This window comes from Accipiter gentilis, chromosome 16 (genome assembly GCF_929443795.1).
Source record: "Accipiter gentilis chromosome 16, bAccGen1.1, whole genome shotgun sequence".
NCBI classification, from domain to species: Eukaryota; Metazoa; Chordata; class Aves; order Accipitriformes; family Accipitridae; genus Astur; species Astur gentilis.
Window position 1 is genome coordinate 15,280,957 of NC_064895.1, and position 214,614 is coordinate 15,495,570.

Here is a 214,614-nt window from a genome sequence, read left to right on the forward strand (position 1 = left end):
TTGAAGCAATAAGAAACCATAGGAACTTGTGAGGTGACTACCATCATCTGCCTCCCTTTCAGCTTGCACCTCATCCATAGTGCCTGGGTTTACCACAAGGCTTTGGCAGCAGTGAGACAGGGCTTCCTCGGACATTTCTGCTTATCCTTGGCAAAACCATGGACCCAGGACAGTCATTTGGATTTGGGCTGTTAATGTGAGGGCCATCCCAGGGGTTTGGTTGCCTGGGTTCAAGGTGAGATGAGAGATGGCACCCAGTGGTCTTGAACGAAAGACCTAGACAAAGTGTCTGCAGATGATCTCCTCAATTTTGTGGGCTTCTTTTAAGCTGAAGGACTTGTGTTTTGTCCTTAACAGAGTTACACCACACCTCCACCACGGGTATGTCTGCATCCAGTCTCATACTTCCCTGATCTGGACATGGGGACTTGGCTCCCTGTCTTGACTGAGACCTGCCCTGCTGCTGAGGACTTGTTGGGTGCTCACGGGACTCTCATCCAACCCCGTCTGCTCAGCCTGCTCCGGTGCTGTGGTCAGTGAGGCTCCTGCCCTGCCAGCCCTGCATTGCCCCAGGCTCCCAGCGACCCTTCCCCGCAGAGCAGCCTGCCCTTGCTGCTCCGTGGCAGCCAGAAACAGAGAAGAGAAAATTTTTCCCTCCAAAAATGAGTTTATCACACCTATTTGCTGGATGCTGTTCCCGTATCCCCTAGACCTGCTTTTGAAATCCTTTAATCCAATGGCCTCGAGGGGGTTAGCTCTTCACACTCTTTCTCCTTTAAAGTTGGAGAGATTTTCCTTCAAATATAGTTGAGGCAAATATAGGTGACCCCCCTCCCCGGCCCTTGCAAGCCCAGACATAAGACTGAGCCAGCTGAAATAGAAATTTGCAAAAAAAAATGGAAATAGGTCAAACTAAACAAAAAAAAAAATGGTCTGCCAGCCTGCAGGTCCACCCTGACAGTCTGCGGAGTGCCCTAGTAGCTTTGCCTCAGGTTCAGCTGCAGGTCTTCTTAGAAACAAAAGGAGTTTGCGATACAGAACAATGTTTGCTTGTTTATTCCTCAAGAGTCATCTGGGGATCTCAAAGGAGTTTGTAACCATTAATGAAGCAAGTAACAATAAGCAGTAATAATCCACGTGTGATGTACTGGATTTTAACATCCAGTCCCTAAAGTATCAATTTAGCCCCAGTAACTTTTTAAAACAAATAAACATGCTTTCATATACAGTGTTTGTCCTCGAGGTCCAACAACCTTTGTGGGCTTTTATATCCTTTAAGACATCTCCTATCCTATAGTCTTGCACAGAGATCTCTTGATTTTTTTTCCTTTTCCTGTGTGCACAGCCCTCTGCATCAGATCACACCACAGCATCACGGGCTACAGCATGATGGTGAGGCTGGCTCTGCGGAGCAGCACCTCAAATACCATCTGCCTTTGAGGGCAGGTCTCCGTCAGACAGCACACTGCTGATCTTTGCACAACTCTGCAGCATTTCTTTCATTCCTGCACCTCATGTGCCTTACACCACCCACCGGTGGCAGGCAGATCACGGCGGAGATGCTGGGGTGCAGCTCTGCAAACAGGCGATGCGGCACATAGCCACGGGGGGAGCGAGGGACAAGAGCCCCTTGTGGGAATCTCTCCCCAACACGAGACTTGACCGATCTGTAATATGTAAATGTACAATGAGAAGACAGCCTCTTTTCTTTTTTTTTTTTTTTCTTTTTTTTTTCTTTTTTTTTTTTTTAGCAAGCTCTACGCTCCTCAGGACAGAAACCAATTTATCACAGTTTGCATGTACATATGACAATTAGCGTCACAGGAGCCTGAAGCTCCAAGTGGGACCCCTGGGCCAGACTGCAAGCAACAAATAATACTAAACAGTTCCCCAGCTGTTTATATTTGATTTCTCTGTATCATATGTAAAAATATTTTAAAGTAAATGAAGGAATGGGAGAAACTGACCACAGCATTGCAGTGACCATGTACAAATTTGTAACATGGCAGAGCCAAACAAATTTTAGTCTTTTATGTTTTTTTCACTTAGATAGAAGTTACTTACAGCATTTGTGGGTAAAATAACTTGCGAAGGAATAATCACTTTGCAATGTAAATTGGCAATTACTTTTAGCTCATTTTATCAATTTGAGTTCAGTCTCAAGTTTACCTCCAACATTCCTCCTCGCTGTCAATGGTGCCTCCTAGAACTATGGTGCTTCCAGCTGGAAAGACCTGAGATGTGACAACGCAAGTTTTTCTCTAATATTTACTAAGGAAAGACACAAAAAGGGAGTTTTTAAACAGCCAGCTTATGGAAGGATAAGCTAACACAAGAGGGAACTGAAGGACTTCTGATGCATTTAATTATTTTCTCGATTATATGAGCCCCTGGCACCATATGGGGGACATCAGGAAATTATTAACTCCAGCCATAAGGGCAAGGGAATTAGAGCAAACTGCAGTGTTTCACACTATAGGCTGAACAGTCTCTAGATACTCTGAGCTCACCTCAATGCAGAAATGCCACTGAATCCTTCCAATTTCTCTGCTAAGCCCCAGAGACCAGCAAGTCCAGACTGGGGAATGGGGTGCACCCCTGGAGCAACCTGGGATGCAAACGTGGCCCAGTGCAGCTGCACCTCCCCACCCCAGCCAAGGTTTCATGTGCAGCCTGCTCCATCTGCCTGGTTCGGGCAGTGAGGAGCCAGTCCATCAGCTCAGCAGGGGATGTTCACCCTCCATCTGCCACCTGTGTGTTGTGTTAAAGGGTAAAGAAGTATGGCAGAAAATAAAGCCCCTTGCATTCCAGCTTATCCTCAGATGTCAGAGGGTCTGGGGGTGGCTAGGTTTAAAATCTGAGTGATGTCCAATTCAATGCTATAAGTCTGGTCGCGTTCAATATATTGAACTATCATGATGACAGATGCACTAATAGCGTCCTGCACTTTCAGTTTGGCTCTGTTCAACAAACTGAAACGGCCAGACTTAGGGAGTTTGGTCACGTTTAACGAACTGTCATGGCTAGATTAATGAGAAGCACAGTTTATTAAAGCAACAGGAATATAGATTTTTTGGATTGCTGGTGATAAATACAGTGTCAGCAAAGCATGTGCAAATAATAATACAGTTGACTACAAAGGCATTAGAATATGGAAGAAAAGAGGTCGAAAGAATTCTAAGTTTCCCACAAAAGCACTCAATATAGCCAAGGGTTCAAATCTCACCCAATAGGTGTCCCTATGGGGGGGAAGAGAGATTCAGCCCATCAACTGATCCCAGAAGTCAATGATGTCCTCCTGACTTGTCCCCAATGATATCTTCCCTAATACTCCCCCTCTCTTAAGTCCTTTTATACTATTTTCCTATTAGGTGGAGCTTGAGTGACTCTAGCCATACATACCTTTACTATGATTGGTATAAAATCTTCTCGCTTTACTTTTAAAGGTACATGCTAAAACAAATTCAGAGCTCATGCTCAGTGGGGAGTGGTCGCACCTTGGAGGCTGGTAACTTTTGAGATGGAGGTGTGTTTTGAGATTATAATGAACAAAGTTCACCCAAAGGACATGATGTTGCGTGTCAGTACCCCTGAATGGAGCACTTATGATATAAATCAGAAGTAGGGCAGTAGGTCAAGAGAACCCCCATTATTTCACCTCCTTGCTTCACTGAATTCAGTGCAGGACCTACCGTTCTTGTTCCTACCTTGTTCCCTATCCCTGTGATGATATCACAGAGCCTGGCTGTGGTGTCTCCACTCCACTCCACCCTCTGTGTTGCTTCTTTTAGGGTCAGCATACCAAGCTCCCTTGGTGTAGCTAACATCTAAGGTTGCAGGTTATGTGGCTTAAGGAATTATTATGGAACCGATTCCTTGTATATTCACTGCATTCCACTCTGGAGTTTTACCTTCCCTTAAGGGAGTGGGGGGGGAACATATCAATAAATCACTTCCAGTAATCATTCCACACTGCAGAGCTCAGAGGAGGGAGAGTGGGGAGACAGGTTTCACCTGAGCAGCACTGCAAGCCAAGACATGCATCAAGCCATAAAAGCCCCCTCTCCTTGTCCTCACAGAGAACAACCTTTTGGGAAGAAAGCACAAGTTGTGTGAGAGATCTGCCAACCCCAAATAGCGCCTGGGCCAGCTGGGGTCTCACGTTTCTGCAGGGAAAGCTTAGTGCCATGACTGAGGGGTTACTAGTCTTTTTTCAGTCCCTGCTTAGCCTCAGAATGCCATTTTAAGCCACAACTGTGGTTTCAGACATTCCCCAGGACAGACTCGTCTGGCTCTGGACGCTCAGCACAGCAATGAAAAGGATTCAGTGGCATTTCCAAATTGGGATGAGTTCAGAGTATCTGGAGGCTGTTCAGTCCTGTAGCTTGAATTTACCATCACTTCTCCCTTTGCCTGCTCATTTCCTTCCCCAGTGCCCTTTCTGTCTGCTCTGGAGACATGCTGTTCTGGTAAGAAATAGGAGGCATGTGTTTTTGTCCTGCCAGCCTGCTGACTACCGCCTTCCTTGTTCTCCCAAGAGACAGCACTAACACATCGTCTGTGCCTGAAGTTGCCTCTTCTATCCAGAAGCTGGAGAATTGCCAAAAAGACCAAAAGGCCACATCAGCCCAACGTGCTAGAGGATGACCCATATAAAACAGCTAAAAGGTAGCAATATGATAATTTTGCAATAACCTTATAATGCATTATTTATAGCTGTGAATGCAGGAGAGCTCCATGCTTAATCCTACCTCATGACATATCATCATAATTTATGTTATATCATATAATTTATGTTATATCATCTACATTTATTTTTTCTTATCAGATCTTTCTTCAACTACAACTTCTCATTCATATACTTCCCTTGAACTCACTGACTGGTGTTAGCAATCACAGGACATACAGATGTCTGATCGCATTTAAGTCTTGGCCGTCAGCTTATATGCTTCGTCTTTGGACTGGACCACTGCCCTGTTCATTTTGAATCACCTTTTCCTTGTTGTCTGATGAAGTGTGGCAGCTTCCAAAGCTTTAACTTATACGTGCTTTAAAACTACTCAATTAGGGTTAGCCAGAACATGGTAGAAGTCTCTGATTTCAGAAGTCAGAGACATTAGGAGAGCATTTGCAAGCTAGACATGGTGGCTGCTAGTGTAGTTCAAATCTCAGTGCAGAAGGTCTAAGAAGGAATACTTTCAACTCTGTGAGGTAATGAGCAAAAATGAATTTATTAATGTAATAAAGTTTATAGTCTTTGCATGAAGCTTGTGTGGGTATGAATTGTATAATAAAAACCATTTTATAATGGCTCATGACAACAGACTTAATATTTATTAGTGTGACAGCAGCTTATCAATCCAAACTTGTTTTATCTTTTTGAATTAACTTAAGTCTTTCATTGAAAAAAAGACATTATAATGGTATCTCCTTTCTTAAGCAGTACTGCTGAGCGTAAGAAGATCAGTAATATTTGCCAGGCTTTTGGATTTATTGAGCTTTTAAGAAAGTTAATTTGTTTGGGGTTTTATCTGCCAGGAGAAAAACTTCTTTCTGCATGCTAAGCAGTGGTCACAAAGTGGAATACACAGATTATAGCATTTTGGAGCAGGATGGACACTTGTTTTGAATCTAAATGATAAGTTAATTTGACCCTTAATCTGCTTGCTTTTCTAAAAATCAAAACTGTAGTTAATACAAGAGAAGCAATTTAATGCTTTATTTATCTGTTATGCTTCAGCTTCATAAAGGGAAAGCTTGTGTCTTCAGCATGTTTAGTCCCTGTAGTCACTCTTCCATCTATGAAGTGAAAATAAACTCCCTGTAGTCACTCTTCCATCTATGAAGTGAAAACAAACAAAATATCAAGGGAAAGGCAAAATTTTGAATTGGTAGTTTAGTTCTTCTCTTACATTTCTGATATTAGCCACATCTGAAAGTACAGCAATTATTAGAAGACGGCTACCTTCCGAGACTACAGTTAAATGCATTCACATTAACTATTAATTTCAGTATTTCCATACGCACACATTTGAGAACACACAGAAATGTACACATGCTGAAGATACAAAACACCATTGTGAAGGTAATAGCATTTGCCTTCTGGGTAAAGTGAATGTGGTATTTATAAATAAACATGGAGAAGCCAAGATACGAATCCATTTGGGGAAAAGAAAAGCCAAAAAATATTTAAAAGAAATTTCTGGGTTTAAAATTTGCATATGTTTTCTGTAGGGAGTGTGCTTGAAAGAAAAGATAGTCCTGTGTGCAGGAAGAACCTGAATGAATGATAAAAGGAGCACACCTAAGAAGTTACCAGCCCCAAAAACCTCTGGACCAACTCCATCACATATTCATAAGGTCAGGAAGGTCAGCACGTTGGAAAGGTTTACTGGTGATGCAGAGCTGCTCAAAGTAGTAGGGACAAAGGTAGACAGAGCAGCATTAGGAAGGACCTTAGGAAAATGAATGACAAGGAGGTAAGATACCAGATGAAGTGTGATATGGATAAATATAAAAAGATGCACATGATGGCAAATGATTCACACATAAAATGCTGGCTTCTGACCAGAGCATAACCACTCAGTAGTGAGGCCTTGGGAAACAGCAGCTATTTCCTTAAAACCATCAGCTCAGTGTTTGGTAGATGAAACAAAATATCAGGTTAACAATGTTTTCAAGGGGAAAATTGGGAATTCCATACAAGAGAGATCCCTTGGATGTTACTGAACAGACAAGCCAGGACAGGCAGAGGAAATCCTTTGGGCCAAAATTGGTGAAGGTGGGGTAAGGTAGCAGGAAGAAATATCACACAGACTTCTGCTTTTATGCTTCTCTAGGTATCTGCTTAAGGGCACTTTTGGGCTAGGTAGATATTTGCACTGAACCAGTAGGACCATTTTCATGTTCTTATGGGACACAGGAGGGCTGCATTAAATTCCAGTTCATTCACAGAGACCAAGTGTGTTCTTTGCCTGGTAACTTAATCTTAACCTTGAATAATGTTTCCCAGACACCTCAGTGAACATAAAGTTTGTGGCCTTTCATAAGGAGACTTATAGACCTATGAAAATTATTCCCACTGGCTTTGAATGAACTTTGCAGAAACAAGAACATTGTGAGCTTTTTAAACCAGGAGTCCTGGTCCTTTCATTCAGGTTGAGAGGCAGCCAGCACACCTATGGATGCTGGAAAACAATTATAACAATAATTATTTGTGGTTTGTACCAAAATTATTAGCCTTACTGTGGGAATTCAATCCAGTTAAAAGTTGGCTTCTGTTCATGCGAAGTCTGAATTGCTCTGTCTTTCCTTGAACCCTACCTGACAAGCAGCACACTTTGTAAAGGTTACTCAGCAGGGTATAGAGCAGTTTTATTCCAAATGCCTATAATGAAAGTGTGCGAGAGAAATGGTTGAGTCAGACACAGCTTGCCATTTGTCACTGCCTACCTGGGATTAAGCAAGTGACCTTATGATGAAAGCCCAATATTAGTAGATTATTTATGAGGCTTCTCTGATATTGGAATAACACTCGACAAAAGCGAACGCTTAACTGTTGTGATATAAAGATGTATTTGTCCTCCTTTGCTCGACTGCAAAAAATTCCCATTGCACTTACACCTGATTAGCACCATTTCAGCTGTCAGTCCCTGCGTCAGTGACGTTGTAGCTGTACCCAAATGGATGGACTTTGGAGCCATGCTGCAGCTTCTTCTCAGCCCTGTCTCTCGCCCTGTTTCCTTCCGCTTCTGGCTGGAGCCTTTGGATTGAACTTGGCCCTGGTTCATTGCTTGCCATGTCAGGGGCTGTTAGACCCTGTTATCAACTCCTGTGGAACTGTGCCTGTGGGTTTCTTGTAGGCCTCCTTTAGGTACTGGAAGGCTGCTATGACGTCTCCCCAGAGCCTTCTCTTCTCTCAGCCTGTCTTCCTAGGAGAGGTGCTCCAGTCCCCTGTCATCTTCGTGGCCCTCTTCTGGACTTGCTCCAACAGGCCCATGTCCTTCTCATGTTGGGGGCCCCAGAGCTGAACACAGGACTCCAGGTGGGGTCTCACAAGAGCGGAGTAGAGAGGGAGAGTCACTTCACTCAACCTGCTGGCCACGCTCCTTCCTTTTATGCAGCCCAGGATATGATTGGCTTTCTGGGCTGCAAATGTACATTGCTTGGTCATGTTGAGCTTCTTGTCAACCAATACCCCCACGTCTTTCTCCTCAGGGCTGCTCTCAATCCACTCATTGCCCAGCCTGCATTTGTGCTTCAGATTGCCCTGACCCATGTGCAGGACCTTGCACTTGACCTTGTTGAACTTCATGAGGTTTGCACAGGCCCACCTCTGAAGCCTGTCAAGGTTCCTTCTGGATGGCATCCCTTCCCTCCAGCATGATGACCACACCACACAGCTTGGTGTCATTGGCAAACTTGCTGAGGGTGCCCTCAATCCCACTGTCCACGTTGCCAACAAAGATGTTAAATGGCATCGGTCCCAGTACTAAACCTGAGGAACACCACTTGTCACTGGTCTCCACTTGGACATCGAGCCATTGACCACAACTCTTTGAGTGCGACCATCCAGCCAATTCCTTGTCCACTAAGTGGTTCACCCATCAAATCCATGTCTCTCCAATTTAGAGACAAGGATGTTGTGCGGGACAGTTCAAATGCTTAGCGCAAGTCCAGGTAGATGATGTCCATATTTCTTCCCTTATCCACCAAAACTGTAACAAGCCCATCATAGAAGGCCATCAGATTTGTCAGGCACGATTTGCCCTTCGTGAAGCCATGTCGGCTGTCACCAATGACTTCCCTATTTTTCATGTGGCTTAGCAGAGGTTCCAGGACGATCTGCTCCATGATCGTGCAGGGCACAGAGGTAAGACTGACTGGCCTGTAGTTCCCCGGGTCTTCCTTTTTTCCCTTTTGAAAAAATGGGGGTTGTGTTTCCCCTTTTCCAGTCAGTGGGAACTTCCCTGGACTGCCATGACTTCTCAAATATAATGCATAGTGGCGTAGCCAATTCATCTGCCAGTTCCCTCAGGACCTGCAGATGCATCTCATCAGGTCCCATGGACTTGTGCACCTTCAGGTTCCTTAGATGGTCTCAAACCTGATCTTCTCCTACAGTGGGTGGTTCTTCATTGTCCCAGTCTCTGCCTTTGCCATTTGCATCTTGGGCGGTGTGGCTGGAGCACTTGCCGATGAAGACTGAGGCACAAAAGCCATTGAGTATCTCAGCTTTCTCCATGTCCCGGGTAACCAGGTCTCCTGTTTCCTTCCAGAGAGGACCCACATTTTCCCTAGTCTTCCTTCTACCACTGACGTACCTATAGAAGCTTTTCTTGTTGCCCTTGACATCCCTGGCCAGATTTCATTCTATCAGGGATTTAGCTTTCCAAACCTGATCCCTGACTGCTTGGACAATTTCTCTGTATTTCTCCCAAGCTACCTGTCCTTGCTTCCACCCTCTGTAGGCTTCTTTTTGTGTTTGAGTTTGTCCAGGAGCTCCTTGTTCATCCATGCAGGCCTCCTGGTGTTGTTGCCTGACTTCGTCTTTGTTGGGATGCATCACTCCTGAGCTTGGAGCAGGTGAACCTTGAATATTAACCAGCTTTCTTGGGCCCCTCTTCCCTCCAAGGCTGTATCCCACGGTACTCTACCAAGCAGATCCCTGAAGAGGCCAAAGGCTGCTCTCCTGAAGTCCAGGGCAGCCAGTTTGCTGGGCACCCTCCTTGCTGCCCAAAGGATCTTGAACTCCACCATTTCATGGCCACTGCAGCCAAGGCTGCCCTTGAGCTTCACATTCCCCACCAGCCCCTCCTTGTTGGTGAGAACAAGGTCCATCACAGCACCTCTCCTCGTTGCCTCCTCTATCACTTGGAGAAGGAAGTTGTCATCAACGCATTCCAGGAACCTCCTGGGTTGCTTGCGCCCTGACGTGTTGTCCCTTCAACAGATATTGGGGTGGTTGAAGTCCCCCATGAGGACCAGGGCTTGTGAATGTGAGGCTGCTCCTATCTGTCTATAGAGGGCCTCATCTGATCAGTCTTCCTAGTCAGGTGGCCTGTATATAATGTCACCTGTCCCTGCCCTCCCTTTGATCCCGACCTATAAGCTCTCGGTCAGCTCCTCATCCATTCCAAGGCAGAGCTCCATGCACTCCAGCAGGTCACTGACATAGAGGGTGACACCCCCTCCTCATCTTCCCTGCCTGTCCTTCTAAAGAGCCTGTATCCTTCCATTCCAACACTCCAGTCATAGGAGCCATCCCACCATGTCTCCATGATGCCAATGAGATCACTGCAGGCGTGTGCACATCTTGAACACCTCTTGTTTATTCCCCATGCTACATGTGTTTGCATAAAGGCATTTAAGTTGGGCCCTGATGAAGCTGACTTGCTGGCTGGAGGGGCTGGAATTCCTTTGTGCTGCTCTTCAGGTGCTCTCCTGCTGACCTGTGGTCCCTCTCCAGGCTCTGGGCATCTACTTCTGGCACTGGCATCAAACTGGTAGGAGTGGGATGGATTGAGGCTCCCCTCCACTGGCAACTTCAGTTTAAAACCCTCTTCACCAGCTTGGCAAGCCTATGACCAAAGATGCTCATCCCCTACTCTGACAGATGGACCCCATCCCATCAGCCCCCAGTAGACCAGGTTTCTCAAAGTGAGTCCCGCGGTCTAAGTAGCTGAACCCCTGGCTGTGGCACCAGTCCCATAACCATTTGTTGATTCATCAGGTTCAACAGGCCCTTTCAAAATCCTTCCCTTTGTCCAGGAGGATTGAGGAAAAAACTACCTGTGCTCCAGAGTCCCCTACCACTGCTCCCAGGGCCTTGTAATCCTTCTTGGTACTCCTCAGACTGCTCCTGGCTGTATCACTGGTGCTCATATGAAACAACAGCATGAAACGATGCTCACCTTCGTCCTTCAGTCCACACTCTTCTATTCACCAAACATTAAGTATGCTGTTTTAAAAGGTTTTTGGGTTTGAGCTCCTCAAGTGAAGATGACAAAGGGACTCGATTAGAAAGTTTGATCCCTTTATTCAACTGTGTCATTTGGTCTAATAAGGCATTAAATGTAGGTGTTAGCTGTACCTACAAGCATTGCTTCCCTGCATCCTTTGACCATTACAATGGTAATACTGTCCCCTAACATTAAGGTGTTCTGTTTGAACTTTCAGGCTGCCACACCTGAAAGCCAGCAATGACCAGGGCACTTGTGAAAGCTGATATTTATGTTGTTAAGGGAGTCTATAAGAAGAAACTAGGTCTGCGGATTATTCTATTCCAAACAGGTAGAATACAATAATTTAGAAGAACAGCACCACTTCCTAACATGAAAAAGTAAACTCTCAGAAAGTCCTGACTGAATAAAGCCTTGAGCAACCTGGTCTGTCCTTGTAGCTGATCTTGCTTTAAGCAGGAGGCTGGAGTAGAGACCTCCTGCGGTCCTTTCCAACCTGAATGGTCCTATGATTCAGTGAAAGTGAATTTCTCCTAAATCCAAAAGAAAGCACTGCGCAAGGCAGCTCCTTAATGGATATTTACTTTTGGAGGCAACAGATAATTTCTTCTTCTGGAAATCCAAACAAAAATGGTTTTTTGTGGCAAAATATTTTTTTCACTGATATACTCCAGCCACTTGATTTTTCCATTCTGAAAGAAATCCAGATGCCAATTGTACAGAGCACAAAGCAAAAGTGGGAAGGAATATTAAAAGAAGATAAATAATGTTTTTATCACTTCATAACATCTAAAGGCTACTTACTGCCCAAATGACATAGTATTTATGATATCTGAGAACTTATTTAGTATCTTCATGCTTGTAACAAAGATGGAAAGATGCTGTAAGTTAGACAAATGCGCTTGTATTGCTTGAGAGATGTACCTTATGGATTCTTAGAAAGAAAGGGCAGATGGGCTTTTTGAACTGTGGCTCATGGATTGTTTTTACATTTCCATGATTTAGCCTTGTCTGAATGCTTCAGGGATTAGTCTCTACTGGAGTCTTCCCTAGAAACTGATTATCTTAGGCTACCTATTTCAAGGTTTCTTGTCTCTTCCTTTGGATATAAAGGAAAGAAACGGAGGGAAAGAATAACTTAGGAAGTGGTTTAAGTGTCAAATTTTAAATTGTTGCTATGTCATATGCTATCTCTAAGAAGAGGGTATAATAAACTAGAAAATACGAGTTTGGCAAGATCCATGTATAATGAATATTTTATACAGTGAATACTGCTTTCAGTGCATAATTTAGATAGTTTGAAAGAAGTCTTGCATCTGTTGTGATATCTCCACCTCCAGAAAAACCCAGAATCCTTCATCCATAGCACCCAATGGGCTCTTGCCTCAGATCATTAAGGCTTTAAAAAAGATGAGAAAACTCAGTGCAAAGAACCAGGGAGAAAGGAAGAAACCTGATTCAGAGACTTTCAGGCATAGGCAAGTTGACAAGTTGAAAAAAGATCTCCTGTCTCCCTTCATAAGACTGACTTCCACCGGAGGAGGATCAGGAGGTGAGCTTGGCAAGGCAGGGCAATTCCAGAAAAACAAAAGCACAGATGGGTAACTTTAAAAATTCACCAGGGCCATCAAGCCTAAGAGAGTGAAGGTTGTTAGTTGTTCCCAACCATCTGAAACACCAAAAAAAAGAAGCAAAAACATACTATGTTTTGTTATTTTTCTTTAGTGATTTTGTTTTGAGTAGTGTTAATTGAGAATGTAACCCTTTGCCATAATACAATAAGATTTCTTGCATCCATTAAAGCCAGTTGATTAATCTTAGAGGATTTTGATAATTTAATAGACCACACCAGCAGTATGTTATGTGTTTGGCAGACATATCTTTTGAGTACCTGTAATTCCCCCAAAATTCAGGGATTAGAGTGTATTTTTCATCAGTGTGCAAGGATTGTCTCAGAGGCTAGTAACATTGGCTTACCAGGACAAAGAGAAATATATCTATGGGTTAATATATTTAAAGGGCTAGAAACAACCCATCAGACAGGGTAATCCCATATTGTGGAAATATGAACCTTGCTGTGGGAGGAAAACAGGAATATACTTACTTTAGAGAAGAGAAAGAGATTATATGGACAGTGGAAGGATGTACAGTTGCAGCAGCCTTGGCAATTGAATGTTATCTCTTGAAAAAAAATGCCTAGGATCCCAGTTTACAGATTTTCAAGTTATTTTAAGCTCTCAAACAGGAATATAATTATTAAAAAATAATTTTTCAAAAAAGCTGTAAAAAATTGTATTTTCTATTCTAGAGTTTAGGGAACTATAGAAAAGAAAGTCTTATGATGGAGGTAGTGATCAGTGTGAAAAAACGTCCATGTTCTATAGATATCCTCCAGCCACTGCACAAATTCTTTCACCATAACTTTCTAAAGGTAACTCAAAACTAGTCAGAGCACAGCCATTTGAATACTCTTTGAGTATAGTCAATGGCTTTAAGTGGTACCAGCCCACCAGAAGGCGTGATATCATGGGCTAAAGAAATTAATAGACAATGAAGAAGGAACATTTGTGGGCTGGGAAATTACTCAATGTTTTGATCTTAGGAAGAGAAAGATTAGAGAGATTAATTTCAAGCACATTTTGTAATACAGCAACAAGTCCTCTTCGGCTGTCAGAGTCACCCAGCCTGGAAGAAACCAGGCAGTTGTGTGTTCACAAGGAGATGGGACAGCCTGGGCTTCTGATCCTCTACTTGAAGTATCAGCCCCTTTCAGTCTTGCCTCCAAAATCCCTAGCAGCATGCTAACTTATGGCCTCTCCTTGCTCTTGGTGACATCCATGGCTGAACCCCCACTGATCTGAGAGCCAAATTTTGCCTCTAGTTTTCAAGAGTAGCTATGATGTTTTTATTCCTGCATCCATAACATTTACTGTGAAAAAAACCAACCTTTATAGGTAAAATCAAAACTACTAATAAATATTTCATAGCAAGCAATACAAATCTGACTACTTTTTATCACACTTTTACCACGCAGAAAATCCCAAAACAAACCAACAAATGCATGTTTGCATGTTTAACCACAACACCCTTTTCTCATGAAATATTCATTCACAACATACACTGTCCAGGAGAAATAATATATGTTAGGGGCCTGTTAAAGGTTTATTAAGTCAACTGATAGCACATTATAGCAATATGACACAGTTTATCATAAAAATCTTTCATACTTTTTGAGCTTTCATAAGTTGCCTGGGATCAGATGTTAGGAAAAATTTCTACACTGAAAGTATTATCAAGCATTGGAACAGGCTACCCAGGGAAGTGGTTGAGTCACCATCCCTGGAGGTATTTAAAAGATATGTAGACATCATGCTTAGGGACATGGTTTAGTGGTGGACTTGGCAGTGTTAGGTTTACAATTGGACTCAATGATCTTAAGCATCTTTTCTAACCTAAATGATTCTATGATTTTAATATTACAGAGTATTGAGTGTACCTGTTACTGTGAATGGGGACATGAATGTAAACTATAACCTACCACATGATCTGTGCTTCCAGTCCAAGCAGGGTTTTTTTAAAGTTATGAAATAAAGTTTAATCAAAATTTCACAAGGATCTTCAATGATTAAGCTGCAGCTCAAGTACAGCGCATAAACAATATCTGGCAATTACTTGCAATACATTTGTGAGAGTCACAGTCTGTTTTGACAATCTGAGAACAGCAAATGGAGAAATTCATCAAACAGAGAGAAATACTGGTAAATACATGGAAGAAAACTGAGAGAGAAAGCAGTAGTATGTTCATAGCCTAACAGGCACATACCTGGAGATAAGGCATCGTTCTCCCTTCAGTGTTTCTTTTTGATGACTATGAGGGACATGAATTGGTGAGGACTGAGCTACAAACAGAAAAGGAAGGAATGTTTGCAGGGTTTGTTCCAAAACAGTGAAGTACAGGTTTCACAGAGACACTGGTACCCACAGTGCTGCCTTTACCTGAGTTTCAGGTAATGCATAGCTTATTCAGGCATAATTTAATACCTATTGTAGAAGGAGACGCAGCCTGGTAATTCAGAGAAAGATGATGAGAAGCCTTAAGCAAGAAATATGACTGCTGCAGCCAGCCCCTGGACCTGCTCCTGCCTGGCGCACGCAGAGGGATCACCCATCGACACTGTTCCCCAGACACTCCTTCTCTGCATACAGCTTTTAACATTCACCTGCAAAGTAAGGGCTCTTCTGACAGGCTTTTCATGCACCTAAATAGGGAATACACTTTCAGCCGCAGAAAGAGATTGACCATCACCCTTTTTAATGCTCCAATGTCATGCCACAGAGATCTGCCTCATTTTTAGAGCTGAAGTGTACTCAAAATATAGTAAGCCTGTCTCAACTTCACAACAGAGACTGACATCATACTTGAAGTTGCTCAGCATCCCCATTTACCAGCTCCTTTCCTCCCTGTCATATGAAGCAAGTGAAGCAAGGCTTCTGATTTCTCTGTAGCCCCCCTCCTGTATACCCCATGGAACCAACATGGCCAAGGCTATGCCATCAACTAGGCACCACCGTCCTTCCTCCTTTCCCCTAACTTAATAAAATCCCTGTTCATGAGGTCTCCTAAAATCTCTATGTGGTCTCAAGTCCAGAATGATGTAAAATGTTTCAAAGATGCAATAGGGCCACTGCACCATTTTGCATCCTCCTGGTGCCTCCTAAGGTAGTAGCAAAGAAGTGCTGCAAATCCCTGGCTATTCAGTAAGTCAATCAAAGCCAGAGGTGGAGGGGTTGTTTTTAGGGTGGGGTGTACAACCTGGGGAAGGATTTGGCTAAAATGTGCACCTAGATGTGCCCAGCTCAGACAATCATTTGTTTTGTGCTCAGATCATTGATGTGTGGGTTATTGAGTACTTTGGTTCTCTTCTCTTGCCATTCAAATCGCACCATCCTCCCTGGTTCCCAGGCAAATTATGGTGCTAAATGTTAATCACAAAATACTGAGGTCAGATCATGTAACTGAAGAAAAATGGAGACGAGGAAGAACAGCATGCTCAAGCAATAGTGACACGGAAACAAGAATTTTAAAAGTCTTAATCTCAGATGCAGCAATCAGGCAATACCAGCTCTCCCACAGCTTCTTTCCCTGATCTTGAACTAGGACTGAAAAAACTTTCAGTAGTCATTTACTCTGGATGTTGTGATATTATACTGGCCAAGCTAAGTGCTGTCAGCCCACATTTCAGAAACCTGACAGTAGAAACACTGAGTCATGAATCCTGTAGCTAAACTAGTGTTACATGAATACGACTGCATGGGGACTCAAGCTGAACTCTGTATTTTCATTGAGGCGTAAGACTGTTTTGTACACTTGTTTGAAATTTCCATCTATTTAATATGTTTACTTGGACTGATTCCATGGCATTTTTCTGAAATATCTGTCTATAACTGAAAAAGAAAGGATTCATAGTTCCTAAGTCCCTGACTGGAGCACCATCTTTAAACTGTAAAGTGAGTTTATCTGACTGAAAACTGGAAGAATGAAGCCATTAATGCTAGTTTTACCCCTCTGAGATTAGACTTGTCTTTAAGTACCTCTTATCCTTACTTTTACTTCTTTTCTGAGCATGAACCTCACACAGGAGAAATCTGGGAATTACTTCATAAGCGGCTTCCATGAATTCTGGAGATGAGGAAACACTTTTTTTTGATAGACAAAATAATTAGGCTTTAACTTTCATTGTTTATGACGCATCCCAGAAGCCCCTCTGGAGAGTTTATCCCACCTATATCTGGTAAGACATAAGCCAAATCTATTGCTGGAGACATAAGAGTGAATGATGCTGGAAGCAGGGTTCATCTGAACATCGCCACATAAAAACCTCCAGGCTGACCACACTGCTGTGTGCTGGGACACAGGGGCTGCCTGTGATCTGCGCCCCCAGGGATGCAAGTGGGGAGTGGACTCCCAGTGTAATACAGGTGAGCTTCACATATGTACCCAGCTTCACTGGGACAAACTGATGCCTCTTTCCCAGCACTTCATAGCTCCCCTTTACAGAAAAGTGAAATAAAATTAAAATTTGCTTGAGCTCCAAAAGCTTTGGAAACTGTAAAATACATTTTAAGGGGGGGGGGGGGGGGGGGGAAGCTCTAAGTCAAAATAACAAATGAACCCTTAAAAAAATACTATGTCTGAAAGCTTGTGCATATTTCATGGAAGTGGTTACTTTACAGCGCTCATCCCTCAGAATTCTGACACTCAGACAACATGTATTGCATCAGTTAAAGGATAATATTGCAAAAGTTAGCAGAGCTGTAGCTGCTTCCACACCACAGGTAGAAGTCACCAAGGCCAGGACAATCCTGTCTGAGCTTTGCACACTTCCATCTGGCCCTGAAACCAGAGACTTACCTCCCTAGGCTTCTCCTATAGTCAAAGGAGAGAGAAAGGCATCTTTGAGGGACCAACCCATGCTTGTTGGCACCATTTGTTTTAGGTTTTTGTTAGCAATCTGTATAGTGCTTGCTGTCAGAGAGTGTGACTGGGAAAGGAGCAGGAGATGAGTGCTGAGGTCTATGGCAGCACAGTCATGGGATCCCCTCAACTGTCATACTCCACCGCAGTAAGAGACAATGCAAGACCATAAATATTTCAATGAGCTTGTTTACACCCCAGAATGTTTGAAGATACTTCCAAGAAGATGATTAAATCTGTCTGGCTTATTGTCATTCTTACACCCTTTCATTGCTCCCATGTGATTAACTATTGGTCCAGAACCAGCACCAGCATTTCAAACGCCACTGAAAGGGATTTCCCATCCACAGTATGACCTGCTGTATTGGTATCTTTCCTGCTAGTCTTTAGTGTTACCAAAGTGACATATATTTCACATTAGCTTAATAATGCCCAGAAAATGGGCATTATTCCTTAAGGCACTTTGTTTATCACCAATCCTTGTTCCTGGGGGCACTTGCTCTGTTTATCACCATTCCTTAAAAAATACAACTACAGAAAGACACAGGCTTGACCACAATAGTCAGAAGTGCTTCGTTTGAACTCCCATACACAGAATGAGACTTTTAAAAACAGAAGCTAAGTGGTTAAAATGAGCTTTTGAAAAAGCTTTTGGAAATATTGAGCATAAAAGAGAAAAGTATTCAGCTAAAATGCTGCTTCACTCAAAGAATGCTCTTTCCTCTAGTTTACTTATTTTTTGATTCAGACAGCACAGGATGAGTTGGAGATGGCTTTTCTTCAAAGATAATATGTCTGTAAAGCTGTGTGCTTTGTTCCAGTGAGATATTGCATAGGAGAGATATTTTTAAATCAACATTTTAAAGGTGAACTTCACAACAGTGACACACCTGTAGGCATTTGTGTTGCATGAGTAACAGCGAAAAAAGACTAACAGGTTGTTATAGCAACAAGCATTAAATGATGACTTCACGGGAATTGAGTGACATCAGAATAGCACCTTGAAAACAGCCGCCTTTGCTGTGAGGCTCGTTTTGCAGGACAGGTTGAACACTTTGCTTTTCTCCCAGCCCCTGCAGCTCAAAGGAGCCATGAGCGTAGGGGAAACCTGAACTCGTGTCTCATGCTCAGCACAGGGAGGAGCACAAGCAGCTGGATGAGCGAGGTTGTGAGCACCATGGGTTTGGAGGATGTTCCCTTGTCTATCTCACAGATCTTTGAGCATTTCCAAGAAGAAGGAATTTTTTTCCCTGAATTTTGCTTGTTGTTACTCCTCCCAATTTCTCCCCAGATGCCAGACCAGCTCCTTGACTCAAAGTTTCTGTGTCCCTCAAACTTCTGTGCGGAGGGTTTCTGCCTTCAGACCTTAGCATGGTGTCACACTAAGCCTTCCACCCCCAAGGAAAAAGGAGGTCTGCGAAGAGCAGAAAACAGGCGGCATGAATGGGCTGGGGCTGGGATAGTTGTGGTGCTCATGGAAGCAGTTGATGTTATTCTGAGTGGTATCTGAGGAGTCACTGACCATTTCCATCCCTGTAAGAGTTTCTTCAGAAGCAGATGCAATCCCCTTTCAGGTCCCTTCTCTCGCTCCTGTTAGTTGAGAGGCTCAAGAGTTACTGGTTGGGGTTTTTTTAGAAATTTACTTTTTTTTTTGATCCAGTCTTCAATGCATTCTTTCATACTGGAGGCTTAAATAGGCACAGAGGGATGTCTTCTTGTTCCTGTTATTTCTTGCTAGCAGTAGGGTTGGATGAGGCTACCTACCTTACATCTCTTTCCCCAAACAGATGAGGCACTAAGGATTCAAGGACTTGGTAGATGGATACAGAAGATTATCTCCAATTTTCCTCTTCCCTGGTCTCTTCAGCTCCCTTAGCTAACCCACAGCTTTCTCTCTTCTGGAGACAATTTCCATTTCTCTGTGGGTTTAGTGGCTCTTTTTGATTACCTGCCTGCTTATAGACAAAGGGAACATGAATAAGAGCTTGGCACTCCAGATGGTAGGGAAACACAGGTGTAAAGAATATCATAGAGTCTAATACCAAAAAAAGTGGTTTAGATATCAACACATTACTTACAAAAGCCAAAGAATATTTCTACAATAGCAGTGATTTGTAGAAATGAGCTTAAAAATGTAGATTAATTTTTCCATAACTTCAGGATGCTTTTCCAGAAAGGCTCCTTCCAGGCTTTGCGACATCATGGCCTCTCTGGCCCTGAGATGTCACCTGCTGGATACAAGTGATCAGGAGATCACACACACGCTGATCTGATATGTGTGGCAAATGGGAACACAGTCAGATGTTGCAAGACATCACTCATATAGTACGTGAGACAGAAATAATGGCAGAGGGGGTGAATGAGGAGGGCCAGGTAATTTTGTCTCATGTATAATGCATGAAACTTGGTGAATCTGCAAATTTATCACTGAGGATAGGCACAAATTGCAATGCAAAAGCAGACAACGCCAGCCAGTGACTTCTTGGGTGCTGCAAAAGCATCTAAGGGCATGCAGCAGACCTTTTTGCTGGTTTTGCGCTTGGCTAGAAAGACTGAACTCTTGCAGAGTTTCTGCTCCTGATGCAATGAAAGAACAACACCAGAGGCTTTCTGGACTAGCTGCTTTTAGCAACTGAGAAGAGGCTCCAGTCCTCCAGGCTTTTTTCCTTTCCAGAAAAACAGGACATTTCAGTCAAGAGGCTAAATATTAAGAAGGTAAGCATTCACAACTGATAGTATTTTGAACAGTAACCAAAATGCCCACAAACTCTCCAGATATCAAAGACACGGCATGAATCATTAATGAGTGCTGTAAAGGAGTTTTTATCTGTGACAGGATCAGAAAGTTACATCCCACCACATGGTGTTTTTAAATGACTCAGCTTGCTCTGACTTCAGGAAACCATGGTGTGGAATCTCAATTTACAACCCAGCAATGGTTAATGAACCTCAACAGAGGAGACAGAGGTGACTAATTATTTGCACATTTGGACATTTGAGAAAAAAGAGGAAGACTAGGAATGTCTTAAAAACATGCAGGGGGGGAAAGAAAAAACTCATTAGCATGCCAAGGCATTTAATTTAATTGCATGGTTAATGGATTTCTTTGTAAAGAAAACAAATACCTGCTCTGGCTTCCCTTCTCCCTACATCTCTGAAGGAGCTAGCCTGAGGAGAGACAGAGATGCTGTGTCCTTGGACACCTGCCCTTTACCTACAGACACAATATACATGCAAAAAAAAAAGTGAACAATAGATGTCCCAAATATTTTTTGACTTGTAAACAGCAAATAGCCCTAATCCAGTACCAGTCATAAGGCTCTGAAAGCAATTCAGAAGAAGTTAGTATCAGCCATAGTGCTTCAAATCTTGCCTAAGAAGTTAAGGATAGAAGACAAAACTGATTTGAAATCTCCCTTCAAGTCAGGCACTCTTGGTGGGACATGTCAGCTCAAAAACATACCAGCATCTTTCTGATGGAAGCTCCTTTCTAAATCTAAGACAAAAAATCCAAGTGCTTGATTCAGCTGTTAGTTTTCCTGAACCTGAGGGGCTTTTGTCTCCCTTCTGCCCATGGGAAGCCTTGAGTAAACCCCTCAAACTCTCTGATTAGTCAGTGCTGGTCACAGCTTCATAGCTGTGCAACTTCCCTGCTCTACCTTCCATCCCCCCAGCCCAGAGGCTGGGGTGACCTCTGGTCCTGCACAAAGACATATGAAAGGAGAGCTTTTCATCTCACCAAGAAAAGAACAGATTTAAGCCTGATCATACAGTTGCATAGAAAAAGGAAGGAAAAGTCGGGGATATGACCAAGGAATTATGCTTCAGAAGTAGTAAGACTATAAAATTCAAGCATATATTCAAAGTAAGAGACAACTTACATATATTATGAGTGCATGTAGACATATATATACACACACACAGAGCATATATAGACACATATATGTATATATAACACATCTTCAAAACAAGGGTGGACTCATAACCGAATGTCTATGATCTAGTAGTATATACTCCCCTAGAGAGAAACAGTCACTGACAGGGTGTGATTTATCTCATTCTCAACTAAATGTCTACAACAGGGCAACTGAATTGCATCATAAAAGTGCCTAATTTTCTCCATTGACCATTAAGGGAGCCTAAAGGGACTAGCTGTTTGCCTTTACAAATCTCAAAAAAGGTGCTGAAAACAGAAATACAGCAATGTCTGTTGAATTAATACTTAGCTGGAAGAAATGCTTTCAGAAGAGGCCAATGTTTGGTACAACAGACAACAATGCAAAGCAGCATTTCTTATTTATAGAACTCCTAATAAGAATAAAGAAATTTAAGCTCATAGAGAAGTCTAGTCCGTTAGTAATTCATCTTTTTGTAGAAAAATTACTTACTATTCACAAACAACCTGATATGAATAATATAAACACTTTTCCCAAAATGTTGTGGTTTAATATGTTATACCTTCAGGAAGAATAGAAGTTGTGAGGGAGGGAGGAAGGTGGTTGTTTGATCTTCAACAATGATAACTCAGAAGTACCAAGCAGATTTAAAGAAATGACTGTACCTCTGGAAAAGACCCAATCTAATCTTCCACAAATTTAAACGTAATACCAATTTCCATTAAAATGTAAGGCTATCTGTTTCTGATACCACAATAGGGAACAAAACCACACATTTTTCTAATAGAGTTGCTACGACAAACTGAAATAAACTCTCTAATTATAAATAAATGTGTATGCACATTATACACTGAGCTTTATCTCACCAAATTTTAGCCGTACAGTCGGGCATCTCGTCTGCATTAGGCAGTCAGTTTGAAGTCAGTCTTTCTCATGTCTCTCTAGATGACTTTAGCAGATGCAGACCATCCCCAAAGTCTAACCTGAGAGCACCTTGCCTGTCCTAGCTATCCACTGCAGAATACATAAGACCTACCAGAAGGTGCCTCTTTTTCTACAGTGATTTCAGATGATACCTAGACAAATTTATTTCAGTTGCCTCAGTGAGAAGATCTGGGTTGAACTCCACTTTACATTGCATGGTGAGGGAACGTCCCAGGGGAAGAAATCTTGCAAAATCCTCAAAGAAAGCTCCATAACAGAAGAATACAAAAAATGGTCTGAAATTCAGACCTTCAACCTGGTATACGCCATGAGGAAACGCAGTGATATCATGTCTCCACCTGGTCTGCAAAGGGAAAGGAAGGATCCCTCTCTATGCTGTACATGAGCTAGCCGGTCCTGGGAGAGATGTGAAGCCTGGCATGGTCTCCACTGACCTGTACATCCAAACTGAGCCAAACCCAGACTGTTGTGAAACCCACCTGCTGCAGAACAAAACACTAATCAGGCTGTGGGCACCCAACGTCGTGATCCTCCCAACATCCTCACATAATGTGATCATAAGGGCAGGCTGGACCCACACAGAGATCTTAGGCACTGCATGTTGCTGGCCTGATACAATGCAGGTAAATGCAGCTAGCCTCAGAAATGCCTTTCAAATGCTGTAGAGACACAGCCAGAGATGATTGGATGCTGCAGCTGGCAGAACTTCAGTTTGGGAAAAATTAACTCACTTGATTGCAGATCTGAGTCACATTTACCTGCAAATCTGCCTTCAGTGAGTCACATGTACACATTTTCCATCATGAAAAGGAAACCACATCTGCTTCTTATTGCATCCACAAGACTTTCTGCTCTTCTCATGGTATTTCCTCCTGTTCCTGCTCAGGGTTCCTCCAGTTTCCCATTATCTTCTTCCCTGGCCTTACTCCATGCAGTTTTTCCCAGCTGCTCACTGTCCTGACATCCTCCTGCCCTCCCAAAGTCTTTTCCTTATCTCACATTTTCCAGCTCTGTCATCCTCCTGTTTTGATTTTCCATATCTTCCTCCCACACCTTACATTCCCATCTGCAGTCTTCTGCACAAGAACTTACCTTTTTTTAGCAACCACTGATAGCAACCAACGGTGGTAACAGTTTTTATATGGGCAAATGTGACCAAAATCAATTCTGTAAGAAGGAAAAATGAGAAGAAAACCAGACCAACCCAAGCCAACAGGTGGCACTCTATTTGGATCATACAGCTCTCAGCCAGACCTGCTCTAGACCAGGGTAACTGCACGCTAACACAGCCAGTGGGTTTTCCTGCAATAGCTCTTCCACAGCCCAAGACATAATTGCACTGCCACAGGGTCTTGACCATGGGAACGTCCTTCAATTTGACATGAAAAGTGAATCTGATGATTAGGCAAAGGGTGGTGATGATAAATTTGGGGAGATCGGATGGAGGGAGAAAAAGGTAGTCTCCGAGTTAAACCTGAAGAGTTAAATCTGAAGACCTGAAAGCTCAGAGTACCATGGCATAGGCAAGGTAGGGACAGAGCTATGTGGAATAGAGAATGAAAGGAACTCCTTGCAGAGTTAATAATACAAAGAGGCTTAATCCTGCTAATTCCCATGGAGCAAATTCCAAAGGGTTGAAGAGCTAAATTCAAATGGGAGACTGCAAACAGATGTTATTGTGCTTCACAGTAAAATTTTTTTATCACCACTGAACTCCACAAAGATTTCCTCCAGATTAACTTTCTGTCTAAAACCAACAAATCTGTGTCCATTAAAGTAATTTCCACAGTTATAATCGTCAAGCAAAATTAAATTTGCACAAAATTCCTTGCCTTTGGGTATGTAGAGTTCAGTTATTAAAATGTACTTTCAACTTAGGCAAATGTTGCCAGCAGTGGGTCTGTGGCTTTGCGCACTGACAAATATAAATCAAAAGCGTATCCCTAAAAAAAATTAATTTGCTCCTAAAATGAGAAATGAAGAGACAATTTTGAAAAATATGTAAACACAGTGACCTGAGAAAAAAGGGATCAAATGCTTTAAGAGAATCCTTAAAATTGATAAAATATATTAAACAGCCCATTTTTGCTTCTTTATTTTAATCTCTTCATGTATAAGCTTCTGGCTGTAATTAAAATCTTCATGTAACTCAACTAACATTCACTGCTATAAAGCGATAACACACTTAAACCACAAGACTGGTCTTTTGAAAATGAAGAATTCTGGTCTTGGAGATAATTGGGTTTATAGGTTTTAATCGATTTTAGGCCTTAACTGATTATAAATCCAAGATCTTTCTGTCACATCCTAATCATTATTTATTTCTTGATTGTCCTAATGCAAGACTCCAAGCACTGCTTAATCACTTACGCCAAAATAACAACAGTATTTCAGACATAGTTTCAACTGGATTAAGGGCACTGCCAAGTTTGGCCTTTCATAACTAGATACTTAATTTCACAGTCCTACTGTTAATGCCATGAAAAGTCTGCTTTTTTTCTGAAAGATAAGACTCCTGCCAGTGCTTGGTCTCGCAGAGGAGTGCAAATGGACTGGCAGTCCTGCAGATTTCAGCAAGCAGACGGAAAGCGGGGATGTGTCCCTCTAGGGTCTCAAAGGACCCAGGCAAAATTATCTGGCATACTCAGTAGGGCAAAAATAATGGTCCTGTGAACTGCATTAATGATTGGTAAGATGACAAGATGCAGAGAGGTCTGAACACTGGCTTTGATTAAGAGTGGTATGTTAATGGAAGTAAAGTGAATGCTGGCATGTGCCTTAGTTGAGAAAGAGAGCACATCCTGTGAAATAATTCTGATCAAATGAATGCTAAATGCCAAACATAAGATGCCTAAATTTAACCAGCCAAATGTAGCTGGATTTCCATCTCTGTTCTGCTTAGTGAACTGTGCCTCAGCAAATCGGAAGAGCGGGTCACGCTTACTCACGTGGTCAAATATGGATTCAGTTTCTAATATTAAACCATGAAATTTAAGATTTGGGGCAGGCCTATTTGATGGCAACAAAGAAGCCAGAGTAGGGGCAATAGACCCTATTCTGTGTTTCCCATAACCTGATGCAGTTCACACACCTCAGTGGGTAAAGGTGATAATTTAGCACTTGCCTCTATTATTTTTTAAATTACCTTCCTATTTCTTTCATTGTTGCTTCAGATACAGCCAAGAATTTCCACATGCCAATCTAAAACATATTTTCAATGCAAAACTTTTTACATTTTTAGTGGCATTTCTCTATAAAACTACTGAGTAATTACAAATCTCTGAAATTTTCCCTATGAGCTAGCAACAGCTCTGGAACAGGGCTCTCATACAGGAGGATTACCTGGTTTTTCTTCCATTCTTATTTACTTCATTTCTAAATACCTATTTTTCAGAAATTAGAATTTCTTCTAATGCTCTGCATTGAATCATTCATTCATTCCATTTTCTTTTTCCATTTAGTATTTCTCATCAGCTATGAAAAATGCAGTCCTGAAACGCCTTAAGATGGCTGAAAGTTTGGCTAAATTAAGTTCAATCACTTTTTGTAAATTGAAAAATTACAAGAATGGCATCGAGACCAGAAATGCCATTAGTAAAAACCATCAAATAAAGCGCTCAATTCTCCAAAATTTTCATCAGTTCTAATGTCCTTTTATGCCACTATCCTTGGGGCAATTTTAAAAATAATTTTTATTATTAACCAGTGAAAGCAGTCACCAGACTCCCTGAGCACACAGTCTTCTCCCTGAACCATGACCAAATACAACACAGAGGTGAAAGGAAAGGAAATCTTGGGGGTGCTCCAGGCAGGGCCCAGAGCCGGTCCAAGTAGGTGGATTGGTGCAGGGTACAGAAACTGAGTCAGACACAGCCCCATGGAGGCCAGGGCAAACTCAGGAATTTAATCTATGTCTCTCACATCCTGGCTCCACATCCTCTCTCTATGAGATCTATGTAGCTAATGGCCAAAAAATGGTCAAAAAGATTCAGTGTTGCAGAAGTGGAAAAACTCATCGCTTCTGTGCCACAGTAGTGGTAGGTTCAATGACAAAACTTTCCCATGTCCAGTGATGGGGGGCGGGGGGGGGGTGGGGGTGGTGTTCATGCTCTTTTTTTTTCTTTAAGTCTTTTTTTAAGGTCCTTTTCTAAGGGATTTTTTTTCTCCTTATGAATTTAAAGGTAGATGTGGAGTCCAGCACAGAGCTGCCTGGGTCACAGGAGACACATGCTATGAGATGATATTTACTTGCGGTTTATGTGGTAACACTCTTTCCTCTTACATTTGCTGCAGGATGACATATGGATTAACTCATGGATGGATTCCTCTGGACAGATCAAGAGGCTTGGAGCGTCTGGGCTTCATTTTCCTGGCGCACTTTTCCACAATCGGGCTGGATACAACTCCAGCCCCCGGGTGCCTGCACGCTCCTCTGCTCCCCTCCCAGAGCATCTCATCAGCATCTGGTTATCAGGCAGTGTGTTCACTTGCCTGTCCATCATCGCTGGCAGTGTCACGCTTCTTAATGCTAACTGCCTGACAGGTTTTCCGCTCCACTCTGCTTTCACAGACCTGTTTTCGCACAGCACTGCTAGCGATGCTGTCCCCCTGCGTGTGCTGTGAGAAGAGACAGACACAAGCTGCTGCACCCACCAGCTACACAACTGCTGGAAAAACAAAGGCCGTGGCCAAGCAAAACACCTCTAAAGCCTAACAGAAGCAAACAAAAATGCATTATCTTTTAATGACTCCTTTGCTGTCCTGTACAATTCCATAGCTAAATCTTACAGGGTTATTAAAAATCTACAGAAATCTATAAACATTTTACTTTCTGTTATATATAGGACTTTTCTCATAGGGATCTTAGATTGAGGACCCTGCAGAATCACAGTAATAAAAATATCAGGGTTAAGTCCTTGTTTTTACCACCCACCACTGACCTGAAGTACTCCAGCCATGTGCCACCATGGCGAGAGAAAGATTTGGAAGCCCCGCAGCAGTGTGCACAGCGGCACCCCAGAACAAAATTTCAGAAGAGGACTCTGTGCAGCTCCAATGGCTTTGTACAAGCCCTGACGCTCATGAAGAGGCTTAACGACACATCAGTGAAAACCAGAGCTGTGTGCTCACGTCATACTTGCCCAGGCGTGGGCAGTAAAACGTCCTCCCCTGCCGAGAGCCTGTGCCCTGGAGGCTCAGGGGCAACCCCAACCTCCCTCCCGGAGAGCAATTCAAAGCAGGCCAGGTCCTAGTCTCTGCTAACTCTGCAGTTCACTTAATTACACACACACACACACACACACACACAAAAGTATTTATCAACACCAATTCTTGATTGCAGACAGGGCCACAGCACGTCCCCCGTGGTGCTGGGCTGCAGCACAGCTGCATGGTGCTTCTGGGTGGGCTCCAGCCTGCTGCCTGCTCCGCCGAGCAGAGCCGTCGGACCCCCGAATCTGTCAGCACTGCACACCCCCTGGCAGAGCAGCAGCCCCAGATGGCAAGCGACTGAATGCTTGGGGTCTCAATACAGGCACCTGCAGCATCACATAAATAAACTAAGGGGGAGAGGGAGGGAAGAATAGTCTAATAATTTCCTGTTGTGTAATTACAGTAAAAATAGCTAATCCTGAATAAAGTTATTGCTTCGTCGCTGTATCCATGGCAACAGAAACCGGTAGCGACTGCTAGATCATCTGCAAATGAACGTGGCTTTCTTCTCCATCACATAAGGCAGTTCAGTCTGCCCCAGTGCTTCAGCAGGCAGGCGAGGAAGAGCTTGGTCTCCATGCTAGGGTGGTCTCTGCATTGGGGTGAGGGGGCCCAGTGGCAGGGAAACTTATGTCCACACTCAGCAAGCTCTGTATAAGCCCGTTACACTTTCAGAGCACCCTGGTCTGCTCCCCAGGGCCTTTTCCAAAGGCATGCACAAGGAAACACAGGGAAACGCACAGCTCGGAGTCGTGGGCTTATCCCCAGCCTTTCCAGCCAGCCCCTCACCTCCCACCAGGCTGCCAGCCCAGCTGCCAGCACCAGCACGGGTGGTGGGTGAACACCCTCAGAGTCTCCTGGCTTCTCCTTGCCCACCCGTGTCCAAGGGAAAGGCTAATGATGGTGATTAAGGAGAACAGGCGATCCATGTCTCCACTCCTCTGTCGCTGCTGCTGCTGCTGCTGCTGCTGCTGCTGCTGCTGAGACACAAGACCTACTTTCTGCTAAAAACAATTTTTTGCATCATACTGTATTAAAAACCAAAACTACTCATACCTTAAAGCATCTAACACAATGTAGATGAGTTTCTTAAAATTATTTCCTCTCTTGTGTGGCATTTGTCTGTGTATTTGCCAGTCCTGTGCCACAGCCGTACAAACACAAATTCCTGTTCTGATCTTGCAGTGCTCTAGAAAGGAGCAAGTTGTTACTCCAATTGTACAGACTTCTAATTTAGCTCTTCCACACTACTGCAAGCTCTTCACCGCAGATTTGGTCCTGGATGCTTGGCTCGATGAGGAGTTTTTTCTCCTGCCATCAGGAACAGCCACTGGGAAAGCTACAGGATTGTCCCCAAGTGTCAAACTAGGCAAGATTCCCACCCTTGTACAGAAATAGTGACAAATGCTGACCGAAATGGCCGAAATTAGAGCATAAAAAGTAATATTGCAATCTTCCACTGTAAACCAGCAGACTTTAAATGTGAAGTTTCAGACCCAAAGTACATGAATACAGTTTTATTGACATCTGCTTATACAATTTAATGTACTATATACTCCAAACCACTTTTGAATAAAATGGCCTTTAGGGAGAGATTAGTTGACTGAAATAACTTTAACTTTCCTAACATTGCTAATACTGATACTGTATTATTACATTTCAAAATCACAATTGACTTCTTGTACAGCATCCAGAATTGAGATAAGAATATAAATTACTCTGTTGGATGATCTAAACCAAAGAAAGATGTTTTAACCCTGCAGTATCAGAGTCTAGAGAGGTATGACTTAAAGTAGTGTGTGAAATCCCCTCTAAGTGTTCATGAGGACTTAATGATGGTCACCTACTTTACACATTTATCCTCTTCCAATCTTAGTTATTCTGGACGAAGTATGTCACAGCCTTCTGCTCCTCTGGATAGCCTTTCTCCACCATTTTTTTTCTACATTTCTAGTAAACAGACACACCTGGAACTTGTGTGGTGGAGGAGCCCTCTGCAAAGAGAGTATGGCCAGAAGCTTTAACCCTTACTCCTGCTTACACTTGAAATTACAGTCTTTGTGCAAGATATATGGTATATACAGCAGAGCTGGAAACTTTTTGGAGCAGAGGCCATACAGACCGCCTCACACCTGGCTTAAGGCTCCCTTGAGATCAGTTGAGTAGAGACAAGAGAGTTCATACCAGCTCAGGGTCTGCCCTCTCTTTCTTCTCATTCTCTAATTGATACATTAAACTTACTAAATTTGGTATCTGGATGCTTCAGAAGTAGCTAAAACTATGATGAAGTTTGAGCCTGCATTCACCAATATCAGTGCTACAACCATGCCTAACAGACATGTTATGGAAACTTGGCTTAACTGGATCAGCCACAAACTGGTAGCTTTCCGGTGGTTAAAAAAATGTGAATATTGTTCCTCTCTGACTGTATATGGAGTAGTTCATACTTTTTATTTGTCTTTTCTGTGCTTAAATTTAGAAATGAGCTTGATACGGTTGGTGGGGAGAGGAGGGAGGGGAGAGTTCATTTTATTCAAGTGTTATTCAGTGACTCCTCAGGCTAGTGTTTGCAGTGTCCCACCCCAGGTGCACAGGGGATGCCACCGAGCCCACCTCTGTATAGAAGGGGATGACCAAAATAACAGCAGTTCTGAGGTGCAGCTACATAAATGCCTAAAACAAGGGCATGTGTTGGTCTGTGCTCCACCTCCCACTGTGGGCACAGAGCAGCTGTGCTAGGGAACGGGATGAGGAGAAGTACATAATGGCTCCTAAAAGAGATTAAATAGGCTTGGACTTTCCACCCTCAAAAAGTCACAAGTGAGGGCAGCTACACCAGGAGTCTAGAAAGCCAAGTGCAGAGAAGGGAAACAAGGAGTGGTTCTTAATTATATTTTGTAGAACAGAATTGAGATGACAGTCTAAGAAACAGGCAGGTGGGGGTTTCAAACAAACTCCAGCTGAACCCACAGGCATTGGGTCCTCAAGGGCAATACCAGGTGGTATCAATGGCTATCATCAGCATCCTTTTCCACAGTAAGTGGTACTACCCCCACCTTGCGCACCTTCTCCTTGATGTAACAGGGCCTGTTTATGAAGTCCTGTCCAAGCAGTCGTTCCCATAGGTACAGCCTCGGAGAGCGAGCACCTCCCAGTGTGTCAATTCTCAGCAGGGTAAGAATTCACCAGGAAAAGAGCCAATACAATCTCTAAAGGGACAGTCTTATAAGGTGGCAATTTGTAAGCTATGAAAGAAACAAATGCAGATCATTAGATCTTGTCAACTAATTAAAATCCTCCTAATGAGAAATGGCTGTAACAAATGACTTGAAAAAATGGTCTGATGATTTACGCCAGGATCATTCCAACTTACTGGGGAGTGTTTTCCTCTTGCACACAATAAACATGAAGAAGAAAGGAAAAACCTATGGAACAAAAAACTTTGTTTCCCACCCGCTGTAGCCCTTCCCTTCCCTTCCCTTCCCTTCCCTTCCCTTCCCTTCCCTTCCCTTCCCTGTGTTCACAAAGCATTTATTCCATTAGCAGGAGAAAGTAAAAAATTATAGTTACCTGATCACTGTTATTTGGCTCATGTGAAAGTGGGGTGCTTGGGTTCTCAGTCACAAATCAGCAAAAATCAAGTGACAGATGACCAACTGAAGGGGACCAACACTTACTTCTCCATGTGTAGCAACAGGTTTCAGTGCATGCCTTAGGCGTAAACTGAAGTAAGCTGGGTTGGTTTGCATTCTGATCTAGAAAGGATCTTGGCGCATTGCTGATAATCTGTAAATTACCTATTGACACTAAAATGTTTGTGCTTCCTCTGTGAAACTTTATACGTGTCACTTAATGCCACTGGGCAGCAGGTTAGTGTTAGGATCCCCATTTCATCCCCATTGAGTGTGTTGAAGTTACATCACCATGTTGATGAGCCCATCAATATTGTCTGGAAAATATTAACAACCACACATGTACAGAAGTATACCTTTAATTCCCAGTTGGCAAATATCCCTTATTTCAAGTTCTGTTGCCCTATCTAATTTTTATTCTACATGTGGATTTAAATCCAAGAGATTAGGGCTGGGATACAAATTTCAAATGTCATGCCTAGGCGACAAGGTGCTACAAGTATTGTATGCCAGTTACATCTGTGTTTATTTGCATGTTCTTATGTTAATTGTTGGTCATTAAATTCCTCCTTGTGAAATGGATACCAAATTTGATAGTAATTATCAGTTTTCATTTGATGTTAATGTTAATATCCTTTAAGTACAGTGAGTGCACTGCATTTTTAATAGAAAAATCATAAAATACAAAATCTTATAACGTGTTCCACTGGTGACATAGCATCAGAAGCACATAAAGTTCTTGCAATTTTATGTATAAAGAAGCAGCTTTTCTAATCAAAGTGTCAGGAATAAAAAAACCTTTGTAACATAATAGTATCATGAGCATCGTGAAAATTGTGAACACTGAGCAGCTGGGAAAAATAAAAACACTTTACTATATTTTTCAGGTCACAGGAAGGATGGGTGAATAGTTATAGCTTCTTTTAAGAAGCTAACTATATACAGAAAATGGTATCGCCTCTTGGAGAAGAATAAGTGCACAAAGAAGGACATAACAATTTGTGTGTATTCAGTAGTTTTCAAAGAAATGCTGTTAATTTTTTCTGTTTGTGGGTTGTTGGGTTTGGTTTTTTTTTCCCAAGGGAGGGATTTGACTGAGATGACATCTCCAGTGGATGGGACTTTTATTAATTACAAGAAACTAAGGGAGAAAAAAAAGCTTTTCAAGGAATCTTTTTGCCTAGGTGAAAGCCATACAAAACAACCAAAGAGAACGAGTCTCATTTTTATGTTGTAGTTCAACCAGCTTTCTGTAGCATGGCTTTCGTAGGCAGCAAAGAACCATACTGTAAACAGAGTTAGCCTTTCCACTGCTGTCCTGATACACGGAAATGTGAATTAAATTTTTTTGCCCGAATATGCTACATGCACATTAGTGAACAATCTATCCCATGCCCAGAACGTTGTCTAGTTTGGAGGGTGAATGGCACGGCTTGGCTTGCACCCGTACAGCTAAACTCTGCTATCCCCAGCACCCACACTGCCCAGAGGGACAGATCCTGCTCACCCATGCACCGTGCCCAGGCACTGCCCCAAGGCTGTGCCAGGGATGTGCCAGCAATCCCACAGTATGGACAGCCACGTGCCAGCACTGCCCCATGTCCTCATCTTCTTTAGTTTACTGGTATGGACCTCACTTGTGCGGCTCAGAGGGAGCTTAGTTTTTCACAGCAGCTGCTTAGCTGAAGGTTAGCAAGGAGCTCTCACTGTCACACTGACACTGGGAGTTAATCCATCATGTGTTGTTTGCAATTGATCTAAATCACTGGTGTAACTGGACGAGGCAGTGATGGAAGCAAAAGGGAAGGACCGCTGGCTGATGTCTACTCCAAAAAAATTTGCCTCTGGATCCCAAGGACATTTGCATGACAAATCTCCTGTTTTCCTCAATATCTGTCACATTTATCAACAGCAGCCTGTACTATCTCTAAAGCCCCTTGCAAAACCCATCGCCGTGTTCCTTTCACCTAGTGTTCCTGCAGCCTCTGCCTGTTTTCCACTGCCACATTCTCATGCATTTTTAGCCCTGGTGGTTGTCTCCTTTGTCAGCGATTCTTCTCTTTTCCTTTGCCAAACCAACCACACTCACATTAGTACATTGAACAGTGTTAGGAAGGTCACCTTGGTAGGAGGGTCCCACGTGCAGTTTTGCCCAGGCCACCCACCATCACCCCAAACAATTCCTAAGAAGGGTTCAGGGGTTGACACAGAGAGATCTCCAGGAGTTACTACCAGCAGGCGATTTCAGTGCAGCTTCTGTTTCAGCACAGTCCCTATTTTGAAGCAGAAGAGACCATGACATTACTGACGTGGCCAAGCCATGCTGTGCTATTGCACTCCCATGCTCCAAAACTGGCTCTCCTCCTCTCCAAACACAGGGCTAGCCTATGCCAGTTTTGTACAGAGAACTGGTCCTGGCACTGTTTAGCTTCTCAGATACAAACTATTAAACAGATGTAGCAAATGTGATCTCAGCGTAATGGTAGTTATGGCATTTAATTCCTTGCTGCAAAATTTTAGGGCTTCAGTTATCGCCAATCTACTCTCCTAACGTGCTTATTCACTGTTTGGACACTCTGACAAAAGCCCTCTATCCCATTACAATGGAAGGGAAATGTCTTATCAACGCTGGAAACTGGAAATGCTGTGGGTATGACAGAGGAACAAGCCGAGTATGTGACCATGAGCTGAGACAGGTAATGCTGACTGCAACAAGAGCTGCCGGAGAAGACAGCATCGCCGTCAGGACAGTGGCTGCACTGTGCAAGAATGGGTCCCACTCCACGTCCCACACTGCCGTAGCTGTGCTGGTGGAAATGCCTGATACCCGCTCCACCAGAAGCTCTCCAGTGCACACCGGGGCGACATTCTTTCACCCAGCTCCAGCAAAGTACCTATTACGGACAACACATGAAGGAAATGACTGGGTTTTGCCTACAGAAGGAAAAGTGGCAGAAATAAATATTTTCCCATTGTTGTCAAATATTTTCTTTGACATCTTTCAATTTTTCTTTCAGAACATCAACAAAATGAAGAAAAGAATTGCCCAGAAGCAGTTTCTGAAATTTCCTCCTATGTGTTTTCATTAATGAATGTTGTTTTTATCCTGATTTTCCCTGCACAAAATAAAACACATTGCTACAGAAAAAAAATGTGTTAATAGGGATGTTCTGTTTGCTACAACAGCAAAGGACTGTGGTTTAGTGAGACAGTATGGGATGCAGGAGAGCTATGCGTGCACAGCCCTGTGATGGGATTGCATGATGTTTAATCTTGGTTTTTGAAGCTGAATCCTCTCCTGTACAGTGCAGGTGAGCTGGCGAGAGCAAGGGTAATCCTCCTGTAAGCCACTGCGGTGTTGGGAGGATTAATAGTCCCAGGCAGTCTGGAGGCAGTTTGTGAAGCACCCACCATCCTTACACAGCGGGGCTCTGCCAAGCCACATTTGCAAGGACAGTTCAATTTCAGAGGCTCTTTTTTTAAACCAATTCGAAATTTTTCCTGTTTGAAGCCCGTCCTAGGATTGCTGGTGTTAAAACCTTTTCCTCCCAGCACAGCACTGGTAGAGATAACTGGGCACGATAGGAAGCAAAGCTGCTGATGGTTTCAGAGACCTGGAGTCACAATTATAAGCGAAATGAAGTATTTCAGAGACAGTGACGATAAGGCAAGCAATACAGAATCTGGCAATTCACACTTACATCTAGTGCTATAGCATCAGATTGAGCTGACAGGGTCAGAAAGCTTTTACGTGAGACATTTTTACATAGTTAGTAGACTGCTTCAAGGAAAGAGACCTCGTTTGGGGCTGGGGGCGAGTGTAATGTTGGGGGTGTTTTTAAAGAGATACTACATACCTTCTGAGTGCAATAAAATTACATTACTAATTCCTAAAAGAAATATGTTACTGAATATAATCTAAAAAAGTTTTCCAGGTTTCCTTAAAATGGTTAGTAATGTCATAACCTGAATAAATATTAATTTTCTGGGAATGTTTTTATTGGGGAACAATTTTTTTATTTTATACAGGTTGTAAGAGTAACTATCCTTGCCCACAAAAACATTATTACTGTAGCTGAACAAATGACTGCAATGCATAATTTATGTTGTGTATTTATTTGTTTCCATTTGTGAATCACCTAGTAATAATTTTTCCTGTTTGCTCTTTGCAATTGTTTTAGCATTTTTAAATTATTACATTTCACCTTGTGGATGAATATGCAGTTGCTCATGGTAAGAAGTGGATGTGTGAATGCAGTGAGTAGGCACCTAAGTCACCCAGGACCTGTTCTGCTCCCAGACTTGAAAATGACACTTTGAGATGGGTTGACACTGGCTGAACACCAGGTGCCCACCAAAGCCGTTCTATCACTCCCCCATCCTCAGCTGGACAGGGGAGAGAAAAATATAACAAAAAGCTTGCGGGTCAAGATAAGGATAGGAGAGATCATTCACTGATTACCATCACGGGCAAAACAGACTCAATTTGGGAAAATTAACTCAATTTATTACAAATCAACCAGACCAAGGTAATGAGAAATAAAACGAAATCTCAGAACACCTTCCCACCACCCCTCCCTTCTTCCCGGGCACAACTACCCTCCCGGATTTCTCCACCAGGCCCCCCCAGTGGCACAGGGGGACAGGGATGGGGTTTACGGTCATCACATGTTATTTTCTGCTACTTCACCCTCTCAGGGCGAGGGCTCATCACACTCTTCCCCTGCTCCAGAGTGGGGTCCCACCCACGGGAGACAGTCCTCCACGAACTTCTCCAATGTGGGTCCTTCCCACGGGCTGCAGTTTTTCACAAACTGCTCCAGCATGGGTCCTTTCCACGGTGTGCAGTCCTTCAGGAGCACACTGCTCCAGCATGGGTCCCCCATGGGGTCACAAGTCCTGCCAGAAAACCTGCTCCGTGGGCTCCTCTCTCCACAGATCCGCAGGTCCTGCCAGGAGCCTGCTCCAGCGTGGGGTTCCCATGGGGTCACAGCCTCCTTCGGGCATCCCCCTGCTCCTGCATGGGGTCCTCCCCGGGCTGCAGGTGGAGATCTGCTCCCCCGTGGACCTCCCTGGGCTGCAGGGGGACAGCCTGCCTCACCAGGGTCTTCCCCACGGGCTGCAGGGGAATCTCTGCTCCGGCGCCTGGAGCATCTCCTCCCCTCCTTCTGCACTGACCTGGGGGTCTGCAGGCTTGTTTCTCTTGCATGTTCTCACTCCTCTCTCCGGCGGCTGTTTCTCCCTCTCCCAACTTTTTTCCTTCTTAAAAATGTTATCTCAGAGGCGTTACCATTATCGCTGATTGTCTCAGCCTTGGCCAGCGGCGGGTCCGTCTCAGAGCGGCTGGTATGGGCTCGCTCTCTCTCGAACACAGGGGAAGCTTCCAGCAGCTTCTTACAGAAGCCACCCCTGTAATCCCCCTGGCTACCAAAACCTTGCCACACAAAACCAGTACACACTGTCAGTAGGGCCTGAACATAAATAAATTTGGGGTTTGGTACCATCAGGGTGGCCCAGTTTGGGAGCATGAGGTGTGACAGGTTTGGGATGCCTTTGAATCTCTTTCCCATTTACTTGATGCATCTTTAAGCGTAGTAGAGAGACCAGGGTGACAACTCATAGGCAGCAAAGTATTCAGTTCAAAGTAAAGCAGACGCAGGAGACCCCGACATACAGATTTCAGTTTCGGAAACAGCAGTGGCCCCTCTCTCCCCAGATCACTTCGGCGTTACTGTGCCGTCACCATTACCCTGAAGACTGTGGATGAGACCAGGGCCCACTGGGTGCTGTGTGGACACAAGGCTTGCAAGCCCAAGGCTGTGAATGCTAAGGACCTTATGGCTAACCCAGAAAAAAACCCCAGCCAAATACGTGAAGAGACCCAGAGGCACAGCAGGATGAGGGATTCAGCCATAGACACGTGGTAAGCTGGAAGCAGAGGTAAATAGAGAGTCCAGGTCTCACGCGTGCTACCCTTGTGGACAATGCCATGTTGCCTTTTGGGGACTGAAAGCAGTCAGTTGTGCCATACCAAGGTATTTTTTCTGGTAGAAAGGCTGGAAAGAACCCATCTGGAATCAATGATATGGAGAGGACAGTAATATACCTCATCACCACCACCACCTATAGAAACAGGTACATCTCAACAGCCTTCTCAGGATTATCACATCCTCACAATTTCTGCACATACTTTCAGACATGTTTTATCAATTCCTCTCCTTGGCCACTCATTCTGGCTGGTTTTGATCTTGAACAAGACCTTAGAACATATCTTTAATTTGAAATAAACTTAACTAAAAATGTATTTGGGATGGCTGTCAAGACAGTTTCTCAAAAAATGTGAGCTCTTTGCAACCTCTTCCCTATGAAACCATTTCCTCTAACAAAAAAAAGAAGAGGGCCAGGTTTCAAATACTAATTCTAAACCTCCAGCTAGCTACAGTCAGATTTAATGTTGTAGTGTTGTAACTATTCAGACAGTTCAGAGCCATGGGATAAGGTATAGGAAGAGCTTTGTGCTGCCTGAGAGCGCAGGACTGAGTGATGTGCAGCCCCGGGGAACGTGGCTCTGTTTCTATGGAGGCTCTTAATGCAATGAGCTGCCAGGGCTTTTTCTCCTCTTGTTTTCCCCTTGCAATTGTTTTCTCAGCCAGTGCTTGTTCCATGTCCTCAGTTTTTCCTGGGGGTCAGGCACCAAGTGCTGAACAATTTGTCAAGGTCTCCACTGTGGCTCTCTCTTTATAATCTCCCCTTTCCTCTTTCAAACCCTGGGAATCATTCCAGACCCAAGGGACCACCAATCCAACACTGAGGATTCTCCCTCTAATCACAGCTTCAGAAAAGAAGCCTTTTCTAATACTCTTCTGTGCAGAAATGATAAAACCCAGTAAATCCTTTGCCAGTCTTACACACCCATCAGCTGTGTCTGTGCTGTTTTTCTCTAAACTCTTTGCTGAGCATTTTCCTTCCGTACTCGCTGCTATCCCAGGTGTGCCTCTTCCCCACCAGCAATGGCTGTACTCGGAGAAGGACCCTTCTTGCCACACCCCACACATCATCCCGGGACCCAGGGAAGATGCCGTGAGCAGGCTGCTCCAGCCCCGCAGTCAGATGCTGCCTCAGGAAACATTCAAAGAGAAGCACGAGATGGTCCCCCAGCCCTCACGGGCAGTTCAGAAATGGAAAACTTCCTGCAGCCTCCAGCTACCAGCTTCTACTGGGAGCTTATGGGGAACTTGGAGCTTAGAAACCTTAGTATGTCTATAGGTGCTTACATAGAAAAGTGTAAATTTACGCGGTTTAGTAGCACAAGGAATCCCTGCCCTAATATCTGTAACTTCATCCAGAGACACAACTGCCTTGCTCTGCCATGGCTGCTAACTGTACTGCATCCAGTAAAGATGGGAAAGTCTTTGAGACCCTCTGAAGGAAGGCATAGCACCTCCAAAATCATGAGTTCAAAGCTGCTAAAGCCGGAGGCAGCCACTGGAGCTCTTCCTTCCAGAAGGACCACGCTGGGAGGGCAGTTACATGCCATACTGTGCACATAGGCAGGTCTCCAGGGTTTGAGGTCTTCCAGAGCATGCTGCAGGTTTAAAGCAATAGCATGAGATTTTAACAGCCTCCAGATTATTTGCAACATGGTATGTCATATTGCAATTGTTTTCTCTGTCCAGTAAATTATGATGGACATTGCAAAGCAAGCCTGATTTTACAGGACCCCGGTGAAGCTACCCCAGTGAAATGCCAAACTACCTATTAAATAGTTCAACTAAAGTTTTGACTTGCTGCAGCTTCTGTATAACATGCCTCTTCAGGCTTTCAGAAAGACAGTAACATTTTATCTAAAGGTCCAAGGCAGGCTTTAAAGTATCACCAGCTATCCAATGATTACGAATAAGTATTTAAAAGATGCCGATGAAGAGTACTATACATATCAATTATTGTTTTAAAAAAGCATCCATTCAGCCTTAGCAGTCACAGTAGAAGAACTGGTGCTCATTATTAAGAAACAGGAATGTACTCTGTAATGCTGATCATAATTGTACCAGTCACAAAGAGTGACAGGTCTCCTGCGAGCCTGTACTGGTGGAAGACACTATTAATTATCACAGTGGAAGGAGGAATGATTTGCCTTTGCTACAAAACCAAACCTCAGCACTTGTTAACTCAGCAAAAGAAAAAGTACTGAGATGTGTTAATTTGTCATATTGAAATGAATCTAGAAGGTCAAAAGAGCATTTTGATATTTAGAAAATGAGAAAGGTTAGATAATTTGTGAAATTAGATTCGTCCAAAGCTGAGGATGTTGCTAGCAATAAGAGCCTCTGTAGTGCTAAAGAAATGTGTTAGAAACCACCCTGAATGATCCAAATGCTTTACAGAATAATTCATTATTGTTATTTGCATGTTAAGGGCACACAGAATCTTTTTTTTTAAAAGGTTTCTGCATTAATTTAATATTTCACATTTAGATTTGGTCTTCTGTGGGTCACAAAATACAGAAAATAACAGGAGCCAGGAACATTTTGTGGGTGTTTCTGAGTGGCCAAGCCTGTTTCAGCGTGTTTCAGGTAGGCTGCGGACTGTTAATATCCCAATGCCCTTTTCTGAGCAATGCAACGTAAGGGATAACGGGAGAAAAATAACAGGAGAAACACGTACAATCAGCCTGATCCTCCTCTCAGATTGCTGTCTTGATTACAGTGTTTAAGGAGTTCCCTGGGGAAGAGGTTGCAGGCACTGAAGGTCTTGTCAGTCTAGCAGGGAAAGAGCTGAGAGAAAGCAAAAGCAAAGGCTGGAGGCTGCAGCCGAAACGACGTGGGTCTACCAAGTCCAGCTCTGCCCACAAATGCTGCGCTCACCTTGTGTGTGCAGTATAATGCCTGCAATAAGCCCAGTGCTTCCAGGGTCATCAGGGATCTCTGTGCACTGGGCACAGGCATCCCATGCACAAGCAGATGTATAACCAGAGGGGTTCACCTATAGTACTGGAGCCATCAGAGCCAGACTGCTGCCGAGCTGCCCCTGCATGCAAGCTGGCAGCCACAGGCTGAGCACGTCCAAGTAAACTGACCTACTTGTGCACCAACACCGCTCAGGACACTGAGTTTTGTTTGGAAGTGCTACTCTTCCACCTGCACTGAATCACCCATGAAAAATAAACCCAGAAAATGCAAGAAAATGGAAATGCAAATTACCAGCTCACAGCTAAAATTAGAACTCTGAAAGGAACCTTCCTTCTGCCCCATCGTCCTTTCCAATTACTCTCAAGACTGCAAAATAAACAAGATAAGCAATAAAATTTGCATTGTTCCTCTCCATATGCTGAACTTCAGGAAGGAAGATCTCTACTCATCCAGCTGTAGGATGATACGATTTGGTCCCATGATTTTCTTGTGGGATTATATTCTCTCTGCCTATTCCACAATTGGCAATCAAGTGGGGATTTGAAGGCTGAATTTTGATATAGCACTCCTGGGAAACTCAAGTGATTAAGGTAGTTTGGAAAGATCTCAAATTGTACGAGCCTGAATGAGAACAAACAAGGGAAATAGCACTTGGGACCTCCATACAACTGTTGCTGTTGTCACTGGGAGAATTTGGCAGCTGTTTGGTTAGGAGACAAGTATTTTTAGTAAAACTTCCCTCTATTTCTGCAGGTTTTGAGAGTTTCCCATATAGCAGAATTCACAATGGGGAGAGAAAACTGTTTCAGGAGATTTCTGTGTAGGATGGTGGCCAGTGGCCTGAGGTTAAGAATGTCCAATCGTTGCAAATGAGTCCATCTACACTCCTCCTAATGCGTAGAACATATCAGTAAAGATATATTCTAGTTTGATATATAGGGATTTAGTTAAAACTAGCTTAATTCACCTATTGCTCAGCAAATTACTTGCAAGTCCATTTAGAGAGACTATCGCAGTTAGAAACTTATGTGGGATATAAAGCAAGGGCTGAAGAAGAGTAGAGGTCAGATAAAGGCTTGGTGGACTCACAAAACACACTATCTCCAAAATGAAAAACGAGACTTGACATGATGCAAGAAAAAATTCTATAGGTTACCAAATCACCTATGCAGCCAAAGAATTCACATTAATTTGATCTCTGGTTCATCTGTTAGCTCCAAAATGCAACCATGTGCTGAGACCCCTGGATTTCCAATCAAGCAAAACTAAATTTGCATAATCCTCAATAGCTTTTGGAGAGATGACACCATAAAAGACATACAAGAGGAATTGTAACTCGGGTAAAGTGGAACTAGTCCACTGCAGAATGGAGCGCTCAGTAGTCTGTGGCTGGATAATAAGGATACACCAAGCTGAATCAAAATTGTGTCGGTTTGTTAACTTTAATTGCACCTACATGCCTAATCAAATTTTAGTGCTTCTTTAATTTGGAGAAACACTGAGTTCTTCATCTCATTAATTTGCATTTACTTTAAATTGCATGACTGACTTACTTTCCATAATGAAAAGAGTCTTACAAGGTGGAAGTCTGTAAATATTTGAACTCGCAGCATCAAGTCAAGACACAGAATCAATAAACAGTTGTCTTAATCTGATATTGATATTCTGGGAAATGTAACTCATTCCCATATAGCTGGTCCAGAGTGATGGGACTGGGAATATTTCAAATATTCCTAAAGTAATGAGTCATCCCAGATGCTAGAATAACATCTGAGATCGTTGTTAGATGGCTGGCAGCAGAGACATGGCCAAACTGCCAGGGATGCTCCTCCAAGAGTTTATTACAGCTACAATGCAAAAAAAAGCCAGATGTGGAGACATATGGAGCATGAGAAAGAAAGAATTTCTGGTTCAGGGAAGTCTTGCTCTAGAAATACGATTTTACAGTAGTACTGACGCAGAACCAGTTTAGCTAGGAAGAAGAAATGGAAAGAAATCTCAGTACACCTCTGTAAACCAATGGATATACCACACAGGAGACTCAAGGTCAAGGCAGACGGTATCAGTATTCCTTCTCAGCAAAGGCTAGGCTCCTTTTCTGCTGCCAGTAAGAAATATGTCTATGAAATTCAAGGGATGGAGGTAGAACCTTAGGGAATGCTGACGGAAGATTTTAAAAAAGATTTTGTTTGTGTGGCTGTGAATCTGCACTGAACAAAACGCCTCAGTTGCTCATGCTATTGTGACCTGGATGATAAAATATAATTGAGATTATAGCTGTGAAATGGCATGCGCTGCCCCTCAGCCGGAGCCTGGCTCTCACGCAAGGTCTGTGAGGACTCAAACCTCTCAGTGACTGCTCACGTGAACAGCATCTTTCTACTTTTGAAAGGTCTTTGTTTTACAGAAAACCCAGTTTATTGCCTTTTCTTGTTTTACAGTGGCACAGTTACTCAGTCATTGCTCAGCCAACTGTCTGCCCTGCAGATAATGAAGCATCTTGGAGAAATCTCTCTGAGCAGTGAAAAGCAGCACAAAGAGGGCTTAGAAACACATCCAGAGCCTTCTTCACAGTTAGGTCTGGAAAATCAGGCACAAGGCATTAAGATTTATTTTTCCCCCAATATTTCCAGTGTTTCCTAGCTCATTGAGCCAAAAATTCTCAGGGTGTATGAACCCACCTTGACAAATTTTAATAATCCTCAGAGATGAGGGTTCACAACTCAAAATTTGACTTGATGCTGACTTCACCTCCATTTCACTTTGCAGAACACACAGGAAAAGGAGGCAGAAAGGAATGTATATTTCTAATATGAAAAATTGTGTGTGTACTGCATCCAGGCTTAACCACTCATAGCAGCTAAACATTCAAGTGCAAGCTTTTTTTCTGTTAAGAATTTTCTTTTAGATCAAGTGGAAGGAGACATTGGAGAAACTACAGCACTTTGGCTCGTAACAGCCTATAATTTCATTTTCTCTAAACAGCCAGATGATTATTCTTTTGTGCTTCATTAATTGTGGCCCACCGAAGGCATTTGAAAGGCTTAGTCAACCCACAGAGAAAGGCTTTTTAACCTGCCTTGAGCAAATGACATTTGCCCTTTAAAAATCATCCACAGTGGATGAAGAGGGGAGCTAAAATTACTTTCCAGAAGGAATGATGGATATGAGCACTGGCACTATTTCTATATATGTACGTGTGCATGTATCTGTCTGGTTCCCAGACACCCTTAAACAGAGCTCACTTTGAGGAGAATGAGGGAATTTAATAAAGAATGGCAGAAAGCAAAAGATCGGTGTCTTTCTTCTTCCCCATTCAGCCAGTACATTTTGTCTTTCCAGAGCACAATTCCCCTGAATAAAAGAAGAGTTAGAAAGGCTTGTTTGCAGCAAGAAAGTCTTTCCAACAGCAATCATGAACCCTCACTGACGAGGTCAAAAAGTGCAGCAGTCCAGGCAATTGGAAGCAGGTTGGTTGACGCTTCGGCTCCCGTCCTTGATCTGAGCAGCTGTGGTGCCGGGAGCTGTGCCACAGGCTGCTGAGACAACCCCAGAAGCTCTGCGAGGGAGTGCTTTAGTCCTTCAGCAAAAAGTTACCTGAAACTCTGGCTTCTGGGGAGAGAAGCCTGCCAACCTCCCCGTGGGACCGGCGAGGGAAAAGGGAAGGGCTGGGCAGTCACCCCTGCTGCCCCCACCCCAGCTGACAGGAGAATCACTGCTTCGTCTTACTCTCCGTATTGATGACCCTGGTATTTTAGGATGCAGCACACCCCATTCCTTCCGAAATACTTTCCTCCTTCTTCCAGGGAAGCAGTTTTTCCACCTTCTAGGCACAGATGGTTTCTTCCAAGCCCATCAGTCCTGCTGACTACAGCAGGGCAGCATGTTTTTAAAGCAATAATTGTGGTGTTTAGTAGGAGTATCCTACCAAATCTCAGACAGCAAGGGTAAGTCTGAAAATAATAATGATCATAGTGAGAATAATAATACAAAACACAAAGGGAACACAGCCCACCTGGAGCTGACGGGTAATTTAGGGAAGCTGAGGGCTTGCTCTCATAAAGCAAGCGCCACATTCCAGGAACTGCATTTATCTGGGTCTGAGCAGAGGCTGTGATGCAAAGCTCTTCCATGCTGTAAGATACGCGTATAGTACTTCACCTCTCATTTGCATTACACCTGTGATGAAGTTTGTACAGAACAAGGAAGTATGCTTCAAGTGGGTAACACAGAAGTGTGCTGCTACAACAGGAATTTAGGCAATGCAAACATGGATGCAACCACATTAAAGTCAGAAGTTACGCTTCCTCTTTGCTTGTTTACATCTTTCTTTTTGCCTTGCATAGGTGCTAAGATCTTGTGCATCTACAAGCCTGGGCTCTCTGGGTAACAGGAGGTATTTTAATTGTAATATAGGAGTTAGATCTACACAAAAACATTGTGGTAACACTACATACGAGAGACAGAAAAGACTTAATCAGACAAGGCAGAGAGGGGGAAGGGAAGATGATGCCGAAGATTAGATGATAACATGAGGTCCCCTCCAACCTAAATAATCCTGTGACCCTATAAAGTCGAGCCACCATCATTTTATAAAAGACAAGCTGAGGAACAGCAAGAGCTGAGAAAACTTGCTGCCCTCAGGCACTGGGGCAGCACCAGAAACCCACACTGGCTGGTGCTCCTCTTTCTCTTGTTTCACACTCATTGTTCATCCTCCCCCTCTTGCTTTTTGATCTGCCTCCTTTCAGCCTTCCACTCTTTTAACCTCACTAATCCATACTCTCTACCTTCAGCTGCCCTCCACTCCAGAAGCCGCTTTCACCAATATTTCTAAGTGTTACTCCCTTCTCCCATATCACCTCACCATGCTAACAAGTGCTTTTGTGAAGGTGCGACTGCGAAAGGTGCATCCTCGCCTTCTCCTTTGATGCTGACCCTGCACCCTCTTCATCGCTAATCAGTGCTCTTCTCTCCATCCATCCCACCCCTACTGCTGGAGCTTTTCCTGCCGTTGCCCTCCTGCCCTCCACTCCCACTGCAAAAAGGAGCGTGGTTTGTGAGCAGAGCAGGGCCCTTCTGCTACCCCTTAAATCTAGTGGGTGATTCCAGGCTCTGTGCAGGCTAAATCTGACAGCAAAACAAATCAGAAACTCCCTCAACCAACCGAAGAGGAGGCAAGAGTCATCACATAAGCAAGCGACAGAAACAGCCCACTAAATTATATTTTCTAGTCCATTTATGTCTGGCCCTTTATGGTTTGTGATGAAAAGAGACACTTGGAATATTCCAGTAGCATAAAATTAGCAGGGATGTGATTATCAGACATGCAGTTGTCTCACAAGATCTTGTCTGTAACGTTGGTTCATTAACCTGCTGTTTTACTAAAGACTCATTTAGAGGCTCTGAGACAGTTCCATGTCATGTGTTTTCTAGTATAAAATGTTCAGGGCATGAACATATACCGTTCAGTATTTTGAGAATTCATGTATATTTATGTCATCAACACATCACTTCTAAATTTTCTAATTCACTAGAAAGCCCACTTCCAGCACCTCCACAACACAGTAGGAAACTAAAAATCAGAGCAGCTGGAAATGCGAAGGCAGACATTCATTCATTCCTCTGCAGCTTGTGCTTTCTTGCATCAGGCAGAGATGGATGCACGGCTGTCGGCTCCCCTCTGCCGGCTGGTACCCGGACACAGCACGGACCCGTGGCCAGACCTCCCCAGGGGCCGTTATCTGCCAACTGAAAAGCAACAAGGGTCCAAACAGCTAATAATTGTGAAACGGTGTTTTTCCACACAGGTGATCAGCACTTGCATGACTCTGTGCAAGGGCAAGTGCACCTGAAAGCAATTTTCACAAATTCTTTCTACAGAGACTGATAACTTATTGCAGGGGGACTGGCTGTACTGCCTGAGGTCAGGATGTCTTGACCTTCCCATTGTAAACACCAGGTTTTCTGTGATTATAAATACTGTGATTAAAAATTTCTGTGCTTATAAACTTTAATCCTTATGCCTGAAAATTTCCCTGTCAGATCTCTACCTCAGACTGATTCTTTCTAACTTCCTACCGAAACAGCTCAGCAATTTCTGAAGATTACTTGAGGAAAGAGCAGATTTTTTTTCTCCTTCATATTTGCTCGTTGCTTTGCTTTTTTACAACATTTTCCAGCAGAAACTTGAAATTTGGCAGCATGTGTTCAGGAACCGCTTTATACCACCAGCTAGAAAGTACGCAGCCAAGTTATAAAACTCAGAATCAAAAAATGCCTCTCTGCCCATGAGCAGCAAGAGACTTCGGAGTTTGGCAGCAAACCTCTCCAAAGAGCCTGTCTGTGCTGAAGAGTACACTGCTGTTTTTAGCCCTTCTGTGAGATCGCACATCCAGCATCTTGTCAAAACACTGCCCGAAATGAGCTAGTAACACCCTTCCTACCGACGACAGCAACTCAACGGACCTGCTGGGAGAACACGTGGCAGCAACCCTCCTACCCAGCGAAGCTCCATGTGCTTTGGGCGGGCGCTCCCCAGACAAGAAGCCCAGGATTGCTCTCAGATTGTGTCTTGAAAACAGGGCAGCCCGTTCAAAGCTTCACTGTATCCTTAAGCAACAACCATAACTCGAGCATGCTTTTCTTTTACATTATCTGGTTAGGGATTTGATAATTCTTTTCAGATCATGGGAATTCTGCTACTGACTTCAGGAGAACAGGGCGTGACTTTTTAAGAAGGAAAGTGCTTAAACGCCACTATGTAGGAAGGGCATTTCTTTCCAGGTACAGGAGGTCTGGTTTGAGTCAATTCTGATACCACAAAATTAAAGAAGTATCATTTACCTGGCTCAATGTTGAGAAAGGAAGCTGCTTACCATTCTTCATATTATTACTATTATTTCTATTAAATCATGTATGCCCTGAATAATAGACTCTTAAAACTTTTAGAGACCAGGGATAAAGGGTGTTTTCCAGAGGCATATAGATGTGAGCTACAAGTGTGTCTGCCCAGCCTAACACGTGACCTTGCAGAATAGGAATAGCCAAAGAGCTGTCCCACGTACAAAGAACAGGCTCTCTCAGGACAGCTTCCTACCTAGGGGACCAGACCCTGCCCCTTTGGTAGAGCTTAGCAGCCTGGGAACATATTTGTGATTTTCTTCTTCTTGCACCTGAACTAGCTGGTGGTGTCTGCCTGCAAGGTATCCCCAACACTCAGTGAGCATCTTCTCAGTGGGAGCCCAAATCTAGAACAGATACAGTATGTAGGCACAAAACTCAGGGCTTCTCATATACTCAAAGGGAAATGAGAATAAAGGCTGCCTTGGTCCTGGAATCTCCTTGGATTTTGGTCAAAACCTGGTTTGTTTCACATTTTTTGTGTTATGTGGGAGCATTCATGCATAATGCATGTGTCCAGATGTATTCATAGAACATGTATGTGTTCAATTACATATACTGAGTAAATGACATTTTTAAAAAATCCTTAATATTTTGTCAAGCAGAGAGAGATTTATTATATAGAAATTGTAAAGAACTTTAATTTCACCATTTGCCTGAACACAAAATAGGGCCAGCATTATGTACAAGGAAGCAAGGAAAGAAAACAAAAATAGTACAAAATGCTGGGGTGGTTGTTTGAATCAAGTTTTCATTAAAATGATTGGGTTTATGTAAATTCATAACTAAGCTACAAATCGAGCACCAACATAAAGGCACACAGAAATGTAATGATAAATGGCTGGCCATTTTGCTCGCTGTGTCAGTCACAGTTATGATCCTGTTAACAATTACAGGCAAAACACATAGTATGGCCATAACGAATGGTGCTGTTGATTGGTAAGATGGTATGTTTCAACAAAGAGACACTTTGCATAGCAAAAAGAAAATAATGGGCAAATAGTATATGCAGAGAATAGTCAATATACCATAATAACTGCCTCTAATGATAGATCTTGCAATAATTTCAGATCCAATTTCACCAGCCACTGACCGCAGTCTCACAGCTGATGATTTGCTCAATGCGTTACGTGATGCAAAAGTCAGTTTACAGTAAGCGTGTAATTCCATCCTCCCTTGCATGCTCAGTGGTGGGTATGGACACCCTGTGAAGAGACTTAAACCACCATGGGAGGAGGAGAGGCTGAAATAATTTGAAAACCACTTCCACCCCTCCTAAGTGGCTCTCAGGACTAGCAGCCACTGTGGTAATGGGAAAACCATTTGGCTGCCTTTAGGGACTTCTCTTCAGTTGTGAAAGACTTCTCAAGATGTTTTTGAAGATCTGATAAAATTTTACTCGGAGAGGATTTACAGCAGGGAGGTTGGCCAGTGGGGGCCACCTCGTTTCTTCTACTAATTATATTATACAGTAAGAAAAATGTTTTCTGTTCTTCCAAACACCTACTTAAAAATGGCTTCTTTTCAGTTTCATCAAATCCCCATCAGGACAAGAGACGCAAAATCTCTCTTGGACACAAACCTGGGCTGTTCATATGCTTGTTACTGAGATGACTATTCACAGGCTTCGAGAGGACAGCTCTCTTTCACGCTTTCCTGGGGCTGTCAGACATAATTTCCAAACACCAGAGCCACTCAACACCCCGACCGTTACTCTGCACAGTGACATTTAAAAATAGGGCTGTAATAATTTTACTTAAGTTATAACTTGCACTCACTCTCAGTAGGAAGAATAATTGAAATGTTATTAAGAAAAACTCATTACAAGTTAGCTCCGGGCTGCCAATCAGGCAGAGAGGTGTTGTCATTTCTTCTTCACATACTATTAAACCTACTTGAGAAAATTCTTCCAAAAATGAGGGGAAAACCTGTGCTTTCCATCAACTTTAGGAAAGGGTAGACAAACACATGCACACAAATCCAACTTTAACGTTTCTGCTCGCATGTCCACCTCAGCTTTCACCGGAGGCTCCCAAGTGCCTGGACTTGCTTTGCACTCACCACCTTGAAAAAAACTGAACTGGCATTTTTATCTTGCAATTCCCAACAAAAGTTGCAGGCCAGCCAAGGCTGTGCTACGCTTGCCGATGCCGCGCACTCTCCTGACCTGACAGACCTGCCTTTCCAGTCCCAGCCTCCCAAGACAGCTGTATTTCCCCCGGGGACACCGCGACCGGTCATCATCTGAGGGACACAGAGACTCACGGGTTGCACGCTCCAAAAGACCAGAAACCTCTCTAGTCCCACAGCTAAAGCCCAAATCTGATATTTTGCTCAGTTTCCTCTACAAACTAAACTTCTTCTTTCTGGCCTTTCTGTGCTTTTATTTATACAGTAGTAATAAGACTCAAAAAGAAGTCTCTTTCCTCTATATCTGCGACTCGGCAGAGGTTCTCAGGTGTGGGGCCACCAGCCACTGCTACAAGAGGCTGCAGAAAGAGCATGGGATGTGTTTGCAGCTACTCTAGGTTCATTTTATCCATCACTCTCTGTTTATCTGTACCCTCAGTTTTCTGGATGAAAAAATATGATTGCATCAATCATGGAAATACTGCTGCTTCAGGCCCAGAGCACCACTTCTCAAAGGACAGAAAAGGAACAGGGTAAAAAAAAAAATCATATTAAAATTTTAACTCCAGGATCTGCCAGATGGGCAGCTTTCCCCCATTACCCTGGTGTCATCCCATTACCCTGCTCCTCCACTGTATTGGTTTTGTTTGGCAAGGTTTTGGTAGCGGGGGGGGGGTTACAGGGGTGGCTTCTGTGAGAAGCTGCTGGAAGCTTCCCCTGTGTTCGAGAGAGAGCGAGCCCATACCAGCCGGCTCTAAGACGGACCCGCCGCCGGCCAAGGCCGAGCCAATCAGTGATAGTGGTAACGCCTCTGTGATAACATTTTTAAGAAGGAAAAAAAAGTTGGGACGGGGAGAAACTGCCACCGGAGTGAGGAGTGAGAACATGTAAGAGAAACAAGCCTGCGGACACCAAGGTCAGTGAAGAAGGAGGGGAGGAGATGCTCCAGGCGCCGGAGCGAAGATTCCCCTGCAGCCCGTGGGGAAGACCCTGGTGAGGCAGGCTGTCCCCCTGCAGTCCAGGGAGGTCCACGGGGGAGCAGATCTCCACCTGTAGCCCGGGGAGGACCCCACGCCGGAGCAGGTGGGTTCCCGAAGGAGGCTGTGACCCCGTGGGAACCCCACGCTGGAGCAGGCTCCTGGCAGGACCTGCGGATCTGTGGAGAGAGGAGCCCACGGAGCAGGTTTTCTGGCAGGACTTGTGACCCCGTGGGGGACCCGCGCTGGAGCAGTGTGCTCCTGAAGGACTGCACACCGTGGAATGGACCATGCTGGAGCAGTTCGTGAAGAACTGCAGCCCGTGGGAATGGCCCACGTTGGAGGAGTTCGTGGAGGACTGTCTCCCGTGGGTGGGACCCCACGCTGGAGCAGGGGAAGAGCGTGATCAGCCCTCGTCCTGAGGAGGTGAAGCGGCAGAAAATAACGTGTGATGACCATAAACCCCATCCCTGTCCCCCTGTGCCTCTGGGGGGGCTTGGTGGTGAAATCCGGGAGGGTAGTTGTGCCCGGGAAGAAGGGAGGGGTGGTGGGAAGGTGTTCTGAGATTTCATTTTATTTCTCATTACCTTGCTCTGGTTGATTTGTAATAAATTGAGTTAATTTTGCAAACTGAGTCTGTTTTGCCCGTGACGGTAATAGTGAATGATCTCTCCTGTCCTTATCTCGACCCGCGAGCCTTTTGTTATATTTTCTCTCCCCTATCCAGCTGAGGATGGGGGAGTGATAGAACGGCTTTGGTGGGCACCTGGCATCCAGCCAGGGTCAACCCACCACATCCACAGAGCCACAAAGACCCTACTGATGGGACAAGGAGGAGGAGGAGGAGGAGGAAGCCTTCAGCAACCTGCTCAGCTGCTGGTTCCGCAGGGGGAGGGGATGAAGAGTCCTTCTGGCTTCCTTCTTCCCTACTGCTATTGCTGCCCCAGGGCTGTTTGTTCTCCAGCAGGTCCCTGGCAATGTCCTCCCTGTCCCGTGCCTCCTGAAGTCCATCCAAGAGACACTGCCATTATTTCCCAAGGCTGCCAAGCAAACCTGTCCTAGCCTGTGGTTAGAACCAAAGGTCTCCAAAGAGCCCCTGCTCTTCCCCGAACACAGCTTCTCAAAGCATGCACGTCACCAAGCCATCACCAAGACCTTCATCAGCACCTCACTCACCTTAAAATTGACAAGGATTAATTTTCTTGGACTTGACAGCCCTTTTTTCTCATTTCTATCCGCATCAATAAAGCTTCTCAGGAAAAGGCAAAGGAAAGCATTCATAAGTATGACTACTTTTATTTAATGTGCTTGTTCCATTTCCTTCAGTGTAGCTTTTTTTTAATCTAGATTTATGTCTAGATTTCTGCACCGGTAAACCAGCTGATTTTGACAGTGGTATGTGTGACATCAGGTATCAGCCTAGTGAAGAGAAAACAATTATAACATCTGATGCTGTTTGTGAGAGTTTGTTAAGAAGATCACTAAGGACAGGAGCATTTTGACTTCTCTTATTATGGTTTCTCCAGCAACCAGGGGAAATAACATAGGTAAAATTATAGTCCCATCATGCTCCATGTGCTGACAGTACATAATATATAATTGCATGCTTCCTGCCAGAAAGCTCACTTAGTATAATCCTATACAATCTTTTCTCTCGCACTGTTTTAGGTGTTCCATCATTTTCACTGCTTGCAAAGCCCTAAAAATTAAAGAAGAAAACAAAGCCCCTTGAGCTGGTTTTGCTATTGCCTGGCTTTGAGAGCTTATGACAGGACTAATTTAGTTTGTCTGGCAGCAATAATCCTAGATTATTCAAAACTAAGAAGAAGTGGGTGTGTAAATCATGCAGTCTTTCTAGAGAGACTTGGTTTTGCAGTTTGCCAGAATTCTCATCCTACTAGAGGATGAACTTCAATACTTCTAGAGCACCTTTACTTCTGAAAACACTTGACACAGACTACTGATTTCAAAGAAGAGGTGGCAGGCCAGCACCTTTCATTCAGCACGCACTTTCCAATAGCTTGTGCATGGCAGTTTGTCAATGCCATGTGTCTGCCTGTCTGTGTTTTGAGTTGTACTGTCTCACAATTCAAGAACACCCTGGGCTTGCAGAAGGTACTCAGGCGTACCTGGAGTAGCATCGACACTTTGCAGTGACATTTCTTCCCCTGTGACATTTCTTCCCCAAAGGGAAGGCTGCTGGGCTTATAGCATAGCCTGTCCTAGTGTTTGAAAGGAGAGGAGCTGGATAAAGCAATGTAAATGCTTGCAGAATTACCTTCTAACTTGCAGTAGAGGTCAGGATTCAAAGCTCTCATCCTTCCCCTCCACAGCAGCTCCCCAATCTCCATACCCAGTCCTTGCCTTGCCTCTGCCCCACTCAGTACTTTGCGAGTGGGACGATGGAGTTCCTCTGAGATGACTGGTTTGGAACGCAAAATAAGTTCAGCTCCTAAACCCGCAAAAAAGTCTCTGTTGAAACAAGCAGTCTAATTTCTTAAACTCTTTACAGGGCTCTCTGTGAGCCAAAGAATACGTCAAACCTAATGAAACTGCCATTGCTCGGCGCCACAGAAGTCAAATGCAAACTTTTGCTGAGGCCAATGGCACAGCATCAAGAGCTGAACTTCAGCCACTTACCTGTGCATACTAGCTTAGGACATCTGTAGAAGAAAGAAGTAGGTAACAGCAAAATGAAGGTAAACTTGCTGTAAGCAGCAGATTACCTCTATAGGAAGTAAAGATCCTCTGGGGGTGACACAACGGTAAGAGGAGCAGGCAACAGCTTTGGGTACTGCAAAATACTTGTAAAATCCTTTAGGGCTTTTTTTCCCTCCGATGCCAAAGGTGTTCAATTAATTACTTAACACTGGGAGCCAAATGAAGCCTGGTGCTCTGAAACAAGCTTCTGTGTGCCTTTCTGGGGAGGGCCCTGGCACGAGGTCAGGGCAAGGCTGTCTCCTGCGAGAAGCCCTCAGGCTAGCAGCAGCCAAGCCCTGGCTGGGTTAATGCACCCGGCTCGATGACAGGAGAAGGCTTTGCTAAGCCAAACACAGGTCGGACCTGCTCCGCCTGTCCGTAAAGTACCTTGCTGACACCACCTGCCTACAGCTTCCCTGCTCATACTCTGGGATGCTTTTTTGCACGAGTTAAAAATAGTGCAGCCATTGGAAAAATCACTTAAAGGAAAAAAAAAGGGGGGTTGGCCTCTACCTTGCTTTGCCCACTCTGCAGGATGGGAGGCTAAAGCATGAATAGGAGGCAGTACTGGTGATGGAAGCAATCAACTGTTTTTAGACCCTGCCCTTGTTGTCCATCCTCATCTTCTTCTCCTTTGCAGAAAGCTCCTGTTCAGATTTCCTGGACACCTATTTTCACTGAGAACACACACCACATGACTGTGCTCAAGACAAGCTAACCCTGGTCATTGAAAAGAGAGCTTTATTTTGTACTGTATCTTCCATGTTGTTTTTTTGTTCTCATCAGAGTATTTATTTGCAGATCTGTTTCTCAGGTAAATGCTTTTGAGTTACTGCCTCAGCTGTAACATCCAGAAATTGGATATTAATAAAGCAGTTCCCTTTTTCTTCATATAGAGATCTTGTAACCTCTAAAGAAGCAAGCACATCTATTGCTTTAATACACTTCATGAATCCAATCTCCTTTTTACTTTTAGCAGAGAGCAGTTCAGATGTCTTTGGGATGTTCTACATTTGTTTTCTCCTTGTTCTATTTGTTTTCTAGTGACAGAAATTAGAATTACAAGCATTAGCAGGATTGCTCTATTGATTGAGGATCAATACTAGATTGCTTTTCTTCCGACACAGCTGACAGCTCCATCCTCCTCTGACTTCAGAAATATTCACCCCAGTTACAGTCATTTTACAGACTTTTAGCTTAACATTATCATGAAAGGCTTAGCAGACACAATGCGTTTCATACATCACCTCCTTTAATGCTGCCTTTTCTTTCCTGTTGGAGAGACACAGAGGTGGCTGAAAGTGACTTTCTGGGAAAAGTTACAGCTGTAATTCAAACCAGCAGAGGCTTAATGTAATCCACACGTTGCGACAGACTTAAAATAGCACATAAACCTTTATACTACAAAGCTATGGATTTCTTTTTTAGCATAAAGAACTCCAGGTGTTTGGCATCTCTATTTCCAATGTTAAAATGCTGCATGTTGGAGAAGTGAAAGACACACAGTGGTTCAAAAGGCAGCTAGGCTTTGGTCAAAAATACCAAAAAATGACAGTGTAGGTTATGGTATCCCCTAGTCCGGCGCTGCTGCCGACTGTGCCTCCATAGCAGGGCACGTTGTCACAGAGCTAGTGGTTTCTATAGCAGCGAGCACTATATAAAAAGCTTGACTTTTCCTTCACCTAGGTAATCTTTACATGTTGTGAGGAAGTTGGGAGAGAAGAGGCACAAACCTGCATCTGTGCGTGCTGCAGGCAGGCTCTGAGCAAGCATCGCACTGGAGGCTCTCTGGGGATCAGCTGCCCCTGCATTTCAAGACTTGTGTTCCACTGATGTTCTGTAGCTATTACTTTTTCTGATCATTTCTATCAGGGCGGAGGTTCCCAGAGGATTTCCCAATTTTCCAGCCACTCCATATTAAAACCACCTCTGTTCTTTGGCTCCCTGTGCTGATGGGGGCTGTTGCCAGTGCTCACACCTGTAGGCACGGCCCCCCCATGGCTGCCATGTACCACATCCCCCAAAATATTCATCAGTACCACCCCTGCTGCAATACTACCCCAAGACCTCAACTCCTGCCTCCCACCACCCACGACATACCTTACCCCACGGCTCTCTAGCCCTCCCCAGGACTGCCCCATGTTCTGCCTCTCCACCTCTCCAGTACCAGCCAGCCAGTACCCGCTCCGTGCCAACACCGCACGGAGATACAACGTGCCCACCACCCCTGGCCTAAAAAGTGACCCCACTCTGCTGAGCTCATTAGGATGTGAAGATACAGGGCATCCTATACCTGGTGGCCCCTGGTTCCTATATATATAGTCCCTCTGCTCTGTACGCTGTCCAGATTGATTTCAAGGGTTGCACCTGACCCTCAGTTCTCAACCCCAATACAAAGAGATAAAATAACATTCTACAAGGAACATTTCATCTGGTTCGTTTGAGGATCATAGGTGTCAGATTTGCTACTTAGATGATATTTTTAATTTCCAACCATGCATTGGCACATTGCTACATTTAGCACGTTGCTTAAGAACACCAAACAGCATTGCAACACGGCTTCTTGTGCTAAAGCAAACATTTTTTGAACAGTGAACCCGGCTCACAACCACTGGACCTGCTGGTTAGCCCAGTTTTGGTTGGGATTACACATGCTTCATTTGTCCAGTGGTATTATCAGAAGCTACGCCATCAGCTGGCCAGATACCACATTTGTATTTAAATTAAAACATAGATTATCCCACAGTACACACAAACATGAGCAGGAACCGAATCAGAAGCACACCATCACCTACCTAACCCTGCCCTGCTTCCTAATCAGCTTCTCCAGCCGCTCTCTGTGGCAAAATCCATGAGGGTCTCACCAGATACAAGATCCTCCAAAACGGTGACTCCATCCCAGACTGACCCTCCCCTGACCATGTTTTCTGCACCACCAGCTACGTATAAAGGCAAGCCAGCTGAAGGACCAACACGTATGGGTGAAATCTCGAAAGAATAAGGAATGCTTACACTTTGGAATAAAATCTTGCCAATTTGCATATTAAAAAAACCAACAAGCCCAAAGCACTACTAGCAACAGTGTCTTAGTATCAGTTGCAGAAAGGAAAAAATGTCCTTTCCTGGCATATCCTTTAAAGGCCTAAAATCCCCCTGCAGCCAGGATTTTCAGAGGCCCATAACTTACTCTGCTAGCTTTTCTCGAGCAAAATGTCCAGCTCAGCCAATAGAAGTTTTGCTTGAATAAAAGCTATTTCTTTAACCAAAAGGTGAAGAAATTATGAACTGACAGGTTTGGGTTTTCAAACCACACACAGAATTGCTCCCATTAAACAAAGGGAGTTTTAATGGGAGAACTCATATTCTGCCGAGTGCTTACATGAACCTCTCCCTCAGAATTGTCATGCACTTTCTAGCACAATAAATACGTCAAAAAATACACTCTCCCTACTGAGTGGCTGTGATGTATTATTTAGTGGGATCTTTTACAAAATAAATTTATTCACCATTTAAATATTGAGTGTAAATTTGTCTTCAATTTATCTGCATTAATCCTTTTGTTATTAAACCAGTTAGTGTACTGGTTTAGAAAATTCCTCAGGACATAAATATCCACGGCACAGACGTTTATTTGAACTGTAAACAGAAGCTGAGGGTTGCTATGGTGTGATCTTTTTCTCAAAGTCTATTTACTTCACCCAGCTAACAACAGTATCAGTAGTGGAGTCCATAAAACAGAAAGTATAAAGTAAAGAAGCCGTCACACACCATGGCGCTGAGAAGTCCTTATTCTAAGGAAATGAATTTGAATACTCACCATAAACAAAGGTATGTAGAAAATCAAGATAAAGGGTTTTTTTTAGGTTAAAAATGGCATTTTAATCTGTATTTTGTGATAAAAGCTTTAAAAGAAGCAGCAGCTTGAAAAGTCTGCTTTGATTGTCGCTGTTTTCTAGTCCTCTTGCAAAATTGTAGGTTTGTGCAAGTTAAGGTATGCAGCCTAGGTGAATATTCACATTATAGCAAGTTAATGAGACCCTGGAGGAATGGGAACAGGCAAAGAGCAAACAGATACAGCACAGAGAAGCTTCTTGCAAAATCCCTAAATTAGCCTTTTGCAAGAGTATGGTACCATTTTAACAATAGAGCTAGTGCAGGCTATTTCCAAAATGGATATTCTCATTCACCAGCAAAACTTTTGGCTCCTGTGAACAGCTTTCCTACTGGAACCACAAGTATAAGAAATTTGCTGCTTTTTATTTTATGCTAATGGCTTAGGTGGTTTTCATAATCAGACTTGCAAAAAAGGCAGTCCAAACACATCCTTAATCCTCCGTCAGGTTCAAGTATATAAACAAAACTCTTATGAAAGAAGAATGGCTGGAATTAGAAATATAAAGCATATCAAACAGAGAAAACCCACATACCTTCCTCTAACAGAAAACTGGGAATTTAAGTTGTTTTTCTATTAATTCCCCCACCCAACTTCTCCCTTTACTCTGGATAAGTCCCTTTTTAAACAGCAAATAAGTAACAGGAAATATCATGCAATTTAATGCAATCACTTAATAATAAACTTCTTCCACTAATGTAGGGAATGCTTCTGATTCCCACCCAGAGAGCAGGCACCTGCACTATTTTCCTAACATAGGTGTAGTTACACCTTTCCTTCCCATTAAGAAATCTCATTTTCAACATCTGCATGTAGGACTCCATAAGGGTATCTCCACCAACCTTACAGGTAATGGAGGTCTAGGGAACAAGTCTGCAATAGAGGTAGTGTGGATCTGTGGAGCGAAACCAACTGTTGTGAAGGACTTACAAGGACATTTAATCCACCCTGCGGGTCAGGGGCTGCCTGCTCTTTCCTGGTCTGCAGCATTAATACCCATGAGCAGCTGGAGAGTGGGTGCAGCTCGCCTTCCCCAGCAGCAACCCAGGAGTCCCCAGAGCCAGTGTGTTCCAAGACCACCCTGTGGCACAACCCAAAACACAGTAAGTGGAGATGACTGGGAGATTTGCTTGAAAAACACTCTAAACTGGACAGCAGATGTGAATATTGATGCACTTATAGTCATCTACTGCAGTCTGACAGCCAGATGTTCCTGCCTTTCCCTCCCGCTGTCATAGAAAGACACAGGTCTCTTGCAGGTTTGCAAGATCTTCTGGCCCTGCATGGATTTCTCAAGTATCCTAAGGACTTTCTAAATGGCAGTAGATGCCTCTGTGTGTGACTAACTCAACTGACCCAACTAATTTTGCACAGGTTAGTCAATCTTCAACAAATCAGAATACATTTAAAGGATCTTTAGCATGCACAGCAGACAAGAACCAAGATTTGCAGAATGTTCTTTTCACGGTTTAAACTACCAATGATGTGGAATGCTGCAGCATACCATGAAGAATGAAAAAGCACCTCTGAATATCCCTATTTTGGTTGCTATCTTTTTCACTCTTTTAAAAACATATTGCAGCCTCGAGTAGTCTGACCAGAAACCAAGTATGCAGGTAGCCCAGTATCTCAGAACTTTGAGATTCCTGCTGTTCAGCAGCAGGAATGGTGGAAGCTGCAGGGAGACCTCACCTGGCATGGGGTTCTCCATGCTGGGAGGCTGCTGGCTTTACTCTCTGCGCTCTGTCCTGGGACTCCAGACCCTGGAAGTGTTTTGGAAACCCTGCTTCTCGTTCATCAAAGATTCACTGATGTCATTACATTTCAAGATTAAATATTTCAGGTTGAACGGGTCAACAATTTTCCACAATCTCAGTTTTGCTGAAAAGTTTTTTATAATGTCTGCAAGGAAAAGGCTGGTAGATGCACTTATGTCAATGCTGTGATCAAAGCTGGACTTTTAAAGACAGATATATAATCCTCATAGTCCATGTGTGTAGATTATATGGATAATTCACACAAAAAGTAGGAAAAGGTCTTGCCCTTTTCTCATTAAGTGATCAGTTGTAAGAAAGTAGAAATTTATTCTAACTCTGCAACTCTATTTTTAATTGCATAGCTGTCTACTAAGCTTTCTAAACTCAAGCAGTAACCTAAGCAAAAGGTTTCCTAAAAACTGGGTCCTGTCCTGAAAACTGGAATATAGCCCATCCTAAGAGCCAGGCTCCCATTCTCTTCATTATATTGTTAACAGGACCTGTAATGAAGTATCTGGTACAATGGAAGACCGGTCTGAAAGCTTTCCAAAGTCTGTGTGGCTGCTCTGGTCCTAAGGTCAGAAATGAAAGGTTTTCCTTTCATTTGTGCCTTACTGTTTGGATATTTGCATGTGAACTGTTGTACAACTGAGCTAAAAATAAAAAGCTCCAAAAAGACATCCGGGAAGATTTCACATTGTGCTGGCTGCCCATTTCTTCAGGGAGCAGAAGTTTCCAACTCCATAGCAAAACAAAGAAGCTCTCTACAACCATAGAAGGAATAAGGCTCAACTGAACTACAGAACAGTGCAGGTGATCCAAGAAAAGAACGGCAAAACGGACTGTGCTTTCCTGGTACACTCCATTGCTTTCCTTTCTAGGTCTCATGGTGCATCTGCTCTGCTGGGCATGAGCAGTGTATGTGGTCAAATCAGGCAGGGATTAGAGAATGCAGTGACTTTGGTAAAGGTCTGACAAATCTGTGTAAGAAGCAATGTGACCGGTGATCAAATCCTGCTCAGCCTGGAGCAGAGAAGGCTGTGGGGAGATCCAAGAGCTGTTTCCTACTACCTGCAAGGTTATTGGAAAGACACGGCCAGGCTGCTCACAGCAGTGCCCAGTGGGAGGACAAAATAAAATGGGCACAAGTTGAAACAAGAGAGGTTCTGACTATATAAGGCAAAACTTCATCATGAGGACAGCCAAGGGGTGAGCCGCATTACCCAAAAAGGTTGTGCAGTCTCCATCCTTGGAGGCTTTTGAGACCAATGGCATAAAGCCCTGACCACCTGATCTCACAGCTGACCCTGCTGTGAGGAGCAGGTTGGGCTAGAGACCTCCTGAGGTCGCTTCAGACCTGAATTCTATCATCTCCAGAAACTTCCCACCAGATTCTAGCATATTAAAGAAAAGGCTATACACAAACCCCCCTACATCCAGTTATGGGAACATCCTGCCTTTAGGAAGAACTTCCTTCTAATCCCCAACAGTCAGAGGTGGCCAAACATCAGCCTGAAGCATGATTTACCACTGGCTTCTACAGTTAAGAAGGAAACGTACACTAATAGCTGCAATGAAGATGCTAAAAGCTTTGATGAAAACCAGATAAAGCTTGTGATTGACATGTTCAGACAAGGCTTCCCAATTTTAGACTCTTGACAGTTATCCTGAAAAAAACTAAAAGGAAGTAGCTCAATTCTCAGCCAACAGAACTTGCAAAGGCTAAGAATGTTTGAAAACAGCTCCCTTTCATTTAATAGCCAGAGACACAATTTAAAACAAATTTTAGGTACCCCGATTTGAAAACTTTGCCAAAATTGCAACAGAAAATTTTTGGTATCTCACATTAAAACAGAAAGTTAATGTCCTTTCTGAATACGGTGAGCAGATGGTAAATGAAACATTTACTGTATTAAAGCGCAGATCAACAGATAGACTCTTAGCTGCTGGAGGAGACAGCTACGAAACAGAGAATAATCAAAAAAACAACTGAACAGCATCCTGAGCATTGAAATATATAGCGATACACACCTGGAATACTGTAATTTGCAGGATAAAATACTTCTGTAAGTACTACAGTGTGCCAGGTAGCAGACAGAGAACACTGAATCTCTGCAGTATTTATGAAGGCTTCTCCTCGGCTGTTACAAACTGACCTGTAAGCTGTAATGTTAACAGAAACGTATCGCAGGAGCACAGAAAAGCAGGGCTATGCCAGACTCCAGAGGTCAAACTGCTGCCTTAGGTACTTAAGCAGTATATGAAGTATAGCCCTTTCAGAAGTACTTAATTACTTTATACACTGAAATTCTTTTAGACCTGTTAATGAACTGTGCAAGAAAGCAGCAAGGATGAAGAGAATAAAGCCAAGCTTCACTATGCAGTTACCGAGCTCCCTGCCATGGTGAGGCTGTGACTTGAACAGCTCTGACTAATGAAAACAACTTTGGTTGTCCATGCAGTATTGCACTTCTTGACAGGATCTAGCCTCTAAGACTGAAATTATGTGAAATAGCAACTGAAAACATTCCTCAGCCAGTGAGGAACACTTCTTCTATAGTTCTTTCTCCTCAAACCAGATACTTCCAAACACCCCTACTCACACAACAGCTGTGCAGCACTCCCTCCCTGAAATCCCATCACCTTGCTCAGGCAGCAGGTTTAAGCAGAAGACTCTAATGTAACAGGCCTGCATGTTCTATGGAATAGCTGCTGGTTAATATTTTTTTCAAGTAAATAATATTTTTCTAAATCAATAATTTTTGTTTCAAATAAAGCAAACTGCATATCAGTAGCTAATGTACCTTGTAACACTAGAATTTACATTATAAGAAGAGAACAAAAAAACCCACAACAGATTTCTTACAGTCTGCATTACAGCTTTGATTTTATTTTGAAGTGTCAGACTCTGTGTCACTGGAAGCAGACATTCCCTCAGTGGTATTTGTACGCTGCCGACGCAACAGACGCTCGACTTGCCAGGCTCTCTCAGCAGAACTCCATTAAGACAAGAAAGAGGTTTATGTATTTTTATGAAAGCTACAGCAAAACTTAATGCATGAGGCCTTTAATCAAGCAGCTACATAATCGTTTAAAAGGAGTTTTACTCCACACTGGTAGTTTGCAGGATTTGTTTTCATTTTGGCTGCATCCAGTGACCCAAGGCACTCTGCTCCTGCCAGACCAAGACACAGCTTGTCAGCAGGATCTGTCACCTCTGGGCTTTCTAGGGCCCTTGGTGGTTAATGCCCAGGGCCAGTGAGAAAGCACTGCAGTAATGCTCTGCCATCCGTCACTTCTCTGCTGGGTGCTCAGTGTCCTCTGATCGATCATCTAACACCCTGTTCTGCTAACCACTGACATGACCCATCTTCCAGCCCACAATCTTTACTGACTTGACTGATCTTTATCCCTTTGAGGAAGATGATGACAATGCAAATGTCACTATTTGAGGCACACAACACTTCTCATACTGAAAGATTTCCATGTGGGTCTCTGTCCCACTTGCGAAGTGGCAGAGATCTTCTGAATGGTGATCTGCTCTGAAAAGCTGGTCTCCAGAGAGCTGCCGTCTCCTCCAGCTGACAATTTTGCTCCTGCCTCTTACTCACACATGACAATATACATTGCACTTGTGTTTTTAAATGTGTATGTTTCTTAAATCTCTGCAATCTCTCAAAAGCACAAACTTTCTTGTATGAAAATTGCTTTGCTGTCCATCAAATCACTATCACACCCCTTCGAAATTTGTTCTTCAAAGATAATGATATGGCTCTGATCTTCCTTCTTCTACAGGTAGACTTGCTGGGACACAGGCAGGCATACCATGCATCTTCTCCTAAATTCAGCATCAGATCTAGGAGTGGGAGAATCCAGAAATCCTTCTAGCTCCTTCCTCCATGGTCTGAACTGTACAAAACATGGCATGAACATTTGGCAACACAGTCCTTAGAGTTTAGAATACGTAACTTTTGTAGGAAAGTATCCCAACACAGTACTGACTGACGAAAAAACTGCAAACCAACATTGAAGGTATACTGTACAAGACTTGGATGTAAAGGAAAAATCTGGGAAACACAAATGAGCTAAAAAAGATTTCAGATCCTATTCCTGCAAGCAGGACTACGTGGGAAAATGAGGTCAGAGTCTCACTGACTTTCACAGTGCCCATCCTGGACCAAGATGCACTTCCAACCAAAGGAGCAACACATTCATCTCCTGTTATTACTTCCCTTCTGTAACTGATGTATTCTTGTATTTAACGAAGCGATTTCCATTAAGTTTTTCAGTGTTTTGGAATGAGCCTCTGAAGTCCCTGGCTTCCAGTGAAACCTATGAGAACTTCTTGAGCTTTGAGAAACTTCTTACTATAAAAACCAAAACAAATTTTAGAAAAACATCTCAGAAATTGCCTCTGGACAAGGACATTGAATACTGGCATGCAAAACCTAATTTTCTTAACTACTGCCTAATGTAAATGATCAGTTTCGAGAAGTGTGTATTTTAAAAATAAGGCAGTGCATATAAAGGCAAACATTAGCTCAAGTGTTGCATAACTGATACTGCAATACCCTCTTGTGGTCAAATAAAAATGTTTTGTCTGAACTTCTTCCTCCATAAAATGCCTCTCTAGACATCTTTTCCTTTGACGGGGGGAAATAACATATTTTTCACAGATGAATTTGTAGCGTGTATCATCACTTGTCTGGCAACAACAAAAGACTAACCTCAGTCAAGTTCTTCCTTAGAATGATGGGCACCAACACTGCTTGTCAGAAAAACTAATCCCAGATCAAACTCCTAAGCAAAGGCACCATCTCCTACAGTGACATTCATAACTTTTTTCAAGTTTCATGTCCCCAACGAGAAAAAATAAAGATGCTATAATCAATTTACATAGATACATATGGCATGAAGCCACAATAAACACCAACCTATTCTACAGGATGAAAGAAGTACAGAGTAAATCAGTCGTATGAATTCAAATGAGCTCCCTGCTTAAATGCCCTGCATTGTTATAATAAACAGATACTAAACTGGCAGATGGTAATATGAGGGAAACAGCTCAGTATCTGCAGCAGTTCTGCTGGGCTGTTAATCTAGTAAGTGGCCTAAATGGGCTAGTAATATCTAGTAAGGAATCTAGAGGAACGCCCAGAAATTTCACTCTTGCATTCACCTTGATGTGCTCTAATGGTGCATAACCACTCCCTTAATGACTTCTGGTCCCAAGTGAAAATGGGATAATTTTCAAAATTTAGCTCTTAGTGATCTGTTTTTGGAACAGTAGCTACATTTTAAAGTCACATTATCGTAATTTTTTTAAAACCCAACTTATTTAAACAGCCATGATCCTATTCCCATCTATTATTTCCAGAGAAATGGCTTGAACACTATGAAGCATCCAATACTTGCATGTAGACTAATAGCTTACTTTTGTTTAAAGCCTAAAGAAGTCCTAAACAGTTAAGACTTCTTTCTTTTCTGAGGTTGGGGCTTCTCAGACCAACAGATTTGGCTTTAACCTATGAGTTCCCTTTCAGTAAGATGTTCCGAGAGGCACTTTGTAGCCCTACACCTGCATCAAAGCCAAGGTAGGTACAAGTCCTGCCTTTTTGCAGACACCACCCAATGGCAAAGACTTTAAACACCTGCTTGTAATCTTTCCGTCCAGTTTATTCAGTGGCTACAAGTAGTCATTTGGAAGCTACACACTCAGCTCAATAACCATTTTTAGTTTATTATGTTTAATTTGCAGAAATTGACTTGAAGAAAGGATTAGAATTAGAATAACACAAGAACTTTGTAAACAAGAATTAAAAAGTGTTCCATGCACAGGAAAAGACTTCCCATCAGGATCCTTTCCTGACCTGATCAGGAGCTAAAATCCCATGTGCACTGATTAATGCACTGGGTCTTCCAAACATGCCTCGGCTTCCTTTTAAAGCAGCTAGATGCTGCTAAAACCCCATTCTCCAACCAGTTGCACACACTCTAACTTGGAGAGGACTCTGGATCAAATGCAGCAGGATAAGCAGATTCCACAAGAGGAACAGAGACAACTATCAGGACAGGTTGGCAAACAGTTCATTTCTTCAGTTCATGATAATGCTGCGTGGATACATGACTTTTTTTGCCTTTTGGACGAAAGAGATGAAAAACACTGTTTCGGTTTCAATTATCTCAGAAAAACAAGCAAACAAACAACAAAAAGACTACTAAAAAGTCACTCAAACCCAAAGCAAACACTGTGGTTTGAGGTGGAGTTTACCTCTTCTTAAGTTACGTTATTCTGACCTTCAAAGTCAGAATAATTTTTCCAAATATAGAAGTATTTCTTGCTCAAATATGTCTACATGAAGTGTTTGGATTGTGTAGTTGTAACTATTTTAAAAGAAATTATTTGCCAAATTCAGCATGTATTTCCCAATACTGCAAGCAAGTAAGTCTGCCAAAAAAACCCTAGAAAAGTAGATTCAAAGTTCATTAGCATTTACCAGGAAGATGAAGCAAGACGCTGATTTCATCTGGAGCTAATCCACACTATTCAAAAACAAGTTTGTCAAGAATTTCAGAGGAAATTTATACTTAAAATACTCTGCTTTCCAGCAAGGTCACAAATACCTGAGGAAGTGACTTAATACCACAAAAGCCCAACAGGCTGACTGTAAAGACAAACACTGATATTTTGGACACTGTTTTGAAAATTCTAGCTTTGTATACTAATAACCCTTTGAAGTTACTGAAAAACTACTTCTCATAGTTGCTTAATGCCTCCTGCAGAAATCTCCAAGTACTTAAAAAGGACTTTTGATGATCTCTGGCTGCTCTTTTTTTAGAATCTGAAAATAAGGAGCTTTCAAAGCACAGATTCGTTGAAATACCTTATTTTCAACAAACAAGCTCTGCCCCAAATAGAGTTCAAGGCCCCAGCAGCTGTCCCACCGGTCTCCACTCCCTTTCTGGTGAATATTCACGAGTCAGACTTGTTTCCAATAGAGACAGTAAACACACCAGGGAAACCAGCAGTTTTCAGGAGATTTTGCTTCTGCTACATAACGACAACAAAAGTCCTTGTGACATACTCAGCAGCAATCTCCACATCAGCCTTTGCTACTAAACCAGACTTTATTGCTCTGAGGATTTTGAATAGAGGGTGGTCTCAGCTGCAAGCAGCAGTAATCACCTCGTAAGCTGAGAGTTTGCTGGTTACGGCTGGAGATCCGATGGCTTTCAGTAACAGTTGTTTCTTACAAAATTGCCGTTACCATGAAAACTCCCTCAGCATTCAAGCAACGAAGCAAGATAAAGCAGTAGGAAATGAGCATTAAATAAGAGGGAAGTAAAACAGTGCCCAGCACTGCCTGTCAGTGCTGCCGTGCACGTTCATTTTCTGAAAGCACTCCAAATGCTAAAAGAAAACGTTAGGAGAGAAGGAGCTTTGAAAGTGCAAACAATAGCAGGCTAAACTTTCCTAACAGCCATAATATACCTAGCAATACTGGGGACACAGTGAGTCTCAAAATGGACAAGTTGGGAAAGGGTTCTGGATTCAGGAGAAATACCTTGGTTAGGTCTTGGCAACCAGCAACCACACCTCTGGGGCAACCAGCCTCAGCTCCATCTGTGTCTCTCGGCAGCACCCAACCCAGAAGACCTGTCATTGCACAGCCGGCTACTCGGGCCCGGGCAGATGAGCAGGCAGCACTGCAGCAGGACCAGGTTCAACAGGATAAGATCTGGAGAGAGTCTGTGGAGGCTGAACAGAGAGCAAGAAAAATCTGGTAAGTCACTTGTTCCAGTTCATGCGTCTACTCATCTTGACAATGGTACTGATGCTTGATCCAAAGCCTACACTATCAAAGGAAATTTTCTTCTGCAGGGACTTTGGATCAGACTCTAACACCTTTCTTTCTAAGATTATGTTATCTCTGTTTTCCTTCACTGGACAAAATCTATGCTAATATCTCCTGACATGCTGGGCTTAAGCTGAAAAGAGAAGCAAAGAATCACACGCTAAGTATCTTTTAGCTTTATAGAGATTTCCACAATGAAGATATAAATGTGCCAACCTTTCTAATTTATTGCAGACACACTGATATTATCACCTCTTCTCATATTCTTGGAAATGGCTGAAATGGAAGCTGAACAGAGTGTTCTGCCAAAATATGATTTTGTATTCCCAATCTGTAAATCTACTGAACATGCCCCATTGTTAGAGTGTTTCAGCAGACTGAACTGCACACATACAACCTAAGCTTTGACTGTGTATACACCAGTGACCTGAAGGAAACTGAAATTAAGATCCTCTCTGTCTCTGCCACATCTTAAGTGTTTATGTTCATACTTCAGTACACAGCATGAGCATGCCTATTAGAAGAATATCCTTAGCAAAAGTAAAATCAGATCCAACTCCAACTGCAAATTAGCCAAGCTAAAGGAAAGGGAGGAAAAAGAACATCACTCTCAGGCTTTTTTAGAATGGGAAAAGAAACCATCTGAAAACCCTTGTCCTCCTCAGCCTTCTGGAGGAGATACAAATCACAGCTCTGATTTTCCCAGAGATGCATTTGCACTCCTGTCTGGCTTCCCTTTTACCTGAGGGAAAGGCTGACGTCAGGACCCTGATGCATGCAAAGCCAGGGCCGTGGTTGTAATGTATTCTTTCACAGCTGTGTGTTCAGACTCATCCCAAATGGGCCCAGCATGTTCCACGCCCATTCCCTAGCTAAGGCACCAGGAGGGACTCTCTCTCTGTGCATGCACCCTGGGATTCACAGGCATGGATACTGGTGCAAACTCACTTTCATGGGTAAGATAGGTAACACGTCATATAGCTGATGCATGTCCTGCTCTCCAGTTTTAGCTATGAAGACAGAAACTCTTGTAAAAGTGTAGGACAAACACATGAAGGACAGATGCCTAAAGCTGGATTCATCAGACTACATATGCTACAGCCTGCAGAGAACTGTCCTTCAGCTCCACATCCCCATCCCAAAAACAGTAATGGGGAAGGCTGCTATGTGTTAGTGGTCTGACTTGAAGTGGATATAGGTAAATGTCTGAGACCCAAGCATTTCTCAGTAATTAGCACCACCCAGTAACACCCAAATCTGCGATGTTCAAACAGTGGCTAGCATAGCAAGGTAAAAAATTTTAGGACCTCTATGCTGTGCTGCTATACCAAGATATATAGTGATAAACACAACAATCATAAATCAGCTTTTACTTGCACTTAGGGTGTATCTGCACTGATGGGGGAATGCAGCACAGAAATCCAATGCTCGTAGCTCCACATGGTACATGGCTGTGCTGTACAGATGAACTCAATTCAGAAGGATGTACAGCTTCAACACTAGATCAATGAGCTTAGATGTACCACTGTATAGACACAGATAACCAGCTCACAGAGTCAACCCAGGTGTCCCTTGAGCCCTGCTGCAAATACAGCTGTAGTTAACTATTTACTCTCTTGATCTCACAGTACTTTTACAATAGCAGGTGAACTTTAGTTTTCTCCATTTTGGGCCAGGGAAAGCAAAGGACAGAAAATCAAAGGAATTGCCCTGTAGTCCCACACCAGGTATAGAACAGACCTGAAGAGCAAAACTCAGGTCTTTGGACTCAATTTGCTCCTAGCGCTGCTGCCTATCTGCACAAAATGCTCCCATGGCTGTTTGCCTGCAGCAAATACAGCTCTGGAAATTTCTACCAGAATTGGTAAGAGCAGAGTATCGGTCATTTAAAAAATAAGCAGCTGTGTCTTCCTCAAGGCATGGGACAAAAGTTTGCCAGAGTGACTCAGGACTTTGCTAATTTATCTGCATTTGTGCAAAGAATACATTGTGGACATGCTATTTTCATATTCCTTTAGCAAAAAAAACCCACTCCTCATGTAGTATGGGCTCTATATGGGAATAAAGAAAACCCTGGGCTTCACCACAGGAAAGACAGGTTTCAGTACAAAGAGCTTGCAGGTGTAAGAGCTGGCCTGTAAGTATCAAACTGAGCAGTTAAATAGGGATTCAAATATGACCAACATTAACTATTTTATTTAAAGACAGAATATTTTACACTGCATTTTTTACTTCTATTCCAAGGTACCACAACTGGAGTTTCCTAAAGGACTATGACCAAATGGTAAGTTTTAAACAAACACTCAACTGTAATCCAGGCTCTTTTTAGTTTTTCTCAATTTGTGCCAGGCTAATATTTCAAATTGAAGCATACTTAGGCATAATCGGCAAATGCTTTAAGACTAAAATCTTTAGGAAAAAAAAAGACAACTGAAGTGCTTTTCATCTGCTGCTTACGCCATAAAGAAATACAGTATGTGCATGTGTTCAATCTGTTTCAGTATTAACAACTCCATAGAAAGACAAGTGCTAGAACAACCATCTTCCCAGGAGAAAATTTGTAGGATAATGTCATGCTGAAATCCAAGCCACTTACTAAAAATTAAACAAAAACACTCCCACATCATGACCATTCTAGAGCAGGCTAACTTCTGTCCCAGCTGACATTTTATGCAACGTATTTGAAAATTATTCATTTCCCTGTGTTATCCTATTCCCATGTAAGACAAAGTAAAACAATTTTTTTTCCTGTTATTTCTTCCAACAGTTTCACATACATTCAGTATGACATCTTTAAGTACATTCAAATACTAATTTCAAAAGCAAAAGTGCTGATATTATAAATAATCTCAGTAACTTGTATTTTTGTAACAAGCAATGGAAGTAATTCTGAAAACTTATTAACAGTCTTTGTTTCATCCAGGGTAACAAAAAGGAGCAGAAGCCTCTGCCGAACTATATGCCTGTGTTCTCAAGCAAAGTTCCCAACTCAACCAACCAGACTATTGGCAGTCAAATGAATACTGAACTTGGCAGGGCTCTGGTAAACATGGATTACTTCTTCAGCAGTGGAGCACGGAAGAGGAAACTTGAGGGTGAGCTCCAGCTTTCCTAGTGCTTCAGTAAAAATACAACCGTAACAAAGCAAGTTGAATGGTTCTAGCCAACAGACTCCACAGCATGTAAAAAATTCCTCAATCTTTTTCTCAGAGAGACCAATACTACTGTCTAGCATGGACCTTCTTTCAAGACCAAAGATGGATGTTGTCTAACAATGTCTTAGGAGGCAATATTCTTTGTATTTGGGGGGACTGGGCCATATATAGAGTTAGCACTACAGATCTCATCCATCTTCCCATGCAAGTCTACAGTAAGATTGCCACGAACATCAGAAAGAACAAGATTACAGCCAAAAGGCAATTTCTTCCTGAACTTTTATCTCCTGAAAATAAACAGTTAATGAAGACCCACTCAGATGAATCCCAACATAAACAATATACATTCAATTCTGAAAGTCAGTGCAACAAAATGCAGCTGCTTGTTGCATTGCATGGAGTTAGCCAAGGATTGATCAGTCTCTGTCATCTGCATGTTTAAGCTTGCTCTAAAGAATAAAATTTGAGGCACGTGAGACATGTTCTATGCTTTTTCACCCCGCCCTGCTAAGGGAGGGAGACCAAATTTTTTCACACTAGTTTTCATTTTTGTTTCTTTAGATTTGCTGCTCTCAGTTTCCCTTCTCTTATTCTTTTTTTCTGGTTTAGCTGATAGAAACTCATTGACAAGGAAGCAGGCTTTCACATTTTGCTCTGAGGGTGTGTTGTCTCATCAACCTGTCTTACACTCCTAGGACCATCAGCCTTGAATTTAACAGGTTCATAATTCCTAAAATCTGTGGTTGCCCAGAGAAACCATCACCAAGCCAAATCGACACAATACCTAAAGCCTGTTCACTAGTGCATCTTCATTATATAGGTGCAAACTTTGTTTATGACCTTGTTGTTCTGTAGGGAAAAAGCAGTAATCAGAGTATGGAGAGAGTACATACAATATATGCCTTTTGAACTCTGTGTAGCTTCTGTAGGATCATGCTCATTCCTAGGTGGAGATCAACACAGAAGCCATAAGCATTGCCTTGATACAACAGGCTGCAATCCCTCACCAGACTAAGGTGGAGATGCGTATACTTATGTTTTGCAACTAAGGCTATTTGTTTTTATTAGACTTCAGCAGCAGAAAGAGTTCAAAAGCACAAGAGGTGGTATGGAAGAATGTGATCACTGTCAACACCCGAGTGGTCTCTGGAAAAAACCAAAAAGACGCTGTAGAAAGAAAAGCCAAATCTCACTCACTGAAGCCACAGCACCAGGCAGTTCTCCTCCTGGCTTTCTCAACACAGTGAGAACTGGAGGATTAAGGCTTTTAGGATGACAGCTAGAGAAGGAAGACCACATCATGCAATCAGCCCAAGTGAGGAGGACTGGTTCCACTCTGTGCAGACATGAATTGCGATAGACAACTGTGTTCAGGCACACCAAATGGGAACCTACTCTTTAAAAAAGATACCTTCTTGTTCAGATAAAATGCTTTCTGTTCTCTCCTGTGAGCAGAAAACTGCACCAGGAACTGGTTTATCTTCAAACATCTGAAGGAGGGAGAGGAGATCAAGCCTTTCCTTGTCCCCATGTTGTTCAGAGCTTCTTCCAAAAACTGCACAGGCCACTCAGAGGTTACATATTTATTGGTGATTGCATAATACTGAAAGTCATTACACTTGCATGCCTTACTCTGAGACATACTGAGTAGCCTCATGTCTTGCTGTGGGTCATAAGCTCTACACTGAGTGGCAGATGTCCAGTATCTGTCAGGCTCAGGCTCCTTCCTATTCAGGTAAGAACATTTCATTTATAAAGCATGGGGATTTTGCTTTTTGGCATGAAAGCACACAGAGCTCCATGTTTCCTAACCTCCAGATGGCACTCAGTCCACATCCAAGTGATCCACTGAAAAGGACACTAAGTTATAGCAAGGCAGTGTTACACAATTCCTTTTTAATTTCAAGGGACATTAAATAATTCCAGATTCTTGACTCTGTTTGCTGTGTGTGAATCCAGAGAGTCCCTCTCCCAGAGAGTTCCCGCAAAATGGAGGGTATGGGAAAGAGGATGGCCTAAGCAGTGCACAATTTAATCCTCCCACTTCACTTAGCACTGGCATTGTTTCAGCTGAAGCACTTCTTCCAGTTTTGGACAAGACCTTCCATGTCTTACAGTAAAAATGTGGGCCACTAGGCAGAGCCTAGAGAAGCAGTGATGGTAACTGGAGTACGGGAAGATACATCTTATGAGGAAAGATTAAAAAGACTGTTAAAAGTTTAACCTGAAGAGGAAAAAGCAGTCTGGGAAGAGGATAGCAGTCTTTAGATACATGCAGAGTTCTGAAATGAGAAAAGGAATAATTTGCACTTCATGTAAGTGGCAGACAATAGTAAAAATAACAGGCTTTAATTATAGCAAGGAAGAATCATGTTAACTTTTTGGGAAGCTAGTAGTAAGGCTAACACAGCACTGAAATAGATTCCCTGAGGAATCTCCACCTTTGATGGTTAAACACACACATCCGCCAAGAATGACGTATTTAATAGAGTTTATCTTTTAGTGTATAAATTGAATGACCATCTGAAGAGCTTTTCACCAGTTCTCTGACTATACCAGTTGGGATCAGAATACACTTTGCAAACATGATTTTTCACACACATTCAAAAAGAATAGTAAAAAATCCTTTTTCAATTACACCAGGTTAAATAGATTGCACCTCTAAAATACAGATTAATCGCCTGATTTTTTGATAGAAAATATATTTCTAGTTCTTCTAACTACTCATAGAAAATGCTTTTCACAAAGTCTAGACATGCTTCTCTTAATTGCACACATCTGAGAGGCTTGACTAGTGCCCTCCTGACAGCCATGTAAGAACACTTCTCAAAGAGCACATTCATGTCATTATGTCACATGTATGAATGCTGACAACTAATCTTCTTTCAACAATTTCAGGAAGCCTTTATTAATGAAGTGTAGTCCTGATTGTGCCCTTAATCAGATAAAGCACCCGTTGAGATGCCAGGCAGTTCCTGCACTGGGTACTTACAGTGATTACATGTATACAGCACAGTAAGACCCTCACACACTGCTGCACTCCTTCTCAGATGTACTGCTTTGCACAGGTCACTTCAGTCCAATAGATCACAACAGGAAAGACTGTAGGTATACCTGAAGTGGAGCCAAAATATGCAAGGATTTTTGGCTTAATCATTGAAGCACGCAACCTTGGAAAATGGAGCTCTGTGCCTTCTTGCAAGACCACTGCAACCCACAACTGTACTGCCTCTTTTGATGTGGAATTAAGTTAATACTTTGACTTTCTGATACTGGTGGCAACAACTGGATAGGAATAGCTCTGTTCACCCCCAAAACTCCAGTTCATTCCTATTTCCTGATTAAATCAACAGCAACACTTTGACATCTTAATGAGTATCTCTAAGGGGAAAGTGACTGTTTAGAGAACAAAGTTTCCCATGTAGAATAGATCTGATAATCCACGTGATATGGGAACATTGTATTGCACTGGACACCTTATTTTGTTCAATTATTACACTTCGTTTGGAAATGCAAATTATTTTATGCTGCTGCAGTTAGGCCTCCTCTGGTACCCAGTGTTATGTTTCCAAAGTTAGTTTGGATCTTTCTACCAGATACAGTAACCTCCAGAAAGGCCCTCTGGGAATATCCAAGGCCCTAATCAAAACTGCCTTAGCATCTGCAAGTAGAAGGCAGCAAACAGATATCCCCTAGATGCCATTTGCATCCCAAGTTTAACAACCATTTTTCTTTTACCATAATTAACTTTGCCAACTAATCCTTATTTACACAAGCAGAGTCTCTTGGAAAGACTGGATGAGATGGCAACAGCATTGAAATCTGTAAATAATCAGTGGAAATTCCATTTATTAAAGAGATTGTGTAAATACTAAACTGTGTTGTAAGCTTCTTGTAAAGAGTTCTTATGATGTATCACTTGTGCTTCAGTTTTACAAGCTTTTTTCCCTTTTGCTGCCAGATCTCAAACAATAGATTATACATGTTTAGACAATTCATTTTCTGCATTTCTTTCAGTTAAAGAGCACAAGTGGGTAGCTATATTAATTTAATTCTTCAGTTAGATACACTGCTTTCTCTGGTGGACTTTTAAGGATTGTTAAGATTAATTGTAACTTGGTGCATTGATGCTTCCAGTGCCTCCAAATTTTGTGTGTTCTCATGTTGAGTTCCGCTTGTAATAAAAAAGTGTGAAAAATATATTTTTTAACAAAACATAACATATGAAACTTCATATAAACCTGTATGTCTCATACTTTTAGACTAGTCTTTGTATATAGTTGCAGGTGGCATCTTAGCTATAAAATTTTGTTTTATAAGATCAGTGATGACTAAATCCAACTGTGTTTCTTAAAAACTATTTAAAACTGTTTCTTGTCCTTTAAATTACTCTAAAGTAAGCAACTACTAAACGGGTTTTCCGACAAAGGAGGTCTTCTCATTCTGTGAAAATTACTGCATAAACAGTAAGATTCCTAAACAGGGAAGGGAAAGGATAATTATCTGTGAACATTAGATGGACAATACTGACAGTCCAGGCATCATCATATGTTTGTATGTATTATGTACATACACATTCATGTTGTTTGCTTTCTATAAAGAACATTCTACAGAACAAAATTTCTGAATTGAAGTTCATCTTAAAGCAGACAGTATTTTTCTGAAGTGGGGTATTCTTTTGTTTGTTGGTTTTAGAAATCAACAATAATTTGTTAGGGCTTCACGCTGCTTTTCCTAAATCCTGCCCAGACAGAAACCAGTAAACCTTTCCTAAAGCAGGATGCCACTCTTAAAAACTCTACTCACTACTCTGAATCCATGTCAGGTATGCTTTTCCCTCTTCAGAAAACTTCATGTTTGCTTGGATGAATTCCTTGAAACACTGATGCTTCTCCAAGAAACGCAGAAGTTCTGCCAAAGGCTGAAGAGGCGCTTGCACAGTTCTGTCAATCACAGCTCTGCCCACAGCCCTCTTCTGTCAGAGGGCACAGACGCCATAGAGTGACTTCAGCTTGTAACCTTCTCAAAGCCTCTCTCAGAAGCTGTATGCATCCACAAAACCACCAGTACTTAGAAATGGAATTTCCAAGTATCTGGGGTTACAGCCTCACCTCAGCACAAGACCTTCGTGCTAGGTTGATGGAGCAAAACCACCGCAAATGTCTCTTAACTGTCTCTTTACCTGGGGAATGCCCAGAGGAAACTCTATTTTCCGCTTTTACTAATGACCAATTATCATCACTGGATATATTTTATATAATCTGTGAAATAACAAATGTATTCGTGCAGTAATTCTTATTTCAACTACAGGTATTGCAGAGAAAGAGAAATAAACCAAACCAACGATGTGGCATAGCATCTACAACTATCACAATGCTCATTAGCAGCTACATGATTATCTCTCTTAAAAGCCAAATGGATGGAAAACACAATGTTTACAGAAACTCTTCTATAGCAAAACTTAACAAAATACTGATACATTGCTAGCATTGTATTACCACAGGGCTACCAAACTGATTTTCACTGAAAACATAAAAGCCATGGGAAGAAATCAACGCATGGCAGTGTTTCAGATCTGGTGAGCTGATGGTTTTCTTTACTGGAACAAGCATGATTATACTGTCGCTGCTCCTCAGTGCTGACAGATACATTTGCATGCTCTGGGAGAATCATAAGACCTCTAGCAAGAATGCAGGAGGCACCACACACCAGGACATTAGTAAGGGCTGCCATAATGTACTCACACTCTCAACTCTTACCAAAGCCTCTTATATGAGTAATTCAGATGTAAGCATGGATCTAGAACAATGCCAGTTCCAGATCCAAATGCTACAGCTCAATCCCCTCTCTGGGCTACAAGCTCAATGTAGATTTTCTATATAAAAGTGACAATTCTAAATTTAATATGAAAATCAGTTTAACAAGTCCCAGTACAAACTAGTTAATATATTTTCCTTCTCCTTTGCTCCTCCCAGTTCTTTGGCTTTCTTAGGTTTTGGGTTAGGTTTTTAAGTCTGTGTTTGGTATTCTAGGCTCTTTCAGTACTACTTTTTAGCTAACCATATTATTTTAGATAACATGCCATTACCCAGAATGGCCTTCAGGCCTTCAGTTAACTGAATAAACCATTTCACAGAGCAAACACTGAGTCAACAGGGTTTGAGGGTTTTTTTGCTTACAGTACTTCCATTCAATTTGTGATGCTTCTGTTCAGCCTAACATGAAGTAAACCTTATATAAATACAGCCATATTTTCAGTTTGCCACAAATATACATAACATACCGCACGCAAAACCAATGAACTACATGCAACCTCCAATGTTTCATTTATACTCCTATCATGGACACTTGTACAACATAACCTCAAACACGAAGTACAAAGGGATCCCTTGGATCCCTTTAGTAAGAGGAGGTTCTTCAAATCAGTTGCAACACTGTCATTCTGCCACCGAGGAGTCTCTCAGCCCAGAGATATCCTTCCACCTCATGGCGAGCTTTTGTGACAGCTCTGCATCAGTCTTACCACCCAAGTCAATAGTAAAACTCCCAGTCCTTGGGCATTACAAAAGCGTTCAGCAAATACAGCCAAATACAAAGAGTAGCTAGAATCACAGTCATCCTTTTTTTTTAAAGTCTTGATAATTTTTACCTTGCTTTTACCTTGATGCCTCCAGCGGTAGAATGAGGCCTCAAATATGCAGCTTGCATAAGGACCAAGTATGTTAAATCAGTTATATTGGCCAGAAGGGACCTCTGGAGGCCTCTAGGCCAATTCCCTGCTCAAAGTAAGGCCACCATTGATGTTACATCAGGTTGCTCAGGACCTGGTCTTGCTGACTTGTGAAAATCTCCAGAGATGGAGATTCCAGAGCTTCTCTGGCCCCTGTTCCAGTGTTTAGCAGTACTCCAGGTGTGCTCTCACAAGTGTTAGAGAGGAAAGACCACTTCCATAAACCTGCAGGCTACCCTCTTGCTAACACAGCCCAGGATGAAGTTGCCCATCTTGCTGGCAGACCACAACGCTGACTCACATTCAACTTGTTGTCCCTTAGAACCCCCATGTCCTTTTCCTTAAAATAGCTTTCGGTCCTGTTGGCCCCCAGTCTTTACTGATGCAAGGGGTTACTCTGTCACAGGCGGCTTTAATTTTTATTACACTTCATCAGTTTTCTGTCAGTCCATCTTTTCAGCCTGCAAAGATCCCTCCAAGTGACAGTTCAACTGCCAAGCGTGCTTAAGGCTGCCAGCAAGGTGGTACTATCCACAGACCTGCTGAGAACACAATCCACCCCTTGGCCAGGTTGTTAATGCAAAACTCTAAAATAGTATTGGCCCCTGAGAAACACCACCTATAATTTGGCCACCCGCTGGATGTCAGTCTGCTAACAACTATTCTCTGAGCCTAGCTGCTCAGTTTTCCACCAACCTTGTGGTCTTCCCATCCAGCCTGTGCCTCCCCACCTTCACTACAGGGATGCTAAGTGAGACCATCTTAAAGGCCTTGCCTAAAGTCAAGGGAAATGACATCCACTGCTCTTCCCTCATCCACCAAGCCAGCTCTCTCAGAGAAAGCACTCAGGGTGACTGAGGCACAGAATTTGCCCTTGGTAAATAAAACTGGCAGTTCCCAGTCACCATCTTGTCTTTCACACACCTGGAAACAGCCAGAGGAGGCCATTATGGAGGATTTTATCCATAATTTTCCTAGAAACTAAGGTTAGGTTGACCAGCTAAGCTCTGGATCCTCCTTCCTGCAAGATTTGACATTTGCATTTTTCCAGTCATCTGGAAATCTCCTCTGATAACCACAACCTGCCAAAGATGAAAAATAGCCAGTGGCCTTGCAATAATGTCAACCAGCTCCTTCAGCACCCCTAGATGCATCCCATCTGGTCCCACGGAGCAGCCTTTGTAGTTTGCTTCTGTGGTCCCCAACTCTGTCCTCCATCATGGTTAGTATTTCACTGCCTCTGACTGTGCCACTAGGCTCAGGGAACACGAGAGGCTTGTGAGCATACCTTGCTAGTAAAAACTGACACAAAAAATGGCACTGAACACCTTGGCTTTTGCCATGTCATTCTTAAATACGTCCTCTACCTTGTCAAAGCATGTGCCCACATTTTCCTTCATCTTTCTTTTGTTGCCAAAGTAATTGTGGACACACTTCTTGGTGTTGTTCACATCCTTTGCCAATTTCAACTCCAGCTGAGCTCTGAACTCCATCCCCACATGCCTGGGCAATCCTTTTGTATTGCCTGGGTAGCTCATTCCTGCTTCCATCTTCCAAACCCTCCCTTTTGGTGTCTGAGCTGAGGCAAGCACTGCCCATTTGGCCAAGCTCTTCTTCTGCCATGCTTGTTCAGATTTCAGCTCACTGGGGAAGACTGGTTTTGTGCTACAAGCATGGTCACCCCCCACAGCAATTTCCTGAGGGATACAGACAGGCAGGTTTCCTGAACAAGCCCAATTCTATCCTCCTGAAGCACAGATTCCTTATTCTGCTATTTGCCTTCCTTACTTCTCTTGGGATCTTAACTCTAAGATCCTGTAGTCACTGCTGCCAAGGCTGGCCTTGACCTGTACATTGCCTTCTAGTTCCTCCTCGTTTCTGAGTAACAAATCCAGCATCTGGGTAAAAAAAAAAAATGTTCTTGATGCCCCACAAAAATTAGTTAGACTGCTTTTACCCCACCAGGTGGCTCCTCCAGATGTCAGAGCAATTTTACATTCTGAAAGAAGCCTGGGCCTACAATCACAAACTTTTTTAGTTATTTAAGGCTTCATCTACTTCTTCTTCCTGACCAGGCAATTTATAGCAGATGCCCCCACAATGTCACCCATGCTGGTGTCCCCACCGTTCCCGACCCCTCAGATCTCAGTTGGCTCCTTGCTCACTCCGAAGTGGAGGAAAGCTCCAGGCTTTCCTGGATTTCTATCTGTTTGTGTAGAATACAACTTCCACTCAATTCCCTGCCTGCTTTTCCAAAAGAGTTTGTATCCTTCCATCACAGCGCTCATCATGAGCTATGCTACTCTGTCCCCGTGATCCGAAAGAGGTCACAGCTCTGCAACTGTGCTGATACATCCAATTCCTCCAGTTTCTTTCCCGGGTCACGTGTGTTCACACAGCGTCACACCGCCTTCTCAGGGCAAGTGAACAAGCCTCCTGTGGCCTCCTGTCCCTGGCCAACGCTGTCCACCCCCAGCCTTCCTCCACACGTCTCGTGCGGGTTGTCTCCACCCCCACAGGTTCCCCAGTTGTGGAACTTCCTTTATTTTAACCTGGAGCTTAAAACACCAATTATCTATGAAATGAACTATTCCCTGCTAGGATGGTAGGCTGTGGAAATAACAAGCAAGAGAGCACTTTCTGCATTCCTTACAAAACCACAAAATTCAAGGCATTATTTTGCTTAAAAACTCAACTATGATAAGCCAACATCATTATTGGAAAAAAATTCCTGGTTTGGCTTGTTGTCTTCCATTATTACAGAAAGATTATTTTCCTTCTGTATTTTTTTTAATAGAAATCAACATTTGCATTCCTATTTGAGGTGCAGCAGTGTTAAACCACTTCCCATCTGCTCTGAAACAGGCAATCAGCACTATAGATTCAAATGTAATGAATTCATTCACTGAACTGTAAAGTGGTTCTGCATTCTGCTGCAACTTAACAAGAGTCTGAAATTTGATATAAAACTGAATTTCTTAAATTTTTTTGTCATACCTTAAATATTTCTGATTATTTTCAGATTATCTGAAATGACAGACACATCTATTACTCAACCCTTTTTTCAAGTACACAGTACTCCCACAAGGCTGAGAACTCAGTTGATCAAGAAAATCTTAGAACAGTTACTATGTTTATTTTTTTTTTCTTTTAGAGATTATTGTGTTTGAAAAGCTTGATTAATTTGAATTATATTAACAGAAACACAGTTTTTAAATTAAAATTCCATATTGGGGGGGGGGCATTTATTTCAATCAGGGTTTTGAGGTTTTATGTAACCTACATACATGCTTCTTTTTTTTTTTTATGACTGAATTATACAGAGGGCAACATGATTTAAAAATTAAGCATTAGTAATATTGTTTTAAAATATCACTAAAGGTATGTAGAATGAACGTAATAAACCTGTTTGTCAAATCATATTACCAAAACAAAACAATTTGTGAGAAATGCAAAACAGCTGAAACTAAACCGTGTTACAAACTATTAATCATACAGAAATCCAACTTTCATTAAAATGAAAAAGAATTTTTATGCCTGCAAATAACGCCTCGTGTTAAAGAAATTATGCGGCAGATAAAAATCTGAATTAATGGTACGAATTTGACACTCTGCGGTAGTCCTGGCCATATGCAGGCATGAAAGAGCCAAGATTCTGTATGTGCGTGATTGGTACAAATGTGTATTCCTTGGATAATTGCTCTTACTTGCGTCTGACAAGCTGATAACGACAAAAGCTTTAAAAACGGCACTTTACCATTTTTGTGTATAACTGTGTATGGCGGGTAGGTGTATATTCCAAAGAAATTGCTCCGTCTTCAGTAACATGACATGCCCAGCATTCAGGAACTTTTAATTTTGTTGAACTTTCTTTCTGTGCAACCAAAAACGCTGCTGTCAAAACTACACCATCCCTACCAGAGGAATTAGCACCACAGCGATCCAGACAGTGTGACCCGAAAAACGCAGGAGCTGTGGCACTGCAGACTCCGCTTTGGGGGAGAAAGCCCAACTCCAGCCTGCCTGCAGCTCCAAACCGAGAGCGGACCGACACTACTCCTAGGCGAACACAAACCGTGGCTAAGGTTTTGCACCAACCCAGCATCCGATGACCACTGTTTTGCGGGTTTTGTTTAAGGTAACACAGCGTAATTTCAGGACCCAGGCTCTCGACCCGGCGCTGAGCGTTTCTCGGCCCTCACACGGAGGAGCGCTAGCTGTGGGTAGGCCTCGGTCCTCGCTCCGCTCCGCTTCCCCCCTCAGCGCGGCGTTCGGCAGCACGCCCGCACGGGGAACGGGGGTGACCGGCCCCTTCCCCCGCAGGCTGCCGCCAGGAAGCACTCCCCCTCCCGAGGACGGCGCGCCGGCCTCCCGGGCTTGCCAAACCGCCCGGCAGCGCGCTCAGGCGCGGCGAGGCCCTGGGAGGCGGACGGGGAGCGGGAGATGCCCGCCGCCGGGCCCGGCTCTCCTCTCCCCGCAGGCCGGGCGGCCTCCGCGCCCCACGCCCCGGGCAGCGCGGCCGCCATGAGCGCTCCGTGACGGCCGCCCGGGCCGGGCTCCCCGCCCCATTCCACGCCGCCACGCCGCGCCGCGCCGGACCGCAGCGCGGGTTCCCCGTTCCGGGCAGCCGCGGGCGCGCAGCGCGGCGGGATGGCGCCGGCGCTGCTGGCCTTGGCCCACTGGAGCACCTGGGCGGTGTGCGCCGTGATCAAGCTGCCGCAGCTGGCGGCGGTGCTGGCCGCCAGGTCGGCGCGGGGGGTCAGCGTGGGCAGCCTGCTGCTGGAGCTGGCCGGGTAAGGCGGCGGGGCGGGGGGAACCGACACGGGACGGGGGGACACGGGGACAACAGCGAGCCTCCTCCCCCCCAGCCCCCGCTCCCGCCGGGGGGCGCGCGGCGGGAAGAGCCGTTGGGGTGCGGCGGCACCGCCTCGCCTCAGCCGGGCTTCCCTCAGCGGGCAGGCGGGCCCGGGCCGGGCCGGGGGTGGGGGCGGGAAGCGTTTCGGCGGCAGTCTGTCGCGAAGGTCCTGCCGTCACAGCTCTGAGGACGTGTCGAGCGGCTGCTCGAAGGGGGCGGCGAGCCGTCCTTGCTCTCTCCGGCTGTGAAACCGCTCCTTTTTGCAACTGGCGGTTAGCCCCCCTGCTGACTCCGGGTACGCCTGTCGTGTGCGGGTGCCGCGTCCTGCCTTCGCGGGGCGCACAGGCGGTCTGGAGCCGAAACTTCTGGTTTAAAGCGTTTCAGCGCTCTTGGTTAAAGCGAAAATCGGCTTTTTTAACTTTGCCAAAGCCAACCTGGGCCACCCACGTAGCTGGAGACAACACCTACTCTTGGGTTTAAGCCATGTATTTGGGTTATTAACTGGTCCGTGTGCCCTGTCGTGCGGGTAGTTGTACCAGTTAGACAGGCTTCTGTCACCCAAATAAGTAAAACATAGTAATTCTTTAAGAAAATTACAGACCGTCTCAAACTCCAAAGATTTGTCAGCCTGTAATAAGCTTACATGGGCTAGACTTATTAAATCTTACTTAAAGAGGCTTGTATGGAATGAAAGATAAATAAACTGCCTGCATGGGGCACAAGCATGTGAGAGAAAATACCTTGAAGAGCCTTGTGGTTGCCAAACAGAGGGATGGATGTGGCCAGAGCATCCAGCCAGATGGCTGCTAGCTCTCGGCACCAAGTAAAAAGGGGCTTTTTATTCAGAGAAATCACTTCACAAAAATGGCAAGTTGTTTCTGAACGCGCCTGTGCCTTGTCTTCAGCTGAAAGCACAGCTGTCGAGCCCAGCCTGGCGCTGCCGAGGCTTAGGTGTACAGACACCCTTCTGCACGTAGCTGTGCGGAAACCCCTGCTCTCCCCTGGGGCTGTTCACTGCCCGTGTTTCCCCGTGGCACTGAACTCCTGTTGTTGCTGTTTACCCTTAATACACCTTAGAGTGAGCTAAATTCTAGTGCCAGCAGAGGTAACTTACCCCACAGCCCCAGCCAAAAAGCAGCGGTAGTATTTTAAAATCATTCATGTGTTTTGGCGTGCACTGAAAAGGCTTCCTGAGTGATGTTTCAGATGAGCATGGAGAAGCCATAAATGCCTCCTCAGCACCTGCGTGATAACTGCAGTACCCACACCGCTGCAGGTTCTGCACCTGCTCAGGGCAAAACTGTTTTGGAAGAGTTGCAATGAGTCTTTTTTGAAATGTGTATTGGGACTGTTTATTTAGTAGGACTATTTATCCTGCAGCCTTTAAAAACTTTGAGTCCAGCTGCAGAGAGCTTTGGGGCTACTGGTGCAAACTGGGATGGCTCTGCAGAGCCAGCATGCAGTGACCTGGTAGAAGAGTGATGCAGAAGCACGGTGCTGATGGCAAGGAGTCTAATTTGACTCTACAAGAAATAAGACTTCTAGGAACTTCAGACATTTAAATTCTGAATACTGTAAAAGGCAGTTCCTTACAAGGCAGGCGGTTCCTTAAGCCATCTTTCTATGCCAGAAACCATCAATTTTTCCTTACATAAAAACTATGCCCTAAGAGACCTTTCTATTTTCTCTGCAGCCTTGAAGTTTTTGTCTAACCCCATGGACTTGCATGAAAGTTGAAGAAAGTAAAGAAAAAGTGATAAAAGTTCAATTCCTTTTAGATACTATATTGTGGGATGGCAGGAAAGAGAATTGCCGTTGTTTGGTACACTTCAGAACAGGCTCTCAGTCTGACCAGTACAGCTACACTGGGCAATCTTGTAACAGCGTAGTCTAGACAGCTTGGAAGATGTTTTCTACTCATGTAAAACTTGCTTAATGTATAGATTGGACTACAGACATAAATAAAGAAATCAGAGTTATCCCAGAGGTGCCCAGGCAATTGCAAGGAGAAGGTATCTTCTAGGTCTGGAAGCCTTTATTTCTTTCTCATCAGTTGTAATTAATAAAATTATGCCTTACACACTGTGACACAAAGACCTTGACAAGAAGTGTGGGCAGCTTTCTACCTCTTACTCTATTTGAGGGTGACAAAAATAGACTATGGAATCATCATGCTTGCACTTTGTCTTCATATTTGTTTGATCAGTTTGACAGCTACACCTATCTGGAGCCTTTCGGCACAACCAAAGCAGGAAAAAGAAGTTGTGAAGGAGCTGTCCTGTCCCTTCATGCAGTCACGCTGTTTTGTGTCTTTCTGTTCAGTTTCCTTGTGTTCCTGAGGTACCAGATCTATTATGGTTACCCTCTGCAGACATACCTGGAATATCCCATCATCATTGCACAAGGTAATTTTTTTAAGCCATGTTTTGGAAATAAAGCAGGGCTCACTCAGCACTCCAAGGCTCTGCAGATAGGTACAGTACTCCACTGCAGTGATGTGAATCCATTGACCAATTCTAGCTGGAGTTGGGGGGAAGAGGGAATGAACATCTCAAATATAATTGAATTCTTACAAATTTTATGAAAATAGATGGTCAGGTAGAGGAGAAAGATCTAATTAATACACATATGGTGAAGTTGCAGTGTAAGCTCATCCTTTATCCAGTGACTCCAGGTGGGAGAGAAGCACTATAAATGCTCCAGACTCTTTACGAAAAGCTTCGTTTTGGAGCTTGCAGTGTTTTGGACATGAGTCAAATTTGAGAGATAAAACCTGTAAGAAAGCAGTTTCTGCAGACATGGTGTCCAGTGGTACTGTCTAGGATTACTTCTGGGCCCCCTCTCTCCCTTCTGTCACGAGCAATCTTTTATTTATTTCAGATGTCATTCTCCTTTTGTTTATTCTGCGTTTCAGTGGAAACATGAAACGAGCTGTGTTTTATGCAGTCATGTATCCTTTGAAATCTGGGAATTTTGGTTTATGTAGCTTGCTTGGTAGTTTTCTGCATAGCAGCTATGTCATCGTTTGTTTTGTGCTACCATTGTAAATCATTTTCAGCCACTTCTCAACATGCATTCCACATTTCACATGCTGATTTCTGGGATCACAGTGAAATCTATCCAAGAAGTAAGCTTTATATGTAGCTATGCTTTAGAAGGCCCACAACTGGTAAGGAGTAAGAGCAATTCTTAACTTACATCTTTGCTAGAGATGCAGGGTGGAAATGATGAGTCTTTTTTCTTTGATTCCTACCCATGCAGATTGTACTTGCCATGATGAACACAGCAGTGTATTGTTTTGGTTTTTTTTTAAATAGGATTTGGGCTTAAATCTCAAGTCATGTGCTTTGGAGCAGCTATTGAGAAACTCCAGGCACTGTTCAACCAAAGACAGTGTGAAAAATAGGAACACTTAGTGTTTCAACCAGTGCTTAATATATTTTATCTAGATTGTATGGTCTGTTATAAAGTTTCAATAAGATTATTTCCAGATGTTTTAAAAAAATCTAATTCCCCAGGCAGTTTTGAGAGCTTTGGTATGCTAGAATTTTCAGTGCTATGAAACTTAACATAATATAAGATTGGGGGGGGGCTGGTACATGCTAACACTGCGGAAGTGGATAATAGACCTGGCCATGGTAAGTACTGCATGATTATTTGAAATTAGGTCCTCATATGAAATGACTTTTTTCTGGAAGTCTTTATCAGTGAAATCTCTCCTTATATTTGTCCTTGGAATAATTCATCATTTAGGTTAGCTTTCAGAACAACTAACCAGTTTTCAAATATAACTGATTCTCACTTATATGAGTAGCTGGAAAACATGGCACTGGCAATAGAGACTCTATGGAGAAAAAAAAAAGTTATGTTCTGAGGTAAAGCTGTTAATTGTGGTGCCTTAATTAACTAGCAATGGTTTAAGATGTTCAAAAAATATTGCCTCTTTAGTCCTAATGTCATAATCCTGATTAATAAACCCTTAACATGAGAGGAAAAGAATAGAGCATCAGTCAAAGCATTTGAAATAGGGAATGTTAAGTCTTTGACAAATTTTTTTTTTTCCCTTTAGTCCTAGAATTTTGCAAGAAAAACATCATCTGATAATGCCCTATGTAGGTTAAAGATGGTCTTTGCCCTTTTTGTCAGAAGAGAGAAAGTTAAATTTTGAGATTAACTGGAGCTGCTAATGCAAAAGATGATACAAATAGGGATAAAAGCTTCTAAGCCTGCTGCCGATCCTTACTTGCAAGGGAAATCCAGGCACACCACAAAGACCCATGTGGAGAACCCCTCTACCCACTGCCTTTGAAAAATCCCCCTTAAAGGATGACAGAGAGCAAATAGTCTGCTCCCTTCATTATTTTTTCCCACCAATTGGACTCATTTTCCACACATTCTTGTCAGTTTTCTCATTCTTTTATGGTTTAGTTTGCCAGACATAATGGTAACAGATGGTCTGAATCAACCTTGCTGTTTAGACTAGATCAGTCTCATTTTAGCTAACTTTCATAAACAGTTTTATGTAGCAGGTTGAGAGGCTTTTTTATTTCTTTGCTTCTTATTGTATTTGCCTCTATCAAGCATTTGCCAACAGCAGCAGCAATTGTTGTGCTCTTTGAGTTTCTTTCTGGGCAGCACCTCAGAAATCACTCCCTTGCTTCTGGCAACTTCAGTTTTTTGCTTCACGGTTCCTTAGTAAGAAACTGAAATGCTTGGATTACCAAATGCAGAAAAAGTACATTTTTTTATTTTTATTCTAAATGCAAAAGCTAGTCCTAGTTTTAGTAAGTTACATACTAACAGCCATAAGCTAAACACTCAGATAATACAATAGCAGAGGTTCTTTTTTTTTTACCTGCTTTTCAGAATTTGTGCACACTCATCAGTGCAGCCAGTAAGCTGGCTCAGCTGCGGTGTCTCTGGCAGACAAAAGATTCTGGACAAGTGAGCGCCTTGACCTGGAGTATGTCTGCATACACCTGTGCAAGTAAGCTATGGGCAACCTGATGTGAAGCACTGAGTTTTCCTTTTTTAAAGCCGTATCTCCTCCTAATGCCTTTTTCAATAGGTCTTTACTCAATCATAGTAGGTAAAAATCTTGCCTAATGTAGTTTCCCTTAGTGCCGACTTCTGAGACTCAGATACCACACAGTCTTTTGAAATCAACTTTTATCATTGACACCAGCTCAGTCACAATGAGACTTTGACTTAAAAAACATGCAAATATGGTCAAAGGAGCCTGATAGAGTTGAAATAACTGAAAGAGTGTCTTTACTAAGAAAAGATTTCAATGTTCTATGATTTAATAAAATTACTAGTGATCCAGCATGAAAAGGCACTAAATTTTGAGTCAGACAATCAGACCGCTAATTCTGAAAAGTCACCTGCCAATAAATACACGCTTAATGCTGAATACTTTTAACTCCATGACTACATGTAAATACATTTTTCAACAGAGGAGAATTTAAGAATGTACCAAAAACAGCGATTTGTGCAGTTCATGTGTTAATTACCTAGCGGTCTGCATGAAGGGTTCTACAACTATTTGTCAGAAGTGCCTTTGTCACACTCACAAAACTTGTTTAAAATATTCTTACTGTAAAACATAGTGATGCTGGATCAATTTCCCTGTGAAACAAATGTTTATAAGTCAATAATTAGAAGTTGTGGTATGTTCACTGAACGATAGCAATAACTTTGTAAATGGTTTTAGTCTGCTGCAAATGTGTAATAATTAACATTTAGATTTGTTGTGGGAAGGAAAGCTGAATTCCTCATATTTGCAGAAGCCTACAAGCATGCGTGTGAACATTCACAACGGTTAAGTCATGCTAACTCAATTGTGGGTGAGGCTCAGATTGTGGGTGAGGCTCAGTATCAAGTACTGAAGGAGGGGGCTGAACAGAAAAAGAAGCATTAAACTCTGACCACAACCAATCTAGTGAGACAGATAACAAAAATTCTAATTTTATCAGTGATTTTCTCATTAAAAAAGATCCTTAATACAGTGTCACTCAGCTTTGAGAGCTTGATCTCTGAAGCTAAAATAGTGAAGAGTGGATGCACTGAAAGTGGCAATCTCTGTAAGATGTATATTTTCATGCAAGGTTACCCTCTATTAAAAGATAGACATTTCATCATTTTTTGAAGGTATAAATGTGTCATATCTAGTCCACTAATCAGAATTCATTCAATTTACAGCAAGAATAGTTACAACTGTAATGACTACGAATGATCTCGCAGGTGAGTAGAGTATGGAATTGCCTGCCTTTCCAAGATAACAGCTGCCATGGTAGTTTTTAGCTGTTTTGTAAAAGCAGTTATCTGCTCTCAGAAGAACAAACCATGAACCTGCTGGGTTAGCACAGTGAGGGAAGGAGTTAGTGCTAAAAAAGTAGCACAGGGTTACAAGTCAGTCAAATACCCAGAGAAAACAACAAAACCTGCTTACGCTTATCATGTGGTGACAAGTGGTCCAAAAGCCATTATCTTTCTCAAAAGGCAAAAGCACTACAAAATTAATTATGAAAAAAGCAGAATAAAGCATTAAAAATCTTCAATATTTAAATACATACATAAATAAATTTAGTAAAATACAACTTGAAAAATCTGTAATAACTGAGTGATAGTTTTTCAAATAGTAAGTGTTTCCTTTTCTTACTGTGGGGTTTGTGCATTAAAAAGTTCTTCCAGAAAACTATTTAAAGCTCAGCTTAGTATATGAATAGTTTTGGGCACAACATTCAGAAAGGTTATGGCAGGCTGAAAATGAAATGGTGCGCTGGTAAGAAACTCACAAAAAACTGGCTTAAAATATATAATTTGCAGCTGATTTCATTACAAAGCAAATTTACTTAACAGCTTCTTACCATCCTGACAAAACTGAAAGAGCTAAGGAGTACAGCAGATTTTTCAATAAATGGTTCAAAATCAGATCTTGGTAGATGTAAGAACAGTTACAAAATCACATTGTACTTTATTTGGTGGATCCTTTTTCAAAACTGGTATTTCATCAGAAACATCACATGAGTGATTTATTTATTTTTAAGCAGTCCTCTGCAGCACAATAAGGCTCTAATTTTACAAGCAGTTCAAGTTGCTCTTTCACTGGCAAAGGAAGTCCCCTTTTCAATCAATATTCTCACCCCCATGCTTACTGGTTTCTCTTTGCCGGAGTAAGTTTTGGGGACATGCAGTTAACTGGATCACCAAAAAAATGGCATAATGCACATGCAGAAATTTAGTCCAGGTCAGTTATCAAGTCTAGTTCACCCACAGCTACACACTTAGCCTGAGTAGAAGCAGGAGAAGTATATTGAGGGTAGGGAGGAAAGGAGAAAAACACCATGAAAGTAAAAAGCTGGCTCTTGAAAGTAAAGCTGGCTCTGGTTAAAGCTGCTTTTTAAAATAAAGCACAATACACTTTGGAACATGGAAGAGATGGCAGCAAACATTGATAACGTGCTGTTCTAATAGAAAAGATTTCCAGTTAACTTCTAACACTGAACACTTTGGCATGTTCATCTTGGTTTCAGAGGCATGTATGAAACTGTCAAGTATTGCACATTTCTGAAACAAAGTTTTGTGTACATTTCTGTGTATATTCTGTTTAGTAAATGGATATTAGATATAGCTATACTTCAAATTGTGGTCTCACAGGTAGAGATACAATGCTTATTTTGGTTTAAAAAAAATCTGAAAGTTAATCAAGATACTGAAAAACTGCTTTTTTTCTCAGTTGTCAGATTTCCTCTCATTAAAATCTGACAGATACAAGTATTTCCTGTCTCCCTAAAGTCTAAACAGATGGCAGTAGAGAATAATCCTTTTATTATAAACAACACATGCAACTATACTGGGCACATGAGCTGTGGCTCCTGAGTTTAATTTTAGGTGTAAATATAAATTAATATGAGGCTACTCAAACTTGTACTATTCTCCTGGTTTTGTCACAAAGGAATTAAAGGTACTGTAGTGTATTATTTTCAGATACCACTCACAAGTGCTAAATGTTCTTCTCTGCTACGTTTACTTTGAGAATTTCTGGGTTCCTGAACATGGCAGTTTAAACTAATTGATTTAAAAGAGTTGCAGAATGGGAACCAGCCTGTTTTTACACCAGTGGAGGTTTACAAAACAATGTGTATTCTGAAAATGACAGCAGTTGATTCTTTTGGATTTATGCTTACAAGATATTTTTTTTCCCTTTTAGTTCTCATCCGTTTCATAACCATGCTTATTCTCAATATTTGGGTCACAGCCACAATCCTTCAGTACAGGAAAACTAAAAAGACTGATTAGAAGACACTCATCAGCACACAACATAGTTACCATCAAAAAACCCCCAATATAATTAAGCTTAAACAACAGAACAAAGGTTGAGGAAGCTCTCTCTCTCTTAAGCCTAGTATTTATCCCTAAGCATAATTAGTAGAGTCATGCTTATTTTCTCTTAGAAATAAGTCTGATAAGATACTTAATTTAAGCAGCATACTTTTATTGGTCATTTAAGACAAGTTCCACTGATATCACATTTTCTCTGGACTTTTTTTACTAAATGAAGAAGGTATTTCATATTTAGATGTTCATATATTATCGTATCACTTCAGTACTTTCTGGTTACATATAAGCAATTTTCTTCAGTTACACAAGAGCAATTGTGCACCAACATACCAACTCATCTTTCTGCATCTGCTGCAAGTTTGAAAAACAACAACAGATGTTTGTCATCTTCTTGCAGGCAACTCAATTAGTTAGACATTAACTATCTGTATTTTAGGATGAAGAAAATCTGAGTCAAGGCCTAATCCAAAATAAGGTTCTAAATGTGTTTTACTAAGTCACAAACTCCGTTGGGATTGTAGTGCTTACATGCAACACTTAAATAGTACAATTTATACAGCTGATAACAGGATACCCATGGTCACTTTCTTCAAAATACACAGTTTTTATTAGGATATGAGCAAAAACTCAACTATGAATTCTTCTTTTTCAACCTGAGCTCTCATTCATACAGTTTTGGGAACAGCAGAGACTAGAGCGTATAGGAATTAATGAAACTTTGACTAACAGAATTAAAAGTTGTGTTTGAGCCAAAGTTCCTGAACTGATACCCAGAATCCCCAAATGCAATCCATACTGACAGTGACCCCTGTACTTGTACAGCTTGATGCATCATAGCAGACTCGTCTCCAATGGTGACTGGGTTTTGACGATACTGCTCTGTGCTTTGTTAGTTTTCAGCCTGTCCATGCTGAAGAACATAAAAGACTTCACATAAATTTTTGCTTTAGAGATTCTAATCAATTTGTAGTAGGTATATTAAAAAAGAGAAAAGGATATTCTTGAGAACTATTAATGGGGGATTTTTTTTGGAAGTAATGCCTTTCCAACCGAAAGTTACAGAAGTAATCATACAGCTTGCCTTCAATTCTCATTACGTTCTCCAAAATGAAAAGATACACCTTTTCAAAAGTGTTCTTACATACTGTTAAAACCAAGGCAATCCTTGGTGCTGGCACCCTTGAAAACTATGGGAGGACTGCATTGGCTACATTTGAGGCAGGTTTTCCTTGCAACATGCTAAATCATTGGACTCTTGCAGAAGAGCGGGATCTGCAAATGCAGATGTTTCCACCAGCATACACCCTGCAATCAGACCGACCAACACCTTCACTGTCAGAAAACATACCTGCTTTGTAAACTCTGATTTTAGAGTGGGAAGGGGTAGGAAGAGGTATGTCTGTGGACATATGATTTCACGTATCTCATATTATTGAGAGCAAGTTCAAAGATGAGGATTTTTTACTGCTCCAATAAAATGTGTAACTGTTTCTATGTTGGTTGAGAGAGTAACTGTAAAGGTCCTGTTATGATTTTACTAAAGCTGTGTAAAATATCTGAAGTGGTCTAAATGGTGGCAGGTGGCATGTGATACATTTTCCAGGTCATATTAATAAACACTATTCTTCATGGCAGTTCATTTGCATTACATTTAATTTTTTATTCTGTTTCCATATATGGAAAGAAAATGAAATATTCATTGCAGGTCATTAATGGGCAGATTTCACCTTAATATTTGAAGGATCAGGCTGTATATTAACCTGTAAAATGCTGAAGAGCTCCAGCATCTTAAAAGGAAAAAAACACACTTCTCATCTCCTTTTTTTTAATTAAAGCCTCTTCTTGATACATTTGTGGAGTCCAAACCCTCTCTGTTACTGACATCTTTCACACTCCTGAGTGATAGTGTAGCAAAATGATGAAGACACTATTCTTGGTTTGAGGATCAGCACTTCAAGTTGGGTTTTTTTCACCATAAGACTCTGAAAACACATTTAAGAAAAGTTCTTTACAGGTTACATAACATATTTCAAATAAATCATCTTAGAAACCTGTGGAAAAAAAAGAGACTGAGGAAAAGAAACAAAGCTGGGTAATTCACAAGCTTAAGGTAAAGTAATTTTGTGACTTGGAAAGCTGGACCATGAGTTCTCATTCAAGATGCAAGAGATATGGAACAGATCAGAAGGCAGCAGTAAATAGTTTTACACACTTTTTCCCCCCCAGAGAATAATTTCTTTCACTTCTGTCAACATATGCTCAAGTCCTGAGCAAGGCCCACAAAAGCATAGAGCCTGTGGTTTTCCAGTACATAAACCATAATCTTCTTGGTAGCTGGATTAGAGGCAATAGCTTTAGACAAGATACACGGGGAGGATAAATCTTGTTAAACTTGTCATTCAGCAGTATCAGGGTGGACACAAGTGAGTTGCTTGCTGCGTAATGCAGCAGCGGAGCAAAGACGGGCAGGGAAAGCATCTTGGTTTTATTGCAGGGTGTGTAAGCCAGCAAGCAACTTTTATCCAGAGGGCTGGAAGTAATGCCTCTCCCTTCCCAGATGCTGTGCATGTGCTGAATTACACACTTGGTGTCTGACTGCAGCAGTGCACAACACGCTCACAAGGTAACATTGCCTTTCCTGTCTTGGCTGGTCAAGTGTGGGTCCTGTCCGGGCTTTCAAAAAGTACAAGTTTTCTTGCCTGTGAAAAGACAAGATCTGAATTCTAGTACAGTCCACTGGATAACCCCAAATATCTCCAGCTATGGATATGATGGAACTATGACTGCCTTTGGTAACAGATAAACTACCAGCTGCACTTAGCCACAACGCTCAGTTTAACAGTATGAAAATGTTTATGATGAGATTTACTATCCAAAAAAACAGGAATGAGGACTCGATTCCAGAGATGGCATGCTGCAGGCAGTGGAAGATATGTATAGTATACTTTCCCCAAAAGCCTGTTTCTCAACTGTCCTCCATGAACATGAACATCATACGCAAAAGCAAACCCGTCATCTCCCCCACCCTACGGGCCTCCATCATACTTGCATTTTGTGCAGAGTGAAACTACGCAGACATAGATGTATGTTTCTTTGTGTTACCCTAATCCAGCAAAAGATGTTACTGCTTGGACTGCTCGCAAGTCCCTGTCCCTGTCTGACCCCTCAGACTCTTCCGCTGGCTTACATTGTGCACGTAGGTGCTCCCTAACCTGGTTCTGCTAATCTGATCTATTAAAACAGGAGAGAAAGGAGTGCGGTGGGCAGGTGGACACACACCTCAACTGCCAGAGCTCAGAAGCTGGATTTTAGAGCAGTTTGACTCTTTGGAGAAAGTCATTCACAGTTAGCTAAAAGGTCCCTAACAGCTTACAACTTGTAAAAAGCCTTCATTCGCTCCTTTAAATGAGGTAAAATTAGTCTTCCTCCACCAAACAATCATTATGCATTTAAGGACATATGTAATAGGGAAAAAACCCAGAACACCTCAGAGCCAACAGGAAGAATTTATTATTATAAATTAAAAGCTACACAGATGTGGAGGTAAACTCAGATGAGGTAGTTTCCCAGCCCTATAGTTTCTATGATGATAAATAATTATTCCTTCCCTGCTAGTTCTTTTCAGGCTGGTTTGTTCCGTTCCCTTCCAGATTCATCAATACTTGAGATTCATATTTATGTATGAAGCAGAACATGAAATGTTGCCTTCATCACTAATAATGGTCTAAGGATATCCCAATTTGGAGTGTGAGGAAGCTGAAAAATAAAATAGGATGTTATTAACTTCTTCGTTTGTACTGAATTTAATTTGCTTGATGTTGAGCTAAAGTTCTCCAAAATACTTAAAAGAGTTCTCAGAGATGATGGCCGTTGATGTCAAATAGGCATCTGGGAGCCACAATAAACATCACCTCAAGAACCTACCAGCTCATCACTTGTGCTGGATCCAATTGCAAGACCTTGGCAGTCTCACAGACCTGAGTCCTGATGGATCTCAGGTTTTTCCTGCCTGATGGCAAGATGGACATACAGACTTAAAGATAAAGGTGTCAACTATTCCATTCTACCTTGGAAGTGGTTTGAGGCAAGCACCATCTCTGTCTTGAAAAAAAATCCAGCCTTTGGACCAGGAGTAAAATTAGAGGTTTTTTACACTACACGATACTCTTGATGAAATTTAGTTGGGGATACCTAAGGACAATTTAAATAATTGTCATAATTTTGTTCGTGCCCTGTTTTGTTTCATTATTTCAGCTCATAGCTGTCTTCAGTTGTCAGTAGCCTGAACAAGTACTTCTGTGTACGATGCAGTGTTACTGGTTCAGAGGACGGGAAATTTAAGAGGGCATATTTTTTATCTGTCAAGTATTCTGGAAACTAATTTGAAGGACAGAACCTGCACCAGCCTAAAACGTGCCAAGAACAGTTAGCTAACAATGATTATGATACAAATTGAATTGTAAAATGGCTCCAGGCTGAAAATAAATTCTGCTTACCACCTTATTGTAATTGCAAGTCATCTGTGTATATGCCTACTCCAGGATGAACAAGATTTCTGCTTTTGAATTTGGAGGCTTTGGCCAGCAGTACCAAGATGCTGACCTCTCTCATACTGTACGAAAAGCGTAAATAGAAGAACACGCTTCCTATGCCTCAGTGTCTCCTCTGTCATGTAAATCAGGACTCTAATGAAGCACAAATTGAGCTTGTGTAAAGTGTATTTTAAGTTACCCTATTACTGTAAAGAAATTCTTTCACCTTTGAGCAACTGACTACATACAGATTTCACTGAGCTGACTTGCAAGACAGTGACTTGAGAGATTTTAAGTTTTTTTCCCTGAAATGATCTGTCAGCATGACTTACAGTCCTCATGGTCTCTCTGAGCTCAAGGCTATTTTCCTGTCTCAGTGTTGATGTTTGTTTTAAGCTTGCACGTATGCCCACCTTCCCAGTAATAAAACGTCCACTGCTGTCGCTCTGAACGGTATACGAAGCACAAAGGGGAGCTTCCTTACTGTATTTATCAAGTCCTTCGATCACTCCAGAGCAGACAAGTGGCTACACAGATCCTACTAAACCTTAGTTGGCCCCCAGTACATAGGGGTTGTAATATGCTGTACAACATCACGCAGACATGTGAGGCCATGGGATCCAGCAAGTAGTTGCAAGCCCTGAAGCTGCGCCTAGCTACAAGATCAGCTTAGAGAGCTGAAAAATTTTTCAGACAGAACACAGCTGAGGTAAGAGACAATGCTAGGGCCAGCGAATGTGAAAAAGGGTTCAGATGGTGGGGTTCCTGGCTCCTTCAGCCTTAAAACAGTTATTACGTATCTCGGACACCTCCAAAAATGTTTTCTCCGATTCACTTGTTAATAAAAAGTAGCACATATCCGAGATACATTCCTAACATGGCAATGCAGTGCTTAAAGTCTAAGCAGTTGGCAAGCCAAAGGAAAAGAAGAGGATTCGCAGTGATCCCACAAGCCTGATGTACTTCTCGTCAGGTGACCATGCTTACCAAGTGATGCAGCAGCATCCTGGGCAAAAAAAACCCAAACCCAAAAGCTTAACAAAGGTGATGACAAATGACAAGAACAGGATGACCCAAAAGGCACACTGGGACATGACAATATAAGACTATACATACAAGTAGGTTCACATCTCTGAACAAACCTTGAAGACTTAGACCTCAAAATGGGGTGATACAACTGAAGCATCACATACGGTTTCCTTGGCTGTGAAAGCATGTCTCCATAGCTCCTCCAAGCAACCTAAAAAGGGTTGCAGGGACATGCAGTTGCTGCTGCACTCTCTGCCCTTGCTTTTCAGGGTAAAGATGTGTCTTTCCAGATTTCTTTAAGGTATGCAGGACTATGTACACTTATAACTTTGTAATTTTGCTACCTCTCACCGTGCCTTTCATTTTGCAAGGCCACTTTAATCCTGCAGCTTCTCTAAGATAACTGCAGCAAAAGCAGCAGTGGTCAAATCCAGCTTCACGCTTGGAATAGCAAGTACCAGGTAGTAACTTGACTTTCTTACCCTTATAAAACAATGCTTCCTGCCTACAAAGGAGCAAAGATTCAAAACCCCAATCTTCATAACAAGGCCTGTTAATTAGCATCCCTAATGCTAATAAATTACAGTTCCTCTGAGTCCCCGCTTCTTGGAGCTATGGTTTTATGGTACGCTTTTCCACTCATTGCAGTAGTTTCTGTGGAGATCTAGACTCGACGTGCTTAGATGCAGTGTTCTTTTCTGCCACATACATCTCAGTAGACTTGTCTTACTTCTCAGATGAGCGTGTCCAAGTACATCACTGTCCACTTTCCAGGCAACTTCAACAAAGAACATGAATTTGTTTCAGAACCACTCCATCAACATCTTTTACGGAGATCCAAAAGAAAACTCCTTCCCACTCTCATGAGGGATACTTCAAAGCAGTAGGCATAACTTCATGATCCATGGGGTGCTCATAATCCCAGAAGAAGGTAATAGGATCTTCTTAATAACAAATGTTTTCAATTTAAAGTGTAGTATGTGCAGAGATGATAGTCCATAATCAACTGTAATGCACTAAAAAGGCACCAAGCCTGTTGGAGTTCAAGGAGCGTCTGGATGTTGCTCTTAGTCATATGGTTTAGTTTTAGGTGCTCCTACAAGGAGCAGGGAGTTGGACTTGATGATCCTTATGGGTCCCTTCCAACTCGAGATACTCTATGATTCTGTGAAAAAATAAATTAATCACTATTTTAACATGAATGCCGAGGCAAACTATCCAGGAATGCAGAGAAGACTGAAATACTCCAATTCCCTGAACTGGACCATGGACTGTTATGTTCTCCTGCCTTAGAATAAAGAGGTGGTAAGAGTTTGTAAGAGCAATGCAGGTAAGTTTGTTTTCATACAAGTTCCCCCTTTTCACAGCAGCATCCCAAATACGACCTCACAAGCACAGGATGGGTGAAGGCACTTGAGACCAAGATACGTAAATCCTCTTCCAAGAATGATTCTCTCAAAACTAGATGGGAAACTAATACGTTGTAAGATTATAAATGCAAATGCTCAAATTTCTAATGATCATGTGACACTGCCTGAGAAACTAAAGAGACAAAGCATATAATTTCTAGCAGCAGCTTTCCTGGCCTTGGTGACTTCAGAGAGCCACTGAAAGCCTGCCAAAAATGTGGGAGGTTCAGTGTCTTCAACAGAATTAGTAAGAGATTTAGACACTTGCAGTGAAGCTTTAGTGATGTTTTAAATTCGGCCACTGTCACTGCCTGCCATGATACTTGAGCCTCTTGCATGTCTCCAAGTCCTATGTGGTTCTGTGGTCCGTGTCATGTTTTGGTTACAGCATCAACCATGCCAAGAAGCACAAGAACCACAGAGTTTCCTTCAGTATGCAGACTTGGTGCTGGATTGCTGGCAGCACTGTGATGGTTTGAGCTTTGGCAGGAACCACTAGAAGCAGGAAACTGCAGTACACAACTAGGAGAGAAGTGGAAATCTCCTTGCAGAAAGGCCTTTGTGACAACTGACACGTTAACCCCGATGGGGTCTTCCCGGCCAACTTCCGTGCTGGTGAGCTCTTGGATGGGAACCAAAGAGCAACTTCCATACAAGCGTCTTAAGCTTCTGGCTCCAAGTTTGACCCCTGATTTTTCCACAAGGTTAAGTTGGAGTTTGGCTATGCTATTTGTTTACTCTTGTGAAACAAAAGGACTTGCAGTGAGAGAAATTTTATATTATCTAGGCCATAAAAATTTCCTGTTTGCTGGGACAGCCCTGTTACAAAAATAGTGTTTAAATGTCAGTGACTTTAACACAAATATTCTTTCATTCAGGAATATGCTCTTCTCAAAAATTTTAAAAGCTTACCTACCACTGGACAATAAGGAAACAACAGACTCCAGGAACTAATGTTTAAGAGTTCTTTGCATTCCATAGATCAGCAGATGAAAGCTCTGTCTTGAGCAGAAGGATAAGTGAGAAGAACAGAAGAGCAGCTTTGCCTTTTTGTGTCCTGGGTACAAAACAAGGTTTGTGCACACCATACCATTGGCCAAATGATCTCCACATTACAGCTCAACAGAGCCCACGCTGTTCCTTTGTTTTGGGACAATTGCTTGAAGGAGAACTGAGGAGTGCTATGATACGAGGCACTGAAAACTCAAAAGCCTTGAGGAACCTAAGCTAAGTTAGCCCTGCTTTGAGGTAGAGGTCAGACCAGAGGACCTCCAGTGCTCCCTATCAGCCCATATCATTCTATGATACCATCTCAATACAGCCTGCTGTATGTATAGCTAACAACTAATTGTACAAGTATAGAGTGTATAAACTGTGGCTAGTAAATACTGTAATACATCTCCTAAAATGTCAGGCTTAACAGGACCCCAGGGATTCACAGTGAATGAGGGCAAGCCAAGGAGAGAAAGTGCAACAGATCCAGCCCCAGCACCTGATGGCCTGCCAAAACAGCTCCCTTGGAGTCTGCGCTTCCTCCACACACAGTCTTTCCCTGGCTTCCTTTTGAGCAACTCTTGCCTTTCCCATATCTGCCGCAGTAGTTGCCTAGATATTTAAATATTTCAATTAATTACCAGCTTCTCAAGTTCAGGAACTATTTTACCTTACTCAAATAGTTTATTTAAAAATATATATATAATATTCTCCAATTCAGAAAAGGATAGAACTTCCCACAATGTAACATTTTTATATATATATATATATAAAATATTTATGCATTCAGTGAATGGAAACAGTTTTACTGTATACATTTTTAATGTTGTACTCTACGCAAATCTGTATTGCCTAAAAATATACTGTACTTCTGTAAATCAAAACAAGCAGGGAAAAAACACTGTAGCTGTGCGCTGGGTTATAATACCTAACAGAAATGATCTGAAAGTTTTAGTTCTGAACTTAAGAACTCACAACATCTTACTTTGCGAGTGCATAAATAGAAGACTGAATACATTCTGGCTCTGTTAAGCTGAACTGTAGTAGAGGTTACAAAATGTAAATATATTTATTAATTTTCAGTATTTCAGTGTTTCCAAGTCCACCTTTCATGATAGTGTTAAATAAATCATGGTCCTATCCTTCCAAACATTTCAACACTCTTTAAAAAACAAAAACAAACAAACAAAATTTTAAAGTGAAATGTCCTCCTTCATTGAAGTGTTAGATCATATTTTAAATTACTGCACTCCCACACAATATTTTATATATATATATATTTTTTAAATATATATATATATTTATATATATATAAAGAGACCAAATAGGAGACTACATTTTTTACTGTCAATATGTTTAACATCGCATACTGTAGTTGTATAAAACATGCATTTTCTGGGATAATTATGAACACATCATGAATGAGTCCACATAAATTATATTTTTTTGTACAACTCCCAAGTTAAAAAAAAAAAAAAAGTCAGATTAAGTGCCTCTGAGGCCCTTTCTTCCCAGCTATCAGTTCTCAAAACTCACTACCAAAATATTTATCTATACCTATAGCTATGTGCTAGAGAACCAGATTTAAAATTTTAAAATACATCTACAGTATGTTTTACTTTTCTTAAAGTTTGTGACAGTCCTCTGATATTGTGTTGTGAAATGTAAAAATAGTCACAGATTCTTTTTTTCCAGAAATAAAAAACACATCTAGGAGAGTACGCAAAAACAAGGCAAAATGAAGTTTCATAGCACTTAATGAGGGTTAATATAAGTCAGTAACTAATATTGAGGTTTGTAAAAAGGGCTGGATAAGCAGTTACATGTACAAGCAAATGGTCTAGTAATTCCAATGGTATCAGACATTGTTTCTGTAACCAACACTTCTCCACCCTTAAAACCAGTCGATATACATTCAGAATAGGCTGACATTGATATACTTACTAGGTGTAAAAATAGTGCACTATTTTTTCTGCCACAAAGCAAAATTGCATCCTAAGAGCTGGTAAACCTTCTTTTTTCCTTAAATAAAGAATGGGCAAAAAACTTGGAAAAAAATTAAATTAAGGCAATTAGACAGGTAAAACAGGACTGCCCATGATGACGTAGCTGAAACTAGTATATACTTCAAACTTATACTAGCTGCTGAACACTGACATGCAGCTTTTGATACACATGTATGAATGATATAAACTTCAACATTATGGCTTTATACAAGTGCATAGTTGCAACTGCAATAAGTAACGGTATCTGATTAATAAGCATAAAAAAATAAAGTGGAAAGATTTTTAAAACCCTCTTGCAGTATTACAGTACAATATATATACACAGTATAATGGTCACTTCTTACAGATGCAGTCTATATCACTATGGTGGATCTTCCTCCTGTTCTTCTTGCAGACATGCTGGTGGCATCTTTACGAAAGCTGAAAAGTCTTCCATTTTAATATTCATTCCTCTTGATCCTTTCATGAAATGTAGTGTATGTGTCTTGCCAAGAAAGCTTTTGTGGAACAGAGTTTAGAAGTTTACCTAACATATCCTTTTACTATTTACCAACCATTCCTCATTTGATCAGTCACTCAGGAGAATACAGGAAAACCCTCAGAGATTAGTAATTTATATTGCAGCAAAAATGTAAACCTCTGATATATATAGCACAATCTCTCAGGAAAATATATATATTTTTTAATATATTTTGGGATATGTTTCACTCTTGCTGTAACGGGAAGAAAATTATCACCTTGAATTGTCTCTGCATTCACGGAAAGCAGTTAGCTGAAAAAGAAGCAGAAATTTGGTCAGTGTAAATCTGACAAAAATACACTTCCTCAAAGTCTTCATTTAGGATGAGCTCATCAGCATAGTTGGGAGAAATATCATTCCTCTTCATTCAACAGCATCGTTACTTAAGTATAGCACATCCTTACGCATTATGATCCCAAATCAATTAAACCCCCTTGCAATAGATGAGGGTAAAGTACAATACGCACGATGTAATAGTCACTTCTAAAGATTAGTAATTTGTAAACTTTTAATACATAAAGATGCAGTATATTTAATTAACATAATGCTTGTTACTGTAAACACTAAGCCAGTTAAATTCTACAAGAGCTGGCATCTCAGTTAACTGAGTACGCAGCTGAGGTACAGCCCTAGTGCTGCTGTCATCACCCATTCTTTTATAAAGCTGAGACACACCTTATGTACTATTTAAAAGAATTCTTAGGAATTTAACATTTAGGATTTTCTTCTGTGTAAACATAACATTGCAAAAATAATCAAACATTGAGAACTATAAAATAGTTATCACTATTTCCAGTACATTCATCACATTGCATATTTAAGTAAGCCATGGGACAAATTAGATCAATAAAACAGCTGAAATCAATAAAACAGCAGAATCTTTTCTAAAGCGGTCAAGGAAACTGTATCACAGAAGCTGCAAAGCCCATTTGTTTATGTAGTTTTCAAATGCATGGTTAGGTACCCAAAAAGCACAGCACTGCAAAGGAAAGCCAAGTCAAATTCACTTCATAACACAGGTAAGAAAAGCAAAATGCAGAACTCCAGTGTTTTCATGTCTGCTAGCCATAGACCAGTTTGTTTATGTTAAAAGCTTAAAAATGAAAAGTAATTGTAAATACCAATTCTATTTCAGCTAAATATCCACCTGCTACAATCTCCCTTTTAGCCTTCAAAAATTATCTGCAGAGGTTAGCAGTATTAGCACTATAGATGGGCAGCTACTCTGACAACAGCTGGGTTTTTTTTCAGGCAGGCAGACATGAATTTTGAAAAAAAGATCTAAAATTAGAAAAATAAAAACACTGACAAAGGCAATAACTTCATTTTAATGAAAATGACTCCTCTAAAAATTCATCAACATCATGAACAGAATCTCATTTTTACTGTTTAAAATATTAAAATGAGATCTTGTATTTTCTCTGCTTTGAGAAACAAAATCCAACATAGCATGCTGTATTCAAAGGCAAACAAATCCATTCCTCTCTATTTAATTTACCCCTTATACTTCTTCAGAAATCAAAAACATCGTCATCATCATCACCATCAATATCATCAACATCATCAAATGACCAATCCCAGTCCTTAAATGCCAGATCAAGTAATCTGCAACAGGAGGGTTTGATGTTTAATGTGTGTCATGCTCCTATAAAAGACTTCAAATTTCCATTTATCATCACTAAACCTTTTTAAGTAAAAGACTGTGTTAAGGTAGGTGGGTTCCTTCCTTCGCCTATCATGGAATATGAAGACTCAGTTAGTATTCATGTAAGCCAGGAACATTGTATTCATTGGAAATTTAACTCACAAATCATTCAATTTTATAGAACACTTACCATATTGATTTTTCCCCCAAAAAAATTCAGTAGAAAAGACCAACATGTACCATTTCGTAAAATTAGCTGCTTTCTGTTTTGCTGCTGTTCTTGTTGACTAAGGTACAGTTTCATGCTCTCCTGGTATCCCTTTCCAGACAATAACACAAGGCTAACAATTTTTCCACTAAAATCAAGTAATTTTGATTGCTGAACAGAACATCAAATGAAATAGCATCATCTGAATTTAAAAACAAATACAGTAGGATTTTACTATATCCCAAATACAGTGGGATTACACTATTCAACTATCCTGTAGCTCATTATTTAAAGCTAAGCAATGCTAAAAAAGAGGCTATGGATACATCAACTGTTCTCTAGGCACTGCTGCCTGAGCTCCTTCTATGGTCACCATAGAACAAAGAAAGCAAGTGAGGCAAACCTTGTCAGCAAATGAGTCATTTTATCTATTTTAGACATTTATTTTGAGATGGGATGAATCATTGTCTAGAAGCATTCATCTCTTTCTGTTGTTACTGAAGGATCTTAGACAAATATCTTAAGTACTAACTTCTTCATTGCTACAGCTACAAGAAAGGAAACTCAGTCTAGTCATCTCTCCAGTAAGCTCAATGGATTTTAAATCAGGATTGTCTGCCAACCATAGGAGGCAGAGATAGAAACCTTACTCTAACAGAGCTTTCAGTGTGTTTTAACTAAAACATGCTACAGTGTTTAATATAGTCATTCACATGCTTTCAACAAAATGGGTTTCAGGAGGTTTTTTGGGTTTTCATGTTTTCAAGTTTTTATACTTTGAAATGTGATGTATCTCTGAAAAGGCTCAATCTTCATTTATTACATGAACTACTGCTGTAGTAATTTTTCAAACACTTAAAGAATGTATTAGGCATTAAAATATATTAAAGTTGATTTTTTTTTCAATTTGGAATTATCCTTTTGGCATAATTCAACTCAATGGATAAACAGAAATTGTATGGTCTGTATCAAAAACTGGTTTGCCCTTTCTTAAATAATCACGAAGAACAACAGCCATGAAGACCTTGGAGAAACAACCACTGTGTGAAATTCCTAGCAAGGACAGCATTTATTGGACCACGCAGGTTGGAAGGGACCTCAGGAGGTCTCTAGCCCAACCTCCTGCTCAAAGCAGGGTCAGCTACAAGGCCGGCCCAGGCTACTCAAGGCTTTGTCCTATCAGGTCTTGAAAGCCTCCAGGGATGGAGGCTGTCCAGTCTGCCTCCCTGCCCGGCTGTCTGCATTGGCTTTTCCTTCTATCCAGCTGGAATCTCTCTTGGTCCAACCAAGCCCCTTGTCTCTCGGCCTCCCACCGTGCAGCACTGAAGAGCCTGGCTCTGTCTCCTCAATACCCTCCCCACAGGCAGGAGCAGGCTGCTATGAATCCCTCCCTTGGAGATGTCCTTCATGCAGGTTGAACAAGCCCAGGTTCCTCAAGCCTCTGTTATGACCATTCTGGTGGCCTCCACTAGACAGACCTTCCCCAGTTTTGTCAATGTTTGGCTTCAATTTGGGGCCCAGACGTGGAGGCAGTATCTTGCTGCAGACTAAGGAGTGAACAGAGGGGGATAAGCTCTTCCCCGAATCATCTGGCTGCACTCCTCCTGGTGCAGTCCCAGAGCCTGCCTTCCTGCCAGGGTCCACTGCTGGCTCATCTCCAGCTTGTCCCCAGTCACTCAGTCCACAGATTTAACTGGCAACTACATCTTCGTTCTTAATATAAGTTCACAACAGAAAATATGGTAAGCCTTTGCACAAAAGCCTCATGGAAGCACCAGTCAGATACAAAATGGCTATAGCAATTACAGTAATTTATAAGTATGTGGTTTCTAATTTCCACTGGTTTGACAGACTTGCATTAGTAAGGTGATAGGTGACATGACCTCAGAGAACTACAATTTTCCATCTGTTAGGTACATTTTCAAAGCTAATTTGGAAAGTTTAACTGCAAAAATAAACTGGTTTACGTGCAGAAATATTCATCCTCCTCCTTTTCCCACCATTACAAAATATACAGATAGGAAAAAACAGACAGAAAAAAAAACATTCAAGACTGATTCGCAGTGGACGAGGACCACAACTAAAAAGAACGGCAAGAGTAAATAATGTGTTATGAAAGCATTTTGTAAAGAAGGTCATGAAGATTGAAAGAAGGGTGTTAGAAGGAGAAAAATTATTTTCAGAACACCTAAGAATAGTTGTGGAAAAAGAATCAGAATTGATAATATACTCTTTATATGTCAACAGTAAGAAACTCAATAACAGTACTGAATTAGATTGTAAACACTATGCAGAAGAAACACATTCTACTTGTCCCACAAGTTGCCATGAATGTTTTCTTGATTGATGCTTCAATCCCATCATTGATACTTTGGTTAGTTTTGCACAAAGAAACTCTTTGATAATCGATCCCTAAAGAGTAGTGATTAAAAAGCTTTTAACCTTCATGGTTATAATAATAAAAAAAAAAAATCTAATAATTTAAAATCCAAATTATGAGGTCTGGCTTTATTTTAAGTATCTGAAGTAAATCACCAAAAATTAGACTGTGTGGAAGTTAGGAGGGAAGTGAAATTAAGTTACTTTGAGTACTTCACTGTGCATTTCCACACATTAAAATACCAGTATTTTTTTAAGATCTAACTCTTCATAGCATAAGGTTCTTTTGTGATAACAACATCATCACAGCAAAAGTACACTTACTGCATTCCCTGCTGTAATGCTGGCAACCCACTCAACCCAGTTTTCAACCAGCCAGCTGAGATATTGGTAGCAGTCTGGTCACAGAAACAAGGAGAGCAATACTGTCTAGCCACCACAAATTATCTCTCTGGGGAAAAATGTTAAGTCTTTGCTGAACTGACCAAACTTTTTCACAGGCTGTCAACAACTGGGGACTGATATGACCAAGTATTAGCTAGTACTTGTGCAATCACATAAGCACTACCTGCAAAATGTTATCACTTCCACAATACAGTACAGGATTTTGCTCCTTAAAACTGATCTAGGAATAGATTACTGGTTTTGGTATGGACGTTTTTTTCCCCAAATCAGAGAAACTTGATAAGACTATTCTTTTAGGAACTATGAGACATGAGCATGAGTCCTTCTAGGCTGAATAAGGAATTGAAACCCATTCTCCCGCCCTTTGGTAAGTACTCCAGCTACGTGACTAAATAGCAATCTCCCATCTTCCTGCTCTCTTTCAAAAAGCACAAGCAATGCTCACAGGTGCCTACCACTGCACCGATGTGTTCCATGCTGTGGAACCTGCATGGGCAGAGACACAAAAGGGAGATTCATCTGAACTAGCTTTTCACTGTAGATGTCCAAAAGCATGCTGTATGCTCCTTTTCTACAGTAGGAGGACATGAATTCTGAAAACAACTCTTCCTAAACATCAACTGTAAATGGAGTCAGACATAGATATATACACATTTAGTCAGATGAAACATACATTAACACACAAATCTGCAATCGGGTGTCTAACCTTAGAGCAGGGCAGGAATTCAAACACCTGCCTCAAAACCAAGCAATAAGAAACAGAAGACATGTAGTCTTTTGCTAGGTGTAAGGCCTTCTAGACTGCTTTTTGAAGGCACCTAATTATCTCCAAGGTTCATTAGGACCACAACTTCAAAACAGGTACAGTAGTGGCCATCTTGAAAATTGTTAAACCTTTTTTGTTCTTATTTTCTTTTCTTTTTTTTTAAATCTTCACGCCTCACTGACTCTTTGCCTACTTAAACCATACTTTCCCTACTAGCTGCCAGTTCACAGGAACTATTTAGGCTACAGATGATGCTACAAGTTCTGCCTGTTACACGTAAAAGCAATAGGATACATTATCAGTACAGCAGGGTTAACTAACAGGTAATGCAAGGTCCTTTAAACAAAGGAACAAACATCATGGCTCTTCTTATAACTTAACTCAGGTTTATAGAAGATAACATGCTAGATCACATGTCAATAGTCAACAATATTCACGGTCAATTATCCTTATCAACATATACGTCCTTAATTGTAGTAAAAAGTTTAAAACAATAAATAGCAGCTCTTGTGTCACCTTGGCTTGTTTGGAGGAAGCTGTCGACTTGGTCGTCTGATGGACTGGTTTGGCTGTACCTTCATGGAAGTTCTGGGAGAAGATCGAGCAAAGGGGTCTGGTGCTGGAGGCTTCTTGGGTATTTTCTTCACCAGTCGGCTCACCCACTTTTGCTGTTCTTCTGTAGAACTAGCTAACAGTAGTAGATTCTTTGCCGTTGAAATATCATAGTACACTGTAATAAGAATTTTTAAAATAAAAATGAATAGTTATTATTCTAAACATGTCTCCACATCAAAAATTAGTTGTCAGATTACCACACTCTCACAGTCAACACAAAGAGAAATCAGCAGAGAAATCAAAAACAAAGTGAACCAGATTTTGCCAGACTTTTAAGTTTCCTGCCTGCTGACAGTGCCTCCTCCTTACATTTAGAGGGTAACAACTTAGTACTATGGAAGATACATACTCACAGGGAAACAAACCAAGGAAGGGTAAGACAAAGAGGTGCGCCTGAGCCCAAGAAACTATGTAACGAGTCACAAAGAGTAAACTTCACTGAATGTCATCTATTTCGTAACACGCACTAACAGTATTGTTTCACACAGCAATGCAGCACAACACACAGTGTGAGCAGTCTTAAAACTACCATGCTTTACTGCATGAGTCTGATGACACAACAGGTATATACGTATATTGGCCACATGCCATTAACTCACAGCAGTGAGATGATCCTCACGTAGACACCCTTAGAAAGGCTGACGGCTACGTACTAATAAAAGAAAAACCTACCTGTTTATGTTTAGTTGGTGTCAGACCATTACTAGAATCCTCTGATCTATTAGAACGCCTTGTGACTCCAGCGACTATATGCATATTCATATACTTGCTATTTACCTTTGCAAGGTGCTATAATCTCTTCTTTTTTATCCATGTGATCTTTGTGACATTTGATATGGCAACGGCGACATTCTAGAGCAGGAGGAGGTTTAAACATATGCCACAGTGGCTTCATACAAGCTTCACAATTGGTTGGAAAGTGATAAAGAGTAGGTATAAACTCATGTCCTTTGTGACAAATGCAATTTGACTTCTCTCCCATGGGCTCCACAGGAAATTCCTGTTCCTTTTTGCTCTCTCCTTCATTAGCATATAGAATCTAGAATCAAAGCAAAGTAATCTTGGTACTCCTAGATGACAAATGTAAATTCAGAGTAATTTTCTAAGTAGAAAGACTGAAGAATTACACTGGAATCTATTTTTTTCCAAGGGTTTTTTAGTAAGTATTTCATTAGACAAAGTTATGAAAATATTTTTGACAATGTGTGAAATACCATGTTTGTTAACCTGGAAACATTAATTTATTGCTGAATACCTGGAATATCCTTGGAATTTCCTTGGAATCTGCTCTGTACACATCAGTCTGAGTGACTGGTCGGACATGGAAGAGTTTGCTGTAGGAAATTATTTCAATAAGGACAAAAATTAATGTTACCAAAATGATAAATCTAAATTGACAGGTTAAGTTAGGATACAACATACCACATTAAGGCTTAGAACCATTAAAGATTTGGTAGTACAATTTTCTAATCACTTGATTAAAGTCCTATCTTTCAATCCTGCACATGAACTTCCAACAACCCTAAATAAAAAGAAGGCATGAGTATCCACCTTTATTTGCAAAAAAACCGACAGCACTGAAAAACCAACATCATGTGACTTTAATGATTGCCAACTGCTTTCTAACACAATCCTCTCCCCACTCTCCAACCTCTGAATATCCACATTCTGCTTTTCTTAAGAAAATAAATTAATTAACTATACAACCCACCTGCAAGGACATGTTCTAAGTCAAAATGTACAAACACTGAAAATTATAGCCTCTCTGCTTAACGTTTTTTGATATAATGTGTATGTGAGGTAGGTCTAGCTGAGCTAGTAGAAGCAGTTCAGTTACATCAGAACTCAATGGAGCTCCCTGTATCAGACTGAGCACCACACTACTGCTGCACCACTGCTTATAGCAAACACAATTCTTCATCGCAATGGATACCTAAGGTCCCAGCTCCGTAGTTCAAATTACAAAAGTACGTCCCATTTGACATGCTCCCAGACTGGACCTCAAGTCAAAGTCTTTCCAAAGTTCACCTACAAATCAGAAGAAGGAATCTCACAGGATAATACTTACTCTATATCTAATACCATATAGGGATTAGATTGCTCTTTATCTTGTTCGCTGTCATAGAACAGGATCTTCTTACTGCTTACAATTACATACTGTTAGGAGACAGAAAAGCATAAAATACACATTTTAATCCAGCTCATCACAGATTTCAAAGATGCCACAGCAATTACCACAGATGTTACAGCAATATTTTTCTACAATTTTATTAAATGGTAACTAAATGGACAATAGTAGTACTGTATGCTAAGTCCATGATTTGCCAATAAATTCATTGCACAACAAACAAAATTCTGATTAACTGATAAATCAATTTATGCTATCAGACTAATTTAAACAAATTTAAGTACCTATGAAAAGATAAAAATGAAAGTCTGGAAGAAAGTCAGATAAAAGTTTTTCATTTCAATTTTACTGATTTAATTTTCACTTGGACTGGTAGTAAGAATAATTGTCATCTTATGATGCCTATTTTACATGTGCAGTTCACAACTAATAGGGATCATACTCACAAAGATCACTGTTATACTTACCAGCATTGCTAGCAATTTTCATAAAAAAGCTAGTTTGACTGAGCACTAAGTGAACCCGTATGAAAATGTGTATGTTATCCTTTGGGCATCAAAGAGGTTACAGAAAAGCAGTAAATGGGTGAAGGCTGCACAAGGCAGATGAGTAGTTGTTAGTTTTATCTCCTAAATAAAGAATTTTGTCAAGGGCATCTGTTTCCAGACTGCTGAATTCCAGCTACGTAATACTGCTGGGAATGCTTATGGCTGAATGTACAAGGTCATGTATGTTTGAAGATCATGAATTGCTGTTCTCAACTCTGTCTGGACAAAGAAGTGTCTTAACCTATTACAATTGTCTTAACCTGCTCCTCTCAGACATAGCTATACCAACTAACATATTTTATACATTTAAGTAATGAGAGAACACATATCGAAGAAAAATTGAAGTGTTGAAAACCTGCAGTAAGTTTAAACCCCAGACTACACATGAAACAAGATCATAAATCTGGTTTTCTTACCTTTTTAACCCATCCAAATTTTTTAGTGTTATTTCTAACAGGCAGTGATAGCCAGCCTTCCAATCTCGATTCTGAAAAAAAAAAAAGGATATGTATTAAAAAACATAAACATTCACAAAACATTACTTTTGAGACTACTATGCATTTTAAAATAGTTATCGAAGATCAATAATAAAGCAACAGAGCAAACTTGAGAACATGAACTATTTAAAACTACAAGGTCTTGCAAGGTTTATCACAGTAAATGTTCAGGAATAAATTAAATCATGTATTCCTGAATACAGCCAATAACCAACAATGCAATCACAAAAAAGTAGTAGGCACAAGGAATAAGGGGAAGAGCAAACTTGCAATTATAGCACACGCATTCCCTTTAGTAGTTTCTTCAAGAATTAAAATGCTTATGTTTATCAACCTTTACCTTTTAAAACAGCATCTGAAGATATTAGTACAGACCACACAACATCCAGTTCAAGACAAAAAAGGCAAACTACCACCACAAATAGCCTATATCCTCTATACACTGAGTAAAATTTCAGAAGTTTAGTATTGCAATTTGTATTTTTTGCTCTGTAAATTTTTGTTTTTTTCTAATTCTGCCTATATCTCCTAGGCTTTCTACTCCAAAATAAGTAATTTTTGGCTAATCCTTAGGCCCTACCTAAACTCAACTACCTTTTCACACACTTGCAGTATTTTATATTACACTAGCACATTAGTCAGACTGGATTTATCAACAGTATTAACAGCTCAGCTGATGTACACTTTTCAGTAGTAACCAAAAGCTCACCAGGATCACACTTTCCTAGTGCTTGGTGATACATAGTATCACATAACCTTTGACCCTATTTTTATAACTGCACTTAATACAAGCATTTATTTCCCCTATGTTTTATTAAAAGGAACTACTCAATCACAGTATTTTTCTAATGAGTTTCCCACCCTAGCAGATAACCTCTAACCTCTACTTAAGCCTTAAGTATTAACAAGCACAAAACCATGAAAGGAGCATAAACATGCTCCAAAATTGCAAAAGCTATGTCCTTTCTCATCAGACAGCATTTGCAGGCTCCTGCCCATGATTAACATAGCATAACAAGTATTCATAGATTTCTCATTTTGTCTGGAGAGACCTGAAGCAAAGTTATTTACTCAGATATACACTGTCTTCAAAGTTTATTGCTCTAGAAGCACTGCTGTTGATGATTTTTATGTACATACCAAGTACATGAAGTAGTTCTATAACGTGTATTTTGCCTCATACCTGCCACTTAAAATTTTTCCTTTCAACTACACCTGATGCAAAAGGTAGCAAGCATAATGCTGATGCAAAAAACCCTTCCCCACATCCAGGAAGCATGTGTAGTTTGTTAATGGTGTGAAAAAATATGCATTAATATTTTCCTTATTTTTCTCTGTAATCTCTAATACTATCGCATGAAATTGGACAAAATGAGAGCTTCTGATTACAATTCTTCATTTCTGGTGTCCATTCTATATTGACAGACCAGAGAAAGGGCAGAATATTCCAGAATTTCCACATTATGTGCTTATAAGCACTAGGAAGGAAAAAAAACAACAAAACACAACCATCATACCTCAAATCTGTTGTAGTTATGTCAGCAAAAAGTCCTAGCTTAGATATGGTCTTTGCTTTACAACAAAACAAAACTACGCAGATACCATAACAGCAGCTAACAATAAAAAAATTACGTATGTACTTAACAATTCTTTTATTAGAAGCCTCACAGCAAAAACCAGAGAACGAGGAAAATAGAGGAAATGCATTATTCTTTACTCTAGTTTGATGAAGTAATGTCAATATCCCAAAACAAGTTTTGCCTTCAGTGGAAAGTTATTCACACTTTAAAGGAACCTCAAGTGAAATACAGAAATTTGAATGTAATTTAAAAAAACCCACCTCTGACATTAACACTAAACATAAGTTTCATTCAACACAGTGTATGTGTAGTCATATAAAATGAACATAGAATTAATAACACAAAGCTCTGTTTTACCAGAGCCATATCATTTCATTATATGCATTATGTGTCTGGAAAAATGAATAAAGTCTGCTTGCCTCATCCATACAAGAATCAAATATTAAGATTCAAATTAAGGCAAAACAATGTAATACTCAGAAGACTCAATTTCTATGAGCAAATAATGTAAATTTAGATGGTGAGGAGTTAGATGTCTTCACACTTCACTTAAACACAAAGATTTGACTTTTTGGCATCCAGTGTCTTAGGGTCATACAGATAGCTGCAGATACTGGATAGAGGCTACCCTGAAAACAAGGCCACCAGGCTTATTTATTCAATGATTTAATGAAAACGGTGGTTTTATAAATGGCAGCAAGCATCTGTAAACATTCAGAGAAACACGCCAGTTATTTGTTCATGCAAACTCTTTCATGTCTTCGATGGCAATGTTTACTGCCACTGAAGTGTGTTTACTGTTTTTTGTTTGTTTGGATTTTTTTGTTGTTTTAATAAATGTATTAATAGCGTTAGTTTTGAAACAGAGAAAAGGACACAGTAAGAACAAAACCAAACAAGGTCTCAGGGATGTCACCTGTGCTATCAACTTCTGTAGGGCTGTGGGAACAAGACAAAGGTTCTTCCTCTGAGTCAGAATCAGAATCGAGAAGCATGCGAGAACTGGAAGGCTTAGTGGCAATACTGACAGAGGTAGAAGAGTGCTGGTAGGTAAAGGACATGGATTCCATAGTGTGGGATTGAGTGATATGGACTAAACATAAAGCATAAAAGGAGGAAAAAGGTAGAAAAGAAGTCAAAATAGAATCTCTAAGAAGAGAGTATTAGTTTTACATTTCATGACCTAACACAGTAATGGCAAAGTAACCACCAGAGTAAAGTGGAAAAAATACTTAAGTTTTAATGGAGTACAATAGAATTTTTTAAAGACATTTCTTTAAATAAATGTAAGATGAAGTATGATTACAGACAAATTTAGTTAGTAGGTGGACAGTGATCACTATTGAAGCGTTGATAAAATGGTAGAAATACACGAAGATGAAAAGCCACAGAATCATCAGACCGTTAATTTAATACTTCCGCTTCTATGGTGAAACACTGATATAAACCCAATTAATTCAGAAATATTAAAAAAATTAACATACCAGGGAATCCATCATCTGCCTCAGCGTCTCCAGGTCCACTGCCTATGCTACTGTTGTCTAGACCAATGTGCAATGACTGCAGCTGTGAACGAAGCTGTTCAATGTCACTGTCTTTGCTGTCCAGAGTCATCTGGAGTTCAATTCGTATCTGACTCTCTTCTGCTATTTGCTGTAAGGATAAATTACAAGATTTCCTATTATCACAATGGCCAGTTATTCAGAGAAAACATAAGTAGAAAATTATGCAGACTTTGCAGCTAATCTCAATATATACACTGCATAATTCTTTTGGTCACAGGAAATTCAGGAGTAGAGACTGTATACACTACCTTAAAGCCTGTATCAATTAAATGAGAATTAGAAAAAATGCTATCAATGTTTATATTTGCAAAAGGGTCTTACTGCCTGCATTTCATTGATTTCCTTCTGATATTTGATCATCATTTGGGTTAACTTTTCTCTTTCAGACTTCAGTTCCATATGCAGTTTCTTATTTTCCTTTTCCTTCCGCCTTACATCAGTGTCAGCTCCACGTTTGACTGGACCCTTCCGATTCATGATCTCAGCCAATTTATTCACAGCCTTCCCATGGGAAAGAAAAAAATGACAAAAACCACACCAATAAATACACAGTTATATCATGAAGAAATAGTCTTCTCTCCTATCCACTACCAGACACTTTTAATCTAACTGTAAACTAAGACCTCTGCAATTCAGTACTATAAAGTTGCTTTAGTTCAATGTATTACTCAAAACTGAAAAGAAGGTAATGATGCCAATTTCACTTCCAAGTATTAGCTGTGAACACTTCTATTCATTTAAATACTCCCTTCGGTTTTCATTAGTTAGCCCTAAAATATATCCTTGGATTAAAATGCCACTTGTTCTAAAAAACAATCTGGATTAAAATCAGAAATATTCTGGTTTATGGAACTTGTAGAGGAATATAAATCAAGATGGAAAACAGTAAAATATGAATTAATTTGACTGAAATTAAGATTTTTGCTGGTGCACCGCATCTGGATTTCCTCTGTGATAAATAACAAGGATGCAGTTTCACTACACTGGAAGTCTACTTAGTAGAAGCAAAAAAGAGATCATTTTAAGTTGGTTTAGGGGCAAAAAAGAATAAAGCATTAACGGTACATATAGATAGTTTACCATGGAAAGTTTTCTATTAAAAATTATTTGATTCACAAACACTATCTCTTCGTTCAGATACATTTGCTTACCTGGGTTTTCAATGTTCTTTCATTCAACAACTGTTTCTCAAATTGTGCTTTAATATTTCCTACATTTGCTTCTTCTTCTTTCAGCTTTGTAATTTCTGTAGCAAGGTAATTAAGAAAAAATAAACTCATTATAATAGAAAGGAGTACTATTAGAGAACAAAACTGGTTTCAAATTAAATTGCATTTGGTTCAGAGAATACATACGTTCTTGTGCTTCCTTCAGTTTATTGTTTAGTTCTTCCTTCTCATTAGCAAGATTAGCCACATCACTAGTTAGTGTCCTATTTGCTTCCTCCAACTACAAAACAAAAAGTGCACATGACCATATAACAAAACTCATTTGGCATACGAAAGCATTACAGGACAGAAGGAAATGCTTCAAAATGAAACCTGAATATAGGATAAGAGGACCAGCTGTAAGAGGGGTAGAGGCACAAAAGAAAGAATGATCAGAGAGATGCATTGAAGAAACATGGTAAGACTTTTTTTTTTTCCTGTTTCATTCAAAGAAAATAAACATTTTTAAAATGTCAGGTATACTTGTATATCACTTACCTCTAAGTATGCTACATAACAATGGATAACTCAAACTGCAAATAAAACTCAAGGTCATGTAAACCTCTACCAAAATCACAATTCGTATTACTCACAGAGGCTATTGTGACATCTTTCTCAGTAAGTTCCTGTTTATGCCTAGCCATCATCTCTTTAATCTCCAGCTCTTTCATAATCTTCTCTTTTTCCAAATCAGAGTACTGTTCTTCAGCAATGGAACGTGCAAGTTGTTCTGAATCCGCTTTTGTCAACGTAATCTCTAGCTGAGCAGCCAAGGAATCTCTGCAAATTATTGATATATATATTATTAACTTTAAAAATGGCAGGTTACTGGGTGGGGTGGGTGTGGTAGGAAAAAAGAAAAAGAAAACAACAAAAAGTCATCCTAATCTTTTATGTATTAGTAGTACAACTAGTAAAACCTACCTCTCGTCCTGTAACTCTTGTATCTTTTGCGGCATTTCTTTGCAAAGTTTGGTCTTTTCCTCACATTCTTCTTTAAGTTCTCGAACTTGCGTCTTATACAGAGTCTAGAATTTAAAGTTGGAAAGAAAAGGACATGACTTGCATATTCTAGCTTGAAGGTACACAAAAAATGATACAAGATGACACTGTATGCAATTCTTTAATCACACACTCAATTATAGTATAATTGTGCAATGCCTTCTCTAAATTTAACTAAACATCATCATCATTCACAAATATGTTTCAGTTATTTTTGGGTTTTTTTGTAACTTGTCTTTGTGAATTAATAGATGCATGATATACGTTGTATATGTTCATAAACATACTGTTAAAGAGACTCTAAATGTGAAAGTCCCTATTTGACAGAAAATCAGAAGTATCAGAAGCAAGGAAAATCATTAATTTATTTTGCTGTACTATTTTAAATCTTTGTCTGACATAGGTAGGTATGTAGAATTTAGACTTTAACCATACAAATCCATGAAACGAAAATGACAGTTAAAGAGCAAAAAGAAGCATAGGAGGAAGGGAAAAACAGATTAGAAAAGCATTTGAAATTCAATATTTCATGAAATCGATACAAATCTAGAGCTCTAAAGGAAATGAAAAATCATATTGCTCTGTACACTCAAATGACTGAGTACAGGTAAAGTGACAGACAACTGCAAGTGGACTTACTGCAGGGATTTCAAGACAGACTGTCTCTCTCTGGCCTGTCCAGAGCAGTCAACTGACCTCAACTCTCCCTTCCTCTCCTTTACTGTGTGCAACTTTGTGATCTATTAAAACTTCATATAGTCCTTCTCCTCACTGACCTGAAGACCACAGTAAAATCTTAAGCTTCCTCTAATTCTGAAACAAGCCTTTTGGCCTCTACCTGCAGTGCAACTGCCTGTGCACTGTTAATATAAATTAATCTCCATATGCTAGTGATGATTACTAAGTACAATACTAATTTATTTTGTTGTACCTTATCACGATAAAGCAAAAACTCCAACAGATCTCTACCAAGTTTGGCTGTAATGCAAAAATTTCCTTCCAAGCCTTAAATGCCCACGTTTTGTCACAACACATGATTCTGAGAATACAGCTCTTCTCTTCCATGCAGCATGGAAGAGATGCTAAATGCAAAAAGCTTGAAACATGCAGAAAAATATTCACACTGTAGAAGAACAAGCTGCTTGACTCCTCCCTCCCTCTGAACTGTGTTTGGGACTCCCTTCCAAAGCTGGGACATTTCTTAACATGAGCTCTTTCACACTGATCTGTGATCAAGAACAAGGAGTGATGGCAAGGCTGCAGAAAAGACTGCAGACAGACACAAGAAAAAGAATTAGCTTTAGGTTAGAGATGTGAAACACCTGATGGCTGAGGAGGAAGAAGAAAAACTAATATTGTACTTAGTAAACAGATTATTATAAAAAATAAAGCAGCATAAAACATACCAAGAAATACTGTTCAGCTTCAAGTTGGTCTTAGTAAACAGTTTAGTATAAAAATAAAGAAGCATAAAACATACCGAGAAATACTGTTCAGCTTCAAGTTGGTCTTGAAGCTCTTTCATTTGTCCATCTGCATCTTGACGTTCCCTAGAAAGGAATAACACGCTTTAAAGGAAAAGATATGAAGATATTCCAAACTAGTAAATAGAAAAGACACCATTCACACTCTTAAGATCTTCAGTCATTTCCTGACAAAAGTATGGTCAGCAACTAAACCTGAAGCTTCCTCTAGTTACCAGCTCTCTTTTTCACTTGTACAGCTGAGAACACTGCACTAATAACAAGTCAGTTTAATACTGTTAACACGCAAACTACAACAGTGTCACATGGTTTAACCAGTAAGAGACACTGATAAAGCAAACAGCCACCCACAGAATGTTATTTCCGTGTAAAACATCACTGAACTGACAGATTGGTTTGGGTATCTCGTTTGCTAGAGCTCAGTCTGTGAAACCATGCCTGTGGTCTTCAACAAGCATCATTTCTTGAATTCATCTGTTATTAAAACAACTCAGAAAGTCAATTAGTCAGACTCATAACAAAGAACAGTAATGCAGCAGAAAATATTTCTGCCACTGTTTCACATTACAGCAACCATCACATGTAGCTGCCTTCTACGTGAGTAACTACATCTTGCTGACAGAAAAGATAAAGCACAAGGAGATAAACCATCAGAAGTCATAAAGGAGCTAAGAATGAGATTAATCTGATACATGTACTAAACTTGTCTTTTCATTCAAAAGAATGCTCATAAGTCAACATAAAGTTAAAAAAAAATATTTATTATCAGGTGCAAATATTACTTGCAAGATCTTGGAAGAACTGCTGGGATTTAACACAACTCTTATCTGAAGGTCCAACAGATGTGTTTGAACATCTTTAGTACTAGGCATTTCCAATGGTTACGCTTCACAGCTCTGTATTAGTATTCATTTCCAACTCTAATAAGGTCTCCTGGACTAATAATGCCAGTAACTTTCCTCTTCACTGAAGTCTTATGTCTTATTTTAAAAAAAAGTACATAGATTTTCTGTTAAGTGTTTCCCTGAAGTCCTCACACTCTTCTGTTTAACCTCGTTTTTTAAAGATTTTCAGGATAACAAACATCTTTTACTACAAATCTATACATTGCCGAATGACTAGGGCAAATCTCAGCTAGAGACACTGTAAATTATTTTAAACAACAATTAAGTTTTGCACTGTACGTCCTGGTTTCAGCTGGGATAGAGTTAACTGTCTTCCTAGTAGCTGGTACAGGGCTATGTTTTGAGTTCAGTATGAGAAGAATGTTGATAACACTGATGTTTTCAGTTGGTGCTAAGTAGTGTTTAGACTAAAGTCAAGGTTTTTTCAGCTTCTCATGCCTAGCCAGCAAAAAAGCTGGAGGGGCACAAGACGTTGGCACAGGACACAGCCAGGACACCTGACCCAAACTGGCCAACGGTGTATTCCATACCATGGGACGTCCCATCCAGTATAGGAACTAGGAAGTGGGGACAGGGAATAGCCTCTCGGGGACTGGCTGGGTGTCGGTCGGTGGGTGGTGAGCAATTGCCCTGCACATCATTTGTACATTCCAATCCTTTTATTACTACTGTTGTCATTTGATTAGTGTTATCATTATCATTATTAGTTTCTTCTTTTCTGTTCTATTAAACCGTTCTTATCTCAACTCAGGAGTTTTACTTCTTTTTTCCCTGATTTTCTCCCCTATACCACTGAGTGGAGGGGGAGTGAGTGAGCGGCTGCGTGGTGCTTAGTTGCTGGCTGGGGTTAAACCACGACACTGTAAAATAGCATATTTTGTGCAGCGAATTTTTAAAATTAATATTGCTCTCAGCTTTTGCCCCAAACCAATTACAAAACAGTAACATTACTAAAAAACACAGAGCAAATCTGCGTACTTGCGGAGTTCGTTATTTTGTTTTTCCAGACTTAATTTGATTTCCTGAAGATGGTTATTCTCCTGTTTTAGCTGCTTCTCTGACATTTTCAAGGTGTTGACCTGCTGCGTTTGCATCTTGAGGTCATTTTGAGTGAGACAGCGCTTCTGTGTTTCTTGCTCTATTTTTAATGTCAGGTTTTTTACCTGAAGAATAAACAGAAGCCTATGAATTTTACAGACCTACACAGGAAAGCAACATTTAAACAGTGTTTCATATTGACTTCCTCTACATTTCTGCACAACATGCTCAGATCTTTTGATAAATCAAAGCTGTGTCCTGAATAAAGGCATTAGGAGACAATAAATAAGCTAGTTTTAACATGTCAATCTCACAGCATTTTACATTACAGAAGAAAAACTTTTTAAGATCAATAATGCTGAAATATTTCAGAAAAATGAAACCACACTCCATCAAGACTTTTTAAAGCTCCAAATACAGAGAAGGAAAAAGTTATTGCCATTCTCATTCACAAACATTCCTAAATATAGCTATGATAGGGAAAATATTGGGATATTGAAAACCAGGGTCCACTTGAGACTCCTTTTGTCACTGTTCCTTACATCTTCATTTAGTATATCCTTTTGCCTAAGGAGCTCGTTGATTTTCTGTTGTGATTGTTTGAGATCGCAGTCCAACATGGAGCGCTGCTTTTCAGCTTCTAACAACCGGTTTTCTACTTTTTGCTTTAAAGCTCTCTCTTCCAAAAGTTTCTTCTCCATTTCTGTGAAGTAAGAGATTTAAGATGTCAGTCAGTGTAAACCAGCAGATTTTGAAGACCAAGGGTAGGAGGACATCTATCCCATATTAACAATAAGCAACATGTTTATCCTTTTAAAACTGAAGAGAAAGATTGCTGAAAAGGGATTAAAATTTTCACAGTAAACCCTCACCCAGAGGATGCTTTTGCAAGCATTCCTGACTGATAGCTGTTTCCTGCTTTTGAGTTTCAAGAGAACTTCCAGTTTATCTGCAACACATCTGAGATGGATAAAAAGGGTGGATTTTTAGAAATAATCCATCTAAATCTACTGAAAGTGTTGCTTTGACTATGATAATTTGAAATCATTTAAAGAGTTGAAGCTGTTCAGGAACCTGATATGCCAAGCGATTCAGCCATTATTATGGAGGCTTCTTTTGAACACCTGAATGCTCAAAATTTTTGTGAATGCTCTGCAAGTAGAAGGACAGGATCTGTAGGCATCTTTTTAAGTAGCCGCAACAAACATAAGCCATTTAATTAAAAAATAAGAGCCATCTTACGGAATTGTTTGGTAATTATCCCTCTCTCCAAGAGATTTCAATTGTCATAAGATGCACCAGAATATGCATTGCGACTATGGAAGTGCAGCAAAGGCTTTCCCATTTCTAACTCTATCTGGTCTACATATTTAAATTGTGAAGTTGCTGGCATATTTTATTTAGGAAGACACAACAAGGTATGTGTACACTGAATAAGAACACAGATAAGCTCTTAACAAAAATGTTTAAAGCGGTTTTAGTAATATAAAGTTCGGAAAAATTAATTCAGAATACACTAACACAGCAAATGAGTTAGTAGTGTGTGCAATGGAGAACCTGTTTACTCTGAGACTATACCAGTGTGTCTTTAACATAGAAAAGCATGGACAAAGGGACTACAACTCATTTTACAACACTAATTGTCTTTAAAAAGAACAGGAGAATCAAGGAAAAAAAGCCAACACTTAGGCTTCCACTACCATCAAAAGATTGTATTACCTACTTTGTATAATTTATACCTAAGTCCAACTGTGATGTCAAATACATACCTTTCATGGCTTCAGATTTTGCTTCCTCTATAGATTCATAGATCTTATTTTTGTCTGCTAATCGTGCTTTTGTGGCTTTATGTTCAGCTTCTTCTTGTTCAAGGTTCTGCTGCATAACTTTGAATTTATATGTCATATCTATTTCCATGTTGCTCTTTTCCTGTTAAAGAAAAAATTACATTGGAATAAAACATTAAATGCATCAGGTTAAAGACAAAATTTCAAACAGTAACATGCTGCTTGTAAGTATGCCAACAGTAGAAGAGAGAGCTCAGACTCTGGGAGCTAACTGAGAACTCATTTCTACAAATGTTTTTCTATGGATGGCAAAACGCTCCAAAAATGCGCAATGACATCCCCCGTTGCAAACTATTATTACTGCCTTAACAACCAACATTCTGTAATAAAAGTGGCTCAAAGATTAAGTCTATTGAAGAAATTTTTCAATACTTTTGTTTCAATGACAAATTTGTCAAAAAAAAATGTTAGCAGAAGCTTTTTTATTTTTGGCAATATTGAGAGTTTTAAAAAAAACCACAACAGATGAAATGTTACTACTGCATTGTTAAGCTATACAGACAAAATGTTACTACGGCATTGTTAAGCTATACACTGGAGTACACTATTATGTACTTTAGAAGTATAGTGTATTATATGATCATAAGGGAAATTATGTCTCCCCCCCGCCTCGCCCCTTCTCAAATCGCAAAATAACCAAAAAAAATTCAAAGAAAACAAGGCTTATTTTTTGCACAGATTTTGTCTCCATGTCTCAAGTAATAAAAGCTTAAATTTAAAAATTCCGTAAGAATGTAATGCCAATGTTCACTTAGAAGTACTGTTACCTTTTCTAAATCTGTAAGTTTTTCCTGCAATTGTCTCTTCTCCATTTCCAATTTGGCTAATGCACTCTTTCCATTTTTTACTTCTTCTTCAAGGCTAGATATTCGACCTAAAAATGACCAAAACATCAATAAGGCTGGGCAGTGTGTGAAAAAAGAATGTACTTTATCTACTTAGAAATAAAGTTTTTCAAATGTAACAGCTCCTAATTCTGACTATTAAGAACATCTCCCTTTGGAGTGATTTTAAAAGTTATCAGTAATATTTTCTAAATGTTATCATACATTTTCTCTTAAATGTGTGTCCATGCTTACACAACATTCTATAGAAAAGCACACTAATCTAGTCACAATCTGAAGCTCAAATAACATCACCAAAACCTGTCTTTATTTCTGAAATGAGAAGCAAGCTTCACTTCAGACTTTCAGGAATACCTTGTAAATCACTGATAATCTCTGATCCATGACTTCGATCTCTCCTTTCTGATTCTAGAGCAGACTGAAGATTGAGAAAGTCCTTCTCCAGTTTGAGTTTCGCATTCTCTAGCAGGCAGTTCTTATCTTGTAGTTCTCTATTATTAGCTTCCAGCTGCTGGATTTGCTTTGTGCTTTCTGTCTGGTTCTTCCTTAACCTGGCTGCAGTATCAGACTCTGACCGCAGCAAAGAATTGGCTTCATCCAACTAAAGATTGAGAAAAACATACTTCAGAAACAATTAAAATATAACAACTACCATTTCTACTACAAAATACTACATTTTACAAATTAAAGAAATAAAAAGGAGTGTATTTTAAGATTACTTTTGAACACCAAAACATGACAAGAAAGAACAGCTTTTAAAACTCCATTACACATTTCAATTCCGTCCACTGCTAACAAAATCCGTACTTTAAATGAATATTAATTTAAAATATACATAAAGTTGGCATGCCTGTCTTTGTAGTTGATTGATTTTCTCATTGGATATTTGAGAGTTCTGATTCCTCTTTTTTAAATCTTCAAGCTGGTCTTTCAAACTGTTAACTACAACAAAAATATTACAACATTGTTAATCACTGTCATAAAAAAGCTTCAATTTGAACTATAATTCATTTATTTTATCTTTTAAAAACCCACATCAAAACAGAATCCTTCAAGCATGGTTCAACATACCCTCATTTTCCAAATTGCGTTTCTTATCTGCTTCATGTTCTGCTTTTCTCTGGTATTCTGTATTCTTATGCTGAAGAAGAGCCTTCTCTCTTTCTAACTGTCTGACTGCAGACTCTACATTCTTCCTTAAAGTTATCTGGATATATTTAAAAAAATACACCACTAATTACATACAGAAGAGTGGTATTCTTTAAATGATAAAAAGACAGCTCATGCACTCAGTTTAATTTGTAATAGAGAAAGACACAGTCTATTTGCCTGCTGCAAACACAGCGTATCAGAACATGTGGTCAAATCCAGCCCAGGATGACTGTGGCCTGGAGGTTTTACAATTTAAAGACTGTTTGATCATTTGGATTTGATGAATCTGGTAAACCTGCCTAGCAGCCACTCCAGAAGCACAAAAACATACATGTAATGCAAGATCTTGACGCGCACCTGGATAAACAATACATTAAGTTGTACGCATCCACTAAAGAATGGCAAATTTCTAGTAAGCACTAAGGTGCAAAGCTGGGCAAGAAATAGGGTCCTTTTACTGATACTGAACAATGCAAAGAATGGCCTTCCTCTTCTAGCAACGTTACTCTCACATTCTTCAATTTTTAGAATTAGATATGGGATATTTGTATCACACTGTCCTCCAAATTAAAAACACAGTAAAAAACAAATTCTGGAAACAAATGTGTAGTTGTAGGACAGAAATCATAATGAAAATATTTCAGCAGTGACAACAATTTCATGCTTGTGAATATCAATAAATGAACTGGTATTACTCGCTATAAACACAGCTACTCAGAAGTAATTTGCTGCTTCCTAAGGAAAAAAGCCACACACAAATGTTAAAGTTCTAATTCCACTAAGAGATAACCATGGACTTACCTCTTCATCTAGCTCTTTCACTATCTTCTCTAAACGAGTATTAGTAGACCTGCAGAAATTTGAAAAATATTTTTAAACCCTGCTGATTCTATAGAAATTAGAATGTTTGGTTGTGTCTCATTAATTTTATATAAGATACCCTATTTTCAGCAATCACATGAAACTTCAAGGACTGGAGAAATCGCTCAAACAATAGAGAGATACTTACGGCGAGTTAAGGAAAAAAAAAAAGAAGAAGAAAGAAATAAAACAGCAGTCACAGGAATAGCAAGAATTAAGCCAGCAATTTACAGTGAGGTCTGCTTGCAGGGTCAGGAATTGCCAAAGCGGATTAAAATGCTTTTAAGCATTCGAAACAAAAGGTGCAATAAAACTTCTTTATAAACATACCAAACACGTCAAAACAGTCTCACCTGTACTTCTGTTCTAGTTCATCTTTGGCTTGTAATTCGTTACTGAGCTGTTCTTCCAGCTTGCTTAGTTTTTTCTGAAACTGTGTAAAATGTCAAAAAAGCATGACCCACATATAAAACACTATCACATAAAACAAGTGTAATTCAATTAAGTAACAAAAAAAGGGAAAGCGAAGAAAATTAATTCCATCATCTTACACTATATTATTTTAAAACCATTGCTAGAAGGTTACATCTTTACAAGGTATTAGTCTTGATGATTTTAAAGATACAGATCCATAGCAATGAAATTTGCTGCATGCTACATTAAATCTAACCATCACAGAATTATGTGCCACAGATTGTGAGTCACAAAATTTCTATGGCCAAAGAGTACTGCTACTGGCTCTTTGCTGTACTCTTTCTCTGTAGACAGAGACTTTCCACTGTGGCAGAATTGTTCCGATAGTCTTTTCTAAATAGAATTTAAAAATAAAAAGGGGGGCACGTGACCAAATTGGACAATATTCAAAGCATATTATTACTAAGCATGCTTCATGACCTCACATAAAGAATTTCTTAGTCTAATACATACAGAAGCTAACAAACACTTTCCAGGTTTGGGAATGCTTTGTTTGGCTTACTAAAATATAAAAATGAAATCGTGAGTCATGAAATAAATTACAAATAATAAATTTTGGATTTGTCTCATGTCTTCAGGCTTTCAAATGCATCTATTTTCCTCCCTTCCCCTTCCTCTACCCCCCCAAACATGAAATGTTAAAGTGTGGTTTTCTACAACACTTTATAATTGTTACAATTAGAAGATTCGCAGAACAGGGACGCTGAAAAGGACATCAAAACCTGAGAATCATTGCTTGAGAAAATATAAATAAAGTTGTCAGAAGTGAAATTCAAAATTTTACCAACCATGTTTACTATCACAACATAAAGCAATATCACAAATTTGACAGTATGTATTTTAAACAGCAGTAGCATTTCTTTTTAAAAGGGAAACTCTAAAACTACTAATCTATTCATCAATGACAGGAAGGAATGACGTGGAACCTAATAAGCATTTGCATTTCAATTTATACTGGTCAATACATAAAGCATTTCATTTACTTATTTTTCAAACTTTGAAAAGGAGTTGTAAGTTTTAAGAAATGTTAACGATGTACTACCTACACTTGAATAAGACAAATGTTTAAGCACCATAATGAAGTACATGAAAATTCCACAGCATTCTCCTGTCATCTGCAAATTTAAGTTCAATTGTCAATCTTCAAAAGCTGGATAAACATGCTCCATACACTCACTTCAACTGACAGCACAATTTAAACATTCCTTTACTGCTGCAGGTCACAATTTACTTTTCCAAACTCTGAATAAATCAGTCATGAATTACTCAGGCAAGTGTGGAGCCAAAACTCACAACCTCCCCAAGAGTGATGCTGTCTGTGGCAAACAGAGCCTTACAAATTTGTTTTCCAAACAAATTCTAAATGCCAAAAGAATTCGAGAAAAATCTGTATTCATTCATCTTTATATTATAGCGCATCAATGCTCGAGTAAAACTGTTTCAAAATAAAACTGGTTTACTGTTATCAATTTGCTGAATATTTAAGGTATTTCACATTCACATAAATTATGTAGGAATCTTTTGATTCCTTTCATAATTCAAATAAAATACTTACCTCCTTGCTGTCCTGTAAATAGAAAATATCATTTTTATTGAGGATCATTAAAAGACAAAAAGCCCCCCCCACCCTGTTTTCCTGAAAACTTATTTTAGACTTTGTCTTTTCTTAACAGACTTAACAAAATTAGTTAATCATACCATTAATACTTACGAAAAAAGGCACTAACCTCATTTTTACTAGATTGCACAGATTCATTTTCTCTGCAAGACTGAGAGGAGTCACTTAGCAACCTGTCAAAACCAAAAACAAATCCCTCCAGCTCTTATTCAAGTTTTCAACAACTCTGGCAACCTTGCCAATCAACTAATTTTAATCAATTCTCTCAAGTCTTAATTTGTCCTATGCTATTCTCAGAATTAGGATTATTTTATTTCAGTGTCAGTGCATCTTTCTGTTTTGTATCTTTTCTTAAGTGAAATATAACATATGTTTTCAAACCCATAGCAGCTTATATTTTTTTAATTTATACAATTATTTCTTAACTATTCAAGTTGAGTCCTAGCAAGCTATTATTTTGTGTAAACTTCTTTCTAAAGCTACTAATAAAAAGCCATTTTAGAAGTATAATTACAAATCTATCAGTATTTTAACCCTAAAAGATTTTCTTGAGAGACTACATAATTTTGTGCATATAAAAATACTGTTATTTAATCAGTTACCAGAATAACCAAAATAGTAGCAAATGATATATTCTACTTAAACTCTGCATTTTGTATCTTCACAATTGGACATAAATGAATATAATGCAGTGAATAAATTCTCCATCTGGAGTGAAAAAAGGGATACGATATAAGAAAAATCTGCAGGTATATTTCTAAAAATGCATATTGAAGTATCACATACAAATTGTCTCTATAGTAGGTAAATCCTATAAAAGGCAGCTGGTTTCCCACGAAGGCTTTGGGGATTGGAAAGGTTTCCACGTCTCCCTTGTCGTCCTCAATGTCATCAAAATTACTGCTATCTATATCACTGCTAAGCTCAGGAACAACAGGAGCAGCAGCTATAAAAAGGGGAGAAAAGATGAACTTCACTCCAAGATTCAGCCACTTACTATATACTGGTACCTCTGTAACATTAAAAAGACTATCATATAAGTTGTCTTCTAGTTAAATATATATTAAACATGCAGCAGATCTGTAAACATTACTGTGAACATTTTTTTCTAGAGAAATCTATTTTTACATTAGTTGCCTAATACATAGCATATCTTAATGTGCAAAATGTATTTGCTAAGGTAATCACATTTGAAAATAGAACTCTAAATACAACCATCATTTTAAGAAACTCTAGTAAATACATGACTTTAGAAGTTACGATCAAGCTCATGATCTGAACTGACATACTTCGTTATCTTGCCTAACACTATCAAGTTCACAATGCCTTAAATGAAAAGCAGTAAAACTGACAAGACTGCTGCCAAACTACTGTCTTAACTACAGGTTAAAAAACAAAAAAACACAACCCCCCCCAAACAACCACGCCAAAACAAAACAAAACAACAAAAGCCACAAAGAAACAGAACGTAGCATGCATTCTCTTTAGTTAGAATTCCAGTTCTGTTGGTCAAAACTGAAATCTATACATTAAAAGCAAGATAAAGATGAGGAAAATTCCAGTAGGAAAAATGTGTATTTACTAACCCCTACTGATAGAGTTTTTATAATACAAATTATAAATATGGAAGTTTGAGCAAGATTCTTGGTAGACAGAAAATATATATACATCCTAAAGTTTTTTTCATTTCTACTATTGCAAATAATGAATAAAAATAGAACTTTTAAGCTAATTTACTTACTCTCTCGAATGTTGTCCCAGTTCCACTGATCACTCTTGAAGAAAGGGTGATGCTTTATTTCTTCTACCCCATTTCTCCCAAGTCGCACATCCCTAAACATAGCAATTAGCCATATTCACATTAGGAAAAATAGCACTTGTTTCTTGTTATTTAAATTCTGACTTGCTCATAAGCAACAAAGAAACTTTCAGTAAAGATTGTCTGAGTTAACCACATTAATGTTCAGATAAAAAACAAAATTAAAAACCATCAACCACTGATCTGTAGTTTCTTATATAAAATATACTCTGTTCCTTAGCATGCACTCTCCCTGTGACTGCTAAAATGTCCAGAATTTGGAGTCTGCCATGTGGGGAGTAAAGCAAGAAAGAGAGCACTGAGGCAAAAACTAAGAAAAAACTAAAAACACAAACAAAAACCCAACAGCCTCAAGGGGGAAAAAATCTGCAGAAGTTCCATGTCTGCCAAGCCACATGACAAACCTTAACATACAAGTGAAGGAAGGTCTAACTGACTGCACAGAACAGTTATTCAAAGCTGGACTGAAATAAGTATTTTAGGAATTGCAGCCTCTGCCCCATAACTAACCCTGACACATCTCTTGCTGATATTTGCAGTGAAGTAAATCTTGAGTCCAATAAGAAACTTTTAGTTTGACCAGAGAGTCTCTCTTAAAACAATCTACAGGAACAGGACATAAACACAGTGCGCATAAAAACTAATAAATCATAAGGTCGATGCTTATTCCTTCTTTAAGTGCTCCAGCAGTGATTACACATACAGAAAGAAGGCATCTGTTTTAAATAAATCACTCAAGCACTGTATTAAATATAAACAGGAAGACGGACACACGTAGTGGAAGTACACCTCGCTGCATTTACATTATTAAATTCTACTCATATTTTCTCTCTATGCTTCAGCTATGAAGGGTGAAAAACACTGTTAAAGCACATCCTTCCTGAGTAACCACGATCTTGCTCAAAAGAGCAAACAATCTCTCTTCAAATGCAAAAACCATTATAAGGCAATTTTCTTCCTAATCCCTCATTTTATAAAGGCTAGATGCTCTGCTGTAGCCAAGTTCAGGTGACCACAGGAAAGCATAAGAAGGCATCATCGACCAGAGTTAACTATAGAACTACAGCATTCTTCTTTTGCATCAGAGAAATTGAAGATAACCTCTGCTTTCTGGAACTAAAGAAAATGTAAGTGTCCAGGTCAAGAACAGTCGTACACAGCTTAATATCAATAAACAGCTCAATTCCACAAAGGGAGACCTCTAGGTTCTATTTATAGCCAAAACAATATGCTTGCTAGGTTGTTAGCTATGCTTGTCAATTAATACAACAAAGCAAATGAAAAAAAGTTCAAACATTCCAAGAAAGCTTAAAGAAACTCAGTAAATACATGCTTATTTTCGTAAAAGTATTTGCTTTCATTTTTTTAATTAACACTCACTTAGACACTAAGCACAATAATTTGGCCCCTGCCTTGAAGCTTACAAATTACTTTCAACCTTACAGGTTTGTTACTGTATTATACACCGTAACTGGAAGGATTTCTCTGGCACAAATTGTGTTGTTAACAAGAGCTGTCAGAACTGCTCATAGAAATAAAATACAATACCTGGAAAAAACACCCCAAAAGAAAAATGAGAGAGCAGGAGATTTTGCAGAAGAGATTTGAACAGAGATTAGGAGAAGTAATGGAAGGAATTAATTTTTACAATGTACACGTGCTAATACCATCCAAAATAAAAACAGTACCAGAATAATATGTGCACTTACCTATCAGTTAAAAAGGCACAGATAAGGTTCTTTGCATGCTTAGAGATTTCCACATCATCCGGGAAATGTAATGAGTTCTTATGATCCATAATTTTACTGTACGTTCCTACTAGTGAGTCTGCATAAAAAGGAGTATCGCCTGAAAATAAAACAGTAAACTGACTGTGATTTTGAGTCATGTTCAAGTCATGTAAGTTGAAAAAGACAAAAGATATAAAGAAAAGTCTACAAGCAGTTTTAGCTAAAATAGTCTTTTACTTAAACAACAACAAAAAAAGGTAAAATTGGAATGCAGGGTACAAAATAATGTACACTACTAAAAATATTCCTTCCCTAAAATGCCTGTGTTACAAACGAAGTCATTTTTCATCCTGCACATCACTACCAAAATTTTGCCCAATGAAATACATCTTTTGTTCTACCTGAAGACTATCACTGTGTTTTCTAATTTACATGATGGCTGACACCCACATAAAATCCCATCTTTAAACGCTTCCATGGGCATAAAGGACCGAAACTTATTAAAGATTTACTAATGCACATTTGTTGGAAAGAATCCACCAAAGCTCTCCAAAGACCACTTCAGACGCACGTAGGTCTACCCTGCCTACCCCTGGAGCTGCCTAAAGCAAGTCAGCTCTGAGCAGAAGCCTTCACTGTGTTACTGCACTGTTAAATTCATATTAATAAATCTTGTTGACTGATAAATTATATTAGCTTGGATGCCTATATTAACATGGGCAAGTGGCTTTTAAAATCATAGACCTTTCTCACCCAAAGGTTTGCAGCATAGGCTTTAGTTAAGCCTAGTTTCTTTGCAAATATCCTTAAGAAAGCTAAAACTGGGACAACTGAAAAGAATCAGTATCAATAAAGGCAACTGACGTTCAAGTTAGCTGACAACATTCTGAATATACAAATGGTTTGGGACAGTAATCAAGAGACTGCAACTTTTACATAAATCCTTTCTCAAAACTAATCCATAGGTTTAATAGAGAGGGTGAACAATCAGTCGCGTGAGCTAGGCTCCTTGCTCCGTCCTGGTGTACTGTGTGCAGGAAGGGATCACCTGGAAGGGCAGTCAGCATCCTGACTGCATGCTTCCAACAAGGTACTGAGAATTTCAAAAGCTAGGTACGTGAAAAAATGTATGAACAGACCAATGGACAAAAACCATTCGGCTTTCAAAAACAATATAAATGCAACAATCCTGCCTTTAGCCTCCTTCTGTCATTTTATGGCAAAATAAAAAATTAGTACACACCAGCTTGAATTAAACTTCTAGACTTCCAGTAAATTCATTAGGTTGACATACCAGTACATCGGAGGGAGGATCACCGATACTTGCTGCTGCCTCCCTCTTTCTTAACCTTCCCCTTCTCAATTGTCTTCAGTCTCAGAAACAGCTTTGATTTAGGCCACACCTCAAAACTATCCTAAGTCACTGAACTAATGTTAGGATTCCATCCCATGACCAACATTTTAGCTTTCAGTTAAGCGTGAAGTAAAAAGTAGTACTGTTTTCATTAGTACTGTGTCTTTACTAAAATCAGAACAACAGAATGCTTTCTGTGCCTTCTTTACAGCATAAAGTTTTAGAAGACCATAAGCAGAATCTGATATGTAAACACACAAAAAGAGATACTTTCTACCAATGTGTGGGACATGGAGAAAATAAGTAAGATTTCACTTTAAAAAATGTTTTCATTACAAGGATAAAAAGGGGAGAATCCTCCCTCTCAGATACGGGGGGAGGAGGGGGGGGGGGCTCTGAGAAGACATTCTAGACAGCTATGTCCAATATTTTAGTAACTGAAGAATTTTATTTATTGCTAAAGTTGTTTATGAGAGACTATTAACTATAAACCACACTTTTTGTAAGTCAAAATGCCTTAATCCTGAAAGACAGAGATTGTAATAGCATCATATATCCAAATGTCTTTCCTGGCTCAACATGCTAGACACATCAAATCTGCAATATTCCCAAAACATGCTGATTTGGATTTTTAATAATTATATGCTCAATTCCATCCTTCATCATCAGTATTTTCCTACCAGACTCTAATACTGATCCTCACTGTATTTTAAGATGCAGATAACTCATCTCCTTAACAGATTATATTCTATGTTTGTTCCCATAGCAGTCCAGTGTATTTTACTGGAAAATCCTGACTCAAGCATAAAAGAAATAATCAAGCCATACTTCCACAGTCATTTTGACCTAACAGAAGCCATTGCTGGGGGGGCGGGGGGGGGGGGGGGGGAGGGGGGGGGAATAAAAGGGATAAAGAAAAGGGGGGGCAGGACACACACGACACAAAGAGGAAAAGAAAAGGGCAATCCTGCCCTTCCCACTCCTTTCCCATCTCTACATCCCTGAAAACTCAGTACTGCCTCTGAGGTGGCAGAAATGTTCGTGAGATGGTGAGGTAGCTGACCCCAGTTAAAACTATTCTAAGAATTAGTTTTAAGCTGAACCGAGTCAGGGAACTAATCACTGAGCAAGCACGCAAACAGCTGTCACAGCATAAGAGTGGCAGAGAGCAAAGAAAACAGGAATGAAGCAACAGCATCAGCCAAAAGTCAGAAGGTGCTAGACAGTGAGGTACAACCAGCCACCTTGCAGCAAAGTACAGCTAAAGACTCAACAATAATCTCATTAGCAGAAGAAACCACTACTTACCAACTAGCATCTCAAAAAGGAAAACTCCTACTGACCACCAGTCACATTCCCGTCCATAATAACCATCACCCCCTTGCGATTTCAAAACTTCAGGCGATATGTAGTCTGGGGTTCCCACAGCTGTATCGCAGCGCACCATACCTGTCTGTGCAACAGTAAGAATTCAAACACCTCAATTAAAAATACTGCTGAGTCTTTAAACAATTCACTTATTAGTAGACCAGAAAACACATAAAAAATACAGCCCAAAGTATTTGGTTCAAGTAACGTGTTTGAAAGACTCTCTTTTTTACTCCAGAAGCAATATGGACTGAAATGACAAGTCCTGGTAATGTGCGCTCCCCTGCCTACTCCATAGCGTTTTTTCTTGATTACATCTTTCAAAAATGGACCAATTTTATTATTTTTACCATTGGTTTCAATATGAAGCTACAGACCATATCGGACTGCTCCTTACCTCACTGAATTCAGGGACAAACTTCAGAATAATTTTGACAAGCTGTGAGTTCTGGGCCCTGCATAGCAGATACGTAACAGTTTTGTCTAATTCGGACAATAAATCAAGTTACAGATAGATTTTTATATACTCACCTTGGTTTTTATTTAAATATAGGAAAAAAATAAAAGGAAAAGCTATTTTTAAAGAATACCAATGCTTTTTTTTTTTAAAGATTATTTTGATTAACATATTAACATAGTTCTATTAATGGAATGATTCTTCATCCTCTTTGCTTCACACTGAGAGACTAAAAATGCAGGGGCTAAATGACGCAGAAGCATCGTCAGATCTGCCAGCATGCTGGTTCAAACTTGTAAGCCTTGTTTCATTTAATCAAATTCACTGCATTCATTCCAGAGAGACCAGATGGATGAATGAAGTGAAATCCTGGATGAAGTTAAAGAAGTACCAAAAATATAATCAACTTTTATTCTGTCTCTCAACCTGAAATCTTTTCTAAGTCATCTTACGAAGTTCTTTGTGCATTTTGCCATCACCATGAATGGCAATACATACTAATTCTGAACATTAATACAGAATACTAGTAGCAACAAGTAAAGGCAAAATACATATTTAAAGAAAGGGAGAGAAACATTTTGCTTTGGGAATTGTATCAACATGTAAAAAATTATATACCAAATTACAGTATTTCTTTTCGCACACAATATGAACTGCCAAAAGCTTTTATTTATGTACTAAACCAAAATCCTGGACAGTCATGAACTGGCAGGCAAAAACTAAAGTGATGACTAAATACTGAAGAGACCTAAGGAGTACTTCAAATGTCCTCCTGGCAAAGGCCTATCATCTTGTACAACTCCATGCTGAAGCTGAAACCTAAAGGAAACTTTAATTTCTCAGTTCCAGAATGAAGAGCAGGTTAACTTCTGCCTTCTACACTACGAACCAGATAGCACACAGCTTGATCATCCTGGAATAAGAAAATCAAGTTAACTCTTTTCAGAAGACCTAATGCATGCTTTGAACAAAGAAGAAAACAGATGAACACGTTTTAACACTGGGAAATAAACTAAAGCCCAAAGGCTCCAGAAATCTAAAGCTGAGAACATTCAAAAATGGATCTGGCACATGGCAGGTCTTCTCTGAAGCTTAAGCCTCTCTTTGCTTTGAGCACTGGAGGAATTGCTCTAGGCTCATGTGATTCTGCTGATCTAGTAGGACTGTGGCATCTTAATGAGGCCTCCAACACTGGTGCACGTCTATCTCTTCTTTATCCAAACGCAATATTACAACAAGGGAAAATCTGACTCGTCACTCAGCGAAGACTGGCTGAAGCCACCTGAACCTCTTGCTGGGTAAGAAGCTTCTTTAATAACAAAGTCACCAAAACAGTTCTTAAAGATTTCTCTGAACAGCACAGCTTCAGTCACAGCCTCATCACCTTGACACCTAAGCACTTAGTAACACTCCATTTCCCATTCCTCTACAATTAATACACCAAAACAAGAACACTTTTCAATATGTTATATACACTGATATTTTATGAAGTCTTATGCAAACAAAGCAAAGGTTGTGCCAAAAAAAAGCCAGCCCTAACCAAGTCTGATGGCTGGTATGTAGCAACAAGGAAAGTTCTTTCCAATGACGTTACAGGTACTGAAGAACTCCAGGTAACAACGCCTTAAGTTTTCAGACAAGATGTCAAAGAATTGAACAGCAACACAAAAAAAACATTCCTACCATTAGAAGGGCCCTGCATGCTAACATCAGTTTTCAATGGACTTCTCTCTGAAGCACGTTGAGTTAGGTGTACTTACTCTCCATAAAACTCTCTACCTTCTGTCTCAGGAACAAATCTAAAAATGCATTCACAGAGTCACAGAACAGCCCAGGTTGGAAGGGACCTTGAAAGATCATCTGGCCCAACCTGTCGTGGAAAAGGGAGCCTAGATGAGATTATCCAGCACCTTGTTCAATCACATCTTGAAAACCTCCAGCGATGGGGATTCTACCATGTCCCTGGGGAGGTTGGTCCATTGACACCTGACTATAATACTCCCAGATTTCTGTTTCTCTCATTTACACACTTGTTCTTTCAAAGAACTCGGGCGTTGCTCTGCATGTATTTTTAAGTACTGGATACTCTTAGTACCACAGTCAGACTAGCTTCTGTGATCTCTGGCATCAAAAGCCAAGTAAACTGGGAAGTCCTCTCTGTGCAGTACATGGCATGTTGACAGTCCCTACATTCTGCATGATGAGTTCTGCCTTCTGTACTTTAGCATTTGAAGAGATCTAAAGAGTGCTGTTTTCTCTGGATGTAGTGTTATTCCTGTGTTTCAAATACTAAGCCTCTGTGTTATGACTGAGTAGCACACTTACTACAGCAGTTCTCATACAAAGCTTCCTTTCGGGAGTCTCAGCCCAGTGTTCTACCCATGACTCTTCTCATCACCTCTAAAGATCAAGGTGGATGTTGGAACTGATCACCTGCAGCTCTGTGAGAGACGTGCAACACAGAATTTTAAAAAAGGCTGTCCAGGAAACACAGCATGGTCTCACGTTTTATGACAACTTGGTGGTGAGGCTGTAGTGTATCCTACCATCTTTCAGAATTATTATATTGCTGAAGACAAAGCAGTTCAGTTTTCATCCTCATAAGGATCTCCATCAGACCTGAATGACTCACTGTCTTGAAACAAGGCTGAAAATCAGGCTTTCTCTCCCTCACGAAGTTCTTCCAGTAAACAAGAGCTGGAGAGTGCTTGTGCGGAAACAGTAGGATAGCTCAGATCAGGTGTTAACACTGCACCCGGGCTTCTGCAGCATGCTGCAGACAATGAACTGAGGCAAGAGGGATCCAACAGAGTCTTGGATAAGCTTCAATGAGAAATAAGTTGAGTTCTAAAAAGACGAACATGTTTCTTCTCTCTGCTAAACTGCCTGAGCCGAGGTGATAATCCCAAATGGTAAACATCCCTTCTTTCAGTCACATCTTTTTTCAACAGATATCCTCTAAACTTGTGCTCTTCTAAAAGCTCAGTTAGCACAAGACAGCATTATGTACTGAGCCTGGCAACACTAGGAGATCCTAGATCTACGATACCTACTAAAGCCAACTACCGTCTAGTTCCTTACAGAAAACCTGAAGATTAGAGTCTTGTGAAACGTGCCCTGGGCTACCTTATCACACCTAGATACCAGAAGGGAACCACAATTCCTACTAAACCTCTGAGGCCAACTCCATTCTTTATTCAACTACAGAAATAAACACCTTGTTACAGATTTTAAATAAAGGAAAAAAAGAACAGGAAAAAAAAGAAAGAAAAAAAACCCACAAATGCTGAAAACACACAACTGAGTTACATAAACAGATTAGTTTCCTTTTTTTTGTTGGAAAAGATCACTAAAACACTTAGCAATTCTTTTCACATACTGGTAAGGAGTAATTCTGCTGCAGGTGTCTGGACTGGCCTGGAAGACTTAAGAGGACACTGAATCCAATTCCCCAGCAAAGGTCAAAAATGTCTCTCATCAAATTGCAGCAGAATTTTCCTGGGCTCTCAACAACAAAAGTAAGATGCTAATGTGCACAACTGCTAAAAGAATTCCAAATCAGAAAAAACAAATAAGTATTCAGTAAGCATATATTTTCTAGAAATCATCCTGCCAACACCAATATTATATTTACACAGCTGGGATGTGTTCATGTTTTGTAAGAAGTAGCATGAGATTTGGAGACAATCCAGAACCTCTCAACTTCTAAAGCTTCCTGTATAAAAAATTTTTGCCATTCCACTGAGTCTGAGAAACATGAAGAACTTAAAAAGTAATCTGTTAAAAAAATTAACTTCTTTAGGAGATCACTGGTTCATTGATGATGCCCAGTGCAAACTGGAGCTCACTATAACTCTTTGAGAAATGTGCATGCACTTCTCACATTTATAATATGATCAGCTACATTTTAGTATTCCATTTCTTTAACAACAACAATGGAAAAGAAAAAAGGAAAAAAAAGGCTTAGGTTCACCATTTCTGGGATCCCTAAAATAGCATAAAGGATCACCCTTTTTTGTAGATTTATATTATGAACTTTTTGATGCTATTTTTATTGTCTCTTCTGATGAACAGCAGACTCCCTTAAGACCTATAGTCTATGGGCTCAAAACCAAGATTAATTTTTTTAAGGACTAAATTAAGAGATCAAGTACTACTTCTGATTTTTTTTTCAATTAAAGTAAATGCTGTCCCCTAAAATAGAGGCAAGCAAATTATCAAAGCAGAGGTAGAAAAATCTATCTGCCTTTAGAATAACAACTATAATATCAACAAAACTAATCAGACTACCGAACTAATCAGACTACCGAACCTCAATAAACAGCTGTAGTTGTTCAGTGAAGTTAATATATTGTCACAGGGAAGAACAAAAACCCTAACAAGAGACAGTACTTCTAGATACAGCCGAAGAGACAGTAACTTAATGATGCAAATGCAAATCAAGTAGACTGCAGGAATTATACCAAGCACTGCCTAAACAATACAGAAAAAAATGTAACACATTAAAGCAAATAAGCTTAGAAGGATCATCATTGCCAACATGAATACAGAAACCTTTCAAAAGCCAGGCAAATCACAACACGCATTCACACACAGTTTTTTTAGAATCTGTTATAATTTTCCACAGGAAGAATATATTGTGTAAATTACAGCCTAACATTTGTTTTTCAGGGAAGATTTTAAAAGTGCAAACTCGAAAAGGTAGCTTTATTTTTAAGCCTCCTTTAATAATATAAAGTATCCTGTTAGAAATAAAATATTCCTATACAGTCTCATTAGAAAACTGCGTATTTGTCTGTATGTGGTAAAATCTGGACAATTAAATATATGACATTTTGACAAATAGCTAACATAAATTTTAATCAATTTATCACATACCACTGCTGCCTTACTGTGACCTCATTTTAATGACCACTAGAGGATGCTATGAGAACAATTAGGCACAGTTAAAAAAAAAAAATTAGGACTGTATCGTGCCTATAAAATAATTTCATTTACAGAAAAATGTCAATTTATGAACTGTTCCAAGGTTACTCATGTTGAAACTAGGAGTTGTCTCATAAGCTTCTCAGACATTTGGCAAAAAAATGAACCTCAGAAATTCATAAACACGCATGTTTTCAAAAATAACGAAAAGTAAGTTTACATCCTTCTTCCGTGTGCCAGAACAGTTTATTATAGAAAAGGTTACACTATATTAAAGTACCCTTGTATTTAAAACTAGGAGACAAGGAACAGCTTTCCAGCCAAGTAGACCATTTGATGAATATTCCTTTGGGCATTATAATTCATAAGAAAATAACCTCAGAATTACAGTTTTATAATGATAGATTATTCAGTTGCATACTTACTTCATCCATTTTCATACAAGTGCCAAAATCTGCCAGCTTCAGATGCCCATATTTATCTAAAAGCATATTGTCAGGCTTCACATCTCTGTGTATCAAGCCCATTGAGTGAATTGCATCAAGAGCAAGAACAACTTCGGCTGTATAGAACTTGGCCCATTTCTCAGGCACATCATAATTGCTCATAAGGTTTACAAGATCTCCACCTGGCATGTATTCCATTACCATGTACAAGTATTTGTCATCTTGGAAGGCACAAAATAGCTGCAATATTAAAAAAAAGGAAAAGAAAAAAACACGATTACTTTTCAGAGACAGCTAGGAAAAAGAATAAAGCACTTTATCTTGAAGATTCATCAAACCTGAGCATATGTTTTCAAAAATGATGTAAAGTAACTATATTTTTATATTCAGATAATCTACTTTTTCTATTAATTATGACAATACCTTGTAATTTACTGAACTTCAATACACCCTCATTTTCATTTTTAAGAAAGTGAAAAAGATTTCCTGATTATTTTAGTAGTATGAGCTACTGAAATTTCACTGAGTCAAAATGCAAAACATCAAATCTGAGAAAGGGAGCATCATGTACTGATCTGAAAATAGCTCAACAATGAATAGCCTCTTAGACTGTTTCTAAATGTTATATATTATAAATCTCCTTATCTCTGTACATATTTACAAAAACACTTGTCACTACTGATTTTGCCCTAAAACAACATATATATTGAAATAAGAAAGGAAAAAGAAAAAAAAAAAAGTTACTGAAGACAACTGTAACACAATAGAAAGAAATTATCCTTAAGAAAATAACAATCTGGTATGAGTTGCAGCTAGTATGTTTCCTACTGGCATGATAGGAAGTTTAGTCTCTTTAAAATGTATTTCAGACCTAAAGTGCTGAAGTTTGAGAGATTTCACCCAGGGATCACCAGATCTTAAAATGGCCCAAACCAGCATAAAGCATTACTATCAACTGTTCAATGACTGGTGTGAAAAAGTCTCTGAAAGTCTCTCACCTTATTTCTCAGGGAATACCTTCTCCTTTACATTAAAAACTAAAATAATTCGCATCTTTAAGTTATCCACACAAAATTCAAAGGCAATTGAAAAAGAAGATGTGTGGAAAGGAGGAAATCAAAAGCAGGGAGTTTGCAGAGAATGAGGAACCATGAAAGGCAGGAACGTTATTAAGGAGATTTGACCTTTAGATTAAAATTTATTGTTTATTAGTGACGGAAGACCTATATTATAAATATACATTTTAATACATATATATTGCACTGTATTTCCTTTCACAAATGGATAGTATATACAATATGATAATGCATTTGGTCATTAAAATCTAAATTAAAATCTATACAGAGTCTCTGTATTCTCACATGTAAAGATATTAATATAACACAATAATAAATAACAACACTATGCCTTTTATACAGCACTTTCATTATTGTCCTCAAAGGATTTCATTTAAAATATATATATATATATATCAAAATTATCTAGAGCTCTAGCTTCACTTGTTTTTCACATAAAAAAGAAGGCAAGAGAAGCAGTGTGATCTGTCCCAGTTTCCAGCTAAGAACAGGACCTACATTTTCTTAAAACCAGCTCTATGTCCTATCCCACTGGACCACATTACCTAAATATATCACACTAATACACTTCATCATAGAAGGCACAATTGCAAATACACTTGAATTCATTTGCTATTTACAAACACACACACATTTATATCATGCTTGCTACATTTTCCTTTGAAAACTGACTGTCATACATTTCTCGTTACTTTCAACGGCATGTGAAAAATAATTCCAGACAACTACTGTCCTTAGAACAAAAACGAACAACTAAATAAAAATTGATCTATGTGGTTAAGTATTTCTGAATATAGGCAAGAACACAATCTGCTCAGAAGAGCAAAACATCTAAATAAAAAAAACCTTGTAAAACATTTCTTGCATACGTGAAGTGTTATGAAGAATATATGGAAAGCTTAAAGCCAGTCTTTACTTATTAAATGTACAGAAGCATGGCAATATATGTGAGAACATTTAAAAGTATTAATTATTTAACAAAATTAAGTACTAACAATTTCTCTAAGCATATGCTTTCACTACTCGTTTTATTAACTGGTGTAATTTACCACTCAGAACAAATTTCAATATTCAGTACTATTTCTTCCCAGAGGCATAATTCATATTACAAACATGATGATGATACATGAGACTGCTGCAAGCAATGGTGTTCAAGACCAGCTGAAGAAGGCAACTCTCCATTACTTGAATATTACTTCTGAGCTGAGATGCAGTAACTGACCACTAAACAGAAGATGGTTTCAAGAAAACCACTGCTACAACCTCCTGTCTTGCAGGAGACCAGGAATGTACGCTCATCCACCTAACAAATCGCAGCTGCAAAGTCAGTAACTACTTAAAGCACTCTTAATACTAATTGCTTGTTATCAACCGACTGTATCATCAGGAAAGACTAGAAATAATGTTGACATTTGTTTCTACATTTCTATACAGAATTTTTCTTAGTTGGAAAGGTAACCTCCCTATTACTCCAAATGATTAGGTGGATATTTCAAATATCTGTTTAATACTGTTTTATGATGCATTTTTAGTGACTAAAACATAAGTTAATCTACTTTCTAACACAGCAAAATGCGCAAAACTCAGTGAAATTGCTATAAATACGTATTTTTAAAAAGTAAAACCTGAACCTAAACCATGATTTGAGTTTAGATGTAAATTCAAAACCAGCTCAAGACTGGGAAAGATTTATGGCTTTATTATTATTATTATTATTTTACTCTTACATATCTTCTTTACCTGAACCACCCACGGACTGTTGGCGAAGGCCATGATATCTCTTTCTTCCCAGAAAAAGGCTGAATCTGATCTCTTGATCATTTCAAATTTACTAAGTAGCTTCATCGCATAAACCTTCTGTGTCATTTTATGGCGAACCTGTTGGTTGAGAAAGAAGAGAAACAGCTTTTTTTAAAAATGCCTTGTAAAAAACCCAAATACCGGCATAGTATATTTTCCTACGTGCAAACTGCTTTTTGGGATGCAATGCCTCCAGGTCTTCATATATCCAATTTTCTACACAGAAAGGGTTTGAGAACTTCTAAACCTGGAAAGAAAAACCTAACAGCTGCTTGAAAAAAACATAGCAGGAGTGGAACAAGAAGGATGCCAAATAAAGGAAGATATGCCAGAGCCTGGCCAACTGCTGCAGCTGCTGCTGCGTCCCCAGAAGAGGAGCTGCAGGGCCACGAGAAGGACACGCTTCAGGGCTGCAGGAGCTCTTAGGAGGTAGCTGTTCTGTTGAAGGTGCACCAATACAAGCATATGTTCTTTCTCACTATGGCTACAAGCATAAAGATGAGAGCTGACTCCAGTAGTCTGCTTACTCAAATTGAAACTGCTAAAAAACCCTGAACCCAAAACACAACAAACAAAAGAAACCCACCCAAAAAACCCGACCCAAAACTCAGAATGTGCAAAGTACCATCTTTCGCTAAAGAAGTGGACTGGTCTTAACATTTTCTGAGTGAGCGTGACTACTTCAAATCACTCAGAACACTAAAAAACAAAGATGAAATTATTCTGTTTACAGAAGGAAAAGGAAATGCTTGTCTATTGCCCCTTCAAAAGTTCCATCGTGTAAGGTGAAATAAAATAGAACTCTGCTTATGTTTTCTCATTCTGAATGCCATCTATCCATTGCATTCATTCATGTTAGAAATTCTGCAAGCAGTCCACTTCAGCCTCTTCCAATTTTTATTTTTCACCCCCAAAAATTTGCTATTTCTTAAGTAGTTCTTAAACTCACTTTAAATGGTGTAAAATTAATAACATAAATCTTGTTGGAAACCCAAAATTAAAGTTTTTATGACAAAATCTGAAAATATTTTTGAAAACTTCATCTGAATACGGACATGAAACAAAATCTTTAAAGTACAGACTGTAAAGTCATTATTCTGTTAATGAAATGACATTAGATTTATGCTACATTACAAAACAAGTACTAAAGGATCAGTTTTTTAACGTTCCTGAGTGTTCCTTGCAGAAGTCAAGGTGAGAAGTATGCAGCTGCAAGATGTCTGAGTCAGCAGAAAAAAAAAAAAAATTAACTGCATCTTAAGTTTCTGCGTATTTTCTTCACATTAAAATAAAAAAAAAAAATCAATGGACTAATTTGTGAAATCAGAACCCAACTGTTACAATTTTCTGGTGCATTTAAAAACCTCACATTTAGTAAAACAAACCATATCCCCTAGCCTCTTAGTTTTACACAATGTCCAAGTTTAATTATGCTACTACAAAGAATGTTTAATAGGCTCTTTTCCTGAACAGCTGTGAATGTTTCAGATCCATCATGTCTGCAGCACAAAGCTTCAGAGAGGCACCTATTTGGTCTACAAATACAGGAGCATGAGTCTCCTGCTCCTGAGGACTTGTAAACATTAGTGTTGCTGAAGCCAACCAGAATGATCTCTAGAAATAGGAGAGGCATCAGGTGGCAGGGGGGTGGGGATGTAAATCTTGGAAAGAGTGAGAACATGAACAGAAACAGGATTATTTACAAACTTACTGTTCTTGAAATTGGGGCTTTTTGCTCTCAAGATATAGGTACAACAGTTTTAGGATTAGTATCTTGCATAGTTTAACACTAACCAACAACCTTTTGGTATAGCTAGATCAAAAAACTCCAACGAAACATGAAAACAGAAACACATTATCTGTATGCATTAACAACTCTATAACCATGTATATTTTAAGACATTAACAATAACTAGCTAGTGAAGGTGTCCTAAAAAAGGATGTTGAAAACTATCGCCTCCCATTTACTAATCCCACATAGGATTATTTACAAAGACTTGGTGGTACACCACAACCGATAGTCCACGAAGTAGAGGTTTTGGAATCCTGCTCAAAACCAGATGAAACACAAAGACCAGCATCCTCAAAAAGATACTGTTTAACTGAAGATGCATTTTCTGTGAAAGTCCACATAAACAGATCCCAAAATCATTGTGTACTCTTGCCTGGGCGTAGTTAGTACAGCTGCCTTGATTTACAAGAATAATTGTCTCCCACTAGTTCAGAAAACAAATTCTCAGAAAGTCAGCACAGCCTGAAGCAAGCACATGCATAGGAGAAGCCAAGTAAACAGGGGTAGGGGGACCAGAAATCATAGCCTGTGCACCTTTCTAAGGTAGTGTCAATAGGTTATTAGTTGGCTAAATAATTTCTTTGGAAAACTTCAAGATAGGTTTATTCTCTGTACAAAAATCAAGGAACCAAAGCAACAGCTAGCACACTGGCACACCCAAAGACTAAGGGCATTTTGGCATGCCTTTCAGGTGAACAGACCCACCAGTGATATTACTCCTTGTATCACCACCATGGCCCCTGAAGACAGCCTATTTAGCTGCTAGCCACTGTGGTCTTTACCCAGAGATATATTTGTACATACATATATTGGCTCATATAGCAGATTATTCATGTATTAAATTGTCATGATGTTTCAGTTTCTTCCAACCGTTTAAATGAACTGCCAAATTTAAACTGCAGCTCACCAGAGTAACTCTCAAAATAGGCAGGAAAATCCCTTCGTGCCATCAGCGCTGAGTAACATGGCCTTGTTTAACTCATGAAAATGCATTAAGAAATTTATGAAAATGCATTAAGAAATAAGAATTTCCCTCTACTCTGCTTCATCAGTCTAAGAGTTTCAAGAAACAAGTACACACAAAATGCATCCATAAATTCTACAGCATTCACATCAAAAGAAAATCCGTAGGCAAAGAAAATAATATATTCATTTGAAGTTATCAGATTGAGTATGTAGTATTGATAATGGTACCATCTCTTTTATGATAAAAGAAAATGAAGATCCTAGAGTGGAGTTGTGAAATGAACTCTAAGGTTTGAAATAATTACAAAAACGCTAAAATACTTAATAGAACAGTAAGAAATTACTATAGATAGGGTACCCAAGTTCATGTCCTGACAAATTTTCAGGTACAGACCACGACTGCTTTATTTGCATTACTACAGAAGCGTATATCAGCAGTGGCTGGGGAACTAAACCTAATAAACAAAGCACTTAATGGAAAAAACTAAACCAGCACCTGTTTACATAGGCCATGACAACCGCTGGTTTGCAACACTGAGAAATCACATAGTAAAGACTGTCACCCAGACCATCCTTTACTATCCAGATACAACAAAGACTTAGCCTTGCTTTAGTTTTCTATTCCAGTACATGAACAAGTCAGTCTGCTGTGTCACTGCAACATTACAGTACTTTGTGATTAGACCTGGGAGAAGGAACTGAGGATATGTTTCAATTTCAAATCAAGAGGATTTTTCCTCAAGTGAAAACAAACAAGAGGTACTCAGGAAGCGCTTTCATAAATTACTGTTTCTGAATAAACCACAAGTAACATATTAAGCACCATAACTCGATTTTTCTGTCTGCCCTAGACACCAGTCACTTTTATTCATGGCACTGTGTAGGAGAAGAAGCGATCTGGCAGCTGGCAATTATTTTCTTAGCTTTCCCTGTCACTACAGACCCAGGAAAGCCAGAGGCCAGAGCTCAAGAGTAGAGTTTAATAATTCTGGAGTTATAAGGAAATTGTTTTTCCACCAAAGTCAGATGGTCAGACCAGAGTCATCTGACCTCTCTTTACTGGACTGAATTTTTTAAATTTTTTTTTTTTTTTTTTGGGGGGGGGGGGGGGGGGAGGAGAAGGAAAGGGGGAAAAGCGAGGCTTTTTAAAAAATCTGGCTGGAAGATACAACAGTAGAGAATGTGTTTTCCTTTCTTGCTAGAATCTGGAAAGCTGATCTCTCCATACCACTTCTTTCACAAGAAAATTCTATACTGGAGCAGAAAACTTGGTCAAAACAAATTTAAATGAAGGAGGGCATAGCTCACAATTTTATGCTGTATATTAACATATTAATTTTTTGGCTTGTTATAGTTAACTATTACACATATTTAACAAATATTTGTGCTACAAATATTTACGCACAGCAGCACACACTGACAACATGACATTCATGCATTTAACCCATGTACTTAATCATGTTTTATTTATGGTTCTTTCTGCATTTAGCCCCTACTGAAGCAAATTTCTATTTTGATCACAGAATGTGTTGCAAAATATTTTGATTACTGCAAATCCATCATCTGCAACTGTGGTGGTAACATCTGAATGGAGTCGAAATAGATACAGCTTAGCTCAATAGTTTAAACTCGTATCATACCTTGTGAGGCAAAAAATCTAGGTATGTATGCCCTCATCACCAGCTAATATTAGTTCAGATTTACAGTTGTATTTATTAACCCACTGTTTGTTAGCTGTAAGACTGCATAACATTATGATTCCTACTTACATTTTTACATTCCAGAAAAAGAGTGTTCATTTAAATTGGCATGAAGTAAAGTACAGAAAAGCTCTGTATGAACACACATAAGTTCCCTTCCAATACCAAGCATTCTTAGCTTTTTTTATCTGGGGGCTTGAAGGGCTTATTTAAACAATAAAAAAACCCAGAACAACAGAAAAAACCCAAACCACCATTATATGAACAAATTACTATGCATTTTACTATTACATTATAATTATGAGGCAAATGAGAAGAAAAGTTTGTCTTCAGACCCTTCAACTACCTATTTGCAGTACATACACCGTGAAAAATCATCTCTGCTTTAGAATTTAAACTGTGCATGACACAGTGAATTAAGGAAAAAAGTTTCCATTCTAAGCCAGAACAAATTAAAAACTTATATTTGAAATGAATTGTTAAAAAGAAAATGAAAATTATTTAGAAAACCCCTTAAATTCTTAGAAATACACATATGAAAACAAAGTATTTTGATTTTTGAAGCACATTAGAAATACAATTATCTTGGATGCTTCCAGCAAATATGTCAGTGTGACATCCAAAAAAACACACAACTTCTGTTATTGGGATCTTCTCTTTTTCATCTCTCTGCCTGCCCCTCTCCACCCCCCAACAAATAGACAAGGAAGTCTGCTCCTTATAACTTGATTTTTCACTGGCTTCCCACGCAAGCACATGAAAAAGGAACATCTCTATTAACTACTATAAGTTTGTGTATATATATCTAATGATAAAAATGCCTAACAGAAGACTTTAAAACAAACCATTTGACATGACTGTCAGTGAAAAGACAGAGAGTAGACAAAGTTCCCTGCAGCAGCTCCTTCTCAAATAAGAAAGGTTGTGCTCAAGGTTTTAGCTTTGTTTTTAATCTCTTGCCAGCAAGGATATAAAAGCATATAAAGATAAGTATTAATTCTTTAAATTGAAAATGGGGATCTTTGACAATACTCCTCTCCATACTTCATAAATTTTTCTGGAAAATAACAAAGTGACCCAGAAAGAAACAGGCAAGAGGGAGCTACATTCTCATCTTGACACACTTGGGTGAAGTTGCCTTAAAAACCAACATAAATTAATAAAAATTGCTAATTAAATGTTAACTGCCACATTAATTACATCTAAATCTGCAAATTACCCATGAGTCACACAAAAAGTGTTAGGCTAGTCAGGGTGTTTTTTCCCCCAATACTAATATGGAAAAAACAAGTAATTTTATAAATGGATAATAAATTTATTGCCTTTATATGCTGTGAACTTCCTGTAAGCACTTCTGCGCTAAGATCTTGCCACATTCCTCAACAAACTCCAAAACATCTTTGTATTTTCCAGAATTGCTTCACATTACAAGACAGTATGACTTTCCCAGCTTCCTAGTGCAAAATTAGTACAGAACAGTAATTTTATGTTCAGTTCCATGTCAAAAGACACAAGCAAAAGGGTAATTTTTGTTACCTTGTGGTAACAAGATAACAAACCTCAATTGCTGCAATTTAGTTGCTCCCCCTTCTGTTGACTTGCTTCATATCTCTCTTCCTCTAAAAATGCTTACACAGAAAATTATCATGGATCAGCTGGTACATGGTTATGTTAGCTCACGATAACTTGTCCGTGGTGTTTGTATTCTCAGATTCCATCTAGCGCTTACATCCATAGCTTATTTCAAAACTGACATATCAATCCATCTTACACCTAATGCTCACATTTTTGTGCTATTTACCACACAAGATGACTTGGAAGTCCAGGAAAAATCAAAATTAAATGACAAGCAGACTATGCGTGATATACTAAGCTACTTTTTGTATTTTGATTGTTGGTTTTTTTAAATACAATTTCTCTGCAACATAAATTTTAAAAGTAATCCCATTCCTACATTAGATGTTATATCGGATACAATGTTGAGTGGACAACGCTAAGAAAAGAGACTTAAAATTTATCTTGCGTTAGTCCTATCAGTTAAATACAATGAAAACATAATTATAAAAGCAAAACAGAATTTTTTTTTGTTGCACTATTAGCTTGCTCTTTCATAGGAAGGTTTCAGATATTATTATACAGTGATGCTTGCAGCTAAAAAAATTTAGAATTGCCATGAACTGCCTTTTCCATTTTGATCAAAGGATAGCAAACTGTTTCCCAAGTCCTTCCCTTCCAATCCATCATGTTTTAAACTCTGATATACTGTTTACTATGCACAGAAATGACCTCACGATACAATGAAGATAACACTTATTCTTTATAAGAATGCATTTTTAGATATAAAGCATGCAAGACTGGGAAAGGTTTTGGCTGGAGCCATAAATCTGTCTAATCATTAAATCATTACATTCTTACCAGCTGCACTTCTCCAAAAGCCCCTCTTCCAATCACCTTAACAACATCATAGTCTTCAGCTTTCATCTGTAAAGCTCGTATTTTTTCTACAATCTTCTCATCTAAAACAAATCAAAGAAAAGTTGTGATAATGCATGTATTAACAGAATACAAGAATTTTCTCTAATATTTTTCATTTAGAGTCAATATAAGCTATTTTTATTTACATATTCAGAGCCTTCTTGGTAATTCCTGAAATCTGCAGTCACTATTAATATCTCCTTTCGTTATTGTTTGGACATTATTAACCATCTACCTTTAGCCATAATAACTGAAATGTCTTTTGGATTTTGCCGACTGCCGTTTCACACCCCTAATAATCATTCACAAGCTTACAGGAAGACTGGTAATGAAAAGAACCAGAGATGTGTATCTTGAATTTTCAGACAATTATTCACTGCCACCTGCTGTGCTGCCAGGATCCACTGACACTCTACTGATAACGCAGGAGTGTGAAGTACCTGTTACACACAAAAGCAATGCAGATACAACTCGCTCCTACACACCTGGAGGATTCAACAGCAGTCAAATGCCAAGGAATATAACTCAGTAACCTTTTTGTACAACTTCAGATTATGCAAGGATATGACTTCAGATCCACTCATTCATTCCATATGAAATACTAATTCAAGTTTACCTATGTCTATGTAACTGTTGGCCATCTCAAAGTGCTTTTTAGTGTTCACTGCACATTTAGTTTTACACTTTTTAAAATTAGGTCTACAATGATATGTTCAAGTATCCTCTGGTGCAACATTCTGCAGATAAGCTTTGTCTCTCAGTATTATTCTTGTTGGCAATTGTGGGGATCTGTAAGGGAAACCAGTGAAACACTGACAAATTCTAAAAACATGCAAGGTCCTAGACTCTTTAATTTTGTAAATGTAGCATGCTAGTGAACGCATTCCTGACTAAATGCATTTTTAAAATCTATTCTTATTACAAGGACAAAAGATAATGGGACCAGTGAATGGAATTCATAATACTGGAGGTAATCTTTCTTAAGCATGACGAGATTTGACACCGCCCCCACACATGATTAGAGGAAGAACAAAACAAAGCTAAACAGGTTGGCAGCAGCAAGACCTGTACCAGGGAAGAGCATCAAATTCTATCAAAAGCTGTGGATGCTTATATTCAGAGAGCAGTAGAGGTATATATTGCGAGATTCCTGTTCAGGGTCAAAAACTGTGCAATTTGATCCCAAGAATGGCATTAAAGGGGATCTCAGATCTGAATACAGGAAGAAAAAGGATCAGAGATACAGTTAATGCAGTATGACATTAAAGATTACATTATCAATGGGGAGTTAATGATAACAAACATCTAATAAATAGTTCAACCATTCCTACATATTTATGAAGAGCAACCTGGCAGGCTACAAGCAATCCAAGAGATGCCTGTCCATCAAGAACATTTCTTTTGACCCAAGTGAGCAACAAGCCCAATCAGGGAGGCAGTCTAATCTATTACTCACAAGCACAAAAGAACTGGCCAGGGATGACAAAGTCTGTGGCAGCCTTGGCTGAAGCAACCATGAGATGCTGGAATTTAAGACCCTGAGAGAATTGAGGAAGGAAAATAGCAGACCTTGGACTTCAGGAGAACAGACTACGGCTTGTTCAGAGAACTCACGGGCAGGATCCTGTGGGAAGCTGCTGGGGAGGGTAGAAGAGTGGGTTGGTCTTCAAAGATGACACATTCATAGCACAGGAACAGTCTGTTCTAGTTAGCTAGAAATCGAGCAGGCATGGCAGAGAGCAAATTTGGCTGAATAGGCAACCTCTGCCTCAACTCAAGCACAAAAAGTGAAGGTTTGGAACATGGAAGCAGGGATGGGCTACCCAGCAGGAATCTCCCAAGCATACAAGGATGGAATTGGGAAAGCCATGCTCAGCTGGAATTGAAACTAGCGAGGGTTATGAAGGGAAACAAGAGCCTTTATGAATACACTGGCAATAAAAGAATCAGGCAAATTTGGGCCTGCTGCTCTCAGGGGGTAGGGGATCTAGTGCCAAAGGACGTGGAGAAGACCAAGGTACTCGATGACTTTTTTGCCTCGGACTTCATTGGAAGCTCTGCTCACAGGCCTCCCAGCTCCCCGAAGCTAACAGCAGAGCATGGGGCAGTGAAGTATTGCAGTAGAGGAAGCCAGAGCTAAGGACCAATAAAGCAAACTTGACATACACCGGGCCATGAGATGACACAGGATGCATGCGAGTATGCTCAAGGAGCCAGTTAACACTGTTACCAGGCTGTTCTCCATCACCTTTGAAAGGTCATGGCACCTTGGGGAGTCTCCTGATGACTGGTAAATGGCAAATATCATGTCCGTGTTTTAGAAGGGCAACAAGGAGGATCCAGAAAGCTACAGGCTGGAACAGCAGCCTAACCTCACTGCCCACAATGATCACGGAGCAAATCCTGGAATCCACTTTCAAGCACTTGGTGGACAAGAAAGGATAGGAACAGCCAGAATGGATCTAAAAAAAAAGACAAACTGCATTTGATTAACCTGATTGCCTTCCATGACGAGACGTCTGTCTTGGTGGACAAGGGGAGAGCCCTGTCCTTGACTGTAGCATGACTTTCAACACTGCATCTCAAAGCATCTTTGCAGCCAACCAGGCTGACAGAGATTGTGCAGAGAAATTACAAGGTGGTGGAAAACTTGCTGGCGTCATGGTCAGTGGCTCAAAGTTCACAGCTGATACACTGGAGGGCAGGACTGCTCTCGGGAGGGACCCAGACAGGATGGATAAATGAGCTGACAGGAACCTCAGAAAGTTCAACACAGGCAAATGCAGAGTCCTGTAGCTGGGATGGAATGACACCACATCATAGTACAGGATGGCACTCACCAGCTGGAAGGCACCTTGAGAAAGATGACCTGAGAGCCCGGGTGGACAAGATGAACAAAGTAAAACAAGCAGCAAGCCTTTGCACTGACTGCATACAAAGCTGTGTTGGTAAACGCATAGCCAGTGGGTTGAGGGAAAGCGATTTTTTCCGCTTTGTTTGTCACTTGTGAGACCACATCTGGAATACTATGTCTAGCTTTGGGCTCCTCAGTGCAAGAAAAATATCAAAACAATCCCTACCTTAATGGAAGGCCACCAAGATGCTTAGAGGGTGGGACCATATGATGCTCATAGAGAAGCTGAGAGAACTGAAATTGTTCAGCTTAAGGAAGTCTAAATGGTCGGCCTGAACAGAAGTTGAAAGGTGGTTTTACTTCTAAGAGGTGCAAAGCAAAAGAACAAGAGGCAACAGACAAGTTGCAACATTAGAAATCCTACTTAGTAGGAAAAGAACCCCCAGAATTTGGGAATGGAGCAGAATGTCTGGTGGAGCTGCAAAACCTCCATCCTTGGAAATTTTCAAAATGCAGCTGCACAAGGACAGGAACAATCAGATCTAACATCAAAACTGGTTCGGCTTTGAGCAAAGAGTTAGACCAGTTGCCCTCCAGAGGTCCTTCCTAACCTGTGGAACACAAAAATGCAACTAAAAATTTCTTCTTCTGAGGGAAAAAGAAAGTTAAAAATGAGGGAAAAGAGTCTGCTACTGAAGTTGTTAGGGCAGAGGCAACTAAAACCTCGAAAGCAGACAAATGTGCTATGTTCAATGTACCAGTAAGACTGTGAAGTAATCCAGAGTGTGAACAGGAAAAGTAGTTGAGAGAATTCTGAGCCTGTTTTCTAAAGTGAATCATGAAAGCTTAGACAGGAAGCATAGGACAGCAACAGTGCTTCACCCACACCAAGTTTATTATTTCATTCATGATGTGAACTAATTTTGCAATTTGAGAAGGGAAGACTGTGCTTGGAAGCTTACTTAATTGCAGAAGCTCTGGCACAAGACAAGGAGGACAAATGCAAATTCACAGGAAGCAGCAGTTGAGAAGGAATATCAGCAAATTTCAAGTCAGAGAGAATGTGCAACTACATGTTTGAACTCAATGTTACACCTCATGAGGGACGGGAATCACATGAATTTACTTTCAAATGTTTCTGAGATGTTTCAAATGTCCTCAGATGTGTGAGATGATATGGCAGGGATTTAAACATGTTGAAAGAGTAGGGTGTAGTTTTACATGGCTCCATTATTGGTCAGAAACTCACAGGAATACTTCTGTGTTCAAAATATAACACAGAAATTATAAACAATGTTAATGCAGCTCCAGTGAAACTCTTTAAGCATTACATTACATGCTGCAGTTAAGCAATGAAAAACCCAATATATGAAGTAAGCAAATGAGATACCAGCTGAGGAGCTACCAGTTCTATCATCCCTGTGAAATCCTGAGGATGGAGAAATCCTACTTACTCTACTGAAAGATGAACAGAATAGACTGTTTCAGTTGGAAGGGACCTACAATGATCATCTAGTCCAACTGCCTGATGACTTCAGGGCTGACCAAATGCTAAAGCATGTTATTAAGGGCATTGCCCAAATGCCTCTTTAACACCGACAAGGCTTGGGGCATCGACCACCTCTCTAGGAAGCCTGTTCCAGTGTTTGACCACCCTCTCGGTAGAGAAATGCTTCCTGATGCCCAGTCTAAACCTCCCCCGATGCAGCTTTGAACCATTCCCACATGTCCTATCACTGGGTACCAGGGAGAAGAGCTCAGCACCCCCCTCTCCATATCCCCTCCTCAGGAAGCTGGAGAGAGCAATGAGGTCACCCCTCCTAACTCCTTTAACTAAGATTTAATAATCTTCATTAAAAGTAATCATCACCATCTATGCAGATATTGTGATGGTATCGGTTATACAGATGGATTGTCTATTTTATCACAAAATTTAACAGATATGGAACAGATAATCAAAGCATGGAACTAACCTGAAACAAAAAAATGTGCTGCAAGAAGGCAAGCTCAGAGAAACCCTGAAGCAATGTCATAATTGCAACATGCTGGATCATATGATCTAGTTCATGTATCACATAACATGATCTAATTCAAGGTGCAGGAGGCCTTTCCAACACTATCCTTTTAGTAGAGGACTGAATTTTCAGAAGGTTTCACGCAGATGAGTTTGTACATTTGTGATATCTGTGCATACAGGTACCACAGATTGCATCTTGCAGCCTCATGAATTTGCAACAGTATGAAGCCCAGCAGAAGAAAAATGTTAGGTTTAAAGACATTAGATGGACTGCCCAGCCCCAGAATATAATGGAATCTTATAGAAATATTGTGACATTTGAGTAAAAGTCCTAAAATGAGAGAATGTCATCACCCGTGACTCAGGTTTCTTCTGTAACGCAGGAAGGACCAGGAATGCTGGATAGCAAGAGTTTAAAGAAAGCTTTTGATTTACTACTTGAAAATAGCACTATAACCTTTAAACCAATGAAGCTTCACTTTCTGAAAGGGCAGAGTGTTTGGATCAGTCACTGACAGCTGGCAGCAAGAATGTGGCTGAAGGTTACAAGTGCTTGTGAAAATGGAATAAATACCTGACTAGAAGAGTAAAGGGGGGGTGGGGAGGAGGAGAAAACCAAGCTTTTCTACTCTTTAGGGAGAAAAAAAAAAAGTTCATATCCAGGTTATTTTCTTAAAAATTAAGAACGTGTATCAGGCAGTTCTGGGGTGTGTACATATGTGGAATAAAAATGCAAGGGAGTGCAATTTTATCCCCACAGACCAGACACAGTCAGTCAATGAGTGTTGCTATGGAGTACATTAAGTCAAAAGTTGCTGCCCTAGGCAAAAGTCTAGCCAGAACTTAAACTGAAGCACAGCCAGGAAGTGCTGCAATCCCACACCCGCCCAAAACCAAACAAAAAGCACAACAGAAAGACTGAAGTAATTAGGGGAGCATACATATTATCTGGTTCACGGTGTGTGAGGAACCAGAAGCTGCTGGAGACCTTGCAGAAGCAGCAGAAACTATAAGGCATAACTTCAGGCAAGCTAGCATTTCCCCCTCCAGAGAAAAGAAAGGGGGACACAAGAACTATTTCATCTTGCATAGACAAAAAGAGTGGAAGATAGGAAAACAGAAAGCAGCAGTCCTCTGACTTGCAGAAGACACATCCCTGACTTAATGAAAGTAAGCCTGATGGCAGAACTGAATTGCTTTCTATCTACCAAATACTCAAATAGAAAAGTGGTTAGTAACACTGACACACAACTTGTTTATACATCTAAGACATTCTGTCTTAAACAGAACGGCTCTAATTCATACTCTGCTTGGGAAAAGTTGCTTGTATGATACCTTTTCCACCCCTACTCTTACCAGAACAATATCATTAAGAATGGAACTGGAGCCCAACCTGCCGAGGCAACTGCAAAGACCTGACAAGGAGTGGCCTTAAAGAAGCCAAGAGATAACCAGCGGGGCAATTAGGCCCTTAATTTAATATAAGTTCTACAGTGCACTAAATTTCTAAGATTCTTCTTGGCATCTCACATTTCATCTCTGTCAACGACAGGAAGTATGGAGCACAAAGAATTACAGTCACGATAGGCATTAACACCATACCAGGTAATGCATTTCTGTTGGTAACTGCATGACTGGCACATGATTTAGCAACTTCAAGCAACGCAACAAAATGTGAGGAAAGGAAGCAGCACTGTTACTTTTGCAAGAAGTTAATCTTAACAGATAAATCTTCCAAATAAGCAGTGTCTGCTTGGACAGAAAAATGGCAAAAGCAACTTTCCAGGAAGTTTATTCAGGCGGTTAGCAAAGCTGCTGCACAAGTGATCCACCTGTACTAAAAGCTGTTCCTTCTGCTGTAAATATGTCCATTGTCATTACTCTCTAGAAGTTTGCCAACCTCCAAAACATCAGCAAATAATTTTAACAATAGAGGTTTCCAATTTTTGAGTGATGCTGGATAATGCATAGGAGGAAGTCACTGATCCATTTAGGGAATCAAGGCTTCTGGACTGTACCAGGCCCATTGATGGCACCACTCCCTGTGCTGCTGTTTGGACTTCCTCAAAATCCATTCTTCATGCTCTTCTATTCCCGATGATAAGATTAGAAATGATTAAATATTTTTAACTGTTGCTTAAACCTGTTGCTTAATTAACTTTCTTCTCCCAGAAGTTAAAGCTGCTAGCAGGCTATTTAGTACCTGCATGGGAGATCACCAAAAAAGGCACAAGCCACTAAGACGAACACTTGACAAATCTCAGATGGCAGAAGACGACTCTTGGAAGAATTTACTCAACCTGTTGTCATAGCCTAGATGACAGAAGAGGAAAGGAAAAGACCAGGAAAGATTTGTTACACCAAGCCCATGCTGGAAAGCTCAAGCTTCTTTTCTAAAATAAGCAAGCTAGTTTTTGCTCTCAGAAGACTATGAGATTCCTCTCATTGTTTTGGGAATTAAATATTACATTATGCTTTCCCGTCCCATGAATACTCCAAGAAAGCAGCAATTTAACCAGAATCCTAACAGTTGATTAAAGCAATACAGAAGACTGAAAAGGAACGGTTGTATTATATGAGGTACTTATGTGCCTCTTACAATAAACACATGTTCTACTTTGGTTCAGTGCCTTAGAGCAAGAGGTAAGAAATCAGAATAGTAAGGGAAAGCAGGCAGTGATAAAGTTTCTTGCATATTAAACATGTGAAGAGGCTGTTTCTGTAAAACAGTTACAGAAATAGGATATACCAAACGCCTGTAGTATGGGCAGTTAATAAATTGAAGCTTTGTGAAATGAGTTAAAACATTTGAGTTTCAGCTTGAAAGTATAAGTTGACCTGAATATCAATTAATGTCTCAGCTGAGATGCAAACCATTTCATTTTTAAATTAAAATAAGCTATTAATAAAACATTAACCTGATTAGTAATGAGTTGCAGTAAGTCTGACGTAGGGTGTATTCAAACCCCTGGGAATATGGTAGAAGAAAAATTTTCCTTCTCAAAGTGTTATTGTGGAAGAATTAAGTGATTAAATTGACTGAAAGTGTGATGATTATTGCAGTGTCCTTCACAATTTTTGAAGATTTATGTAATATGGATTAAAACAATTGTAAGCAACGACTCCCCCCCAGCTGCTGCACTTTGCACTACAGAGTGCTAACTCACAAGATGGCCCTGCCACCTCTCTGCGGCTGCTGCTGGACACCTTGAGGAGGGATGCAGGCTCCAGGCCCCCAGCACAGACCGCTCATCAGAGTCTGTCAGAACCTTTTGACAGTAATTCTCATCTAGGCATTTGCTACAGCTCTTCAGATGCTGAGAAAAATCAGAAGAGACAAGAACTCACTGTTCCCTAACCTAAGAAAGCAACAACTTACTGTTCTATAAATTATTAATACAATTCCCAACTCTTCTTCCAAGTCCAAGGTAGCGAGAGGCTTCAGCAAGCACATGTACACTCTTCCTTTCCACTGACACTTGCTACCCTCAGAACAGTTTCCAAAAAGACAGGAGCTATGGGTTCAGCAACTTTAAATCGCATAAAATGGCAAGGCCAGTAACAACCCAGTTGTCCCATTTTTTCCTGCACCCAAGCAGCTCCCTTTGTGTTGGCACAAATATCAGTGAAACAAAATGAAAACCAGAAAATGGTCTTTGCTTTTCTTTTGCCTCACTAGTTTTAACAAAAAGAAACAAACCAACCAACCACCCCACTCTTTGCATTAATTCTGCTCAGTTCCCCAATCTGGTTCATATCAAACCACACAAACACCTGTGCCAGAAAGAACTTTGAAATAAATCGCTGAAATAAATCAGGACTGATTCTTTCAGTTGCAATGCCAAAATATTACCAGCTTCAAATGTTTACAAAATTCTCATTTCAGAAATATTTTTTTTTAAAAAGTGTAAATCACAGAATTTTTTTTCAGTATTATTTTTCATTCTCTCTCCCAGGCAGTACGGAAACAGGGGAGAAGTTACATGGGTGACTCTTAAGAGATGCACAGCCTCACAACGTGTGAGCCAAAAGAGTCAGCTCTTACATGCTTTTTTTAAAGTTCAACATGTAAGGATGAAGTGCAACCCTGAAAACTCTTAATTAACTACTGTGAATTTTTTTGTAACATATCTCAGAATTTTCTTTAACTAGCATCTGGCTATTTCAACTGTAAACTGTCAGCTGATTTTTTAAAAAAGGCAGTAATAAAATTATGAACAAGAGTATATTTTTGGGTTTCTGCCATTGCTGGTAGCCTGCAGGCCACATCAGATGCTTAATAATATTTACTACATCCTAGAATAGGAGAAGGAGCAACAGCTTCCAGAAGAAGGCAGACAGACAACAAGAATGTTCAGAGGCTGCAGAAAAAAACAAAACAAAACAAAAAACCTGTTCCCAATGTTAAATTGTTTTCCCATAGTTGCTATTTTTAATAGCCAGAAGATTTTCATCTTCTGATTAGAAAAAGGTTTCTAATTTTGTCCTACTGCAAAAACACTACTGCAATGTAAAGGTGAATCTGAACAGCTCATAAAAGTTACTGATACTGTCATTTATGTCATTTTCGTATTTGCTGTAGATAGGGCTTTTCCCTCACATCATATGTACAATGCATAGTTCAGGTAACAAAATTACTTAAAATGCTGTTCCTGACCCTTTCTTTCATACGTATCTGCTTGAATTCCTTTGAACTCAAACTGAGAAAAATCCCAAGGTAAACTCTCCTTCATAATCTGCTGTTTCTTATTTATTCTGCTTTCAGTGACTTCTCCAAATGAGACTTTACTGGCAACTATAAAGCTGTATGTCCAGCTGTAGGGCTCTGCTAAACCTCATGGAGAAGCACTGAATTCCAAACATAAGAACTCACCAGTGACTACACCAGCCACTATTTAACTGAGGAGCATGAGTGGATATTCAAAGGAGTCCCAGAGCAATGGAGGGCAGACACACATAGCTCTTACCAGTAAAGAATCAAGAACAGTTGCTGATAAGACTGCACCTGCAGTAACCTTAACATATGCAACAGAAAAGGTTTAAAAATATATACATATATCTCAAAATAAGCTCACTACAAAGCATAGTTGTTCTAAGAAGGCTTACTCGCTGCAACTCACATTTTAAAGCAAATAATCTACTATTTTTACAAGAAAAAAACCAACTTGTTTATACACATGGATAGAAAACACTTTAAAAAGACAAAATACAGCTACTCTGATGTAACTGTCTTCCATTTTCATACACTCAAACTCCAAGATCCTGTCTACAATTAATTTGGGGAGAATCACAAACATTTATACAAAGGTTCAAAAATGCACCAACAGATTTTAAGGTACAATAGTTTAGTTTTAAAAAAATCAACAGAAGGCTTCTCTATAAATTAAATAAGACTGTATATACAATGTTGACATTTTGAGTAATTAATTTCTAAAGAATAATAACTGGGATATGCTTTGCAAATTATGTCGCTGCACATACTTAAGATAAAAAAAAACAACCATAAAAGTATTCTTCCAACTGTTTGAAAAATTACAACCTACAGCTGGTATTTTCCAACATATTTTCAGCAATACAATGACTCCCCAAAATGATACTTCTCTGTAACAAATGGTCTTCCAAAGACTGCTGAATATAGAAGCTCAGAGATATAAAAATTAGTAAAATGAAAATCAGCAATGCATTTCTGACCACTCAGCTTCCTATGACTGAGATCACAACATCATTGTTTAAGGGCCACTTGCAACTTACATCTATTTAAGAAATTATCAATGTTCTTGTTCTTCCTCAGCGCTGGATAATCCAGATCAAGGACCAAAGAATTCAAGCCATCCTGGGGGAAAAAAAAAAAAAAAAAAAAAAGTTAACTAAGTTCTAAATCTTAATTAACAACTTTCTTAAAACTACTACACTGAGACTGATTATGTAATATTACAAGCATGCATTACATTCCCAGTAGGCAAATCAAACAAGCTCTCAAGTATGTTTATAAACCAGCACAGGAGCTAACACACACTGACTGGCTCCAAGTTGGTCTATAAACACTACAGAACTGGAGTAGTAGTTTTAATCTTAACCAGTAAGTAATCTTACTCATTAAACACTGATTTAAGATACTCAGTTCAGTCAATCTGATTTTCTTATTTCTGTTACACTTTTCCTGCCTGTTCAAAAACTTTATTCTTGTATTATCCATCTTATTGCTTTGATCACAGTCTCTACCTTCTCGTTCTGGATATTCAAAAACCAACTGCACATTTTTCTTCTTGGAAGCAAGACATGACCTAAACTTAAGATGACAATTCACCACATAATTCAAGCTCACAAGACTCAATTACTTTTTCTAAGTGACTCAACAGAAGACAAGCCAGAACTCTACATGCCATTCTGCTCCCAATTATTGATGCCTCCACAGAAAACAACTGAGACCTCTTAAAACGGCAAGGTATGAGATCACCAAAATCTAAACTAAAAATAGTATTTTAAAATGCCTGTTATAAGACTTAACTCAATTCCACCTTTCAGCAACCTAGAAAAACTTAACAAATTACTCTTAAAAACACAAAGCCCTTTCCAGTTACACAGGGACAAATAAAAATTAGTTTCAGATACTAAGAAGAGCCAGACTCCATTCATACTCAGCATCTTCAGTGTTCTGCCTGAACTGGCAGCTTTGTTCATTGCTTTAAGAACAAAATCCTGAGACTGTTTCTTCAGGTTTTCAAGCCTTGACAGGGCATCACACAGACTGAAGTCAGAGACCACATCACATTTATGAATAGGTAGCCAATAGAACTAGACAGTTTTTCAGTCGTCTTAATAACTGAGGCTATACCTAACAACCTGCTGATTTTATGGGTTTTTTTTCTTAACATATCTGGGAAGGGATCATTTGTTGCAAATATCACTAAAATTATTATACTTGTTCTAATAATGTATCTACCTGGATAGAGTTAAAGGCAAGGCCCAAGATTATTAAATACATTTTGAACGTCAGACTGTCCTAAATACGCACATGCACAAATATGACTATCTCGCCTGTGGAGATGTCACTTTTCACCGCAAAAACCACTGATGATTAAGCACATTTTCAAAATTAAGAGATTTGATTGCAATTTATTTTTATTTTTTTTTATTTCCTAACAAATGCAAGTGTCTTGGGAAGTGTCATAGACAAGCTGACAAAGTACAAGTTAGACAAATGACGTGGATTAAAGCTGTCTAAAAGACTAGGCCCAGAAGATTGTGATCAGTGGCACAAAGTCCAGCTGGAGGCCAGTCACTAGTAGTGCACCCCAGCACTCAACGCTGGGGCCAGTACTGCTTAACATCTTCATTACCCCTGCTGCACCCTGCAGACAATACAAAACTGGGGGGGGTGGCTGACACACCATTCAAAGGCACCTCAACAGGCTGGAGAACTGGACAGAGAGGAATATCACAAAGTTCAACACGGGGAAATGTGAAGTCCTGCATCTGGGGAGGAATAACTCCAGGTACAGGCTAGAAAGCAGCTTTGCAAAGAAAGACCTGAGGGTCCTGGTGGATGGACAAGCTGACCATGACCCAGCAATGCAACCTTGTAGGAAAAGAAGGCCAACAACATCCTGGGCTGCATTAGGAGGAGTGTTGCCAGAAGGCAAATGGAGGTGACCCTTCCTCTCTACTCAGCCCTGGTGAGGCCACACCTGGAGTGCAGTGTCAACTCCTGGGCTCCCCAAACCAAGAAAGGCAGGGACTTACTGGAGCGAGTCCAGCAAAGGGCCATGAAGATTAAGGCACTAGAGCATTTCTCATAAAAGGAAAGGCTCAGAGAGCTGGGATTCTTCATCCTGGAGAAGAGAAGACTCAGGGCAGGGGATCTCATCAATGTGTATAAGTACCTGATGGGAGGGAATAAAGAAAAGGTAGTGCTCACTGACAGGACAAGAGACAATGGGCACAAGGTAGAACACAAAAAATTCTATCTGAACACAACACGTCTTTCCTGTGAGAGTGGTCAAGCACTGGAACAGGTTGCCTGGAGAGGTTGTGGAGTCTCCATCAGTGGAGATATTCAAAACCTGACTGGATGTGGTCCTGGGCAACCTACTCTAGCTGACCCTGCACTCAGCAGGGGTGTTGGGACTAGATGATCTCAAGAGGTCCTTGTCAACCTCAACCATTCTGTGATGTAACATTTACAATTTTTCCACTGCGGCACAGAGAAAAGGTGGAATTTTTCTCTGGAATCTATGTAACATGAACGGTGTGAAGGTCTTACACAACACATTTTAGAACTTCCTTACAAAAAGAAACATAAAACAGTGTTAATAAGCAAAAAAGAGAAGTCAGTAAGGAAGACACACTATCAATCTTAGTTACTTCAAGAACAACATTTATAGGCATTATTTCAGCCTTGACCATAACTGTTCCTGCAAGACCTACTAAGGATAAAAGAGGGATGCACTAGGACATTGTACTCATCTTTCAGAGGGACAGAAGACTTAGTACCTATTCTTAAATTCAATGACATTTTCACAAAAGATACAGTAAAACCAAACCAAAGTAACAAAGTTGTTAAATACTTATGGATTAGTCACTGCATGAATTGCACGGGAACTGACCAATAACCTGGACAAATCCAATGGAAAGTACTGACTTGAGGCGACTTCCTGCAAAATAACGTAATAGAATCTGTAATACCAAATGCTCTATTTAGCAAACACTGCCTTCAAAAAAGGATATGTCATTCTGTAGCATAGTGTGTCAGCAGAAATACAGATCCTCACCTTGCAACATGTAGAAAAGGAACATACTGAATGCCCTGATGGAGAACAGCTGGGCCATCTTTTATAATTTTACCTAGCACAATGAAGTCTCAATTCCAATTAGCTGGTAGTCTACACACACCACCTAACTCCAACATCAAATACAACTTGAAGCTACACTGTCATTAATATATGTGCAATATAATTGCATTAATACATGACTGTAGTTTACAGTATCAATCTACAGTCAAAGTAAGAATTACTCTTTACAATCTCTTAATGAAATTAGAGTTTCACAATAGGTCCTGAACATATTCTTCCTGATGAATTAAGTTCTCATTTCCACTGCACAGATTCAAAAATAAAAACTAGTTCTCTAGAGCTCTGAGCACCTTCTTACTCTATTTCTCTCTTCACAGTCTAATACCTTATTTGTCACTCCTTTTACATTCTTCTTTCATTGCTATTGAAACATTTTAATGATCACTAACAACTGGGTAGACATTTTAAGGGAAATGTAAAAGCACTCTGTGCTAACACAAATCAATAAGGCATATATTTGTTCTTCATATTAGGGGGGGAGGGGAGGCAAGGTCACCTGATATTTTAATGCTTTTCACACAAAGATATTTTATAGGTTAACCAAGTAAAACATTTATACTGTGCTCTACTTATGCACAAAGTCAGGGAAAAGAATAAAGTTACCACCCCCAGCAGACATTTTAGTAAAGTTGGATTACAAGGTCCAAAACAACTGTAACTTCCAATTTATATATTGGTTATAGATTATCATTTCAGATGTCACTGATTTTCCCCTATGTCATTCTAATTCCACAGCCTTTTTGTGGGCTATAAAAACTGAGAACCATATTTGCAGCTAATTTTTTTATTAGCTCTTTCTGCCTCCTCTTCATGGACTTCTGGTAACAATTTTCACAAGTAGCTGTTAACAAACAGAAATTTGAGAAGAGCGCAACTGCCTATTCTTAACTATTTGGAAGTGTCCTAACTCTTGAGGACGGTCAGCTACAGATGGCATCTAAGAGAGGTGAGTAGTATCAACATCACAAAGAATAGAAAGAGTGTCAATTTTTTTCATCCTTGTGAACAAACCTTATTATCATAATCTTTTAAAGATAAGATTTTAAGCTCTTGAACATAATTTTAAGGTAAGGGATTTCAAGTTCATATCAACATGTAGTTTATGAAAGACTTGTCTTGCACATTAGTGTTTTGTCAAAAGGTGTTTTCTTAAAGCTTTACATTTTCATTAAAACACGTAGTTTACATTACTTAACATGAAAATTACACTACAATTAAGAAGCTGGGTCAAAAGATTACACAGTAAAACAGACCTTTCAAACTGAAGAGAAGTAATCCAGGAAATGACATCTCCTCTGTCTAGGCCTCACAGATAAGTCACTTCAACCAGGAAATATGTTATTAAAGTGATTTCACTGTTCGCTTCCTCTTTCTGCTATTACAAAAGGCTCAGAAGCTAATAGGCCAAAAATAGCAGCTTCCAAACAAACGCACTGTTGGCAAAGACAGCTCTGCCCCCATCAAAAGCCTTTTGCTCATGGCAAACACGCTAAAATGTTCCCCACAGATTGTTTTCCAAGAGAAAAAGTCCAAACTTGATATTTTTTGCAATACCCTCCTACACCAGGAAAAGAGTTCCTGGCCACTCAGGCAGCAGCCACCACCTCTAGGGACAACACAGAGCCTGGCTTCCCCACCAAGCAACCCGCACTGTTACAGACCTGAATGAACCAAAGAAAAAACAGGCAAGAAAAGTTCAGGAAAAATGGGAACTAAATGTTTATGTTCTTCTCTGACAAAAGGGGCAGTAATAGGGAAAAATAATGGTAGCTTCTAAGTAATGAGCTCAATGTTAATTCCAGGCAATCTCACTGAAGCCCTCACCAAATTAAACCATGTTGTGCTGACACGAATTTCTGAAATTAAAAGAGCTATCTGAACCTGTCTAACATTGATATGTACATGTGAACTCCACAGGGTGTCACAACAGATTTGGCTACTTTGATTTATTCTTCACTTTCATGATGAGAAAAAAAGTAAAATTCAAACCAAAAAGTAAGATGACTGAACAGAAGAGGTATCAGTTGCTTCAGGAAACAATTCATAATCCTGAAATTGCTGGAGAATGTAAGGAGCCTGATCCAGTGAAAGATGTCCCTGCCCATGGCAGAGGGGTTGGACTACATGATCCTTCAAGGTCCCTTCAACCCAAACCTATGTGTTTCTATGAAAACTTCACTAAGCCATGACATATAAGAAAACGAAAACACTACTCCTTTCCCTTTCCAAATCCTCAAATAAAATTTAATAAAGTATGCTGCAGTGGAAAGTAAGGATAGAAAAGTCTGTAACTTCCGATTATATTTTTCTAACTTGACCTACATGCTTTTTAAGGCAGAACTTCCTAAATCTATGCACACAGGAACTAACCATCTAATAACTCTCCAACAGGAATAAACCCCCACTATATTATTCCATATGCCAAATGGACCCTTAAATAATTCTGGTCTTTCCTGAGTGATTACTTCTTTCCATATCATAGAAGCTACCTTTGGACACGAGATGAACAGCTCAGTAAGAGCATACAATATGAAAAACAACTTAAAGGTCATATGCAAGGCAAATATACCATTTTCCCAAGCTTATCCTACCCAGTGATCATTAGGGTATGTTGCAATTCATTTTTCTCTTACTTAAGCATAATTTGTATGTGAAGGAATAATTCAGGGCATGATAATGCAGCCAACATTTACTGTTGGGAGGCCTTGCTATTCTAGAAGTTCTTTAATAGTTCTTAATTAATTAACAGATTAAATGTTTTAACAGTATTGAGTATGTACACTTTAGAAACCTAAAGCAGCTTCTGTCCACAAATAGGTATGTAAATACTTAACAACAGGTTTTACTTCCAATCTGATTTCTGTCTATGAAGGTAAGCAAATGCTGAAATTATTTAAATTACTGAGATTATTTTAATGTTGCCTACTACTGAATAAATGCAAATTTTTCTTCATTGTACAAGCAATACTTCATTTCATGTGCTACATCCTACACACATATTTTAATGGTTTTGTACAATTTACCTTGCTATTTGAAAGGCACAGTGTCAAACTGTTCCATTGTAATGATAGGATGATAGCAGACCAAAAATAGCTTCATCCTTAAATACTAACAAAAGAATAATTACAAAATTGTTCAAGATGCAACAAGAACTTTAAGGAACAACTATGGAACAGCAAAAGCATGAAAATAAGGATCAGAAAGGCAAAGGTGTATAATGAGTTGTAGTTTACAAGGGACAAGAGGAAATAATGGAAGATTATATAAGAATGATTAAAACAAAAGTCTATTGAGAGTTAGGAAAGGCAAAGAGTACACAGAAGGCTTCAGTTTTTCATGCTTTCTTCAACTTTTTTTTTTTTTTAATGTTTCATATCTGGACATATTTACAAGGGATAGGAATAAAAAAAAAAAAAAGAAAATCACTATACATGTCTTGCCGAGGACAGCAAGATCAACTGTAATTCGGTCTAAAATATTTAAGGAGACTGTCTCAATCAATTTTCTGTGATAACTCAGGAGAACAGGAGAGGTCGTCAGGACTCAAAAGAGCAAATCGAAGCACTATCATTAAAACGAGGAAAGCTTTCCAAACTTGGGGAGAGGGAGTTAGAACAAGACATTAATCGATTTGTAAACACCTATAAGATTAACATGTAAGATGCAGGGTTTAAGGTTTTTCGTATTCTTCTCAAAAATAATATAGTGTCACGTAACTGATTTCTAGCAGAGTATACGATGTAATCTATAAAGCAAAGCATCTTAACATAGGAATAAAACACAAGACTAACCATTGTCACTAGCAAAGTAAAACAATACTGTATAGAAATCATGGAGAAAATGTCCAAAAGGTAATTATCAGGACTTGGAAAAGTGTGTCAAAAAGAAACTCCCCTGGGTTTGTCCTGTTCCAGTTCTACAAAATATTTTCATTACCACAAATGCAACAGAATAAAAAAGCAATGAAATAAGAAACTTATCTATTAAGAACAAATACAAATCAGCAAATGATACGAAGTCCAGAGTTCTGAGCACATGCTTTTTATTGCATTTAAAATTATCTCAAAATGAAGGAAAAAATCTGAAAAAAATACAATCAGATCCAACTCAGAGGATAAGCACAGAAAGAGGGGGAAAAAAACCCACCAACATATGCTTTTGAAGGAACTAAATGCACAGAACGTGAAAATGGGAATAATGAGTAAACAGGAAGATAACAGAAAAAGACGCAGGGTTACAGCAGACTAGAAATCCAATCTAGGATGCATAAACAGGAGGTGCATTGTATAAGACCTCACAGAGAACTAAGGTTCTTTTGTAAATAAAGATCAGAAATAATTTGCTGATATTGTTTTAGCCTAAGCCAGAATGTTGTCTCCAACTTTGTGAATCCCTAGATGGAGGACTGCAAAAGACAAGCTGAAGAAGAACTCAAGGGAAGTTAACAAGAGCAGGGAAGTGATAAGCAATTTGTGCTAGGAAAGACTGTCAAGACCAGAGACTTTAGTCGTAAAAAAGGTTAGCCTAAGAGGAGACAGGACAACTTCTTTCAGAACATAAAAAGCTGTTATGAGCGATGTTGATGGACATTTCCTCACACCCCAGAAACGGCATAAAAAATTAGCTGAATTAGGAGTGAAGATTTAGGTTAGAGATTAGGAAAAAATTTCTAAACAGCAGTAGTGAAGAATTGATGTAATATACTGACCCAGTGAAGCTGAGAAATCACATTCACAAGAGATCCACAAGTTAGAGAAATATTTATTACAGTAGATCCAGCTGTGGAACCTACTTTTGTGAAGAGGACTTTACTAGTGATCTCTAAAATTCCTTCCAAGCCTATCTGGAAACTCTTCATAAATTAGTTGAAGAAACACACAAAAGCAGTAAATTAAGTCAAAGAGAGAGGACTGAGAAAGAGGAGAAAGCCAGCAGCTGTGAACATACAACTTAATCTCTAAAGTATTATTTGCTTCAAAAAACCCCAATGTATTAACATTTAACCATTACAAAAATGCACATTTTCTCCTCCAAATCAGTTGTTGCTATTTTCTCCCTAAGCCTTAACAAAATAAAACTGGTCTTGCATGTGTTGCTGGTTATCACTGTAGCCATGGAAAATTCAGTCGTTCAGCATAATCTGCTTTCATCTGAAGTCACTGTACATTTTCCGGCTCTTTAGCTACCTTTGATTTTAGAATTCGTATTGCTTTCAAAAAATTAATGTGCACCAAAGCCCAGATTTGCAAACCCATTAAAGTAACACTAGAGATAATTACTTATTAATTGGAATCCTCCAAGGCCTTTATTAGCAAGCTTAGCTCCTTAACAAGAGAGAAAAAGCAGTCTGGTAATTTTCACTGTTACTCTCCCACAGCAAGCCATTTATGCATCAGTTCAGATGAAGATTTCTCAAGTGATCAAGCAGAATAGTCTAAGTACTAGAACTGCAAAAAGACTATTTACAAATGCACAGAAAACAAACGCGTGCCTGGAATTTTTTCTCTGACACCCTGAAAAAGTGGAATTACCTGCTGTTTCATAAAAAACCAAATGCAAGACACAGCTTCTTATTCATTTCTCTTTTCCTAATCAGGGCTTTCAAAGGCTACAGCTGCAGGAATCAGAGGTAACACCAGGAACACAGATAAAAGGTCAGGGAGCTTGTCTGTGGTTGAGGTAGGAAACGGATGTACAGTCTATTCTTAAAATCATGTTTTGACCACAAGGCCATCCTTGTTTCATATTAAATAAGAGTCCTGCTTCTCCATCATGAAAATTACTCTATCTTTTCGTACCCTCAAACAGTTCAGTCTGTGAAGTTAGTTTCAGCAACTAGCCATTGCATGTTATACCATCAGAGTAATTTATCTCTCAATTCCACTGTAAGCTTATTTTTGGATAAATATATTTCTTATATATTCCTTCATATAATGCAAACAGTTGCATTATATTATACATTTTTACTAATCTATTTAGCAGTCTTGGATAAATAGATGCAAGAAAACAATCTAATAACTAAAAAAAGGTTACTTATTAAAGCAAATAATAAAAATTATAACAATCTGTTTTACAGTAACTGGAATTGCAAACAAGGCTTGAAAGGAAAATCAAGATACCACCTAGCATCCTTCTCCCCTAAATGCACGATTGACTAGAAGTAATAAAAACACTTGATTTTTCTAATCATTGATTCAAAACAAATGATTACAAAACTTCCCCATACTAAAAATACCAGCAACTTTTTAAAATCACTCTTTAGGATATTTATAATCCAATAAATAATAGCCTGCCTATCATGTTATCTCCTGCCTAACTTCAGATTTTATGTCAGCAGCATATTCTAATCAGCTGCACCACATATTTCTTGAAATGTAAGTGCTGTACTCTACCATAATTCCATGAGCCCAGATTTCCAGTTGAAATGATGAATAAAACTGAAGCGGTCAAAATCACATCTAACTTTGGAGTACAGAATTTGGATGCAGTTATGGAGAAAGGCAGAACACTTATTGCCACAGATGGCTTTTCTTTTGGTTTGTTTTTTTTTTTTTTAGGTCAAGATACCAAGACCAATCCATCAAGTATCAGGATGTGCTGATCCATACACCAGCAGAAGGCGGCACTGTTTCTACTCCAGGTGAGAAACAATTCTAAGTCAAATAGAAATAGCCAAAATAGAGAGAAGTCCTACCATTTAGCTGCTGTTCACATATTAACACACAAATGTGTTTTGTGGACAACTTCTGGAAAAGTCAATAGTTGTAAAAATGATGGCAGGAAAAAAGGGAGCTTGCAAGTAAGAGACAATAGGAAAGATTAAATAGACATGGAAAAAAACCAAAAGGGGTAAAAATTAATTTTAAATAATGATGAGTCAAAAGACCCTGTTCAACCTTAAACTACTCTTGTTCTATTGTCTAGTAACATGGACAAAACAATTATTTTAAGATTATCTGTGCATGAGTAGCTACCTAATGACACTGGAGAAAAATTGATGGAATTTAAACAAAATCAGTACGTATATCCATTTATACCAACCATCAATATCTGAAAGAAATGCAGTTAAGAGTATCAACGTCAAGAAAACAATTTTTTATTTTTGAAATAATATATGTGCATTATTGATTGGTAAGGAGATTATTTTTTAATTAAAAAAACCCTAAGCAGCACTAAAAAATGGCTTTCTCACCAGAAATAGATTTGAGAATAAACGAAAGTATTTATAATAATTTTATTTAATTAGCAAGTATACAGTATTTTCTTGAAATATAAGTCTCTTATTTTTAAGTCTAACTGACATTCTGAAAAGTAGTTATATCTGTTCACAATCTTAGTTAATACAGTTCTTTACTATTGAAAAAAAAGAACATACAACATTTTCATGGAATCCATTTGAAGAAATGCTTTTTAGGGTAGTTTGGTTTTTTTAGCAGAACAGTGTGTTCACATAGCATAATTCCCATCTCATAAATAATATTAGATTCATTTGGAATATCTGGTCTCAGATAAACACATTGTGATATGCTATTCCACAGTCCAATATGCGTCCTAGAAGCAAACTTCACTGATGACTATAGACTGCAGTCAAATTCACTATTAATTTTGTCCCTCAAACAGGTAATGTATTTTCCCATAAAATAAGCCTACAAGTAAATAAAATATGTCAATATTAAAAATGTTTAAATATGTAAAATAACATCAATAACAGTTCCATTCCAATTCCTGTGTCAGGACTACTAATGCAACATTCTAGGTTTTAAAGGAGAACAGGAAATTTTCTGGATTATTTCTGCTAAAACTAAATACATATGCTTCTAGGGATTGACTAGAGTAATAATTCCATCATACCTACATTCCATGATGATGAGGTATTATCAAAGAATTGAAGTTTTCTCACCAATTTCAGTAATAAAAAGTTATTTAAGAGGTCACTAGCTTCAGCCTCTAGGCCTAGAAAGGAAACATGTTGGATTTCCTGACAAGTCCAACTAGAAGTGTTTAATCTCCTATGTTTTTGTCTAGAACAAAAAGAGTAAGATTGTCATTGTTGTCTGAAATAATTTGGAGAAACTTCTTATTGCTGAAATACCTGCCAAAAAGAAAAAGAGAAAAAATATAGGGAAAAAACCAACACTCCTCCACCTATCAGACCCACATAACTGGCTGTCCTGTAGAAAAGAAACCAGATTCACACTTGGGACAGACATTAAGCAGCTGCTTTGAGCACAGGTTGAACCTAGATGACCTCCTGAGGTCTTCACAGCTGAATTATTCTGTGATGCTACAATTACCTTTGACCTGAGCATATGCTGGTTGGCATCATCAAAATCAGTTTTTGTATCAACAAGTCCAAAAAATTCTGGTCTAGTGGAAGATAAAGATAGTCCTTAAATAAGGAATTTTTTTACTGTAAAAAAGTATGAAGTAAAACAGTAGCAAGTGTGGCTGACGGGAACTTCCTCTCTGCAGATTTTGAGATTTATTTCAGAAAGCCTGAGGAAGTGAGGGTCTACTGCAATCTGCTGATGTAATTACTCATTTTTCAACTCCCTAAGCAACAAGTTTGTTCTGTGCACAATTCTGTATGAACTAGCTACTTCACCCACAAGATCAGTCAGGACTTTCACATTGCCAACAACTGCTCCCCAAAGTTGTGGGTAGGCTTTATTAAGATCCTTGGCCTTCTTTCTTAGAGGAGGAGGTGATGCGAAGTGCCATAGAAGAGAGCAGAAAATTTCTTCTGAAGGATTTTTCAACTACTTCATCAATAAACTAATGTAGTTGTGGAAGAACTGCTACTTGTTTAGTCACCAAAATCCACTGAAGGTAAGGTTGAAAAGACATCAAGGCAACTGCAGAACCTTGTTTTAGAAGTTGCTAGCAGAAGAATTCATTACAAAATTTAAAATTTCTACCACAGTTGACCACAAACTGGGGAAAATAACAGCTCTTGACTTCCAATCTGTTTATCTAACCATAACTTCCAGTCAATGGGTGTTGTTATACCCTCTGCTTTACAAATAGATTTGCAGAAGCTTTTCATGCTAATTGCAAGTTGTATCAGAAGGAACTGTATTTAAAAATAAGCTAAATGTTACAAAATACTAGACGCCCAGGAAAAAACTCCGAGCTATTGCAGCTTGAACAGACAAACCATAATCAATTAATACTTTTTGTGTTAATATACAGCACCTCAGTTTTGCTTCAGTGGGGAAAAATCATCACCTTATCAGTGTTTGTGAGGTAGCCAAATGCCATACTAGACAATAATACAATAAGCATATTGTGTCCCTTCAGTTACTGTAAAACATCCTGTGTCAAGCATAAAATATCTGAATGGCTGTGATTAAACCCGTTTCTCTTAAACTGGGAAGCATTTAGAGTTACACTGCCCCTAGAAAACCAGAATACACACACATACATGTATATCCTCGCACACAAAGACAGGTTCAGATCCTGGCAATGAAAGGGTATGAAGGGCAAGAAGGAAGGCTTCTATGAATAAATCAGTCGCAAAAGAAACTAAACGTGGGCACGCTTTCTCGGTGGGGTAGGAGACCTAGCGATCGAAGACGGGCACTCAATGTCTTTTTTGCTGCTGTCCCCTGGGACATACACAGCTCCATCACAGGAACCCTGAAAGGATTCATCTGAGGGGGTTGAAGGAGCCAGTCAAAACCACTACCAGGCTGCTCTCTACCACCTCTGAAAGGTCACGGCAACAGGGGGAGGTTCCTGTTAACTGGAAAAGGGCAAGTGTGCCCATCTTCAACAACGGCAACAAGGAGGATCTGCAGAACAACAGGAGAGAATTCCAGTTAACTTCAGGTTCCTGGACACCATTTCCAAATACATGAAGAAAAAGGTAACTGAATAAATTTGTCACAAGCTAATTGTGCCTAATCAACCTGATTGCCTTCTACAATGAGATGACTGTTTCAGTGCCCAAGGAATGAGAGGTGTATGTTGTTCATTGGGACTTCAGCAAGGTATTCAACGTGGATTCCTGAAGTAATCTTATACGCCAGTTGGGTAAGTGAATGACCAGTTGGGTGGAAAGCTGGCTGGACCATCAGGCTCAAAGAATCATCATGATCAGTAGTATCACGTCCAACTTGGCAGGTGGTAGCCACTGGCATTCCCCAGGGACTAACAATGGGACCAATACTGTTTAATGTTTTTACTAACGACCCAAAAACTAGGACACACTGTACCTTCAGCAACTTCATGGATAACAACAACCAGGGGCAACAGTTGATATGCTGGAGGGCAGAGTTGCTATTCAGAGGGATGTGGAAAGGCTGGGAAAATGGGCTGAGAGAAACATCATGCATTTCAGTGACACATGCAGACTCCCACATGTGGAATGGAATACCATCACACACCAGGAGACGATGGCACTTGCTGGCTAGACAGTGCCTTTGAGGAAAAGGATCCGACAGTCCTGCTGAACAAGAGGCTGGCCATGAGTCGGCAGCTGGCCCTGTGGCAGAGGGCAACAGACAAAAGTTGCCACTTGGGAAACTGCAGTTGGCTATATGGAAACATTTCTTCTACCATGGCCAAACATTGGAACAGGTTGCCCAGAGAGGATGTGGCATTCCTGTATTCAGAAATTTTCAAAACTTAATTGTTAATCATCATCTAATTGAACCTGCTTAAAGAACATGTCAGCAGCTTGGTCCAAAAGACCTCCACGGGTCTCTTGCATCCTAAATTATCCTATGATGGGTGTTTTTATTCAATTCTCAAAACAGCTTCAACCAGAGCTCAATTACTGACAGGGTGCCATGTAAATCTCCAGAAATACCACAAATTATTTGGCTAGGCACTGCTTTTAGAGGAGCTGACAGGTTATTTTGTGAAACAGTATTTCATCATGAATTTTATTATCACAGTGTCATCGATCACAGACTGGGGCCTGTCTGTGGAACATCATGACTTTGTTTTGTTTTGTACTGCAGTCTAAGATAAGAGATGCCTGATGGATAAGCACAAATTGACATAAGCAGAGAGAACATCAGGCAGTATCACAGACAATCAACTGGAACCTGTCCCCTCCGTATGTGGTGACTCAGACTCACTGGCTGGCTGGATCCCAATTAATAGGAAGATGGAAGGCAAATGAAGCTAGCATGCAAGAGACTCAGAAGGAAGGGGTTTTTTGATATCACAGAGTTAAGCTAGAACTTACTGCCACGGGATGTTTCTACTGCCAAGAAGTTTACCTTGGGCTGAAGGCTATTTGATTCAAGGGAGATAAAGCTGTCAAGAGCTACCAGACAGAAAAACACATCTACCTTGGAGAATCCCCGAGCTGCCTTGTCTCCACAGGCTGACAGAATGGAATGGAATGGGAAGAGTCCTTCTCCTGCACTCCATCCCAGGCACTTCTGGGCTATTGGCTATTGCTGGAAACAGGGTAGTTAGGCTAGACAAACTCTTGACTAAATATAGTGATCCACTTTCATGTTATTACTTTGGGCAACTATCTTTTTATTCCTACACAAGCTGCTTCAATCTCTACAAGTAATTACAAGGAAATAAGACAGAGACTTTCCTTCATCCTTAGTATTACATGCTCTGGACAAAAGGGGACATCAGGTGTCAAACTCAAAAGATACACAAGGAAAAAGAGAAGAGTTTCAACAACAGAGACTAAGAGAAACCATTCTGAAAACAGTGGTACATTGTATCTTGCCTCAAACCTAAGAAAACAGAGGCTGGGTTCAAACGCCAGCTCTGGCAACAGCCAAACCAAGTACCACTGCTACAAAGCAGGCTATGAGCTTACAGAAAACATTTGAAAGAACTTAAAATCAGACCTATGTGGTATAAAACAATTTTTCTAATCTCAGCAATACACAGAACAAGAAACCTATTTACCACTTACTGATGTTTTAAAGTCATACTGCATCTATTTTAAACTAACTTGTAAATTTTGGGAGTGGTATTACAACTACATACACATACAGCTATATTAAGAGAGAAAATTTTCAAAACTTAAGATATAATAGAATAAAGGTTGATTGCCCAACCTTACTTCACCTTACTTCACCTCCCCTTCCACATCATGATAATCCTTCCAGCATGGAACGGGTGGCTGTGCAATAATGCTTTGTGTCCTCTTTCGCAGACACAATTTTATGTCTTGCTCAGTGAAAACAAAATCATGGGAACTAAGTGTATAAAATTTCTCTTTGGTAGTTTAAAAAGAACATTTCAGGTACTAGGACTAGTACAAATTCACTGTTCTAGGAACTTGATTTTCATTACTGCACAGACAATGCAAAAACCACTCGCACTGCAGTTTCTGAAATACCATGACTGATTATCAATTTTACAGCTGGTTAAACCTCATTCTAGTTAAAAAAGGCTATTTGTTGTGGTAATAGTCTAGATGGTAACTCTGAAAAAAATTGGGACACTTGGTCTGGTATTTGCATAACGAGTTCCCAGAACATTCTTCCCAATGTTCCAGCTGTAGGTGCAAATCAAACAGTTGGGTGTGCTTATGTATACAAGATCTTTTTGTTTTCATTTCTGAAAAGGAATCACATCAAATTAGTAAAGGAAATGATAGTCTTTTTTAGAAGAGACTCAAAATCATAATGCAGTTCCTTAGTCTACTGCCAAGAGTGAAAAGAGTTTCAAGTTGTAGCAATATTTTAAATATAAGATTGATCTTCAAGAGAACTCCAAGGTCTTATTTTTTTAAGACAGAATGACCATCTCAATTTTCAATTTAGCGTTAGTTGCACAGTTCCACCAACCTAGGAAATTACCATTTTCAAATCCAATTCAAAAGAAGACTTATCTCTACTAACACAAGCAGTATTGTGAAACTGTTCTGAAATTAGAGGTACTAGAGTAAATATATTTTCTTCACAGTAAAGTTGTTCCTGAGCTATTGTACACTCACTCTTCTTCTAAAACCAAAGTTTTTGCTGTACCTTCATCCTTTTAGCCATGAGACCTGTAATGTGATTTTCAGGAGGACATACAAGTTTTCAAGCTCTCAAGAAAAAATCCTGTCCAAAACCACTACATTTTGAAGTCCACATGAATCTTTACCTCTTTTTACTGTTTAAGAGTTGCTGTTCCCTAACTTCCTGTACACAAATCAGTAAGATGAAAGTATGCAGTTAAGAGATAAAAAGGATCCCCTTTTTACGTCCAACTCACAAGAAAACATTTCAATACTGATGCACAAACCCAGCATTATGAAAATTTAGTGTGTTGATTTTAATCACTTAAAGGTGCAATAACCCACAACACAGCTTAATTTCCAGTACTTATTTCTAAATTTTGGTATCACCCTGTACTACACACTATGCAATTCTATATTTAAGCCATCTCTTCATTCAGAATGCCATCACTCTCAGTGGAAATACTTTAGTTTGATACCAAAATAGAACTCCTGGAAGCAGTAATCCTTTCTGCTGACTCATTTGTCTGAAAATATAACTTCAGTTCTTCGAAAGCATATACCTAACTTCATTATGTACTCAATCTACCCATGTTTAAGTGTACTTTTCAGAAGCACTGAATTATTGTTTTCACCACAATAACAACTATTTGTGAAACTTTACTATTGTGCAACTAATCCATGTCATTTTGTCTGACCCTACAGTGACTTAAAAACATCTGAATAATAAACTGACCACAGAGTGCCTGTTTGAAAATTAGGTATAACTATTAGCCTAATAGCAACGTAAAACCCCTTCTACAAAGGACAGGTGAAGTGTTAAAGAGGCTAAGAAATACTGCAGTCATCAAATTAGGAGATATTTAAGACCTGAAAATTCATCAACACAAATATTGATGAAAGTTTGGCTTGAAAACTAGATCCCATTTGGTCATGCAAAGAATTTGGAAGAATGAAAATCCACAGACAGGTTTCTACAGTACATCATGGTACTGAAATACCGTTTATAATAAATGACCAGAAAAAAAGGCCAGAGTTTTAGCAGACATAATGCAGACAAGAAAGGGGGTCAACAGTTAAAAAGATGAAAGGATAGAAAAGGATTACACAGGGAAATGCCAAAGATCATTCCAAAGACATTTTGAAAGGAATTCTAACTATTGTTATCACTTAGACTTAGGCAAAAGGAAGAGAGGACCTGATAAACTTGTTATGGCCTTTTCAATCTGAATTGTTTAATTCAAATTATATACCAATGTTTCTGCACTCACTTTAAAATCTATTAGCTGCTAAACTATATGACAAATTGTAATTAGATATTAAAATTTTTAAAAGTCAACAAATGAATTAAATGGAAATTTAACTCCCTAACTACCATTGAACCATACTGTGGGAAACTGAAGTTGCCTATTTGAAAAGTGAGCTTTCCTGTAAAATGTTAAAATACTAGCATTAGAATTCCAGAACTAGTTCTAGAACTATTTACAATTTTCTTTAGTAAAAGAATGTAATTTTTTTAAGGTACTCCCACATACAAATATAAAAAACAGCACACCAATAAAACATCATAAACTGAGAACTAAATTTCACAATCTGAGTCCTTCCCAGTTTCAACTAGGGAAAAATATATGTGCCTTAAAGTTGCTTGTGGAGCCACTAAGATTGATTTCTTTCAGATCATTCATTAGTACATGTACATTACACAGTATACGATTCATTATTTGTAAATGCTTTCCAGGATCCCCCAATGGGAATAACGTAGGGATAAATAATCTGTAAATGGAAGTTTGTTGCTTTGTAATGTTAGGTCAGCGGTCGGAATTGATGATCTGAAGGGTCTTTTCCAACCCAAATGATTCTATGATAAGCAATCCAGTAGGCTTACAAAGCAAGAGTGGGGATGGCAGCACGTAAGCCACGAGCACACAGACAAACGGGATGCCTTTCAGATAGACAGCACAGGCTGCGTAGGGTACAGGTCAAATAAACACCACCACCACCTTTAAAAGTCCTATCTTCTGCCAAGAAGACAGCCCTGATATCAGAATCACAAGTGCCCCGAGTTCCCAGAGAAAGGTACTTCACAACAAGCCAAAGAAGCCTTCCCCGGTGAAAATACCCAAAGCAGTGACTCAGCCCCTCACGCAGATTGTAGAGCTGTATTTTATGCCAATGACTATGTTTCAGAGCACTACCAGCAGCGAAGATTATGCCCAGAGTCCAGCACAGCCTTATTCCTGTACTGCAAATGAAAAGGTGGATGATCTCAACAGCTGTTACTTGCGCTTCCCATTGTAACTTGAAACACAGGCAGACTTGTAGATGGAGACTTCTGCCTGGGGTAGGTACACAACCACACAAGATCACTGATGCACTTCCTTTCTCCTCCCTCCTACTAATTTCCACTCTACCAATGTCACAGCTCACATCTCATCCATGCTGCAAGCTCAACACTCAGGTAAGTAGCTATCTTCCTTCATTAGGAAATAGGATCAGTTTAACAAAAATGCTGCATTTCCACCCCTTTATTAGCCAAAAACAGCAGGAGAATGTAACACTGAATGAGACGCAAATGGCCTCAAGAGCAAAGACAAGTTTGTGAGGTGCCATAAAGTAAAATAAGCAAATGTTTACCAGTATCATCCATTAGTGAGAAAACATCTACCTATGCAATGAAAGCAACTACAGCAGCTTAGTGGCATCATTTTTTCTGTTTTATCACCTGCTTATTCCCACTTTGGCAGGAGTTTCTACAGTTCAGGAGTTACTCAACACTTAGAAACCTTGTACTTAATTGAAGTGTCCCTTGTCTATAGTTGTATGAATACATTTGGTAAGTGCTAAGTGCTGTATATAGTAAGAGTACTTTAAATAAACCAGAAAGCATAGTATCTTTTTATAAAGTATCTTTTAAAGTAATAAAACCTGTAACTTATTTTAAACTTGGGAAAAAAATCTTCATGGACCACTATCATTCAGAACTGTGCACGAAAGTTGACCCTCTTACTATATATAATTCCTCTGCTGATTAAAATCTTAGAGATTGTTATTTGGCTTTAAAAAACTCAAACAACTTGAAACAGATATGCAAAATATACTATATCCAAATACATGCTTAAGGGATCTATCGCTTTACCCTTATCAAGCAGTCTTAGCAAACCAACCGCCATTCCTGTGCCTGCCAGCTGAGGCTGTGCAAAAACGTATCTTGCAGCAGCAGCAGCTGGGAAGCAGCACCCCGTTCCCCCAGCCGTGGCTGATAACAACCCAGGATGAACTGCTGAGAGCGGAGCAGGAATTGCGGCCACGGACAGGGGACAGCCACTCTGGTCCCATTCCTCCACACTTAGAGATGCGGTCAGGAGCATGGGTTTTATGTCCCTTTACGCATTTAGGAGTAAGAACCAGAATTCCCCCCCATTGCCAAGAAGCCTTCAGAGCTGCTTCCCTGCCAGTATTTGCCAGCTCTTCCCTTGTAACTCACCGCAACATCTTCCTGTCCGAAAACTGTAAAGGGGAATAAGGAAGGGAAAAAAAAAAGACCCACACCCCCAAACAAGCATTTTCAAATCTAGGATGCTGTCCTTCAGCTACACATGAAAGCCAATGCTGCCCTTAGAGCAGAAGCTTTATCCTTATTTCTGACACGTAATTCTATTCAAGTTGAACAAACGTTATCCTTCTTTACCAAAACGCAGTTTACCAGAAATCAGAGTTGTTTGCTAGGACATGATGTTTTGCATATCAATTTTATATTTATAGCTGTGCTATTCAATTAACAAGAACACTAGTGAAGATACTAACTCAATCCCTTTGTCATGGAGAAATATTTTAAATGTGAAACCTCCTACTAGCACAGTTTTAGATTTTTTGTATTAAAGTGCTAGAAAAAAATCTCCTATAGGAAAATTAGCAGTAAGTAGAAATCATACCGAGAAGACATTTCCACAAGTCTCCCAACTTCTGAAGCTACCTATAAATTTGCAATCCAATCTCACTTTATAATACACATGGAAACCTGCAACCATGCTTTGCTATATATTGATTTCTACTCCCTCAGTTGCTGCAATTAAGATTGTATGTGCAAAGTTAACAGTATGACATTTTCATCTTCTAAAATGTTTAGGAAATTATACTCACACTTTGCTTCACTTTAAAAATCTTCCACTCACTTCAGGAAGTACTTGAACAAAAGCAGAATAGGGCACCCGTCCACCCCTATGAACAGCTGCTCAAACACTATCCTCTTAGTAAGTACATGATTAGATAGGAAAATTATTTAATTTCCTGATCTGCCTCAAATTTAGGAAGGTGCTACATAACACATAGCCATCTGCATGAGCTACTGTGTGAATGTTTGTGTAAAAAGCAGGAATTTTTAACAATATTACAGTGACTTGTAATTTATCTAAACTACGCATATGTCAAACTTAAAACTCAAAGTGTGAGTAAAGCTACACTCAATATAGCTGTGACAATGTAAATCTCAATGCTCTATGCAAACTCACTGACTGACTATATAATTACAGCACACTGTAATTAAGCATATTCTTCCAATTAGCCATGATCTTAGTAAACCGACTCCCTCCTCTTAAATTTTCTCACCAAGTCAAAAATAAGAAAGCATTCAGAGACCTTCAACAATCCTCTCTGAAAGCCCTATGACACAGCTGCCTCCCAGCTGCACAACCTTCCCCCTGGCACCTCATGTTCCACTACAAGATCCAGGTCCTTCCCTGGACAGAAATGCACTGAATGCACATTTTAAGGTAAAATAGAAGCATGAAGCTCAATGGAAATTTATGCTGTGATTTTTTTAGGCAACTCAGAGGAACATGAAGCACTGTCCCCGTAAATGCAGAGGTAAGCTATTCTGTGCAGTGGGCATGAAAATGAGGATGAAAATGGGGTAAGTGCTTTCACAACTTCCACTTGCAAACCAAGTTGCACCAGCTCTTTATGCTACAGAAGTAAGGAGGAAAAACTAAAAGTTTCTTGCTACTTTGTGCTGCAAGAAGGCACTTTAGTCAAGATTCACTTTATTTCTACTGAAGTCAGCAGAACTGTCTTATTTTAATATTCAAGGCTTTTTAAAATGTGGTGCTTTAAGTCCATTAGTAATATGATGTCAGAAGTAGTTATTTAACAAAGTCATGTTCTTGTGTTCCTCTTGTCTCCTGCTTATTTTTTCTTCTTGGGGTTTCTTTCCCTGCTATAGCTCCATCTCAGCTTGATTCCCAGACAAAATTTCATTATCTCAAAACTGATCCTGCATTATTTATGTAATCTGTCATTAACTGATCTTAATATGAAATGTTTGACCACAGTTGTAAGTCTTCAGTACATTTGCAATGTCTGTCTTAGCCAGCACATTTAGAGCTTTTTAAAGTCATCTTATCTACACAGTCCAAGCTGCCATGTCATTTTTTTCTTACAACTATTTTTATCTTCATTACATGTGAAGAGGTCTGCTGTATTAACAATGCATGCTGCTCTTCTCATTAGATCATGCAGTAAAAGATCTTTTCAAACCTTCAGATTGAAAAGACTACAAACTTTTGAAGATTTGGGACTTTTTTAGGAAAGTCAAGCTTTTAAACAATAATTTTCAGAATTCTTCCCTTTACATTACAATAGTTCGGCTGTTCTTTTTTCCCCTAGATGCACATACAGACCTGTGGAGGACACCAGTTTTTCCTTGAACTTTGTGCCTTCTTTAGATTGCTCCCTGAAGGTTTAATTTTTCAGTCTACTCAATGGCAAAAAACAAGTCAAGCCTACTTCACGGCTAAACAACAGCACTCTACTACTTCACAAAAGCAGAGAAATTCCAAATAACTACCATTAATAACCATTTAGAAAGAGGTTCTGGAGGTCTGTTGCATAGAATTACACTGTCTCAGCATTTTCTGTGAAAGTATTACACTTACCACACAATTTTAGTTAAGTTGTAGCTTTATTATAAGTATTTAACTTCCATATGCTTCAAAGAGAATTTTGGAGCGAGCAAGACTACAGAGTGAAATTCAACATAAGTGCCCAACGTAACTGAAAAATGCTGTCAGTAAATTAGCAAATGTTTGATAGTAATGTTATTCAAGAGCACTTAAAAAACCTGACTAGGGACTAAAAGAGGGTCTAGCCTGGCACCATCTCCTAAGGAGACACACATCACTGTATAAACCACTGGGGTTTTAGAACACCAACACTGACAGCGCACCTAGGTGGCCATACAAAGTTGCTGCTTTACTTTCTTAGTATTTATTTTCCATAATTTCTTGGAATGTAGTTCATAGTTTAACACACAAGTCTTTCCAATCTTTAAGTTTTAGCTGTGTGATGTCATTTTACCTCTTTAACAAGATACGGCTTTCGGCCAATTAAGCCTTTCATTAAAAAGATTATGTAAATGAGAACATTACTATAAGCTCTCCCCTCTTATACATTCCCTCCCTAACATGACATTAACAATAATGCACCTAAGAGATTTATAAATAAAATCTATGTACTCTATCCCTCCTACATCGCCTACCTCCAGGTCTCAACATCTCAAAATATCTGGCTGTAACAGATATCGCAGCATACATTAACTATACAGAAAGCATAAAGTTACTTTAAAATGCAAGTTTTAAAAAATAAAGTTAATAAATTTGAAACTTATGTCTAAACATATTATAGTCTATTAATATCATTTAAACAGGATTACGTTAAATGTAAAATGAGAAAAAGCCTAGAAGTCGTAGCAAGTGACTCTTGGAATACATAAAGTAGTTATTTGCTACATCTTTTAACGAAGCCTGAAGGATGTAACAAATGTGAAAATGTTGAAATTGTAAAACACGTTAGTAATTGCTTTGGTTCAATTCACTGAAGAAAAGTGATCAAAAGTAGTTCTTTGGGAGGGGTTCTGAGATGGAATTTAGTGAACAGCTTGTACTTTTCATAAAGACTGATCAACTATGATAATTTTCATATAAAGTAATTATCATTATATGGCATTCTAGTATACACGCTGTACCAAGGAAAACTGTAGAAGAACCTTTTGAAACTTATTTCTTTCCATTTGCCCCAAACTGTAGAAAACAGAAATTACATTGTTGATGCTATCAAGAAGCATTTCAATAAAAACAGCAGAGAAACCAGAAGCTCAAGCCTATTCTATAGTTAAGTGAAATGTGATATCCACACAGTTAAGATGGATGCCTCAAGAACTTAGTCCACCTTCTCAAAACAAACTTCGAAAGCAGGTTAACATCATAATTTGCTTCCAAAGCTGTGTATGTTGCAGGCATCTAACAGTAAGCAAATCAATTACAGGCAACCCACAGTAATTTTCAGGGCTGCAGATTAACCAGTCAAGCAGCATATGTTTGCATACAGCAACGATCTATTCAAGGTCTGAGGATGAAGTTCCAGGACAGTCTAAACCAGTCTCCCCGTCCCCTACACAAAAATCCCCACCCCTCCTTTGACTCAGCAGTGATGCCTTTCTCACCCTGAGCAAGCCAGTTTAGGGAGCTAAACTGGACAGGTCTTTTGCAGTTTTCATTTTTGGCCATTTAGCTCCTTAAACCTGCTCACTGCAGGGTCAGATAAGTAAAATAATCAGTAGAAAGGCAGCAGAAAGAATATAGCAACCAAGACAGATCAGTTAGATGCATAGAGAATTACTCCTCAGAAAATGTCATTTCATTCAAACTTGAAAAACTGAGGCAGGGAGAAGGGGAAACACAACAAACAACTAAAGAACTTGTATCTTTTATTCTACCAGTACAACTCCTGCTGAAAAGATGTATCGAGTCTTTAGAACTGATTGTTTCTGGTCATACTAATGAGTCTAATTTAAGTACAGAAAATATTTTCAAAACTCTGTAAGAAAAATGTGCTAAGCATACTATCAATAGCTATTAGTTTATCCATAGAAAATATTTTGCATTTTGCTGAGTTATGGTTCACATCCAAGCAGACAGATAGCTGTCTCAAGAACAAAATACTCCCTTCTTATTTTAAAGAGTCATCCAGTAAGTTCATCCTTTATTTCCTGGCAAACAACAAGAACAAAAAACAGCAAAATGTCAAAATAGTGAATCATCATACAATTAAATATAAAACTATTCAAACTATTAGGAAATAAGAGCAGGAAATATAGAGATAGTGAAAAAGATAATTTGTAAGAAAGTCATATTTACATACTGCATAAGGGTCACATTCATCTGTAAATTAACACACACAGCTGTATCAAGAAGTACATATTTTGGGAAAAGATTAATCACAAACTATTGTCATTTAACTAATTCTATTTTTAATTGATCCATCCTCTGTAGGGAAATGGTAACATCGCTTCACCTCTTCAAATAGTTTTTCTCATTCTATTTAAGACAATGGTCATGTCCCCTCTCACAAAAGTGTTGTTTGGGTTTATATTGAGTAGTGTGAAAGAACGTTTATCCTGAGTTTCCTGTATCTGCGCTGTCAACTTGAAAATCTCTTCCCTCCCTACCCTTCAAAAAAAAGCCACCCTGCAAAAACCCGAATGACACTTTTCCTCCTCAACTTCCTATCCCATTCTGCAGATAACCCTTAGTTATTCATTTATCTTAAGCCTTGGCTGGAGTACTGCCAAACAATTTTATGGACATGAAGACTTCTGGAGTCTAATCCCGCTGTACAAAACACTGCAGTATTCCTCCACAGTCAGACTAGCCATCTCAATATGTTTGCCTCTCACTCCTCGAGAAACACTGTGTTCATGAACTGCACCTTACAGTATCAAGACATCGGTGGAATCTCCCACCTGAAGATCCTGGTCTAAAATTACATTCCTCTTGAGCAAAGAGGCTTTCTATAACACAGATGAGTTTTATCATCACTATCTAGAAGCCTAAGCTTTTGAGAGATTGGTCCAAAACTAGGGAATGAAATTCCACACAAATTAAGGATCACGGAAAACCTCACCAACTTCTCCAGCACAAGCTGCATTTCCTAGTCAGATGCTGCTTATTGGTACAAGATTTGTCTCCAACTATCACAGCTGAGGAAGTTGGCATAACAGCTTACGGAAAAGCGAATATAATTTCCCAAACTATAAAGACAAAGAAAGCTCGCAGGAGCTCTGAGGGCAGCCAGGCCTGCAAGTCCGAGACAGACTAGTTTTCTTCACTTACGTCGAGGTCATTTTCTAAAATGCGTTTTGTAACGCTGAAGCGTGTTCTTTCAACAACATTTGTTGCAGAATGTTACTCCTACATACAATAAAGACTATAGCAGTTACCACAATGACTTATAAAATAAGCAGTTAGGAAATACTATAATTTATCTCAAAATTTTAAAATATATTTATTCTTTAAAGATGGCCTGTATGCATATGGAGAGAAACGGGAGAAAAAGGGACAATAGCTGGTTATTATTTGACAGTTTGGCTTGAAATCGCTTTTCAAAGACTAGCCTAATAAAGGTAGTGTAGCTCGCACTAAGATCAGCAAACTACATATAAAATTGAAGTCATTTTCACCAAATGCTTGGCAAAATGAGAAAAACAGGACAGAACATCCGTCAGCCAATATCACCTGATTAAATTTACTGAAAAGCTCAGTGGAAAGAAAAGACAGGTAATGTATGTATTTCCTCACTAAAAACATTGAAAAATACTTTTTATTATTACTTCCAGTGGTACATATTCATATTGGTTAAAGTGGATGAAAAACTCAGAAAATAAACAATTACTTAAATAATCATAGGGGATAGGAAGAGTAACACATTTTTGTAACTACTCAAGTCATGAACATGAAACAAATCTCTGGCTGAAAGTCACTTTCATATAATACAATATAAAGAAATGTTAACTTCCATGTACACATACATATATGCATAACAAGACATGCTGTAGCTCCTACCAATGATCTCAAAGAAAAGCTGACAGCATGATGGAAAACGTTCAACATCCTTAAACACGACTCTTTAAAAAAAATAATGAAAAGGTTCTATTAACCTGTACACATTTGAAGATGTGATAAATCATTAATTTTAATTTTGTGATTTTCACCACAGTGGCACAGTTGCAAATACTCCAGTTACACTCCAATTCAAGTTTCACCCAGATATTCTAGTAACAGAACAAAACATCTGGCACCTGAAAAAAATAAAATAAAATCATCATTGGGCCCTGGACGTCTGCCCTTTCCTCTTCCTCCAATTATTCCTCCATAAGGCATACAAAACTCACTCTAAAAATACAATTAAATACCTGAGAAAGAAGGGCTGGAATTCCACTGAAGTTACATATATTACTAAATTACTGAACATTTTACTAAATTTCTCATAAGGTAAACTGTTCAGCTTCAAAGCAGTAATGACTAAGCTCACAGAACTACATGCTAACAAAATACACATTCAAACATTAGGTCTAAGATGTCAGGAATCCACTTAGACAAAACATATTTTTATTAGGAAGAGACTTCATTTCTTAGTCTCAACTGAAATGGCTCTATGTTGCTCTAAGATGAGAAGAAAGATTAAAATGAAGTGGGTACAACAAATATCTTGCATATCAGAGAGATGACAAAAAAAAAAAAAAAAAATCATAGTCACCGGCGACGATGACCAAATCCATGGTCCCCTAGACTAAAACAACCTCATGTCTAATTCTGGGCCCATAAGTAGTCCTACCCACTTAATTGTATTTCTTAAATGTTTTAAGCTAAATGTGCATGTAACTGCTTGTAAAACTGCACTCTAATATTTCTGAAAAACATTCCCCCCGCCCCAAAGTGCCTTTCAAAAGACTTGCAGGAATCCAGCTCTCTAGGATCCATTTCAATTTCATGATTTGTTAAATAATATTAAAAAAAAAATCCTAGTCTAGCTATCTAATCTGTTTATCTTGGGAAAAGGAATTTATAACAGAGATCTATGAGAGAACGTACAAACACCCAAAGAAACTCCCCACTGTGACAGAGAAACTCATTTCACCTTTTTTGTGAATAGATGATAAATTCATGTTTGGGAACATCTGCACAGTATAACAATACAGATTTCTGGATTTGCTGTACTTGATTTTTCACATTAGTATTGTCAAAAAGGGAACATGTATGAAAATAATTGCCTAATACCATCCCCTGAGACACGTACTGCTCTGAAAGAAAATTTCCTTTAGCATATCTGATCAGGAGACCCAGGATCTACAGAAAGCGATCCTGTCACAGTTCCTGCACTCTTAATGGTGAAAAAGTATTTTTGTACCACCCTCAATCTGTTTTGTTACCAAAACAGGGCTCTGAATTACTTAATATCAGGCTACAAATAGGAAACAAATTGAACATAAAACTGACTGCGGTGACACCACAAGTGTCTATACCTCCAGATATTGTATTTGACATAGTTCGTAAGATTTTCAGACAAAGAATCAAGAATACCAATTCCAGTAAACTATTGGCCTACTCCTCCACATGAACCTCATGAGGTTCAACAAGGCCAAGTGCAAGGTCCTGCACGTGGGTCAGGGCAACCCCCGGTATCAATACAGGCTGGGGGATGAAGAGATTGAGAGCAGCCCTGCAGAGAAGGACTTGGGGGTACTGGTGGATGAGCCAGCTGGACATGACGTGGCAATGTGCGCCCACAGCCCAGAGAGCCAACCGTATCCTGGGATGCATCAAAAGCAGCGTGGCCAGCAGGTCGAGGGAGGGGATTCTGCCCCTCTGCTCCGCTCTGGTGAGACCCCACCTGCAGTCCTGCCTTCAGCTCTGGGGTCCTCAGCACAGGAAGGACAGGGACCTGTTGGAGCGAGTCCAGAGGAGGGCCACAAAAATTACCAGAGGGATGGAACACCTCTCCTGTGAGGACAGACTGAGAGACTTGGGGTTGTTCAGCCTAGAGAAGAAAAGGCTCCAGGGAGACCTTACTGCAGCCTTTCAGTACTTAAAGAGGACTTATAAAAAGATGGAGAAAGACTTTTTACCAGTACCTGTAATGACAGGACAAAATGTAACATTTTTAAACTGAAAGAGAGTAGATTTACATTGGACATAAGGAGAAATTTTTTACCGTGAGGGTGGTGAGACACTGGAACAGGTTGCTCAGAGAGGTTATGGATGCCCCACCTCTAGAAAAGTTCAAGGTCAGGTTGGACGGGGCTTTGAGCAACCTGATCTAGTGGACAGTGTCTCTGCCTGTGGCAGGGGGGTTGGACTACATGATTTTAAAGGTCCCTTCCAAGCCAAACACTTTTGTGATTCTGAAAAACTTCTGTCATCAGTAGTGGAAAAGATAGTCTCTGTCAATAATCAGCTGTTTTCTTAATAATTTGTAAATGGTATCCATCATTAAAAATACTTTTTTCTTTTACCAACTGTAAAATTAAACATTTATTTTCTCTTGAGCCTTCAGAATAGTTTTATCTGTGATAAACATACCCACCTCTCCATTAACAACCTAGAAGTAACCCCTTTTTTTTTCTTTAAACTGAAACAACCTTGACTCAATATAACACTACTGATGTAGCTGATGTTGTTGCCCTGATGTGAGAATATGGAATCAGAAAACACTGCATAAGTGTAAGGTGAAATTAGTATTTGTATAATTAAAGCCAGTCAGGTATCAAAGCAGGCTGCACTGTTATCAGTCTGCTTTGTGCCAGCGTAACATAACATATGTATTAGAGATGAAGCAACAGTAACATGGCACTAAGAACGACTTCCAAATAAGCACTGGCAGCTAAGACCTCAAATTACTCATTTTGGCATTTTGTATGTTGATAGATTCCACTATTTTCAGCTATTTTCAGAAGAAAATATGAGCCAGTATTCATCTTCAAAACAAGCTTGTTTACACACACAACAAGTTTTTTTCCTAAAACAGAGAGGAAGAAACAACAGATTAAAGCAACAGACTACAATACAAAAAATAGATTTAAGTTACCTGAATTCAAATGTAGACAAGCACCAATAGGAATTGGCCTTTTACAAGTTTCTTTAAAAAAATAAACCTTTCCAGTTTCTACAGTTTTCTCTGTATACAGGCTAGTAAGATGGTATGCTATTACCCCATTACTTTCTTACATAGGTCTGAATGTGATAGCAGAACTTATTTCACTCTTTTATTCTAATTCTCTTTTCTTCTAAGTTTATATTAGCAGATTCTAAGTTCTCTGCAATTCTGAAAGTAGCTACAATATTTGCACAGCAATACAAGAAGCTTTGTTCCTGTCCCCCCACTCCCTTCAAAGTTTCATTACTGACATTACTGTTGGACACACAGATGATGGCCTGCATTCAAAAAAATTAGGCTGCGTATCTTAATTACTAACCACACCATTCATTTGAAACCTAGTTCTTTGAGGAAAGGAGATAACATTGTGGATTTTTTAGTTTGTTTTGGACAGGTTTAGGATTATGGGTTGGTTTTTTTTAAATGTCATAGTGGTAGTTACCATTGCATTCTGCAAATCTGCTGAGATTAACTGGAAAAATGATTCAGGTTAGTTTTAATCCTGATTAGTTGCTCAAGTCAATTCACAACACACCAGCACAAACATTTGTGTCACCATCAAGGTGGTGCTCCATGGAAGTGGGTGGAGCTACTTCTTTAACTGATAGTGAAACTATTTGTGGCACTCTGTTAGCCATTTGTTCTTAAATGGATCCATATAACTAAGGGAGGAAGACACAGGTTTGAAGTTTCTCAGATCACTCAGGTTCAGTTTCCCATACTGAAAAAACTTCTGTCTTCTTCAGATTTCTGAACATTTACTGTTCTAATATTAAAAGCTGCTTGGTATCTCCCTCCAACAATGTACAATTTTATCGGTTCATTTACAAACTCTTGGAAGATAAACATATTTTTGTTAAATATACAAAGACTTGATTGTGACTATCCTTAATGACTGAAGCCTTTAAACAAGTAAAAAAATACACACACCTTTTTTTTAAAAAAAAAAAAAACAAACAAACTCTAGACTATTAAAGAATAATCCAGAAAATCTTATTTCAATTATCAAGACCATCACATCTATTGCTCTTCTAAACATGCTATTCCTAAGGCAGAAAGGCAAGTTGGCTCCATTAACAGTAATTTTTGCACATACGTACCCCTGAGAATGCACGTCTGTCCTCTGCTGTGCCCACCTTTTTAAAAATAAAAGGGTCACTACCTTTGTTGCATCTTCCTTACTTCAGAGCATTACAGACTACCTGAGAACAGCTAGGCTAGTCTTAATTACTGCTGTATTTACCTCCACGTTGCAGACCAGAATTATCTGACCCAAGGACCATACTTGCCTATTTAGTAAGCTCAGGTCTGCAAAATCTCATCTCTTTCTGCTTCTAGAAGTCATTCAGAAACAGATACTGCATCCTACAGCATTTTAAGGTTTCCCTAATCCCCTGACTACTCATGGCTCAAACTGAGGAGGACAGAGTTTATCCGAAAAGACAGAAAGACATTCTAAAGGTCTTTTTCTATGGCTGATAGAGATCTTCACAAAGGAACCCACATCCTCAGGAACTTTGGTCTCAGTCTGACAATTAAGTACCTTGTATCTTAAGAATTGTAGGACTATTTCACAGTCTTCGATAAAGCTATTACAAGAAAAGACTCCTAGCCACTGTAAAACTTAAACCAGGTATAAAAATTTTCTTCCAATAGATAATAGCCTTACAAGATAGCAATATTATCTTCATACATTTGGGCAATGAAATGTTGCCTTAATCACCATGTCATTTAACAAGATGTGCATGTCTGCCTTTAATGAGACAGCTAAATTACAATACTGATATTAAAAATCTCAGCTGAGATTATGGTAGCTAAAAGAAATTTTAAAATGGAAGAATATTTTTCAGTTTATTTAGCTTGTGTTTATTCCAACATGATCAGTTTCCCTTTCTTTGCAAATTTGTCTTTGGAATACAAAGAATGAAAAAACATGATTGTGAAACAAAAATATGGCAAGAAATTCAGGGCTAAGTGAATATCCCAAGTCACTTAGGAAAACAAAGCAAAATAGAAAATATATTTCAAGTTCATCATGGTTCTGTAAGTGGAAAATAGTTTTCCCATAGATAGTAACTTGATGTTTCCTAAAATTTCCTTCAGCTTTGGAAACAAGCAATTCTGACAGGCAAATAACTATCTCACCTTTCCATTAGACCTGAGCAGATCAACTCCCACAAGAGCCCTCTGAATCAGTTGCTTCCTCAACGATTCACATTTTTTACATTTGAAGGAAAAACTCCTGTGCATCAAGATCACTAGGGTCAGAAGAGGTGTATGCACTTTGCTAAATGTTGTGGGGGAGAAGAAAATTTACATATGCCCCTTGTAAGAGAAGAGTATTGCGGCACACATCTTTTATGTACATACAGAAGTACAGAGCACAGACCCATAAGCTAACCAGAAACAGGGCAGCCACACCAGTGTGACGCTACGCTACAAGCAAGCGGAGACTATTACTAGCTGTCTACTAAAGCAGCATTTAATTTTGGGGAAACAAAGTCTTTACATCAACAAAAAACAGTTTTATCAGCTTCACCACACATCATTTACGTAACACTATGACCCTAATGTTTCAGGCCATTCCAGATAAGATTGTGTCCCTAACTGACTCTGGTTTCTTGTCATTCCTTACTACCTTTCATGGAAAACTGAATATAACTAGCTATACGCACCTCATTGTCCAAGGGAATTCAAACATACAAAAAAATTGATTGTGGAATAGGGCTACATCCATTTACTCACAGACCAGCATTTTCAGAACGTAAACATAGGAATAACACCAGATAATTGGAGTTGCATTATTTTAAAGATCTCCTGTTTCTACTTTACTACCTCCTGCTCTGCTGCAAGAATGGTAATACCAAATTCCACCACAGTATTTGTTAGCCTGTTCTGTCACACTGCGTCTAATCTAGCAATGAAGTAAAACCCAGCAGAATTATCAGCAATTTATGCTTAAAATGAACCTTGACAGTGGTCAGGGTGAATGATGGTTTGCAAGACCACATCTGTAGCAGCAAGTGAAACAACAGCAGTACCAGAGCCCCTGTGAGACCTCCATTCCCCCTGCTGTAACCATGGCAGGGTTTTGGACAACCGCTGGCTAAGAACATAACACTAGGGACAGGGCAATACCATGCCAGCTAGAGCACAACAGGACCCTGACACTGTCTGGTTTACTGTTATAGATATGGACTTACAGACTACAGCAGTATTTTACTTCCATGACTATTTTGCATACAATCAAACACAAAGAAAAAAATGTTATGAACCTCTCATAATCCGTATGTACTTTCAGCATCAGTGACCCTACGATATTACAGCATCAAGCATGTTTGTCTCACCCCTCCACCCCTTTCCATTTTAGAGGACAACTAACCCAAAAGCAGTAATATTTCATACATTAGAAATCAAGACATGATAGCAATAAAAACAATACCAATTCCACAATTCAGAAAATTACTCAGTGTATAAAACCAAGAACAATTCACATGTGCCAAAAAAGGAGTCCTATGACATGGTAGCCTCTTCTGATATTTATGCTCTAGAAATAAAGCTTGAAATCAAAATATAACTAAAAAGTTTTACCTTGGAATAAAATGTGTATAAGAGTTTTCTTCAATCCTGCTTTCTACATACTACAGAAAGTCAAAACAGCTTATGCATAATGCCATTCCTCTCCCCCCTCACATTCAGGGAGAATATAATAATATTGATATAATATATCAATATATAATACTCTGCTACTTTATTTGCTGCTACACTCAGGTTTTGCCACCAGAATTTTGACAACCAGACCTTTCCTGCTCCCCACCCTCATTGGCCTAAACGCTACCATTTCCGGAGTCAAGATAAGCCCTTTGATTCTTGGGAGATGAACGGCTGGGAAGCCCACAGGGTTGGGGATTAAGGAAAATAACTAAAAAATAAATTAAAAAAGAAGCACACTTCAGGTAACTGAAGTAATTTATTCATAGTAATACTGAACAATGAACTTGACAGCAATTAAAAGAACTAGGCTTTACAAAACTTTACAATTTAGTAACAGGAACACTTTTTCATCTTGGAAACACAGTTATTTTTAGCTTTCCCTATCAGATCTATAGCTTAGTTCAGGTGCTTGTAACACCAGCATGGGTGCAACTCTTAACAAATTTACTACTTTGTACTCACAGAGAAAAAATTAAATTAAATTGCAGTAGCTGCAATACAATAATAAACTGTCAGCACCTCCTTGTCATATGAATAATTCAAGTAGGTTTTTTCAGTCACATTTCTTATGAAAATAAAAAAAACAGGGGGGGGATACTTTACAATCCAGGCTTATACACCCCAAAGAGGTCATTAAATTGAATAGGCTATACCTTAATGCCCAAGTGGGCTGACTTTTATTGTTGGAAGAAGGGGTCCTGAAATGTTCACTAATGGAAACAGATGGTGCATACAGCTAGCATTAGAAAGGTTTTCATTATTCACTAAACCAACAGCTTCCAACACAGTATTATTTCCTGCTCCTCTTCATTTTCTTGCACTATTAGAGGGAATAACTCTATTCCTAAGGTGAGAGACTTCATGGTTATTCTATCACAGAAGTTTAAAAATTCCACAAAAAAAGCATTCAAAAGTCAAGCATGGTTATAAAATTGTGTAAGAAGGGGCAGAAACAATATTAAGTAACCCCATAACATCTTATATCTACTTACTACAACTTGTTCCAAATGACTTTAGCTGCACATATTAGAAGTCTACCACAACATACACTTCCCTGTATACCAGATGGTGCTAAAAGTCATTTACAAATAAAAACCTGTGTCCTATACATGCAGCAAAAGACAAGGCCTGTCTCCCTAATCTTGCACTCAACATAATCACCACTAAACTGAAAATGGAGACCAGAACAAACCAGTTTCAGAAACCACAGGGAAAACCAGTTTAAAACTAGTTTCCGTATGAAATAGAACATTTTCATAGCACAGGCAAGCCAAATGATTGTATACTCCTCAACCAAAACCTGTGCTTTTATAGTTTTTAGAGCATGATCTCTTTGAAGGTATGTACATACACACTACAGTGAATTTATCAATGCAGCACTCTTCATTTTGAACAAAAGAAAAATACAGAGGGTCAATCAAGTTGTACAGTAGCAACAAACACAAGTAGACTTAAGTTTTCCAAATTCACAGCTCACTCAATAAAAAGTAATTTTGAAGGAACACGCAAAGGTACTTCTCTATGTCTATACCATACCAGGGTAAATCTATGCTGTTGAGAGAGCAATGTTTGATATTTAATCAACAACTAAACTACAGACTTTGGACAACTACCTATAACAGCAGTGACAGACATGGACAAAGAACAATGATGCATTACAGCCTTTAAACAGTAATCAAGGTTTTAGTTAAACTTTAAATACTATTTGGAAGAAAGTATGAACTTCAGCATTTTTTTCCTTCTAGTTATTTATTTATTTGGTAACAGTAAGCTTTATTTGTTTTGAGATTTAAAAAAAAAAAGAATAAAAAGAGTATTTGGTAAAGATTAGCTTTTCTTCTTTCATCGTGGTTCAAACCTTTTTCCATGTCTGTATGTGACCTCCTCTTCATTTCCTCCTGAAGGAAAGTAGAAAAAAATTCTTGTGTTTGGATGAGTCACCCAAATTTTATCCTGCTTTATGCAGGATCCTGTTATACTGTACTTCAAATACAGACTAATAAAATCAGTACCCATGATTTAGAGCAGTCAAGAGGCAAGAAAGCAACCACTCAGTTATCTGAATCCTCAAGGTTCTAAATTAAATACTTTGACATAAAGTTTCCTTGTGAACACCTTTTTTATATCATAAATTCATTCTACGTATCAAATTCTTCTCCAGTACAGGTTTTAAAAAAAAAAAAAAAAAAAAAAAAAAGCTTCATCATCTCCATTTCATGTAGTTGGAAACCAAGAAAGATTTGTCTGATAATATGCAGTGCTAGCACTAGATTAGAGTTCAGACCTTCCTGCATGCCATCCTTTTTATTTATCCCTCTGCCTGTACCATCTGAATGACACCATCCTACTAACAAAAATGAACGATGATATGACTATGGCATTAAAGTAGCAATGCTGCACACTAACATCAAAACCCAGTAGTATCCATCTGAGCACAAAGAAAACATAAAATATGTAACTGGTGACCATTCGCAAAAGATTTGACTTAGGCAAATCATTCTACATAAAACAAAATTAATGAAAGACAGGCATGATGAAAAACCACTTGTATGGGGTATCCAGATTGTTTTTCTTCTCATGTCTATTACATTCCAGATCCTACAACAACTGAAGCAGAGACTGAACAGGAGGGATGTTTTACAAGCCAATGAAGAAATTTGCGTCCATCCCTTCATGTGAAACAAAACAACAAAACTCCACGATATTTCACAGAAGGAAAAAAAGGCCCCTCTCTCAATAGCTGTAACCATAGCAGATGAACACAGACAAAAAGGAAAAGGTAAGTTTACACCACATAAGCAGTGGTTACTGATTGAGACCATCCAACCTAGTGAAATTTGGACAAAATTCACAGAATCAAAATCTTCGAAATGCAGAGCCTCTGCACATTAGGGGGTAGCCAAATCACCATTTTAAGCATATGGTCTTAAAACTCTGTGAGCAGGTAATTAATATAATGTTCCAAAATAGGGATGCAAGTGACGCTTCACCTGTACTAAAGCACCTTAAATGTTGCTGGCTATGCACATGCACTGCTGCTGGCACTACAGGGAATGTTTTGACATTTCACTACTGTAGCAGCAAAAGCTTCACGCACAGTAGGTATGGCTTCAGAACTGAGCACTACATTCAACGTTCTGTTTACATAGCGAAATACTCATTAAAATAAGTTTATTACTAGCAAAGGCTGCCAATGTAAACACAATATTCTCGTTCTCAACCAATGGGATGTCCCAAGAAAAAAGTATTTTAAATAAATTTGTTACCAGAAACATTTGGTGCTTTTCAGTATAACAGTATAGAACAACCTTGGACGTAATATAGCATTCCCCCCCCAAAAAAAACCCTATATTTATGGATTACAAAAACATATATGTTTTTAAAAAAAACTTTAATATTCTTTCATTATGTAAAACTCTACCACTAAGTTTCCATCACTTTCATCCTTAAAATCCAAGGTCAGTTTCTCTGTGGCAGCGATACAATTCCAGTCATATTTTGCAGATGAAATACTGGCAAGAAATCATCAACTGATAGCTGCAGAGATTGGTTACTGTGTTAGCATATTTTTTTTTTTAAAATTAGGCAGCTTTTGTTATGGATTGCATTACTAGACAAATAGCTAAATGCTTTGGCACTGCTCTGCCATTAGTTGAAAACTGAAAATGTACTTAAAAAAACCAGGTTTTAATCAGCATTTGCACACATACCTCAACTGAGACTACTAATATTTGGAAAAGTAAAAAAGTTCCTGAATTTTTATTCCATCACATATGAAGCAGAAGACAACTGTGCTAATTTGGTATCATGGCTTTTTCCCCCCCCCCCCCTCTTAAGCTGTTACAAAGCTGAACAACTAAAGGATACTAATGACCCACTCTGCAGTCTGATCAATACAGGTGAAATACTGGGAATGAACATTCCTCTTGTGAAAGCACACACAAAATCCACATCCACCTCATGTGTGGCATTGAAAGTATTGAAGCTGAGCAAACTGGCGTTTTTGCTTTCTTAAACGAAATGTGAAATGCTTTAATCCTAGTGTGGAATAACAGAATATAAGAACACCTAAAACTGGCAGAAAATAGAACTGTCCTTTTCCAGCGAACTATACTGCTATATATAAATCCATCACATGGGAACAATGAACAAAAGACAATTCTGTTTCTTTAAAGCTCATCCTTTTCAATTCTGCAGTAGATGTTCTGAAATTACAGATCAAAAATAGAAAATTTATAGAGTCAGAAGCTAAGAGAGAAATAACAGCACAAGAACTATAACAAACAAGAAAAAAAATGATTTCTTCAAGAACAGAGAATCATCTGGCCTTTCAACTACTTACTCAGCAGTGAATTTCAGATCAGATCCTGCTAACTGCTACGTTTCCAGCTCTTCCCTGTGCTTGCTGGCTCAAATTAACACAACAGATTGTTCTTAACGATTCAAAATTATGTGGCAATAAATTTAGGAAAATAAGACAACTTTCATATTAAATATGCAACTGTCATAGTAAATATGAAACACTTTGAAAGCTCATCAGGCCAAAAGCCTGCAAAGGGATACATGTGTGTCAGTCATGATGACCTGGAGACCTGTATTAACAGAGCTCAGCCTAGCGTTCTGCTAAATTAACACTCTTGGTATAAAGTTGGTATCTATCCAGTTGATGAGATTGCTATGGACAGATACACCTATTGAAAGGATCAGAGTCACAGCTGTATCTGCAACCCACTTTTCGTTGGGAGTAAAATTCTAGGGTGTCGATGGCAAGGATCAACTTAGATGAACATCTATTCATGTTCAAACTACTCTAAATACACAGTTTACCTGTCAGCTTTATTTTAACAAAGAAATAAAGAGCAAATTAGCTTGGTTTAGGTTTTGTTGGTTTTTTTTTTAATTTTAAGGCATATATATTGAGACACTTAAGCACCCTCCTGCTAATCCTCTCTCCATTTCTTAGTCCACCATGAATGCGCTGCCAGCGTAGCCCAGCACTGTGCTCAAAATTTCACTGCTGCACTGCCTAATTAAACAGTTTTAAGAACATTTTCTTTCAAAGGCTGACACAACCGTAGCGGAGCAGACAGAAGATACTCAACATTTTAGTACTGTAATGTCAAGGTTTAAGCTTAATGCTAAAATCCTAAGGCTTGCACTGAACAAGACCAAGGGCAGACACCAGTTTCTTTCTCTAGGCAACTGCATTCAACTGCAGCTCCAGCAAAAGGACCAGGCAGACAACTGCAGGGAGGAGGATGATAAGATTTATCAGAGCTGTTCGTCACGACCATAAAGCTCTAAAGTTGAGTTCAGCATGTGCTGAAGTGATACAATTACATATGGCAAGGAAGTGGAGGTCTGGATTAGTTTTACATAGCCTACATTGACCTATCTGCTCTAGTTTTAGAACACATTAGGCTTTCAGCTAACACTTACCAATGCATGCGTAAATAATGTGTTTAATACTATATAAAACAACTCAGTTAATACTGTAGATACAGCATATATGCAAAAGAATAAATACACAAATGTATTTGAGAACCGTAGCTTAAATGTAGCCGTCAACTAGGAACTATTCAGTAGGAATGTATTTATAGAAGGGTTTCTTATAGATCACCCAAGGTCAAATACCATTTAGTGCTATCATCAATGTGTACATGCAGTGCACAGAAAAATGTCACTTCATTAAATTAGTGGATGACACAAACCGGCAGAAAAGCAAATAATAATACAGTAGTTTTACGAAGTGATCTGCACAATATAAATGTAATATACAAAACAGGTTTTCATGATCACTAATGCAATGTTATACAACCAAAAAGAATACGAGATCGTATGACAGAAAGTTGTGACAAATAAAAGTTATTTATCTTAGCACAGGCAACGTAACACAGGCTTTCAACATGATACATGAGAAAAAGAACACTCAGTGGATGTCTAAAGGAGGGTGCAAAACCCACTACCCTTTGTAGATGTGTTTGCTGAAACCTACCATAGAACAGTGTATACAGTTCTAGCATTCCCATTTTCATCTCATTATCAGACCAAAACCAGAAGAAACCCACAAAGTGCAATGGGTTTGAACCATACTCATGAGTAGGAAGTCCTCTATAATAATTTTGGTTTTAATTTAGCAGAAAAAGTATAGTGATAACCATGCCACACATTTCAATTTGCATTTTTTAATAATTTTGCCTTCAAAACTAACTACCAGGACAAACTAAATGGTGAGCTCTCCACCTCTTAATGCCTCTGAATTGAGACTACATGTCTTTCTCAAAGATATATTTTAACCAAACACAAATGATTATGCTCAACACAGGCATAAACAGACAAGTGTTAAGGCATACAATATAGCAAAAATCACATTCGAAAATCTAACAGTCTCTCTTGAGCCCCAAAGGATGGGATGGAAGAAAAATAATCAATCAATGTATTTGACTTCACAGATTCTCCTGCTAAAGAAATAGATGGATTTGGTCAGCCATCCTGTGGTCAGGAAGGTACACAAAGACAGTCTCTTAATTTAGAGCCACTGAATAAATTATCTCTTGATAGGCAGTGGAACTGGCTTATTACCTCAGCTTTTTACATCTTTCAAATTTGCACCATGTGTCGTAGATTAACAGTTACTTTTTTTGGTTTTTTTACGGCTTCCCAAAAATAAAGCATGCACACAAAATGCAGAATAGCAGCTGCTTATGACTTTTTACAGTGTAAGGAAATGAATTCCATTTTGAATTCCATTCCACATTTTTAGTTTTGGTTATGTTATTTTTGGAGGATGAAATAGTGGCATTCCAGCTAGTCTTTTTAAGACATTTTCCCTGACTCTTAGTTTCTGTTGCTGTATTTCTACTTTTAACTGAAAACACATTTCCACTTATGATAGTTTACACTGAAAAGTGAGCTGTTTAGTAAACAAGTAAATTTTGCAATTTGAATATGATGTTTTCATACTCAGACTGCCTAGCAGAATGCCAATACAAAATTAATGTCAAATAACATAAAGCAACAATACCAAAGCCCAAAAGAAATGGCTTTTACAGGAAATCCATTGCAAATTTCCTAAATAAGAATAATAACTAAATAAGCCTGAGGTAGTTCATTATTTCATACATAGACATGTTGAATGCACAAGCTAGGAAATTTGATTGAACAGCATTATATTTTACTTGCTGTTAATTTTTTTAAACAATACTTACAGAGAGAATGCAGAGAGCAAAGTGATGACCATTACCATAAAAAAACCATGCATTTACAATCCAGCTAACACTCTCCCATGGTTTGCTAATTTGTGCAGTATATTACACAAATTGGTCTATACTGTATGCATACAAAACGTTTAAAAAAAAACCTGCTAAGCAGTCCAGTCTCAATTTTGCAATTAGAATTTCTCTTCAGAAACATAAACAGTATTTAGTGTATCTAATCTATGTCCAAGGCAGAGGAGGCAAGAGAATAAAATAAACACACTGTTGAGTATAAAAGCAGAGAGTGTGAAAAAGTCTACTGGGGTTAAGTATTAACCTGATGCATTTTTCAGAATGACTGTACTATTTTTAACTGGTCTTTTTTGGCCACAGGTCAAAGTTTTCCTAGCAAAATACCAAAGTGAAAATGCTGGGATCGAAGCCCAGAGGCAGCTCTTTTTGCTTTGGCCTAGGCGAAAACTTATCTGAATTCAGTTAGATACGTAGCAATGTTTCCCACTCCCCTTTGACTACTATGGGTGTCATTATGCCTCTGAACGTCTATGAGAGGAGTAATACAGGACTAAAGCCTCTAGAAGAACATTTTTCAGATGCTATAGGAAATTCCTATATTCTCCACACAGCACAGGCATACATACTGTTCAGTCAGTTCCTGTATTTTTGGCCAAACAGAACTGAGTCATTTGAAAGCAGAAAAAAAAAAAAAGTCTCAGTGTAAGTGCCTTGAGCAACTCTTGGAAGGACTGGGATTCCCCCCCCCCCCCCCCTTTTCTGTTCCTCATAACTGGGACACATTGGAAATCTTTGGACAGACTGGAAATAAAAGGTTTGAAGACCCTGAAGTTCAGTTTAAAAAAAAAAAAAAAAAATCAAGTCTCCCTCTCACTGCCTTTTCAGGGTTTGGATGTTTTAAATGGGGAAATATAACTCCCTTCCCACTCCTTCCTGAGGGCATGGATTTCTTACTAAAGGAAATTGTATTTCATACACTCACACAGAAAAATGCTATTTGAAATAGGAGACAGACGAATCAATTTGCCCCAATGGAAAATAAACGTGACCCCACAGGACCCCCCACTTAAATTACTCCCTTAGGCATGTCCTTTCCCCGAGTTATTTCCACATCGCACAGCGAACCTCAACTTTACCAGAGGACGGTTTCACAGGGGGTTGAGAGGATGGGCACCGGGTGCCCGGCAGTGCACACAAAGACAGGTACTTCGGGAACGGGCACGCTATGATTACGAGGTGCGAAAGTAAACGGTGGAAACGATGCTGGGAGAGAAAAAAAGGCGCTTTCCTCCCCAGGTCAGACCTTTGCAGAGCCACTTCTCACTTTCCCCGAAATAAGCTGTACCTAAACGGAGAGCGCTCGCTCTCGGTTCACGGCGCAGTCCCTCCACACCTCCCAAAAACAGCCCCCGGAGGGGCGAGGGCCCGCTGCCCGCCACCTCCCCGCCCGGCGGGGCCCTCTCCTCAGGTGGCCGGGCGCCCCTCGCCCCCCCTCGCCGGCGGCGCGGCGCCCCCCCCCCGCCTGCCCCGGGGAGAGAGCCGTCGTCCTCCCCCAGGAACGCTCCTCCAGGACGCGGGAGCCCTTTCCTTCCTTCCTTCCTTCCTTCCCCCTCCCGCCCGCCCGAGGCGAGGGCAGCGCTCCCTTTGTTACCCCGCCAGGCGCTTCCCCCCGCGGCGCGGCGCGGCGCGGCCAGGCCGCCCCCCTCACCAGCAGGCTCTCCACGTTGACCGGCGAGCGCGGGTCGCGGATCATGGACTCCAGCTTCCTCTGGCGGCCCTCGAGCATCCCCGCCGCCGACTCCAGCGCCTCCGCCGTGAGGGGAGCCGCCGACATCTTCACCGCCGGCTGCTGGCTCATCCTCCGCCCCGCCTAGCGGCGGCGGGAGACCGTCCCCCGCTGCCGGGGAGGAGGGGACTGAGCGGGGTCGCCCGCCGGCGGGCCGGCGCCGGGCCTAGCGCGGCGGAGAGGCCGGGGGAAGGGCGGGGGCCGCGGCGGGCCGGGCCTGGGCGGCGAGGCGGGAGCAGAGGGCAGCGCGCCGCCGTTGGCCGCCTCGCGGCCGGCCGGGCATGAAGGGCGCGGGGAAGCGGCCGCTGCTCCGCCCGGGCGCGGGGAGAGGGAGGGGAGAGGTGGGAGGGAGCGCTTCCCGCCGTGCCCCCGCCTCTCCCCCTAGCTCGGGGCGTCCCTCAGCGGGCGCCGGCTCACTGCCCGCTCCCCGCCGCCGGCCGGGCCATTGCACCGGCCGACCGCCCCGCTCCCAGGGCGGAGGGAGGCGGGGAGGGGAGGGAAGGGAAGGGAAAAGAAGGGAAGGGGGGGAATCGCCCGCCGCGGAGACGGAGCCGGGCTCGGGGACTCTAGCTCCCTCTCCTCCGCCCCGTCTGCTGCTCGGGCGGGAGCTGCGATCCCCACCGGCCTGGCCTCGCCGCGCCGCGCCGCTCACTCCATGCTGCGGCCGCCGCCCGCCCGCGGCGCCCTGCTCCTGCTGCTGCTGCTGCTCCTGCTGCTGCTGCCGCTGCGCCCGCCCCCCGCCCGGCCTCCTCCTCCCGCGGCCCCGCGCCGCGGCTGCGGCCTCCCTTACCCACAAGGCCCCGCTGCGAGCGGCGGCGCATAGCTCAGCGCTCACTCACCGCCTAACTATAACCCTGAGATCAGCGCCCCGCGGCCGGGAGGGGAGGCCCGGGGCCGGGGCCGGGGCCGCGGCCGCGGCCGCCCCGCCGTGCCCAGCCCGCAGCCCGGCCGCAGCGCCAAGGTGACCTCCCGCTTCGCCGGTCGCTGAGGCAGCCGCTGCGGACAAGGCCCGGCGGAGGGGCCGGGCCTGGGCACAGCAACCGGAGAGGGAATGGGCTGTGTGGTGGCTGGGTGAATTTAGGCGCAGACCTCATCCTGCCCGCGTAGCGTAAAGCACACAAAACAAACCCCAAAACCCCACATTTGAGAAAGTGGGTGAGGAGCATTTCGGGTAGAGCGGCAATGCTCGGGGCACATACGAGAGGGAGGATGGAGAGCTAGAAGGCGAGGAGCTGTGCCAGGGAAGACGCAGACCTCCCTTGCTCACCCTGAGGAAGATGGACCTCCACACGCTGTGCCGGACGCGGCTGCGGCCACCTCACCGCGCTCGGCAGGCGTTTCGAGGGGGCCTGGATGCTGTTCGCCAGACCCAGGCAAGAGCAGGGGAGGCTGTAGTGGGGAGAGTGCTGCCGACGGCCCAAGCGGTGGCTGCGGGGACGGAGGAGGCGAGTTGGACGGCAGGGATGCGCCACGGGCCGACGTGGTGAGGTTGTGGCCGAACCGTGGTTCCAGCGGCCCGGAGATGTGGCTGACGTTACTGGGCAGAACCACAGAGACCGCAGAAATGCCATCCACAGAGGTGGAGGGACCTCGGGGAGGAAAGGTTAACAGTTTTATTGTGTTGACTTTCAGCTGGATGTCAGTGAGCTGATGTCAGAAAAATGGGCCAATATTTTAACTTGAAAGGAAGAGCAGAGGGAGTCAAAGAGAAGTAAATATGTGAGTCACTTGCATGGTTTTGAGTGAGATCGGGCTCTCTGATATTCTGAGTCAGGGCCCTGGTGCTGAACAACAACCCCCCAGCTTGAGGGAAGGTCAGATCTGAATATCAACCCAAACCCCGTAACTGGATTCTCTTTTACAATCCACTGAATCAAAATCCCCAAACCTGACACACGCACATGAGAACATGTTTTGAAAAGTCAAATTGGGCATTGTGACTCATGCTTCTTTTAGTGAACTACAGTGAGTTTTCTGAAGGAATTGATGAAAATCTGTTTGGGAGAGGCACTGTTTATTTATATCATAGGACTGCTTCATCCCCAAAACAGATTAGGATCCACTTTACTGCAACAGCAACAAAAAAATCATGTAATTTGCTTGAGCATTTAACTTAACAATGAGATAAAAGAAGTAGGTGCAACAACTGGTAGGATTGCTACTAGGATTAGGATGTGGGTACTAGTAGGATCATAAAGTTACACGGCCTAGCATGTCCACCATTAAAAGCTCTAAATTACCTAGTAGAAACATGATTTCTTCACGTACAGCCTACTCATTGGCAAATTTCTTGTAAGCAGCACAGCAGAAATGTTTCGGGTTTTTTAAGAAGGGATTTAAAATGGGTTTGGACAAGAGACCAAATGTGGGGAGTGTGCCTCCAGTGATCAATAAAGAGCCAGTGCTGGGTTTTGCTAATGTCAACAGCACTTTTGGGGGTGATTTCAATGAGCTTTGAGGCGAGCACCAGGTGATGTGAAGGTCTAAGTTCTCAGTTTCCCCTTGGCTATAGGCAAGCTGCTTCTCTTTTCCTCTTTTTTTGTTATCTATAAAATGAGCTTTGTAAAAACTAATCTTTATCTAGCTTATATGATTTAGTGACATTGTTCAGGGCACTATTTAAACAAAGGTAACAAATTCTTAAATGAGTATAACGGCCCTTTCTGCATACAAAAAAAGTGTGATTGTGACTTCAAAAGCAAGTGTGTAGAAACAGTACCTTGAAATTCTTGCCCAATAGATCTCTTCCTCCAGCCTTCAGGACATGTCTGTTTACTGACAAAACAAGTTTTACTCTGTTACAGGGACAAATTGACAACGGCAGTCAGCTGAATTCCTTTGTACAACACAAATCCTCAACAAAATCATCAGCAGAAACTTTATTGCTGGTTATAAGTGATTAAGTGGCAAAAAGAGTACCCAGAATGTCAGCTCCTCCCCTTGGTATTTGCAAAAACCACTGTTTTTAACATGTCCCAAAGGAAAAATAACACCACCTTCTGCAATCTTTTTACAGTTCTAGCTTTTCTGCCTTTAGTGGCAGGTATCTCTTAGGATAACACCTATCCGTAACAATGACCATCTAAGGAAGAACTGTTTTTACTTGGTCTGTGTACAGTAGGTTTGAAGTCCAATGCAGTGAATTGTCAAATGTTATCTGCCATGTTTTCTAAGGCGAAGTCCAAGCCTTGCAGCGTGCATGCTTCAGCTTTAAGCCTATGAGTCCACAGTTGGATCCTTCACCTCTCTCTCTACTCCCTGAAATGCCGTTTAACTCTTTAGGTGTCTATGGTCCAAATATGTCTTGGGTGTCCCGAGGCAGTCAGGAATTTGCTGTTGAAGTGGCTGCACTTTCATGAGCAGATTTGTAAGAAGTTGGTAAACTGGGCTTATTGGTTAAAAGTCATCAGCTTCAGGTCGTTCCTTTAGGGTATTCCATAGGGATCAAGTCTTCTCAGGAAGAAGAGATATTTGGTTCTGGACTTCAGGCATGCTTTCACTAGTAGCTTTTGCAAAAGAAGAAAAAGGAGACAACCCCCCCCCCATCGGTGCGTCTGTTTTAGGAGAATGGGCTGCTGTGTTTTTAGCACTCGCTGCTGGCTAGTTAAGGCTTTTGCAAACCCTCTCCTTAGGCTCCCACTCTCTGCAGGTATTGTATAGAGAGCATAAGAGCATTACTGATGGGGGGAGTTGATTCTACTAACTTGGTAGAGTCCCTAAAATTGAGGGTTAGCATCTCATGTGGATCTAGTCCATTTTTGTGGTTTCCATATGGGTAAACAGATGCATAGAAAAGTTAAGTGAGTTCCCAGTGATGGACTATCTCTGCCTAGGGACATGAATTGACTCTCACCCTGAATGAGAACCAAATGGTGACAACAGAGTAAGAAGGACAAAAAAAACAATAGTCCAAGCAAATACACAGTCATTGAAAGCTGCCAAAATTAAGCCACGTCAAACTGGTACAGGCAAAGGTGCATAACTATCATCCCTCCCCGCTGGGGTGTCCAGGGTGCCGCACTGACAGTTTGAGCATCACGGTCGATCATTGTTGTGGTGATGGAAATAGGACAAGAGGTGGTTTTTTTAGATAATGAGTTCTCAAGACTTTGGAGGTTGTACCTAAAGATTGTCATTCTACGTCCAGAAAATAATTTACATTTACTTCACTAGCATAAAGGTTTCTTTATTTTTAGATTCATAAATATGAAATAGGGATGGAAAGGAATGTAAGTTTATTGTGGTTTTTTTTTTAATTTTCTTTTGCTTTCTCACATGCTAGTGTTTAATCAGTCTAAGGGTTAATAAATTATTTTTCTGGATTAAAAATAAATCCCTTTTCCTTCATTTTAGGTTAATGAAAACAGATGGGAAGAAACGTACATGAGTTTGTATCTGGGAGATATAAAAGCACATGTTTTTAAAGGAGTTGCAAAGTCAGCCACAATCATCATCATAGTTGATTTTCTGATTCCGGTGTTGTCTTGGTGCAAATACTATAGTTATGTAACGTCCACAAAAACCCCATTTTTTAACATTCTTTCATTTAATTCATAGTAGAGCATCTGTTGCATTGCAACTAGCAGCTTCAAATACAAGCAGCTTTTCAAACCCCATGTATTTCCAAACCAGCCCTCAGTAAGAATGACACTACCACATCAATCACTAGCACAGACCAGCTATAAAATTACAAAACCACTCAGCCATCTGTATAATTAAGTGCAAACCAAAGTAATCAAGCAAATGTTAAAGAAAATATCTTCATATGGTAAACTTTATAGGTAAAGGCCTACATCTGCTGTTTCTACTTGGGAAGGAATATATCTTTGTCTCCGATAGGTATGGCAGGTATCATTGCTTCCCACTCTTTCAAACAGCATTTACAGCTGATAAATGCAGAAATGTTAGTTGGTACTGTCTGTGCTATGTTGAATTCAGTTATCTATCTTAAACACAAATACCAGAGGATCAAGAAAAGGAGGTGTGAAACAGAAGTGGCTGCCTAATGCCTGGGTGTGTCCTGACAACAGCAGGACTTGGTGTCTGCCTGTCTTTTAATTGGTTACACAATTCTCCCCAGCGAACTAACATTGCTTTTGTTAATAAGGTAGTTTCTTGGATGCATTGCGAAGACGGAATGAAACTGTGAATCTAGGTTAATTGAAATGCTTACCTGATGTTGATGTGCCAGATTCTCTGCTCTAAGTCTCAGGAGGAAACTTGCAGTAAGCATAGCTTGGAGAGTAAGGACAAAGTGACCTCAGGTTTTCCTTTGCTGCTTTCTGCATTTAGGCAAAGCTTAGGGCTCTCTGGCCCATAGGCCTAAGTCACAGCAGTTCAGGGGGCTGCTCTGATTTATTACATCCTCCCCGTTGTAGTGTCAGTAGGCTCCTTATGCCTCACAGTACCTTGGAGCAGAGGAGCGTTTCTGCCACTCTTACTTCTGCTGTGAGGATTATCTCCACCAGACTTCCTTTACATGACACATTGTAAAGGTGGCAAAATTGGAAGCGTGAAGGGTACAAAGCTGCTGGTCCCTTGGAAGTGCTGGCCGTAGCATCGCAAAGCTGTTTCTGCCTCCTTTTAATTCTGATAAGGGGACTAAGGATTGATTCAGTCCTGTCACTTGCGTGCCTGTAATACTTATCTCTTCCAGTGACCATGTACGCATACAAACACAAGCATTTCTGATTGATAGTTTATTCTGGATTTAAGATTAAAAACATTTAAACACCTGCTTCCCAAAATGGAACCCAAAGTCCAGGATTGGGCAAACAGGCTCCTTACAGAAAACCTGAGGAGAATCAGACACGTTAGAAAGGAGTGCCCAACTACATACTGAACAGAACTTGTTATAAGAGATGTGCCTGAAGCCCTATGTTTTCCCAGACGATACATAATCTGAACCAGCATCTCCATCCTGATCCGATCCATGATTCTTTAGCAGAGTGAGAACCCACATATGTGTTCTCCGTTCTCTGTCCAGTGGCAATTCGTGCTGCATATTCCACCTCCAAATAAAGTTTGTAGCCACTATCTTACAGGTTTCTGTGTGGTTTTGCCTCTTTTAGGATGCATTCTGCTGAAGCAGTCTTTATGCAGTAAGAATGCATTAATAAGCAAAGAGGCCAGGAAGAAAAGGCTCTCTAGCCTGTCGATGAGAGCACTCAGCAGGGTGGAGGCAGAGAGGTAGATAGCAAACTTAGCAACCTTCACAGTTAGACAGCTATTGAGAAGAGTATTTTTTGATTGCAATCTTGGATTTTGGTCTAAGAACCATTGTAGGCACCTAATAAATCCTTCTTTTGATCTGGCCTGTAGCCATAAGTATGCAGGAGGAACTGGCTTGGAAAGTGACAGTAAAAACCCTGGGCACTGAACTCCCTGCAATTACGGGGAAATGCCGGTAGAAGATGACTTGTATAGAATAGGCTGAATAAAGATGATTATTGCTGCAGTTCTGTGTGTATCTCTGAATACCCACATTATGTGACTCCACATTATATATGACATTATATATGTCATTCCTATGATCTGCTTTTCATCAAGACTTAGCTACTGTTAATTGTGGGGAAAACAAGCCAGTCTAGCTGATACTGGGGTGTAAACAACTACAGTTGCTGCACCTACTCTTGGGGAACTTGCAGGGCTGTAAAATAGGAATAAAAAGAGTTGTGAGTGCACTAGTGAAGACGTAGCTTTGCAGATAAGGATTTACACTCTTGGAGAAATTACATCATTTTGTATTTAAACAATATCAGAGTTGAGCAGCAAAGTAAACACTCAGCACAGAGAGGGAGGGAAAGAAAGAAAGAAAAAGACTATCCAGGAACCATATTTTTTTTTCTTCCTGTTTGGAAAAAATACGATTTTCCTATTTCTCATTTTGTCCAACAAGAAGGACAGTCTTATTTAACAACCATTATTGCTAGGCTTGACTCTCAAATAGTAAATGGGACAACTGCGTGAAGAGGCTAGTGTAGAGGTGATCTCAGTTTTGCCTCAGTCCAAATGAATACTTCATCTAGGCTTTGGTGATGGGTGATGATGTTAAAACAAAACACTATATGGATAAGCAGAATTGAGGTATGAAAATGAAAATGGCCATAGAAGTGGTAATTACAACCAAATTGGAAGAAAAACACAGAAGATTTTAATAAATTTGGTATCAGATAAGTATCAGAATTCTGAGATTACTAAAATTACATCTTATTTTCCATAACAAGTGATTTTCAAATGAATTACTATCACCAGGATAATGCCATATGATTGAAAATAGTAAGTATAGATCTGTGTCTTAAAAGGAGACAAATATGACAGTTATCAAACTCCTTCTGTGACCTCAGTAGCATACAATGTTTAAAAGCACATTTCTAACAAATAACAAAGATATGGAAGAAAATAGGAAACAGTCTAAATGTACACCATACTGGACTAATTGCAGCTATAAAATAATGGCCAAAAAAAGTGCAGCTGATCTTATTTACCTTGTCTTCAGTAACTGATACAGTAAGGCTGGAGTTAATGGGAATTATTAAGGGGACTTTTAAAGTACATTCCTTGTACGAGATCCATCTATAAAATGTTCTGGAGGCTAACTGACTGTTCCTAAACTACAAAGAACCAATTATAGGTTAGAGTGCAATGCCTTATGGGGTGAAATAGGAGGGTATTTGTTGAATGCTTGAAGATTTGGATTGGTAGGAATTACAAGGACCAGTCTTGGTCCGTCACGTTTAACGTTTTGAACTTAGAACCTTTTTGTTTACCAGCATGAAATCAAGGAGCGTGCTGCCAATGCTGGCTGTTTGCACAGAGTCAGAAGACGACATCAATAGAGGGTTGAGGGCTGGGATATTGCTTGGAAGATCTTGATCATCTCAATGACGGGAATGATAGAAATAGGATATAATTAAATGGTACAGTCTATAGAGGGATGTGCCCTTGGGGACTAGTCTGATCCAACATGGGAACTTATCATTTGGAAACAGCTGAAGAGAAATACTTCAGACTTCCATTATTTGATGGAAATGTGGAATTAAAAAGGGTAAATGGTATTGTAAAAGGTAACAAAGAAAGATACTCAAGTAAGATAGGGTAAGGGCAAGATCAAGATCAAGTAAAAACACTGCTGAGACATAAATAGTTCCATTCACCTGTATTGAAGGAGAGGAACTGAAATTGGGAATTGGGCAGGGATAAAGGAACAAGGCGGCCTGTTTTATATGAATTAACTCAATTTGCTAGGTCCAGCAGAGTGGTGACTGAGAATATGGTGGTGTCTGTAGATATACCAAAGAAGTCAACACCAAGGAGACTCAGAGCTCTGTACGTTACAGAACAATGCTGGCAGAAGAAACACATATGTAAACTGGCCACGAATAAGCTTAGATGGTAAATAAGAAAGTTTCTAGCTATAAATGATGGGGTTTTGGTACAACCTTAATCCAAGTAAAGGCAGCAAGAAAATAACTACCTGCAGCATGATCAGTGCATTTTGAAAGGGCTGTACAATGTGGTGACTGGCATCGTAGGGACTGGAGTCAGGAGCCCTGAACGTTGTTCTTAGTTCTTTGTTTGTGTGGCTGTAGACAATGGTTTGTAAGAAGTGTAGTGCAGCCTGGATGAAAGTGAAACCAAAATATTTCATGACCAGCTAAAGACTTTATGGAAGTTGCATTTTTGTTCAAAACCCACAGTGAATATAATAAAAACCAGCACATTTTGGATGTAACCAAACTGGCTGTTTTTGCTTGCTGAAAGGAAATAACCAGAATGTATTTCTTTATGTGGACCATTAAATGTTCTGTTTGATCTGATGTAGAATATTTGCTCTGGATGATTGAAAGAAGAGAGATGGTCTCTTTTTTTAATCTCATAGCATGGAGATACTTAGGATAAGGAAGTCCTACTTTTGTCCAAGGGAATGTGAAGCAGAATTCTACTTCTTAGAAAGCTGTCAAAGGACTGGGGATGCCTGAAGGGGGAGAAAGGGGAAATTCTTCCTCGTGTTGAAGCTGTTGCCCTGCGCAAAGGCACCGAGTTCGTTGGGTCAGCGAGGAGGAGCATGAGAATCATGGCTTCCCACCCTGGGAACCAGCATGCTCCCTTGGGAGGTGTGTCCCCATCCCTCTCCATCTGGACAAAATCAAAGTGGTAACAGGAAGGACTGAGCGTAGCCAGCCTCAAAACAGCCTCTGCTAAGGGGTCCCTGCTACCTAAGTAAATGCTCTGATCATTGAGCTGTTCGGTAATTGGGGACTTTCCTCCAACAGAGTTTATCCCCTCCTTTGTTTTTTTTTCAGCCAAAACTATTCAGCAAATTTGAAGCAAATAGCTTAGACATGACTGAAACCACATTTTCTGGGGAATTAACTATTAAAATAAATAAATAAATCACCCAACTTTATTACCACTTTTAAAATCTATGGTGCTTCTTTTCCAACTAAATTACAACACATTTTTATCTTTTTTTAAGCATAAGAGTTCAACCCATCTACTCAGCCAGGGTAATAACTTAGGGCTTATTGATTATGCTGTTCTGGGGTGCATGAGACCTATTATAGCACTTACAACTAATGCTTATTTCTTCAGCTCACCAATTTTTTCCTCTCTTTGCAGCCCCTTTTGTCCCATCAGTTCCAACAGTCGGCCCTTGTGTGTGTGTGGGTACTCTTCACTTTTAAATATTCATCCTTTTCTAGTCGACTAATTTAGAACTAATAAAAAAAATAAAAAAATAAGTACTTTTGTCACTAAGTATACTGCTAACTTGTTGATAGTTTAAATAGATTATGCCATGCCACAAGGTACAAGCTAAACCATAGGAAACAAACAAATAAAAGGATGTATCTAGCTGTAGTTGATAAAAATGTAGGAGATGTTGCAGTAATACAGAATTCCAGCTCTGAACCAAGTGCTGGATGCAACGCTGACTGCAGAGCGGCAGCATGAAGAGAGGTTTCACTACAGAAAGGAACAAAATTTGGGGTTCTCAGAATTTTCCAAGCAGCTGTCCAAGATTCCCCCATGACCAGTATCTCAGGGAGGCAGCTGCATAGCCCACAGAGTCGGTTGGCTCGTACTGCCACAGCCCAGACCCCCGATCTTCCAAAACCTGGAAGCCCTTTGAACTTGGGCTGTCAAAAAGACCTGGGTGGACCCTGCCTGATGTGCTGGAAGGAAAGCGGCAGCGAGGGATCTTGGGGGAAGGCCTTTGCTTTCCGCCAAATTGGAATTTGATCGTGGAAAACTGTTCACCCAGAAGAAGATTTCCAATCAGCTCACTCGGACCTTGCGGCGCACCGGTGTCGCGTCGCATCTTCTCAGATCGGTAGTTTCCAAATGCTTTCCTTCAGCCACGGCGAGCAGCCCCCCGACACATACTTTACAGCATTTTCAGTTACGGTTTGATGCTGCGTGGAATTTGCAACGGGTGGGAAAGGTGAAGCGGTGGTCGGGGAGCCCGAGGCCGGCGGCAGGCCGGCGGCAGACACACCTGTAGTGGCCCGGCAGGCTCCGGGAAGGCAGTGAGCAGCTCCGGACCTCCCCAGGACCCGCAGGGATGCGGGCCGGTGAGCCAAGGCGCTCCTCGGTGGAGCTGGGTCTTGGCGCGCCGTGCGGCTCGGGACCTGTCTGACGTAAGTGGGTAAAGAATGGCAGGTAATTTCTCCCTTTTTTCCCTTTCACCAAAATTGCCCTGGAAACTCGACACCAGTTTGGGCTGTTTAGAGTGTTTATTTCACGCAAGCCACGATGCTGGAAGGATGTACCCATTGCAGGTCCTCTTTGGCCACTGTAAAAAAGATGTACTGGGAGATGAAAAAGGGGTGAGGAAGAGGTTAGTCCGACCTCTAAGCTTTTTGGAATGTCAGATAATTTAACCTAGAGAGGGAACGATTTTGTCATTGTAGAAAAAAAAGTGAGTTCTACTGAATATTAATCAGATGTTTCAGATTTTCCCATCCCATAATACAAGACTGATCGGATGCCAAAGGAAAAAAATGCTCAGTATATGTAAAATAAACATAAGGAACATTTATTTGTACATTTGTACACATTGGCTTCTCAACTGAAATTGACAATAAGATGCTAATTTTGATTATGTGTTCAGAACATTGAATTTATTCTGCCATTTAATTTGTTAAAGGACATGCAGTAAATACCGAGAGCATCATTAAGCCCTGGGGCAGCATCTTTCAAGATAGCAGAGAGTTTTCTGGTGCCATCTTCAGGGAGAACGCTCTTCTAGGGCACGTGGGAGGTCCTGGCACCCACCGTGATTGCTTCATAAAGTGCACCAGCAAGTCCAAGCACTGACCTTGTTGGTGCTGGCCAAGCGTCCTGTGGAGGGTCCTGGGGAAGCTGGTACGCTTTTGGGAGTCACTGCGGAGCAGAACTGATAGGAGTTTGCAAAGGAGATCAAGGCAGTCACCCCCTTTTTACTAATGGGCACAGCACGGAGGAATGATTTGTCCAGAGGCAGCAAGCCACCTGATAGGAGCGTGATGTGGTGCTGAAAGGATATATGGCTTTATATGTAAGTAAAACTGTCCTTAGAGGACAGCCCACACTGAGATTGTCTCTGTTACAGAAATGGAAACCCCAAATCTCCTTCTTCTGATAATCATAGTTCTGTATCTCAGTAATTCGTCTGTACTACCAGTATTACCATTGTGAATCCATGGTTACTTTTAAACTGATAATTCCCTATACAAAATAAGGAAGTGTAACAGTTTACCTCCAAGTATAATTTATTCAGCTTACTCGTGCCCATTTCAAAGCCACCGTTCACTGTCAATAAAGCACACGGCTGAATGACTACTTCTAGCTGAACATCGATTTTGTTAAACTGATCAGAAGTGATTAATTGAATGAACAGACACCATCCTGATCAGGTTTTGATTTCAAAGATGATAAAAAAATTCTTCAGTGACATTGGGAGGATTTTTTTTCCCTTTACAGCTGTATCATTTTCTCTCCAAATCATAAACACCATTTTGCAGACTTCCCTCCTTACCCCCCAAAAATAGCTCCCACTTTTCAATTTAAGAAATGGTCCATTGGCATAAAGCCAGCAGCAGGAGCATAAATGCCTGAGAAGTTTTCAGGCAACATCTATGTAAACAATTATTGTTGTCTTGTTTTCATTTCTAGGCAACAGATCCTCCGAGACATACACAGCATACAGACAATATCTGGACAGCCTTCCAACCCCTTCTCTCCAGATTATAACAGTCTGTATTTTCTTTATGTATAAAGGAACAGTATTTTACAATTGGGAATAGAAGATATTTTAATTTGGAAGATAGTTGTTTTTAAGACTCTATGAAGTGATCACCTAATGTCACAAATTTAATTCCTTTTTGAAAAGATGTAAGATTCCTGAGCTTTGATCTGCAGTGAATTTTTAATACAGTCTAGAGTCTTTCAGACTGGGAGAAACACATAATTAATCAATAAATACGCAGTAATCCATATTTTCCTTTTGTGCTATTCACTGGCCCAGGGCTGTCAGTGTTTTTGATACTTTCCAAACAAATCAAAACCACTGATTTGTGCATCGAGACTGCCAACTGATGTGTCAACTTTGGCAGTTGAAAGACTGACATTTGTATTTATCCCTTTATTCAGTTCTCCAAGAAAAATCTGCAATTAATCTCAAAAGAAAGATTTTGTTTGATCTCAAAAGAAAGGCAACGCTGATGTTTCACAGTATTTTGCTTTTATTTTCAAACCTCAAATCACAGGAAGAATTGATGTTGCAGTTCTTGAGGCAAATCTCTCTATTTCCCTTGTGACTATTCTCCCAGGATGGGATCATTTTGCATCATTTCAAAGGTGTTTGTTTTCTCTGCAGCTGAATAAGGACAGAAATCATCATCTCCAATAGCTTCTCACCAGTTTGAAGGCCTTGCACACATTGCTGGGCAGTTAAGGTTGAATCTGTCTCTAACACCAGGGGGATTTTTGCCAAAAGAAACTGTTTCCTACACAAAACTAAAGTATTACCGGCACTGGTGATGAGAACATTGCTTGGTAAAAAGATTCTTTCACACTTTGTGGGGAGTAGCATTACCAAGTAAATCTTGGTTCTCTGCTCCCAACTACAAATTCTGTGCAACCTGCTTTAGTGGAAGGGATGGAGGCAGCATGTGGATATTGTCCTGGTTTTGTAGGTGCTTTAGGGATCATGGAGAGGTCACAACTAACTTTGGGGAAGCTTGGTTTGATCCTTGAGACCCCAGCTATCAGCAGAGTGTCCAGTGTTACTCAGAGTACTTTCATAGCTGCTGTATGGTCAGGAAGAAATGGTCTGAATGTTCATGAGTCTCACCAGGGGAAAATGGGAGTTCGTTCATTCGTTCATTCATTCATTCATTCATTCATTCATTCCACATACAATTTATTTTCTGGACACTTCTGAATGAGAGCACAGGCAGAGTACAACCTAGCAGATGAGAACATCAGAAGTCAGTCTCATCACAGTTTGCAGAAAGGTGGCTCTTACCAATAACAGCCTTGGGGACACTGTGTGTCTGCCTTTTCAAAATCAGATTAATGCCTTCCTTCCTTCCAGATGCCATGCTAAAATTTTACCACTTGCACTATTTAGTAGGGTATGTTTCATACAGGTACCCACGTTCAAGAACTTCTTTTTGCGTGCTTGTGAAGAAAATATAGAGGTAGGTACCTGCCTACAAATAGCTACCACTGCAAATAATGAGGGAAATTCTCTCTTTGCTGATGTTTCCAGATCCAGAGTTATTCTGTTTGAATCCCAGTTGTCTCACAAATATTTTGGTCACGCTAAATCTCATCCAGAGATCTTGATCTTTAGAGAAGTCTGTATCTAGCTCCAACCTTTACTGTTAATGACTGGTACAATAAACATGGGGCCTATTGACCTTGTTTTACTCTTCAAGTTTGCAGGTACTTGCTTCTTAACTTGCACTTAAAGGTCTGGCCCCATCTCTAATTTACAATCCCCTTTAAAACTTTATTATCCAAATAAATTCTGAAATGCTTTTACTGGACTTTGAACTTCTCTTCTGACAGATAACTTTTATTTTCGCATTTGGAAATGAACTCTTCTAATGTTGAGGTCATGGTTTGTGCACACAAATGTTATCCTAGATTTAGGAGCCAGCAAGCCTCTTAAGAATTTGTATGCCTTGTAATTAAAATATATATAGAAACAGGTTTTCCCTTTCTGAGCTTGCTGAAACTTTATATCTGAATCAGACACCTTCCTAATTGGCAAGAAAAGCTATCAATTTTTGTTTCATTTTTCATGGCATGCGCTTTGGCTGCATGTTAGAGAAGCAACAACTACTGCTCTAACCTGCAGGTGATGTTTTTATGATTATAGATGGAAAATTAAAAAAAGCAAGTTCCTTAGAAAATGACAGCTGTACCACCAAAATTGGTTGTCTGTCTGGAAAAGAATGTTGCGTTATCTAAAAGCAGATCTGTGCAGAATCTACAAAAGACTGAAAGCAAAACTGTTCCAGGAACTTCAATAGCTTCTTGCAGATTTTTAGATTCCTGAAGTTTTCATTTGAAGTGCTAAGTCTTCCTTTTGAAGGATGCTATGAAATGTTAGAGGCCTAACACTGTCCTGCGCTTGTATCTTTTGAACTTGCTGTTACAACATCTAGGATCATCCCCTGTAGCCCCATCACTTCTTCCAGGGGTGGTTACAAACACTACCTCCTTCACAGATCACCTTGTGAGAAGCTACTGTAAGCCCGTGCGTACGCTGCGGGTATCCAGACGGCATAGCTACCGGCCCTTAGACAGCCCGCCATCAGGCTGGAATGGGATGGAAGGAAGGGGAGGAACCACGTGTGAGATACATGGAGAGAACCAGGCTTGTCTCTCTCTCTCCAAGCATCATGAAGATTTCCTTCTGAACATATGCTATGTTTTTTTACAAACAAGTATCACAATCCTTCAGTAAACATCTTATGTGAGAAGCCTCATGTAGATTTATATAAACCATACAGAACCAAGTATAATTTATGTGATTTTAGCCTCAAATTACCACTGGCAGATCAGAAGTGGAACTGAAAAGAGCAGATTCCTGCTCTGGATAAACACTTCAGCAGTGACTTAAATCCCAGCACAGTGCCAGAGCCAGCCTATACACCAAGATCGCAGAACACATAAACGTTTAAAGCTTGCAGTCAGCTCCAGCTACTCGGGACCAGCTGATTATCTAGCAAGCAGGCTAATTTCACCACTGAAAATTACAACAGCTAAAGTGACTTTTGAAATCAGTGTAATTTAATTATGCGTATAAATGAGGCTCTTCACACAAAACAAAAAGATTACTCAAAATGAAGGAATCTGCAGTCTTTTAAGTGCTTTCCAAAAGATAATAATTTAAAGGAATCTTCTTTACAAATCACATTATTTAAAAACTACAGCTCACATCTGAAAACTGACAAGTAATTGCCCATACCAAATAAGGGCTGAACTGGCAGCCAGCAGCATTTGTTCCAGTTACAGAGTCAGCAAAACCAGGCCATTTTATAATTACAGATCCTGGCTGTTGCTATTGCTGATTAATGCATTTAGATGCTCAGCCATTCTTATTGAAGGAAAGACAAAAACGTTATTAGAGCTTTTTATTACAGGCATAGTCTTCAAATAGCCAAGGGAAGTGCTTACACATACAAATATGGTGAAAATGGACAGATATGGACTCAACAAAAATACTTTAATCTTAATAACCTTTCAGAAAAAAA

At 40.0% G+C, this 214,614-nt stretch overlaps 3 protein-coding genes and 2 long non-coding RNA genes across 7 annotated transcripts; 3 read left to right on the forward strand and 2 right to left on the reverse strand.

Moving 5' to 3' along the window:
• Nucleotides 1-5,719: 5,719 nt before the first annotated feature.
• Nucleotides 5,720-66,052, reverse strand: LOC126046778 (uncharacterized). The gene is made up of 3 exons (XR_007508417.1): nt 65,954-66,052; nt 14,785-14,860; nt 5,720-5,799 (listed from the first exon to the last, which is right to left on the reverse strand). It is a non-coding gene; the product is annotated as an uncharacterized LOC126046778 (long non-coding RNA).
• Nucleotides 65,898-69,564, forward strand: C16H2orf50 (chromosome 16 C2orf50 homolog). The gene is made up of 3 exons (XM_049819600.1): nt 65,898-66,172; nt 68,489-68,528; nt 69,168-69,564. The coding sequence occupies exons 1-3, from the start codon at nt 65,913-65,915 to the stop codon at nt 69,357-69,359; spliced, it is 492 nt and encodes a 163-aa protein (XP_049675557.1). The 5' UTR covers nt 65,898-65,912; the 3' UTR covers nt 69,360-69,564.
• A 10,941-nt stretch (nt 69,565-80,505) lies between these two features.
• On the forward strand, nt 80,506-91,035 carry SLC66A3 (solute carrier family 66 member 3). The gene is made up of 7 exons (XM_049819599.1): nt 80,506-80,922; nt 83,307-83,389; nt 83,865-83,934; nt 84,565-84,622; nt 85,851-85,971; nt 87,186-87,227; nt 89,197-91,035. Exons 1-7 carry the CDS (start codon nt 80,780-80,782, stop codon nt 89,283-89,285), a joined length of 606 nt encoding a protein of 201 aa, XP_049675556.1. The 5' UTR covers nt 80,506-80,779; the 3' UTR covers nt 89,286-91,035.
• A 6,917-nt stretch (nt 91,036-97,952) lies between these two features.
• ROCK2 (Rho associated coiled-coil containing protein kinase 2) lies at nt 97,953-199,569 on the reverse strand. 2 transcript variants are annotated; one of them, XM_049819593.1, is made up of 32 exons: nt 198,785-199,568; nt 157,118-157,199; nt 146,436-146,536; nt 139,503-139,640; nt 136,666-136,926; nt 130,798-130,942; nt 128,115-128,253; nt 126,328-126,419; nt 125,373-125,532; nt 124,696-124,759; nt 122,848-122,927; nt 122,435-122,483; nt 121,553-121,688; nt 121,332-121,423; nt 120,836-121,082; nt 120,404-120,510; nt 119,559-119,718; nt 118,332-118,492; nt 117,730-117,914; nt 115,843-115,912; nt 114,285-114,388; nt 113,954-114,140; nt 113,508-113,601; nt 113,304-113,398; nt 112,474-112,653; nt 112,072-112,240; nt 108,927-108,997; nt 107,903-107,991; nt 107,090-107,168; nt 106,612-106,873; nt 105,736-105,949; nt 97,953-100,068 (listed from the first exon to the last, which is right to left on the reverse strand). In XM_049819593.1, exons 1-32 carry the CDS (start codon nt 198,932-198,934, stop codon nt 100,065-100,067), a joined length of 4,167 nt encoding a protein of 1,388 aa, XP_049675550.1. In that variant the 5' UTR covers nt 198,935-199,568; the 3' UTR covers nt 97,953-100,064. The 2 variants fall into 2 exon arrangements, with proteins under 2 accessions (XP_049675550.1, XP_049675551.1); XM_049819594.1 differs by lacking the exon at nt 97,953-100,068 and adding an exon at nt 100,089-101,421 and having other exon boundaries at nt 198,785-199,569.
• On the forward strand, nt 175,569-196,864 carry LOC126046777 (uncharacterized). Of its 2 annotated transcripts, XR_007508416.1 has the most exons (4): nt 175,569-175,607; nt 177,970-178,012; nt 192,443-192,626; nt 193,685-196,864. It is a non-coding gene; the product is annotated as an uncharacterized LOC126046777 (long non-coding RNA). The 2 variants fall into 2 exon arrangements; XR_007508415.1 differs by lacking the exon at nt 193,685-196,864 and having other exon boundaries at nt 192,443-193,658.
• Nucleotides 199,570-214,614: the final 15,045 nt, after the last annotated feature.

What these genes read in the sequence shown, in the direction of transcription:
- ROCK2 (XM_049819594.1), bottom strand. Translation starts at nt 198,934, where the DNA reads ATGAGCCAGCAGCCGGCGGTGAAGATGTCGGCGGCTCCCCTCACGGCG. An exon ending in AGGATATACTAAATGAAGAT is followed by an intron (nt 117,915 to 118,331) that starts GTAAGGAACAGT and finishes TTTATTCTTCAG; the next exon opens with GTAAAAAACCTGACATTAAA. An exon ending in AAATTCCAAGGATATTCCAG is followed by an intron (nt 106,874 to 107,089) that starts GTATTCAGCAAT and finishes CTTTGATTCTAG; the next exon opens with ATTCTATATGCTAATGAAGG.
- SLC66A3 (XM_049819599.1), top strand. Translation starts at nt 80,780, where the DNA reads ATGGCGCCGGCGCTGCTGGCCTTGGCCCACTGGAGCACCTGGGCGGTG. An exon ending in CTGCTGCTGGAGCTGGCCGG is followed by an intron (nt 80,923 to 83,306) that starts GTAAGGCGGCGG and finishes CTTTCTGTTCAG; the next exon opens with TTTCCTTGTGTTCCTGAGGT. An exon ending in GACTACGAATGATCTCGCAG is followed by an intron (nt 87,228 to 89,196) that starts GTGAGTAGAGTA and finishes TTTCCCTTTTAG; the next exon opens with TTCTCATCCGTTTCATAACC.
- C16H2orf50 (XM_049819600.1), top strand. Translation starts at nt 65,913, where the DNA reads ATGGACAAGTTGGGAAAGGGTTCTGGATTCAGGAGAAATACCTTGGTT. An exon ending in CAGAGAGCAAGAAAAATCTG is followed by an intron (nt 66,173 to 68,488) that starts GTAAGTCACTTG and finishes TTCTATTCCAAG; the next exon opens with GTACCACAACTGGAGTTTCC. An exon ending in TAAAGGACTATGACCAAATG is followed by an intron (nt 68,529 to 69,167) that starts GTAAGTTTTAAA and finishes TGTTTCATCCAG; the next exon opens with GGTAACAAAAAGGAGCAGAA.